The sequence below is a fragment of the Periplaneta americana genome, chromosome 2, assembly GCF_040183065.1.
Source record: "Periplaneta americana isolate PAMFEO1 chromosome 2, P.americana_PAMFEO1_priV1, whole genome shotgun sequence".
Taxonomy (NCBI): Eukaryota; Metazoa; Arthropoda; class Insecta; order Blattodea; family Blattidae; genus Periplaneta; species Periplaneta americana.
Window position 1 is genome coordinate 172,472,240 of NC_091118.1, and position 288,358 is coordinate 172,760,597.

General features: G+C 38.6%; 7 protein-coding genes and 1 long non-coding RNA gene across 18 annotated transcripts in view; 4 read left to right on the top strand and 4 right to left on the bottom strand.

The window, feature by feature from the left end:
- Nucleotides 1-1,437: 1,437 nt before the first annotated feature.
- On the top strand, nucleotides 1,438-3,589 carry LOC138695210 (splicing factor 3A subunit 2-like; the record flags this gene model as incomplete). The annotated part of the gene is made up of 2 exons (XM_069819669.1): nucleotides 1,438-1,881; nucleotides 3,108-3,589. Coding segments are annotated over 2 exons (654 nt in total), but the record flags the coding sequence as incomplete, so codon positions are not given.
- Nucleotides 3,590-6,130: 2,541 nt separating this feature from the next.
- Nucleotides 6,131-154,722, bottom strand: LOC138694817 (G-protein coupled receptor Mth2-like). 3 transcript variants are annotated; one of them, XM_069818916.1, is made up of 9 exons: nucleotides 153,688-154,482; nucleotides 134,890-135,014; nucleotides 128,918-129,207; nucleotides 121,169-121,473; nucleotides 112,857-112,935; nucleotides 111,062-111,216; nucleotides 103,110-103,257; nucleotides 87,387-87,482; nucleotides 6,131-6,482 (listed from the first exon to the last, which is right to left on the bottom strand). In XM_069818916.1, exons 3-9 carry the CDS (start codon nucleotides 129,205-129,207, stop codon nucleotides 6,275-6,277), a joined length of 1,281 nt encoding a protein of 426 aa, XP_069675017.1. In that variant the 5' UTR covers nucleotides 134,890-135,014; nucleotides 153,688-154,482; the 3' UTR covers nucleotides 6,131-6,274. The 3 variants fall into 3 exon arrangements, with proteins under 3 accessions (XP_069675017.1, XP_069675014.1, XP_069675015.1); XM_069818913.1 differs by lacking the exons at nucleotides 134,890-135,014; nucleotides 153,688-154,482 and adding an exon at nucleotides 154,530-154,722; XM_069818914.1 differs by lacking the exon at nucleotides 134,890-135,014.
- Nucleotides 154,723-160,192: 5,470 nt separating this feature from the next.
- On the bottom strand, nucleotides 160,193-164,959 carry LOC138695321 (uncharacterized). Of its 3 annotated transcripts, none has more exons than XR_011331131.1 (3): nucleotides 164,739-164,959; nucleotides 163,223-163,304; nucleotides 160,193-160,483 (listed from the first exon to the last, which is right to left on the bottom strand). It is a non-coding gene; the product is annotated as an uncharacterized lncRNA (long non-coding RNA). The 3 variants fall into 3 exon arrangements; XR_011331130.1 differs by having other exon boundaries at nucleotides 164,476-164,959; XR_011331129.1 differs by lacking the exon at nucleotides 164,739-164,959 and having other exon boundaries at nucleotides 163,223-164,468.
- Nucleotides 164,960-182,433: 17,474 nt separating this feature from the next.
- LOC138694819 (leucine-rich repeat-containing protein 15-like) lies at nucleotides 182,434-194,815 on the top strand. Of its 2 annotated transcripts, none has more exons than XM_069818918.1 (2): nucleotides 182,434-182,564; nucleotides 190,111-194,815. In XM_069818918.1, exon 2 carries the CDS (start codon nucleotides 190,116-190,118, stop codon nucleotides 191,457-191,459), a length of 1,344 nt encoding a protein of 447 aa, XP_069675019.1. In that variant the 5' UTR covers nucleotides 182,434-182,564; nucleotides 190,111-190,115; the 3' UTR covers nucleotides 191,460-194,815. The 2 variants fall into 2 exon arrangements, with proteins under 2 accessions (XP_069675019.1, XP_069675020.1); XM_069818919.1 differs by having other exon boundaries at nucleotides 182,437-182,490.
- Nucleotides 194,648-219,105, bottom strand: LOC138694818 (fizzy-related protein homolog). The gene is made up of 10 exons (XM_069818917.1): nucleotides 218,942-219,105; nucleotides 216,966-217,067; nucleotides 215,617-215,766; nucleotides 210,785-210,925; nucleotides 208,424-208,612; nucleotides 206,321-206,545; nucleotides 203,564-203,696; nucleotides 200,985-201,148; nucleotides 198,231-198,428; nucleotides 194,648-194,785 (listed from the first exon to the last, which is right to left on the bottom strand). The coding sequence occupies exons 1-10, from the start codon at nucleotides 219,068-219,070 to the stop codon at nucleotides 194,744-194,746; spliced, it is 1,473 nt and encodes a 490-aa protein (XP_069675018.1). The 5' UTR covers nucleotides 219,071-219,105; the 3' UTR covers nucleotides 194,648-194,743.
- Nucleotides 219,106-231,036: 11,931 nt separating this feature from the next.
- On the bottom strand, nucleotides 231,037-260,091 carry LOC138694820 (uncharacterized). Of its 6 annotated transcripts, none has more exons than XM_069818922.1 (9): nucleotides 259,019-260,091; nucleotides 244,696-244,821; nucleotides 244,398-244,583; nucleotides 243,888-244,070; nucleotides 242,064-242,246; nucleotides 241,589-241,771; nucleotides 239,548-239,730; nucleotides 235,537-235,845; nucleotides 231,037-232,055 (listed from the first exon to the last, which is right to left on the bottom strand). In XM_069818922.1, the coding sequence occupies exons 2-9, from the start codon at nucleotides 244,813-244,815 to the stop codon at nucleotides 231,831-231,833; spliced, it is 1,572 nt and encodes a 523-aa protein (XP_069675023.1). In that variant the 5' UTR covers nucleotides 244,816-244,821; nucleotides 259,019-260,091; the 3' UTR covers nucleotides 231,037-231,830. The 6 variants fall into 6 exon arrangements, with proteins under 6 accessions (XP_069675023.1, XP_069675022.1, XP_069675021.1 ...); XM_069818921.1 differs by having other exon boundaries at nucleotides 244,696-244,829; XM_069818920.1 differs by lacking the exon at nucleotides 259,019-260,091 and adding an exon at nucleotides 252,425-252,556 and having other exon boundaries at nucleotides 244,696-244,829.
- Nucleotides 259,177-273,750, top strand: LOC138694822 (histone-lysine N-methyltransferase EHMT2-like). Its single transcript, XM_069818926.1, has 3 exons — nucleotides 259,177-259,306; nucleotides 263,107-263,692; nucleotides 269,945-273,750. The coding sequence occupies exons 2-3, from the start codon at nucleotides 263,117-263,119 to the stop codon at nucleotides 270,620-270,622; spliced, it is 1,254 nt and encodes a 417-aa protein (XP_069675027.1). The 5' UTR covers nucleotides 259,177-259,306; nucleotides 263,107-263,116; the 3' UTR covers nucleotides 270,623-273,750.
- Nucleotides 273,751-281,246: 7,496 nt separating this feature from the next.
- LOC138694823 (ankyrin repeat, PH and SEC7 domain containing protein secG-like) overlaps nucleotides 281,247-288,358 on the top strand; it is an 11,371-nt gene continuing 4,259 nt past the window's right edge. Inside the window, exons 1-2 of the mRNA XM_069818927.1 lie at nucleotides 281,247-281,402; nucleotides 285,415-286,004. Coding sequence (XP_069675028.1) covers nucleotides 285,423-286,004 — 582 coding nt within the window. The 5' untranslated portion in view covers nucleotides 281,247-281,402; nucleotides 285,415-285,422. The remainder of the gene's footprint in view (nucleotides 281,403-285,414; nucleotides 286,005-288,358) is intronic.

Consider the following 288,358-nt stretch of genomic DNA (forward strand, 5'->3'; position numbering starts at 1 on the left):
GAAACAAGTAGCCTGGGACCCGAAACCCGAGTTTGATAGGTAAGCCGGAGTTTTGACCCGGAACCCGAATTTTTAGGACACGGAACACGGAGTTTGGGACCTGGCTTCCGAAGTTTGGGACAGGAACCCTGAGTTTGGTACACGGCACCCGGATTTTGGGGACCGGAGTTTTTTACCTGGAACCCGGAGTTTTGGACCGGGAGATTAATAGTCGGAAGCTTGAGATTAGGACCCGGAACCCGGAGTTCGGACCAGGAATTCTAAGTATTGAACCCGGAACCCGGAATTTTGGACATGGTACCCGCAGTATTGGACCCCGGAACCCGGAGTTTAGGACCCGGAACACGGATTTTTTAACCGGGAGATTAATAGCCGGAACCTTGAGTTTAGGACCCGGAACCCGGAGTTTGCACCCGGAAACCAGAGTTTCGATCCCGGAACCCGAAATTTGGACCCGGAACCAGGATTATTGGTCCCTGAACCCGCAGTTTCGGACCAGGAACGTGGAATATTGAAACCGTAAGCAGCAGTTTGGGACCCGGAACCCGGAGTATTGCCCATGAATCCAGAGTTTTGGAACAGACTCCCGGAGTTTTGGATCCAGAACCCGGAGTTTGGGACGCGGAAACTGGAGTTTCGGACGATAAAGCAGGAGTTTTGGACACGGAACCCGGAGTTTTGGACCCGGAACCAGGAGATTTGGAACCGTAACCCGGTTTTTGGCACCGGGACCCGGAGATTTATACCCGCAACCCGGAGTTTCGTAAAAGGAACCCGGAGTTTGGGACTGGGAAACCGGAGTTTGAGACCAGAAACCCTGAGTCTTTGACACGGAACCTGGAGTTTGGACCCGGAACGCCGCGTTTGGGAGCCATAACCCGAAATTTAGGACCCGGAACCCGGAGTTTTGGACACGGAACCCGGACTTTGGACCCGGAACCGAGTTTGGCAGCCGGGACCAGGAGTTTGGGAATGGGTCCCGGAGTTTTGTACCAGGAAACCACTGTTTTGTACCCGGAACCCGGAGTTTTGGACACGGAACCCTGAGTTTGGGAAGCTGAAACCGGAGTATGGGACCAGGAACCCGGAACCTGGAGTTTGGGAGCAGGAACGCGGACTTTGGGACCGGGACCCGGAGTTTCGTACCGTAACCCGGAGTTTGGGACGCGGAAAACGGAGATCGGGACCAGGAAACCGGAGTCTTGGACACGGAACATGGAGTTTGGACCCGGAACTCGGAATTTGGGAGACAGAACCCGGAGTTTTGTACCCGGAACCCGGAGTTTCGTACCGGGAACGCGGAGATTGGACCCGGCACTAGGAGTATTGGATACGGAACCCGGAGTATTGGACCCGGAACCTGGAGTTTGGGACCACGAACCCGGAGTTTGTGGTACGCGGAACCCGGAGATTGGAATCCGGAACGCGGAGAATTGAACCCGGAGTTTTGGACCGGGAACCCGGTGTCTTGGAACTGGAATCAGGAGTATAGACACGGAACCCGGAGTTTGGGGGCCAAAACCCGGAGTCTCCGACATGGAACCCGGAATTTGGGACGGGACAGGGAGTTTCGTTCCTGGAACACGGAGTTTTGTACTCGGAACCCGGAGTTTAGTACCCGGAACCCGGAGTATCGTACCCGGAACTCGGAGTATTGGACCCACAACCAGGAGTATTGAACCCGGAACCCAAAGTTTGGGACGCGGAAGCCCGGGTTTGGGACCTGGAACACGGAGTTTGTACCCGGGACCCGGAGTTTGGGACCAGGAGCCCGGAGTTTGGGACTTGGAACCCATCGTTTGGGAACCGGAAACCGGAGTTTGGGACGCGAGAAACGGAGTTTGGGACCAGGAACCCGGAGTCTTGGACACGGAACCTGGAGTTTGAACCCGGAACCTGGAGATTGGGAGCCGGAATCCGGAGTTTGTGACCGGTACACGGAGTTTTGTACCTCGAACCCGGAGTTTCGTACCCGGAACCCGGTATTTGGGACAAGGAAGATGGAGTTTGTACCCGGAGTTTGTGACACGGAACCCGGAGTTAGGGAACCGAAACCCGGAGTTCGGGACGCGGAAACCGGAGTTTGGGATAACGAACCCGGAGTCTTGGACATGCAACCTGGAGTTTTAACCCGGAACCTAAAGTTTGGGAGAAGGAATCCCCGGAACCCGGAGTTTCGAACCAGGAAACCGGTGTTTGGGACCAGGAACCCGGAGTCTGGGACACGGAAACTGGAGGATTGAACCCGGAACCCGGAGTATCGGACCCTGAACCAGGAAGTTGTTACCCGTAACCCGGAGTTTTGGACCACGAAACCGGAGCTTGTTACCCGGAACCCGTTGTTTGTAGCGCAGAAACCGGGGTTTGGGTTTAAAGAAGATGGAGTTTGTACCCGGAGTTTGGGACACGGACCCCGGAGTTTGGGAATCGGAACCCGGAGTTTGGAACGCGGAAACCGCAGTTTGGGATCAGGAACCCGGAGTCTTGGTCATGCAACCTGGAATTTTAACCCAAAACCTGGAGTTTGGGAGCAGGAATCCCGGAACCCGGAGTTTAGAACACGGAAACCTGTGTTTGGGACCAGGAACCCGGAGTCTGGGACACGGAAACTGGAGTTTGGACCCGGAAAAAGGAGTTTGGGAGTCGGAACCCGGAGTTTGGGATAGGGACCTGGAGGATTGTACCCGGAACCTGGAGCATGGGACCCTGAACCCGGAGGTTGTTACGCGGAACCCGGATTTTTGGTGCCACGAGACCGGAGTTTGTTACCCGGAACCCGGAGTTTGGGACGCGGAAACCGGGGTTTGGGAAAAGGAGGATTAAGTTTGTACCCGGAGTTTGAGAAGCGGAACCCGGAGTTAGGGACGCGAAACCGGAGTCTTAGTCATGCAACCTGGAGTTTTAACCCGGAACCTGGAGTTTGGGAGCAGGAATCCCGGAACCCGGAGTTTCGAACCCGGAAACCGGTGTTTGGGACTAGGAACCCGGAGTCTGGGAGACAGAAACTGGAGTTTGGACCCGGAAAAAAGAGTTTGGGAGTCGGAACCCCGAGTTTGGGACAGGAACCTGGAGTTTTGTACCCGGAACCCAGAGTTTCGTACCCGTAGCCAGGAGTTTGGGACCCTGAACCCGGAGGTTGTTACACGGAACCCGGAGTTTGGGACCACGAAACCGGAGTTTGTTACCCGGAACCCGGAGTTTGGAACCACGGACCCGGAGGTTGTTACCCGGAACCCGGAGTTTGGGACGACGAAACCGGAGTTTGTTACCAGGAACACGGTTTTTGGGACCCGGAGCCAAGAGTTTTGGACCCGTAGCTCGGAGTTTGGGACAGGGTAACCATAGTTTGGGACCCGGAACCCGGAGTTTGGGAGCCGAAACCGGGAGTTCTGGACACGGAATCCGGAGTTTTGGACCCGGAACCTGGAGTTTGGATTGAGGAAACCGGAGTTTGGGACAAAGAACCCGGAGTCTTGGACACGGAACCTGAGTTTGGACCCGGAACCAGGAGTTTGGGATCCTGAGCCCGGAGTTTTGTATCCGCAGCTCGGAGTTTCGGACACAGTAACCATAGTTTGGGACCCGGAACCCCGGAGTATTGGACCCGGAACACGGAGTTTGGTCCCCGAATCCCGGAGTTTTCGACCCGGAACCCTGTGTTTTGGAAAAGGAACCAGGAGTATGGATCCGGAACCCGGAGTTTCGGAGTCGAAAACCGGAGTTCTGGACACGGAATCCGGAGTCTTGGACCCGGAATCTGGAGTTTGGAACAAGGAAGCCGGAGCTTGGGACAAGGAACCCGGAGTCTTGGACGCGGAACCTGGAGTTTGGACCCGGAAAAAGAGTTTGGGAGCATGATACCCGAAGTTTGGGACAGGGCCCCGGAGTTTCGTACCAGGAACCAGGAGCTTGGGACCCGGAACCCGGAGTTTGGGAGCAGGAACCAGAAGAATGTTCCCGGAACCCGGAGTTTGGGACTAGGAGCCCGGAGTTTGAGACACTGTACCCGGAGTTTGGGACCGGGAAACCGGAATATTGGACCCGGAACCCGGAGTTTGGGAACCGGAACCTGGTATTTTGGAACGGGAACCAGGAGTATGGTCCCGGAACCAGGAGTTTTGGAGCCAAAATCCTTAGTTCTGGACACCGAGCCCGGATTTTTGGACACGGAACCTGGAGTTTGGAACGCGGAAACCGGAGTTTGGGACAAGGAGCCCGGAGTCTTGGACACGGAACCTGGAGTTTGGACCCGAAAAGGAGTTTGCGAGCCGGAACCCGGAGTTTGGGCAGGGACCCGGAGTTTGTTACCCGAAACCCGTATTTTGGGACCCGTAACCCGGAGTTTGGGACCACGAACCCGGAGTTTGTTACCCGAAACCCGGAGTTTGGGACCCGGAAACCGGAGTATAGGAGCCGAAACCCGGAGTTCTGGACACGGAATCCGGAGTTTTGGACCCGGAATCTGGAGTTTGGAACGAGGAAGCAGGAGTTTGGGACAAGGAACCCGGAGTCTTGGATACGGAACCTGGAGTTTGGACCCGGAAAAAGAGTTTGGGAGCATGAAACACGGAGTTTGGGACACGGCCCCGGAGTTTTGTACCAGGAACCAGAAGCTTGGGACCCGGAACCCGGAGTTTGGGAGCAGGAACCAGGAGTCTGTTCCCGGAACCCGGAGTTTGGGACTAGGAGCCCGGAGTTTGAGACGGGGAACCCGGAATATTGGACCCGGAACCCGGAGTTTGGGACCCGGAACCCGGTATTTTGGAACGGGAACCAGGAGTTTTGCAGCCGAAATCCTTAGTTCTGGACACCGAACCCGGAGTCTTGGACACGGAACCTGGAGTTGGACCCGAAAAGGAGATTGCGAGCCGGAACCCGGAGTTTGGGCAGGGACCCGGAGTTTGTTACCAGAAACCCGCTTTTTGGGACCAGTAACCCGGAGTTTGGGACCACGAACCCGGAGTTTGGGACCCGGAAACCGGAGTTAGGGACACTGGACCCTGACTATTGGACCAGGAACCCGGAGTTGGGGACCCGGAACCCGGTGTTTTGGAACCGGAACCTGAAGTATGGACCCGGAACCCGGAGTTTGAGAGCCAAAACTCGGAGTTCTGGACCTGGAACCCGGAGTTTTAGACCCGGATCCTGGAGTTTGGAACGCGGAAACCGGAGTTTGGGACAAGGAACCTGGAGTTTGGACCCGGAACCCGGAGAATTTTGGAGCCGGATCCCAGAGTTTTGTACATGGAACCCGGAGATTTGGACCCGGAACCAAGAGTTTTGGACCCAGAACCCGGAGTTTGGGATGCGGATACAGCTGTTTTGGACCGGAACCTGGAGTTTGAGCCAGGAACCCGGAGTTTAGGACCCGGAATCTGGAGTTTTGACCCCGAACCCGGAGTTTTGGACCCGGAACCCGGAGTTTGGGAGCCGAACTTGGAGTTTGGGATCCGGAACCCGGAGTATGGGACCCTGAGCCCGGAGAATGGGAGACGGAACCCGGAGATTGGGAAACGGAACACGGAGTTTAGTACCCGGAGTTGTAGTCGGAAACCGGAGTTTGGGACCCTGAACCCAAAGGTTGGGAACCGGTTCCCGGATTTTGAGTCCCAGAACCCCAAGTTTGGAAACCTGAAAACGGATTTAGAAAGCGGAGTTTGGGACCGTAAGCTGGTGTTTGGGGCACGGAACCTGGAACCAGGAGGTTTAACCCGCAGTTTTGAACCCCCAATTTGTGACCCGAAGCTGGATTTTTGAAACCGGAACCCTGAGTTTGAAAACTGGAACCCGGACTTTGGGACCCAGAAACCGGAGTTAGCCACGCGGAACGCGGCGTTTGGGACAACCCGGAATATGGAACCTGAATATTGCGACTGGAACCCGAATCTTCCACTATGTCTATCGTATAGCCCATATTCCATCTGAATATTTCCATCTCAAAATGTAAATCTATAATAAATATTATATGAATCATCAGGCTAGACGAAGCCACATAAATTTGCGGATAATTTTTTTCGTTACAAAAAGATAAAAGTGAAGGTTCAAGGAAAATTTGGAATGAAAGGAACAATTAATCGCATGAAAGTTGGATGAAGTTTTGGTCTAATTCATAGCATTAATTACACTGACACTTGTTTTATGATTATATATTATATTTCCAATTATAAGTCACAATTCATTGATACAGTAAAATAGCACTTCGCAAAAAGAAACATTTCTGAATTACTCTTATAACAAAAATGTTTTACATTACAAATATTTGAATAAGAGAAATTCAATGAGCCGTCTGTGACAGCTCTACTTCCTCTGATAATATGGCTTCTGAAACTTCGTGATCCTCTCCAACTGTCCAACTTCTTGGGCAGAATTTACCGGCACAACTGCACTGTTTAAGCAATCCACGCAGAGCTCTCTTTCGGAAGAGTACAAGTATGAGGAAGATGAACAATCCTTGCAGCATAACTGCCACATTCATCACTATCCTGAAATATAAACCAATTCCCTAGGATAAGTTTTACTATAAAAATATTAAACAAAGTGAACATTACAAAAATTCTACACACATTACATCACATGTATTTTCTGTTATAATTACTTAAATTGTTTCACATCTTTTTATGCCCAAATTATTTTCCTTTCCCATTATCACATATAGAGCCTGTGTGAAATACTCTGACACACACGAAAACACTGTTCAGTTTCCTGTCCAAAATCTTGTCCCAATTGTAAACTTTCAGGTGTTCAAATTGTTCTGGTATCGTCCAATGTACGAAGTCTTTCATCGCACACCTCAAGTAGAAGACCATTAGTGTGAGATTTATTAAACCACTATTCCGCCAACATTCTAGCCGCCATAACTCTGTAGTACCTGTAGTGACAACAAAGCCGATGAGTGATTTGACTACAGCTCGTCGAACTCTATCTTCAGTATAAAGGCCAACTCTCTATCCCCATTCGTTTGGACGGGAGAGACCGGCAAATTAAAATAACGGTCATTTTGACCTTCCAAAACAGAATTTTTTCTACACAAGGAGAACGAAGCGGCTCAGAGGCCCGCCCTTTCAACTGTAGCATCCCAGCATGATGAGTAGTAATCTCCGTTAAAATCCGGCAAATCCGTCGCACTTTCTTCTAGCCCCAATTTTTCGGTACCTAAAATATTTAAGTCTAATTCCGCAAATAACGGCCATACAGAGGAACGGGATGCGGCCCTGTATTCCCCCTTTACTTACGCCTTACACGATAGCATCAAAATGGCAATCGCGAAAACTTTATGATTTTCGAGAAAAATGGGGAAGATTTTACATCACCCTTAGTTTGGGACGCGGAAACCGGAGTTTAGATAGAGGAAGCCGGTGTTTAGGACCCGGAGCCCGGAGTTTGCACCCGGAAACGGTAGTTTGGGAGTCGGAATCCGGAGTTTGGACCCCGAACCAGGAATATTGAACACGGAATCAGGAGTTTGGGACCAGAAACCCGGAGTTTTGGATCCGAAACCCGGAGTTTTAGACACGTAACCCGGAGTTTGAACCCGGAAACTGGCGTTTCGGAGCAGGAACCCGGAGTTTGGGACCCGGAACCCGGAGTTTGGACACAGAACTCGGAGTATTGGGAACGGAACCGGGAGTTTGGGGCCCGGAAACCGGAGTTTGCGACACAGAACCCGGAGTTAGTGCCCGGAACCCGGAGTTTGGGACAACGAACACGGAATATTGCACCCGGAACCCGGAGTTTGGGACTCGGAAACCGGTGTTTGGGACCGGGAATCAGAAGTTATGGACCCGGAACTTGGAGTTTTGGACCCGGAACCCAGAGAGGTTGTGAGCCGGAAACAGGAGTTTGGGACCCAGAACCCGGACTTTGTGCCGGAACCCGGAACACGGAGTATTGGACACGGAACCCAGTCTTGGACACGGAACCCGGAGTTTTGGAACCGGACCCCGCAGTTTGGGAGACGGAAACCAAACATTGGGACCGGGACCCGGAGTTTCGTGAACGGAACCCGGAGTTTGGGACCCGGAACACGGAGTTAAGGCCCGGAACACGGAGTTTGGGATCCGGAACTCGGAGAATTAGACCGGATTCCGGAGTTTTGGAGCCGCACCAGGGAGTTTGGGACCGGTTCCCGGAGTTTGGTCCCGGAACCCGAAGTGTTGGACACGGAACCCGGAGTATTGGACCCGGAACCCGGAGTTTGGGAGCACGAACCCGGAGTGTCGTAAACGCAACCCGGAGTTTGGACTCGGAACTCGGAGTATTACACCCGGTAGGAGTATTGGACCCAAAACCCGGAAAATTGGGCCGAACAAGGAGTTTTGGACCCGGAACTTGAAATTTGAGAAGCGGAAACCGGAGTTTGGGACCGGAACCCGGAGTTTCTTAACCAGAACCGGGAGTTTGGACCCGGAACCGGAAGAATCGGAACCGGAACTTGGAATTTTGGAGGCGGAAAACAGGGTTTGGGACCCGGAACCGGGAGTTTGGGACTCGGAACCAGGAGTTTTGGACACGGAACCCAGAGTTTGGGACACGTAACCCGGAGTTTTTGGCCCGGACCCCGAAGTTTGAGACTGGGAACCAGGAGTTTTGTAGGAACCTGGAGTTTTGTAGGAACGCGGATTTCTGGCCAAGGAACCCGGAGTTTTGGACCAGGAACCAGGAGTTTGGTCCCAGGAACCAGGAGATTGGGACACGGAAACCGGAATTTTGAGCCCGTAACTCGGAGTACTGTACCCAGTAGCAGGAGTATTGCACCCGAAACCAGGAGTATAGGACCCGGAATCAGGAGTTTTGGACCAGGAACTTGGAGTTTGGGACCCGCAACTAGAAGTTTCGGATACGGAACACGGAGAGTTTGGGATCCGAAATCCGAAGGGTGGGCCCGGAGTTTTCTACCCGGAACCCGGAGTATTGGACATTGAACCCGGAATTTCGACACGGAACCCGGAGTTTTGGACCCGGAACTCGGAGTTTGGGACAAAGAACTCGGAGTTTTGGACCAGGAACCCTGAGTTTGGGACGCGGAACCCGGACTTTTGGACAAATGACACTGAGTTCGGGTCCAAGACTCCGGGTTCCTGATCCCAAACTCCGGTTTCGCGTCCCTAACACCGGGTTCCGCTTCTCAAACTCCGGGTACAAACTTAATGCTCCTTGTCCCAAACCCCGGTTTCCGCGTCCCAAAATCCGGGTTCCGGGTAACAAACTCCGGTCTCGTGGTACCAAAAATCCGGCTTCCGGGTAACAACCTCCGGGTTCAGGGTCCCATGCTCCAGGTTCCGGGTACGAAACTCCGGATTCCGGGTACAATCCTCCAGGTCCCTATCCCAAACTCAGGGTTCCGACTCCCAAACTCCTTTTTCCGGGTCCAAACTCCAGTTTCCGTGTCCCAGACTCCGGGTTCCTGGTCCCAAACACAGGTTTCCGTGTTCTAAACTCCGGGTTCCGGGATTCCTGCTCCCAAACTCCAGGTTCCGGGTTAAAATTCCAGGTTGCATGACCAAGACTCCGGGTTCCTGATCCCAAACTGCGGTTTCCGCGTCCCAAACTCCGGGTTCCGATTCCCAAACTCCGGGTCCCGTGTCCCAAACTCCGGGTCCCGTGTCCCAAACTCCGGGTACAAACTCCATCTTCTTTGTCCCAAACCCCGGTTTCTGCGCTACAAACAACGGGTTCCGGGTAACAAGCTCCGGTTTCGTGGTCCCAAACTCCGGGTTACGGGTAACAACTTCCGGGTTCAGGGTCCGATACTCCGGGTTCCGGCTACAATCCTCCAGGTCCCTGTCCCAAACTCCGGGTTCCGACTCCCAAACTCCTTATTCCGGATCCAAACTCCAGTTTCCGTGTCCCAGACTCCAGGTTCCTGGTCCCAAACACCGGTTCCCTGGTTCGAAACTCCGGGTTCCGGGGATTCCTTCTCCCAAACTTTAGGTTCCAGATTAAAACTCCAGGTTGCATGTCCAAGACTCCGGGTTCCTTATCCCAAACTCCGGTTTCCGCGTCCCGAACTCCGGGTTTCGGTTCCCAAACTCCGGGTTCCGTGTCACAAACTCCGAGTACAAACTCCATCTTCCTTGTCCCAAACCCCGGTTTCCGCGTCCAAAACACCGGGTTCCGGGTACGAAACTCCGGGTTCGAGGTACAAAACTCCGTGTCCCGGTCACAAACTCCGGATTCCGGCTCCCAATCTCCAGGTTCCGGGTTCAAACTCCAGGTTCCGTGTCCAAGACTCCGGGTTCCTGGTCCCAAACTCCGTTTCTCGCGTCCCAAACTCCGGTTTCCGGTTCCCAAACGATGGGTTCCAAGTCCCAAACTCCGGGCTCCTGGTCCCAAACTCCGGGTCCCGGGTACAAACTCAGTGTTCCAGGTCCCAAACCCCGGTTTCCGCGTTCCAAACTTTGGGTTCCGGGTCCAATACTCCTGGTTGTGGGTCCAATACTCCGAGTTCCGTGTACGATACTCCGGGTTCCGGGTACTAAACTCCGGGTTCCGAGTACAAAACTCCGTGTTCCAGGAACGAAACTCCCGGTCCCGTCCCAAATTCCGGGTTCCATGTCGGAGACTCCGGGTTTTGGCCCCCAAACTCCGGGTTCCGTGTCTATACTCCTGATTCCAGTTCCAAGACACCGGGTTCCCGGTCCAAAACTCCGGGTTCAATTCTCCGCGTTCCGGATTCCAATCTCCGGGTTCCGCGTACCACAAACTCCGGGTTCGTGGTCCCAAACTCCAGGTTCCGGGTCCAATACTCCGGGTTCCGTATCCAATACTCCTAGTGCCGGGTCCAATCTCCGCGTTCCCGGTACGAAACTCCGGGTTCCGGGTACAAAACTCCGGGTTCTGTCTCCCAAATTCCAAGTTCCGGGTCCAAACTCCATGTTCCGTGTCCAAGACTCCGGTTTCCTGGTCCCGATCTCCGTTTTCCGCGTCCCAAACTCCGGGTTACGGTACGAAACTCCGGGTCCCGGTCCCAAAGTCCGCGTTCCTGCTCCCAAACTCCAGGTTCCGGGTCCAAACTCCATGTTCCGGGTTCCTGGTCCCATACTCCGGTTTCCGCTTCCCAAACTCAGGGTTCCGTGTCCAAAACTCCGGGTTCCGGGTACAAAACAGTGGTTTCCTGGTACAAAACTCCGGGACCCATTCCCAAACTCCTGGTCCCGGCTGCCAAACTCGGTTCCGGGTCCAAAGTCCGGGTTCCGTGTCCAAAACTCCGGGTTCCGGGTCCTAAATTTCGGGTTATGGCTCCCAAACGCGGCGTTAAGGTTCCAAACTCCAGGTTCCGTGTCAAAGACTCAGGGTTTCTGGTCTCAAACTCCGGTTTCCCAGTCCCAAACTCCGGGTTCCTTTTACGAAACTCCGGGTTGCGGGTATAAATCTCCGGGTCCCGGTGCCAAAAACCGGGTTACGGTTCCAAATCTCCTGGTTCCGGGTCCAAAACTCCGGGTTCCGTGTCCAAAACTCCTGCTTTATCGTCCGAAACTCCAGTTTCCGCGTCCCAAACTCCGGGTTCTGGATCCAAAACTAAGGGAGTCTGTTCCAAAACTCTGGATTCATGGGCAATACTCCGGGTTCCGGGTCCCAAACTGCTGCTTACGGTTTCAATATTCCACGTTCCTGGTCCGAAACTGCGGGTTCAGGGACCAATAATCCTGGTTCCGGGTCCAAATTTCGGGTTCCGGGATCGAAACTCTGGTTTCCGGGTGCAAACTCCGGGTTCCGGGTCCTAAACTCAAGGTTCCGGCTATTAATCTCCCGGTTAAAAAATCCGTGTTCCGGGTCCTAAACTCCGGGTACCGGGGTCCAATACTGCGGGTACCATGTCCAAAATTCCGGGTTCCGGGTTCAATACTTAGAATTCCTGGTCCGAACTCCGGGTTCCGGGTCCTAATCTCAAGCTTCCGATTATTAATCTCCCGGTCCAAAACTCCGGGTTCCAGGTAAAAAATCCGGTCCCCAAAATCCGGGTGCCGTGTACCAAACTCAGGGTTCCTGTCCCAAACTTCGGAAACCAGGTCCCAAACTCCGTGTTCCGTGTCCTAAAAATTCGGGTTCCGGGTCAAAACTCCGGCTTACCTATCAAACTCGGGTTTCGGGTCCCAGGCTACTTGTTTCGGTTCGCAAGCTAAGAAACATCTAAAAAAAATTGTTAAAAAAAATTAAAATAGAATTTGCAAACCTTTTTTTTCAAATAAATAATGGAAAAAAATTCTTTTCAAAGAATTTGTTCAAAAAAATTTACAAATAAATTTTGCAAAAAAATTTCACAAGAGAAAATAAAATAAGATTTAAAGAACTTTTTTAAAAGTAAATTTTGAAATATAAATTGAAAAAAAAATTTCAAAAATTTTTCAAAAAAATTTTCAAAATAATTTGTCAAAAGAAATTTTTTGAGAAAATATTTTCAAAACAAAATTTAAAAAAAAATTTTCAAAAACAATTTTCAAAGGAATTTTGCAAAAGAATTTCACAAGAAAAAAAAAAGATTTAAAAAATTTTTTAAAAGGAAATTTGGAAATATATATTTTTTTCAAAAAAGGAAAAGAATTTTCATTAATTTTAAAAAATTTTCAAAAAAATTTTTCAAAAATTAAAATAATTTGAAAAATTTTAAAAAAAATTTCAAAATAAGTTGTCAAAAGAAATTTTTGTGAAACAATTTTTCAAAGAAATTTTCTGAAAAAATTTTTTTTCCTTTTTGAAATTTTTTTGGCAATTTGTAAACATTAATGAATTTTTTTTTGATTTTTGTTTTTGAAAATTTTTTTTGTAAATTTGCAAAACATCTTTTCCAACAAAATAATGTAGAATTCTTTTCCAAATATATTTAAAAAAAATTTCAAGGAATTTTCCAAAAAAATTTAAAAAAAATAAAAAATTTAAAAAATTTTCAAACGAGATCTTGAAAAATGAAAAAAAATTAAAAAGACATTAAAAAAAATAAAAAATTAAAAAAAAAATTTTAAAAATTTCAAAAACTAAAAATAATTTTTTTGAAAGAATTAAAAAAAAAATTCCAATATTTTTTTAAACTGAAAAAAATATTTTCTGAAATATTTTTTTTAAATTTTTTTGGCAATTTTCCTCTGAATTTTTTTTGAAAAAATTTTTTCTTTAATTTTTTTATGAAAATTTTTCTGAAAATTATTTTAATTTTTTTGTAGAAATTTCTTTTGACATTTTTGAAAATTTTTTTGTTGCTTTTTTATTTTTTTTTTAATTTTTTTGGAAATATTTGTTTTAAATATTTTTCAATTTTTTTTTATTTTCTTTGATTGAATTTTTTTTAATTTTATTAGAATTTTTTTTGGAAATCAAAAGAAAATTGAGAAATTAGTTTGAAAAAAATTTATTTCAAATTTTTAAAAATTTTTTTTAATTTTCTTGATCTCATTTTGAATTTTTTTAAATTTAGGTCCCGCAACTTTGAGTTTGCCACACGTAACACGTTAGAAACCCGAAGTTTGGTATCTTGAATCCAGAGTTATGGACCCGGATCCCGAAGTTTGGGACCCGAAACCCGGAGTTTGGTATCCGTTATCCGGAGTTTGTGACCCGGACTCGGAACCTTCAGTTTTGGGCCCGGAACCCGGAGTTTGTGACCCTTAACCCGGAGTTTGGGACCCGGATCCCGCATTTCGGGCCCAGAACCCGGATTTTAGGAGCATGAACCCGGAGTTTTGGACCCAGAACCCGGAGTTTTGGACCTGGAACCCGGAGTTTGGGAGCCAGAACCCGGAGTTTGTGACCCGTAACCCGGATTTTGGGACCCGGAGCCCGGAGTTTGGACCCGGAACCCGGAGTTTGTGACCCGGAACCCGGAGTTTAGGCCCCTGAACACGTAGTTTGGAAGCAGGAATTCGGAGTTTGGGACCGGAACTCGGTGTTTGGGACCCGGAACCCGGAGTTTGGGTTCCGGAACCCGGAGTTTTGGACCGGAACTCGGCGTTTTGGACCGTGACCCGGAGTCTTGGACCAGAACCCGGAGTTTGGGATCCGGGACACGGAGATTTGGCAGCCGGAACCCGGTGCTTGGGACCCGGAAACCGGAGTTTGGGACCCTGAACCCGTAGTTTGGGAGCAGGAATTCGGAGTTTGTGACCCGTAACCCGGAGTTTGGGACCCTGAACCCGCATTTTTGGGCCCAGAACCCGGAGTTTAGGAGCCGAAAGCCGGAGCTTGGGACCAGAAACCCGGAGTTTGGGACCCGGAACCCGGAGTTTGGGACCTTGAACCCGTAGTTTGGGTTCCGGAACCCGGAGTTTCTTTTACCGGAACCCGGTGTTTTGGGCCGGGACCCGGAGTCTTGGACCAGAACCCGGAGTTTGGGATCCGGAACACGGAGATTTGGCAGCCGGAACCCGGTGTTTGGGACCCGGAACGCGGAGTTTGGGACCCGGAAACCGGAGTTTGGGACCCTGAACCCGTAGTTTGGGAGCAGGAATTCGGAGTTTGGGACCGGAGCCCGGAGTTTGGGTTCCGGAACCCGGAGTTTTGACCGGTACCCGGATTTTGGGAGCCGGAACCGGAGTTTGGCATCCGGAACCCGCTGTTTGGGAGCCGGAACCGGAGTTTGACAGCCGGAGCCCGGTCTTTTGGTGCCGGATCGCGCTGTTTTTTACCCGGAACCCGGAGTTTGGGACCCGGAACCCGGAGTTTTGGATACGGAACCCGGAATTTGGGACGCCGGGAACCCGGGGTTTGGGAACCGGAACCCGGAGTTTGGGACCAGGAACCCAGAGTTTGGCACCTGGAACACGAAGTTTGGTATCAGGGATCCGGAGCTGGGAGACTATACTGAAACACTACCGTGGAGTTTGGGACCGGGAATCCGGAGTTTGGGGCCCGGGAGTAGGAGTTTGGGATCCGGAACCCGGAGTTTGGAATCGGGAACCCGGAAACCGGACTGGTATCCGTGACCCGGATTTTCGAGACTGGAATATGAAATCCGAACAGGGATTAAGGGACCCGGAACACGGAGTTTGGGACCTGGGAACCGGAGTTTGGAATCAGAAACCCGGAGTTTAGTATACGGAACCCGTAGTTTGGGAACCGGAAGCCGGAGTTTGGTTTCAGGAACCCGGAGTTTTTAACCGAAACCCGGAATTTGGGACTCGGAAACCGGAGTTTGGTATTCCGGGACCAGGAGTTTGGAGACTGGAATATCAAATCCGAACGCGGATTTTTGTACCTGGAACACGGAGTTCGGGATCCGGGAATCGGAGTTTGGAACAAGGAACCCGGAGTTTCTGACCGAGATCCCGGACTTTGGTATACTGAACCCGGATTTTGGTAACCGGAGCACGGAGTTTGGTATCCGGGACCCACAGTTTTTAACCGAAACCCGGAATTTGGGACCCGTAATTTGGAGTTTGAAATCGGGAACCCAGAGTTTGGACCCGAAACCCAGACTAAGGGAACCGGAACACGGAGTTTGGGGACTGGAATATGAAATCCGAACCCGATTTTGGGACCCGGAACAGGGAGTTCGGAACCAGGAACCCGGAGTTTCTGTCCCGGACCCGTAGTCTGAGATAGGGAACCCGAGTTTCGTATCAGGAACCCGGAGTTTCGAACCGGAATATATTTATTTATTTATATATGATTTTATTTAATTTTAATTATTGATTTATTTATTTATTTATATTTAATAGTATTTCATTTGTTTACTTAACTTATTTAATTTTATTTAATTTTATTTACTGATATTTAATTTAATTTTATTTATTTAATTTATTAATATTTAATTTATTTACTTATATTTAATTTGATTTATTTATTTATATTTCACTTTATATATATATATATATATATATATACATATATATATATATATATATATATTAATTTATTTATTTATATTTAATTTTATTTTATTTCATTAATTAATTTATTTATACTTATTTTTATTTATCTATTTACATTTTATTGTTATATAATTAATTAGTTAATTCATTTATATTGAATATTATTTTCTTTTATTTAATTATTTATTTATTTATATTTAATTTTATTCAATTTGATTCATTTATTTACATATTTATTTATATTTAATTTTATTCAATTTATTTATTTATATTAATTTTTTAATGTTATAAATATATTTATATTTCATTTTATTTAATTAATTTACTTATATATTTATATTTAATTTTATTTATTTATGTTTAATTTTATTTACTTGATTTATTTATATTTAATTTTATTTATTTATATTTAATTTAATTTATTTAATCATTTATTTATATTTAATTTTATTAATCTATTTATATTTAATTAAATTCGTGCTTAAATCTTTCCACTCGCGCAATAAAGACGCATTTACTTCACAAGTACCATTAATAACTATTATTGTATATTCTCTTCATTTGCTTAATTTATTTTTTGTGACAGTTTTTCTCTGTAGGAGTAAATATTTTTTAGAGTGGATTACGTATGTAATCCAAAATATGGGTGGATTACGTATGTAATCCAAATATGGGCGGATTACGTATGTATTCCAAATATAAGTGGATTACATATGTCATCCAAACCTGTGTGGATTACACATGTAATCCAAATCTATGTGGCTTACATAAGTATGCAAATGTGTGCGAATTATATATGTAATCCAAATCTGTGCGGATTACATATGTAATCCACCCATAATTGGAACTGCAACTATTACATATGTAATCCAAATCTGTGTAGCTTACATTGATATGCAAATGTGTGTGGATTACATACGTAATCCAAATCTGTGCGGATTACGTATGTAATCCAAATCTGTGCGGATTACATATGTAATCCACCCATAATTGGAACTGCAACTTGGAATATCGAGCATGTGCAAGCTGTTTAAACAGGAACAAGTTTTACTGAACATACACACTGAGTTAAAACTGAAACATGGAATACTGAGCATGCGCAGTATGTCATAACTCGTCCAAGTTGGAGTTCCAATTATGGGTGGATTACATATGTAATCCGCACAGATTTGGATTACATATGTAATCCACACACACTTGCATACTTATGTACGCCACATAGATTTGGATTACATATGTAATAGTTGCAGTTCCAATTATGGGTGGATTACATATGTAATCCGCACAGATTTGGATTACATATGTAATCCACACACATTTGCATACTTATGTACGCCACATGGATTTGGATTACATATGTAATAGTTGCGGTTCCAATTATGGGTGGATTACATATGTAATCCGCACAGATTTGGATTACATATGTAATCCACACACATTTGCATACTTATGTACGCCACATAGATTTGGATTACATATGTAATAGTTGCAGTTCCAATTATGGGTGGATTACATATGTAATCCGCACAGATTTGGGTTACATATGTAATCCACACACATTTGCATACTTATGTAAGCTACATAGATTTAGATTACATATGTACTCCACACAGATATGGATTACATATGTAATCCACCCATATTTGGATTACATAAATAATCCGAGCTTGCACAATATGCTTAAACTGGAACATGTAATACTGAGCAAGTCCACTGCATTAAAAATAGAATTTCAGTACTGAGCATGCGCAGTGTGTGGTAAGTGGAACTTGGGGCGATGAGAATGCGCAGGCAGCTATAAATATGAGTACGCGCAGGTTCTTAAAACCGAAACTTGGACTACTGAGCATGGGTTGTGTGTCATAACTGCAACTTGGAATACTGATCATGGGTATCGTGTTATAACAGAGAGAGAGAGTATATGGATCATATAATTATGTAATTCGACTGTCAGTAGGAGACAAATGTAATCCACTGCTGTTGATTAAGTTATCACATCCTTTAGTGTTACAGTTAATTAGCCCTGTTGTCTGGAGTGTTTGGTTTTATATGTGATTGGTTTCTGTGCAGGGGTATTTATGTAAAGTGTTCTGTTGTAACTGGAATACTGCACGCAACACAGATGAACTCCCACTTGATACTGCCTTCACACCACTCTGCTCCGCAGTATTCACAACACTTCTGTCCCGTAAGTCGAGATGATTCCCAGTGTACCCAACTCCAGAAACACAAAATTCACTATGTAGCTGCCAAAATTCCGCTACAGTGGCCGTATTAAATAAATATGGAGCAATCAGAAATATGTTACTGGGTCATATAAAGAGATTTTTATTGTTTCCTGACGTAATGTATATTATGAAAGCGTAATGGAACGGAGAAAAATTCTCTCCGGCGCCGGGATTTGAACCCGGGTTTTCAGCTCTAGGTGCTGATGCTTTATCCACTAAGCCACACCAGATACCACCCCGGCGTCGGACAGAATCGTCTCAGTTTTAAGTTCCAACTCTTGGGTTCCCTCTAGATGTCTATGAACGAAGGACTGAAGTCCACACATGTGCTGAGGTGCACTCGTTATGAGTGACTAGTTGGCCGGGATGCGACGGAATAAGCGCCGTCTTAAATCACAAGTGATTTACGCACATCATATATTATTTACTGTACCGAAGTACATATGATATTTCCATGCAGGTATTCTGCGTCATCATATGATGAAAGAGTAATGGAAATATCATATGTACTTCGGTACAGTAAATAATATATGACATGCGTAAATCACTTGTGATTTAAGACGGCGCTTATTCCGTCGGATCCCGGCCAACTAGTCACTCATAACGAGTGCACCTCAGCACATGTGTGGACTTCAGTCCTTCGTTCATAGACATCTATGACGTAGTGCAGAGGGTGGCCACTAGAGGGAACCCAAGAGTTGGAACTTAAAACTGAGACGATTCTGTCCGATGCCGGGGTGGTATCCAATGTGGCTTAGTGGATAAAGCATCAGCACGTAGAGCTGAAAACCTGGGTTCAAATCCTTGCGCCGGAGAGAATTTTTCTCCGTTCCATTACTCTTTCATCGTATGATGACGCAGAATACCTGCATGGAAATATCATATGTACTTCGGAACAGTAAATAATATATGTAATGTATATTGTTTCAAAATCAAAGCAGTGAAATACATTCATTTTATTTCAGATTTATTCACAAATAGGCCTACTTAACTTTAATGAATAAATAGGCCTATTTTGTAAACAGAAATATAAGTACAGCCTAATGATATTTTATTACAACATATTTATTTTATAAAGACAAGTCTGAAAGCAAGTTGCTTTATTTATTCGTCTCTCTGTAATAACACACTGCAAATTTAAATTGACTTGTATTATTATTATTGTAATGTTACTTAAAGCTGGAATACATGTAAATCTTAAGAATATTATAACTTATTTCTTTACTTCCAGACTCTAGACTACACAATGTGTAAGTTATTTTTATGGTATCAGCACATAGATCTACTACTGAAAAAACATTAATATGATTCTGCATCCGTAAGAAGGCTATATAATAATTTTTTATGTAGGTAAAATAAAAATTAATCAGATTCCTTCCCAGTTGAATCTTGTGAAGTTCATGGAGTACTCTTATCATACATTTGTTGGTTGCAGCTTGTAATATTAACACCTATTTTGTAGGTCTCTCAGTATACATTTTTAACTATCAGGTCTAATTTTATTCTCAGTAAAGCACTTGCAATGACAGGCGACAGTCTATTCTTTTTGCTACAGTTGCGAAAGCAGTAATTATTTTAATTTCTACGTGTGATTACAAGCATTATCGATATCTCTTATAGAACATTATGTTACACAAAATCTTTAGAAAAACGAATTGAATTTATTTGGGAAGATCCAGAGAAAATAACAAATTCAATATTATAACATGATTTTTTTTTTGTAATTCCGCCACATTTCGGGAGGATTTCGATTATTGCCGCTAGGTTTCCCGAAACCTCATATTCTGCTAAGCATAGAAGAATTCCGCTACAGTTGGGCACACTGACAAGTCCTCACCAGGAAAACAAAATGAAGGTTCCACAAAAGTAAATACATTAGACATTCAAACTAACCAACGAGAAATAGAGAGAGACCCTTCTCATCAATTAGCCTCGCAACCAGACAATACTAATTGAAGGGTACATGGGAATAATGATCGAAGTCCATTTTAAAAAGTTTCGAGAAAATCGAATTTTAAAGTTTAAGCACTTAATACTTTGTTATGCGAGTATTTAATAGAAATTGACGTAGTGGAATGTCAAGAACGATTATTTCTTATTACTAGCTAGACCACATGATAGTACTTCCTTTCCACTATAAGATGGCATTATTAACTCAATTTCGATTTTTGATGGACCTTGATCATTTTTCCCGTGTACCCTTCAATTGGAAAGAAAAAAAAAAAGAAAAAAAAACATGAATCAAAATGTAAATAAAGAGAGAGGAATAAAAGTAGAAAAGAGAAAAGGAAACGAGGAAAATCAGGGGTAAAAAATGTGACCTACTAACCAAAACTCACAGTCCTCTTCGTTCTCTCTACACACACTGTTCTATCATTCCTATCCTTCTATTCTCTCAGTCAACTCCATCATGTCTTTTCTATAAACAAAATACTTCTTGAATAGATGGGTATTTAGTGACGAAGCAACCTTCCATGTCAGTGGGCGAGTGAATACCCATAATGCAAAGATATGGGGACGTGAAAATCCGCATATCTCATATGAACTGGAATGGGCTAGTCCTAAAGTTAATGTCTGGTGCACGGTAAGTCACTATAATCTTTATAGGTCGTTTATCTATACTGTTTATGTGTCGTTTATTTTCACAGAGGAAACAGTTCCATCAGGATCATGCCTGGACATACTGAAAAACATTTTCAAAGCAACAGGCTTCGGCATCATGGTCCGAAAGTCCGGTTTCCGCGTCCCAAGCTCCGGGTCGGGTTCAAATTCTGGGTTCCTTGTCCAAAAATCCGGGATCCTAAGTAACTCCGGGTTCCTACAAAACTACGGTTTCCCAGTCCCAAATTCCGGGTTACGAGTCCAAAACTCCGGGTTCGAGGTCGCAACATTGGGTTCCGGGTCCAATACTCCAGGTTTCAGGTCAAATACTCCAGGTTCCGGGTAAAACCTCCGGGTTCCGGGTACGAAACTACTGGTTCCGGGTCAAATACTCCTGGTTCCGTGTCGAATACTCCTGCTTCCGGGTCCAATACATCGAGTTCCGGGTCCAAGCTCCGGGTTCCGTGTTGAACCTCCCGGTTCATACAAAACCCCGGGTTTCCTTGCCGCAAACTCCGGGTTCCTGGTCCAAAACTCCGAGTTCGGGGTCCAAATCTCCTGGCTTCGTGTCAAAATGTCCGGGTTCCATGTCCAGTTGTAATGCTTCCGGGTCCAATACTCGGAGTTCCGGGTCCAAAACTCCGGGTTCCGTGTCCAATACTCCGGGTTCCGGGCCCAACCTTCGGATCCCGGGACCCATACTCCGGTTTCCGGCTCCCAAGCTCTCCGTGTTCCGGATCCAAAACTCCTAGTTCCGGGTCCCAAACTCCAAGTTTCGGGTCCAAAACTCCGGATTCCTGGTCCAATACTCTGGGTTTCGGGTGCAATACTCCTGCTACTGGGTACAATATTCCGAGTTCCGGGCTCAAAACTCAGTGTTCCGTGTCCCAAACTCCTGGTTCCTGGTCCCAAACTTTGGGTTCCATGTCCAAAAATCCGGGTTCCTACAAAACTTCGGGTTCTTACAAAACGCCGAGTTCCGAGTCCCAAACTCCAAGTTCCGGCCCAAAAACTCCGGGTTCAAAGTCACAAATTCCTAGTTCCGGTTCCAAATCTCCGGGTTTCAGGTCCAAACTCCAGGTTCTGGGTAAGAAACTCCGGGATCCTATCCCAAACTCCAGTTTCCGGCTCCCTAACTCCGGGTTCTGGGTCCAATTCTCCGGGTTTCGGGTCCAATACTCCTACCGTGTACAATACTCCGAGTTCCCTGTCCAAACTACGGTTTCCGGGTACGAAACTCCGGGTTCGGCTCGCAAACTCCAGGTTCCGACTCCAAATCTCCGGATTCCGTTTCCAAAACTCCGGGTTCCGGGTCCAATACTCCGGGTTCCTCGTCCAGTACTGCTTACGGGACCAACACTCCGAGTTCCGGGACCAAACTGCTGGTTCCGGGCCCAATACTCTCTGTATAGGTCCCAAACTTCGGGGTCCGGCTACAAAACTACGGGTTCCGTGTCCATACTCATGATTCCGGGTCTAATACTTCGTGTTTCCGGTTCCCGAACTCCGTGTTCCGGGTCCTAAACCCGGGGTTCCGGGCCCAAACTCCAGGTTCCGGGTAGGAAATTCCGGGTTCCGGGTACGAAAGTTCGGGTTCCGTGTCAAAAACGCCGTATTCTGGGTAAAAAATTCCGAGTTCCGTGTCCAAAACTTCGGGTTCAGGGTCAAAACTCTGGGTTCCGGTTCGAATAGTCCGGGTTCCGGTTCCAGTACTCCTGCTTCCGCGTCCAACACTCCGAGTTCCGGGACCAAAATTTTGGTTCCGGGTTCTGGGTACAAAACTCCGGGTTCCGTGTCCAATACTAAGATTTCCGGTTCCCAAACTCCGTGTTCCGAGTCCCTAACTCCGGGTTCCGGGCCCAAACTCCGTGTTCCGGGCCCAAACTCCGTGTTCCGGGTCCCAAACTCCGGGTTCCCGGTAGGAAACTGAGGTTCCGTTTACGAAACTCCGTGTCCCGGTAGCACTCTCCGGGTTCCGTCTCCCAAACTCTCCGAGGTCTGGTTCCAAAACTGCGGGTTCCGTGTCCAATACTCACTGTTCCTGGTCCCAAACTCCGGGTTCCGGGCACAAACTCCGGGTTGTGGGTCCCAAACTCCGGGTTCCAGCACCAAAACTCTCCGGGCTCCGGGTCCAAATCTCCAAGTTCCGTGTGCCAAACTCCAAGTTCCGGGTCCAAAACTCCTGATTCCCGGTCCCAAACACCGGCTTCCGGATCCCAATCTCCGGGTTCCGTTCCTAATACTCCGTATTCCGGGTGCAATACTCCGAGTTCCGGGTCCAAACTCCGGGTTCCGGCTCCCAATCTTCGGGTTCCGCGTCCCAAACTCCGTGTTCCGTGTCCCAAACTCCCGGGTTCCGGCTGCCAAACGCCAGATTCCGGGTCCAAAATCCAGGTTCCGTGTCTAAAATTCCGGGTTCCCGGTCCAAAACTCAGTGTTCCGAGTCCAAAACTCTGGGTTCCGGGTCCCAAACACCTGGTTCTGGGTCCAATATTAATAGTTCAAGGTCCAAACTCCAGGTCCCGGCTCCCAAACTACGTTTTCCGGGTGCAAACTCCAGGTTCCGGGTCCTAGAAACCGGCATCCTGTACCTAAACTCCGGTTTCCGTGTCCCAAACTAAGGGAGGTTTAAAATCTTCCCCTTTTTTCTCAAAAATCAGAAAGTGTTCGCGATTGCCATTTTGATGCTATCGTGTAAGGCGTAAGTCAAGGGGGAATACAGGGCCGCATCCCGTTCCTCCCGTACAGGGCCGTCATTTGCGGAATTAGACTCAAATATTTTAGGTACCGAAAAATTGGGTTTAGAAAAAAGTGCGACGGATTTGCCAGATTTTAACGGAGATTACTACTGATCAATCTGGGATGCTACAGTTAAAAGGGCGAGCCTAAGAGCCGCTTCGTTCTCCTTGTGTAGAAAAAATTCTGTTTTGGAAGGTCAAAATGACCATTTTTTTAAATTTGCCGGCCTGTCCCGTCTAAACGAACGGGGATAGAGAGTTGTCCTTTATACTGAAGATAGAGTTCGACGATCTGTATTCATCGCACTCATCGGCTTTGTTGTCACTACACGTCTGCGGATTTATGGCGGCTAGAATGTCTGCGGAAGGGTGGTTTAAACCCTTCCCCTTTTTTTCTCGAAAATCAGAAAGTTTTCGAGATTGCCATTTTAATGCTATCGTGTAAGAAGTAAGTCAAGGGGGAATACAGGGTCGCATCCCGTTCCTTGGTATGGCCGTTATTTCCGGAATTACAGATTCAAATATTTTAGGTACGCAATAATTGGGGCTAGAAAAAAGTGCGACGGATTTGCCGGATTTTTTCGGTAATTACTACTGAACATGCTGGGATGCTACAGTTAAAAGGGCGGGCCTCTGAGCCGCTTCGTTCACCTTGTGTAGAAAAAATTCTGTTTTGAAAGGTCAAAATGACCATTTTTTTTAATTTTACCGGCCTCTCCCGTCCAAAGGAACGGGAATAGAGAGTTGTCCTTATACTGAAGATACAATTCGACGACTTGTATTCAACGCTCTCATCGTCTTTGTTGTCACTACACGTACTGCGGAGCTATGGCTGCTAAAATGTCGGGGTAGGGTGGTTTTAACCCTTTCCCTTTTTTCTCGAAAATCAGAAAGTGTTCGCGATTGCCATTTTAATGCTATCGTGTAAGAAGTAAGTCAAGGGGGAATACAGGGTCGCATCCCGTTCCTTGGTATGGCCGTTATTTCCTGAATTACAGACTCAAATATATTAGGTACCCAAAAATTGGGGCTAGAAAAAAGTTCGACGGATTTGCCGGATTTTATCGGTGATTACTACTGGGATGCTACAGTTAAAAGGGCGCGCCTCTGAGCCGCTTCGTTCTCCTTGTGTAGAAAAACATTTGTTTTGGAAGGTCAAAATGGCCAATTTTTTAATTATGCGTTCATCTCCCGTCCAAACGAACGGGGATAGAAAGATGGCCTTTATATTGAAGATTGAATTCAACGAGCTGTATTCAACGCACTCATCGGCTTTGTTGTCACTGCACGTACTGCGGATTTATGGCGCCTAGAATGTCTTCGAAAATCAGAGAGTGTTCGCGATTGCCATTTTGATGCTATCGTGTAAGAAGCACGTCATGGATGTATACAGGGCCGCATCCCGTTCTTCAGTATGGCCGTTATTTCCGGAATTACAGACTCAAATATGTTAGGTGCCCAAAAATTGGGGCTAGATAAAAGTGCGACGGATTTGCCTGATTTTATCGGATATTACTACTGAACGTGCTGGGAAGCTACAGTTAAACGGGCGGACTCTGAGCCGCTTCGATCCGGGTCCAAAACGCCGGGTTCCGGGTCCCAAATTCCGGGTTCCGGCTCCAAAGGTCCAGGTTCCGTGTCCTAAACTACAGGTTCCGGGTCCAATACTCCTAGTTCCGAGTCCAAACTCCTGGTTGCGGGTCCAAAACTCCGGGTACCGGCTCCCAAACTGTCCGGGTTCCGGGAACATAACTCCAGGTTCCGTGTCCCAAACTCCAAGTTCCGTGTGCAAAACTCCTGGTTCCGGGTCCCAAAGACAGGGTTCCGTGTCCCAAACTCCGGGTCCCGAGTCCAATCTCAGGGTTCCGTGTCTAAACTCCGGGTTCAGGGTCCAAAGCTCCGGGTTCGGGCTGCAAAACTCCGGGTTCCGGGTCCAATATACCTGCTTCCGAGTCCAATAGTCCTGCTTCCGAGTAGAATACTCCGAGCTCCGGGTTCCGTGTATTAAAATCAGGTTTCCGGGTTCAAACTACAGGTACCGGTCCACAACTCCGGGTTCCGGGTCAAAAACCCCTGGTTGCGGGTCAAAAACTCCGGTTTGCCGGTCCTAAACTCCGGCTTCCAGGTCCAACACTGCGGTTTCCGAGTTCAAACTACATGTACCGGTCCAGAACTCCGGGTTCCGTGTACAAAACTCTGGGTTCCATATTCCGGGTTCCGGTTCGAAAACCCCGTTTGCTGGGCTCAAAACGTCGGGTTCAGGGTCCAGGACTCCGGATTCCGTGTCCCAAACTCCTGGTTCGGGATCCCGAACTCATGGTGCTTTGTCCTAAAATCCGGGTTCCTACAAAACTCCAGGTTCCTGGTCTACAACTGCGGTTTCGGGTCCCAAAAACCGGGTTCCGCATCCAAAACTCCGGTTTCCGTTTCCAAAACTCCGGGTTCGGGGTCCAATACTCCGGGTTCCGGGTCCAATACTCCTGCTTCCGGGTCCAATACTCCGAGTTCCGTGAATAAACTCAGGGTTCCGGGTACGAAACTACGGCTTGCGGGTACAAAACTCGGGGTTGCAATCCCACTCCGGTGTCCGCCCCCAGACATCCTGGTTCCGGGTCCAAACTGCGGGTTCCGGGTACAAAACTCCGTGTTCAGCGTCCCAAACTTCGGGTTCTGTTCCCAAACTCCGGTTTCCGGCGCAAAACTCCGGGTTACCCTTACGAAACTCCGGGTTCCGCCTCCCAAACTCTCCGGGGTCCGTGGGAAAACTGCGAGTTCCGTGTCCAAAACTTCGAGTTCCGGGTCTAATAGTCCGGTTTCCGGGTACGAAACCCCGGGTTCCGGGTACAACACCCGGGTCCCGGTCCCAAACACCGGGTTACTGCTCCCAAACTCTCCGTGTTCCGGGTCCAAGACTCCAGATTCCGGGTCCCCAAACTCTAAGTTTCGGATCCAAAACTCCCGTTTCCGGGTCCCAAACGGCGGGTTCCGTGCCCCATACTCCGGGTTCCGTGCCCCATCTCCGTGTTCCGTGCGGGTCCAATAATCCGATTTCCGTGTCCAATGCTAAGGGTTGTTGGTTCAATAATCCGGGTTCCGGGACCAAAATCAGGATTCCGGTTACGAAACTCCTGGTCCCGGTCACGAACTCCTGGTTCCATCTCCCAAACTCTCCGGGGTCCGGATCCAAATCTCCGGGTTCCGTGTCCAAGACTCCGTGTACCGGGTTCAAAACTTCGGGTTCCGGGCCCCAACCTCCGAATTCCGTATCCCAAACTACGGGTTCTGAATCTCAAACTCCGGGTCCCTGGCCAAATACTCCGGTTTCCGGGTCCGGTACTCAGAGTTCCGTTTCCCAAAATCCGGGTTCCTACAAAACTCCGGTTTGCAAATTCCGTGTTCCGGGTCCAAAACCCCGGTTTCCGGGTACAAAACCCCGAGTTCAGGGTCCAGAATTTCGGGTTCCGGGCTCAAAACTCCGAGTTCCGCGTCCCAAACTCCTGGTTCCGGGTCCCAAACTGCGGGTTCCGGGCCTAATACTCCGGGTTCCGGCCCCCAATCTCCGGGTTCCGTGTCCAAACTCGGCGAGCGGGTACGAAACTCCGGGTCCAGAGGAAAAATATCCGGGTTTCGGCTACCAAACTCTCCGGGTCCAAAACTCCAATTTCCGGGTCCCAAACACCGGGTTCCGCGTACGAAACTCCAGGTTCCGTATCAAAAACGCCGTGTTGTGGGCAAAAAACTCCGGACTGCGGTTCAAAAACTCCGGGTTCTGGGTCCTAGACTCCGTCATCCTGATCCTAAAGTCCGGTTTCCGCGTCCCAAGCTCCGGATCGGGTTCAAATTCCGTGTTCCTTGTCCAAAAATCCGGGATCCTACGTAACTCCGGGTTCCTACAAAAATAACCGGTTCCCAGTCCCAAATTCCGGTTTACGGGTCCAAAACTCCGGGTTCGAAGTCGCAACATTGGGTTCCGGGTCCAATACTCCAGGTTTCAGGTCTAATACTCCGAGTTCCTTGTAAAACCTCCGGGTACGAAACTGCGGTTTCCGAGTATTAACTCCAGGTTCCTGTCCTAAACTCCGATTTCCGACTCCCAAACTCCAGGTTCCGGGTCCAAAACTCCAGGTTCCTGGTCCAAAACTACTGGTTCCGGGTCAAATACTCCGGGTTCTGTGTCCAATACTCCTGCTTCCGGGTCCAATACACCGAGTTCCGGGCCCAAGCTCCGGGTTCCGTGTTGAACCTTCGAGTTCCTTGTCCAAAAATACGGGTTCCTAAAAAACGCCGAGTTCCTATAAATTTCCGGGTTCCGAGTTCCAAATTTCGGGTTACGGGTCCAAAACTCCGGGTTCGGGGTCCCAACTCCGGATTACGTGTCCAATACTCCAGGTTCCGGGTCTAATACTCCGAGTTCCGGGTAAAAACTTCGGGTTTCAGTGTACGAAACTGCCGTGTCCGGGTAAAACCTCCGGATCCCGGTCCCAAACTCCGGGTTCCTGCTTCCTAACTCCAGGTTCTGGGTCCAAAACTGCGGGTTCCGAGTCACGAACTCCGGGTACGTTGTCCAAAAATCCTGGTTCCGAGACGTAAACTCGGGGTTCCTGGTCCACAACTCCGAGTTCGGGGTCCGAAACTCCTGGTTTCGGGTCAAATACTCCGGGTTCCATGTTCAGTACTACTGCTTCCGGGTCCAATACTCGGAGTTCTGGGTCCAAACTCCGTCTTCCGGGTAAGAAACTCCGTGTTCCGGGTGCAAAACGCCGGGTTCCGAATCCAAAACTCCAGGGTCCGTGTCCAAAACTCCAGGTTCCGTGTCCAAAAGTTCGGGTTCCGACTCCCAAACTCTCCGGGGTCCCGGTCCAAAACTCCGTGTTCCGTATCCAAAACTCCGGGTTCCGTGTCCAATACTCCGGGATGTATACAGGGCCGCATCCCGTTCTTCGGTATGGCCGTTATTTCCGGAATTACAGACTCAAATATGTTAGGTGCCCAAAAATTGGGGCTAGATAAAAGTGCGACGGATTTGCCTGGGAGGGAGTATTGGACCCGGAATTCGGAGTTTTGGACCAGGAACTTGGAGTTTGGGACCCACAACTAGAAGTTTTGGATCAGGAACACAGAGTTTGGGAGCCGGATCCCGGAATCCGAAGGATGGGCTCGGAACCCAGAGTTTGGGACCCGGGACGCGGAGTATTGGACACTGACCCTGGAGTTTTGGACACGGAACCCGGAGTTCTGGAACCGGGCCCGGAGAGTTTGGGAGACGGAACCCGGAGTTTGGAAGGGCGCCCTAAGATTCGTAACCGGAACCCGGAGCTTCCTACCCGGAACACGGAGTTTGCGGCCCGCCACACGTAGTTCGGGGACAGGAACACAGAGTATTGTACTCGAAACCCGGAGTTTGGACACTGAACCCGGAGTTTTGGAGGAGGACCCCGGATTTTGGGGCCGGAACCCGGAGTATTGGACCCGGAACCCGCAGATTAGGACCCTGAACCCGGAGTTTTGGACACGGAACCTGGAGTTTTGGATCAGGAACCCGGCGTGTTGGACACGGAACCCGGAGTTTGGACCTGGAACAGGGAGTATTGGACCCGGAACCTGGACTATTTGACCCCGAACGCGGGGTTTTGGACCCCGAACCCGGAGTTTTGGACCATAAACCGGCGGTTTGGGACTCAGAACAGGATGTTTTGTAGGAACCCGGAGTTTTGTAGGAACGGGGATTTTTGGACAAATTACTTGGACTTCGGGACCCGGAACCCGGAGGTTTGGGCCCGGAACCAAGAGTTTGGGAGCAGGAACCCGGAGTTTGGGACCGGGACAAAAGTCTTTACCGGATACCGCACTTTCGTACCCGGAACCCGAATTCTTTACCCGGAATTGGGAGTATTAGACCCGGAATCCGGAGTCGGGGCCCAGACCCGGAGATTTGGACCAATAACCCCCAATTTGGGACTCGGAACCCGGAGTTTTGTAGGAACCCGGATTTTTGGACAAGGAACCCGGAGTTTCAACAAGGAACCCGGAGCTTGGACCCGAAAGCATGAGTATTGAACGCGGAACACGCAGTATTTGACCCAGAAACTGTAGTTTTGGACACGGAACCCGGAGATTTGGACCAGGAACCTGGAGTTTGGGATCTGGAACACGGAGTTTGGGACCGGGACTTGGAGTTTCTACCCGGAAACCGCAGTTTCTTACCCGGAACCCTGAGTTTTTACCCTGAACTCGGAGTACTAGAACCGGAACCTGGAGTAATGGACCCGGAACCCAAAGTTTGGACCGCAAACCCGGAGTTTCGGGACCCCCGGTATTTGGAACTCGCAACCCGTAGCCCGTAGCTTTGTAGGAACCCGGATTTTTGGACAAGGAACCCGGAGTTTGAATCCGGAACCCGGAATTTGGGACGCGGAAACCACTTTTAGGACCATGATGCCGAAGTTTAGGACACGGAACTCGGAGATTTTGATCCAGAACCCGCAGTTTTTGACCCGGAACCTGCAGTTTCGTACACGCGACCCGGTGTTTGGGAGCCGAAACCTGCAGTTTGGGACCCGGAACTTGGAGTTTTGGTCCGGGAACCCGGAGGGTTTGGGAGCCGCAACCCAGTGTTTTGTACTAGGGACCCGGAGTTTCGTACCCGGAAACCGTAGTTTGGACACGGAATCAGGACTTTGGGGCTCGGAACACGGAGCATTGGTCCCGCAACCCGGAGTTTGGGATTCGGAACCCGGAGTTCGGAATCCGGAACCAGGAGTTTGGGACACGTAACCCGGAGTTTTGAGGACGGATCCCGGAGTCCTGGACCTTGAAAACGGATTTGAGCCGGGAAATCGGGGTTTGGACCCGGAACCTGGTATTTGGAACCCGTAGTTTTGTACCCAAAACCCGGAGAATTTTGTTAGAAACCCGTGGCTTGGGACTCGGAACCTGTAGTTTGAGATCAGGAACCCGGAGGTTGGGGCCCGGAACAAAGAGTTTTGGACACGGAACCCGGAGATTTGCACCCGGACACCTGAGGGTTTGGGAGACCGAACCCGGAGTTTGTGACCGGGACCGGGAGTTTCGTACCCGGAATCCGGAGTTTGGTCCCGGAACAAGGATTATTGGACCAGGAACCATTAGTATTGGACATGGAAATCGGATTATTGGACCCGGAACGCGTAATATTGGGCACGGAACCCGGAGTATTGGACACGGATATCTGAGTTTGAGACCCGGAACCCGGAGTTTGGGAACCGGAATCAGGAGTTTTGGACCAGGAACTTGGAGTTTTTGACCCGGAACTTGGAGTTTGGGACTCGGAACCTGGAGTTTGGGACCCGGAACCCGGCGTTTTGGACCCGGACCGAAGCGGCTCAGAGGCCCGCCCGTTTAACTGTACCATCCCAGCACGTTCAGTAGTAATGACCGATAAAATCAGGCAAATCCATCGCACTTATATCTAGCCCCAATTTTTGGGCACCTAACATATTTGAGTCTGTAATTCCGGAAATAACGGCCATACTGAGGAACGGGATGCGGCCCAGTATACATCCATGACTTGCTTCTTACACGATAGCATCAAAATGGCAATCGCGAACACTTTCAGATTTTCGCCGACATTCTAGCCGCCACAACCCCGCAGTACGTGTAGTGACAACAAAGCCGATGAGTGCGTTGAATACAGCTCGTCGAACTCAATCTTCAGCATAAAGACCATCTGTCTATCCCCGTTCGTTTGGACGGGAGATGAACGTAAAATTAAAAAAATGGTCATTTTGACCTTCCAAAACAGAATATTTTCTACACAAAGTGAACGAAGCGGCTCAGAGGCCCGCCCTTTTAACTGTAGCATCCCAGCATGTTGAGTAGTAATCTCCGTTAAAATCCGGCAAATCCGTCGCACTTTTTTCTAGCCCAAATTTTTCGGTACATAAAATATTTGAGTCTGTAATTCCAGAAATAACGGCCATACCGAGGAACGGGATGCGGCTATGTATTCACCCTTGACTTACTTCTTACACGATAGCATCTGAATAGCAATGGGGAATACCCTTCCGCCGATATTCTAGCCGCCATAACCCCGCAGTACGTGTAGTGACAACAAAGCCGATGAGTGCGTTGAATACAGCTCGTCGAACTCTATCTTCAGTATAAAGGGCAACTCTCTATCGCCGTTCGTTTTGGACGGGAGATTCCGGCAAAATTAAAAAAAAATGGTCATTTTGACCTTCCAAAACAAATTTTTTCTACACAAGGTGAACGATGCGGCTCAGAGGCCCGCCCTTTTAACTGTAGCATCCCAGCATGATCAGAAATAATCTCCGTTAAAATCCGGCAAATCCATCGCACTTTTTCCTAGCCCCAATTATTGCGTACCTAAAATATTTGAGTCTGTAATTCCGGAAATAACGGCCATACCGAGGAACGGGATGCGGCCCTGTATTCCCCCTTGACTTACTTCTTACATGATAGCATTAAAATGGTAATCGCGAAAACTTTATGATTTTCGAGAAAAAAAGGGGAAGGGTTTAAACCACCCTTCCGCAGACATTCTAGCCGCCATAAATCCGCAGACGTGTAGTGACAACAAAGCCGATGAGTGCGCTGAATACAGATCGTCGAACTCTATCTTCAGTATAAAGGATAACTGTCTATCCCCGTTCGTTTGGACTGGAGAGGCCGGCAAATTTAAAAAAATGGTCATTTTGACCCTCCAAAACAGTTTTTTCTACACTAGGAGAAGGAAGCGGATGTGTGTACCGCCATTTTAACTGTAGCATCCTAGCATGATCAGTAGTAATCTCCGTTAAAATCTGGCAAATCCGTCGCACTTTTTTCTAAACCCAATTTTTCGGTACCTAAAATATTTGGTCTGAAATTCCGCAAATAACGGCCATACAGAGGAACGGGATGCGGCCCTGTATTCCCCCTTGACTTACGACTTACACGATAGCAGCAAAATTGCAATCGCGAACACTTTCTGATTTTCGAGAAAAAAGGGGAAGATTTTAAGCCTCCCTTAGTTTGGGACGCGGAAACCGGAGTTTAGGTACAGGAAGCCGGTGTTTAGGACCCGAAACTTGGAGTTTGCACCCGGAAACCGTAGTTTGGGAGCCGGGACCTGGAGTTTGGACCCCCAACCATTAATATTGGACCAGGAACCAGGAGTTTGGGACCCGGAACCCAGAGTTTTGGACCCGGAACACTGAGTTTTGGACCAGGAACACGGAACCTTGATTTTGGACCCGGAACCTGGCGTATGGCATTCTGAACCCGGGAGTCTGGGACACGGAACACGGAGTTTGGGACACGGAACTCGGAGTATTGCACCCGGAATCCGGAGTATTAGGAACGGAACCCGGAGACTGGGATCCGGAACCCGGTGTTTGGGATCGGGAATCAGGAGTTTTGGACCCGGAACTTGGATTTTGGCACACGGAGCCCGGAGAGTTTGGGAGCCGGAACCCGGAGTTTGGGACCCAGAACCCGGAGTTTGTGCCCGGAATCCGGAGTTTGGGACCCGGAACACGTTGTATTGGACACGGAACCCAGAGTTTTGTACACGGAACCCGCAGTTTTGGAACCGGACCCCGGAGAGTTTGGGAGACGCAACCCGCAGAGTGCGACCGGGACACGGAGTTTCGTAACCGGAACCTTAGTTTTCTACCCGGAACCCGGAGATTGGGACCTGGAACCCGGAGTTTGGGCCCGGAACCCGGAGTTTGGGAAACGGAACCCTTAGTATTGGACACGGAACACAGAGTTTTGTACCCAGAACTCGGAACCAAAATTTGGTCCCAGAACTCGGAGTTTTGGACGCGGAAGCAGGAGTACTGGAACCGGAACCCGGATTATTCGAACCGGAAACCAGAGTTTTGACCCGGAACCCGGAGTTTTGGACACGGAACCCGGACTTTCGTACCCAGAACCCGGAATTTCCAAACCGTAACCTGGAGTTTGGGCCCGGAACCCGGTGTTTGGGACCCGGAACACGGAGTTCGGGAACCCCAATCCGAACTATTGGAATCGGATCCCTTAGTATGGACACGGAAGCCGTAGTTTTGGAGCCGGACACGGGATTTCGGGACCTATAACAAGTATTGGGCCCGGAAGCCGGAGTTTGGTCCCGGAACTCGGGGTGTTGGTCCTGTAAGCAGAAGTACTGAACCCGGAACCCGGAGTATTGGACCCGGAACCCGGAGATTTGGAACCGGAACTTGGAATTTGCGACTCTGAACCCGGAGTTTGGGACTCGGAACTCGGAGTTTTCTAAGAACCCGGAGCTTTTTAGGAATCCGGATTTTTGGACATGGAACCCGGAGTTTGGGACCAGGAACCAGGAGTTTGGGACCCGGAGTTTTGAGCCCGAAACTCGGAGTATTGTACCCAGTAGCAGGAGTATTGCACCCGAAACCCGGAGTATTGGACAAGGAATCCAGAGTTTTGGACCCGAAACTTGGAGTTTGGGACCCGGAACTAGGAGTTTTGGATCCGGAACACGGAGAGCTTGGGAGCCGGAACCCGGAGTTTGGGACGCGGGATCCGTAGGTTGGGCCCGGAGTATTGGACACGGAACCCGGAGTTTTGGATACGGAACACGGAGTTTTGGACCGGGACCCCGGAGAGTTTGGGAGTCGGAACCCGGACTTTTGGACACGGAACCTGGAGTTTTGGACACGGACCCTGGAGTTTTGGATTCGGAACCCGGCGTTTTGCACCCGGAACACGGAGTTTCTTACCCGGAAGACGGAGTTTGGACCCAGAACTCCGAGTATTGGACCCGGAAGCATTAGTACTGAACCCGGAGTATTTGACCCGAAACCAGGAGTTTCGGACCCCGAACTCGGAGTTGTGGACCAGGAACCCCGAGTTTACGTCTCGGAACCAGGATTTTTGGACAACGTACCCGGAGTTCGTGACTCGGAACCCGCAGTTTTGGACCCAGAACCTGGAGTTAGGAAGCAGGACCCCGGAGTTTGGGACCGGGATCCGGAGGTTTTACCCGGACACGGCAGTTTCGTACACGGAAACCCGAAGTTTTTACCCGGAACTCGGAGTATTAGACCCGGAACCTGGAGTATTGGACACGTAATCCGGAGTTGGGACCCCGAACCCGGAGTTTTGGACCCGTAACCCGAAATTTGGGACTCGGAACCCGGAAATTTATAGGAACTCGGCGTTTTTTAGGAACCCGTATTTTTGGACAAGGAACTCGAAGGTTCAACACGGAACCCGGAGCTTGGGCCCGGAACTCGGTGTATTGGACCCGGAAGCAGGAGTATTGGACACAGAACCCGGAGTATTTGACCCGGAACCAGTAGTTTTGGACCAGGAACCTGGAGTTTTGGACCCGGAACATGGAGTTTGGGAGTCGGAAATCGGAGTTTAGGACAGGAACCTGGAGTTAATACTCGGAAACCGCAGTTTCGTACCCGGAGGTTTTACAAGGAACTCGGAGTATTAGACCTGAAACCTGGAGTATTGGACCTGGAACCCAATGTTGCGACTTCGAACCCGGAGTTTTGGACCCGTAAACCGGAATTTGGGACTGGGAACCGGTTATTTTTGTAGGAACCCGGAGTTACGTAGGATCCCGGATTTTTGGACAAGGAACACGGAATTTCAACCCGATCCGGAGCTTGGGACGCGGAAACCGGACTTTAGGATCAGGATGACGGAGTCTAGGACCCAGAACCCGGAGTTTTTGAACCGCAGTCCGGAGTTTTTTGCCCACAACACGGCGTTTTTGATACGGAACCTGGAGTTTCGTACGCGGAACCCGGTGTTTGGGACCCGGAAATTGGAGTTTTGGACCCGGAGAGTTTGGTAGCCGAAACCCGGATATTTTTCCTCTGGACCCGGAGTTTCGTACCCGCTCGCCGAGTTTGAACACGGAACCCGGAGATTGGGGGCCGGAACCCGGAGTATTAGGCCCGGAACCCGCAGTTTGGGACCCGGAACCAGGAGTTTGGGACGCGGAACTCGGAGTTTTGAGCCCGGAACCCGAAATTCTGGACCCTGAACTCGGGGTTTTGTACCCGGAAACCGGGGTTTTGGACCCGGAACACGGAATTTGCAAACCGGAGTTTTGTAGGAACCCGGATTTTGGGAAACGGAACTCTGAGTACCGGACCCGGAAACCGGAGTATTTGGCCAGGGACCCGGAGTTTGAGATTCAGAACCCGTAGTTTGGGATACGGAATTCGGAGGTTGGGGCCCGGAACCCGAAGTTTTGAACCCGGTACACGGAGTCTTGGACACGGAACCCGGAGATTTGGATCCGGACCCCGGAGAGTTTGGGAGATGGAACCAGGAGTTCGTGACCGGGACCAGGAGTTTCGTAACCGGAATCCTGATTTTGGTCCCGGAACCCGGATTATTGAACCAACAACCCTTAGCATTGGACACGGAAATCGGATTATTGGACCCGCACGGAACACGGAGATGGGGCACGGAACCCGGAGTTTGGGGCACGGAACCCGCCGTTTGGGACCCGGAAACGGGAGTTTTGGATCCGAAACTTAGAGTTTGGGGACCCGGAATCTGGAGTCTTGGACCCGGAACACGGAGAGTTTGGGAGCAGTAACTCGGTGTTTGGGACCGGGACCCGGGTGTTGTACCCGGAACCCGGGGTTTCGTACCCGGAAACCGGACTATTAGACCCGGAACTCGAAGTTTTGGACACGGAACTCGCAGTTTTCCCACGGACCCCGGAGAGTTTGGGAGGCGGAACCCGGAGTTTCGTAAGGGTAACCCGGAGTTTTGCGCCGGAAACCGGAGTTTGGGAACAGAACCCGAAGTTTGGGACGCTGAACACGGAGTTTTGTACCCGGAACCCGCAGTTTGGACCCGGAACCAGGATGTCTGGGGGCGGACACCGGAGTGGGATTGCAACCCCGAGTTTTGTACCCGCAAGCCGTAGTTTCGTACCCGTAACCCTGAGTTTATTCACGGAACTCGGAGTATTGGACCCGGAAGCAGGAGTATTGGACCCGGAACCCGGAGTATTGGACCCCGAACCCGGAGTTTTGGAAACGGAAACCGGAGTTTTGGATGCGGAACCCGGTTTTTGGGACCCGAAACCGCAGTTGTAGACCAGGAACCTGGAGTTTTGTAGGAACCCGGATTTTAGGACAAAGCACCATGAGTTCGGGATCCCGAACCAGGAGTTTGGGACACGGAATCCGGAGTCCTGGACCCTGGACGTTTTGAGCCCAGCAAACGGGGTTTTCGAACCGGAACCCGGAATATGGAACCCAGAGTTTTGTACACGGAACCCGGAGTTCTGGACCGGTACATGTAGTTTGAACTCGGAAACCGCAGTGTTGGACCTGGAAGCCGGAGTTTAGGACCGGCAAACCGGAGTTTTTGACCCGCAACCAGGGGTTTTTGACCCGGAACCCGGAGTTGTGGACCGGTACCTGTAGTTTGAACCCGGAAACCTGATTTTAATACACGGAACCCGGAGCTCGGAGTATTCTACTCGGAAGCAGGACTATTGGACTCGGAAGCAGGTATATTGGACCCGGAACCCGGAGTTTTGCAGCCCGAACCCGGAGCTTTGGACCCTGAACCCGGAGTTTAGACACGGAACCCTGAGATTGGACTCGGGACCCGGAGTTTGGGACACGGAACCCTGTCTTTGGGACCCTGTCTTTGGGACCCGGAACCAGGAGTTTTGCACACGGAACTTGGAGTTTGGGACACGGAACCTGGAGTTATGTTCCCGGAACCCGGACAGTTTGGGAGCCGGTACCCGGAGTTTGGGACCCGCAACCAGGAGTTTGGACTCGGAACTAGGAGTATTGGACCCGGAACCTGTAGTTTAGGACACGGAACCTGGACCTTTGGAGCCGGAACCCGGAATTTGGGACCCGGAACCCGGCGTTTTGGACCCGGATCGAAGCGGCTCAGAGGCCCGCCCGTTTAACTGTAGCTTCCCAGCACGTTCAGTAGTAATATCCGATAAAATCAGGCAAATCCGTCGCACTTTTATCTAGCCCCAATTTTTGGGCACCTAACATATTTGAGTCTGTAATTCCGGAAATAACGGCCATACTGAAGAACGGGATGCGGCCCTGTATACATCCATGACGTGCTTCTTACACGATAGCATCAAAATGGCAATCGCGAACACTCTCTGATTTTCGAAGACATTCTAGGCGCCATAAATCCGCAGTACGTGCAGTGACAACAAAGCCGATGAGTGCGTTGAATACAGCTCGTTGAATTCAATCTTCAATATAAAGGCCATCTTTCTATCCCCGTTCGTTTGGACGGGAGATGAACGCATAATTAAAAAATTGGCCATTTTGACCTTCCAAAACAAATGTTTTTCTACACAAGGAGAACGAAGCGGCTCAGAGGCGCGCCCTTTTAACTGTAGCATCCCAGTAGTAATCACCGATAAAATCCGGCAAATCCGTCGAACTTTTTTCTAGCCCCAATTTTTGGGTACCTAATATATTTGAGTCTGTAATTCAGGAAATAACGGCCATACCAAGGAACGGGATGCGACCCTCTATTCCCCCTTGACTTACTTCTTACACGATAGCATTAAAATGGCAATCGCGAACACTTTCTGATTTTCGAGAAAAAAGGGAAAGGGTTAAAACCACCCTACCCCGACATTTTAGCAGCCATAGCTCCGCAGTACGTGTAGTGACAACAAAGACGATGAGAGCGTTGAATACAAGTCGTCGAATTGTATCTTCAGTATAAGGACAACTCTCTATTCCCGTTCCTTTGGACGGGAGAGGCCGGTAAAATTTAAAAAAATGGTCATTTTGACCTTTCAAAACAGAATTTTTTCTACACAAGGTGAACGAAGCGGCTCAGAGGCCCGCCCTTTTAACTGTAGCATCCCAGCATGTTCAGTAGTAATTACCGAAAAAATCCGGCAAATCCGTCGCACTTTTTTCTAGCCCCAATTATTGCGTACCTAAAATATATGAATCTGTAATTCCGGAAATAACAGCCATACCAAGGAACGGGATGCGACCCTGTATTCCCCCTTGACTTACTTCTTACACGATAGCATTAAAATGGCAATCGCGAAAACTTTATGATTTTCGAGAAAAAAAGGGGAAGGATTTAAACCACCCTTCCGCAGACATTCTAGCCGCCATAAATCCGCAGACGTGTAGTGACAACAAAGCCGATGAGTGCGATGAATACAGATCGTCGAACTCTATCTTCAGTATAAAGGACAACTCTCTATCCCCGTTCGTTTAGACGGGACAGGCCGGCAAATTTAAAAAAATGGTCATTTTGACCTTCCAAAACAGAATTTTTTCTACACAAGGAGAACGAAGCGGCTCTTAGGCTCGCCCTTTTAACTGTAGCATCCCAGATTGATCAGTAGTAATCTCCGTTAAAATCTGGCAAATCCGTCGCACTTTTTTCTAAACCCAATTTTTCGGTACCTAAAATATTTGAGTCTAATTCCGCAAATGACGGCCATACAGAGGAACGGGATGCGGGTCTGTATTCCCCCTTGACTTACGCCTTACACGATAGCATCAAAATGGCAATCGCGAACACTTTCTGATTTTTGAGAAAAAAGGGGAAGATTTTAAACCTCCCTTAGTTTGGGACACGGAAACCGGAGTTTAGGTACAGGAAGCCGGTTTCTAGGACCCGGAACCTGGAGTTTGCACCCGGAAAACGTAGTTTGGGAGCCGGGACCTGGAGTTTGGACCTTGAACTATTAATATTGGACCCAGAACCAGGTGTTTGGGACCCGGAACCCAGAGTTTTGGACTCGGAACACTGAGTTTTGGACCGGGAACCCGGAATTTTAGACACGGAACCTGGATTTTGGACCCGGAATCTGGCGTTTGGCAGCCGGAACCCGGGAGTTTGGGACACGGAACACGGAGTTTGGGACGCGGAACCCGAAGATTGGGAGCCGGAACCCGGAGTTTGGACCCGGAACTCGGAGTATTGCACCCGGAATACGGAGTATTAGGAACGGAACCCGGAGATTGGGATCCGGAAGCCGGTGTTTGGGACCGGGAATCAGGAGTTTTGGACCCGGAACTTGGAGTTTGGCACACGGAACTTGGAGATTTGGACCCGGAGCCCGGAGAGTTTTGGTGCTGGAACCCGGAGTTTGGGACCCACAACCCGGAGTTTGTGCCCGGAACCCGGAGTTTGGGACCAGGAACAGTGAGTATTGGACACGGAACCCGCAGTTTTGGAACCAGACCCCGGAGAGTTTGGGAGACGGAACCCGGAGAGTGCTACCGGGACACGGAGTTTCGTAAACGGAACCTCAGTTTCCTACCGGGAACCCGGAGTTTGGGACCCGGAACACGGAGTTTGGGCCCGGAACACGGAGTTTGGGCCCGGAACCCGGAGTTAGGGACTCGGAACACGGAGTTTGGGAACCGGAAATCTTAGTATTGGACACGGAACCCGGAGTTTTGTACCCAGAACCCGGAACCAAAATTTTGGTCCCGGAACTCGGAGTGTTGGACGCGGAAGCAGGAGTACTGAAACCGGAACCCGGACTATTCGAACCGGAACACAGAGTTTTGACGCGGAACCCGAAGTTTTGGACACGGAACTCGGAATTTTTTACCCAGAATACGGCGTTTTTGACACGGAACCCGAACTTTCGTACCCGGAACCCGGAATTTCCTACCCGGAACCTGGAGTTTGGGCCCGGAACCCCGGGTTTAGGACCCGGAACACGGAGTTCGGGAACCGGAACCCGAAGTATTGGACCCGGAACCATGAGTATGGACACGGAACCCGTAGTTTTGGAGCCGGACCCCGAAGTTTGGGACCTATACAGAGAGTATTGGGCCCGGAACCAGCAGTTTGGTCCCGGAACTCGGAGTGTTGGTCCCGTAAGCAGTACTGGACGAGGAACCCGGAGTATTGGACCCGGAACCCGGAGTTTTGGAAACGGAATCCGGAGATTTGGAGTCGGAACCTGGAGTTTGCGAGCCGAACCCGGAGTTTCGTACCCGGAAACCGTAGTTTGGACAGGGAACTCGGAGTATTGTACACGGTAGGAGTATTGGACCCGAAACCCGGAGAATTGGACCCAGAACCCGGAGTTAGGGAGCCGGAAACCGGAGTTTGGGATAGGATCCCGGAGTTTCTTACCCAGAACCTGGAGTTTGGACCTGAAACCCCGGAGATTTGGAACCGGAACTAGGAATTTGTGACTTTGAACCCGGAGTTTTTGGGCCGGAACCTGGAGTTTTGGACTCGGAACTCGGCGTTTTGTAAGAACCCGAAGTTTTGTAGGAACCCGGATTTTTGGACATGGAACCCGAAGTTTGGGACACGGAACACTGAGTTTTGAGCCCGGAACTCGGAATATTGTACCCAGTAGCAGGAGTATTGCACCCGAAACCCGGAGTATTGGACCAGGAATCCGGAGTTTTGGACCCGAAACTTGGAGTTTGGGACCCGGAACTAGGAGTTTTGGATCCGGAACACGGAGAGCTTGGGAGCCGGAAACCGGAGTATGGGTCCCGGGATCCGAAGGTTGGGCCCGGAACCCGGAGTATTGGACACGGAACCCGGAGTTTTGGACCCGGAAGCATTACAACTGGACATGGAACCCGGACATTTTGACACGAAGCCAGGAGATTTGGACCCCGAACTCGGAGTTTTGGACCAGGAACCCGGAGTTTGCGGCAAGGAAACCCGGGGTTTTGTATGAACCGGGAGGTTCAACACGCAACCCGGAGCTTGGACCCGGAACTCGATGTATTGGACCCGGAAGCAGGAGTATTCGACACGGAACCAGGAGTATTTGACCCGGAACCAGTAGTTTCGGACCCGGAACCTGGAGTTTCGTACCCGGAACCCGGATGTTTTACCCGGAACCCGGAGTATTTGACCTGAAACCTGGAGTATTGGACCCGGAACCCAATGTTGCGACCTCGAACCCGGAGTTTTGGACTCGTAACCCGGAATTTGGGACTGGGAAACCGTAGTTTTGTAGGAACCCGGAGTTACTTAGGATCCCGGATTTTTGGACAAGGAACCCAGAATTTGAACCCGACCCGGAGCTTGGGACGCGGAAACCGGACTTTCGGACCATGATGCCGAAGTCTAGGACCTGGAACCCGGAGTTTTTGAACCGCAACCCGGAGTTTTTTGCCCACAACTCGGCGTTTTGATACGGAACCTGGAGTTTCGTACGCGGAACCCGGTGTTTTGGAGCCGAAACCTGGAGATTGGGACCCGGAACCCGGAGAATTTGGGAGCCGAAACCCGGAATTTTGTACTCTGGACCCGGAGTTTCGTACCCGCTCCCGGAGTTTGGACACGGAAACCGGAGTTTTGTGCCCGGAAATCGGGGTTTTGGACCCGGAACACGGAATTTGTAAACCGGAGTTCTGTAGGATCCCGGATTTTGGGACCCGGAACTCTGAGTATTGGACGCGGAAACTGGAGGATTTGGCCAGGAAACCGGAGTTTCGGATTCGGGACCCGTAGTTTGGGATACTGAACCCGGAGGTTGGGGCCCGGAATCCGAAGTTTTGAACCCAGAACACGGAGTCTTGGACACGGAATCCGGAGATTTGGATCCGGACCCCGGAGAGTTTGGGAGCCAGAACCAGGAGTTTGTGACCGGGACCGGGAGTTTCGTACCCGGAATCCGTATTTTGCTCCCGGAACCCGGATTATTGAACCCAGAACCCTTAGTATTGGACACAGAAATCGGATTATTGGACCCTCACGGAACCCGGAGCTAGGGGCACGGAAACCGGAGTTTGGGGCATGGAACCCGCCGTTTGGGACACGGAACCCGCCGTTTGGGACACGGAACCGGGAGTTTTAGATCCGGAACTTGGAGTTTGGGACCCGGAACCTGGAGTCTTGGACCCGGAACCCGGAGAGTTTGGGAGCCGGAACCCGGTGATATTATGTTTTATTTAACGACGCTCGCAACTGCAGAGGTTATATCAGCGTCGCCGGATGTGCCGGAATTTTGTCCCGCAGGAGTTCTTTTACATGCCAGTAAATCTACTGACATGAGCCTGGAGCATTTAAACACACTTAAATGCCATCGACCTGTCCCCGGGATCGCACCCACAATCTTGGGCATAGAAGGCCAGTGCTATACCAACTCGCCAACCAGGTCGACCGGAACCCGGTGTTTGGAACCGGAACCCGGAGTGTTGTACACGGAACCCGGAGTTTCGTACCGGACTATTAGACACGGAACTCGGTGTTTTGGACACGGAACCCGCAGTTTTTCACACGGACCCGGAGAGTTTGGAAGCCGGAACCCGGAGTTTGGGATCGGGACCCGGAGTTTCGTAACGGGAACCAGGAGTTTTGGGCCGGAAACCGGAGATTGGGTCCGGAATCCGAAGTTTGGGATCCTGAACACGGAGTTTTGTACCCGGAACTCGCAGTTTGGAACCGGAACCAGGAAGTCGGGAGGCGGACACCGGAGTTTGAAATTTGGGACCCCGAGTTTTGTATCCGCAAGCCGTAGTTTCGTACCCGGAACCCGGAGTTTGTACCCGGAACTCGTATTATTGGACCCGGAAGCAGGAGTATTGGACCCGGAACACGGAGTATTGGACCCGGAACACGGAGTATTGGACCCTGAACCGGAGTTTTGGAAACGGAACCCGGAGGTTTGGACCCGGAAGCCGGTTTTTGGGACAGGAACCCGAAGTTGTGGACCAGGAACCCGGAGTTTTGTAGTGACCCAGATTTTAGGACAAAGCACCCTGAGTTCGGGATCCGGACACAGGAGTTTGGGACACGGAACCCGGTGTCCTGGACCCTGAACGCGACGTTTTGAGCCCGGAAACCGGGGTTTTCGAAACGTAACCCGGAGTTTTGTACACGGAACCCGGAGTTTTGTAGGAACCTGGAGTTTTGGACCCGGAACCCGCAGTTTGGAACCCGGAACACGGAGTTTGGGATACGGAAGCAAGAGTTTCGGACCCGAAATCCGGAGTTCTGGACCGGTACATGTAGTTTGAATTCGGAAATCGCACTGTAGGACCAGGAAGCCGGAGTTTAGGACCGGCAAACCGGCGATTTTGACCTGCAACCAGAAGTTTTTGACGCGGAACCAGGAGTTTTTGACGCGGAACCCGGAGTTTTTGACCAGGAACCCGGAGTTGTGGACCGTACCTGTAGTTTGAACCAGTAAACCGGAGTTTTATACCCGGAACCCGAAGTTTGGACCCGGAACTCGGAGTATTGTACTCGGAAGGACTATTGGACTCGGAAGCAGGTATATTGGACCCGGAATCCGGAGTTTTGGACCCCGAAACCGGAGCTTTGGACCCTGAACCAGGAGTTTAGACACGGAACCCGGAGATTAGACCCGGTACCTGGAGTTTGGGACACGGAACCCTGAGTTTGGGACCCGGAATCCGGTCTTTGGAACCCGGAACCAGGAGTTTTGCACACGGAACTTGGAGTTTGGGACTTAGAGTTATGTTCCCGGAACCCGGACAGTTTGGAGCCGGTACCCGGAGTTTGGGACCCAGAACACGGAGTTTGGGACCCGGAACCAGGAGTATTGGACCCGGAACCCGGAGTATTGGGGATGGAACCCGGAGTTTGGGACACGAAATCCTGATTTTGGACCCGGAACCCGGTGTTTGGGACCCGGAACCAGGAGCTTTAGACACGGAACTTGGAGTTTGGGACTCGGAACCAGGAGTTTTCTACCCGAAACCCGTAGTTTCGGACACGGAACCTGGAGTTTTGGAGCCGGAACCCGGCTTTTTCGACCCGGATCGAAGCGGCTCAGAGGCCCGCCCGTTTAACTGTAGCTTCTCAGCACGTTCAGTAGTAATCACCGATAAAATCAGGCAAATCCGTCGCACTTTTATCTAGCCCCAATTTTTGGGCACCTAACATATTTGAGTCTGTAATTCCGGAAATAACGGCCATACTGAGGAACGCGATGCGGTCCTGTATACATCCATGACTTGCTTCTTACACGATAGCATCAACATGGCAATCGCGAACACTTTCTGATTTTCGCCGACATTCTAGCCGCCATAAATCCGCAGTACGTGTAGTGACAACAAAGCCGATGAGTGCGTTGAATACAGCCACTGCCATCGTGATCTAGACCAGGCCGTAATGCAGGTTGTGTGACGTCACTCGATGAGTCGGGCTTTTCTATTTGAGTATACGGAGCTGAGTGAAATATATTACTTTATAGCGTGTCGGCGCTCAATTTTATTTAGTGTAATGTGTGTATAAGACCCCTTCACACTTCTTATTGCATAATATGTTGCGGAAATAATTACAAAACTGTGTTATTTTAATGTGAACGGAGTTTTACATGTTAACATAACCTGGTTGCATCAACATTTTAAGTTTGGAATGGAAGCTATTTTGAGATTTAATAAAGAAGAATTATTTATATTGTGATTTTAATTTAGCACATCTACCTTCCTTACTTGTAGGTACAAAATTTACCACAGTCCCTCCTATGAAATTAGTGTATGTACAGTTGTGTGTTAACCTGGTAGATTAGATAAATACAATTCATTACAACCCAGTATAGTAGGGAACAAATAAATAATACAATTAAATTTTTATTCAATGTAATATGTGCATAAGTTCCATTTATGTGTTGCATAATGTGGCAGGAATAATAAATAAAACTGTGTTATTTTTATGTGAAGAGAATTTACCGTGTTAACATAACCTATCTGCGTCAACATTTTAGGTTAAAGTTGAGAACGAAAACTGTTTTGAAATTTAATAAAGAAGAATATATTTTAGGATAAACTTCAGAACACGGTTACCGTCCTTACTTATAGGTAGAAAATTCACCACAGTCCCTCCTATGATATGTACATACGTTATATTACTTAGTAGCGCTGAGGTATAGTTCCGGTAATTTCTGAACTGAAAACAGTTGAATTTATTTTTTGTGGAGATGCATTTGATCCTATAAGCAAGGCATATTAAAATCCTGAACGAACCGAACTAATTTGTATATGCAAGATGTATGAATACGAAGGGAACTACCTCAGCGCTAGTTTAGCCCTAGTAACATATTAAACTAATCAGACTTCAGACTGGAGTACCGTCTGAAACGAATAAATACAATTGAAGTGTAGACAAATTGCATTTATAAGTTATACGTAGCGTTATGCTTAATTATAATGCATAATTGCGAATATTACTGATAGAATAAACATAAGCTATAACTTCAACACATTAAAATATGCGAGCGATGCAACTGAAAATTGTTGAAACGTGCATAAATGAATGTGCAAGAATTTCGTAATGAAGCATGAATGCTTTATTTCAACTAATTACAATTCTAGATACTGTAACAGTAATGAAAACTATAGGGTATAATTTTTCGTAATATACTATATGTATCTCGTTTTTAGTTCAAATTGTGTATATTATCAAACGTCGTATTATTTACTCGTATAATGTAGGTTGTTCACAAATAAAAAGGGCGCAATAATTTAAATTTAATAAGACAAATACGGTAAACTAGCAATAATGGATTAGACAAGAGTAACATCGGTAACGCTGCACTTAGGCCCAATCACAACTTACTTTACATGCCAGTCAATGTTTCACTTTCACGTATATATTATTACACATATTTAGCCTACTGTTTATAAGACCAAAAATTCACTTAACCACTTAAAGACGCAATATTTAATCGAAATAAAGGCATGTATTACACATACGAACTTTGCCTGCAACAACGTAATTTTCACACCAAAAATAATATTATACCTTAAATTGCAAGTAAATTGTGTCTCAAGTGTCTCACAATCACTGTTTAAAATTTTACTCACGCAATTACACTGCATTTCAGAGAAATATATGTTATTCTTTATGCACTGCAACTAATTCATATGGTTGAAAGACCGCCTTTCGCGATCAGCTGTTAAGCGAGTCACGTGGTCTGCCTTACGGCCTGTATTAGATCACGATGGCAGTGATACAGCTCGTCGAACTCAATCTTCAGTATAAAGGCTATCTCTCTATCCCCGTTCGTTTGGACGGGAGATGAACGCATAATTAAAAAATTGCTCATTTTGACCTCCCAAAACAAAATTTTTTTCTACACAAGGAGAACGAAGCGGCTTAGACGCCCGCCCATTTAACTGTAACATCCCAGCATGTTCATTAGTAATCACCGATAAAATCCGGCAAATCCGTCGCACTTTTTCCTAGCCCCAATTTTTGGGCCCCTAATATATTTGAGTCTGTAATTCCGGAAATAACGGCCATACCGAGGAACGGAATGCGTCCCTGTATTCCCCCTTGCCTTACGTCTTACACGATAGCATCAAAATGGCAATCGCGAACGCTTTCTGATTTTCGAGAAAAAAAGGGTAAGGTAAACCACCCTTCCCCCGATATTTTAGCAGCCATAACTCCGCAGTACGTGTAGTGACAACAAAGGTGAACTCTATCTTCAGTATAAAGGACAACTGTCTATCCCCGTTCGTTTGGACGGGAGATCCCGGCAAAATTTCAGAAAATGGTCATTTTGACCTTCCAAAACAGAATTTTTTCTACACAGGATGTATGATCCGGCTCAGAGGCCCGCCCTTTTAACTGCAGCATCCCAGCATGTTCAGTAGTAATCACCAATAAAATCCGGCACATCCGTCGCACTTTTTTCTAGCCCCAATTATTGCGTACCTAAAAAATATTTGAGTCTGTAATTCCGGAAATAACGGCCATACCGAGGAACGGCACGCGGCTCTGTATTCCCCCTTGACTTACTTCTTACACGATAGCATTAAAATGGCAATCGCGAAAACTTTCTGATTTTCAACAAAAAAGGGGAAGGGGTTTAACCACCCTTCCGCAGATATTGCAGCCGCCATAAATCCGCAGACGTGTAGTGACAACAAAGCCGATGAGTGCGTTGAATACAGATCGTCGAACTCTATCTTCAGTATAAAGGACAACTCTCTATCCCCGTTCGTTTGGACGGGAGAGGCCGGCAAATTTAAAAAAATGGTCATTTTGACCTTCCAAAACAGAATTTTTTTTACACAAGGAGAACGAAGCGGCTCAGAGGCCCGCCCTTTTAACTGTAGCATCCCAGCATGATCAGTAGTAATCTCCGTTAAAATCTGGCAAATCCGTCACACTTTTTTAAAGCCCCAATTTTTGCGTACCTAAAATACTTGAGTCTGTATTTCCGGAAATAACGGCCATACAGAGGAACGGGATGCGGCTCTGTATTCCCCCTTGACTTACTTCTTGCACGATAGCATCAATATAGCAATCGCGAACACTTTCTGATTTTCGAGAAAAAAGGGGAAGATTTTAAGCCAACATTAGTTTGGGACGAGGAAACCGGAGTTTAGGTATAGGAAGCCGGTGTTTAGGACACGTAACCCGGAGTTTGCAACCGGAAACCGTAGTTAGGGACCCGGAACCCGGACTTTGGACCCCGAACTAGGAATATTATACCCTGAACCAGGAGTTTGGGACCCGGAACCGGGAGTTTTAGACACGGAACCCGGAGTTTGGAACCGGAACCTGACGTTTGGGAGCCGGAACACAGAGTTTGGACCCGTAACTCCGATTATTGCACCCGGAACGCAAAGTATTGGGAACGAAACCCGGACTTTGGGATCCGGAACTTGGAGTTTGGTACACGGAACTTGGAGTTCTGGACCCGGAACCAGGAGAGTTTGGGAGCCGGAACCCGGAGTTTGGGACACCGAACCCGGAGTTTTGGACCCCTAACCCAGAATTTGGGACTGGGAACCCGGAGTCTTGTAGGAACACGGATTTCTGGATCAGGAACCCGGAGTTTGAACCCGGAACCCGGAGCTTGGACCATGAACTCGGAGTATTGGACCCGGGACCAGTAGTTTTTGACCCGGGACCCGGAGTTTCGCAGCCAAAAATTCAGTTTGGGAGCCGGAACCCGGAGTTTGGGACCGGGACCCGGAGTTATTACCCAGAAACCAGTTTCGTACCTGGAACTCGGGGTATTAGACCCGGAACCCGAAGTTGGGTCCCCGAACACAGAGTTTTGGACCCGTAACCCGGCATTTGGGACTCGGAAACCATAGTTCTGTATGATCCCGTAGTATTGTAAGAACCCGGATTTTTGGACAAGGAACCCGGAGTTTCAACCCGGAACCTGGGAGGAAGAAACCGGAATTTAGGACCAGGATGCCGGAGTTTAGGACCCGGGAGATTTTGACTCGGAACCCGGAGTTTTTGACACAGAACCCAGCGTTTTTTACCCGGAACCCGGAGTTTCGTACCCGGAACCCAGTGTTTGGAAGCCGAAACCTGGAGTCTGGGCCCCGGAAGCCGGAACCCGGAGTTTTGTATTTCGGACCCGGAGTTTCGTGCCCGGAACCAGCGGTATGGACACGAAACCCGGAGTTTGCTGCCGGAACCCGGAGTTTGGGATTCGGAACCTGGAGATTGGGACCCGGAACGAGGAGTTTGGTACAGGGAAGTCGGAGTTTTGATCCCGGAACCCGGAGTTCTGGACTGAACCCGTAGTTTCGTTCCCGGAGACCGGAGTTTTGAACCCGGAATTTGGAAACGCTAGTTTTGTACCCGGAACGCGGAGTTTTGTAGGAACCAGGAGTTTGGGACCCGGAACTCTGAGTATTGGATCCGGAATCCGGAGTATTTTGCCAGGAACCCGGAGTTTGGTAACATGAACCCGGAGTTTGGGATCCGGAACCCGAAGGTTTGGGCCCGGAACCCGGAACATGGTGTTTAGGACCAGGAACCCGGAGATTTGGACCCGTACCCCGGAGAGTTTGGGAGACGGAACACGGAGTTTGTGTCCGGGACCGGGAGATTCGCACCCGGAATACGGAGTTAGGTCCCGGAACCCGATTTATTGGACCCGGAACCCAGTGTTGGACACGGAAATCGGATTATTGGACCCGCAACGCGGAGTATTGGGCACGTAACCCAGAGTTAGGGACACGGAACCCGATGTTTGGGACCCGGAAACTGGAGTTTTGGAACCGGAACTTGGAGTTTTTTGCACCCGGAACCTGGAGTTTTGGAACCGGAACCCGGAGAGTATGGGAGTCGGAACCCGGTGTTTGGGAACGGGACCCGGGGTGTTGTACCCGGAAACTGGAGTTCCGTACACGGAAACCGGAGTATTTGACCCGGAAGCCGGAGTATTGGACACGTTACCCGAAGTTTCGGACCCGGACCCCGGAGTTTGAAACCGGAACATGGAGTTTCGTAACTGGAACCAAATGTTTGGGCCCGGAACCCGGATTTTGGGCTCGGAATCCGGAGTTCGGGCCTGGAACTGGAGTTTAAGACCTGAACACGGAGTTTGGACCAGTAACCCGGAATTTTGGAGCCGGACCTTGGAGTTTGGGATTGGGGAACCGAGTTTCGTACCCGGAACCCGGAGTTTCATACACGGAAACCTGAGTTTCGTACACGAAACCGGGAGTTTGGACCCGGAACTTTATTGGACCCGGAAGCAGGAGTATTGGAACCGGAGTATTGGACCCTGATTCCGGAGTAATGGACCCTGAACCCAAAGTTTTGGACACGGAACCCGGAGTTTGGGAACCCGAGCCAGGAGTTTTGGACCAGGATTCCCGAGTTTGGGACTCGGAAACCGGAGTTTTGTAGGAACCCGGATTTTTGGACAAAGGACCCTGAGTTTGGGACCGGGAACCAGGAGTTTGGGACACGGAACAAGAAGTACTGGACCCTGAATTTTGAGCCCGTAAAACGGGATTTTGGAACCGAAACCCGGAATTTGGAACCCGGAGTTTTGTATCCGGAACATGGAGCCTTAGGAACCCCGAGTTTTGGACCCGGGACCCGGAGTTTGGGATGAGGAAGGAGCTTCGGACCCGGTACCCGGAATTTAGGACTCGGAACCCGTAGTTGTGGAACGGTACCTGTAGTTTGAAACCGGAAACCGGTGTGTAGGACCAGGAAGTAGGAGTTTAGGACTTGGAACCCGGACTTTTTCAACCGCAGCCCGGAGTTCTTGACGCGGAACCCGGAGTTTTTGACGCGGAACCCGGAGTTGGGGACCGGTACCTGTAGTTTGAACCCAGAAACCGGAATTTCGTACCCGGAACCCGGAGTTTTTGACGCGGAACCCGGAGTTTTTGACCCGGAACCCGGAGTTGGGGACCGGTACCTGTAGTTTGAACCCAAAAACGGGAGTTTCGTACCCGGAACCCGGAGTTCGGCCCCGGATCTTGGAGTATTGGACTCGGAAGCAGGACTATTGGACTCGGAAGCAGGAGTATTACACCCGGAACCCGGAGTTTTGGACACCGAACCTGGAGTTTTAAACACGGAACCCGGAGTTTGGACCCGGTCCCGGAGTTGGAACACGGAACCCAGAGTTTGGGAACCGGAACCCGGTGTTTGGGACCCGGAACCAGGAGTTTTGGACACGGAACTTGGAGTTTGGGACACGGAACCTGGAGTTTTGTTGCCGGTGCCCTGAGAGTTTTGAGGCCGCAACCCGTAGTTTGGGACCCACAACACGGAGTTTGGGACCCGGATCCAGTAGTTTGGAGACGGAACTCGGAGGATTGGACCCGGAACGCGTAGTATTGGGGATGGAACCCGGAGGTTTGGACACGGAACCCTGAGATTGGTACCCGGAACCCGGTGTTTGGGACCCGGAAACACGAGATTTGGACCCGGAACTTGGAGTTTTTGAACTGGAACTTGGAGTTTGGGACTCGGAACACGGAGTTTTGGACCCGGAACCCGGTGTTTGGGAGCCGAAACCTGGAGTTTGGGAACCGGAACTTTGAGTTTTGGACCCGGAACCCGGAGATTTTGCGAGCCGAAACCCGGAGTTTTGTACTCTTGACCCGGAGTTTCGTACCAGCAAAGCGGATTTTGGAAACGGAACCCGGAGTTTGGGGCCCGGAACCTGGAGTATTGGGCCCGGACCCCGCAGTTTGGGACACGGAACTCGGAGATTTGGGACCGGAACCCGGAGGTCTGGACACTGAATCCGGAGTTTTGAGCCAGGAAACCGGGGTTTTGGACCCGAAACCCGAAATTTTGAATCCCCAGATATGTACCCGAGAACCCGGAGTTTTGTAGGAACCCGGATTTTTTGACAAAGCACCCTCAGTTCGGCACCAGGAACCAGGAGATTGGGACACGGAACCCGGAGTTTTGAGGATGCACCCTGGAGTCCTGGACCCTGAACCAGAAGTTTTGAGCACGGAACCCGGGGTTGTCGAACCGGAACGCGGAATTTTGTACCCGGAACCCGGAGCTTGGGATGCGCAAGCAGGAGTTTCGGACCCGGAACACGGAGTTGTGGACCGGTACCTGCAGTTTGAACCCGGAAACCGCAGTTTATGACCAGGAAGCCGGAGTTTAGGACCGCGAACCCGGAGTTTTTGACCCGAAACCCCAAGTTCTTGACGCGGAACCAGGAGGTTTTGATGCGGAACTCGGAGTTTTTGACCCGGAACCCGGAGTTATGGACCTGGAACTTGGAGTTTTTGACCCGAAACTTAGAGTTTCGTACCCGGAACCCTGAGTTTTGGACCCGAAACCTGTAGTTTTTGACAAAGGAACTGGAGTTTTGGAGCCGGAACCCGGAATTTGGGACCCGGCGTTTTGGACCGGGACCGAAGCGGCTCAGAGGTCCGCATGTTTAACTGTAGCATCCCAGCACGTTCAGTAGTAATCACCGATAAAATCAGGCAAATCCATCGCACTTTTATCTAGCCCCAATTTTTGGGCACCTAACATATTTGAGTCTGTAATTCCGGAAATAACTGCCCTACTGAGTAACGGGTTGCGGCTCTGTATACATCCATGACTTGCTACTTACACGATAGCATCAAAATAGCAATCGCGAACACTTTCTGATTTTCGCCGACATTCTAGCCGCCATAAATCCGCAGTACGTGTAGTGACAACAAAGCCGATGAGTGCGTTGAATACAGCTCGTAGTACTCTGTCTTCAGTATAATGACAACTATCTATCCCCGTTCGTTTGGACGCGAGAGGCCGGAAAATTTCAAAAAATGGTCATTTGACCTTACAAAACAGAATTGTTTCTACACAAAGTGAACGAAGCGGCTCAGAGGCCAGCCCGTTTAACTGTAGCATCCCAGCATGTTCAGTAGTAATCACCGATAAAATCCGGCAAATCCGTCGCACTTTTTCTAGCCCAATTTTTGGGTACCTAAAATATTTGAGTCTGTAATTCCGGAAATAACGGCAATACTGAGGAACAGGATGCGACCCTGTATTCCACCTTGACTCACTTCCTACACGATTGCAACAAAATGGCAATCGCGAACACTTCCTGATTTTCGAGAAAAAAAACCCTTCCGCCAACATTCTAGCCGCCATAACTCCGCAGTACGTGTAGTGACAACAAAGCCGATGAGTGCGTTGAATACAGCTCGTCGAACTCTATCTTCAGTATAAGAACAACTCTCTATCCCCGTTCGTTTGGACGGGAGAGGCCGCCAAAATTTCAAAAAACGGTCATTTGACCTTACAAAACAGAATTTTTTCTACACAAGGCGAACGAAGCGGCTCAGAGGCCCGCCCTTTTAACTGCAGCATCCCAGGATGTTCAGTAGTAATCACCGAAAAAATCCGGTAAATCCGTCGCACTTTTTTCTAGCCCCAATTATTGCGTACCTAAAATATTTGAGTGTGTAATTCCGGAAATAACGGCCATACCGAAGAACGGGATGCGGCTCTGTATTCCCCCTTGACTTACTTCTTACACGATAGCATTAAAATGGCAATCGCGAAAACTTTCTGATTTTCGAGAAAAAAAAGGGGAAGGGTTTAAACCACCCTTCCGCAGACATTCTAGCCGCCATAAATCCGTAGACGTGTAGTGACAACAAAGCCGAAGACTGTGACGAATACAGATCGTCGAGCTCTATCATCAGTATAAAGGACAACTCTCTATCCCCGTTCGTTTGGACGGGAGAGGCCGGCAAATTAAAAAAATAGTCATTTTGACCTTCCAAAACGGAATTTTTTCTACACAAGGAGAACGAAGCGGCTCAGAGGACCGACCTTTTAACTGTAGCATCCCAGATTGATCAGTTGTAATCTCCGTTAAAATCTGGCAAATCCGTCGCAATTTTTTCTAAACCCATTTTTCGGTACCAAAAATATTTAAGTCTGTAATTCCGCAAATAACGGCCATACAGAGGAACGGGATGCGGCCCTGTATTCCCCTTTGACTTACTCCTTACACGATAGCATCAAAATGGCAATAGCGAACACTTTCTGATTTTCGAGAACAAAGGGGAAGATTTTAAACCTCCCTTAGTTTGGGACGCGGAAACCTGAGTTTAGGTACAGGAAGCCGGAGTTTAGGACCCGGAACCTGGAGTTTGCACCCGGAAACCGTAGTTTGGGAGCCGGGACCTGGAGTTTGGACCACGAACCATTAATATTGGACCCGGAACACTGAGTTTTGGACCGGGAACCCGGACTTTTAGACACGGAACCTGGATTTTGGACCCGGAACCTGGCGTTTGGCAGCCGGAACCCGGGAGTTTGGGACACGGGACACGGAAACCGGAGATTGGGAGCCGGAACCCGGAGTTTGGACCCCGAACTCGGAGATTGGGATCCGGAACCCGGTGTTTGGGACCGGGAATCAGGAGTTTTGGACCCGGAACTTGGAGTTTGGCACACGGAACTTGGAGATTTGGACCTGGAGCCCGGAGAGTTTGGGAGCCGGAACCCGGAGTTTGGGACCCACAACCCGGAGTTTGTGCTCGGAACCCGGAGTTTGGGACCTGGAACAGGGAGTATTGGACACGCAACCCAGAGTTTTGCACACGGAACTCGCAGTTTTGGAACCGGACCCCGGAGAGTTTGGGAGACGGAACCCGGAGAGTGCGACTGGGACACGGAGTTTCGTAACCAGAACCTTAGTTTCCTACCCGGAACACGGAGTTTGGGCCCGGAAACTGGAGTTTGGGACACGGAACACGGACGTTGGCAACCGGAACCCTTAGTATTGCACACGGAACCCGGAGTTTTGTACCCAGAACACGGAACCAAAAGTTTGGTCCCGGAACTCGGAGTGTTGGGCGCGGAAGCAGGAGCACTGGAACCAGAACCCGGATTATTCGAACTGGAACCCGGAGTTTTGACCCGGAACCCGGAGTTTTGGACACGGAAGGCGGCGTTTTTTTAGCCAGAACACGGCGTTTTTGACACGGAACCCGGACTTTCGTACCAGGAACCCGGAATTTCCTACCCGCAACGTGGAGTTTGGGCCCGGAACCCGGGAGTAATTGGACCCAGAACCCTGAATATGGACCCGGAAGCCGTAGTTTGGAGCCGGACCCCGGAGTTTGGGACCTATACAGAGAGTATTGGGCCCGGAACCCGGAGTTTGTTCCCGGAACTCGGAGTGTTGGTCCCGTAAGCAGTACTGGACCCAAAACCCGGAGTATTGGACCCGGAACCCACAGTTTTGGACCCGGAATCCGGAGATTTAGAATCGGAACTTGGAGTTTGCGAGCCGTAACCCGGAGTTTCGTACCCGGAACCCGTACTTTGGACACGGAACTCGGAGTATTGTACACGGTTGGAGTATTAGACAAGAAACCCGGAGAATTGGACGCAGAACCTGGAGTTTGGGAGCCGAAAACCGGAGTTTGGGATAGGATCCCGGAGTTTCTTACCCAGAACCCGGAGTTTTGCCCCCCCCCGGAACCCGGAGTTTTGTAACAACCTGGAGTTTTGTAGGAACCCGGATTTTTGGACATGGAACCCGGAGTTTGGGACCAGGAACCAGGAGTTTGGGACCCGGAGTTTTGAGCCCGGAACTCGGAGTATTGTACCCAGTAGCAGGAGTATTGCACCCGAAACCCGGAGTATTGGACCAGGAATACGGAGTTTTGGACCCGAGACTTGGAGTTTGGGACCCGGAACTAGGAGTTTTGGATCCGGAACACGGAGAGGTGGGTGCGGGAACCCGGAGTTTGAGACCAGGGATCCGAAGGTTGGGCCCGGAACCCGGAGTTTTGGACACGGAACAAGGAGTTTTGGACCCGGACCCCGGAGTGTTTGGGAGTTGGAACCCGGAGTTTTGGACACACCTGGAGTTTTGGACACAGACCCTGGAGTTTTGGATCCGGAACCCGGCGTTTTGGACCCGGAACCCGGAGTATGGACACGGAACTCCGAGAATTGGACCGGGAAGCAGTAGTAGTGGACATGGAACCCGGATTATTTGACCCGAAACCAGGAGTTTTGGACCCCGAACTCGGAGTTTTGGACCAGGAACTCGGAGTTTTGTAGGAACCCGGATTTTTGGACAATGTACCCGGAGTTCGGGACTCGGAACCAGTAGTTTTGGACCCGGAACCAGGAGTTTGGGAGCAGGAACCCGGAGTTTGGGACCGGGATCCGGAGGTTTTACCCGGACATCGCAGTTTCGTACACGGAAATCCGACGTTTTTACCCGGAACACGGAGTATTAGACCTGGACCTGGAGTATTGGACACCGAAACCGGAGTTGGGACGCCGAACCCGGAGTTTTGGACACGTAACCCGGAAATTTATAGGAACTCGGCGTTTTTACGAACCCGGATTTTTTGACAACGAACTCGGAGGTTCAACACGGAACCCGGACCTTGGACCCGGAACTCGGTTTATTGGACCCGGAAGCAGGAGTATTGGACACGGAACCCGGAGTATTTGACCCGGAACCAGTAGTTTTGGACCCGGAACCTGGAGTTTTGGACCCGGAACCTGCAGTTTGGGATCCAGAAATCGGAGTTTGGGAGAGGGACCCGGAGTTAATACTCGGAAACCGCAGTTTCTTACCCGGAACCAGGAGGTTTTACCCGGAACTCGGAGTATTAGACCTGAAACCTAAAGTATTGGACCCGGAACCGAATATTGCGACCTGGAACCCGGAGTTTTGAACCCGTAACCCGGAATTTTGGACTGGGAACCCGTAGTTTTGTAGGAACACGCAGTTACGAAGGATCCCTGATTTTTGGACAAGGAACCCGGAATTTCAACTTGACTCGGAGCTTGGGACGCGGAAACAGGACTTTAGGATCAGGATGCCGGAGCCTAAGACCCGGAACCCGGAGATTTGGATCCGGACGCCGGAGAGTTTGGGCCCGGAACCCGAACTTTGGGACCCTGAACAAAGTTTGGACCAGGAACCCACAGTTTGGACCAGGACCAGGAACCAGAATGTATGAAGCCGGACCCCGGAGTTTGGGATTGGGACCCCGAGTTTTGTACCCGCAAGCGGTAGTTTCGCACCCGGAACCCGGAGTTTATACCCGGAACTCGGAGTATTGGACCAGGAAGCAGGAGTATTGGACCAGGAAGCAGGAGTATTGGACCAGGAAGCAGGAGTATTGGACCCGGAACCCGGAGTATTGGACCCTCAACCCGGGGTTTTGGAAACGGAACCCGGAGGTTTCGACCCGGAACCCGGTTTTGGGGATCCAAACCCGGAGTTGTGGACCAGGAACCCGGAGTTTTGTAAGAACCAGGATTTTAGGACAAAACACCCTGAGTTCGGGTTCCGGAACCAGGAGTTTGGGATACGGAACCCGGACCCTGAACCCGACGTTTTGAGCCCGGAAACCGGGGTTCTCGAACCGGAACTAGGAATATGGAACCCGGAGTTTTGTACACGGAACCCGGAGTTTTAAAGGAACCTGGATTTTTTGACCCGGAACCCGCAGTTTGGAACACGGAAACCGGAGTTTGACATACGGAAGCAGGAGTTTCGGACCCGAAACTCGGAGTTGTGGACAGGTACATGTAGTTTGAACTCGGAAACCGAAGTGTAGGACTAGGAAGCCGGAGTTTAGGACCGGCAAACCGGAGTTTTTGACCCGCAACCAGGAGTTTTTGACGCGGAACCCGGAGTTGTGGACCGGTACCTGTAGTTTGAACACGTAAACCGGAGTTTCATACTCGGAACACAGAGTTTGGACCCGGAAATCGGAGTATTGTACTCGGACGCAGGACTATTGGACTCGGAAGCAGGTATATTGGACCCGGGATCCGGAGTTTTGGACCCCGTATCCGGAGTTTTGCACCCAGAACCCGGAGTTTAGACACGGAATCCAGAGATTGGACCCGGTACCCGGAGTTTGGGACACGGAACCCTGAGTTTGGGACCCGGAACCCGGTCTTTGGGACCCGGAACCAGGAGTTTTATACACGGAACTTGGAGTTTGGGACACGGAAATTGGAGTTATGTTCCCGGAAACCGGAGTTTGGAAGCCGGTACCCGAAGTTTGGGCCCCAGAACTCGGAGTTTGGGATATGGAACCAGGAGTTTGGACCCGGAACACGAAGTATTGGACCCGTAACTCGGAGTATTGGACCCGGAACCCGGAGTATTGGACCCGGAACCCGGAGTATTGGGGATGGAACCCGGAGTTTCGGACCAGGAACCAGGTGTTTGGGACCAGGAACCAGTTTTGCACACGGAACTTGGACTTTGGCACTCGGAACCCGGAGTTTTGGACCCGAAACCCGTAGTTTTGGACACGGACCCTGGAGTTTTGGAGCCGGAACCCGGAATTTGGGACCCGGATCGAAGCGGCTCAGAGGCCAGTCCGTTTAACTGTAGCTGCTCAGCACGTTCAGTAGTAATCACCGATAAAATCAGGCAAATCCCTCGCACTTTTATCTAGCCCCAATTTTTGGGCACCTAAGATATTTGAGTCTGTAATTCCGGAAATAACGGCCATACTGAGGAACGGGATGCTCTCTGTATACATCCATGACTGCTTCTTACACGATAGCATCAAAATGGCAATCGCGAACACTCTCTGATTTTCGCCGACATTCTAGCAGCCATAAATCCGCAGTACGTGTAGTGACAACAAAGCCGATGAGTGCGTTGAATACAGCTCGTCGAACTCAATTTTCAGTATACAGGGCATCTCTCTATCCCCGTTCGTTTGGACGGGAGATGAACGCATAATTAAAAAAATGGTCATTTTGACCTTCCAAAACAAATTTTTTTCTACACAAGGAGAACGAAGCGGCTCAGAGGCCCGTCCTTTTAACTGTAGCATCCCAGCATGTTCAGTAGTAATCACCGATAAAATCCGGCAAATCCGTCGAACTTTTTCCTAGCCCCAATTTTTGGGTACCTAATATATTTGAGTCTGTAATTCAGGAAATAACGGCCATACCGAGCAACGGAATGCGTCCCTGTATTCTCACTAGACTTACGTCTTACAAGATAGCATCAAAATGGCAATCGCGAAAACTTTCTAATTACCCTTCCGCAGACATTGTAGCCGCCATAAATCCGCAGACGTGTAGTGACAACAAAGCCGATGAGTGCGTTGAATAAAGATCGTCGAACTCTATCTTGAGTATAAAGGACAACTCTCTATCCCCTTTCGTTTGGACGGGAGAGGCCGGCAAAATTTCAAAAAATGGTCATTTTGACCTTCCAAAACAGAATTTTTTCTACACAAGGTCAACGAAGCGGCTCAGAGGTCCGCCATTTTAACTGTAGCATCCCAGCATGTTCAGTAGTAATCACCGATAAAATCTGGGAAATCCGTCACACTTTTTTAAAGCCCCAATTTTTGCGTACCTAAAATACTTGAGTCTGTAATTCCGGAAATAACGGCGAATCCGAGGAACGGGATGCGACGCTGTGTTCCCCCTGACTTACTTCTTACACGATAGCATCAAAATGGCAATCGCGAAAACTTTCTGATTTTCGAGATTTTCCGCAGACATTCTAGCCGCCATAACTCCGCTGTACGTCTAGTGACAACAAAGCCGATGAGAGCGTTGAATACAGCTCGTCGACCTCTATCTTCAGTATAATGGACAACTCTCTATCACCATTCGTTTGGACAGGAGAGGCCGGCAAAATTTCAAAAAGTGGTCATATTGACCTTCCAAAACAGAATTTTTTCTACACAAGGAGAACGAAGCGGCCCACAGGCCCGCACTTTTAACTGTATGTTCACCATGTTCAGTAGTAATCACCGTTAAAATCCGGCAAACCCGTCGCGCTTTTTCTAGCCCCAATTTTTGGGTACCTAAAGTATTTGAGTCTGTAATTCCGGAAATAACGGCCATACCGAGGAACGGGAAGCGGCCCTGTATTCCCCCTTGACTTACTTCTTACAAGATAGCATCAAAATGGCAATCGCGATCACTTTCTGATTTTCGAGAAATAAGGGGAAGATTTTACACCACCCATAGTTTGGGACGCGGAAACCGGAGTTTAGGTATAGGAAGCCGGAGTTTAGGACCCGTAACCCGGAGTTTGCACCTGGAAACCGTAGTTTGGGACCCGGAACCCGGAGTTTGGACCCCGAACCAGGAATACTGTACCCAGAACTAGGAGTTTGGGACCCGGAACCCGGAGTTTTGGAACCAGAACTCGGAGTTTTTGAACCGCAACCCGCAGTTTTAGACACGGAACCCGGAGTTTGGACCCGGAACCTGGCGTTTGAGAGACGGAACCCGGAATTTGGTACACGGAACCCGGTGTTTGGGACACGGAACCCGGCGTTTGGGACCCGGAACCCGGAGTTTGGACCCATCACTCGGATTATTGCTCCCGGAACCCAGAGTATTGGCAACGGAACCCGGAGTTTGGGACCCGGAACTTGGAGTTTGGTACACGGAACATGGAGTTCTGGACCCGGAACCAGGTGAGTTTCGGAGCCGGAATCCGGAGTTTGGGACCCCGAACCCGGAGTTTTGATCCCGAAACCCGTAGTTCTGGACACTGAACCCGGAATTTTGAACCCGGAAACCGGGGTTTTGGATCCAAAACACGGAATTTGGAAACCAGAGTTTGGACTCGGAACCCGGAGTTTTGTAGGAACCTGGAGATTTGTAGCAACCCGGAGTTTGGGACACGGAACTCTGAGTATTGGACCCGGACCCCGGAGTATTTGGCCAGGAACCCGAAGTTTGGTACTCTGAAGCTGTAGTTTCTGATCCGGAACCCGGATGTTTGGGCCCGGAACCCGGAATTTTGAACCCGGAACACGGAGTTTAGGAAACGGAACCCGGAGATTTGGACCCGAAGCCCGGAGTTGGGTCCAGAAACCGGGAGTTTCGCATTCGGAATCCGGAGTTTGGTCCACGGAACACGGATTATTGGACCCGGAAACATTAGTATTGGACACGGAAATCGGATTATTGTACCCGGAACGCGGAGTATTGCGCACGGAACACGGAGTTAGGGACACGGAACCCGCTGTTTTGGACCCGGAACCCGGAGTTTTGGATACGGAACTTGGAGTTTGGGACCATGAACCAGGATTTTTGGAACCGGACGCCAGAGAGTTTGGTAGCCAGAACCCGGTGTTTGGGACCGGGACCCGGAATATTGTACGCGGAACCCGGAGTTTCGTACTCGGACCGCGGAATATTGGACCCGGAAGCCGGAGTTTTGTACACGGAACCCGATGCATCGGACCCGGTCCCCGGAGATATTGGGAGCCGGAACCCGGAGTTTGGGACCGGAACGCGGAGATTGGTCCCGGAACCCGGAGTTTGGTTACGGAATCCGGAGTTTGGTTCCAGAACCGGGAGTTTGGGACCCTGATAGCGGAGTTTGGACCTGGAACCCGTAGTTTTGGAGCCGGACCCTGGAGTTTGCTATTGGGACACCTAGTTTTGTAGCCTGAACCCGGAGTTTCGTACCCGGAACCCTGAGTTTGGACACGGAACTCGGAGTATTGGACCCGGAACAGGAGTATTTGACCCGGAACCCGGAGTATTGGACGCTGAACACGGAGTTTTGGTACCGGAACCAGGTGTTTTGGATACGGGACCCGGAGTTTGGTACCCCGAACCAGGAGTTTTGAACCAGGAACCCGGAGTTTGGGACTCGGATCCCGGAGGTTTGTAAGAACCCGGATTTTTGGACAAGGAACCATGAGTTCGGGACCCGGAACCAGGAGTTTGGGACATGGAACCCGGAGTTTTGAGGCCGGAAGCCGGAGTCCTGGACCCTGAACACTAAGTCTTGAGCTCGGAAACCGGGGTTTTCGAACCGGAACACGGAATATGGAACCCGGAGTTTTGTACCCGGAACCCGGAGTTTTGTAGAAACCCGATGTTATGGACGCGGAACCCGCAGTTTGGAAACCGGAATAGGGAGTTTGGGATGCGGAAGCAGGAGTTTCGGACCCGGAACCAGGAGTATAGGACCCGGAACCCGGAGTTGTGGAACGGTACCTGTAATTTGAACCCGGAAACCGGAGTTTACGACCGGGAACCGCAGTTTTAAACCCGGACGTCTTGACGCGGAACCCGGATTTTTGACGCGGAACCCGGAGTTTTTGAGCCGCAGCCCGGAGTTGTGGACCGGTACCTGTAGTTTGAAACCGGAAACAGTAGTTTCGCACCCGGAACCCGGAGTTTGGACCCAGAACTCGGAGTATTGGACTCGGAAGCAGGACTATTGGACTCGGAAGCAGTATTGGACCCGCAACCCAGAATTTGGAAACCGGAGATTTGTACCTGGAACCCGAATTTTTGTAGGAACCCGGAGTTTGGAACCCGGAACTCTCAGTATTGGACCCGGAAACCGGAGTATTTGGCAGTGAACCCGGAGTTTGGGACTCGGAACCCGTAGTTTGGGATCCGAAACCCGGAGGTTGGGGACCAGAACCTGAAGTTTTGAACCCGGAACACGGAGTTTTGGACACGGAACTCGGATATTTGGACCCGGACCCCGGAGAGTTTGGGAGCCGGAACCCGGAGTTTGTGACCGGGACCGGGAGTTTCGTACCCGGAATCCGGAGTTTGGTCCCGGAACCCGGATAATTGCACCCGGAACCCATAGTATTGGACAAGGAAAGCAGATTATTGGACCCGAACGCGGAGTATTGGGCACGGAAACAGGAGTTTGGGGCACGGAACCCGCTGTTTGGGACCCGGAGTTTTGCATCCGGAACTTGAAGTTTGGGACCAGGAACGTGGAGTTTTGGACCCGGAAACCGGAGAGTTCGGGAGCCGGAAACCGGTGTTTGGGACCGGGACCCTAAGTGTTGTACCCGGGTCCCGCAGTTTCGTACCCGGAACCCGCAGTTTCGTACCCGAAACCCGGAGTATTGGACACGGAACCCGGAGTTTTTCACCCGGATCCAGGAGATTTTGGGACCCGGAACCCGGAGTTTGGGACCAGGACCCGGAGTTTCGAAACCGGAACCCGGAGTTTGGGCCCGGAACCCGAAGTTTGGGACCCTGAACACGGAGTTTTGTATCCGGAACCCGGAGTTTGGAACCGGAACCCGGAGGTTTGGAGCCGGACTCCGGATTTTGGGATTGGGAACCCGAGTTTTGTACCCGGAACCCGTAGTTTCGTACCCGGAGTCGGAGTTTAGACTCGGAAGCAGGAGTATTGGACCCGGACCCCGGAGTATTGGACCTGAACCGGAAGTTTTGGAAACGCAACCCGGAGTTTTGGACCCGAGACCGCGGTTTTGGACCAGGAACCCAGAGTTTTGTAGGAACCCGGAGTTATTTGTAGGAACCCGGATTTTTGGACAAAGAACCCTGATTTCGGGACCCGGAACTAGGAGTTTGGGACACGGAACCCGGAGTTTTCAGGCCGGAACCCGGAGTCCTGGACACTGAACCCGACGTTTTGAGCCCGGAAACCGGGGTTTTCGAACCGGAACACGGAATATGTAACCCGGACTTTTGTAACCGGAACCCGATGTTTTGTAGGATCCCGAAGTTTTGGACCCGGAACCCGCAGTTTGGAACCCGGAACCAGGAGTGTGGGATGCGGAAGCAGGAGTTTCGGATCCGGAACCCGGAGTTGAGGACCTGGAACCCGGAGTTGTGGACCGGTGCCTGTAGTTTGAAAACGGAAACCGCAGTTTAGGACCAGGAAGTCGGAGTTTAGGGCCGGGAACCCGGAGTTTTTGACCCGCTACCCGGAGTTCTTAACGCGGAACCAGGAGTTTTTGACGCGGAACCCGGGGTTTTTTACCCGGAACCCGGAGTTGTGGAACGGTACCTGTAGCTTGAACCCGTAAACCAGAGTTTCGTACCCGGAACCCGGAGTTTGGACCCGGAACTCGGAGTTTGGGACACGTAAAACGGAGATTAGACACGGAACACGGAGTTTGGACCCGGTACCCGGAGTTTGGAACACGGAACCGTGAATTTGGGACCCGGAACCAGGAGTTTTCAACACGGAACTTGGAGTTTGGGACCGGGAACTTGGAGTTTGGGACTCGGAACCCCGAGGTTTGGACCCGAAACAGGAACCGGAACCCGGCGTTTTGGACCGGGATCGAAGCGGCTCAGAGGCCAGCCCCTTTAACTGTAGCATCCCAGCACGTTCAGTAGTAATCACCGATAACATCAGGAAAATCCGTCGCACTTTTATCTAGCACAAATTTTTGGGCACCTAACATATTTGAGTCTGTAATACCGAAAATAACGGCCATACTGAGGAACGGGATGCGCCCCTGTATACATCCATGACTTGCTTACACGATAGCATCAAAATGGCAATCGCGAACACTTTCTGATTTTCGCCGACATTCTAGCCGCCATAAATCCGCAGTACGTGTAGTGACAACAAAGCCGAAGAGTGCGTTGAATACAGCTCGTCGAACTCAATCTTCAGTATAAATGCCATCTCTCTATCCCCTTCGTTTGGACGGGAGATGAACGCATAATTAAAAAATTGGTCATTTTGACCTTTCAAAACAAATTTTTTTTCTACACAAGGAGAACGAAGTGGCTCAGAGGCCCGCTCTTTTAACTGTAGCATCCCAGCACGTTCAGTAGTAACCACCGTTAAAATCCGGCAAATCTGTCGCACTTTTTCCTAGCCCCAATTTTTGGGTACCTAATATATTTGAGTCTGTAATTCAGGAAATAACGGCCATACCGAGGAACGGAATGCGTCCCAGTATTCCCCCTTGACTTATGTCTTACACGATAGCATCAAAATGGCAATTGCGAACACTTTCTGATTTTCGAGAAATCCCCCGATATTTTAGCAGCCATAACTCAGTAGTACACAAGGTGAACGAAGCGGCTCAGAGGCCCGCCCTTTTAACTGTAGCATCCCAGCATGTTTAGTATTAATCTCCGTTAAAATCCGGCAAATCCGTCGCACTTTTTTCTAGCCCCAATTTTTCGGTACATAAAATATTTGAGTCTGTAATTCCGGAAATAACGGCCATACCGAGGAACGGGAAGCGGCCATGTATTCCTCCCTGACTTACTTCTTACACGATAGCATGAAAATGGCAATCGCGAACACTTCCTGACTTTCGAGAAAAAAAATCACCCTACCCCCGACATTTTAGGAGCCATAGCTCCGCAGTACGTGTAGTGAGAACAAAGGCGATGAGAGCGTTGAATACAGCTCGTCGAACTCTATCTTCAGTATAAAGGACAACTATCTATCCCCGTTCGTTTGGACGGGAGAGGCCGCCAAAATTTCAAAAAATGGTCATTCTGACCTTACAAAACAGATTTTTTTCTACACAAGGTGAACGAAGCGGCTCAGAGGGCTGCCCTTTTAACTGTAGCATCCCAGCATGTTCCGTAGTAATCTCCGTTAAAATCCGGCAACTCCGTCGCACTTTTTTTTAGCCGCAATTTTTCGGTACATAAAATATTTGAGTCTGTAATTCCGGAAATAACTGCCATACCGAGGAACGAGATGCGGCCCTGTATTCCCCCTTGACTTACTTCTTACACGATAGCATTAAAATGGCAATCGCGAAAACTTTCTGATTTTCGAGAAAAAAAGGAGAAGGGTTTAAACCACCCTTCCGCAGACATTCTAGCCCCATAAATCCGCAGACGTGTAGTGACAACAAAGCCGATGAGTGCGTTGAATACAGATCGTCGAACTCTATCTTCAGTATAAAGGACAACTCTCTATCCCCGTTCGTTTGGACGGGAGAGGTCGGCAAATTAAAAAAAATGTTCATTTTGACTTTCCAAAACAGAAATTTTTCTACACAAGGAGAACGAAGCGGCCCACAGGCCCTCACTTTTAACTGTATGTTCACCATGTTAAGTAGTAATCACCGTTAAAATCCGGCAAATCCGTCGCGCTTTTTTCTAGCCCCAATTTTTGGGTACCTAAAATATTTGAGTCTGTAATTCCGGAAATAACGGCCATACCGAGGAACGGGAAGCGGCCCTGTATTCCCCCTTGACTTACTTCTTACACGATAGCATCAAAATGGCAATCGCGATCACTTTCTGATTTTCGAGAAATAAGGGGAAGATTTTACACCACCCTTAGTTTGGGACGCGGAAACCGGAGTTTAGGTATAGGAAGCCGGAGTTTAGGACCCGTAACCCGGAGTTTGCACCTGGAAACCGTAGTTTGGGACCCGGAACCCGGAGTTTGGACCCCGAACTAGGAATACTGTACCCAGAACTAGGAGTTTGGGACCCGGAACCCGGAGTTTTGGAACCAGAACTCGGAGTTTTGGAACCGAAACCCGCAGTTTTAGACACGGAACCCGGAGTTTGGACCCGGAACCTGGCGTTTGACAGCCGGAACCCGGAGTTTGGGACACGGAACCCAGTGTTTGGGACACGGAACCCGGCGTTTGGGACCCGGAACCCGGAGTTTGGACCCGTCACTCGGATTATTGCTCCCGGAACCCAGAGTATTGGCAACGGAACCCGGAGTTTGGGACCCGGAACTTTGAGTTTGGTACACGGAACTTGGAGTTCTGGACCCGGAACCAGGTGAGTTTCGGAGCCGGAATCCGGAGTTTGGGACCCCGAACCCGGAGTTTTGGACCCGTTACCCCGAATTTGGGACTCGGAACCTAGAGTTTTGTTGGAAACCGGATTTTTGGACAAGGAACCCGGAACCCGGAGCTTGGACCCGGAACTCGGACTATTGGAGCCGGAAGCAGGAGTATTGGACCCGGAGCCCGGAGTATTTGACCCGGAAACAGTAGTTTTGGACCCGGAACCCAAAGTATTGCAGCCGGAAAATTCAGTTTGAGAGCCGGAACCCGGAGTTTGGGAGCAGGACCCAGACTTTTTACCCATAAACAGCAGTTTCGTACCCGGAACCCGGAGGTTTTACCCGGAACTCGGAATATTAGACCTGGAACCTGGAGTATTGGACCCGGAACCCAAAGTTGGGTCCCCGAACCCGGAGTTTTGGACCCGTAAACCGGAATTTGGGACTCGGAAAAACATAGTTTTGTAGGAACCCTTAGTTTTGTAGGAACCCGTATTTTTGGACAAGGAACCTGGAGTTTCAACCCGGAACCCGGAACTTGGGAGGCGGAAACCGGAATTTAGTACCAGGATGCCGGAGTTTAGGACCCGGAACCGGGAGTTTTTGACTCGGAACCCGGATATTTTGACCCAGAACCCGTTGTTTTTGACCCGGAACCCGGAGATTCGTACCCAGAACCCGGTGTTTGGGAGCCGAAACCTGGAATTTGGGACCCGGAACTTGGGGTTTTGGACACGGAAGCCGGAGTATTTGGGTGCCGGAACCATGAGTTTTGTACTTCGTACCCGGAGTTTCGTAACCGCAACCCGTTGTTTGATCACGGAACCCGGAGTTTGGGGCCGGATCCCGGAGTATTGCGCCCGGAACCCGGAGTTTGGGATTGGGAACCCGGAGATTGGAAGTGTTCGCGATTGCCATTTTCATGCTATGGTGTAAGAAGTAAGTCAAGGAGGAATACATGAGGATGAGAGCGTTGAATACAGCTCGTCGAACTCTATCTTCAGTATAAAGGACAACTATCTATCCCCGTTCGTTTGGACGGGAGAGGCCGCCAAAATTTCAAAAAATGGTCATTCTGACCTTACAAAACAGATTTTTTTCTACACAAGGTGAACGAAGCGGCTCAGAGGGCTGCCCTTTTAACTGTAGCATCCCAGCATGTTCCGTAGTAATCTCCGTTAAAATCCGGCAACTCCGTCGCACTTTTTTCTAGCCGCAATTTTTCGGTACATAAAATATTTGAGTCTGTAGTTCCGGAAATAACTGCCATACCGAGGAACGAGATGCGGCCCTATATTCCCCCTTGACTTACTTCTTACACGATAGCATTAAAATGGCAATCGCGAAAACTTTCTGATTTTCGAGAAAAAAAGGAGAAGGGTTTAAACCACCCTTCCGCAGACATTCTAGCCCCATAAATCCGCAGACGTGTAGTGACAACAAAGCCGATGAGTGCGTTGAATACAGATCGTCGAACTCTATCTTCAGTATAAAGGACAACTCTCTATCCCCGTTCGTTTGGACGGGAGAGGCCGGCAAATTAAAAAAAAATGGTCATTTTGACTTTCCAAAACAGAATTTTTTCTACACAAGGAGAACGAAGCGGCTCAGAGGTCCGCCCTTTTAACACTAGCATCCCAGCATGATCAGTAGTAATCTCCGTTAAAATCTGGCAAATCCGTCGCACTTTTTCTAAACCCAATTTTTCCGTACCTAAAATATTTGAGTCTGTAATTCCGCAAATAACGGCCATACAGAGGAACGGAATGCGGCCCTGTATTCCCCCTTGACTTACGCCTTACACGATAGCATCAAAATGGCAATCGCGAACACTTTCTGATTTTCGAGAAAAAAAGGGGAAGGGTTTTAGACCACACTTCCGCCGACATTCTAGCCGCCATAACTCCGCAGTATGTGTAGTGACAACAAAACCGATGAGTGCGTTGAATACACATCGTCGAACTCTATCTTCAGTGTAAAGCACTTCTCTCTATACCCGTTCGTTTGGACGGGAGAGGCCGGCAAAATTTCAGAAAATGGTCATATTGACCTTCCAAAACAGAATTTTTTCTACACAAGGAGAACGAAGCGGCTCAGAGTCCCGCCTTTTAACTGTAGCATCCCAGCATGTTTAGTAGCAACCACCGTTAAAATCCGGCAACTCCGTCGCACTTTTTTCTAGCCCCAATTTTTGGGTACCTAAAATATTTGAGTCTGTAATTCCGGAAATAACGGCCATACCGAGGAACGGAATGCGTCCCAGTATTCCCCCTTGACTTATGTCTTACACGATAGCATCAAAATGGCAATTGCGAACACTTTCTGATTTTCGAGAAATCCCCCGATATTTTAGCAGCCATAACTCAGTAGTACACAAGGTGAACGAAGCGGCTCAGAGGCCCGCCCTTTTAACTGTAGCATCCCAGCATGTTTAGTATTAATCTCCGTTAAAATCCGGCAAATCCGTCGCACTTTTTTCTAGCCCCAATTTTTCGGTACATAAAATATTTGAGTCTGTAATTCCGGAAATAACGGCCATACCGAGGAACGGGAAGCGGCCATGTATTCCTCCCTGACTTACTTCTTACACGATAGCATGAAAATGGCAATCGCGAACACTTCCTGACTTTCGAGAAAAAAAATCACCCTACCCCCGACATTTTAGGAGCCATAGCTCCGCAGTACGTGTAGTGAGAACAAAGGCGATGAGAGCGTTGAATACAGCTCGTCGAACTCTATCTTCAGTATAAAGGACAACTATCTATCCCCGTTCGTTTGGACGGGAGAGGCCGCCAAAATTTCAAAAAATGGTCATTCTGACCTTACAAAACAGATTTTTTTCTACACAAGGTGAACGAAGCGGCTCAGAGGGCTGCCCTTTTAACTGTAGCATCCCAGCATGTTCCGTAGTAATCTCCGTTAAAATCCGGCAACTCCGTCGCACTTTTTTTTAGCCGCAATTTTTCGGTACATAAAATATTTGAGTCTGTAATTCCGGAAATAACTGCCATACCGAGGAACGAGATGCGGCCCTGTATTCCCCCTTGACTTACTTCTTACACGATAGCATTAAAATGGCAATCGCGAAAACTTTCTGATTTTCGAGAAAAAAAGGAGAAGGGTTTAAACCACCCTTCCGCAGACATTCTAGCCCCATAAATCCGCAGACGTGTAGTGACAACAAAGCCGATGAGTGCGTTGAATACAGATCGTCGAACTCTATCTTCAGTATAAAGGACAACTCTCTATCCCCGTTCGTTTGGACGGGAGAGGCCGGCAAATTAAAAAAAATGTTCATTTTGACTTTCCAAAACAGAAATTTTTCTACACAAGGAGAACGAAGCGGCCCACAGGCCCTCACTTTTAACTGTATGTTCACCATGTTAAGTAGTAATCACCGTTAAAATCCGGCAAATCCGTCGCGCTTTTTTCTAGCCCCAATTTTTGGGTACCTAAAATATTTGAGTCTGTAATTCCGGAAATAACGGCCATACCGAGGAACGGGAAGCGGCCCTGTATTCCCCCTTGACTTACTTCTTACACGATAGCATCAAAATGGCAATCGCGATCACTTTCTGATTTTCGAGAAATAAGGGGAAGATTTTACACCACCCTTAGTTTGGGACGCGGAAACCGGAGTTTAGGTATAGGAAGCCGGAGTTTAGGACCCGTAACCCGGAGTTTGCACCTGGAAACCGTAGTTTGGGACCCGGAACCCGGAGCTTGGACCCCGAACCAGGAATACTGTACGCAGAACTAGGAGTTTGGGACCCGGAACCCGGAGTTTTGGAACCGAAACCCGCAGTTTTAGACACGGAACCCGGAGTTTGGACCCGGAACCTGGCGTTTGACAGCCGGAACCCGGAGTTTGGGACACGGAACCCAGTGTTTGGGACACGGAACCCGGCGTTTGGGACCCGGAACCCGGAGTTTGGACCCGTCACTCGGATTATTGCTCCCGGAACCCAGAGTATTGGCAACGGAACCCGGAGTTTGGGACCCGGAACTTTGAGTTTGGTACACGGAACTTGGAGTTCTGGACCCGGAACCAGGCGAGTTTCGGAGCCGGAATCCGGAGTTTGGGACCCCGAACCCGGAGTTTTGGACCCGTTACCCCGAATTTGGGACTCGGAACCTAGAGTTTTGTTGGAAACCGGATTTTTGGACAAGGAACCCGGAGTTTGAACCCGGAACCCGGAGCTTGGACCCGGAACTCGGACTATTGGAGCCGGAAGCAGGAGTATTGGACCCGGAGCCCGGAGTATTTGACCCGGAAACAGTAGTTTTGGACCCGGAACCCAAAGTATTGCAGCCGGAAAATTCAGTTTGAGAGCCGGAACCCGGAGTTTGGGAGCAGGACCCAGACTTTTTACCCATAAACAGCAGTTTCGTACCCGGAACCCGGAGGTTTTACCCGGAACTCGGAATATTAGACCTGGAACCTGGAGTATTGGACCCGGAACCCAAAGTTGGGTCCCCGAACCCGGAGTTTTGGACCCGTAAACCGGAATTTGGGACTCGGAAAAACATAGTTTTGTAGGAACCCGTAGTTTTGTAGGAACCCGTATTTTTGGACAAGGAACCTGGAGTTTCAACCCGGAACCCGGAACTTGGGAGGCGGAAACCGGAATTTAGTACCAGGATGCCGGAGTTTAGGACCCGGAACCGGGAGTTTTTGACTCGGAACCCGGATATTTTGACCCAGAACCCGTTGTTTTTGACCCGGAACCCGGAGATTCGTACCCAGAACCCGGTGTTTGGGAGCCGAAACCTGGAATTTGGGACCCGGAACTTGGGGTTTTGGACACGGAAGCCGGAGTATTTGGGTGCCGGAACCATGAGTTTTGTACTTCGTACCCGGAGTTTCGTAACCGCAACCCGTTGTTTGATCACGGAACCCGGAGTTTGGGGCCGGATCCCGGAGTATTGCGCCCGGAACCCGGAGTTTGGGATTGGGAACCCGGAGATTGGAAGTGTTCGCGATTGCCATTTTCATGCTATGGTGTAAGAAGTAAGTCAAGGAGGAATACATGAGGATGAGAGCGTTGAATACAGCTCGTCGAACTCTATCTTCAGTATAAAGGACAACTATCTATCCCCGTTCGTTTGGACGGGAGAGGCCGCCAAAATTTCAAAAAATGTCATTCTGACCTTACAAAACAGATTTTTTTCTACACAAGGTGAACGAAGCGGCTCAGAGGGCTGCCCTTTTAACTGTAGCATCCCAGCATGTTCCGTAGTAATCTCCGTTAAAATCCGGCAACTCCGTCGCACTTTTTTCTAGCCGCAATTTTTCGGTACATAAAATATTTGAGTCTGTAGTTCCGGAAATAACTGCCATACCGAGGAACGAGATGCGGCCCTATATTCCCCCTTGACTTACTTCTTACACGATAGCATTAAAATGGCAATCGCGAAAACTTTCTGATTTTCGAGAAAAAAAGGAGAAGGGTTTAAACCACCCTTCCGCAGACATTCTAGCCCCATAAATCCGCAGACGTGTAGTGACAACAAAGCCGATGAGTGCGTTGAATACAGATCGTCGAACTCTATCTTCAGTATAAAGGACAACTCTCTATCCCCGTTCGTTTGGACGGGAGAGGCCGGCAAATTAAAAAAAAATGGTCATTTTGACTTTCCAAAACAGAATTTTTTCTACACAAGGAGAACGAAGCGGCTCAGAGGTCCGCCCTTTTAACACTAGCATCCCAGCATGATCAGTAGTAATCTCCGTTAAAATCTGGCAAATCCGTCGCACTTTTTCTAAACCCAATTTTTCCGTACCTAAAATATTTGAGTCTGTAATTCCGCAAATAACGGCCATACAGAGGAACGGAATGCGGCCCTGTATTCCCCCTTGACTTACGCCTTACACGATAGCATCAAAATGGCAATCGCGAACACTTTCTGATTTTCGAGAAAAAAAGGGGAAGGGTTTTAGACCACACTTCCGCCGACATTCTAGCCGCCATAACTCCGCAGTATGTGTAGTGACAACAAAACCGATGAGTGCGTTGAATACACATCGTCGAACTCTATCTTCAGTGTAAAGCACTTCTCTCTATACCCGTTCGTTTGGACGGGAGAGGCCGGCAAAATTTCAGAAAATGGTCATATTGACCTTCCAAAACAGAATTTTTTCTACACAAGGAGAACGAAGCGGCTCAGAGTCCCGCCTTTTAACTGTAGCATCCCAGCATGTTTAGTAGCAACCACCGTTAAAATCCGGCAACTCCGTCGCACTTTTTTCTAGCCCCAATTTTTGGGTACCTAAAATATTTGAGTCTGTAATTCCGGAAATAACGGCCATACCGAGGAACGGGATGCGGCCCTGTATTCCCCCTTGACTTACTTCTTAAACGATAGCATCAAAATATCAATCGCGAACACTTTCTGATTTTCGAGAAAAAAAAAACCACCCTTCCGCCGACATTCTAGCCGCCATAACTCCGCAGTACGTGTAGTGACAACAAAGCCGATGAGTGCGTTGAATACAGCTCGTCGAACTCTATCTTCATTATAAAGGACAACTCTCTATCCCCGTTCGTTTGGACGGGAGAGGCCGGCAAAATTTCAAAAAATTATCATTTTGACCTTCCAAAACCCATGCTGTTCCGCTAAAATCCAGCAAATCCGTAGCACTTTTTTCTAGCCTGATTTTCTGGGGACCTAAAATATTTTACTCTCTAATTCCGGATATAATGCCCATACTGAGGAACGGGATGTGGTCCTGTACTCCCCTTTCACTTACTTCTTACACGATAGCATCAAAATGGTAATCGCGAACACAAACTGATTTTCGAGAAAAAAATGGTCTCTAATTCCGGAAATAATGGCCATAAAGAGGAACGGGATGCGGTCCTGGATTCCTCCTTGACTTACTTCGAATTGCGATAGCATCAAAACAGGAATACCAAACACAAGCTGATTTTCGAAAAAAAAAAAAAAAAAAAAAAAAAACATCATAGGCGCCATAAGTCCATCGTTTTTATGTAATGAGAACAAAGCCGATAAGTGTGGCGAATAGAGTTCCTCGACGGTAGACGCCAGCAAATTTAAAAAAAAAAAATAGTCATTTTGACCTTCTAAAACAGAAATTTCTCTACACAAGGAGAACGAAGACGCTCAGAGACCTGCACTTTTCACTGTAGTATCCCCGCATGTTTACTAATAATCACCAATAAAATCGAGCAAATCCGTTGCACATTTTTGTAGATTTCCCCCGCCCCCCACCCAAAACATTTCAGTGTCTAATCCCCGGAAATAACGAACATATCGAGGAACGCGATGCAGTCCTGTATTCCCCCTTGACTTTCTTCGAACACGATGGCATCAAAGCAGGAACCCCGAACACAAGCTTATTTTCGAAAAAAAAAGTACCAAGGCCTCTATTCTGCCAACATTCTCGGCGCCATAACGCCGACGTTTGTGTAGTGAGAACAAAGCCAGTAAGTGGGGCGAATAGAGCTCCTCGAACTCTATCTGCAGTGTATATGACAACTCTCTGCCCCCAGGCATATGGGCATTAGGGGCCGAGAAATTTTGAAAAAATGGTTATTTTGACCTTCCAAAACAGAAAAACAAGGAGAACGAAGAGGCTCAGAGACCCACCCTTTTCACTGTAGCATCCCCGCATGTTTACTAATAATCACCATTAAAATCGGGCAAATCCGTCGCACTTTTTCCTACACTTATTTTTTGGTACCTAAAATATTTCTGTCTCTAATTTCGGAAATAATGCCCATACCGAGGAACTGGATGCGGTCCTGTATTCATCCTTGACTTACTTCTTACATGGTAGCATCAAAATGGAAATCACGAACACAAGCTGATTTTCGAGAAAATATGGGAAGGGTTTAAAGTAGCCCATTTGCAAAACCACCTATTTGCAAGTGAGATGAATTGTGGCAAATGAGGAAAATTGTGTAAAAACTTATCCACAGATGCTACAGGCATGATTTATGGTTTAAATAATGGGGAAAAAATATTTCGTCTATCTTCCTACAGCTCAGAAATATATGATTAATGGGTAATTAGTTATTTTGTATATTAAGAAATAGAAAACATTCTTGTTTTCTTTACATACCTAAATAGTATTAAACACACAAAAAATATTGTACTACTAAAAAAGTATAAAAGGAGAATCGGATACTACTATTATAGTTTGAAGGTTCCCTTTTATACTTCTGTTTGTGAAAAGTGCAACACCCAGAAAGAATGGACCGAACGACTCCAAACTCGGGAGATGTGTAGAACAGAGTACCACCAATAACAATTGATTATGTTTCCAGAGAGATGGCGTACACATAGGACCAACAGTGACGTCTCTTGTGTCACCGGCAACGTCAATGTTATGCCTTTCTCAGTCAGTGTAGAGCTTCCAAACGAAGTGTAAACGTGAAAGCTAGTGCAGGTATGTCTCGTCGACGTGTAAGGGCGCAATATCAGCACGTGAGTGAGTTCAAACAGGGCAGAATGGTTGGTCTCCGGGAAGCAGGTTTGTCATACTGTGACATTTTGGCTCGTACAGGGCATGCTGCTAAGACAGTGATGCGCATGTGGAACCTGTGGATAGAACAGGGTCGTATGCAGAGACGAGTGAGTATTGGACCACATAATGTGACCACAGCATGGGATGTCTGCCATCTTATCCGCATGGTCTTGACGGACCGTATAGTTTCATCCACAGTGTTGAGTCGACGTTGGAGTACTGCAAAGGGTGTGGACTTATTTACGTTAACACAATCTGTATCTTCTCCCTCAACACTAACAGAGTTATTGAAACTGGATACACCATATCCATCCTCACTCATTTCGGCAGAAGTCGAAAAAACTGCAAGATAATCACAGTAACCACTTCAAGACTTCAACACACTTAAAATAAGAGATTAGAAGTCCCCGATAAAGCATGGGCAGAAACTCTCAGGTCTCAAATGCAGCAGTATAGTCAATTTAACTATACGAGCAAAGAGTAGCTTTCTTATCAGCGTCTAATAATATCTTATTCGTTATTTTAGTATGCTTAATGTAATCCTTATGGAGATTGAAATAACAGCTTTTGCATCCGTAACTCTCAATATGGCCATGTTGTCTCAGTGACATTTAGCAGGTATGGCAAAAGTAAACATGGCATTGTGTAGTTAGCAGGTATTGCATCCTTACCAGTGGCGTGCATTCTGGGTAGGCTAGGTCTGAGCGCCTACCCAGACAGACAGGAAGAAATTTATTAAATTTGTATTTAAAAGTAATACTGTTAATTTAAGAAAGTCTGCAGCGTCCTTAACTAATTTCAGCAAACTTTGGCTTGGCATCCTATTTTCATTTTCTTTTGGCTGGTAGTGTATGTCACATTTGAATTATTGTCCGCTGTGTGCTCGCCCTCGCGTCATCTTTCATCACTGGAGAGTTGGGCTGCCGGCACCGCAGCCTACCCGGCCCTGCAGTGAGCGTAGTGCTTCCCTTCATAGTCAGTACATTAGAACAGTTGGTGCATGCGCCCTGATTTACGTGTCTTGTCCATTGCCGTAATACGCTAGGCTGGTAGGCGCTATTGAACGTGCTTTTGGTGATGAAATTACTGTATTATAGTGTTTATTTGAACTTCTGGTGGTAAAGTAAGTGTGTTATAGAGTTTATTTAAACAAAGTGAGATATAACTAGTGCGATATTGTTGTAATATGGCAGAAGATCACTGTATAATTGAACAGATTTTTAAAAAGCCTTTCGGTTGTAGATCATCTAGCGAAAAAATTAAAATTGTAACTGTGGGGGGAAGACCAGTGCCGGCGCTTCCGAACTTAAAGTTTTTACATAAAGAAAAGAGTAGAGAATATTTACGTTATTTCAATGTGAACCAATATGTGAAAACTAATTGGCTAACAGGATGCTGTCATCTTAATAAATTATTTTGTTGGCCATGCTTATTATTTTGTAAAGAACAAAGTGTGTGGAACAAAGAGGGTTATAATAATTTAAATAATCTCAGCAATGCCATTGTCAAACACGAACGATCACAGTGTCATTTGCATTCGGTTGTTCAGCTTTCTTGTTTTGGAAGTGTTCGTATTGACACCCAACTTGATCAACAATTAAAATCGGATGTGGTGTGTCACAATGAAATGGTGAAGAACAGAGAAATACTGAAACGCCTAATCGACGCAACGTGCTTCTTAGCCATGCAAGAACTGCCGTTCAGAGGGCATGGCGAAAGTGAAGATTCACTTAACAAAGGCAACTATATAGAACTTTGTTGAGCAGCTATGACATTACTCTTCGAGAACATCTAGAATCGTCTACAACATTTAAGGGCACATCGAACAGAATTCAAAATGACCTGATAACTGCTATCAGTGGCGTGTTGATGGAATCTATTAAGAATGACATTTCCATGGCCCAGCATGTTACAATTATTTTAGATGAAACATCTAATGTAAGCAACAAATCACAACTATCCACCACTCTCAGATATGTCCATGACCAGACAGCACAGGTTCAAGAAACGTTTATTTCCTTCATTGATGTGAGTGCAGATAGATCCGTTAATTGTTTATTTAATCATGTAATGGACATAGTGGGATCTTATGATATCAGAGACAAATTAGTTGGTCAAACATATGACGGTGCGGCAGTGATGGCTGGAGAAATAAATGGACTTAAAACCAAAGTTCAAGACGTTTATCCTAGCGCTCTATTTGTTCATTGTTTCAGTCATGTCCTAAATCTAGTTTTATCTCAGTCAGCTATGAGTATTAAGGAGTGCCACATATTTTTTCAAACATTGAATGGACTAAGTAGCTTCTTCTCCAAGTCTACAAAACGCACGCATGCTCTTACTGAATATTCCAACGAATAATTCCAAAAAATGCACCCACAAGATGGAATTTTTCTTCCAGAATAGTCAATGTTGTAAAGGAGAACCGTGAACTGCTAGTGGACTTTTTAAAAAATATACTCAGCAACTCATCAGACTGGAAAAGTGAAACTGTTGCTCTTGCGCGTGGATATTTGTCTTTCCTTTCAGAGTTTGAGACCAAATTTCTTCTAAATGTGTTATCAAAGATCTTTGCATTCACTGACATTCTGTACAACATTCTTCAAACGAAGCATTTGGATATTCTGTATTGTGTAGAAAAGATTAATGAAACAAAACGTATTGTTCTACATGAGAGAGACAGATTTGATGCATTATGGAGTGACTGTTTGTAATGAAGTCGAATGTGAAGAAGTGCAGCAAAAAAGAAAATGCCTGGAAAATGATGTCATAAAATACAGGAGAATATTTTTTGAAATAATAGACAATGTGACAAACCATATTACAGATAGGTTTGGAAATCTCCCTCAGTTGGAATTTATTTCATTGCTTGATCCAACCAAATTTCAGTCTTATAAATTAAATTTTCCTAATTCTGCCCTGGATGCACTGAATGTAAAGCACAGTGCAATGTTTGATATAGTCCGTCTAAAAAATGAATTGACAGTCCTCTATTCAATGGAGGAGTTTCGTGGAAAATACCCTCATGAACTGGTAACACATTTAAAATCAAAACAACTTCACACAGCATTTGTCGAATTGTACAAATTGACCTACTGGTTTTGACCATACCAAGCACATCTGCATCTACTGAGACGTCATTTTCTGCCCTTAAGCGGATTAAATCATTTCAAAGATCAACTCAAGGGCAAGAAAGATTGAGCAGTCTAGCCTTGATGTCCATTGAGAAGAAAAAGCTGAAAGAAATCCGAAAATCCCCTACATTCCACAGCGATGTCATTGAGGAGTTCTCTAAAAAGGAACGCAGAATGGAGTTCACCTTCAAGTAAATAAGGTATGATTTATTTAATTACTAATTTATTTTACCATTAGTTTCCGAAGGTTTCTGTTTTCTTACTCTCCTTATGGCTGCTGCTTTGGTTTGATGTCAGAACTCACTAAAATTATATCATATATCAAATTATCAATATGTTCGAGATATTGTAAGTTGTATACCTATGTAGCATGCAAACATGAAGAGCCTACCCTAATGCAATAGGATCCGCATGCCACTGATCCTTATGCTCTGCACACTTAGCAGGTTTTGCAAGAGTATACATTTTATTTACTAGATTTAAAGGGTTTAGAGTTGGATTTGCAATCGAATGTATGGCTTATTACGTAGCTAATGACGAACTGAAACCATGGTTACCACTATCTCATTTTTCATTTTTTTTACAGTTAGCAGGTTTTGCAACTAGGCTATTTAAACCACTATTCCGCCAACATTCTTGGCGCCATAACTCCACAGTACGTGTAGTGAGAACAAAGCTGATAAGTGCGTCGAATAGAGCTCCTCGAACTCTATCTTTAGGGTAAAGGACAACTCTATGTCCCCGTGCCTTTAGACGGGACAGGCCAGCAAAATTTAAAAACATGGTCATTTTGACCTTCCAAAACAGAAATTTCTCTACACAAAGAGAACGAAGAGGCTCGCAGACCTGTCCTTTTCATTGTAGCATCCCCACATGTTTACCAATAATCACCAATAAAGTCGGGCAAATCCATTGCACTTTTTTGTAGACTTATTTCTTTGCCACCTAAAACGTTTCAGTCTTTAATCCCCAGAAATAATGAACATATCGAGTAACGTGATGCGGTCCTGTATTCCCCCTTGATTTACTTCGAGCACGATAGTATCAAAACGGGAATCCCGAACACAAGCTGATTTTCGAAAAAAAAAAAAAACCAATACCAAACCTCTATTCCGCTGGCGCCATAACTCCGCCGTTTGTGTAGTGAGAACAAAGCCGATAAGTGGAGCGAATAGAGCTCCTCGATCTCTATCTGCAGTGTAAAGGGCAACTCTCTGTCCCCAGGCATATGGACGGCAGAGGCCGGCAAATTTTCAAAAAATGGTCATTTTGACTTTCCAAAACAGAGTTTTCTCTACATTAGAAGAACGAAGGGGCTCAGACACCTGCCCTTTTCACTGTAGAACCCCTGCATGTTTTCTAATAACCGCCAATAAAATCGAGCAAATCCATTGCACTTTTTTCTATGCTTATTTTTGCCAACCTAAAATGTTTTAGTCTTTAATCTCCGGAAGTATTGCCGATAGCGAGGAAGAGGATGCGGTGTTGTATTACCCCTTGATTTACTTCGGACACGATACAATCAAAATGGGAATCCTGAACACAAGTTGATTTTCGAGAAAAGATTACCAAGGCCTCTATTAGACCAACATTCACACCGCCATAATTACGCCGTATGTGTAGTGAGAACATAGGAGGGGGGAGAGGGGGAAAAAAGAGAGAGGGGGAGGGGAGGGGGAGAGAGAGCGGGGGAGGGCGTGTGCTGAAAACCCGGGTTCGAGTTCCGGTGTTGTAGAGAATGTTTCTCTTTTCTATTCATCCTTCATCACAGAGAAAATGTTTTCATTTATAATAGTGGTACAAACATGGCAAACAATCAAAGATTTTTTTTCATATGAAATGAGCTCTTATTTGCATTTTTCACTGTAACTTGCGTAATAAAATATGATTTCTATAAACTGGTATCTAAATTATGTTCCGCATTTCATAAATAATTTCCCGTCTATAGTGCTGTACCACTTATTATGCCTGAAGGTCATAGTTCCTTGATGAGCCCATTAACGGAGTTACACTGTACTTCGATGAGTCCCATAAAAAACAAACAATACTGTCACTGACTCTGTCAACATCACTGACTCCTTACGAGCAATAAACTGGAATTGTGGACCACTTGTAAATGTACACTTATACACTGAGCCAAAGATGAGGATGATTAAGACTTCTAAATTATGACGGGAAAAAAGGAAAACATTATGCATGTAATCAATGAGAGTTCAGTGAGGATCTTCCACAAAGAAAGTAAATGTTCTAACCATTCATGTAACAATATGGCTTTTAAGAAACATAAAAATTATTATGCAAACAGACATAATTCCTGTAGTAAGTTAACAAAGCAAATTTCCTTCTTCTTCCTGTCAAGAAGAAGGTTTATCTAGATCTGTAACAACTATTACAGTACAGAATCCTTCCATCTTTTGAGAAGTGTTCATAAACAGCTCTCTCCCTTCGGCTGGTATTTAAAATTAGTTTAGACAGATACAAAAATTCATTCTTACTAGACTAGACGGCAATTCGGAAGGTGGATGCGCCGTAGCCTGTATGGCATGTGACGTCACAAGCTTGAACAGGAGAGCCAATCAGAATCAGTCAGTAACAAGTGCTTCTCGAGTTATTTTGCTCATGTGTGAGTGTTTTAAAACATCGAATAAGTAAGACTAACATATACTGTGTATGTGTAAGATACATAAATGGAAGGAGATACTATAAAAAGACAAGTACTGCACAGGCAGGCGTGGGAAATAGTGTTTAAGGTTTATAATTATTTTAAAAACATTAACGAGCAGAACTCTGCCGGGCATCATGGTGCTGGCTGCAACGTTGCCAACGCGCAGAAGACGACTGCAGAAGCATGTGGTGTGGGTTTGCGAACCGTGCAAAGAATTGTTAGTTAAGGAAACAAATCTTTTAATATGAGCGGAACTGCCACGTTTCGTTCTCCTGGAAAACATCCTCGTCGTGAAAAAACAGTCTCTGAATTAGATGATTTTAATAAAAGTATGCTGCGACGTACAGTATTAGATATGTACCTTCGAGAATCCGACTCTGAAAAATCTGACGGGACTGATGAGAGAATCAGTGACTTCGATTAAAACCAGGTACTGAATATTCATTAAATCCTAATTTATATTAAATGTGGCAATATAACATGGTACTCGTAGTTATTGTTTTAGGGTATTTAACTAGCTAAAATAATTTGAGCCTAGAAATAGACCTAAATACAATTTCTACTTAAATAGTGTATCATTTTTTTCTAGTAATACACCGTATACATTTCGTATTAAAACTGTGTGATAACATAATAATAATAATAATAATAATAATAATAATAATAATAATAATAATAATAATGACAAAGTATATGATTATGTCTCGTGACCAGAATATTGTACGAAATGGAAATATAAATATTGGAGATTTATCCTTCGAAGAGGTGGAAAAATTCAAATATCTTGGAGCAACAGTAACAAATATAAATGACACTCGGGAGGAAATTAAACACAGAATAAATATGGGAAATGCGTGTTATTATTCGGTTGAGAAGCTCTTATCATCCAGTCTGCTGTCCAAAAATCTGAAAGTTAGAATTTATAAAACAGTTATATTACCGGTTCTTCTATATGGCTGTGAAACTTGGACTCTCACTCTGAGAGAGGAACATAGGTTAAGGGTGTTTGAGAATAAGGTGCTTGGGAAAATATTTGGGGCTAAGCAGGATGAAGTTACAGGAGAATGGAGAAAGTTACACAACACAGAACTGCACGCATTGTATTCTTCACCTGACATAATTAGGAACTTGAAATCCAGACGTTTGAGATGGGCAGGGCATGTAGCACGTATGGGCGAATCCAGAAATGCATATAGAGTGTTAGTTGGGAGACCGGAGGGAAAAAGACCTTTAGGGAGGCCGAGACGTAGATGGCAGGATAATATTAAAATGGATTTGAGGGAGGTGGGGTATGATGATAGAGACTGGCTTAATCTTGCACAGTATAGGGACCGATGGCGGGCTTATGTGAGGGCGGCAATGAACCTTCGGGTTCCTTAAAAGCCATTTGTAAGTAAGTAAGTAAATAGTAATAATAATATAATACCGCACATAAAAATCTTAAAACTTGGTATAAGCATTATTAATAGACCGTAAGATTTGATAATGTTCTGATAAAAGGTTTGTTAAGCTTCCAGTAATCAAAGGCTAAGGTCATTATTGTCTTTTTAAAATTGAAATTCTCTCCTCAGCTACTTGTATTGCGCACGCGCGTGAAGTAGGATATGGCAATGCCGTACATTGCCTTTCTCTCACTCTCTGTCTCTCTCGACGCAAATGCTAGCAGCCGACCGCCTTCTGAACTGGCGTCTAGTCTACTGATATATAAGAATTCAAATTTTGTTGATGCTAAGCTATGATAGTTATAATTGGAGTGCTTTTTAATAGCCACCATGTCACTTTCTAGTTCATCTAGCTTTAGGGTTACCAGACACATTCTCTAATTTTTCATCCATCCAGGTATGACTAAGGGGATTTTACTGAATTGCTACAGTATGGTTTTAAAAGTGTTTTGAATTTTAAAAGTTAATTCACACACTTTCGAAAGTAATTATAATCGATACAAGAATAAAAGCTATATTATTACTATAGGTAGGAAATTCGTACCAAAACAGTAGATTTCAGTTGAGTATAGCGAGGAATATAGATGTCACCTATGCCTTGCCCTGCTGCCGCTAGCTACAGGCGATACACAGTACGTTCACATAAACAATGCATAGTGGCATTCTGTGGAGCTGTGTAGAGTCGTGAATAATTTGAAGAATATTGTTCATTTATATTAATATTTTAGGTTCTGAATAAAGTGAGCTATTCTGTTATTATTGTATTATTTACATAATGTGAATATAATGCGTGATTCCAAAAAAGTAAACTCATCTGTTATTAAATAATTATGCAAATAGGAGTGCGTAACACGTTTATTTTTTTTTATTTTAGGTTGCGTTACAGTCCAAGTTCAACATCGGAATTACGATATGAACCTCCTAGCTGTTATTACAATAGAAATGAAAATTTTTCTTGAAAACAATTGAGGGCTTTGCCGGAAGAAAGGTGGTTAGACCTCTACGCCCTTCTTCGGGAAAACGATTTAAAATGTAGTGAATGAAATTTTGTTTTGATTGTACTGTACATACCTGCAGGACAGGGCTGCGTGCGTGCGCGATTTAGTCAGTCAGTCTACAAGTAGAGCTAGTGCTGCGCGTTACGCATACTGTACTGTGTGCGTTTTCTCTTGGTAGAGACTAAGCAAATATATATAGTTCAATTTAGTCAGTCCAGTTGTTTCCTTTGACTACTTTTTATGTTCATTATTGTTCTTACTTTAAGAGTAAACAAACTTATGAAACTCATAGATTCAGACGGAAATATTTTATGTTCTATAAAAAGATTTGTTACAATATTCAGATTTTTGGGCTTATTGTTATCAGGATTATACAAAGAATAAATGTTATTTATTTATGTTCACACAAAATGGAGATTTTCTTTTCCTGTTATATTCAGATATTTTGCTTTGCATACTTAATGTCTACTCAGTATACCTGAAATAATCTAAATTACTTTAGAAGTAGATAATAAATGTCATAAAAATGTATCTTCGTTTCAATTCCGTGTGAAATTTAAATCTGAAATCTACATTAAATCCCCTAAGCAAATCATTATATGGATAAAGGGCATATAGACCGAAGTTTTATATGGTACAAATATAAGGAACTTTAATAACATAAATTGCCTAAATGCTACAAAACATTTATACTCGCTAAGATTTTTAATTTAATGTATAATTTTGTTCACTATCTGTATAACATTTTATTCAGGTGCGTTTTAAAATCTTAGATTGCCTGTATCTCAATTCACCATATTGACATATAAGCCCTTTTTCCGGCAAACCCCTCAATTATAGGTTTAATATTATGTTCCACATAGGAGATACACTATTAGATTGACAAAGTAGCTGTTCACCTGAAGATATACTGTATCATATTTCAGATTTGTTCCAGTAACATCTTGTGACGTAGAACAAATATTTTCAAAGTACAAATATTGTTTTTTTTTTTTTCTGAACATAACAGGAAGATTTCTTTTGATAAAATGAAAATGTTTATTGTTATTTGTTATAATGAGGCTAGAATCATAATAATTGTATACTTTGTATGTTATTTTTAGATGTATGGGTAAATTATTTTAGTTTGGGAGTTACGAAGTTTACAATTACAAATTATTGTTTTTTATATTATTCATTTATTATTTTCTTGTTCTAAGGCTGTGCACGATTGGAGCACATGTTTGATTACCACCCAACTGCACATGTTTGCTGTTCTGGTTCACTGACACTGAAGATGTGCTTTTACTTTTTCATTCGGTAGAGATATATTCCAAGCTCACACAACTTAACAGTTTTGGTACCAACTTCCTAGCTCTGATTATTAAGATGGAGAAGCTGGTGTCACTGAAATGTAGCAGATATATATCGAGGTACACAATGAGCTCTGGTGTCGAAACTCGAAGTATAAGATTATTCTAAAGCTCTCAGTTTGAAATGGCGGTACATATTAACAGTTTGGTTCCATATAGATATTGATATCATTACGGTTTAGAGGATTTTCGTTGCTATAACAACTGAATCATACTTGTATAAACAGAATTATAATTTTTACAATGGTTTTGCTTTTACGAGTTCGCATTGCCCTCATTTAGTGCTGTTACAAATGCAACAGTCAACATCCCAATCCATTGAGAAGGTTTCGACCATTACACGGATTGATAAATGGACCCTGCTCTGTAAAAATCATTTTGTAAGCTGACAAATTTGAAGAAACTGGTGTAGTTACCAATAAAAAGTGATCAAGTGGTCAATTCAACGTTTTTTTTGTTTCTTCCCTTATGATAAACTCTCATTTCTTTACAAACAAATTGATGTTCTTATTTTTGCAGAATCTAATAATTTGCCGAAGTTATAGCCATTTGAACTTATTTTAGAATAGCATTATCTTGCTGCATGACATTAATTGAGCTGTGATAGTAAAATTAAATCAATATGCAATCCATAAGGTATTTTCCTTACTTGCCTTGGCCAGTGTTGCCATACCTACTGATTAAGCAGGATATTTCCTGTTTTTTCCATTGAATCTACTGCTCTACTTCTTTTTTTTTTGTCAAAAGTCTGAATTTCTCCTTCGTTTTTGGCATGCTGCAGTCACCTGGTTCTATGCCCGGATTTTAAATTTATTACATATTATATTATGTCACCATGTCTTACTTTTCCATCTTATACACAAGTCAAATAATGTTCTCATTTGTCTCCCCAACGAGCTAGAAGTAAGAACATTCTTCTAGCTCGTTGTGTCTCCCTGCTCATAACGCATCGCCACGATGATGCTTAAAGAGCAAGAACACGTGAAACAGTGAGAGAGTGAAGTGTAGGTAATGGTATTTTTGTGTTACATATCGTGCACAGGGATCTTTTAAAAAGATTGAAAGTGTCCCAGCAAGAAAGAAGAGTAAATACTTCTTCGCAGAATTATAAATCAGAGTGGGAAAATTATGAACAGTTTAAATGGTAGTTACGCAAAAACAAGAAAAGGGATCGTTTTTCGTCTGTTATAATCGCAGCTAATGCAGTACTGTCTTTAATATCATCTTTAAAATAAATCTTGTTCTATCTAAAATCGTTTGTCAATATACAAAAAAACTCCTGATTAATACATTTTAATGCGAAACATTGTCAATGAGACATTACTGTGTAAAAACAAAATTGCATGACTTATTTACATACGCTGAGTAAAGATGAAGTAGTAATATTTAGCAAAATTGTCCAATTTCATTGGTTAGGGATGTGCTATCTTAATATATAAAATTGAATGTGGGTATGTATGTATGTATGTATGTATGTATGTATGTATGTATGTATTTGTGTGTGTATGTTCTCTATACAAATCTACACGCTTTGACCAATATGTGCCAAAGTTTGCACATTTAACCTTCATAACCAGGAGAAGAACATAGGCTACATTAAAATTGTGCAAATGGAAGTTAAATTAGTTAAATATATAAAAAATAAAAATAAATAGATCAAATATTCATGTATTATATTAAAATGCAAAATCTTCTACAGTCAATTGTTCTTTATTATTGTCTGTTGTATTCAACATAGACTTTCACGAGGCCTTGGAAATTTTAACACGAAATTAAATTACATTGTTGTTACACATCACGAAGGCTAAAACTAAATAATTCATGCAATAAGTATCTTTACGCAGTCCAGGACTGTATTATGAATTCCTCGATGCAGTTTTGTAGATAGTGAGCAGACTGTTTTATCCAATTGAATTCTAGAATTCTTTCAAACTACAAGGATTGCTATCACATAATTTACTTAATATTGAATAGCCATAGTAGACCTACTATTGCGAAATATTGACTCACCAAAATTATGCACTAACAAGAATTTGTGTCAAAAACTCATGCAAAACGTAATATAAGTGGCAAAATTAACTGGAAAAACGAAAGAAGATGATGTTTTTATCCCACGTATTGCTATTATAGCCATTCGATTTTAAGCAATTATTATAAGTTATAGTAATATTTGTGATAATATTGCAATAATAATACTGTATAGAGCCTATTTTACTGTTACTGTTAACCCGTCTCTTATTAATAAGTTATGGTCACTAATGACTTGGCCGTTTATAGAAAAATATGATTTTCTGTTGTGGTAGTGCAAAGTGTTCTACATTGCCTTCTCCAGGAGAGTGAATTCTGATGAGTATAATCTCCGTTACTGCAAAACACCCTGAAATCCATGTATTTGATAGAATCCACCCGTTACAGATTGTAGTTTGGCCTTGAAGGAAATTAAATATATTGTGGGCAGAAAGGCTTAATAATGCATAATGCCGTGATACGATAAATGTTATCATCAATCACAATGTTAAATATCTTAAATATCCCTGTAGCATAAGGTCTTAATGTTGTTAAAACTCTATTCATACGTGAGATGGAATTATTTCGATTAGTCAGTTTCTTTGGATATTAGTGGCACTTTCTTTAATATTCATCACTAGGGAGGAGGAAACATATTATTTAGAAATAGACCAAAATTTAAACCCCGGGTAATGCCGGGTAATTTAAGCTAGTATAGTAATAAAACAGTATCATCTTTCTTACAGTATACACTGTTTTGTAATTAATATTATAATAAGAAGAGAAAATTATGTTTAATTAATCTACTGTAATCTCCTGTTTTTTTTTCGATGGTTTTCTCCTGATTTTCGTGAGTAGGTCGTGGCAACACGGTGCCTTTCATTTCAACTGAATTTCCATTTACTTTGAAGATATTTAAAGGAATGAAAATCATTACAGGTAATATTTTGAAAGTTACATCGGAAGAATGTCTTAGTTCGTCCTAGTCTTTAGCCTAAGATGTTCTCTGTCCCAGAAATGTTATCTGGTAACCCTGTCTACCTTGTTCTGCTCATGTATTACCTTGAAAACAAATACATTATGTCACCTCAACTGTCTCCAACTAAAAGGTTTAGTACCAGTAAGCCTAGTGAGAGCAATGGTGGTGTTGACACCTTACAAAAGTTTAGAGTAGATGAATACTCAATTAAACAGAACATAACTTCCAATTCAGAATTACTGTCAAATACTGCTATTATACACTTTTTAATCACTTACCAATAAACTCTGTTGGTTGTTGGAATCACAGCAATAAGTATACGGGCAACCCATGTCATCCCCATAAGGAGGAACAGCTTCAGGTACAGAAGGCATCTGCAACGTGAACAGACTGTAAGCTATATGATATTCACTATAGCAGTAACAATAAAAGAACAGCAATGGTGATTGTGATGATGATGATGATGATGATGATGATGAATTTATTTTTATTTTATTAGGTTATTTTACGACGCTATATCAACATCTAGGTTATTTAGCGTTTGAATGAAATGAAAGTGATAATGCCAGTGAAATGAGCCCGGGGTCCAGCACCGAAAGTTACCCAGCATTTGCTCGTATTGGGTTGAGGGAAAAGCCCGGAAAAAACCTCAACCAGGTAACTTACCCCGACCGGAATTCGAACCCGGGCCGCCTGACCGTTACTCCACAGGTGTGGACATGATGATGAAGAAGACAGTTAATAAGAAATGGGAGTTGTACCATAATTGGCCTCCCAGTGCAGAAAAACTGAGTGTCAATAGAATTATTATTTGCAGCAAGATACCACCCCAAACACACTGTTCAGAGAGCAAGGTGTAGTTATTGTACAATATATAGCACGACTTGTGGCTTGAGGTCCATCCCAAACCCCGACCCACACTGTGAGCGAGTCCTTATATGCTCAATCACTTAGGGCCTACAATTAACAACACGTATCTCAATCATGAAACAACCTCATACTGTATAATACCAGATGAAATTACAAAATAATTACATAATTAAAATACGACATTTGGTCCATGGAATATCCGGTTTTGGTAGAAGGATAAATTGAGGCGCTGACATGGGAAAGGTAGTAACTGCCAAAAACAAAATTCTTCAGGGGAAGCAAAAAACAAATTTATGAATACTTTCTCACTTACATTATTACAGAAACTGCTTTAAATGAAAGGCATACACTCATGTTTGTGTTACATATGAAATTTGAAAAGTCTGGCACAGACTTTATCTGTGAAATCCTATTTTATGAAAATACAACATTGAAATCACTCCTTAGCCAAACTGAGAATTAACGTTATTTATACATTATGCTCAAATTTTTCTGTAAAATGCATGATACTTTTCATCGAGGAAGTCTAACATAGATAACAAGTCTCTCTTTTTGGCATCAGGGATGACTGGTCTTCTTTCAAGGCGTTGCAAGCACTGCAAGTTAGTGATTGACGTTAATGACTGTCCTTTCTTAAAAATCCTGTGCTCTGTCCACATTTCAAGGTCATTAAATGACTGTCTTGTTTTTATTAGAGGAAAATCAGCTCTTGAGAGTCTAATCCAGGTGAGGGTGCTGATTTTGATAGGAGTTGTATTCAAAAACTTGTCACATTCTGCAGAAAAGTCGAAGAATTCCTCATCCTTCATCATTATTACATTATTAGGCCTTACCTCTTCTGGAACCATGGTCTTGCATCTTTTTTTTCTTTTCTCTATGATGCCAAATTCCCTATCACATGGCATGTAGGAATGTTCTGAAACCAGGAATTTCAAGTCCACTGAATCGAAATGTTTCTTGGCAATAATGTAAATCAGGACCATTAGAATCATCCGATTCTTATTCTGCCCTGCACAGTTATCAGCCCATATTTGTCTAGACACACTCTGATGTTGTAAAAGGAGTTACTACCTTCTCCGAGCCAACAGCTGTGCACATACAACTTGCAACATCTAGTGACTACGTTTCCAACTTCGTTTCATTACATATGGACATACTACCTTCTCTGTGCCATTGGCATGACCATTTACTACCTTCTCAATGAAAAACCTAAAAATTCGAATTTTTGGCAGTTACGACTTTTCCCATGTCAATGCCTCAATTGTTTAACACGTTTCTTAATTTAAATTGTATTTAAATTATTAAAATATCATCATTTTGGTCTACAGAACAGAAATTTGGTGAAAGGATAATTCCTTTAACATGTTTCTTAATTGTTATTATATTCATATAATTAGAATAGGATCATTTGATTCAGGAAACATCCTGTTTTGGTCCAAGGATAATTCTTTTAACATTTCTATAAATTAATCTTGAATACATCCTTTAATAAATCACTTCAAACTAACGCCAATATAATGTGGATTGTCTACGAAGATAATTTTTTGTGTTGGTCATACTATCCATCATTGTTTATATAAATAAAAACAAAATGAAAATGAACATAGCAGGGGTGGTTTTTCGGATGAAGCTCGTGAAGCGGTGCTTCACCTGTTTACTAAGCGCAACTTCACTTATTTAGAAGTATTTTAATATTTTATTTTATTTCACTTCATTTTTGTCTTTTACGTTCTGCTTTGTGATATGTTCTGCACTTAGGTATTCTGCATTATGGAACATTAGTCCCATTGTCACTACTGGTTGGCGCAGAGTGGGAAAGGGTGACAATTGCAGCTATATCCCTCTTTCAGAGGTAGAGCTTCTCAATTTGCGAATTTGTTTACGGGTAACCATGGCAAGGAACCCTTGTAAGATTTCTATAGAGCCTGTTTGCGAGTGTACTTGAATCGTTGACAAAACATTTCTCTTGTAGCTGCAAACATTCTTATAGCCCCCTGGCTTGGCTCTTTTGAAAGGAAAATAACGGCACGCGAATACAATGAGATAAAATTCCTTGTCTTTCACAGTGTTCACGCTTCTTTGTGCCTGTTAATTTCAGTTTGTGAGACGTGTGAATAGAGTGATTGTGTTATGTCTTGTTGCTAAAACGATATATTAGAAGATTAAGTTAACTAAGCAGTTATTTATTTTTTGTGATAGTTTTACAATTATTTTTAAAAGTGGTGACTCAAATATTTTTATTAACAACGAGGAATGTATCCTATAAACGATATAGTGTGTAGTGTGTTACTTACATACTTATTGGCTTTTAAGAAACCCGGACGTTCATTGCCGCCCTCACATAAGCCCGCCATTGATCCCTATCCTGAGCAAGATTAATCCAGTCTCTATCATCATATCACACCTCCCTCAAAGCCATTTTAATATTATCTTCCCATCTACGTCTCGGCCTCCTCAAAGGTCTTTTTCCCTCCGGCCTCCCAACTAACACTCTATATGCATTTCTGGATTCGCCCATACGTGCTACATGCCCTGCCCATCTCAAACGTCTGGATTTAATGTTCCTAATTATGTCAGGTGAAGAATACAATGCGTGCAGTTCTGTGTTGTGTAACTTTCTCCATTCTCCTGTAACTTCAGCCCTCTCAGCCCCAAATATTTTCCTAAGCACCTTATTCTCAAACACCTTTAATCTCTGTTCCTCTCTCAAATTGAGAGTCCAAGCTTCACAACCATATAGAACAACCGGTAATATAACTGTTTCATAAATTCTAACTTTCAGATTTTTTGACAGCAAACTAGATGACAAAATCTTCTCAACCGAATAATAACAGGCATTTCCCATATTTATTCTGCGTTTAATTTCCTCCTGAGTGTCATTTATATTTGTTACTGTTGCTCCAAGATATTTGAATTTTTCCACCTCTTCGAAGGCTAAATCTCCAATTTTTATATTTCCATTTCGTACAATACTCTGGTCATGGGACATAATCATATACTTAGTCTTTTCGGGATTTACTTCTAATCCTATCGCTTTAGTTGCTTCAAGTAGAATTTCCGTGTTTTCCCTAATCGTTTGTGGATTTTCTCCTAACATATTCACGTCACCTGCATAGACAAGAAGCTGATGTAACCCGTTCAATTCCAAACCCTGCCTGTTATCCTGAACTTTCCTAATGGCATATTCTAGAGCGAAGTTAAAAAGAAAAGGTGATAGTGCATCTCCCTGCTTCAGCCCGCAGTGAATTGGAAAAGCATCAGATAGAAACTGGCCTACACGGACTCTGCTGTAAGTTTCACTAAGACACATTTTAATTAATCGAACTAGTTTCTTGGGAATACCAAATTCAATAAGAATATCATATAAAACTTCTCTCTTAACCGAGTCATACGCCTTTTTTTGAAATCTATGAATAACTGATTTACTGTACCCTTGTTACAGACACCATTTTCGCGATGGACTGAAGGTGATGAAAGAGATTTATTGTTACCGGGAAACTACCAGCGTGGCTCAGTCGGTTGAGGAGCTTGCCTACCGGTCTGAAGTTGTGCTCGGACGTGGGTTCTATCCCCGCTTGGGCTGATTACCTAGTTGGGTGTTTTTCGAGGTTTTCCCCAAGTGTAAGGTGAATGTTAGTTAATCTGTGGCGAATCCTCGGGCTCATCTCGCTATCACCAATCTCATCGACGCTAAATAACCTCGTAGTTGATACAGCGTCGTTAAATAACCGACTAAAATAAAAAGAATTTTTAGTGGGGAAACCAACACTTGTTATTAATATATCGGCAAAAAAGCTGAAAAGAAAAGGTGCGAGATCTTACACCAAACATTTTAAAAGTGCGTGGTACAGTGAATATCAGTGGCTGTGCAGTAGTTCTTATTTGGAAAAATTGTTTTGTTGGCCCTTTTTGTTAGCTGGAATAAAAAAATCGGCACGTAACTCGGATGGATTTTGTGAAAACAGATGAAGTTTCTGTCAGTTTTTTTTTTTAATCTAAAGAAAACTGTGAATTTTCAGGGCGGAAATATGTTAAGCTGTCAGAAGGTAAACTTTTTCAGAAGTACACACAATTATTTTTGAAATACGTGACGTCATTTTTATGCAACTTAACACTAGATATCAAGACAATGAAGAGCTTCAGTTTTGCTCTTTTCCCAATACCTCAAAATTTCTTCAGTATTCGAATATTTTTCCTTCTAATGCTCTTGCCACTCTACAAAAGACTTTCCCAAATTTGTTAAAAGTAAGTCGTTTGAAAACAGTACTAGAACTTCTTTATGCAGATCATGAGTACCAGAACATTTCCCCTGATACAAGCACTAAAACGTGTAAGAGAAAACAAAGACGTATTGAAGAAACCTATAGGCTCTTTTCCCTTATTGTGACTACCGTCAACAAAGCGCTTCAGTGGAGCGAAGTTTTACTGCACTCAACCGCATAAAGACAAATCTTTGCAATTCAATGGCACAAGGGAGATTAACATCATTGGCATGCATTCACAAGGATTTGCTACATGATCTGATTGAGAACCAGCCATTTCATGATGACATCATTGACAAATTCTCCATTCGTAAAGACAGACGAATCAATTTAATCTACAAAAATAGGTAAGTCGTACATCATGTCCCTCAATAAAAGACCTTCACCAACTTTTGAGGTTGCGAGCCGCCACTGGAACATAGTACATAAATATTATTTTAAGAAACACAGGAAACGAATGTGTGTAAATAATGAGCACAAGAAAGCCATTTCGTAACACTTTGTAAAATGACTTTGCTTCAGTGAGCTTCACGGTAAAATACTAATTTTACTCCATACGGTATCGTATTTTTGTCCAGTCAAAATAGTCATCTTTTACGACAAAACTCGTTAAAATACGATTATGTTCTGTGGGTAAAAAGAAATTGAAGTATATAAAATTAATATTTTATGTGGACCAAATAAAGTTTGAGTAGGTCTACATACTACCACAGTCTACTATATACAGTCGTGAAGCTCAATATGTAGTAAAAATGCAAACATGGGTAGTTGCCACCACTAGGATCGCTACTATCGCCTCATCATCGCAGATCTCTCTCCTAGTAGACGACAAAATATGTTACACTTTCGTTGTGTTCTTTTAGAAATATTAACACCTTCCTTCCATTATTGAAATATGTTGTTGTTGTCTAGTGCCTTGCATTTGGCAATGAAGCCATTAGCAGTCGTGCTTTCCAATACTTTTGAACTGTAGTTTCTTCTGATCTTAATGCTTCACAAGTCTTCATGTGGTCTTCATTCATTTCTGCTGGATCGTTACACAGGACACATATGGGTGAAGCTGAGATATCTATTCTGTAGAGATGACTTGCTACACAGTCATGATTTGTCAATAGTCTGAAGGCTGCAACTGCTGTTTTCCTTGGTCTCTGGGGATTATATCTGGGTTGGAAAGTAGTGTAATCCACTTTTTGTCTTTAGCATTTGATTCTATTTCTTGTAGGTATGAATGAGAAAATTTTGTAGTGATCAAGCATTTTATTGAGGAATATGAGAAATTAAATTTAGATTTTTGTTTTATTGTTGTACCTTTCTTGGCAAGTGTGTCTGCGGTTTCATTCCCCATGACTCCATGAAATATTAAATGCATAAAGTTAATTTATTATTTTAATGAAGTATATTAAATTCCACCATAAACTCGAAGATACCTGCAAGAAATAGGTTAATATTATTTTGGTTTGTGCAAAACAAACTGAAATTTACTATAATCGCTTCACTTATTCAAGATTATAGCGATAATTAACTATGAAACCAATAAATATTAATTTGCATTTCCCTTTACAACAATAATAATGGAAATATGAATTAATGGAGTAACTTACGTGTACCGGTACTTGTAGTGTAGGCTTACGCAGTTAACAAAGTGGGATGAGATTAAGCAATAATAATCACACCAGAAATGAAAATAAAACGTGATCAATAAATTTTATGTAACAGACTTTTTCTACGTCTCTAGTAAAGTAGCAAATAAAAATAACAAAATTAACAGCTATAATTAAAAACATATCCTTTGAAAAAAAAAAAGTAGGCCTAAGCAATAATAATCCCACCAGAATTGAAAATAAAACGTGATCAATAAATTTCATTAAAACAAACTTAATTTTTCTACGTCTCTAGTAAAATATTATTATTCCAATTATTGTATTTTAGCCATTAACATTTTCATTACAACCAATAACGAACATTTCACAAGCATCAATGTGAAATACGCAACGAACTAGCACTCGATGAAAATACGACACAGTCCAAAGTCGACTGTGGACAGTCTATTGTTTCTAGTTGCTAACCGCTTGGAGCGCTTTATCACGAGATTTGCAAAAAATCACCTCAAGCTTCGCGACTGTATATAGTAGACTGTGATATTACCAAGGCTCACTCAAATACGTAATCTATACTAATAATTAAATAGTACAATATTCCGACACTATATCAAGTTTTCTGTGCATAAAGATCTGTTTTAATTGTACTTGTGGCGCATTTGTATTCAGTCCTCTATTTACTCAGAAGTTAACGTAATGTCATGTAGCCTATGTCCATCTAGAGAAACTATACCTTCCAATGATGGAAGAATTATCCACATTGGTTAAGTAGGTTCTGAGATTACCTCATGCAAACACACAAACACTCTCTATATATTAACATTCATAAATATTTATATATTCCCATCATAGAATAAAATTTATTTCCGTATAAAAATAGTGTTAAATGAATATCTTCTGTTTGTTGTGCAATGCCGCCTTACATAAACATAGTCATGTTTTTTTTTTATATTAGTCTAAGGCAGCACTGACATAAAACTCATTGTTATTTTAAAACTCATATACATATCTCGTTGAATACCAATCAGTCTCATAAAAATTTTGCATAGAATAAAACTTGTCGGAAATGTTTTTTAAAGCAACTTCTATTTCGATTTATTTAATTCAGGCCCCCTTATTACATCCTTTTAAATAGAGTATTTTGAATGCCATATAGCCTAAGTTCTAAGTGAATTGAATTGAAAGAGAGGGGAAATGAGAGGAGAAATTTAAAAGGAACACGAAAAGCGTCCTTGCAAAAGGAATTCGGGGCCGAGAGAAATTGAGTACCAGCATGTGAGCTCCAAGCCCATTGGCCACTTGTCTCACTCCGGGTTACACTGCTTCACTGAAGGAGCTCTAGAAAATTTTGAAGGGAAAGTCGAAAGTGGACATAACCTTTTAAGTACCACATACAGGGGGGAGGGGGATGCGCTGAAAAGCACAACTGCAGGATGGAGAAATAAATGGTGGAAGGTGCAATCCTGCAAAACTCGCTCATGTAACAGGTGTGATATTCGATGGCTAATGCAGGGCCACCAGAAGAAACACCATGAGTTCTAAGTCTGCAAATTGAAAGGTTCTCTGTCTTTCGCAATGCAAGTAGAGACGAGTAACCTCGCTCATGTAACGAGCAGAAATGAGTAACTTCGCTCATGTAACGGGTAGCTTATGGAAGCTGAGCCAAGGCATTTATGTCGAGAATTTAATTAGAAAATTTTTGAGAACTTCATAGTGGAGGGCACGTAGGACCGTGACCCATTTCTTTTAGAGTTCATCCCGATATTTGTCGAAAACCACGGAAATACCTTAGGCAGGATGAGTTGTCTCAATTTAAGAGACTAGCCAATTGGCTCTTGGAAAGGGTTCTACTGAATTATACTTGAGTCCGGATGTCTCAATGTATTTGGCTCTGTGGTGACTCAATTAGGACGCAATCAGCGAGAGTTGTGAAGTGATTTTTTAATCCTGAACAAATACCAGGGTCTGGTGGGGAAGAGAATGCAGATCCGTGGCCCATTTCTTTTAGGGCTCATCCCGACATTTGTCTTAGTGCCTTAGGAAAATCATGAAAAAACCTTAGACCAGTGATAGCCAAAAGCTGTGTCGCGACACATGCCCCTGCCTCCACTCAACTGTAACCATGGCATCATACTCCCATCCTCTGTTTACAACCATCACTTCGATATAAGACGAGACATTTATAAGCAGCGGACGTACGCATGTAATGTTACAAGTGTGTAGGATAATATGTTTCCATGTCTTTTGGGAAATAGATAATGAAGTAAAAAGTTAATTTTAAGGAGCATGGGACTAAAGTATTTCTTTTGTCCAGATGGCAAAAATATGAGATACCTAATTTGTTGTAAAATTTTAAATGAAATATAAAAGGACAATGTACGTTGTCATTATTCTTCTTGATATAAAGATACCACGCCCTTACCTGTAACTTGAATATTTCATTAATAAACGAACAATAAAAAGTATCGGCTTCTATGTCTTAATCGGGGTAAAATACTTCGAGTTTTTTTTTTTAAGTATGTAGTGTAATTTACAACTTCGTGACCAGTCTGGTATGTTTTTCTAATTTCAAATATATACTGATGTAAAATAAACGTTTTTTTATGGTAAATATGAAAATATATTTTATTTTATTAATAATACAGAAATAATGAATAGGAGGGTAAAAATTAACACTGAAAAAAGTGGGTGTAGTTAATAAGTAAAAGAATGTTATATTGTTTTTGTTTTTCGGTCACAGTCCGTCTCTATACTGTTATTCACTGCATTACCTGAAGAGATACCCACTCCACCCCACTCCCTGCGATAGTGGTGTGCGGGTTGCATTTCTATTACGTCACAATTTCGTGATGTTTGGCAACCACTGCCTTAGACAGTATGAGCTGTCTCAATTTCAGAGACTAGTTAATTGGCTCTTAGGTGAGGTGACTGTATGACTCGATGGGTGTAGACTAGACAATTGGCTCTATGGTGATTCCATCAATCAGCAAGAGGGTACTATTTGGAAAGTGATTATATTTTATCCCAAGTTAGGATAAGGTCATTTCAAAGCAGTTGCACTATTCAAAGATTTTACATGGAGATTAGTGCTTCTCTACGGAAACCTGGGAGTGACACCAGCCTCCCTCTCTTCCTGCCTCAAGAGTATAGCTAATGAGTCTGTCTGATGTCTATGCCATAACCTAGAATCATACTGGCTGAGGCCAGATATGACCAGTTTGGGGCTGGTATGAGCTACAGGGTACCAGTTCCTAGCCAGTCGAGCAATGAGCTCGATGATAGTGGACAAGTTTAGATCATGGAACTTCTCTCTCGAGGCAACTCAGGGGAGATGGGTAATGATTTGAATCACCTAGTTCTGAATAACTTGGAGTTTACAGAAATAGGACACCATCGCGAACCCCCGTATGGGTGCGGCATATGTTATGACAGAGCAAATAAAGGCCTTATAGATGGTAAGTCCTACCCCCAGGTTGTCAGGAGTTAAAGCCGCCAGAATGGGATAGTGTCTATCAGCCTGTTGGCCTTACAAAGAAGAAATCGGATATGATCTCGAAAATTGAGATGAGAGTCCACGATGATCCCTAAGTATTTAATTTGATTCATCCACAACACTGCTCATCTGAAAAGTGTAGGTAGTGTTGGCATGTCTTCAAGCCTCGCTCTTAGTGAAAAGAATATGGTCTGACAGTTATCTACATTGACCTTGATTCTCCAGTCATGGAACCACGGCTGGATGTGGTGATCTAAGATCGACTGCAATCCATGGGATGCTAATCTGTAGGTTTTGTCCAAAGCCAAGAGGGCAGTGTCATCTGCATAGATATACAGATGACTAATTCTGCCGTGGATATAGCGAAACAGGAGATCATTAATGCAGATGTTGAAAAGTATGGGGCCGATAATGGATCCCTGAGGGACTCCTGCTCGAATTTCAAGAGGGGTGGAGAAACTAGTGCCTACCCGGATCTTGAATATACGTCCTCGGAAGTAATCTGAAATGAAGTGTACCATTCCATCTGGGACTCCCATGCCCAATAACTTAACCAGGAGTTCCTCATGCCAAACCTTGACAAATGTTTGTTCGATATCCAGGTAAGCTGTAGCTATGACACGCTTTCTGCTCATCCCTCAGGTAATGTCCTCTGTCATGCAGAGTGCCTGGAGTGTGGTGAAATGACCAGAGTGGAAGCCAAATTGCTCGTTGCCTCCTAATTTGGGGCAACACTATTTCAGTGAAGTGTCTATGCATGATCCACTCCACCAGTTTGCTGAGACAACTGAAGAGACTAATGGACCTATAGTTGCTGGGACCAAGCTTAATTTATATACCAATTTTCGTAAAATCGGTTCGGCCATTATCGCGTGAAAGGTAACAAACATACATACAATCTAACAAACATTTCAAAATGCGATTTTTGGTCTCAGGATAGTTAATTATACATGATGACATCAATTATTTTTTGAAAAGCGAAAATTACCAGAAAAATGTTGGTTACAGTTTTATTATTAGTATTAGATTTACTAAGTGCGCAAATATTTTTTTGTAACAGGAAGCAATTCTTATGGATAAGTCGTACTTTTGTCACTGCTACAGCAAAACCTATCTAACTGGACACGCATGGTGTCCAAAGTAGAGGAAAGTAGAAATTTTTTAGCATGCACTAGAAAGGAAATTACTGTATATAATGTTAAGGAACTACTGTATTCAAACACTTTGTCATTTAGTTCATCATTAACAATTTTGCAAATCTTTCTTTCCTCACTGCAATTTTGTTCCTATGCATTTAATATTTGAGGTCCTATTGTTGCTAATGTTTGCAAATGCTGATTTAGAAATTCCAAAGTCTTCTGCAATTTTCCTACAACTAACACCATAATACAAACGATTAATACCTTCTTTCTTTCTTTCAATGGTTTATCCACCAACATACTCTTACTCATATTGAGGCACTACACAAACTGCACAAACTGACTCTCACAGGTAAACATCTCAACAGAGACTGATTTCTACACTGCAGGCCTACTTAAATAATTTCGCATCATAAACTTCACTGTTACAAAAAATATCCCTTCACCCCATACTCAAATTTAGCCACAGTACAGTTGCAAAAAGACAAAGTGGGTAAATACAGGAATGTAAAGACGTTCACAGTTGCTATACTGTATAAGGAAAACCCCCCTCTCATTCCAGTGTGCTAATGGTCCTTGCAAAACACAAGGGTGGTTCAATGAAACTCAACTCTAAACAGGTAGCAGAAATACACAACAGAATAAGAGAACTGTCCAAGATAGAACTATAAGGGGTGTCCAGCTTCCGGGATTGAGGGATGTCCAACTTAGAGGATGTGTTGGACATATAAAAGTATAGAAATTTGTCCAGTTCCAAGAAAATATGTTCAATATAATGAAGTGTCTAACATACAGGGGTGTACAAATACAGAAGTTTCACTGTATTTAACAAAACAGCATTCAGAATTTAAAATCTCGAAAAAATGTAGGTACAAACTTTTTGTAGCCACTACGTGTCGAATCGTGTAATAACTGTAGCATGATATACAATAATATCAATATGATGATGATTTAATCAACACATGCAGGGGCAACATTCAAAGTAAGAGCTCATTCCCAAGTACACTAGACTCTCGCTAATCCGGCCTCCTTCTAGTGTACTTCCTATCACGTCTACTGTAATAGTTTTCTGGGAAATTTTCACTGGTGTCACGTGTTATACTATGCATTAATACATATACAGGCCTATACTTATATACATGCTCTGGTCATGTGTGGAACGTTCTAATGTGAGTCAACGAAATAATTTCAGGTCACAGGTGGACTGAAGAAAGTTCATAGTTATGGTTCATTTAACGAAGCTCGCAACTGCCGAGGTTATATCAGCATTGCCAGTGTGCCGGAATTTTGTCCCGCAGGAGATCTTTTACATGCCAGTAAATCTATTGACATGAGCCTGTCGCATTTAAGCACACTTAAATGCCATCGACATGGGGTGGGATCAAACCCGCAACCTTGAGCACAGAAGGCCTGCGCTATATACAGGGCTGGGCAGTATTTGAAATACGGTACGTAATTGAAATACATTTTTATTTTGTAATTTGTAAGGATTTTCGAAAGTATTTTGTATTTAAATACATAAAATTGATGTATTTTGTATTTCAAATACTCAAAATACTTTTTTCTTCTTCTTGTCCTTCAAGTTTTGGATTTGTATTTGAAGAATGAATTTTTGTCTTATTTGCCTACCGGTACCCATTTCAGATGTGCTAGCCATACACTTAGTTTTCTTGCCACAACTGATTTCCTTAATGCCATAAAGAAATCTCCAATAGCATCAAGGATCCATCACCCAACACTTGCTAAATGTTCAGCATTATGGAATGCGTCTAGGGGACCCAAATCCTCAGAAATTATATCAGATGTCTCGAAATATTCATTAAACTTTCCTTGCCCAACTTGATGAATTCTCTTTATGACTCAATCTCTCAAATACTGCAATTCTGACATGATATAAACAGTATATGTGAAAAACTGGGATTGCCAACCTTCAAAGATATTGAGTTTCAGTACCTTGAAGAATATTGTGCAGTTCTGAAACCCATTGCCGTAGCTCTTGATTTAATGCAAAATGAGAAGACGTGTTATTACGGCCAACTTTTGTCCACATTAGTTTCCCTCAAAAACATATTACATATTCGGTTATCTAGCAATCTACGCCATCTATTCCAAGTAACTCCAATCCTAATAAGTTTGCTTTCATCAAGATTTAAAGCGATGTTTGATCTGACCCCAGAAGCAAATTGAGCTCTTTTGGCAGCTTGCTTCCACCCATCACTGAAGATGAGATGGCTACCTGACACTGCCTCACCAAATGATAAGAGGATACAGAATATGTGCGTGAAATCAGATGAGCAGTTCTCTGCTACACCTTTGGTCATGTTTTCAACTCAAGTACAACAGACTTTGAAAAGCAAAAAGAAAAGAACTTGTCTGCTGAGGAGTATGAGCTCATACAATTCTTCAATGGCAAAGGGACAACCCTGTGCACTCCAGAGAATTACCCAACAGTGAAACAAGCTTTTATAAAGTATAATATAAGTTTGCGTTCCTCTACGCCCTGTAGAAAGACTGTTTTGTTTTGCAGGATTTATTCATTCACAAGCAAGGGGATCCTTATCTGATAAACGTCTTCAGATACTGTTTTTTTTAAGGGAGCAGTAATTATTCATATGTAGCATAATTTCATTGCTGACTGGGTAAAGGAAAAATGTTCAGTTACAGTGTTTATATAAAACTTCGAGATAAAAATACTTTTAATGTTAATATAAAATTTCAGATTTTCAGTAATATTCTTATTTCTTTAGGCCTATATATTGTATTGTATTGTATTGTATTGTATTGTATTGTATTGTATTTATTAACATTCCATGGTATTCATACATGCTTACAGCTAGAATATGGAACAAGTCAAAAAACTTAATACTATTATAAAATCTTAATTTATAGTCACAGTCTAGATGAAATATATACAGACGAGATTTACAATATAGTCTACTAGTACAACACATAGTTTTAGTATCAATTTCATGAAGTGTTATTGAATGTCATGATATCACCTACAGAATAGAAGGTGTGAGAAATTAGGTACTTCTTTAATTTGGCCCTAAATAATTTTATGTTTTGAGTTTCATTTTTTATATCGATAGGGAGGCTATTAAAAATTTTTACTGCCATATAACGCACTCCTTTTTGATAGTACGATAGACTTGCCGATGGAGTATGAAAGTCATTTTTTTGACGTGTATTTATGCTATGAACTGTTGAATTAGTTACAAAGTTTTCATGATTACATACGAGGAAGACTATTAATGAAAAGATATACTGACAAGCCATGGGCATTATTTGTAGTTTTTTTAAAATAGTCCTACACGACTCCCTAGATTTCGCACCTACTATTATTCTAATTACTCTTTTTTGTAATAGAAATATATTGTTACTATCTGTGGAATTTCCCCAGAATATTCCAAAACTCATTACCGAGTGGAAGTATGCAAAGTATATTGTTTTTAAGGTATTGATATTTACTATCTTTTGCATAGATCTAATAGCAAAACAAGCTGAATTTAGTTTGGGGGTAATTTCTTTAATATGATTTTTCCAATTTAACACATTATCGATTTTTAAGCCAAGAAATTTGGTTGTTGTTGTTTCTAATATGGATCTATTGTTAATTATTATGCTAGAAATTTGCGACGTTGAATTTGGACAGGATTTAAATTGAATTATGTTAGTTTTGTTACAATTTAATACTAATTTATTGACTGAGAACCAGTCACATATTTTGAAGAGAATTTCCTCTGTTGAAGATTGGAATGTGTTGGAGTTATTGGCTGTAATTACTATACTTGTGTCATCTGCAAATAATATGGGATGACCTACATCTTTTATAAGGGGGGCAAGATCATTTATAAACACTAGAAAAAGTAGGGGACCTAATATTGATCCTTGAGTATTTGAAATACAAATGTATTTTGAGTATTTGAAATACAAATGTATTTTGGTTAATTTTTAAAAAGTATTTTGTATTTTTATTTCAAATACAATTTTTTGAAGTATTTTGTATTTGTATTTGAAATACTTGGATGTCAGTATTTTGCCCAGCCCTGGCTATATCGACTACGCTACCCAGGTTGACAGTGGAATGAAGGAAAGTAACAAAATATTTGAACTGTTTACATCGTGCTGGAAAAATGTGCACTAATAAGACTTCTTTATCATGAAATTTGACGAAATAATCATATTCGCATTTTCGAAAAGTTGTCAAAGTAGATGATGACGAAGAGGAAATTTGTATCAGGACACAAACTGGGCCGAAACGCAGGAAACATGTTAAAGAAAACAGTACCAGGTGCTTTATCCACTAATTTAAGAGTGATCAGCCTATGAGGAAAATAGTGGTAACTAACTTCAGAAGTCGAACAACCAGTTATAGTTTGGAGCTTTGAGAGTTGGGACTTCCTGTTGAAGAAAATCAACATAATCGCAAGCAATCGCAAACCTTGTTTTCAATGTTTCAAATTAATCAACAATTTAAAGAGGCCTAATATGATGATAATTTGTGTGTGTCGAGAAATAACCATCACCACAGTTTACACACACAATAAAGTTAATCAGTGATTATACAAGTGTTAAAAAGAGTGTATCCATCAATGAAGAATAAAGTTAACTTCTTTAAACCATGAAACATGGAACTTACTTGTATTTCAGACTGCGAATTTCGTTAGATGGCTGACTCTGATCTGTACCACTCCATAGTCTGCAACCAGTCCACACGAAGTATACAGTATTCAGACAAGTGAGCACAATCACGGGTATTGCGATGTACACCAACAAATTTACTGGTCCTGCAATTATTAGGAAAAAACGACTTTAATAATAATAATAATAATAATAATAATAATAATAATAATAATAATAATAATGACTAGGATTTTTCTGATTTTACATTTTTTTCCTTTGGATAGAAATGTTGCTCAATTGAATATTAGGCCTACATGTTTCATACAAAATCCAGTTAATTAAAATCCATTTGTTAAGCGGACTGCATTATTTTGCATTTTCTTGTAAATTTAATTTCTGAATGTTTTTAGGCAGTAACATTATTTGTTTGCCACTAGAAATAAAATGCATTTTTATGATTTGAATGATATTTTCTATCCAGCTTATAGAACTCTCGACAAGAAAATGCACACATAAGAATAATTTCCATGTTTCTACTACAGTGCAATAGAGAAATGGTGCCATTTCAATTAAAATTACCGGGTAAGGTGGGGTTACTTGAGACATCGCGGATATTTGAGCCGAATCAGGTGTTTAGATGTTTTCGTTTCTGTGATTTTTGTAATTTTTAAATTCAAATTTTGGAATTAAAGAAAAGAAAATTACCGTATGTGTGCATATTATCTCAGTGAATTATAGAATATAGCTAAAGATAATAAACTACATATATACTGTACCCAAATCTGTAAAATGTTATCATTTAAGGTTTTATTAACTCAAGTAACCTCATATGAAGTTTAACTTGCACCACATAGCATTTTTAAATGGGTGGCTCAAGTATACCCATTTCCTGGGTAACTTGAGCCACTAATAAAACAATAAATAAATACATAACAATAGTGACAATGCAATAAAGCTGCTTGCCTATGGTTTGTATGTCGCATGATTCAACATATAGGAGAGCAATGAAAGTTTCTCAAGGTATACGTTTTTTGTAGGAGTTAATGAAACTTTCTGAGGTGGTTCAAGTATCCCCAGTTTACGGGTATGCAAAATCTGCATGGTAAATCACACATCAAAGGTAAATTATACTACCATCAAATCTTATTTCGGATCCCTGCCTACTGTGGGTTCTTGAAGAAAAAATACCCAATGTTAAGATGTGTCGCGTATCAGGTTAGTTTTGCTGCATTCTATCAGAAAAAGATGTTACATTTGTTTGACTGACTGCATACAGCCAGCCACAAAACGCAATGGGCCTCCTTCCTCAGATGAAGATACAGTGATGTTACAGTCATTATTCTTCCATTCACAAATAATGGTCTGCAGTGTGCCTCCATTGAGGAATTTGTTACACTTCTAAACCTTATTAATATGAGCACTATTACCTCATAATAGTAGCTCGTAAGAAAGTATACTAAGAAAATAAGAAAAATAGGAAACTCTAATGTACTTCTTTGGAACACACCCTTTCAAATTTCGCAGAAGAAATACTATTCTTGACAATTTTTTACAAACAAAATCAGTATGGTCTCCCAGGAAAGTATGGTGTCCACAGTAATAGCGAGGAGTATTAAGTTATTTTCCATGGCTATACTACTAAATAAGAGAGATGCAGTTACTTTGATTTAGAAGAAATTTATTGGAACTAAACCATAGCTTGGCTTTCGTGAGCTTAGGTTAGGTTTGGTTCGATGTGTGAAATGTTATATTAGAGGCGTTTGCAACACTGAAAACCCCGTCACATTCAGGAAATATGGCAATGTTTTTCATTCACGCACGACGAATTTGGTATATAAGTAAAGTACCTATTTGGGATGGGTGGGAGGGCATGTAGCCCATATCCAATTTCCACTACTCCATACTATAAATCCTATGCATTTTCAAAGTATTTTAACAATTTTCTCTGGTGCCAGGGACATATTAGTAACCCCCCTTCATTTTATATTAATAATTCCGTTGATATTTACATTATCACATTATTCTAATGCAGTTCTATAAAGTTGATCAAAATCCTTAGTCTAAAAAGATTAAACGTTGACGCCTGTTTTCTGCATTGTAGCCACTTCATAATATTTCCCTCTAAACAAGCTAGCCAATACATGAAATTTCCCTGAAACATGAGGGAGATCTTATGAAAAGTTTTACCGTTAGATGGCAGGAGTGTCCCATACATCACAACATGTTATGTCACAATATGCTACAGTTGATTACGTTCTCCCATTTGTTGCTTTTCTGTGCGTGTCAAAATTATATTTATTTTGTATAACCTAGTATAATTTAATATAACTCAGTATTTTCTTACCTCATAATTTAATTTAATTTAATTTACAATAAATAATAGCGTAATACTGAGCGATTCCCCTTAAGAGATGAATGGAGAAATCTGCAGTATGCAGAATATAGATACGAGTAAATTGAATATTCTTGAACCTAAACGAGAATTTTGAGAACGAGGTCACGAATAAAAAAAAAATAAATAATATAGAAACTTTGTCGAGGGTGAATATTCCTCTTTAATCATTAGTACTGTAAGTACTGTACGATAAAAACAAGATATGCAGCCACCAATGTGTTTTTTTTTATAGGGAAGGGACTATCGAGATTGAATTCCTCGTACTTTTTCTCTTGTTGGAGAAAGACCAAATGCAATGTTTGATAAGATTATATAATATGATTGCAGTAGTATCACGATTATTCCTGTGTTTTGTAGGTTAAGAACATGCAGTTTAGAATACTATATAGGATGATTTTGAAAATTTGAAGTAAAAACATGGTTTTAATCATTAGTCTACAGCACATTAAAACCTTATTCACGAAATGAATATCACTATGGATCGTCCTGAATAATAAACATCCCATCGAGAGTTTACTGCAGGCGTAAACTTCGGAGACTCCTAGAAGTACTGAATATAATCTAAGGTAACATAGCTTGCTGTCGAGGTTGCGTAAGTTTTCATTAATTTTTCTTTTCCCTCTTCCAAAATGAAACTGTAACCAGCAATTTCTTATTTGAAGTATACTTGTTTTTTTTTTTATGGAACATGACAGTTAAGTTGCCGAACTTGGAACTACAGTGCTATGTTGCCTATATGGACTATCACGCTGCCAGCTGATGGAAGCTAGCTGACGTTAAAACGTTCATTGACAATTGACGCGAAGGTAAGAAAACAATACAAAAATCGACAGAGAATCAAAGACGAAACTTACCAATGCTAACACTGTGTGCACAATAAATGTCGCCAAGAAAGCTATTAGGCACTCGTCACGTGGGAACGGAAGTTTGGCAACTCAACCGTTACCATAGCAACAAGCCTACCACGCTATGTGATATTTAGTTGTTTTTCCGATCGCAATGCTTGTCATGTCCCATCTTAAAAAAAAAAAAACAAGTATAGTTACTTTGTTTACTAGCTAGCACTTTCGAGGCGCAATTTAATTAGTTAAATTTTTAAGGTTTAGGCTATTCTGAATATTTCGGGACCTGAATGAAGACAAAAGGCTTTCCCTGGTTTTTACATATAGCCAGGAACACAACAAAAATTTGACATTTTGAGTTGTTTTTAAGAGTATTTAATATACTAATACACTACGTAAATCCTCAATGTTTATATACCGGTAAACAAATGCACACGTAAAGCGCATCCCTCAATGTACACGCGCGCTATGTGTTGGTGCTAGTTCAGGATATCCCTTCAGAAATTACATTTCTTGTCTTACCTTGGCTATAGTGGGGGCGGAGGAGGACGCGGGTATACGCCGTTTCCTTACTATTTTTACAGTGGAGAATATTTTATTATTTCTTAGCTTACAATATTTTTCTTTTAATTAAAATATTCAAAATACTGCCTTGAGTAACAGACCTGATCACATATAACAGATTGATCAGCCTAATGGACTTTCAAGACAACCACGTTTATCAATTTCACTATCCTCTCATCTAGCGACTGCAAAAACAAGTCACGTTATAATCCTTATGGAATTTATGGTGCAATTATTGTACTTCCATCTAGCGGTCGTTACCAAAAAATTTTCGTCGTATTTTCGACGGTGGAGTTTGCAGTCGCATGTTAACAGAATACTAAACTGTACTTGTATTTATACTAAATTATAATAAAATTACAAATAGGCTATGTGAGTGATTTGTTAACTTACATATTAATACTGCCGTATAGAGCGAAATAACATTTATAGTTGATGCATGCGTCATGTCTGATAAACGTTCCACACCCGATTACTTTTCACAACCGCCAGAAAAACAACAAAGGAGTAATCATTTGTGTGTTAATATGTTGGATTAGAGTTCGCTAAACAGCAATGTCGAGTTACAAAGTGAAATCGAAGAGAGTGAAAAATGTTCAGTAGTATGCCCAGATGCCTAGAAGACTACATAATATATAGGATGACCAGATTCAAATCGATAAAAAAGAGGACACAAAGCTTAAAAAAGGAGGACATTGTTAAAAAAAAAAGAGGACAGAAAATATGTACTTAGATTTAGGCTTAGGCCTATATTATACTTTAAATTACCGTACGTCAATACCTATTTTATTAAAAATATTTACAGTACAGATTTAGGCTTATATCATACTTAAGAGTATGTTAATATCTCTTTCATTACAAAATAATTATAATAAAACTTAATAATAATAATAATAATAATAATAATAATAATAATAATTATTATTATTATTATTATTATTATTATTATTATTATTATTATTATTATTATTATTATTATTATTTTACAGTTAGCTGCGAGTACATATGACAGTCAAGGGAACTTTAATTATTAAAGAGGACAGAATATATATATTTATACTAAAAGCCAGGTTATGAACCGACTAAACCGGAAGCAACGTTCTGTTGGTCTCTTTCTGAGCTCTGTTGCCACATAGTGGCGCGAGATTCAAAGCATGTTCAGCGTTTGTCACCGATATGTTTAAAATAACTTCTGTATATAGTTCTCGGTAACACTATCCACAATAATAGTAATTAAAATTAGTGTTTTTAAGAAAGCACGAGCTAATGACGCTGGTACGAAATGCGACTCGTAATGCACGTGGTACTGCAAATAAACTGGCTACACTGTCTCCGTGATTCCGTTGCCAGATTTTCGTTAGCAGACGACATTTTCACGCGAGGTCCAATGAAAAGCTCCGTTCTCGTTCTCCCCTCCATCCCCCACACTCAACGTGTCATCATTGCACAGGCTACCCCTCTAACCCGCACTTTCCTCTCGCCCATCCAACTACTTCCTGTTTCGTCGGTTCATAACCTGGCTTTTAGTATAGATGTAGTAAAGAGAGTTATGATATGATCGTTGGCAAAGAGTATATTTCATCGATGCTGCTGCCACCTACATGCAAATTACTTGAAAAAGGCGTCAAATCAGATTATTTCAAAACATCAGGCATACAGGTTACGAAAAGGAGGACATTTCTTGATTTTTTTAAATCCGCCCGGACCCCGGACAAAAGCCTAAAAAGGAGGACATGTCTGGACAAAAGAGGACGTCTGGTCACCCTAATACACTAGTATAAGAATATCATAGTGACTTTATTATGATCACGATCAGTGTACTACCTATCACTATCACTCTGATCTGGGGGGGATGCACCCCCCTACGCCCGTCCGTATCTCCGCCTGTGGTGAAACGAAAAGAAATCTACAGCTATTATAGCTTCATAAAGTTTCACTTCAATCCTTTTAGGTGACATTTAAAATATTTAGCGTTTCATTATTATTATACTAACGATAGTTAGTACATAAATATTATATTAATAAATTTTTGGAGGACCAAATTAAAGATAAACACTGGAAGGACGCACTAAACTCCACTCTCCCCGAATGGCCCAGAAGAGAAGCTGTTGCGACGTTCCGCACCGCAGTAGGGTTATTTTATGACGCTGTATCAACATCTAGGTTATTTAGCGTTTGAATGAAATGAAGGTGATAATGCCAGTGAAGTGAATCCGGGGTCCAGCACCGAAAGTTACCCAGCATTTGCTCGTATTGGGTTGAGGGAAAACCCCGGAAAAAACCTCAACCAGGTAACTTGCCTCGACCGGGACTCGAACCCGGGCCACCTGGTTTCGCGGCCAGACGCGCTGACCGTTACTCCACAGGTGTGGACGCCGCAGTAGGTCATGACTGCCTGGCTAATCACCTCCACCGCCTGGTGTATTATCCAGCCCCCACTGCATGCTCTGTGGATGTTACGACACCATGGACTCAAACCACATTAAGACTTGTCCAGCTCTTTCATCTGTCAGCTTTGTGGATAGGTACTGGGAGGCCAGAGAAAGAATGCAGCAGTGCTGACATCTACTCCTTCACAGTTTCACTTGGACATTGTTCACTTTATTTCGTTTTCTTTCCTTTTAGTTTTTATCGCCATTGTACGGCCAATGACTCTAGTCAAGTGTCACTGCATTGAATAATATATATATATATAAAGGTCCACACCTGTGGAGTAACGGTCAGCGCGTCTGGCTGCGAAACCAGGTAGCCCGGGTTCGATTCCCGGTCGGGGCAAGTTACCTGGTTGAGGTTTTTTCCGGGGTTTTCCCTCAACCCAATGCGAGCAAATGCTGGGTAACTTTAGGTGCTGGACCCCGGACTCATTTCACCGGCATTATCACCTTCATCTCATTCAGACGCTAAATAACCAAGATGTTGATACAGCGTCGTAAAATGACCCAATAAAAAAAATATATAAATAAATTTATACCAGATGTTTATTGAATTGTGTCCAATGTCAAAAGGTAAATAAATTTAGCTCAAGACGCAGTTCAGTTGCACCAGTGACGAAGTTCTTAAGACGCCTATTCCTATTAACAATAGGCATATTAGTTCGTAATAACGATGTATCGTAACACTTGGCTACATTTCGATCCTTCCATGTTATATAAAGTTCACAGTTGGCAGTCATTCCAGTATGGAGAGACAAGGGCGCTCGCAGAATCAATCTCAGTGATGGTTAGATGGTTAGAAAATTATAGGAAATGGATGGATGAGGAGAGAGAAAATTGAACATGAAAAATTGCCAGTTCTGAAATATAAATTACCCTGCGCACGCATTCATAGTTTAAAGCACTCGTTTTTGTTGAACTGTTTACCGAGGATTTGAGAAAACTTGTAGCCTATCGTACACGAAGAGAAAAATAACAAAAACGCGTAAAAAAAAAAAATAAAAATTTCAGTGGTAGCAACCCCCTGTGGGCGCCCTTGTGGAAAGAGCAGTGCCAGCCGCGAGGCTTGTGGCAAAAGACTCTAAAGGCATGGCTACGACCTTGACTTGCAAGCTTTAGAGGAGACTGGGGAGATGTAATGTATCGATACCCCCTTATCGATTCGCTATATCTTCGTACGAAACGAGCCTAGTCTTCCGTCACAATATTACGTCGCGCTATATTGGTGTTCTCTGAAAGCGCTGCGTTGTTGAGTTTAGTTTAATCAAGTATGTCTGTGTCTGTGTGTGTGTTTTTTTACATATTAATTTTGTGTAAAATGGCTCATATTAAAGGGTTAGGTACAGCTTACAGCAGTAAAAATTTTGGAAATATTCAACATTTTTTTCCTCCATTATTGTATCTTGTAAAATAATGAAAATTGGTATGTGTAAAATACTGTCCTTCTGCTGTATGAAAAAGCAGCAGCAGTAGCAGTAGTAGTAGTTCCGCTGCTATTTACTTCTAATCCATACTTATAAAATACAACGTTGAATAAGAAGCAAATAAGACAATTATTATTTTAAAAAGCAAAAATAAAGAAGCGGGGCCCTCCCAGGTTGTAGAAAAAAACATCGCCCTGGCACGACTACACCCCTGTTTGTATTCTATTTTGAGAAACATTCGACATACCGTTAGAAACAACATTATTTCCTACTCTAGATTCTGAATTTCTATGTGTTTAAATTTTACTTACCATCGAACCAGCATGAACTTTCGAGTTCTTCTTCTTCTTCACTGGGCAGATGATGCATCACTGTGGCTACTATCAAGAATATCAGAGGCACACCCCAGGCGAAGCAGTTATAGATTATCAGCAAGTGTTTATCCGACACAGGAAATCTACGAAATCTGTAAGAAATTTAAAGGTGTTTACCTAATCTCTAATACCGTATGTTTAATGTCAAATAGGCCTATAATTGCTAACTTAATGTCGTTTATATAATTTTGTGCCATAATGTTCCCACCCATTAAGAAACTTAGCTCCCGTAAATGTTAATGTTATTTTCACGTGAAACATTTATGCACTTGAGATTCGACAAATCTGATCAAATCTTTTGTTAATATGGTGGTGTCGATCAAATTACAGTGGTAGATGACTGAAATTATGAATCCAGCCAGCCATGATAAAACGTAATGGAAGCAAATTAATGTGACATCATAATGAATTCACTATTACTCATACACTGATGCGAGTGATTAATAAATACGGAGAGCATGATAGAAATAGTTAATTTAACACAATCTAACTCTAAAGTACTTACAAAAAGTTAAATTATTACTTTTATTTTGAACAAATAAATTATACTTCGGGAAATATTACTTATATTTTGAACACATAAATGATACTTCAGGAATTATTACTTTCATTTTGAACTAATAAATGATACTTCGTGAATTATTACTTTTATTGTGAACAAATAAATGATACTTCGAGAATTATTACTTTTATTGTGAACAATCGATAATTGAGCCGTTCAGAGCAGAAGTGGTGTAAGTCAAATATGGGTAATGAGGGTTAAAGTAAACATTCCGTAGAATACAGCGCAAAGTAGCAATTAATTTTCAATTTATTTAAACTATTAGTAGTCAGTGGATAGCAAGAAGGCCATATTAATTGCTACTTTGCGCTGTATTTTACAGAATTTTTACTTTAAACCTCATTACCGAATTTTGACTTACACCACTTTTGCTCTGAACGGCTCAATTATTACTTTTATTCTGAATAAATAAATGAAACTTCGAGAATCATTACTTACTTCGAGAATTATTACTTTTATTGTGAACAAATAAATGATACTTCGAGAATTATTACTTTTATTGTGAAAAAATAAATGATACTTCGGGAATTATTACTTTTATTGTGAACAAATAAATGATACTTCGGGAATTATTACTTTTATTGTGAACAAATAAATGATATTTCAGGAATTGTTACTTTTATTGTGAACAAATAAATTATATTTCGGGAATTATTACCTTTATTTTGAACAAATAAATGATATTTCGGGAATTATTACTTTTATTGTGAACAATCGATAATTATTAATTTTATTTTGAACAAATAAATAATATTTCAGGAATTATTGCTTTTATTGTGAACAAATAAATTATACTTCGTGAATTATTACTTTTATTTTGAACACATAAATTATACTTCAGGAATTATCACTTTCATTTTGAACAATCGATAATTATTATTTTTATTTTGAACAAATAAATGATACTTCGGGAATTATTACTTACTTAGAGAATTATTACTTTTATTTTGAACAAATAAATGATATTTCGGGAATTATTACTTTTATTGTGAACAAATAAATTATACTTCGGGAATTATTACTTTATTTTGAACAAATAAATGATACTTCAGGACTTGCATATTCTTGCTATTGTAACCAAATTTATATTAATATTAAATATAATTATGAAGAAGTCCAACTGCATTTCTATTACAGTAGAAGGTAGCAGGACTAATGATGCATACTTACACTGCTTTTCTCCATACGTTGAATGAAACGACGTTCAACCAGAAAAATGAAGATAACGTCCAGTAGTAAGTGAAGAGTGCTGAAAATTACATAAAAATTGTTCTCTTGGTACTGGTACTCTATTAGTTTTAAAAGTTCTGCATGCATATATCATAATTTATAACTTATTGCAGTACATTCAGTTTGCTGAATGTCGAATAACGATTGAAACTACACCAACGTTTGGGAGTAAGGACAGAAGAAATTAGCCTACCTAAAAGGAAGATTAATTATCTTACTAAAATATATTTTTCTAATTTGTCTTTCAACGTTTAAACAGTGATCGACCCAGAAAAAATATGTTGGGTGCTCAGTTCAAACTTAAATCAGTCTTGCACTTCAACTACCCTTTCTGCAACAAACCATATAATATATTACGCATTAACGAATTTTAATGTACCGGTAGTGCCTTAACTTTAGAAATTTTAGTAGGTAAACTTATGTGTTAAAATAATATATAAGATCTTTATTCTAGATATCATGCAGAAATGTAAAAAAAAAAAAAATCTTGTGGATTTATTCATGTTAGAAACCTCTCTTTCAATAAGGTATGGTAACATCTCAGTGAACAATGGTTACCTTTAAAACAGAGTTTACAAAGCCATTTTATAAAAGAGTAGTGAGATACATATAGACAAATTGCGCGTGTTATTTACAGTTTAAGACGGAGCTTAGAAAGCATCCTGACATCTAAACAGAGATATATCGATAGGTTTGCACATGCTCTTTACTCTTTAAAACGGAGTTTTTAAAGAAATTACTAGAGATCAGCACAATATAAAAACAAATACCGAAATATAAAACTTATTTTGGAAAATATAAAAGTATTAAATAAATGTTTCAATGCTAAAATATCTTACTTAGTCCCTATATCACATTTGGAGCAGGTTTACATCATAATTTAGAAAAAAGTATTTAAATATTAATAGTTTTCTCTGTATTTAATATAATGCCGTCGGCCTGGGTGACGTAGTCAGTACAGTACAGTGCCCGAGATTGCGGGTTCGATCCCGGCTCAGGTTGATGGCATTTAAGTACGCTTAAATGCGACAGGCTGATGTCAATAGATTTACTGGCATGTAAAAGGATTCCTGCGCAGCGACGCTGTTATAACCTCGGCAGTTGAAAGCATCGTTAAATAAACCATAATTTGTTTGTTTTTAATATGATACCAAATAAAATAGGCTACAATAAATTTTCCATAATTACACGTAAGTTAAATAGTTTGTCAGCACGATCAAATTCTTACCTGAATTCAAAAAAATAGATAACTTAATTTTTTTTATACTGAAGGTAACAAAAAATAGTAGTTTTTACATAGCTATTTAATGAAGCTCTATCAATTACTAGGTACGAACGTACCTGAGAAATATTTATAGATGCTTAACCAGAGATAGAATTTAGAAAGTACTGCATTACTTTTTAATTATTTAAAACGAAGGTCAGAAGAACATTTTACGGATATCTAATCAGAAATGTACAAAAAGAATTCTGAATGGTTTTTACACATCAATAAATGATCTTTCAGAGATATTCTTACATATGTATAATGATATATTAGAAAGCGTTGTACAGTTGTCAAAAAAAAAAAAAGTGGCCGCACTCGTGAACAGCGAATATTTTCAAAGTCCACTTCGGGTCGCGGCGATGTTACACGATGCATGTGCTTGTACAAGCAGTTCCGGAACTATGAAAGTGTTCCATATCTGCGCCTCATAGACCAGCGGTAGAGTGCTTGTTTAATGATTCAAAGGTTGTGGGTTCGAGCCTTCTTCAAGTTTTCATTTTATTTTTTAATCGTTCTTTAGCGATGTAAATGATATTTAAATTATCATTTATATCCAGTTATCGTTCTTTATGGATATCACGTTATTTATATTTTGTTATCGTTCTTTAGAGATATTAATAAAATTCAAGTCATCATTTGTATTCTATTATCGTTTTATAACGATATGAATAATAATAATTATTATTGTATCTCCAATGGGGGTTAGCCCTATTTTACATATGTATGTTAGGGCTATAGCTTTATACACAAAAAGATAAGCATAAACAATCCGTAAATTAGGCATTGCGATTGCAAAACAAATATCAGTTATCAATTTGAAACATACAAAAACATTAACAACACACATACGTAACACTTCTATAACACAAATATGCAGCTTTCCGTACCATACATCATAAATTAATACACAATAGTCACACAAACACAATCAAACTATAATTACGACATTGCGACGACATCAAGCATACCATAACTGACTCACATACATAACAAATCAAGCATCCATTAAAACACATACACTTCAACATAGTAACCACACTTTTAAAAGTTACAAATTTGGCTCCAAGAAGAATAAATAGGACACTGTTACTAATTACTATTCTTCTACATTTTCTTAAATACATCTCTAATAAATCTGTGAAATTCCGATATGAATAATATTCACGTTTTTTATATTGTTATCGTTCTTTAGCGATATAAATAATATTCAAGTTATCATTTATAATTTGTTTTCCTTCATTAGCATTATAAAATAATTTTCAAGTTATTTATATTGTTATTGTTCTTTCGCAATATAAATAATCTGTATTTTATGTAAGTAATTATTATAACACAAATAACCATCTTTCTTTGTAAAATAGGTTATTTTATTTAGATAATTAAATACGTATTATATAATATCTTATATTAATGAAACAAACCGATATTTATCATTTATATTCTGTTATCGTTCTTTAGTGATACTTTATAAATAATATTCAAGTTATTTATATTGTAATCGTTCTTTAGCGATATAAATAACATAAATTTAATATTAGGTTTGGAAAAATCCAGTTCCATAATACTGGTATTAGTTTTTCTTTTTGTAATATTACATTATACTATCTCGAACCACAATAAAATGAAAAGGAGTAACGAGGAATTGAACCTGAGACGTTGATATCTAAATTCCGACGTTCGTCCGCTGAGCTACGAGGGCAAAAGTGTGGAATCATTTTCGGAAAAATTGGCCCAATCACACTCTAAGATTTTCTGATGATTCGTAGAAGCTAGTCCAGGATGCGGGGGGCAAAGGCTAATTGAGATTTTCCGGTCTCTGATCGGGTCAAACATCCTGATAGAATTAATATTTAACCCTTGCCGTGACTTTCGGTGAAGTCCGGAGGGCCCAATTAGTCAAATCCACTCTACTCATCTCCACGCGTTCACACCTGTGGAGTAACGGTCTGCGCGTCTGGCCGCGAAACCAGGTGGCCCGGGTTCGAATCCCGGTCGGGGCAAGTTACCTGGTTGAGGTTTTTTCCGGGGTTTTCCCTCAACCCAACAGGAGCAAATGCTGGGTAACTTTCGGTGCTGGACCCCGGACTCATTTCACCGGCATTATCACCTTCATATCATTCAGACGCTAAATAACCTAGATGTTGATACAGCGTCGTAAAATAACCCAATAAAATAAAAATAAAAAATCTCCACGCTTGGCCCCCTGGAATTTAATAAGATGCGAAAGAGATTGTGGTGTGCGGAAAACAACGGGATGTTATCGCATTTAGGCCTATTCTTCCCAAGAAAAACTGCAAACATGAACAAAGGAAGCTTTTAATAGAAGAAGAAGGAACTTCTGTGGACCTCTGGAAAAAGAACTAAGGAAGAGACAGGTGAAGTGCTTTGTGTGGAGTGTGGTATTGTATGGAGAAGGAACATGGACATTACGACGAAATGAAGAGAAATGAATTGAAGCATTTGAAATGTGGATGTGAAGAAGAACGGTGCGTGTGAATGGTTAGACAGAATAAGAAATAAAATTGTGTTTGAAAAAGTGAGTGAAGAAAGAATGATGCTGAAACTGATTAGAAAGAGAAAAAGGAATTGGTTGGGTCTGAATAATAGACAACATTAGGATATGTGGATCATATGAGGAGACTAAGAGGAAGGCAGAAAATAGGAAAGATTGGAGATTGCTGGGTTTGCAATGAAAGACCTGCCCATGGACAGAACACTTATGTATGTATGTTCAGAATGCCTGGAATATCGTGTCTAAGAACAGTCGCTATCTGCAAAGACTAGTCAATTCCATGCCCACTCGACTGCAAGATGATCGAGATAAGAGGAAGATAGACTAAATATTGAATTGTGGCTTTTTGTTTTGTTTTTTGAACGCTTAATTGTTTGAATGTTTTAAGGCCGACGCCAGTAAATTTGTTTTGTTTATGCTACGAAAGATATTTTTATTGAGAATAAAATCTTTTTTCTTTCCATTTCCAGCCACAATATCATAATGATAAAGTCATGGCATAATATATTAATGAACCTGATGTTAATTACTAAAATAATCGTAAAAGAGAAAGGAGCCATTATGTATAGTTTGTCTCTCTCAAAAACGGAACAAAAAAGAACATAAAAAGCACGAGGTTGTAATCGAACGCAGGACCTCATGAATAAGAGACCTGAACGCTACCATTACGCTATCGAATAACACACAGAATTATAACTGTAGATATCAGGCAACGTGATCCAACAACATGTAACGTCGCCTGTCTCTGAATTGTAGCGAAGATACCCGAAGGGAACTTTGTTTCAGGAGAGCGGCCACTTTTTCTTTTGACAGCTGTACATGCTCTTACGCTTTGACACTGAGCTAAGAAAATCATTGTTATTTATGTATAATCAGAGAGGCTTAGAAAGGATTGGATATGACATGCCTTTTACACTTTAAAAAGGTGGCCAGGAATACATTTTAACCGATATCTGAACAGAGATCTATAAAAAGGAGTAAAACAACAACAAAACAACAATAATAATACCAATAATAATAGGCCTAATAATAATAATAATAATAATAATAATAATAATAATAATAATAATAATAATAATAATTTTTACTTGGTTATTTAACGACGCTATATCAACTACGAGGTTATTTAGCGTCGATGGGATTGGTGATAGCGAGATAATATTTGGCGAGATGAGACCGAGGATTCTCCAGAGATTATCTGACATTTGTCTCACAATTGGGAAAAATCACCTAGGCACAACCTATCATCCCTAAAAAATTCGGTACTTATTTCTGAAACACACTGTATAATGAATTGTGATGTAAAATCTCTTTACACATTAAAACGGAATTTATACAGACATAATTACGAATGTCTAATCAATAGTGTGTGGTAATGATTTAAAAGCTTTTGAACCTAAAAAGGTAATTTTATAGATACCAGTAACTAATATGAAGGTGAACAAATAAGTTTGCAGATGTATTTTGACCTTTTAAAAGGGAGATTAGAAAGACATATTTATGGTTTTTACTGAGAGATGTTTAGAAAGAACTGTATATACATTTTTCGCTTCAAAACTGTGCTTAGAAAGACATTCCTACAGATGTATATAATGTCAGACGTAGCCTACAAAAAAAAAAAAAAAAAAAAAGGATTGCACAGGCTTCTTATTCATTACAACAGAGTTCAGGGAAACGGTTGTAGGGACATTTAATTAGCTATGTTTAGAAAGATTTGCACAAGTTCATTACTGTATCGCACGTAGATTATAAAGACGAATTTACGAATGTCTAATTGGATATGTAGCCTATATAATGGATTTCACGTGCTCTAGGTTTTAAAATATTTTTAACGGTATCTAACCGAGACATATATAAAGGACTGCACCTGTTTTTGCTGTTACTATCAGATTCAAGAGCAGGCATACTTTACGTAATTAAACTTCAGGAAGAAAACTTTACAGTGGAAATCTTCCCGTTGTAATATAAAGGAAATTTAACAGCTTACTCTTTGGCTAAAAGGGACTGAAATTTTACAACTATCGAAAAACGGACATCCATTTTATTCTGTAAAACAACTAATCAAAAGTAAATTCAGATCTGCCCAATAACAATAAAGTTCGGATGAAACAAAAGATAATCAACTAATCCGAGATAATCCGGCAAGGACCACGTAAATCTGCTGTTGCGATGTTCAGGTTGATAACAGGCCATGAATGTTTGGCAAACCACCTGCACAGGATAGAAAGTTTCGATACGTTTGCCCGTATACTTATTATGTGATGCAAATGAAGAGATGAACATGGAACACAACAAAAGATGCGCAGCATTGCTGCAAGAAAATTACATCATACAAAAATATTGAGGTGCAAGACGGGGAATGGCTACTTTGTCTTCAAGTGCCTACACATTGAACAAAAAAATACATAGGGTAAAAGAGTCGGGCATGTTGGACACTCTGTACTTTAACGTGTTACCTCGCCACTTGTGGGCACCACATTCTGCTAGAAGTCAATGACGGAAGTAGTCCCACTCATGGCTACTTCCGTCATTGACTTCTAGCAGAATGTGGTGCCCACAAGTGGCGAGGTAACACGTTAAAGTACAAAGTGTCCAACATACCCGACTGTCCAACAGACCCTAATTTACCCTATATATATATTTTCTTATTTATTTATTTACTTGTTTATTTATTTGTTTATTTATTTGTTTACTTATTTATTTATTTATTTATTACTTATTTACTTATGTATTTGTTTATTTACTTGTTCATTTATTTATTTGTTTATTTATTTATTTACTTATTTACTTATTTATTTATTTACTTACTTATTTATTTATTTATTTATTATTTACTTATTTATTTATTTAATTATTTATTTATTTACTTATTTATTTATTTACTTGTTTATTTATTTATTAATTTATTAATTTATTTATTTATTTCCATTTGTCCAATTAATCTGTTGCTGGACCCTTGAAATTGGAATATAATGGAATGAAATTTCGAGAGGAAGGCACTACGACCCAGCACTGCGACCTTCAAAGATAAATTGCGTTAACCCTCAAGCTAGGCGCATTCCCAAACTACACTGGTTTGCTGTGTACCCAGGTTTGGAGCAGGCAACCTTCCTCGTCCCTAGGCCAGCCCCCTTCTTTGCATCACTATGGAATAATATCGAATGATGAGAGAATGTAAAGATGTTGACCAGCGAATAGGGATTATAAAGAATGGACACTTCGCGTCGGTACCTTTGATGTAGCCGGACTGATTTCAATGACCTTCAAGCCAGCTAAAGCGTGAGATTCTGCTTTCTCCCTAGAGTTGGCGCTGACATCACACCAGCTAGCAGTCGACACAGCGGAAATATAACACATATAATTAATACATCTAGGTACATTATGTACTTACTTACTTACTGGCTTTTAAGGAACCCGGAGGTTCATTGCCGCCCTCACATAAGCCCGCCATTGGTCCCTATCCTGAGCAAGATTAATCCATTCTCTATCATCATATCCCATCTCCCTCAAATCCATTTTAATATTATCTTCCCATCTGCGTCTCGGCCTCCCTAAAGGCCTTTTTCCCTCCGGCCTCTCAACTAATACTCTATATGCATTTCTGGATTCGCCCATACGTGCTACATGTCCTGCCCATCTCAAACGTCTGGATTTAATGTTCCTAATTATGTCAGGTGAAGAATACAATGCGTGCAGTTCTATGTTGTGTAACTTTCTCCATTCTCCTGTAACTTCAAATAAAATAAATTGGATCCATAAAATAATAAATCCGTCATTAACTGTAATGTCTAGACTCTTAGAGTTCCTTTATAATGAGAGTTGAGACGTTGACCCCAACAACAATTAAAATATGTAATGATTTGATAGCGCTGAAAATGGAAAAAACAAAACTCTTACGAGAAGTAAAACCATATACCTATATTATATTATATACAAATATTAAACGAATTCGATACTTAATTTTATAATTTATTATATTATTTTATAATATAATTTATTATATCTTAAATATAAAATATTATTATCACAACTAGTTTGTCACTGAGAAATAAGGAAAAGCTGTTAACTTGAATTTATTTGAAGCAAAGCGTTACTGGATTATGCAATAACGTAGGCGAAGTTTGGATCCTGTGCCTCAGTTCTATTCTCAATTATTATCTTAGCGTATGCTCGATTACACTAACCTCTAGCGCTTGAAAGTGGAACTAAACGCTGCGCACAGAGAAACAAAACACAGGAAAATTCGCTCAGTGTCCATTCTTTATAATCCCTATTCGCTGTGTTGACGAAGTGATGTAGATGTCTAATATGGGGAAACGGGAGAATTCCAAGGAAACCCCAACTGTGAACTAGTCCCCACAATGGCACCATGGATTTTTCGATGGAAGATCTCAGGTTGAAGGTCTGAGTACTCAGTTACCACAGGGCTTACATTTCAAATTACTACACCAGAGATCAGTCCAACATACGTACCTTGATATGCACAGTAGTCAGAGGAAATTAATTGCAGAAGAAACATCCCGACGGACGTGTAGGCGAAGCAAAGACACAGCACGGTGCACATGAGGCAATTTCCCTGGAGGTCCCTGAGCTCGGGAACCAGCACATATACAGCAAACGTCAAAAGCAGGAAAACCGCAGATATCAATGTACAGGCGCAGTACAATTTGATCTCTGAAGACAGCTCGAGACTAGAATATTCTTCTGGTGAACAAACTATGGCGACGTCTTTTTCGGTATTGCTGTCATTCTGTACTGTAAGTGTGGTGATGCAGTACCTGGGAAAAGTAGGCACGATATCATTGTAATAGATTAGGGATCGGCAAAAATGTAATCGTGATCACTAGCATTAGTGACGTCGCGGGGGCAACGCAGTAAACTGTCTTTGCTTCACCCCCTCCGTTCCGTCCAATTCCCCTACAACTCCAGTACACAATAGGCCATAGCATGAGGATATGGAAAAAATTATTTTATTAAATTTCCGAGATGCAGCCCTTTTATGTTGTTTCATTTGATAAAATATGAGTGCATACCAAGTTTTTAGGTAATTTGGTGATGTCTTGACCCCCGCCCAATACGACTGACTAATAAGACATTCTTTTCTTATAGTAAAATAATGAGAAAATGTAATATTAAATGTTTCTCTTTTAATACAGTCCATTATACAATAATGTAAATCAAAATATATAGTATTTAACAAATACTGTAATTAAATCTTGCCCTCAGCTATATAATAATCACTATATTTACTGAATTTAAGGTTTGTTAGAGGCTGCAGTTAACATCTTTAATGTCTCTTTTTATAGTTGAGAATTTGTTTGCGATTATATTCAACTGCTTGCAATAAGTATTGTTTTTGAGTTTCGTCATTGGTAACACTAGTTGAGAAGTCTTGAATCACCTTCACGGCCCGTTCAGATCATTCACCACTTTGGCATGCCTTACGTATGCCTGAGCTTCTTGATAATTGGGATCAAGATGTCATTGGCTAACGGATTTTCCAAGCCATTGGACCTCAGCGCCGATGCTGTGAAACAAGAACCACGATTTAGAGCCAATAAGAGATGAGAGTTTCGTACTGTGGTTCAGGATTGGAAATGTTGGAATGCCCCTCTCAAATTCTTTGGGTCTCAGAAATCGAAATAATGTCCGAGAAATTTTCTGGCGTTCCGAATCAGTAACTCTGTTTGAAAATAGGGAGAACACTGCACACTCTTTGGTTAAACACCACAAGTGTCTTTCCATGGCTTGTATGGCTGCATTAGCAACTTGAAGATCGTGCTTGCAGTATTTGATGAAGTCATGCCACAGCTTCAGATCATTGTAGACTGCATCGGCACCATTGGATGAAGAGAGACATTTTTCAACATAGAAGAGTGCATTGAATTTGCATAGTGCTTCTAATTTATCGATCATGATCTTGTCATATCCTGCTTGAGCACTGAAAGCAAACATCTTTGCTAGATACAAAATGGATGGCATCCATTGAGCATTGTGAGCTGCTCCAGGTTTTAGCCAGTGTATTCCCGTTCAGGTGTTTCTCCCAGAATTAACATCAGCTCAGCACACTCCCGATAATCAGCACGAGGTAATGTTATTTCTATTTGGGGTGGAAGTGATTGAATATTGTATTTTTCATTATGAGTTTGTGGCCTGTCCTTGATTTGTATGGTCTTAAAATTTTCTTCTCTATTGATAGTTTTCCAAATAGAGCCCCTGAATTGAATAAAATTGTCATTTTCAGGACCTGATGTTTCACCAAACAATGTCTTGTGAACTGAACACAAGATTCTCTCAAAAACGTGATGTCGACAAGCAAACATAAACAATTTTTTGTCCAGTAATTTTTCGAGCTGTACACATGCTCTGATTTTCCATCCTGAGTTTGAAGCCGTAGTGTCAAAAACGAGGGATCTCACGTTATCAGAGAGCTCCCATTCATTTGTAAGACTAAAAGTAGCTCTTGCATATTAGATACTAGTACCGCTAGTCTTTCTATATTTTCTCTTTTACTGAGATTTTGTTTGGAATGTCCAGCTGTCATAGGCATCGTAGGAATACAAGACAGTTCCCAAAATTCTTCTATCTTCAAAATAACATATTTAATAACATCATCTCTCTTTTTATTTTATTGGGTTATTTTACGACGCTGTATCAACATCTAGGTTATTTTAGCGTCTGAATGATATGAAGGTGATAATGCCGGTGAAATGAGTCCGAAAGTTACCCAGCATTTGCTCGTATTGGGTTGAGGGAAAACCCCGGAAAAAAACCTCAACCAGGTAACTTGTCCCGACCGGGATTCGAACCCGGGCCACCTGGTTTCGCAGCCAGACGCGCTGACCGTTACTCCACGGGTGTGGACTCATCTCTCTTATCTTTCTACATTGGTCCATAATTAAGAAAAACAAAGAAACAAAGCACATCCACGTTGAAAGGCAGTTGAGATCCTTCTTTTGGTGTCAAATCTTGTAGTAAATTTCCTATGAGCCACGTTTTTTGGACCTTTTCCATCATCTTTTCTAAGTCCTGGGCGATTTGGTGTGAATAAAAGGGGTCAAATCATTCCTTCATATGACTGCTTTTCCATAGCTTCACTCATTGTTAGTTACAACTTGTAGGCTAAAGGAGAAAGGAAATCAGTTTTTACCTTATAGCAAAAGTTATTATTTAGGTGGGCGGGGGTCAAAATATGACCTAAACACCTGAAAATATGTACACAAGTATGCTTCAATAATTGTAATAACATGGCGGGGGCGCACTTAGGAAATTTAAGAAAAAAGTTTTTGCAATGTCCTAGTACACAAGCATCTATCAGTGGCGGGTTACCTGCTTAGATTTAGATTGCTTTTTTCTCAAAATCTACGTCTGTTCGGAAACGTGAGTTTAAGAAAGAATGTGAGGAACAGTATTTGTGACAATGTAGACGCCTCTTGTGTTCTAAAATTCTAATAGACAATTTATAAATCAAACATCGAGCGACATTATGATACATGTTATAAGATTATCAAGATATCATAGGTAAGCATGAACATATCCAAAACGGAAATGTATACAGTAGAAAATAAGGATAAAAATAAATTTCTTTTCGTAGGGCTGAACGCGGCGAAGTAATTAAAACATTAAAAAAAAAACTAAATTCAAATAGGATAAACATTGGTAATTCTGTGGCAGTGGTTATTTCGTGATACTTTTTCTTTGCTCTTTCGTGAACTAACCAATGGTGTTACGAGATTCAAATTTCCTCCAAGGGATTCCATATGTTGTCCGGTTTCCAGAAACATACAGCTACACTTTGTGTGACTCTTGTAGCTGCTTCAGTGAGCTTTTATGTTTGGAGAGAGCAAGTTAGCGTCGACTTCTCAGGAGTACAAATCTTGTGGATGTTTGTAATTACATTACAGACTTATTACTAAAGGTAAGCATATTATATTTGGTATAATGATTTATTATATCTTAATGAAATTTTAGGAAATGTTTTTGGAATTTTAGATACAGCTGTAGTCGCCATATAGGCTTAGCTTTACTGATAGAAATCTTAGCTGTGTGAGGCGAAATTTTGTTGAGCATTAAGCGTTACATTTTATACTATTTTAAAAATTGTATTACAATATGAATTTTAGAAATCTGAAGATAAGATGTGATACCAAAAAAGAAAAGGGGGACGCAGTGGGTTCAGTGTAACTTCTGTTTGATTTGTTATCATGCTAAGTGCCAATGATAAATGCTAGATGACTTTCTTGCAAGAATTGTGACAGAAGATGAAACATGGCTCCACCATCTTGGACCGGAGACAGAGGCAGACATGGAGTGGCATCATGCAAATTCACCAAAGAAATAGAAATTCAAAAGTGCACCTTCGGCAGAAAAAGTTATGGCTACTGTGTTTTTCGATTCAGAAGGACTCTTGCTTGTGGACATCATGCCACACGGAACCACCATTAATTCTGACGCGTATGTGGCAACTCTCAAGAAACTTCAAGCTCGACTGAGTCGTGTTCGACGACATCGGGAGAAGCAGGATGTTCTGCTATTGCACGACAACGCACAGCCATATGTCAGTCATAAGATCACAGACCAGATCAGAAAATTCGGATAGACAGCACTGAAACATCCGTCTTACAGTCCTGACCTGGCACCGTGCGATTACCATCTCTTTGGTAAACTGAAGGATCCCTTCGCGGAACGAGGTTAGAAGATGACTCCCGTGTGCACGCTGCTAAATAGTGACTCAGACTTTTGGAGTTACCCTAGTAATATAGGCTATAGTAAAGTCCGTAATAAAAGTGTTCACCCTTTCAGGGCACAGAAGATCCCTTTTCAATTTCAATTTTTACTTTGATTTCGTTCTTATTATGTGTTGATATGTATTTCTATGTTTTCTTGCTATGAATATTAGACGGAATTACTATGTTTGAAGTCTCGTAAAAATAAATGAGAATTTCATTTGACTTTAATGAATTTTTCCACAACTCTTCTACCTCTCACGAAATTATCAATGTAATATCACGAAATAACCAAGGTTATCACGAAATAACCAACCTTTTAGCTTAAGTTGTAAAAGTGGTGTTTGACACTTGTTCAAGAACGTGTCCAATCTTTTATGTCTCCAGATTTGTACAGCAAATTATCGTCTTTTAGATGAAAAAATCGGAATAAGGATATGTTTACACATTTCCATTTAAAATTAATTTTCATGAAATTATCACGAAATTATCAATGTTTACCCTAGTAGTTCCGGTACTAAAATGTGATAAAACAAGATATAGGTAAATCAAAGGATAACTCCATGCAAATTATGTTAATGCTTTGGAAACTGCAAAATCATTGAAACGATATAATGATGGAGTGATCATTAAAACATGTCTGAATAAAGTTGCTAACATTATTTGTCCCGAATAATCTGATGTTTTTAACAGAATGAAATTATCCGTACGGACAATACAAAGCAGGGTAAGGGATAATGAAACACTAGCTGAACGAGAAATAAAATCAAAGATAAATCATACTGTGATCTAATCTCTCGTTTTAAGTGGAAAAACAGATATTGACACAGTATAACTGGTAATGTTCGCTCGCGGAGTTACAACTACAATATGAACAATAAAATTACAATTAATATTAAATTTACAGTTACAATTACTGACCAAGTGCCTATTAAGTTCGCGTTTGAATTCAATTTTATTTCGACAGTCCCTGATGCTAGCAGATAGCGAAGTCCAGAGTCTTGGTAGGGTTATTTTGAAAGAGGATGAGTATGAGGAAGTGCGATGGGATGGTATTGTTTGTATTGTTTCATGGCGATAGCGTGTGTTCAGATTATGGTGGGAAGAAAGGTAAGTGAAGTCAGACGACAAGTACGAAGAAATAGAAGAGTTCAGTATTTCGAAGAGAGGGAGAAGTGAATGTAAAGTTCTCTTCTTATCTAGTTTAAGCCAATCTATTGTTTCCAGGGATGGGGTAATATGATCATATTTGCGAACATTGCTTACAAAACGTACACACAAATTACGAGCACGTTGAAGTTTCGTTTTGTTGTCGCTGGAAAGGTCAGTCAGTAAAATGTCAGCAAAGTCAAAATAGGGAAATACAAGCGTTTGCACAAGGGACTTTTTTAAACAAGAGGAAAGATGAATAATTTTATCCTTTTTAGCACATGAATAATAGAATATACTTTTATGCACGTTTCTGTATACACAACTGAAAAATACTTAGGTCTACAGAAGATACGAAAAATTCCTTAATATCATAAAATGAGTTTTCTAATACCCAGAGTTGCAAGATGGTTTTAAATCTGTTAAGATATATACAGGGACAGCATTTTATTTTTACTAGCATTTTTAATATTAACCTGGCTATACCTTTAGAGAACCGAAAACACAGTTTGCTACCCCTTCCACGACTGGAGTTCGATGATACTGGCGTGAAACACTAAGGGTGCTATTCATAGACATTTCGCAGCACGCGCTAAGAGCGTACTAAACTAGCCCCGGCTATCCACTAGTTACTAGTACAGAATTCAAATCATATCCTATCCCTAACACGGTTTATGAATACGAAAAACGCTGATAATCCACCGAAAGCCCGCGCTAAAAATGTCTATGAATACGGCCCAAAGAAATCAGTTTATTAGGTATAGGAGGGAAGAAAAGTAGTTCATCCATTTACGTAAACTAGGAAATATCGCAATTTTGAGTTCGATAATTTTCATTAGGTTTTTGTTTAATCAAAATACAGTACTGTATTAAGAATAAGTGTTTTTGCTCACGAACTGAGTTATCCATGCGAACGTATTCATTATGCAGTGTATATTATACTGTCTACAGCACATTAGCGTACAATACAGAGGAAGAAGTTAAACATTAAAAAGTAATCATAATATGAATATTTAAACAATTTTTTGAAAATGGTGGCCGTTCATTTCGATACAGGATTCAGTTCTTTTGTGCATATTATCGCACTATAGACTATTGCATCTAATTCCAATTGCCAGTTTCGTCCTTCTTACTAGTAACTCATGTTGAAATAATTCTGTACCTACTCTATAAAAGAGTATCTTACATACTGTAAATTCAATCTTCACTTCTGCCCTACCCGCACAGATAAAATTACTCAGACATGCTATCTACTGTCCGTCCAAATGGTTATGCCACAGGATCGTAGAAAGGGGGAAATCACGTGAGAGTTAATTACTTAACGAGGCCCTTTTATTTAAGCTATTTTAAACAGTTGTATAATATTACGTAAACGTCCAATTCCTAACAGATATTAATGTTTTCAGAAAAGAGCTAAGACAGCCCAGCTTTTACAGAGGGGCGAGCAGAAGCATGTGGGGGAAAATCGGGATGCGACGTAAGCAAACGGACAGTACCTGTGCGAAAATATGATTCAATATTGAAAGCTCTTTCGTCACTGGAAAACGCGAACATATTTCTGGAACGTACTATACTCACTAACTCAGTGCTGTTTACTATATGCGATCTTGGTTCTGTACGGAGGACAGTTGGAACTTCATTAGTAGAGGGGGTGGGAGTGAAGTACATTAAAAAACTCAGGTACAATAAAAATTGAAGTAAAAATAAAATGATGTCCCTGTACAACATATGCCTGTTGTCGCAATTTATTGAACGTAGCAGCTGCAACCGAGCTGAAATAATTCTTTGATTTACTCAGTCTAACATTTTGATTCAGAGAGATAATAATTAAATCTTGTGCTGTAACTCGAAGTTCTGATCTATTAAAACTATTGTTGACATTTTTCTTAAGGGAATGTGCTACTGAGTTCTGATGAAACATTTTTGCTTTTACCATTTTTTCTATGACAAATATTATTTTATGTTAAGTTTCATTTCGTTATTCGAATTGTAGGTGAGGTAGCCCCCTCATATGGCTTGAAGACACTTGGGAGAGGGGGTATAGAAATAGAGTCCCATGCTTTCTAGATCTCGGCATTAGAACGAGATGTTTTGGTCGGCACCACGCTCCACCATTACCTAAATATTAATTCTTTTAAAGGACAAAAAAAAAAAAAAAAAAAAATTAAAAACAACTTTGAAGCGGAATTGAACCATTTCCTTTGGTATGATGAAAGTACACATAGTAATGGTGTTTCAAGTAGAAAAAAATCCCTAATTTTTTCACATTTTCCTCCAGTGTGCAAACATGTGCGGGAAGAAGATGCTAACCTAGTCGTGCCTTTAATCAAATAAGAACTTTACTTACTTTCCGGCTGGAATTGTATACACCACAGCGCTGCCCAGTACCAAGGTGTCATCACTGGGTTCTATACGGTATACTTCCGACTTTATAATGTTGAAATGACTTCCAGAGCAGTTGAGTGAGAAGTCAAAGAATGAAGATCTCTCTTCGTGGTTGGCACATCGTCTCTCATGGAATAACAATAAATTGTCGTCTGGACAACACGGACCGGCAGAACTCTCTCTTGACATTATAGCTAATGTGAGGACCAGCAACCATTGCTTGTAAAACTTCTCACGAAGATACACACCCATCTGTGGAACAACATAAAAAATCATATATCACTATATAATTTAGCCAATAATAATAATAATAATAATAATAATAATAATAATAATAATAATAATAATAATAGTCTAATATTTTATTGACCCTGTACATAGTGTGGCCCTTAATTTTGAAATTCTGAATTTTCTTCACGGCATCCTTCAAAATTTTTTCATATGGTACAAATATAAATCGTGCAAAGTTTGAATTCAATTCGACAAAGGTAAGTGGTGGCTTATCTTTTCTGAAGATTAACAGAGGAGCAACTTCGCCGAACATGGAGTTTTATTAGGGTATAGGATTCGGTTGAGAAGCTTTTGTCATCTAGTGTACTGTCAAAAAATCTGAAATTTAGAATTTATAAAACAGTTATATTACCGGTTGTCCTGTATGGTTGTGAAACTTGGACTGTAACTTTGAGAGAGGATCAGGGATTAAGGGTGTTTGAGAATAAGGTTCTTAGGAAAATATTTGGGGCTAAGAGGGATGAAGTTACAGGAGAATGGAGAAAATTACACAACGCAGAACTGCACGCATTGTATTCTTCATCTGACATAATTAGGAACATTAAATCCAGACGTTAGAGATGGGCAGGGCATGTAGCACGTATGGGCGAATATAGAAATGTATATAGAGTGTTAGTTGGGAGACCGGAGGGAATAAGACCTTTGAGGAGACCGAGACGTAGATGGGAGGATAATATTAAAATGTATTTGAGGGAGGTGGGATATGATGGCAGGGACTGGATTAATCTTGCTCGGGATAGGGACCGATGGCGGGCTTATGTGAGGGCGGCAATGAACCTCCGGGTTCCTTAAAAGCCAGTAAGTAAGTATAATAATAGTCTAATATTTTATTTACCCTGTACATAGGGTCACTCTTAATTTTGAACTTCCGAATTTTCTTCACGGCATCCTTCAAAATTTTTTCATATGGTACAAATATAAATCGTGCAAAGTTTGAATTCGATTCGACAAAGGTAAGTGGTGGCGTATCTTTTCTGAAGATTAACAGAGGAGCTACTTCGCCGAACATGGAGTTTTATAATAGGGTTAAGTTTATGACTTCGGTTTATTTGTGGTGGGTATGTGTTTGGATTGTAACTATTGAATTATCCGGATTCTAAAAACAACAGTAGAAATTTCCTGTTCACTCAACCGGAAAGAGATATTTAGATTAATTAAAAGTGGATGAAGGAGCGAAAGTTATGTCCCGTAGTTTCGAGTGGGAACCTCCCCCCCCCCCCCTGTCGAGTGCCGACTGTGGCAAATTTTAATTTTGTATTACGTAGTTGCACTGTTGTACTGCTATGATGGTGATGGAAATTGATATGATTTAGTAGTTAAAGTAATAGGAAATGGGAACAAGAAAGTCCGATTCGTTGTTTCTTTTGCTATACGATGAGCGACAAAGAGTAGGTGCATAATTGCCTTCTAATGGTCAGTTTTAAAAGTGTTGTTCTACAATATGCGTTAAGTAATGCTGAACTTTAGTTCTAGTGCACATTTGGTCTTGAAAGAAGTGGAAGTATTTCGGGAGAAAGCACGAATTCCAACAAGAAAGTTTTCAATATTGTTTAAAGAATGAAAATTGTTACAAAAGAGTTGTAAACGAAGATTTGAACTTCAGTACTTCTGGAAAAGCTATATATCACCTGTGCGATGTTGGGAATACGATGTTTCCCTTTAGATGATCACTATCTTGTAGCGATATTAATAAAGACATCAGCAAAATTGCTTTGCAGAAATTTTTAACCATTTATGGACCTTACACCAGAAACATCGACATTGGCATTCTTTGACACCAATCTTTCAGTATAAACTAAAATAATGATGACAGAAGCTTTGAAATGTGAGAAGTATACAGGGAACTGTCTGCGAAATATGGTTTCTGGACGAATAATTTCACGATTTGGAGACATTGCCTGGCCGCCAAGATCTCCTGACCTTACTGCAGATGATTACTTCCTATGAGGTTACCTCGAAAGTAGGGTGTATCGCAACAAGCCTCGCATTATCATCTAGCTGAAACAAAACGTAAGGAACGAAATTAGTACCATCGAACCTGTTTTGTTGGGGTGAGTTAAGCATAACTTTCATAGCAGATTGCAGGAAAGTATTCGTTGCCATGGAGCTACTTACGAAATGTAGTTTTTAAAAAGTAATGAGACATTAATAAATTACATTGTACTAGATTACTTCCATCATACGTATGTATTTTCTTTTAATTCGTCCTGAGTGTCCCAAAACAGAGCTATAAAAACCGTAATATCCCACTGCCGCACCCTATACAAGGACTGCCGTTCATGCAGATTCGTCGATTTTGACAGGATACCGGCATTTCCGCACCCACACGTAACTATTTCTACGTAAAGATATCCAGCATAGTAAAGCTATGCACCTGTCCATTTTTAATATTGGGTGAAAACAATCAAGCTAAGCTTCCGCCCCTCTAAGAAAATGACAAATTGCACCTCCCGTCCCTTCTTCAAATCGAAGTTTCGCAGCATCGCCATAATTTCTATATACGTGGAATAATGCTAAATAATATGATTCTCAAGAGAAAACGCATTAGCAAGCAGGGAAGTGTCATAGAATTTGCACCCAACCGGAAAGTTAGTAACGGAAGTGTTAACAGCTTGTGCAAGCAATATGAATGTAGGTAACTAAGTTAACTGTACTGTCCATAACCCGTGGAAGCAGAGACCATGCGGTAGGAACTGAACCTACCTCTGTTACCGTCAAATACAGTACAGTAGTTAAAGAACAAAGGAGTGTGCAAGCAACATACATCAAGAGACGTATGGAGGAACACAAAATAACAAACGACATGCGACGTTTTAACTTGAAACATATTTAAAACATTACAACTAGGGAGCTGATTTCTAAGTGCTAAAAGAGAGATTTAGAGCTTTATAAAGTCCAATTTTGGACTTTTAGGAGTTTATACAAAATTAACAAACGACATGCAACGTTTTAACTTGAAACATATTTTAAACATTGTGACTAGGAAGCGGATTTCTAGGTGCTAAAGAGAGAGATTTATGTCTTTATAAACTCCATAAGAGTTTATACAAAATTAACAAACGGCTTGCAACGTTTTAACTTGAAACATGTTTTAAACATTGAGACTAGGAAGCGCATTTCTAGGTGCTAAAAAGAGAGATTTATGGCTTTATAAAATCCATATATAAAATTAACAAACGACATGCAAAGTTTTAACTTGAAACATATTTTAAACATTACAAATAGGGAGCGGATTTCTAGGTGCTAAAAGAGAGATTTAGAGCTTTATAAAATCCAATTTTGGACTTTTAGAAGTTTATATAAAATTAACAAACGACATGCAACGTTTTAACTTGAAACCTATTTTAAACATTGTGACTAAGAAACCGATTCCTAGGTGCTAAAAAGAGAGATTTAGGGCTTTATAAATCCATATATAAAATTAACAGACGACGTTTTAACTTGAAGCATATTTAAACATTGTGACTAGGAAGCGCATTCCTAGGTGCTAAAAAGAGTCATTCCACGTCAAATCGCACAGCAATAAAACACGACCTTCTCGGAAATGGTCGAATTTTTTTTCATGAATTCCAGACATCAAATAAGGAGACCCGTATTTTTTTATTTTCACAATTATTAATTATTTGTGTAGTTATGAATATTTGAAGTTATGCAAATTATGCGCGCACTGTTATATAAACTCGCTTGGAACTCTGTGTCTACATATAATTGAGATTTGCGGTTTGGCGCATTTGAAAGACGAAATACAACACTTTTTATTACTTTAGGCCTATCGCAAATAAATTAAAAATTTGGTCATTTTCTTTAATCGTTTCTTTTTCAAAGCAAAATTACTATATTAAATAGCCAAGTTAAAAATCTGAAAAAATATAGACTTGTTCACTGATGCATTATCTGTAAACTACTGCATTTATAAATATGGGATCGGCACACATACATTTGTAACAATTTATTTTCCGGAGGCATGCACGCGCTCGCGATGCCCAGCTAATGAACTGCGTTGCAGCCATAGGCTAGAAGGCTGCCCGTGGAAATTCCCCGTTGCATCTGATGTCACCATACTAATCATCAAATAATTAATACCTTAAGGAACAGTAAATATCTTATCTAAAATTATTTTATTATTGTCACCTCAGCTAAGAGGGGAAGCCCTTCACAGTGCTGTATGTTTATACTGTAATATAGCCAAGTGTTTGATGATAGCAAGGCTGGGTAAGGCAGTAAACTTTATGGCAGTAAACAGATGGCAGGAGAGAAAAATAATCAGTTTGGGTTTGAATTTCGCGCAGTGACGTGACTTCTATACAACATGAGTGATGGTAAAGATCGCGTAATATATAACAAGTGTTTAAATCCATTTACCTTCCTAATCACGCTTTTAAAAAGAAAAGTACACTAAGACGCGTAAGTCGCGACTTATTGATAAAGTTCAATTTAAAGGAGTCTTTGAGTGTGCAAATATGTGATTTATTCCGTAAAAATCAATCAATTTCCGCATAAGTCAGGTGAAATTATATGTGAAACCGGTAGTTCTTGTGATATTAATAAACATGAATCAAATGAAAGTGCGGAGAGAGAAAATGATTATCCCAGTACTTCTTCTAGCAGTTCTATGGATACAGTGCTAGAAATCAGTAATATTGAGGAATTAAACAAGAGTTTGATGTCAATAGAATCCCCTATCAAGAAAAGAAAGATACAACAAAACGATACCCTCGTGAAAAGTTTCAAAAGCTTAGGCTCCCTAGCATGTTAAGTTTTTCATGTAGAAGATGCATCATCATCCATTCAAAAGTCAGCCATATTTTATTTTTGACGGAATGCAAAGAAAGGTACAACCTGAAAATTACATAGTTATTGCAGACTTTTCTGAAAATTATTCATTTGTAATACAAGATTCAATACAAGGTGTGCATTGGAACATATGCCAAGCCACAATACAATACAATTTTAATTTTACTTCCTACTTTATTTTATTTTATAATCTGTGGTTTGCTCCACAGATTTCGGAACATTGGCCGTATAAAACACCAGGCCGATTAATTAAAAATCTAATTTGGTTTAATCGGCCTGATGTTGCATCAGCTTTTACACCAAGGCTTGGGATTGTTCATGAGTGTAATACATCAGCTGCTGTTAATAATTCGAATAAATGTATTTTCTCTTATAGGCCTATTAATATTATATCTGAACTGTGACCGAATACGAGCGCTGCTCATTCGGTCTCAAATTTTGTTAATACTACTGCATCTCCTTTTTTATATTGATTGTATTATTTTATTTCTATTTCTCTTGTTTGTAATTATATTTTTTATTCTGTATATTTAAATAAATAAATAAATAAATAAATAAATAAATAAATAAATAAATAAATAAATAAATAAATAAATAAATAAATAAATAAATAAATAAATAAATAAATAAATAAATAAATCCTTTCGTAGTATATTTCAAAGGAGATACAGAAATTCGTTACAAAAGTAATGTCTTCTCAGAAACCATGAAACATGACACCGATCCCTTTCACTTTTTTCAATCCGATGCAATCAATTTATTAAAGCAAGAATTCAACGATATGAAAAAAATCATCTACTTTTCCAATGGATCAAGTTCACAATACCAAAAAAAAAAAAAAATGCTTACATGAAGACGATTATGGAATTAGTGCTGAATGACACTTCTTTGCAATGTCGCATGGTAAAGGTCCATGTGTTGGCATTGGAGATACTGTTAAAAGACTTGCCACGAGAGTTAGCCTATACAAGATCCTATAACAACACCAAAAAAAAACTGATTAGTCACAAAAAACATTTCTAACGTGTCATTTATATTTTGTCCATTCAATAAGCACAAAAACCACACTGAAAATTTGCAGGCCAGATACCATAATCTAAAATCAATAACTGGTACATTAAAATTATATTATTTCATTCCGTTGTCAAAAACTGAAGATTTAGTAAAACAATTTTATTTCAAGAAATAAGGTAGGCGAATGAAAATTTAAAGTGTGAATGAAAAGAAACATTTGAAAAGCATAATGTACAATTATTTGAAGATATCATACTAAGTAAATTAGCAGTGTTTCCCCGAGTAACTTGATCCGTACTGGGTGTAATGTTGCAACGTTCAGTCAAATATCCAGCGCCGATAAAAATCTTAGCGCGCTTTAACGCTTCCCGTCCACTGCTGCTGCGCCGACCGCTACATATTCTGTCATAAGTAATTAAATTTCCATTAAACTATTGGAGATCCCATTCTGATTTTTTCTGGAATTATTAAGAATACTTCAGTGCACCTAGTAGACATTTTTTTTAGATTTTTAATAGGGCTATTTCACATTGATGTATATGTTTTAAAAATTGAATTATAAAAAAATATTTGAAATAATTATATTAAAATTAGTTAGTAAATATTTAATAAAAGACAGTACTTTAAGCTTTTAAATGTATTTTTTTTTTAATTTTAACGTCAATATCGTCAGAAATATGACGCTTTAAATGTTGCATTGTGCGACATTTTTCACGAATTTTAACATGTAATATTTTAAAAACATGTGGACTTAGGAGGAAATAAAAATACACTTGTTGGTTTATGAGACCCATAGAGTTGGTAAAAAAAAATATAAACGCAATCAGAAATATGAAGGCCAAAATTTGTATAATTTTGTGCGATTTGACGTGGAATGACTCAAATGAGAGATTTGCGGCTTTATAAAATCCATATATAAAATTAAAAAACGACATGAAATGTTTTAACTTGAAACATATTTTAAACATTGTGACTAGGAAGCCAATTTCTAGGTGCTAAAAAGAGAGATTTAGGGCTTTATAAAATCCATATATAAAATTAACAAACGACATGCAACGTTTTAACTTGAAACATATTTTAAACATTCTGACTAGGAAGCGGATTTCTAGGTGCTAAAAGGGGAGATTTAGGGCTTTATAAAATCCAATTTAGGAATTTTTGGAGTTTATATAAAATTAACAAACGACATGCAACGTTTTAATTTGAAACATATTTTAAACATTTTGACTAGGAAGCGGATTTCTAGGTGTTAAAAAAGAAAGATTTAGGGCTTTATAAAATCCAATTTAGGAAGTTTAGAAGTTTATATAACAATAACAAACGACGTGCAACGTTATAATTTGAAATATATTTTAAACATTTTGACAAGGAAGCGGATTTCTAGGTGCTAAAAAGGAAGATTTAGGGCTTTATAAAATCCAATTTAGGACTTTTACGAGTTAATATTAATTAACAAACGACTTGCAGCATTTTAACTTGAAAAATGATTTAAACATTACGACTAGGGAGCGGATTTCTAAATGCTAAAAAGAGAGTTTTACGGCTCTATAAAATCCAATTTAGGACTTTTACGAGTTTATATTAATTAACAAATGACATGCAACATTTTAACTTGAAAAATATTTTAAACATTACGACTAGGGAGGGGATTTCTATTTGCTAAAAGGAGAGATTTAGGGCTTTATGAAATCCAATTTAGGACTTTTAGGAGTTCATATAAAATTAACAATTAATAATTTTAATTTTAGTAAACATTCCATTTTAAGTGGAATTTATGTACAAAGAACTGGTAATGACAATGAGTGCTATTGAACTGAAGACTCAAATTCTATAAGTGATAGAGACTGATTGCTGATTTGTGAGTTTTATTTCGCACAACCAGAGTGCATTGACTCGAAAACTAATTTGCAAGCTCTCGCTCTCGCCTAACCTGAACAACGTACCGCCCCTTTATACTAGGATGGATTTTTCCAAACGAACTCGGTTTTAGGAAATTAGGTAAAATATTCTTCCCCCCACTCATAAGACAAATATGGCACGAACTTGCCAGTCACGTGTTTGTCTATAAGATATTTTTTTTCATTTCTAAATAGCATTTTTGTAGTTTTTCGGGCGTTCTTAGTACCAGCACATTTTATTTTACATAGGCCTATATGAAAAATACCCAAAAAGCGCGCTTTTCAGCCACAAACATAGTTTTTAGGCATTTGTATGAGTCTATGTTTCATTTAGGCGTTTTAGGACCTTACTTACTTTCACTTACTTACTTACTTACTTGTTTTTAAGGAACCCGGAGGTTCATTGCCGCCCTCACATAAGCCCGCCATTGGTCCCTATCCTGAGCAAGATTAACCCAGTCTCTACCATCATATCCCACCGCCCTCAAATCCATTTTAATATTATCTTCCCATCTACGTCTCGGCCTCCCTAAAGGTCTTTTTCCTTCCGGCCTCCCAACTAACACTCTATATGCATTTCTGGATTCGCCCATACGTGCTACATGTCCTGCCCATCTCAAACGTTTGGATTTTATGTTCCTAATTATGTCAGGTGAAGAATACAATGCGTGCAGTCCTGTGTTGTGTAACTTTCTCCATTCTCCTGTAACTTCATCCCTCTTAGCCCCAAATATTTTCCTAAGAATCTTATTCTCAAACACCCTTAATCTCTGTTCCTCTTTCAAAGTGAGAGTCCAAGTTTCACAACCATACAGAACAGCCGGTAATATAACTGTTTTATAAATTCTAACTTTCAGATTTTTGACAGAAGACTAGATGACAGAAGCTTCTCAACCGAATAATAACAGGCATTTCCCATATTTATTCTGCGTTTAATTTCCTCCCGAGTGTCATTTATATTTGTTACTGTTCCTCCAAGATATTTGAATTTTTCCACCTCTTCGAAAAATAAACCTCCAATTTTTATATTTCCATTTCGTACAATATTCTGGTCACGAGACATAATCATATACTTAGTCTTTTCGGGATTTACTTCAAACCCAATCGCTTTACTTGCTTCAACTAGAATTTCCGCGTTTTCCCTAATCGTTTGTGGATTTTCTCCTAGCATATTCACGTCATCCGCATTGACAAGAAGCTGATGTAACCCATTCAGCTCCAAACCCTGTCTATTATCCTGAACTTTCCTAATGGCATATTCTAGAGCGAAGTTAAAAAGTAAAGGTGATAGTGCATCTCCCTGCTTTAGCCCACAGTGAATTGGAAAAGCATCAGATAGAAACTGGCCTATACGGACTCTGCTGTAAGTTGCACTACGACACATTTTAATTAATCGAACTAGTTTCTTGGGAATACCAAATTCAATAAGAATATTATATAAAACTTCTCTCTTAACCGAGTCATACGCCTTTTTGAAATCTATGAATAACTGATGTACTGTACCCTTATACTCCCATTTTTTCTCCAATATCTGTCGAATACAAACAATCTGATCAATAGTCGATCTATTACGCCTAAAACCACACTGATGATCGCCAATAATTTCATTTACATATGGAGTTAATCTTCTCAGAAGGATATTCGACAAAATTTTTTACGACGTCAACAAAAGTGATATTCCTCGAAAGTTACTACAGCTAGTCTTGTCCCCCTTCTTAAAAATAGGTACGATTATGGACTCCTTCCATTGTTCTGGTACAATTTCCTTTTCCCAAATTGCAAGTACAAGTTTATAAATTTCGCTAGATAATGCCCTTCCACCCTCTTGTATTAATTCTGCTGGAATTTGATCAATACCTGGAGACTTGGTACTTTTTCAGATTTTCTATCGCAGTTTCGACTTCAGAAAGTGTGGGTTCCAGTATAAATGGCTCAGCAGTTTGTATTTGAATTTCGTCCTGATCATTTCTATTTGGCCTATGTATATTTAGTAGTTGCCCAAAATAGTTTTTCCATCTGTTCAGGATTGAATGAGAGTCTGCAAGTAAGTCACCATTCTCATCCTTGATCACGTTTACCCTTGCCTGATATCCATTTTTAAATTCCTTTATACCCTTATATAAATCTCGAATGTTTTTATTCTTACTATTTGTTTCTACCTCATTCAGTTTTTCCTTCAGGTAATCTCTCTTTTTATTCCTTAGTGTACGACTTACTTCCCGTCTTTCATTGAAATAATTATCTCTATTCTACACAATTGGATCCTGTAAGAATTTCAATTTTGCCTGTTTCCTTCTGTCTACTATAATGGAACAATCTTCATCAAACCACGGTTTCTTTTTCTTAGTTTCATGATAACCTATGCTCTGCTCAGCTGAAATTTTGATATTATCTCGGATATTGTCCCACATGCTATTAACATCTAACTGTTCCTCAGCTTCGTCAGCACTTGCTAAAACAGCAAACCTATTTGAAATTTCAACTTGATAAAGTTGCTTAGTTTCCTCGTCCTTTAATTTCAAAATGTTGAATCTACTAATATTAGCTTGTTGAATTTTAATAAAGGGATTCTGTGTACATGAGACGTAGAGATATCTGAATAATATGCATCTAGGACGTAGCAAACAAATAGGTAGGCCTGAGGAACTAGAAATCCGTTCCCTAATTATGACAAATGAATTATAGCCTATTATCCATACAATAGTATGTGCTTTCAAATTTACATAATAATAAGCATATCAGAACATATTTATTCAATAACGGAAAGTTAAAAATAACGGACGTTTTTCATTTCCCAAAAAATATCCGCTACTGGGAATTTTCACCATGTCTGTTACAAGAATGGCAACATTAGTTACCATCAAAATCAATTTCATAAACTTCATGATTTTATAAAACTCACACTCAAGGATAACGTCAGCACATTAAGGATCCGTTTATTAACATAACTTTAAAATATCTAGAGCTTCACTCAACACCCTTTCAACTGTGGGCATTTCGCTCTGTAGGCCTATATCGGCGTTCGTTACAAATCCCGGTAAATTTTTATCGTTTCATGGGGACTTTGGTAAATAAACAAAAGAACGTTTAGTGGGCATCCGCTACTGTTTATTTTCCATTCAAATTCCTAATCAAGTTACATCACTATTTCAATTATAAATGTTTTATTCTTGTGTCAAAAAGACGGACCCAATTTCAAAGCCCTATATATCCGAAATCACGAGTCTTCCGTTAATGACATGCATTTCACTTGACACGGCACGTCATATAGTTCCTAATGATCGATACTATACATGTCTCCCCAACGCAACAATAGTCGAATAGTCGAACGAAGCAATATCCCTAAATTTACTGACTGCAGTTATAAAATAATTTTCAATAAATTAATTAATTAATCCGCCCACGACAAAGAGCATTCGTCGTTGGTAACGACAACTCTTGGAAACAGGCTGTTTATGTAAGGAGAAGAGCCCAAGTCGACTATGCACTACGGAGGAAAATGTCAAAAGAATTGGATAAGTCGCGCGGGACCCGAAGACTTAGCACTACACTCTTGGCCCCCAAGGTCCCCAGGGATTACATCGTGCGAATTCTTCTTGTGGGGTTACGTCAAAGACTGTGTTTTGTGCAGCCATTACCGACTAATTTGGGTAACTTCAGAAACATAATCATAGCGGCAGTGAATTCAGTGGAAAAAGCACTCTGAGAAGAATTTGGGATGAATTCAGCTATCGCCTCGATGTTGTCCGTCAGGAGGACAGATAGATCGTTTGTCAATAATCCAGATCACTTTTATGGACAATTTCACATTCAGGCATTGGCGTGTATTATTTTAAGAAAGAATAGGAGTACGCCACGTCTTTGTTATAAATTGTGAAGTAGCAATTCTTATACCCAAGAGAAAAATGAAAGGTATGCGACTGTTTCTTCCCTTCCGCTGTCATAACTGACAGTTGTGCTTCTATTAGTGTTTACATTAAGGACGGTTTTTATTTTGGATAGACTATGGTATGCCGAGCATTGTTACACATTTACGCATGGAAAAAAATTCTGCTAATTAACAAAACTATGGACTTAACTTTAGGAGAAAATCCACAAACGATTAGGGAAAATACGGCAATTTTACTTGAAGTAAAAAAATAGGTTTGGAAGTAAATCCCGAAAAGACAAAGTATAAGATTATGTCTCGTGACGAGAATATTGTACGAAATGGAAATATAAAAACTGAAAATTTATCCTTTGAAGAGGTGGAAAAATTCATATACCTGGGAGTTACAGTAACAAATATAAATGATACTCGGGAGGAAATTAAACACAGAATAAATATGGGAAATGCCTGTTATTATTCGGTTGAGAAGCTTTTATCATCCAGTCTGTTGTCAAAAAATCTGAAAGTTAGAATTTATAACACAGTTATATTACGGTTGTTCTTTATGGTTGTGCAACTTGGACTATCACTTTGAGAGAGGAACAGAGGTTAAGGGTGTATGAGAATAAGGTGCTTAGGAAAATATTTAGGGCTAAGAGGGATGAAGTTACAGGAGAATGGAGAAAGTTACACAACACAGAACTGCACGCATTGTATTCTTCACCTGACATAATTAGGAACATTAAATCCAGACGTTTGAGATGAGCAGGGCATGTAGCACGTATGGGCGAATCCAGAAATGCATATAGAGTGTTAGTTGGGAGGCCGGAGGGAAAAAGACTTTTGAGGAGGCAGAGACGTAGATGGGAAGATAATATTAAAATGGCTTTGAGGGAGGTGTGATATGATGATAGAGACTGGATTAATCTTGCTCAGGATAGGGACCAATGGCGGGTTTACGTGAGGGCGGCAATGAACCTCCGAGTTCCTTAAAAGCCAGTAAGTAAGTAAGTACGTATGTAAGTAAGTAAGTATGGACTTAACTTCATAAAATTTATGTGATATATGATATATCAGTTGCCTTTTTTCTTTTGATATTGCAGTTATATGCAGCACACACAAGAGGCATTTTTTTTCGTAGCTCTTTTCTTCGTATACACAACGTTGTAAGCAGACGAATTTTTACTACGGTGGGCCAGCAGGAGGAGGTGATCCAATTTTATACCAACACTTATTCTGATTCTTTGGTCGTTTGTAATTCCTTATTCTACTGGTTTTATTTCTTTTGAACTGGGTTTATTATTTTTTGTTTGTTGTACTAGCTTAGGTGTATATACTGCCATAATTGCTGGTTGATCATCTGCCTATTTCATATCTGCTGTGTTTCGCGACGGCACCGCAAAGAGTGCTGTACAGGACAACTTGGCCACTGTATAATCTCTTTTTAACTCGTTGGCCAGGAGGTATGAGCGCGACGCAAGTAGTACCATTTCCACTGAAAAGCAACTGCCAGGACTTCCCCCTACAAACCATTTCATATTAGTCCGTAGAGGGTAAAGAAAAGCTAACTGTAAGTTCAAACACTTGCCAACCGTGCGTGTGCATGTAGGCTATTAAATCAAACGGTTTAGTATTTGTTTTACGAACAAAGTTTATGATAACAGTAAGCTCGTAGTCGGTTGTTTTCCTGTCAACTCGTATTAATTTCGCAATTGCTTTTCAAGTAATTAGGTATCACATGACAGAATAACCCAGTGGCTGTACTAATTTTCCATGAGTTCAACCCAGCTTCTTAGCTGCGACATTATGTCTCTTCGATGCAATTAAGGAATTCATGTAATTCAGTCTCAATCATGATATCACTGCTGTTATTTCTCATTTCCTACAAACCGCGAGTCCACTGAATATCATTTTTCGCATAAATTTTCCTCTCTATTTCAACAGAGCTATACTGGGTGTTCATTTCAAAGTGTGTCATGACGTCACTGTTGATGAGTCAGCGATTTGAACCGAGTTTCAGCTTTTGTGTCAGAGAAGTTGCCTATTAATCAAGGCGTTCAATCTGAACTTGAGAACGTGTACGGTATAACTTGAACATCGTAGCAACAGATGGCGGTCTGTACGGTCTGTGTGCTACCATATCCTCTTTCAAACTGTGTTTTGCGCGGGCAAGTCGTACGCAGGGTATTTGTTGTCATCGGTTGCGTACGGCAACATTCCACAACACAAATCAAATGCTCCGTGTCCATGTTGACCGTCAAAATTAATGTCAGCAAATACGTAAGTAATCGTCTTAACCCTCTCCCCATACCCCGACAGTAAGAAAAAAACTCACCTCAGTACGTGTTTCCAAACAGTTCACATTCCTGCCACTACCGGCGTTACCGTACGTATCGGTAAGTACTCTTCTGAATGAACGCCGTACTTGCTAGGCAACTTCTCTGGCACATAAGTAATACACCTCTGCGGAAGTGTAGGAAGATTGAATTCTCTAGGCTCATCGACTAGCCATATGACGGCATACAGCGAGCCATGACACACTTTGAACTGAACACCCAGTATAACTTATTCGGCATCCTTGTTTGGCTATTATTTGCTACTCACTGTAACGCAGTCGCGTGCGAACTGCCTCATCTCTTACGCAACGCTTCTAATTGCTTGATTTGCAGTGCCTCCAGATATGGTCAACTTAACATTCTTTGGGGCGTGCCATCGATGTAACGACTCAATTGTGGTTTTTTTCCACTGAAGATCTGAGTTCGTTGGTATTGTTATCTATGGAGAGCGCATTTGGGGTTTGTAAACCGCAATGTTAACTACAACATCGACTATAGGTACGACCATAAGCAGCACGTAAGGCAGTGCAGTGTACCGTCCTCCTCATACAGCCAGAACCACAACTAAACTTGGTGATACAGTCGTTTGAGCTACATGCTTATAGAGTTCCGTGATGTTCTTATACTGTGATTTGGGTTTCTGTGCTTGTATCGGCGGTATTATATATTTTCAATTGTTTTTAAATGGAGGTACTATATTATTTCAATTATTTTTAAATCATCTGTTAACTTTAATGGATTTCCTTACTGTGATTTTAACTGAAATACGCAACATCGATGTCCGTGCACAAAATTGTGTAACCTACGATACACGTTTGTTAACCCTTAAATTGGCAAAACTTCATTTCTTACACTAGTTTATAAAACCGTGTCGGACTGTAAAGAAAACAACTATCGTAATGTCCATATTTTATATGCTGTACAATATTATAGTATTGTGAAATAAAATTGTAATTTTCTACCAATTTTCTTCTATTATTCTATTAAAATTATAGCATATAGCCTATTAACCTATTGTATCCTATATGATACTTTGCGAATTTAAGGGTCAAGTGCCTAATAGAATCTCGGAAATAGAAAAGACTGGGCCTCTGGCTTGTTTTTTCAAACTTTTTCTCGATTCTATTATATCGCACTTACCAAACTCATATCGTAATATACTATATTTACTTACACATATTTCAAATACATAGTTTACACAGTTCCAGTTAGTACATAATATAGTGCTCTAAGTTAAGTGATAATTATTACGATTTTAAGTAGAAATTAAGAAAAAAAAATGCACTAGTTGAAAAAATGAAATAAATATATATACCTATACGAAAATTTAGTTAAATAATAATGGGCAGTTTCAATTTAAAGAAATATAATTATTTAATTCGCTTACTGAAAATGTTATTATTAATGTTACTTCATTCATTCATTTAGTGTTCTGCCCAAGGGCAGGTCTTTCACTGCAAACCCAGCTTTCTCCAGTCTTTCCTATTTTCTGCCTTCCTCTTTGTTTCCTCATATGATTCATATATCTTAATGTCGTCTACCATCTGATATCTACTTCTGCCCCGAACTCTTCTCCTGTTCACCATTCCTTGTAGTGCATCCTTCAGTAGGCAATTTCTTCTCAGCTAGTGACCCAACAAATTCCTTTTCCTCTTCCTGATCAGTTTCAGCATCATTATTTTTTCACCCATTCTTTCCAACACAATTTCATTTCTTATTCTGTCTGTCCGCTTCATACGTTCCGTTCTTCTCCATATCCACATTTCAAATGCTTCTATTCGTTTCTCTTCACTTCGTCGTAGTATCAATGTTTCTGCCCCATACAATGCCACACTCCATACAAAGCACTTCGCTAGTCTCTTCCTTAGTAAGGTTACTTAATACTAGATTTATTTTAATAACTAATTGTATAATATTTGTCCACATAATATTAAGAATGACTTTGCCAAGGTTTTGTATTATATTTTGGTTGAAGTAAAAGAGGTACAGTAGTGGCAAAAAACCGGACCGACCCTTGTAGCTTATTTCAGAGTCACAGATTTAAATTTTGCTAGTCACAAAACACATCCATCTTGTATAATTAATTGTAACAATGAAATTTATTGCATTTGTTCGATTCTTACCGCCTTTTGTTTCCTTCAGTGTCTCAAACTTACAGACGAAAAAACTTTGAGAGTTTTATTTTCATCTGGTATCAATATTACATTTCTACCTCTATTCGGCAAAGTTAACTGCGTATTTTTACATTAAATAGCAGTACATACCTCTGGCTTCACTATCCATATTGAAATTACCATAGTTTGACACAATACACAGCACAGGATTCTTTTGTATCAGCTACAAGGATCGGTCCGGTTTTTTTTGCCACTACTGTACAAATTTCGCCTAGTATTATCAAAATATGCTTCTAGGTAATCTTTATAGCTACTTACAACGACTTTTATGGAAAAAAAATTTTCAGAGTTAAGTTGTAAATTTGTTCAATATTATAAAGTAAAAATTCTGAAAAAATGTAATGTGTTGGGTATCCAACCGATTTTGACAAATAAATTTTAATTACTTGTTTTTAAAGCACAGACATCGGAATAAGATTTGATTTAGTACTTCTTCCATAACAAATCATACCATATCTAAGTACAGACTCAAATATTCCTAAATAAATTATTCTTAAAATATCAATGGGTAAATAATTTTAAAACTTCTGAATTCTACAAAGTTTTAGTGTAATTCCATTTGTGATAATATGGGGACACCTGTAAGTCGGAATTTATTACTCTCTATAATAGGCGACGAGTCTGACAGCCAGAGCTAAATTTTGTCTGCAGCTCGTTCTGGGAAAGGATTTCCTTACGTTCCGCAAATCTATGGCATGGGATGATGATATTACAACCTTTCCAAAGTTTGTATCGTCTATTAAAATGGATTTCCCTCTACCTACTGGACTTCAACTCACGAACCCATGAAATTTAGATCTGGTGGTGAACATAGTAAGTACTCGATCACTGTGAACCATGGAGCGAGTGGTGGTTCGTGAAATCTAGTCATGGAAGACTCAGTTGTTAAGTAATCTATCAAAATGTCAAACAAAAAAAATATGAAATTTCAAACCCTTTGTTACAGGCCGAATATATAAATTACTCAGCCACAGAAGGGCTTCTTTTATACTAATCTCCCACTCAAACCCACATCAGCTGACAACGCTAAGGTTCCCTGTGTATCTAGATTTCGAAGCAGGCTAACTCTCTCGTGCCTAGAGCAAGCCATCCCCGCTTCGTTAGTTGTCGAACAAAGAATGCTATGCAATGCAGCTCGGACGAAAATTATGTTCATGCCTAATATGGAGGATCGGAAGAACCTCGAGAAAATTCTATCTATGGCCTTGTCTGTCATAAGCTTTACTAACAATGATAAATATCAGGCCTGACAGGGACTCGAACCCTGAACCGCCTTTGACACTACCTGTTTATTTCGACTTGTCTTACACACACAGGGTAGAAAATACAAATAAAGTAACGCTATGTCATAGGCCAGTGATGTCAAAGCAAGCGCATTTTTCTGACCTTGACATCGTGCGCGGGCAGCAAGCGCTAAGTATGGGAAGAGGAAGGGTTGTGTATATGAATAAGCAACCTGTTGGATTAAGAAAACAGTGGTGCACAAACTTCAAACGGAACGTGAAATTTTATGTCATTATTTTTATATGGCTTCTTTCTGTTTAATATTATCTATATTGTCTGTAAAACAAAAGTACTAACACTGATTTCTTAATATTGCACTTGTGTTTTAAATCCCAACAACATAATAGAGAGTTAAAAAGGAATATTCACTTAAATTCCATAGTAATACAATATTATACTGTATTAAGTGGATGAAACACATCATTCATAAAGAAAGTGATATTCCAAAGAAAGAGATTGAGTATGACATGGTAAGTTGGAATTTATATTGATGGCATCTTTAGCCTTCCAAAAGTAACCAATAAACTAATCAAAACAATATTACAGTACAAAGCAAAGTTACCTAGGTACTGTATCTGTTTTAAGTGTAACTAATATTACATAACAAAACTCTTATAGCATTATGCTTTTAAGGTGATATTGGTGAGCAACTTCCTATCATCAGAATATTAAATTATTTTCTCGAAATCTGCTGAAGCTATAGAGCTGACATTTTTACAACACATGGGCACGTATCTTTTGCTTATGATGTAACAATAGTTGCTTTGTTAATTCATTTCCTTACAAACAATTTCCATGTGAATATTTTCAAAAATGTCAATACACTATCTTCAGTAATACGTATATACGGTATATTAGATTTACGAAAACATTCTGTAAGGCTACTAAATAAATAGGCCTATACCTGAAAATTTCACTTTTTTATACGAAAAGTCGAGAAAATATTTCTTTTGAATAAAAAAATCAAACTTGTGAAAAATGAGCATTAAAATTAAAACTTACATTTTTATAATGCACTTATATTTCTCAGGCAAATCTAAAAATTAACATGGATACAGTTTTAATAAGTTCTCTTCCCTTTATCTATTGAATCAGTGCTGGCCATCCCTGAATATAGCTCGACCAAGCGGCATATACCACCTCTTTCTTCTGTCTCTTTCCTTTCCGCTGTAAAGCGCTCAGGCTCTCCTGGGCTCTAAAGCGCGCGCTTGCTGCTGTGGGCATCAATTGACATGTCTGTCATAGGCGTATAGTCTGTAGCATTAAAACATGATATACAGATTGAATCGAGTAAACTGGGATTTAAGCATTCATGTTTATTCACGCTATGCGATCATCAAATGTTTTCGGAACGGAGACCTTGTGTGCGACATTTACTTTATATAATCTGAACGCAATTTCTTCTAATGTGCAAGTATCACAAGACATTTAACAACAGTTATCCTTCTGTTGACAGATGATTTGAAATTCAAATACTAGATGTCTGATGTAAATGTAAACAGTGACGGTGGATGGGTTGAAATGCTTTTGGAAAATTACAGCCTATAATATTTTTCGTCATCATAAGGTTCACGTTTACACGGACAAAAAAACGAAGTGTTGATAACGCCATTCAATTACTACTTCTGCTTAGTGAACACTGTGTACAGCCTTGAACATAAAAAATGACCGATCTCCTGAAGCATAAATTTATCCAAATCCACTTCGGGCAACGCTGGTCACATGACTAAGGAAAGGATTTTATTTTTCACCTTATTTATCCCTTTCTTGTACGGAGGAGGGACCCGAAGGCTTACACTGCATCCTGAGGCTTATTGTTCTTACCATTTCTGTTCTGTGAATGATAGTGTAGCCGAACGACCGCGATCTTGTACAAGTACAGCACGTCGCATCGTGAACTTAATCCGGGCTATTGTAGGATGATGATGATGATGATGATGATGATGATGATGATGCCGAAATGAGTGCGAGGTCCAACGCCGAAAGTTACTCAGCAATTCTGCTTCAATTGGTTGAGGGAAAACCCCGAAAAAAATCCCAACCAGACAGCTTGTCCAAACCAGTATTTGAACCCGGGCACGCTCGTTTCACGATCAGACGTGCTAACCGTTACTCTACAGTGGTGAACGTTGTTATTGATTAGTTATAAGTTATAATACTTGCTGTATAAACAGAGAGAAAAAGTAACAGACATACAAAACAAATGAAAAACAGAGAGGAGTCGTATTATATTATTGGCTAAGACACACCGCACCGTACGGTAGTGGCTAGAAACATTTTTGTTTTATAATTTTAATTTGTACTCACTAGCTAGCTAGCTAGTTAAATAAATAAATAAATAAATAAATAAATAAATAAATAAATAAGGTATAAATAAATAAGAAAGTCGTTCACGTGTGAACTTAAGCTCTTGCGAGACAACCGAAGTCTTTTTTTTTTTTGTAAGAGTATACGTAACGAAACTTGTAAGTAAAACTCTAAGGATATAGAGAAAACAATTTGTAATCTTTTAATAAATGTTTAACGTTGAATAATACTGTATTTGTCTATGAGCCTGGGCTAGACATAAAATAAAACGCTGGAGCATAACGTCGTAAATATTGAGAACATTTTTTTGTTAGGAATTGTTTCTTGGTATGTATGGCCTGGGTGCTTGTATTGCCCTTAGGTTTAAGTCACATTTAAATAGATATATTTTAGGAGGAAACTAGCGCAATCTATCAAAAATCCGCTGTGAATATCCCCTTACCGAGGGGTCTTTGAGGGCTGTCCTTCCTTAAGGAGATTCAAGAATAATTTAAAAAGTTGTGTATAAAGTGCAAATTAAAATTAAGGCGACATTTAACATTTAATTTTTTAAGGTGACATGTATTTATTTAGCCTGACGAGTTACTTCCTTGGTTTGAATTGGCGTCATATGGCTAGTGTAAGAGGGTCTTAGGCTAGAAATGTTTAGTTTAAATGTAGTTCTGCTTATAAGTACAGTATGCATAAGGGTGTAATTATTTGACTTATTTGAACTGTTGTATCAGTGAAGTGAGGTGAGTCAGTGAAGTTATGGTTTTACAGTGCAGTGAATAGTTCCGATCAGTGATAATTTATAGCGTCGATGAAATGTGTTCTATAATGTCAGTGAAATGTGTTACAGAGTGTCAGTGAAATGTGTGCTAAAGTGTCAGTGAAATGCGTCATAGTGCCACTACAGTGAGTGAGATGAGAATAAAGTGAAAGACTATTGAAACTTATGTAGGGCCTATACATAATAATGTAGGTTGTAATGTAAAATTAGGTATATTATTTATGTTTTATTATTATTGTGTGAAATTATATTGTGTATTCTTATTGTATTGTGTATAAAATTGTAGGCCTATTGTGTATTGTATAATTGTATTGTGTATTGCTTATCATTTCTTTATAGTGTATTGTTTATATTGTGTATACCACTGCCACCGGGTGCATGCCCACTTGCAGTGTAAATAAATACATACATACATACATACATACATACATACATACATACATACATACATACATACATACATACATACATACATCACCAAGAGACGCCAAGATTCGATGGACTTATATCCAATCATGTAAATTTAAATAGGCCGTAAGGAACTTTCTATGTATGTATCTAATTTATTTCATTCCATAATATGTTACACATTACTTGCTTACATCTAAGTCTGATTAGTGAAATGTGTTACCAGTCAGCGATGTATGAAATGGAGGGGGAAAGGAACTGGCCATCCTACTCCATTATCTCTCGACTTAGTTGCCTCATGAGTGACGCCTTATTGGTGTCACTTATGAGATCCCAACCTGTCTTCGGACAGTTAACTAAACAACAACAACAATAATATTTTACACATTCTTACGTGAAACTACTGAAAACATGCAACAATTTTCGCTCACTCCCCAGCTTCAATCGCTTGCCATGCCCAGATTGTATTTACACATACTGCGAATGGAATGTGTAAGTAAACACGAGCTTTTAAGAGTTTTATTCAGATTTTAACTAGCTTTTATGGTTTAAGAGTTTTCGTACAATTTGTTAATAATACTTTGTTATATTGAAGAAGACTGTTAGAGATGTCGCCATTTAATTTGTCCGCAACGCAGAAACCAATTTCTGGTCAGCCACTCCTACCTTCAGATCACGTGACGAGAGTCTTCCCCTTTCTACACTGCTCTCCCCGATACTGCTCCCAGCCGCTCAGATACGCTTACTGTACTCCAACCAGGAGAAAGTCTCAGGGGAATGAGACGCAGCGGGGTTATGCTATGAATGAATGTTGATGTCATAAGATGTCATAAGGTCACACACGTGGGTACACGTATCTCCATTGGCTAGCTCTCAAAGCACAAATGATAACACTGATACACACATATTTATACTACCCTAGTTACAAAATTAGATCACGGTTAATCTCCTGGGGTGCTATGCATAGACATTTCGCTAGCCCGCGCTACGAGCGTGCTAAACTAGCCCCAGCTATCGACTGATTACTTGTGCAGGATTCATATTATATCATATCGCTAACACTGGTTTATGTATACGAAAAACGTTAGTTCGCTGATCATCCACCGGAAGCCGGCGCTAAGAATGTCTATGAATATGGCCCCTGGTCTTTTAATCCCTCCATACAGGAAATAACATATGTAGGAGAGCTCATGTTTTTTTTTTAAACTGAAGTTATAACGGTAATATTATCTATCTACTTCGCTCCAATAGATGACGCAATAGTAAGCGCATTCCTTTCACGGTTGATCTCCTGGTTGGAGAACAGTAGCTCACATGCGGCTGATCAGGCTGTAAGCTCCGCCCGCCCGTCCTCTCTCCACCATCTGCGCACCTTGCGGACAAATTACATGGCGATATCTGTACGTAGTTCACTGTTATGCCATCTATAGGTGAGATATCATGTCACCGTATCGAATATATGCACGAATATACTGTAATATTTAATTAAATTCAAAACGTACGTAGGCCTATACAAATACATTAAATAACATTATTCAATGGTAACTTGGAAATGGAGGTTTCCTTGTTTTTTTTTTCTTTTTCTTTTTTTCTTGTTTTAATACGAAACAGCTAGATAAGAATTGCAAACATCAGCCCTTTCCGAGTTTATTCTTGGAATAAAATATACCTTATGTTTAGGCAATTTTTAATTAACGCATAAGGATATTTAAATAATTTGTCTCAAACTGCTTCATATTTATTGTTAGAGCATAAACGTAAGCCCTAAGTTTGTGAGACATTTGTCACATCGGTTCGGACGCCAGGCAGCAGACTTCTAGGATACAAAAACTGATCCTATGGTATGAAAAATGTCTCAATTCCAGTGGGGAACATGTTGAAAAATAGCAACAATTGCTATATGTTTCAATACATCTTTCCTTGAAATTGTGCTTTTTTCTGTAAACGGCCCCGTGAAAATCACTTTCTGGATGGCCTCGTAATTGCGGTGGAGTGGCCAAAATTTGTATAAGCACTTGTTTTGACATTCTTAACATGGCAGAACAAATAAATTTAACTTCTTTATCTGCCCCCATGAGAATGTTTGTCATACACGATCCGAACGCTCTGTATATGATCCAACAAACGAAAAACGGGGTATGGCATAGTAAATATAATCACTAGCTTTATCAAGGATATAAAGAACAAGATATACATACAAATGGCTTTTAAAGAACCCGGAGGTTCATTGCCGCATTCACATAAGCCCGCCGTCGGTCCCTATCCTGAGCAACAATAACCCAGTCCCTAGCATCATATCCCATCTCCCTTAAATCCATTTTAATATTATCCTCCCAGCTACATCTCGGCCTCGCCAAAGATCTTTTTTCCTTCAGGTCTCCCAACTAACAAACTACTTGCATTTTTTAGTTCATCCATACGTGCTATATGCCCTGCCCATCTCAAATGTCTGGATTTAATGTTCCTAATTATGTTAGGTGAAGAATACATTGCGTGAAATTTTGCTTTGTTTAACTTTCTCCATTCTCCTGTAACTTCATCCTTCTTAGCTCCAAGTATTTTACGCAAAGATTATTTTTTGTCCTACAGAATATATCTGTTATGGTAACAATGGTTATTAGAGGAGAAAAATTCGTTCCGATGGCTGGCTTATGCGAGGGCGGCAATGAACCTCCGGGTTCCTTAAAAGTCATAAGTAAGGCCTGTGTAGTATTATGTAAGAGGTTAGGTTCATATCACATCCCGCGCACGCCATTCTCCAAAGTTGGTAACACAAAAATCCCATCATTTTCTTCCTCATATATTACGTCACATTAAGGAAATGTGGCGGTCTTCTACATTCACGCAGCGGCGAATTTCGTATATAAGTGAGATACGTATTTGGGACGAGCTGGGTGGGCATACTGCTCTCGTACTAATCACATCCAATTTCCACTACTCCATAACATAAATCCTAGCGCTTTTCAAGGTATTTTAGAAATGTTTTCTAGTGGCGCATACATATTGAACCTGTACCTTTTGTGTTTGATTCATTGTTACATAAATAAAAAAAATGAAAATTAATCTGGAGCATAAACATTATTTTGAAAAATACAGAAAGCAAATGTATTTTTATAAGCAAGTAGGCCGAATGAAAATGTTTGTGTATCTTACGGAATAATTATTTAATACTTAACAAGTTCCGCATGTAGGCCTATATTTGTGGTTATTCCATCATCTCTCATTTTTATTTCATCATGAAATAATCCAACGCAAATCAGACATCAGTCCAGTATGTGGTGTGGGAGGATATCGAAGTTTCAATCGTCGGCTTACTTCTAAAACCCCGTAAGACCACTTTTTTCCGAATGTGGAAATCTGTTTATATTTTCAAAATTCATCCGCTGGTAACACCTCGTGAACCTACATATTTGTGTATTTTATAAATAACAAAATCTTAACACTTGTTAGATGGGTTATAAAATGAATAACACGTTATTTTGCTCTCCTGTACTATTTCCTCAAATGTAGTTACGAGATTTTAAAAGTAAATCGACGTTATAGTAAAGAAAACTATGCTACACTGAAATATTAACGTGATACTTGCCTTTATATGTGTGTAATGAATCATTAATGAAGTCCAGAAATTGAAGACCCCTGAACGCAGTACAAACACTGCATAACACGCAATTATAAGTACATCTCTGAATCAACACTCGTTTGTAACGAACATATTCACTAACTCTCAAGATGCACACTTATCACTCAAGCCTAACCTCATATTGGAAAGGTCAATATTGGCAGTAATTCCTTATTGCCTCACATACACTCGCAAAAAGTCCCACACTTCACAGCTCTTAACTGTTGGCTTCCTGCGTATCTTCCACAACTAAGTCGCACAAAAGATTCTCATAAAGAAGGCGCTGTGAGCGGTCACACTTGAACTTCCCAACCCACTAAAGTGGAACACAGCTATTTCAGCAGAAACACGCTCTAGTTCTAATCAACGACATAAAACGATAAAAAAAAATAGGAATACTTCATTGCCAAGACGTCAAGGTCATAGTTGCTGCAAATATAGCCTCTAATTAAACACATCTGACTTTTTAGAGAAGTTTACAGGTCATTCATTGTTTAAGCTCAGCGATCGTAGTTAAACTTCTGAAAGTCGAACTTCTGCTGTCCACGAGTCTACAGAAAAGAATAGAACGTCAAATACTAAAAATGTATACCGTATAACTAAGTTATGTTCCGTTTACCAATAGAATCACCTTTTCCTGTATAAGTACCGAAAAGCGAACTGCAAAACCCTCGCCGCGGTATTCGGCCTTGGATAAAAATAAATTCAAGCTCCCTTTCGACTCTTTCTGTCTTTCAGATTGGACTGGAAACGCTCTGCAGTTATTTACAAACACTGATGAAACAAAACAATACTGCAATTCCACATACATAGCAACGGTGGTAACAGGGTCTCACTGCTCCTGGCATTGATGTAACAAACAGCGTTTTGTTTCCTCGTGACTGTCAATTGTTCATCACGTCGAATAATTCAGCACGCTGACCATGTATTACAAACGGTTGACACATACAGGATACATTTCCTAAAAAATAAAAAAAAAAAGCGCACAAAGCGAACTTGTATGTGACTGCCACTTCCAGTTTATTTCGTACTGCAGTCGTACCCAAAGATGGCAAAGTGCGTCATTTTTTTCCCCTACGAAGAGAAACAGATGACTCATAGCAGCGCACAAGCTTGTGCCCGAACACATGGCTGTATTTTAAAGACTTCTGTTACACACATGTTATTTATGTCTACAGCTTGTGTAGAAAGCATCAACTGTTTTGATTTCACGTAAACGTCAATCCCGAAGAATGGAAAACATTAACTGAAAATTATTTCACACCTTTACACACGCTTTCTCGTAGTATCGTCCACTTTCCATTCTGTCTTGTTTTCCTGTTTACATTTTTTCTGCCTCGCATGCTTGGACACAAGAGCATTAACTTTCTGTATTGTTCACAATTTAACTCACAATCAGTTTATATATATATATATATATATATATATATATATATATATATATATATATATAGTACCCGGCTTTTCGATGACCGGACACGGAATGGATCAATCAGCATTGTCAACCTTCAAACACAAAATTATGGAATTGTAGTCCAAAAAATTATCCGATTTTCCACAAAATTATTGCACAAACATCGAATTTTAATAATAATGCCATACTATCAACATTTATACAGGGACATTATTTTATTTTTACTAACATTTTTAATATTAACCTGTCTATATCTTTGGATTAAAGGTCTAGAACCGGAAACACCGCTTGCTCCCCCTTCTAAGACTGGAGTTCGATGATACTGGCGTAAAATACAAATCACTCTACTAGGTATAAGAGAGAAAGAAAAATAGTTCATCCATTTATGTAAACAAGGAAATGTCGCAATATGGATATTTAAACACATTTTTTAAAATGGTGGCCGTTCATTTCGATACAGGCTTCAGTTCTTTTGTGCATATTATCGCACTATAGACTATTGTACCTAATTCCAATTACCAGTTTCGTCCTTCGTACGAGTAACTCATGTTGAAATAATTCTGTACCTACTCTATAAAAGAGTACCTTACGTACTGTAAACTTAATCCGAAAAAATAAAATTACTCAGAAATGCTATCTACTGTCCGTTCAAGTGGTTTTGTGTCAGGGTCGTAGAAAGGGGGGGGGAAATCACGAGATAATTACTTAACGAGGCCCTTTTATTTAAGTTAAGTTATTTTAAACAATTGTATAATATTACGTAGTCGTGCAATTCCTAACAGAAATAAATGTTTTCAGAAAAGAGCTAAGACAGCCCAGCTACTAGACTTTACAGAGGGGCAAACAGAAGCGGGTGGGGGAAACCGGGATGCGACGTAGGCAAACGGACGACAGTCCCTGTGCGAAAATATGAGTCAATATTGAAAGCTCTTTCGTCACTGGAAAACGCGAACATATTTCTGGAACTTACTATACTCATTAACTTAGTAGGCCTACTGCATACGCTGCCTCGGTTCTGTGTGGAGAACGGTTGGAAGTTTACTAGTAGAGGGGGTGGGAGTGAAGTACATTCAAAAACTCAGGTACAAGAAAAATTGAAGTAAAAATAAAATGATGTCCCTGTACAATACTAATGTTGTGCCATGTTGCTTCTCTGACACCAAACTGTTGTGTTCTGAATACTACAGTAGTTTTGTTATGTTATAATGGAAAAAGAATGATTGTACTTTGTTTCCAACTTTCTTAATATTTTACTTGTTAAACTAATTTCACTCATACTTATTATGCTACTTTTCATCAGGATATATGGAAAATCTACTTGGTTTCTCAATTCAGATTCAAGATTAAATTAATTGCAAACAAAACTATATTTGATTTACATCAAATATTCATTATATGAGGTCTCGCCATCCTCACTGAATATTATCACGACTACTATGAAGTAGTCAATGCGTAATGTGTAATGGTGATAATATATTTGACTAGTGGCTTGTGCAGCAAATGCTGCAAACTAAGTTCATTAGACGTTCAAATAAACATTTTTCAGATTTATTTTCAATGAAGAATACCAGACATTCTGAAAGTTATTTGCTTCCATAATAATGAAATATACTCTCTCTCGAGCCAATACTGAAGAGAACCACTCATATAAATATCTACACCACACCGCCATTAAATATATGAAAAAGACCCAACCCCACTTGATTAATAACTATAAAAATACTTGATTTTTAATAATATTATTATCTTACGTAAGTTTTATAGCTTTCAGTAACATACTATACAGGGTGTTTAAAAAATACGGGGCATAATTTCAGGTATGTATTTCCCACATGTAGACAATCAAAATAGTTCATTACAACATGTGTCCGGAAATGCTTTATTTCCGAGTTATGGCCTTCACAACATTGAAATTCACCGGAACGTTTTTTATCTATTTCACTTATTCAGAATTTATATTTTTATACCCCAAAAGAAAAAGAAAAATATTAATAAAATAAACTAGCAGCATTTCTCACCAAAAAAATGCATAGAAACATGCAGCTACCTCATAAATGCTTGCAGTAAAAATTTCATCCAGATTGATTAATATTTGGCATAAGAAAGGTGGTGTTGAATCAACAAAAATGAACACAGAAAAATAGATTTGAAAATTAAATGAATATTTATGTAAATTAATATTCTCCTCCGCTACATTCATCTAGTAACTTCAGGGAGCCAACAAAAAGTTACTAGATTTGTAATCAGAAATTTTAAAAAAGAATTCTTCGATGAAAAACAATTTTGACAGCTCTTTAAATTCCACGCCCCCTTCCAGCCTTAATTTAAAAGGTGTAAACATACGAGTATTTATCATCAGAATTGAGCTGAATCCATTTGGGGTATGAAAATATAAATTATGAATAAGTGAAATAGCTAAAAAATTTGGAAAATTTTCATGATTTTCAGTGGAGTCTTCCTTAAGAGCACTTCACCGTTAATTCTCTTCTAGAGAATCAGTGCGTACTCATGATAGGGCCTTCTATTCTAGTAGCTACTAGACTGCCATCACTTATTCACTAGATTGAAATCTAATCTGCAATTCTCACGCTTCCTAATATTGCAATAATGATGTTTGAATAGTGCGTAATTCTCGGAATTAACAGCTTTTGCTAATTTTTAAATATAGGGAAAATTAAATCCAGACGTTTTAAATAGGCAGGGCATGTAGCACGTGGGCGCGAATCCAGAAATGCATATAGGAATAATTGGAAGGCCGGAGGGAAAGACCTTTGGGGAGACATACGTAGATAGGAGGATAATATTAAAATGGATTTGAGGGAGGTGGGCTATGATAGAGACTGGATTAATCTTGCATAGGGTAGGGACCGATGGTGGGCTTATGGGTGAGGGTGGCAATAAATCTCCATGTTCCTTAAAAGCCATAAGGACAAAACTGCTCGTTGAAATTTTACCGGGTGCAAATCACAGAAACCTGCAGAAAAGTGTATTCTATTATCCATGTGCTAAAAAGGATAAATGTTCATCTCCCCTCTTGCTTAAAAAAGTCCCTTGTCCAGACGCTTGTATTTCCCTATTTTGACTATGCTGACATTTTACTGACTGACCTCTCCAGCGACAACAAAACGAAACTTCAACGTGCTCATAACTTGTGTGTACGTTTTGTAAGCAATGTTCGTAAATATGATCATATTACCCCATCCCTGGAAGCAATAGGTTGGCTTAAACTAGATAAGAAAATAAATTTACATTCACTTCTCTTTCTCTTCGAAATCTTGAACTCTTCTATTCCTTCGTACCTGTCATCTCGCTTCACTTACCTTTCTTCCCACCATAATCTGAACACACGCTCTCGTCATGAAACAATACTAACAATACCATCCCATCGCACCTCCTCATACTCATCCTCTTTCACAATAGCCCTGCCAAGACTCGAATTCGCTACCTGCTAGCATCAGGGACTGTCGAAATAAAATTGAATTCAAACGAAAACTTACTAGGCACTTTGTCAGTAATTTGTTTCTTGTAAATAGTTTCCTTAATCTATCACAAAATATTTCAATATCCAGTGATTTCATCACTATACAATTTTGTTATTCTATGTTTAATTTGCAATTCAGTAAATATAAGATATTCTTTGTTTTTCTATGATAAATTATCTAGCTTTAATTAGTCAGGTAATCTTTTCGTACTTTGATTTTTATTGTAATTGTAAATTTAATACTAATTGTAATTTTATTCTTCATATTATAGTTGGAATCTCCTGGTAGAGGGTCAGAGAAGGCCTGACGGCCTTATCTCCATCAGGTTTAATAAATAAATACTACTAACTTCTCAGGAACATGCATACAGTTCTGAAATTTCTTGAACTCCTGCAGTAGGATTGATGTTGTGGAATACTATGCCGAAAGCAATTGCATTCCCATCTGTAAGAAGGAATAGGTAATGTACTTCTGAATTTATATTAAATGCCTATTTTTATAGGAGTAAAATAAAACTAGTTTTAAAGATCTTCTCGTTTCATGTAAATGTGCCTAAAATTCCTATTTCCTACATTGTGATTTTAAAGTTTTTAGAGTATAAAAATGCACGTATGGACGAATCCAGAAATGCATATAGTGTTAATTGGGAGTACGAAGGAAAAAATACTTTTGGGGGGGGGGGTGGGGATGCAGAGATGTAGACTAGGGTAATATTAAAATGGATTTGAGGGAAGTGGGATATGGTGAGACTGGATTAATCTTACCAAGGATAGGAACCGATGGCGAGCTTATGTGAGGACTGCAATGAACCTGCGGATTCTCTAAAAAGTCAACGAAGAACTTAAAACTGCCCTTTTTTTTTTAATTTCTGATTTTTTTTCGTGTAGCAATGAAAGTCTTTAGCATCACTGAGTGGGTTTGATTCAAAGACTAATTGGTTGTAAGACTGAAGACATTCCTGAAAAGTATCTGGTTGTTGAGTACAACAGAAGGTAGGAATGTGATTAGGAGAATAAACTTATCCTTGAAGAAATCAGCACAAGTGTTACTAGTTTTAAGTATACACCCGTTACTTCTGTTATCATTGGAAAGATCTCCCATTTATAAAATGGTTCAGAAGAACTACGTATTTCAATGCCACTTGAATATTAATTGTATATTCATTGGTAAATTAAATTTTAATATTAACAAGTGTATGAGCAACCATGGAACAATGAAGCCGATGAAATAAATTTGATAGTCCTAATTATTCCTGCTTTAACTTTGCAAAAATTAAGAGTAACCACCACAATGCCTTACAATAAGCTTACCTTTGTCACTATACCGTCTAATCCATAATACTCGTTAATTACACTTTTAGTTTGAGTGGACCAACATTAGAGGTTCATAAATGTCATTTTTAGATATCTACGAAGAATTTTAGAGAACGATTTAGGTGCACATTTTGGTTTTCCAAGGGCCTAAAAATCAGAGCTAGTCAGCACGTCAGTATTTCACTTTGTCTAAATTTTAGGCATATATACAGATTCTGGGCAACTAGATTTACCTCCATACACAAAAACAAAATCAAGATTAATTTCTTAAATAGGACGACTTTATTTTCTTAAAATAAAATTAAAACCCTACATGAGCATGTTACAATTTTTCTCCAGTTACATTACAATTGTATGTTCACTGCGTCCTCACTTCACATAATTCCACGAAGTGGAACACTGCCTTGTTACACTTACAGTAACAACCTCGCACTGCTCTTATTTCAAGCTTCGTTCCACATTCACGGGAAAAACGAACTTGCTGGTACGAGCTTCCAACTTCCTGGCCCATTTTCATCCCCTGGTTGTCTAGGAACAGGAATCTCGAAAGTCTCCTGAAATCAGATTAATGATGTTAGATTCCTTTAAGTAAACTAGTTTTTGCCATTAAGAAGAATTAGACATACGAAGTTTCCAGCAAGAAATCAGCATTGGAATAAACTAAATATTAGTATACGAAAGAATTTAACTGTCAGTTTATGGCACCTGATATTCCTTTTTGAGTGTAACTCCCGTTTCATTTACCCCCCCCCCTCCGACTGAAAGGCGCAAATGAATACATTGAAATAATTAAACACTAAGATTTTTGTGAGATTAAGGGTGTTTGAGAATAAGGTTCTTAGGAAAATATTTGGGGCTAAGAAGGATGAAGTTACAGGAGAATGGAGAAAGTTGCACAACACAGAACTGCACGCATTGCATTCTTCACCTGACAATTAGGAACATTAAATCCAGACGCTTGAGATGGGCAGGGCGTGTAGCACGTATGAGCAAATCCAGAAATGCCTATAGAGTGTTAGTTGAGAGACCGGAGGGGAAAAAGACCTTTGAGGAGGCCGAGACATAGATGGGAAGATATTAAAATGGATTTGAGGGAGGTGGGATATGATGGTAAAGACTGGATTAATCTTGCTCAGGATAGGGATCAATGGCGGGCTTATGTGAGGGCGGCAATGAATCTCCGGGTTCCTTAAAAGCCAATAAGTAAATAAGATTTTTTGTAGAAGATAAACGTGCGTATTCTAAATGAGGCAGTACAGCAAGTGCACGGCTTCAAATACTTAGATAAATTCATTTTAATATTATCCTTCCATCTAGTCTCGGTCTCCCCAAAGGTCTTTTTTCCTATTATTGAATTTGGTATTACCAAGAAACTAGTTCGATTAATTAAAATGTGTATCGGTGAAACGTACAGCAGGGTCCGTATAGGTCAGTTTGTCAGATGCGTTTCCAATTCACTGTGGGCTAAAGCAAGGACATGCACTATCACCTTTACTTTTTAACTTTGCTCTAGAGTATGCCATTAGGAAAGTCCAGGATAACAGAGGGTTTGGAATTTAACGGGTTACATCAGCTTCTTGTCTATGCGGATGACGTATGTTAGGAGGAAAAACACGAACGATTAGGGAAAATACGGGAATTTTACTTGAAGCAAGTAAAGAGATAGGTTTGGAAGTATGTAAATCCCGAAGAGACAAAGTATATGATTATGCCTAGTGACGAGGATATTGTACGAAATGGAAATATAAAAATTGGAAATTTATCCTTTGAAGAGGTGGAAAAATTCAAATACCTGGGAGCAACAGTAACAAATATGACACTCGGGAGGAAATTAAACTCAGAATAAATATGGGAAATGCCTGTTATTATTCGGTTGAGAAGCTTTTGTCATCTAGTCTGTTCTCAAAAAAGCTGAAAGTTAGAATTTATTAAACAGGTATATTACAGATTGTTCTGTATGGTTGTGAAACTTGGACTCTCACTTTGAGAGAGGAACATAGATTAAGGGTGTTTGAGAATAAGGTGCTTAGGAAAATATTTGGGGCTAAGAGGAATGAAGTTACAGGAGATTGGAGAACGTTACGCAACAGAACTACACGCATTGTATTCTTCACCCGACAATTAGGAACATTAAATCCAGACGTTTGAGATGGGCAGGGCATGTAGCACGTATGGGCGAATCCAGAAATGCGTATAGTGTTAGTTGGGAGGCCGGGGGAGAAAAAAGATCTTTGGGGAGGCCGAGACATAGATGGAAAGATATTAAAATGGATTTGAGGGAGGTGGGATATGATAGACTGGATTAATCTTGCTCAGGATGTTGGGCTTATGTGACAGAGGCAATAAACCTCCGGGTTCCTTAAAAGCCAGTAAGTAACCTCTCCACGTTGCCTTCTACGGTATGAAGAACACGAATATAATCCGATACTCTTATCGGAAATTTTCAATAATCTGTCGTTCGTAGCTACCTATGCTTTTTCTCTCGTTATAGTATTCATTCACAAAGAATTTTTACAGTAATGCGACAGCTAATAGGATGAGTTAGGATAAAAATCACCATGTGTCGACGTATTTCCTAATGTTCACAATTTCATTGCAATTTATATGTTCCTTTAATTATCATTCAAGATTTTTAACTGGAAATACACTTAACACATTGATGACAATTTCCATCACCAAACTTTCATAAAAAGTTTCAATCGAAAAGCTCTACGAAATGAGTATTGTAACGTTGAAAGTGCCACAAAATAAGATAAAACATCACTTGCTACTTTTCAAACTAAAAACATGAAATCTCTAACTAATGATTGTCCAAATTGGTTCAAATTTGGAGAAAATCTATAGCAACTTAAATTGTAGAGGATGAATTACTTTCAGAGATATAAGCATAATTTCATAAATTTTAACTAAACAATGTGAAATAAAAATTACTTTCCTTATGACAAAATAAAAAATGTAGTTTATAAACTTGAAAACAGACCACTGTAGTTCATCCTCTGCATTTATGGAGTCAGAAATGTAAAGAAACTTAGAATCTGACAAGTGGTTGAGGAGATGGTGTTTTTCCTCTTATGTAGCAGCAGATCGTTTCCTTTAAATTGTGTAAATAAAAATAATAAACTAATATGATAATTATAAATTTGTTGATGCCAAATTCGAGGCCCAAATACCACTTATTTGTGTACAAAAAGTGAAAAAGATCCACTGTATTATCTTAGAGATTTTTAAAATTTTGTGAAAGGTTTACAATCTGCAGCACCGCTTCTGTATGATCCTCTTAAACTGTTTAGTACCTGGGTAGTTACGGCACATCTGTAGCTTACACCTCATGTCCCACTGCATCCCTCAGTACAACGTAACGCCAATCTTAAACACCTGAAAAGATAAAGAAATAAGCACAACTTTCCAATAAAAGTTCACAATGATTAGATCCAGTGCTTTTTTCTGGGTGGAACGCGCCGGGAAAAAAATTTCATTTTTAATTTTTTTTTTAACTCCTCTTAGTCCTTTAAAGACAAAGATGGGCAAAAAGGTTAAAAAACGACAAAATTCCTATGCACTAGACGGTAGTCATTTCTCCGTCTGCTACAATATATTCTACAGTTTCACCACCTTTTCCTCCAGAATTAAAGCACTGATTAGATCGATCCTGTTTCGCCAAGAAAATGTGCCTCAGAACGCTAATTTTAAGAGAAAATTCATTTCTCTTTTTATCCACAGTAAGAACCAGATCAAATATCGGATAAAAAAACCGCATTTAACAAAACACTCGCGCAAGTGTTTCGAGTAATTAGTCAAAGGGAGAAGACGGCGAAATTTGATTTTTTTTTTCAGTTTACACACAATTCTGATTTTTTGTATGTAGTAATATCATTGTTACAACTTGAAATTTAAAAAAAAATGTGGTCCAAATTAAAAATAAAATGCCAGAAAACCGTAATTTACTAAAATGGATACATCTTAGCAATTTTAAAAGAAGTTCAAAAATTGTCTACAACATTTTACTTCCAAAAGCATGCTCTTTAAAATGTTTCAGCAAAATTTTGATATTGATTTTCAAAAATTTACATTAACAATTAATTTTATAGATACTTTCACAGAAATTTAGGCTTATTTTTCAAATGCATCAAAAGCATTCTATTCCAGAGAAGTTTCCTAATAGCCTAAAGAATATGTACCGAATATTTATGTCTCATTAATACTTCCAAACATAAAATTGTTTAATAAAAATAAATTAAAATTACGGAAAATTAAAATCAAAGTTTAGTCATATTTAAAAGCCCTGTGGACGACAGCTATAAAATGCTACAGCAGCTGACAAGGCCACAAATGGACATTAAATTGCATGCAATATGTTTCACGTATCAATGTCTTGAAGTAAAATTAAATGGAATATGGGAAATTGCTGTCAAAGTTCAGAGTCTTTAAAAAAACTGTGCGCCAGAGCTTTAAAAATGACGTCACAGCGACTGAGAAAGCCAGAAAATGCACATTAAATTTCCATCTACTTTAAAACAAAAAATTTGAAAATACACCTATTTTTCACCGTATTTAATTATCTTCTCTTAAGTAGCAGTTGAAATTGATATTTAGCACTTGATAATTTATGCAAGTATTCGCATTGATATCTTCATTGAAACCAAGAACTCTTCCAGCCATCAAATCTTGCACTTCCACATTTACAATTTTCAGATTGTCAAATTTTATTCAGTTACATCCTGAACATCAAATCAAGTTCAAGTTCTTTATTGGAAAGATTCAAGTTTTATAAAATCCTTTCGGAAAGAATTCCATGAAGTATTAACCAACCAATATCAAATTTCGCAATTCCGGCACATTTCCTTGTTGCCACCCCTTCGACACGTTGAGTCACAGGATCATGAAGGGGAAAGTTAATAATGGTCCGCCACTACACTATATATTTTTTTTTATAGATTTGGAAGAAATTGGCTTGATGGCTCACGTAGTTTCTCCTCACACCTGGACATGTGTCTGCGCACGCCTCCCTCTCCTACCTACGGGGCATTTCATAACTAACGAGTAACGACGCGACGCACGAAATAAGGCGCGACACACACATGCGAGGTCGGAAGATGGCTCCGCTCACCGCTACCGGCAGCCAATCAGCCGGGCGAGATCCACAGCCTTCTAACACGATCGTAAACATAATATGCACCATTTATCACAACACTCATTGTTCACCATTATCACAACTAAATTACTTCATTACTTTAACATTACAATTAAATTGTATTTATATTTAAATACTCAATAGTTTCATTGTATTAACATTGAAATAAAATGCATGTATTTGTTAAGTGTCAATACTAAGAATATATCAATATTGTTAAAGCTTCTTTCATTATATTTACTCAATATTTACTTGTACTTCCATTATGTTTACGATCAGAACTGCTTCTCTCGATTCCTAGGGGACGAATCCATTGCATGCGTCAATTCAATGTGTATGGATACCTTCTGTGATTTAATGGAATTCATATTCCAAATCTTACCTCATCTTCGTTGAGATTAATTTGTGTAAAAAATTAATCTTATTACAGAGTAGGTTAAAAGAATTTCGTCTTCAGAAGGTATCCAGCTATTCTAGGTGATCTAGTTAGGTTAGGGCTTTATACCATACTCCTCACTCTAAATTGAATGAAGAGCTTAAGCACATCGCTCTACCCTGACGCATGCCGATAGATTCAGTGAAGAGGTCGCCTTTATAGCTTTACATTTCAATCCATCTTGATTACAAGTGTTATTCAACTCTAGATATATTTGTGAATCTTCAAATGTTAGATACTTCATTTACATTTTTGTAAATACGTTACTTCATTTAGCCTACAGTGTACTATCCTGTTTCACTACATTGTAGATTGGTTAACGTTCCTAGTTTGAACTTTAAAAGACCTTTCTGAAGTTAATATGGAATTCACAAAATTTGGAAGAATTTATGCAGACCTCTTCACGCTGTTGCCTTATGTCCGTCTCTGGCTGAACCTGTTGCCAAGTCTCATACAGCCTGCCGATGCCACTGCCCTACCAATGCAACCCAGCACATTGGCACGTCTTACAACTAACATCCTGATATATCAAGCCCTGACAACCTGACCAACGCGCAGAAAAGGGGAAAAAAACCACAGCAGAACAAACAAAATGCACTACTACGTCCTTAATTATGCAGTGACATCTTTAATCAGGCCAGCCAACTTGACGCTTACAAACAAATCCTGTAACGGTACTACAACCACCTTGCCAGGGGTGGTTCGCGAATTTCTAGTCATTCAGCCAGAGACCCTTACTGATCATAAAGCAACAAGAAAGGGACAACATGTTCAGTCCTACTATTCGTGGAGATCTCTGGAAACCTTTCCACATTGGGCTGCAGTTGAAGCGGGTGGTGATTGAAGTCTAGTTGGATAGGCCAGGCAAATTGACCCAGCTGGCCATTAGGCAGGTTTTCAGCAATGTTGTCTATGTTGGAACCTGAAAACAAATGCGTAAATATTTACTTATGATAAATGTCACAGCTTTCTGTTTAATGTGGCAGATATGGAATTCAATGATTCACATTATCGGATTCCTAAAATATTGGGCAATAGTAGCTCAATCAGAAAGACAAAGGATCTCGTTTGGTCACGGTGTGACGAAACTGCCTACTGAAGGATGCACCGACAGGAATAATGAAGGTACATTATAGACTACATTAAAATATATAAATCATATGCGGAGACAGAGGAAGGCAGAAGATGGAAGATTGAGAATGCTGAATTTGCAGTGAAAGCCCTGCCATTGGCAGAAAACTATGACCTAAAAATATTTGAATAGAAATTTCACTTTCAAAGCACAGTTTGTTATCTAAATATACATTATATAGCTTCAAGATTTTAATAAAACTGTGTCCGAGAACATGACAAACTTACTTCAAGAATTTTTCAGTTTTCTTCTCCAGTTCAGGGTCCATAGTAGACAACGGGGAAGTTAGACTGTCTCGAGTTCACGGATCTGCGACACACTGGAACACAAAGGTAAAGTAACGATTAATGAAACATTCATTTATTTTGTAACCTGATTAATCCCATGAGTGACGAATATTCTTACCTCCATCATTGTGCTTGTTCTTCAGTCTGAGGAGCCGATATATTCAACCTCAAAGACTTGGTAGATATTTGCCGTCAGGGTTTATGAATATCTGATAAACTGAAGAGGTAATGGCACATTCGAATAAAACTTCAAACCACGTATTTTGTGCTAGGATTTTTTTAGTGTATACTAAATGAAATTTTAACAAGAACGAGTTTATAATGAATGAGAATTTGCTTTACAGGAAAAGGTCGTAACCCAACGTATTTCAGGAAAGTTAATGAATTTAATCCCATCAGATTTAACTTTTCATGGTGTACTTTTAAACTGAAAATAGATTTTATCTACTTGCCAGAATTATCTTTCTCCCTTTTGCGGCGATCTACAGTTTCGTATGAACTAGGATCGAGGAAATTGAACCAAGATTTAAGTTTAAGTGTTAAATAAATCGTATGAAGAGTGAAATTAGTAAAAGTATTAAATGTCAATTTTTTATGTATAAACTAACTGAAAAGTTTTATATGTCCTTAACATCAGTCTCTGGTAAATGAAGGGTTCCGACAAACAATACAGTGAGCCTTTTTTACTACAGCAATTTTTTTTTTCTTTTTGAGACTGCAGAGTTCCATATATACCTCTAACTGCAGGACAAAATTGATGTAGAGAAATTAACAATGAATAGAACTTTATTTCAAGTTTACCACATTCAATGTCTCATACTTGATCTGTTCAAAATGTGCGTTAGCGGGTTAATTGTGTGTAATATTGAGAATAGATCGACCATCCACCTTAATATATGCTACTACAGACTAGCATGCTATAAGTACTACTGCAACTACATTAATATTACAACCAGAACTACAAGAACTCACGGAACAAAATAAGTATTAGCATCTAAAAGCTTGTCTTTGATGAAGTATGAACATCGAATGTGATTTAATATTTATCCGCAAGGAATTCCAGTGGAAAGAAAATTCTAATTTCAATGTTGAGTTTGTCTAGTGAAATTTATTTGAAATTCACGAAGTTGAAGTAATCAAAAGCGTCTATTAAAACAGATTATATTCGCATGAAATAATTGCGAGTAATTAGTATAGTGATTCCTCTTAGCTGCACTTAAAGCATATTTTACTCCATTTAAAAAATTGGAATAAGAACTCCCGTTTCTAATCTCGAAGTTTCTTTAGCTAGAAATTTCAGCAATATCCTCCTTCGATTCAATAAGTACATTAGTAAAATCATATCTAAACGAAGTGCTGACATAATTATTGCACTGCATAAATTTACGTAAAAAATTAAAAAAAAAAAAACCAACGTGTACCGGTATGTCTTAATTCCACATTAAAATTTAACACTCTACGTAGTTATAATGTAATTGATATTACTGTCAAAATTAGACGGAATTCTTGAAATTCTAAAATCGTACACTAATACCCAGACAGCAAATATATCTCATTCCGAAGTACGTAGGTTACAAACTAGTTGGTTCTTCGCTGCTCCTGTTCCCTGATAGACTGATCCCCACAAGCTCAAGATCTCAAGTAAACTCGTAGTACCGACAGCACTGCCCACCTGCCTACTATTCCGGATATGATGTTCAATTTTTATGATGTCACGTGCCTTTCCACCAATCCTAATGTGCCACGTGTTTGTATGAATTATTTTAATAATTTTATAATTGTTTTATTTCATGTTTAATTGTAAATTAAACTCCTTAATTATATCATATTACAAATAATAAATATATTATATACAGATTTATGTTTATCTTCATAAATTAATAGAATGCTGGAACTAACCATCTCGACAGCAACGCACTCTGAAATTGCTACGTATTACAAGATGTACTACATATTTTTTTTTTTGTACAAATTCTTGACGTCATATTGCTGCTTTTCACAAATTTTGAGACGTTTGTTGTACTTTTAACTGAATTTAATAATTTTTACAAACATTTTAGTTATTATGACTATCCTGTATCTTTTTATAAAATCCATAAGAATATCACAAAGAGTTAATAAGAACGAACATAATAATTATAGAACTGATAAAGTAGTCTACTTTTAAATGCAATAATTGTTATGTATTATTATAAATTGTTTAATTACAAATGTGAAAACGTATGGAGATTGATTCAGGATGGGAACCACATTTAAGATTTACTGTCTCCCAAAACATGCTTGAGAACCAATAAAATTTTTCCCAATTTAATCATGTTTGAAATCTTACTTACTTAGCCTACTTACTTACTTACTTACTTACTTATTTACTGAACCAATACAATTTTTCCCAATTCAATCATGTTTGAAGTCTTACTTACTTACTTACTTATTTACTGAACCAATACAATTTTTCCCAATTCAAACATGTTTGAAGTCTTACTTACTTAGTTACCTATGGCTTTTAAGGAATCCGGAGGTTCATTACCGTCATCACATAAGCCCGCCATGTTCCCTATTCTAAGCAAGATTAATCCAGTCCCTTCATCATATCCCACTTTCCCTCAAATCCATTTAATATTATCCTCCCATCTATGTTTCGATCTCCTCAAAGGTCTTATTTCCTCCGGCCTTCCAACTAACACTCTATATGCATTTCTGGATTCGCCCATACGTGCTACACGTCCTGCCCATCTCAAACGTCTGGATTTAATGTTCCTAATTATGTCAGGTGAAGAATAAAATGCATGCACTTCTGCGTTGTGTAACTTTCTCCATTCTCCTGTAACTTCATCCCTCTAAGCCCCAAATATTTTCCTAAACACCTTATTCTCAAACACCCTTAACCTCTATTCCTCTCTCAAAGTGAGAGTCCAAGTTTCACAACCGTACAGAAGAACCGGTAATAAAATTGTTTTATAAATTCTAACTTTCAGATTTTTTGAGAGCAGACTGGATGATAAAAGCTTCTCAACCGAATAATAACACGCATTTCCCATATTTATTCTGTGTTTAATTTCCTCCCGAGTATCATTTATATTTGTTACTGTTGCTCCAAGATATTTGAAGCCTTACTTATATAACATATTAATTATCTAGATTATTTCATACGATGATGATTAATAATAATAATAATAATAATAATAATAATAATAATTGGTTTATAATTATCAGTTAATGTAAGTACAATCAATTTCATATGAAATAAAATGAAACTAGTTCCGCACCGTTTCCGCGTGGTTTAAGTCAACATGTCTTGGACTGACGTTACGAAATGAGTGCTAATTCCAGTCCTCAAGAGGAAAGACATTTTCTCACACAATTTCGACCAGTGTATTGGACCCGTACCCACCCAATATCGTGATGAGCTTGGAAAACTATACAAATATTGGGAAGCGAAATTCGGTTTCGTAAGCTAGCTATAACGGCTGGGGGAGATCATTGAGCTGACCATACGTTACATCTGTATTGGTTGGATATTCGTTCACTCCTGCTGAAACATGTGAAAGTGAAGCTTGTGTTCGGCTGGCCTGTTTTTACCCTTCTTGGGCTCTCATGCCAAGGATTAATTGTATTGTATTGAATTGTATTTATTTACATTCCATGGTATTCGTGCATCGCTTCATAGCTAGAATATGGAACATATCAAACGAAAAAAATAATAATAATAATAATATTATAAAGTCTTAATTACAGTCACAGTCTAGTTGAAATATAATATAAAGAAGAGTTTTACAATATAGTCTAATACTACGACACAAAGTTTCAGTATCAGTGCTTAATACAACACACAAATATTCATGAAGCGTTGTTGAATGTCATGAATTCATCTATAGAATAGAAGGCGTGAGAAATTAGGTACTTCTTTAATTTGGCCCCATATAATCTGATGTTTTCAGTTTGATTTTTTTATATCCATAGGGAGGCTACAAAATTTTTTTCCTGCCATATAACGCACTCCTTTTTGATAGCACGATAACCTTGCCGATGGAGTATGAAAGTCATTTTTGACGTGTATTTATGCTATGAACTGTTGCATTAGTTACAAAGTTTTCACGATTAGATACGAGGAAGATTATTAATGAAAAAATATACTGACATGCCATGGGCATTATTTGTAGTTTCTTGAAAATAGTCCTACACGATTCCCTAGATTTGGCACGCAGTATTATTCTAATAATTTTGTAGTAGGAATATACTGTTACTATCTGTGGATTTTCCCCAGAATATTATTCCAAAACTCATTACTGAGTGGAAGTATGCAAAGTATATTGTTTTTAAGGTACTGGTATTTACTATCTCTTGCATAGATCTAACAGCAAAACATGCTGAATTTAGTTTAGGGATAATTTATTTAATATGATTTTTCCAATTTAACACATTATCGATTTTTAAGCTAAGAAATTTTGTTGTTGTTTCTATTAGGGACCTATTGTTAATTATTACGCCTGAAATTTGCGAGGTTGAATTTGGACAGGATTTAAATTGAATTATGTTAGTTTTGTTACAATTTAATACTAACTTTTTGTCTGAGAACCAATGACATACTTCCGCGGTGTCCATTACGGTTGAAGATATTTATATTTTTACCGAATAATATTTGCAAAACCATATAAGATAATAAGCTTCTGAGCTCCGTATCGCCTCCAAGCAAGAGATGGAGAAGTTATCTATTGCATTATTTGCGAGGGTTGTTCTCATTTCCTTTTATGTTGATGCCACACGTTGGGTATTTCTTCATCTATGACACGATGTAAGAAAACAAATATCTCGCACAGTAATAAAAATTGTTCATTAACTACATGGAGAGAACATGAGAAAGTGGTTACGGTAATAAACACAAAACAAAACCAACTTTAGAAGACACGTCTGACTAAATATCACAGAGAGTTGATTCATTCTCCGTCTAATCACTTACAGCCTCAATACAGGCATGGAGGGTCGGTAGGGGTGAGTATACAAGTTGCCAATATTCACTCACCCCACAACCTTGTGCTCTGAACTTCTTGTTGTTTACATCAAATGCTCGCTGAGTTCTGTCATAGTAGGCCTATAAACGACAGCAGTGGCGTGCATGCCATTACGGTAGCAGTGACTAAAACTCGAGCTGCAGACAGCCTATGAAGTAAAGAGTTGGAGGAAAGGAAGTTGGAATGAAAACTACAACCAGTGGTGGTTCCTGTACTAACATCTTGATGAATTCCGCGAATAAAAATCTCAAGCTTTGCTGTATCAGTAATGTCACTGCTGTCATCAAGAGCCAGTGAATAATATACGATTTTCCTTGCTTCTTTTTTTAAACTTCCTCTTGAATATAATCAGGAAATTTCTAAATTCTTCTCTCGATACTTGGTCGAGAACTTCGTAGTTTTTCAAAATTAAAAACTTTTTATGGACAAGTTATTTAAGCTATTTTATTCATTACTATTTTGAGAAATTCTGTTCTATTAAAAGGCTTTAGAGCACGAGATATTTCAAACCCCATTAGGTAGCTGACTTCCTTACATTTTATTTATGCCATCTTTCTCTTCCTGGCTATGATTTAAGACATGTCAATTCCTGGCGTTTAACAGTTCGTTGGCACATAATATTGAATCAGTTTTTCTACAATATTATTATTAAATGAATAACTAATAAATAGTTACCTTCATCTAAAGATTAAGAAGATTAAAATTGAGATAAAACCTAATAATTTTATCCTTCTTGGGAGAAGATCTAAAAATATCAACATTCATGCACGTACAGAAGAATTATAAAAACTCATACTTAGTGGTCAGTAGTAGTAGTAGTAATAATAATAATAATAATAATAATAATAATAATAATAATAATAATACATTATTCAGTGTGGCAATTAATGTTTCTATATGCTCCTAATTATGTATTGTAAATATAGGAAGAGTAGAGGAGCTAAAAGTAGGACTAGACTAGATAGGTATCAGTAGGACAAAAAAGTAATATAGATAGATATAAAGCAATTAATAGAGGGTAGGCTTAATTAAGACTATAGTACAGTAAAATGATTGTAGTGCTATGTTAAATAAGTTGGGTCTGTGAAAATACTGAGTAGAAAAAGTAGTTGTTACGTTGTTATTAGGAATAGGAAATAGTAGAAGGTAGGAGTAGAGGGAAAGAAGGAATATTTAATAAACGCAGAAGTATAGGAAGTGTGGTGAACGAACATGAAAGACATAGTGGGTGAACATTAAATGTTGAAGAGATGTCGGTCATTAACATCGAGTATTGTGCAAGTTGTAAATAGTCTATATGGAAGGGACTGCTGGCCCGAATACTATAATGTGAAGGGCCAGCAGGACCAAAGGTTTGAGTGAGAATAAACCATACCATACCATATGCTCCTAATTGAACCGTTGAGCAAAGTAAGCATATTACATTTTGTCCGACAGAACAACAAAAAGTTCTCCTTCTCTTTCTTTACGAAACCACCTCTTACTGCTTGTAGAGACAGAGTTTGTAGAGCGACATGACACCGCCACTGCTCGCCTACAGTACGTGACTGAAACACACAGCAGTGTACAGGAAATTCCTCGTACCCGTTTGAATGTCTGTGATTACACGATGTAATCACGACACCCGCTTTGGTCACCGCTGCATTACGGCATACATTTCATATGTTTCACAATTAAATATTAAAAATCAATTGCTTATCATTCTTTAAAATTTATTTTTACTGTTCATGTATGTTCCACTTCTGATAACATATGAACAGCGTACTAACTGAAACTTACTGAGTTCAATATTAATTAATATAGTTATCACTAGCGACCGTACCTTGTCCCAGGATGCTACAAGATTAAGTAGGTACCCTGGTGTTACTAGAGTTTTTAAGTAAAAGACGTGCTTGCGTTTAGCAAGCAAAGTACGTACTTGACTGACGGCTCACGCTACTCTTGTTTTGTCAAGTGGGGCAGAACAAAACATGGAATACTGTAATAATTACTCTAATATTTACAATTTAAATTATTTAAACTATATCCACTAGAATACATTCTTTTTACTTTTTTCACTGTAATAAAGAACGAAGACCTACATTGATCGAACATTATTTACAATATTAAGACATGTCAATTCCTGACGTTTAACAGTTCTTGGCACATAATATTAAATCAGTCTTTCTACAATATTATTATTAAATGAATAACTAATAAATAGTTACCCGCATCTGAAGATTAAGAAAATTAAAATTATGATAAATCCTAATAATTTTATCCTTCTAGGAAGAAGATCTAAAAATATCAATATTCATGCACGTACAGAAGAATTTTAGAAACACATACCTAGTGGTCAGTAATAATAATAATAATAATAATAATAATAATGATAATAATAACAGTGTTGTGTATTGTAATGCAAGGTATTTTATTTCATAATATTATAGCCTACTTATTTTGTAAATTGTCTACAATAGTGTAAATAATGTTTCATACCTGAGCCATATAGGTAGGCCTATACGTGCTTTCTTCTCTCGCAGGAAAGCCTGCCACACGCCCTACATGGGACACAGTGGCTTATTCATTCATTCATGTACACCTTCATCGTTTATGATAGGGTAATAGTGAAAATAGCGTATTTTAGTGTGCATAGTGTAAAGGGCTGTCAGACATTGACTACTTTCAAAAGCCGTTTGTCAGAAAGACTGATTTTCGTCTCTGGAATATACTGTATATCAATTTTGTAGAATATTTATTTTTAATATATTTTCAATTTTCTTTCATTATATTAATAATCTGATGAGGTTCTGGCTGATATGTACAGGCAATACATCTCACTTGACGATATGTGTCAGAGGAAGAACAATTTATTGTTTGTGTAGATCTGAATTCTGATTAGTGAAATATGTAACTAATCGGCGATGTATGCATTGGAGAGGGAAAGGAACTGGCCATCCTACACTATTATCTCCTGCCCTAGTTGCCTCATGAGTGATGCCTTATTGGTGTTACTTTTGAGGTTCAAATCTGTCTTCGGACAGTTGACTAAACAACAACATGTTAATAATGCCTTCGATCCAAATTGTTTTATTTAATATTAAATTGTACTTATTTAACCTTTAGAATTACGTGTAACTAAACATATCTACTTTTGCTCTTACTATTATTATTATTATTATTATTATTATTATTATTATTATTATTATTATTATTATTATTATTATTATTATTATTATTATTCCAGTGTTTTCTGTATTTATGTTATTTATATTTGATATGTATTTTTATATTGGTTGAGTGGAAGAGAAGGCCTCACCGTCTTTACTCTGCCAGTGCCAGTAAAAATAAATCAAATAAGTAAATGAACAAATAATTTAAATTGTAGGCAGCGTCATCGTAGTATAAATCTTTATCACTAGAAGAGTCTCCAAGGTGAAGTTTTCAATCATTAATCGAACGTCAACTGCAGAGCAAATAAGTATAACTAATAACTTACTACTAGTAATGCCATCAATTTCATGGGGTTATTCTTTGAGATATTTCATACAAAAAAGTTTAATACAATTTTGCTCGTTCTTGCTTCCTTTTCGAGAAAAAAAATGTTTTATGTGAAACACTTCATAATGTGTTTTGGGAAAACCATTGATTTAATTCCTAATATGCTGTCAATTTAAGAGAGCAGTGTATTATGAAAAATAAATGATTCAAAGAATTTTAGTTAGGAAGAAAGAAAAGAAAGAAGAAAGAAAGTAAAAAAGGAAGAAAGAAAGGAAAGAAAAAAGAAAAAAGAGAAAGAAAAAAGAAAGAAAGAAGAAAGGAAAGGAAAAAGAAAGAAGGGAAAGAGAAAAGGAAGAAAGAAAGGAAAGAAGAAAGGAAAGGAAAAAGAAAGAAGGGAAAGAAAAAAGGAAGAAAGAAAGGAAAGAAGAAAGGAAGAAAGGAAAGTAAAAAGAAAGAAGGGAAAGAAAAAAGGAAGAAAGAAAGAAAAGAAGAAAGGAAAGGAAAAAGAAAGAAAGGAAAGAAAAAAGAAGAAAGGAAAGAAAAGGAAAATAAAGAAGGGAAAGAAAAAAGGAAGAAAGGAAAGAAGAAAGTAAGAAAGGAAAGGAAAAAGAAAGAAGGGAAAGAAAAAAAGGAAAAAAGAAAGAAAAGAAGAAAAGGAAAGAAAGGAAAAGAAAGAAAGGAAAGAAAAAAGAAGAAACGAAGAAAGTAAAGGAAAAATAAAGAAGGGACAGAAAAAAGGAAGAATGAAAGAAGAAAGAAAGAAAGAAAGGAAAGGGAAAAGAAAGGAAAGGGAAAAGAAAGGAAAGAAGAAACAAAGAAAAACTTTCACTTCTACTTGCTTTAGGCCTACAATGCGTTTTATTTTAAGTTCTGGTAAAGTAATTCCATATGTTTGATAATAACCCGAACTACCTCGGTCTCAATTATCGAGATTCTGCTGTAGCAATTTATTTCATGACGCTTTCAACTGTAGAATTATTCAACGCTACCATGCTAGGGATTTTATCTCCCTTGAAAATCCATCGCCACCGGCCGGATTTGAACCTGCGAACCTCAGATTCATCGGTCGACATGATAAGCGGTCGGCCCATTCATTTACAGTATATAGTATTTTACGTAGGGTCTGGATTCGATTCCATGTTGGTAGTCTTTTAAAATGCCATCAACTTGGAAATCTGACAACGCATGTGAGACGGAAGCAAAGAACGATAGAACTATTTCCTGTATTCAAGGATGTAGTCTTACTATCTCCAGAAACACTCAGCTTGCATTTCTCGTGTAGCTTTTCCTCTTGATAAAACTGTCGGTGTTTCCCATGATGAATGACATCGATTTATAGAAAAGTTCATACAATAGACCTATAGGCTAAAAGCAACCATAAGCGGAATCAGAATTCTACTGAGTGGGATAAATATGTTTTTAAATGGTTATTTTACGACGCTTTATCAACAGCTATGGTTACCTAGCGTCTGAGTAACATAAATAATGTCAGTGAAATGAGTCCAGAGTCCAGCGCCGAAAGTTACCCAACATTTGCTCTTAATGGGTTGAGGGAAAACTCCGGAAAAACTTCAACCAGCTATAGTGAGAATCACGTAAATGTAGTTCCTAAAAGTTCCTTTTTGGCCGTCTCTTCAGTGTTGCCAACTAATGCCAGTTGTCACCAAAGAGGGAAGAATCACAATACTACGTACTGAAACAATAATAATAATAATAATAATAATAATAATAATAATAATAATAATAATAATAATATAGTAATTAACAATAACAATGCCTTACTTATTTACCACATCTCATCTTTATGTTGCGAGGTGTTTTATAAATGGTTCAATAAATTATGAAATAGTATATTTTCCTCCTGGACTTCTCGCATATTATGTTGGTAATTAGGATTAGTATGATCTAATATAAAAATTTATTTTGTCTGGCAACATGAAATTCATTGCTTTAACTAAACAGTTTACGATTCACGAGACCTAATCTAAAAATGTAGTTTGATCACGTGAAATGATTAGTACGAATTCCGAAAACAGAACACCACTTAAAAATGTATAGCTTACTTAAAATACTACCAAGCACTTTCTTTCTTGAAGAAGTCGCTATCACGCTCTTTCTTCTGTTGGGCATTTTAATAAAAATCTAAGCACCGGTATTAATAATTAATTATTAATTCACAAGCCTAGGTACTTGCATTTTCATCAGTTTACTTTACTGCAAAGCGAAGCTATTGTTGCCAACATAACAGTTAGAAAATAACTGCCGGTTGTAGTATTTGTGAGTATCCGAAATTTGAAACGAAGTTGGTAAAAGAAAATTCAACCTGAGAGCTAGAAAATCACTATAATCCGCTAGCATATGTAGTAATAGGGGAAAAATGGTTAGGTTTCACCCAAAGTGTATTAAGTAAGCTGACCCGGACTATATGACTTGTCCGTGTGGAACCATGCGCATTTTCTTTCTACGAACTATTACGTCATCTGGATTTTAACTTGAGCGGCGGGCGTTTGCTTTGCATTTCTATACAATCTTATCAGCTGATTCATTATTGAGACTTTAACATTGTATTGGATTCAAATCAATTGAACACACAGTATGTCAATACGTCACATTGTGCCGTTTACGTTTGCCAAAATCACTATAAAAAACGAAAGGGAGTGATATAAAAAAGTTCCGAAAAATGAAAAGTTTTCTTCTGAATGGGTGTGTGCATGCAAAAGAAGCGACGCAATGAACATAACTACAGGTAAGATGAAGTGGGTTGTTTTCAGACAATAAAACTTGTAAGAATTGCATACTTTATTATTAAATAATACATTATTACATTATGTAAAAGCAATATTTGAATAGTAACACTTCTACTGCAAGCTATTTAACGTCCAGTTAGCTACATTTAGAGTCCCTCCAAAGATTCTGAAATTACTTCAAATTCTGATAACATTATTGTTTCATACGGTAAAACAGGATTTAATTAATTAATTAGATTTAATATAACATTTACATAATAAATTTTAAGAACGTTATTATGGGGTGTTTCAGAAATAAGTACCGAATTTTTTAGAGATGATAGGTTGGGTCTGGTTATTCATTTTAAGGATAGGAACCTGGTGTCCCTGATGAGTCGCTTTTATTCTACGTGATGCCGAAGTTGGCATAGCGTACCCTGGGGGATAGGCAGCCGGAAATACTTTGGAATGAAAGAGGGAACAATATGTACAGAGTAGGTTACTTTTTAACATCCTACAATGGTATGAGGTTCGAAGTACAAGATGTCTATTTTGGTTAAGAAGAGAGAACACGAGAGGTGAAGATCAGTTTTATTCAGTTTACATTTACCTTTAGTTGAACATAACTCACAGAACGTGTTCAAAGTTTCCGCCGTTGTCCTGACGACAGAATTCCTTTCGTCCGGCCAAGGACCGTTGGACATCATGTGCGTTATCGCGAACTACGCCTGCAGCAGCGGCAATTAGTGCCACTAGGTCTTCCTCAGTGTCTACCGGGTTCTGATATACCAAAGCCTTCATGTGTGCCCACAAATAAAAATCAAGAGGCGTGAGGTCAGGTGACCGTGCTGGCCAATGAACCGGCCCACCACGACATGTACTCCGTCGAGATGAGAAACACAATATTAACTGGAGAGCAGTCAGCAGATACACTACATAGCAGGAAGGTGGCATAACAGTGTAAACAAATGAAAGGTGCTCTTTTCAATGCCGGCTACCTAACTTTCAGGCGGATAGGCAGCATGTTGACATTGGATAGCGAGAGAATGGGCCATCGTGGACACCATGTTCCTATGCAAAACATAATCACCTAGGCACAACCTATCATCCCTAAAAAAAATTGGTACTTATTTCTGAAACACTCTGTATACATGTATAAGAGTGCCAATTTTAGTATCTTCATTTTCAGCAAGAATATGTTCGGAACATTTAAATGCCGAAGCTTGTGAAAGGAGCATGCAGCAAACTATTTTAAAATATTCATCACAAAAATGTAGAAAGTTAAAATTCGATGCAATCCCTATAAAAAAATACTTGGTGATGATTTATCTTCAAGTAATCTAGCTTCTCACGAACCGAGCGATCGAAAAAAAGAGCGAATAGGAATCTAGTACAAGAAAATATTGGCTCAGTCTTCAAATTCTGAAAGAGGGGCTTCTGAAAGTCCAGCTAAATCATTCTCATCTACTTTGCAAGAAGAAAATGAAATGTTAATTTCAGCAGATATCTACATTAAATGTTCTTAATGAAAGAATTAAAAACGTAGAGGAGGAAAACGAAACACTGAATTTTCAAATAGAAAAACTATTGATAAGGAGTAGCAAACTAGAAGAAGAAAAACAAATATTATATAGTGAATTAAAATAAATCAAAATTATTAAATATGGAAGAAATTTATAAAAAAAAAAGTGACAGAAATCTTGTTGAAACATCAGGATGTAAAAAGATCCATTGTTCGCCAGAAGATATAGGCCTATCAGTTGCTATATCTCTGTGACGTGTTAGTCCTAAAGGGTAGAGATATTTAAGAAATAAATTACAATACCCTCTCCCCGATGTAAGTACTTTGTTTGCGAAGGTGGGCCTCAAAATTAAATTGTCATCCGCGAGTACAAAGAGATACTCAACTTTTAATGGGGGGTGGGGGGAAATTAACATTATTTGTACGCGTCACAGGATTGTCGTTTGATGAAATTCAAATTTCTAATAAAGAGGCCGTGGCGGGAAGATTCTGTTTCGCACTTAACACATCTGTATTGTATATTATTTTTGCACGATCAAGTACGCACTGTATGTAGAATTGCAAATGTTATATAAGCTAGACGATAATTTTTGCATGGAAAACACATTTTTGTCAATGTAGCTATTATACATTCAAGGGAGTATTAATTTGCCGAAAAGATTAGTAAAAGTTGGTATTGATTTTTTTTTTTTTTTTTTTTTTTGTATCTTGAACCCAAGATATAAAAATTGATGAAAATTAACCACATGAAAAATATGTCATTGAGGAGTGATTAGGTGCATTACATGGTATTACATTATAATACAAACACTGTCAATTAAAGTAAAATAATTGTTCGCAATTATAGATTTATTAATTTTATGGCACTAATATGCCATAAAATTAATAAATCTATAATTGCGAACAATTATTTTATATCGTGTTTAGGAGTTCGTTGAACATATTCTCATCAATTCGTAGAAAATTGTTAAATGACCGAGAATCTTCCAATGCCATCTCTCTGAATGGTGTTTCCGATGCACTTACTTTTTTCTACGTAGACTCTACTTTCTCACTGACACTTTTTTTCTATATGTTTTCTTATCCAGAGCTGTCTGTTCTTCGACAACGTTTGCAACCGCAAGCCAAGCGAAAACGCTCGGTTTAACTCGCCGTAACTCGGAAACCAGTAAAGATTTTGAATAGCGACGGCTTTTAAAAGTAATTTCCATTCCTTCTCAACATTTCTCTCTCTTTGACTCACTGTCTAACGTTAAAAATAAAAAAGTTTGCCGCTAACCAACTTTTGAAGGCGTAAATGTCTATTTTGAACGGGTCACTTCGAAGTTACTATTTTATTCTCACTTTTCAAAAATGATTTTGATTTCGAATTTTTTTGTATGCTTTCCTTAGACATTATCTATCAATCCTGTAATTTCATTCCTCTTAGCCCCAAATATTTTCCTAAGTACCTTATTCTCGAACAACCTTAACCTCTGTTCCTCTCTCAAAGTGAGAGTCCAAGTTTCAAAACCATACAGAACAACTGGTAATATAACTGTCTTATAAACTCTAGCTTTCAGCTTTTTTGAGAGCAAACTGGATGACAAAACCTTCTCAACCGAATAATAGCAGGCATTTCCCATATTTATTCTGCGTTTAATTTCCTCCCGAGTGTCATTTGTATTTGTTATTGTTGCTCCAAGATATTAGAATTTCTCCACCTCTTCAAAGGATAAATTTCCAATTTTTCTATTTCCATTTCGTACAATATTCTGGTCACTAGAGACAATCATATATTTTGTCATTTATAGTAATTTACTTTCAAACCTACAGTATCTCATTACTTGCTTCAAGTAAAATTCCCGTGTTTTCCCTAATAATTTGTATTATTATTATTATTATTATTATTATTATTATTATTATTATTATTATTATTATTATTATTACTGCTTTTGTTGTAGGAGTCAGATAAACAAGTTTTCGCACCACAAACTTCTCAGAAGAGAAGAGACGTAACTAGCGGGCCGGGATCGAATCCTGAGTGGTTGAGGTTTTACAGAGGTTTTCCCTCAACCCATTACGAGAAAATGCTGAGTAACTTCCGGCGCCGGACCCTAGGTTAATTTGACTGTTATTACCATCTTCATCTTCACCCATTCTACCAACTTCCATACTGATGTCATCCGAGCTGATGGATGCCCAAACCTCACTCTGAACAGAATTCATCACAAACGCCAAAGACTAGGCACATAAATATGCGTGGCTTCAGCAAATAATAATAATAATAATAATAATAATAATAATAATAATAATAATAATAACTTTATTTTTTAATTTAATAAATATGCTCTATAAATTATAAGGGATGAGTAGTGGCAGAACCAGATGGTTAACGGCAGACTCCACTTTTCTTTGGATCTCCCTGTATAAATGAAGTCAAATACTTTACCTCTGGGATTATAAATAATGCTTGCATATGTGCGAGTCATAGAAAGAAAGTTCATTTTATTTGGGTGCATATTAAATTATTTATTTGTGTAGGTATTTGGAATAATAGCTCAAGAAAATAATTATAAATTTTATTGTAATATCATTCATTCATAACATGACAAAGAAGCTGAATTACGAAACATAGCCTATAAAATATAAAACGAGAAAGTATATAGACGCTCTTATTTCATATTAAGGAATTTTGTGTGACAAGGAAGCACTGAAACATTTGATAGTAGGCTGAGTACAGTTGATAATAGCGTCATTTCCTCATTCATTGATAAAAAGACATTCCCTGGCATTTTTTTCATTGTGTCCCTATCTTTTAAAGGGAGAACAACATCCTTTGCAACTAGTGAACTAGCTGTGAGTATCAACTGCATCTCTGAAGATGTATTATTTTTATACACATATTTAAGCGCTGGATTATTAATATACAGGTAGGTCTACCGGTATTCTAACTCTGAATCATTAAAAAAATATTATTATTTTAGTAATTAGAGAACTATTTATTACAATTATTTTATTTCAACAGCAGTTTCTATCCCAGTAACTTCAAGTAGGCCTACTAGGACTTTAACATATTCTCTCACAAGAAGTTAAATTCTATAACTAAAAATCAAATATAAAGTCAGGGTTCATTCCGATTCTGAATATTCTCAACATCCCAGAATTTGTGCACATAAACCACAGTCTAGTATATAGTCACGAAGCTTGAGTTTATGAGGGTACTAAGAACAATAGACTGTGCAGGTATTATTTCGCATTATCTGTAATGAGGCGATAGTAGCGATCCTAGTGGTTACCAACTATCTATGGATGCATATTTACTACGTATTGAGCTTCGTGACTGTATATACCAGACTGTGCATAAACCATGTTGATCAGTATATTAACATCTGGCTGATCGAGTGTATACAAGTCTAAAAATGAAGTTTTTACATTACGTGAAAACCGAGTTCTAATTTCGTCTCAGACATTTGATGCTAAATATTTCTGTCAATGTGATAGTCTGCGTTGTGGAAATTCTGAGCCACGCTGGCCGTAGCCTACATCAGGATAATTAATAAAATCTTGTGTCAACTAAACACAGAAGTGGCGAAGCCTACCCGAAAAATTGACTTATTATACCTAGTAACAATATACGTTCGTAATAACGATGTATCGTAACACTTGGTTTCATTCCCATTCTTCCATTTTGAATTCACATTGGCAGTCATTTCACTGCAAGAGGCTTATGGCAGAAGCCTCGTAGCGACGCGCACGGCCTCACTCACAGGCAGAGGCACTCGCAAGCTTTTGGGGAGGCAAGGGAGGAGAAGCTATCGATTCGCTATGACTAAGTAGCAGAATGCGAGGCTAGCCTCAACCGCTGTACAATACGCCGTGCTATGTTCGTGTTCTGTGAATGCGCTGCATTGTTGAATGATACTTCAATCAAAAGTGCGTGCGTATATGTGTGTTACATACTAATTTTGTGTAAAATAGCTAATACTGAGAGAACATTGAGATCATTATTTGTAAAATTAAGAGAAAAACAGTTTTCAAGTTGGGCGTATGGAACAAAATGAGCTTACAAAGATAGGAGATCGACACTACATTTACATATTAAAATAGCGGATGACGGAAGACAAAATAGAAAATTTCAATTTTTATGGTATAAGAAATATCCTTGGATAACAGAGTGCTCTGAGGTAATTAAGTTATAATGTTATACCTGTATTCTGTTTGGGGGTTAAAATGAGTGGTCATCTTCTTGTGGGGTCTGTCATAAAAAATTGTGATATAAAAGTCGAGAAACATCTGCTGTATAAAAAGATATTTTTTCAGCTTACCCAGTATTTACACCTACACTGCGTAGAAGTCGAAAAAATACACACACGCACCACGCACGCACCCACGGACTCACGCACACACACATAAATGCATATACAGAGCGGTTTGTGACATTCTCTATGGCACTCAGCGGCAAGTGGTTGTCATTCCCAGTGAATGGGGTGGCACAGTCGGTATAGCGCTGACCTTCTGTGCCTGAGGTTGCGGGTTCGATCCCGGCCAGGTTGATGGCATTTAAGTGTGCTTAAATGTGACAGGCTCATGTCCCTAGATTTAGTGGCATGTAAAAGAACGCCTGCAGGATAAAATTCCGGCACACTGGCGATGCTGATATAACCTCGGCAGTTGCGAGCGTCGTTAAATAAAACATATTTTCAAAATTTTAAATTTACATACATTCATACATATATACACACAGAGCCATCTTTAATCCTATTGGGCCGATTTATTCCTATCGGGCCCTGCGCCTAAGGGGTGCCTGCACTAGGATAATCCATTTAAATCATATCAAATACACACAATAAAATATTATTACAATGTATACCTAACAGCATAATATTGTGGTTTTACGGAGAACAGAAACGATTTTAAATTTTGGTGCATACATAAATTATGTCACCAGGAAGTAGGGTGCGCGCAACTATTTCACCGCTAGCTTGATCATTCTTACACCACTTCCAAGAGTAACCAACATCAACTAGGTGGCTTTAATTTAGTCCGTGGAGAGACGAAGTGGATGCATGGAGTATATATAGCGAAGTTAAATCTTTGCATAGTCAATAAAACATACGATTTTCTAGCTATTTGAACTATCTAAGGATAGACCTAATCAACATATCATTTTGTCTGTTTACTTGTACGCTTACTTTGCATGAAATCGCATACACTTTCCAAACACATATCTTGATTCATTTCTTTGTATAATAAAGAAATAAATCTGTAATAAACTATGTTTGTGCGAGATCGTGCGTATTTGCTTGCTTTCCGCACAAAACCAATACGCGGTAAGTGTGAAATACCACATTCAGTATTCCCAAAGTAACACACATAACAATTTCCCTATTCTTACCGCTTAAGCGTCATATTCATTTTACTGCTTTAGGCTTTTAACATATTATTTTTAAAGACGTTCAATATAGTAATAATTATAAATTGGAAACTTACCACTGCAATTTCACCTAAATTGCACTGTTAATTATTGTTTTTAAATATTTGCAAAAATTAAGTAAACTCTACAACACCACAAAAGTTACTGCATTTGTAATGCAAGTAACATTAAGGAAGCCGTGAAAAAATCAACAAGATTCCAGACTCATCATAGACTGGGGGAAAAAAATTCAGAGGTATATCACGGCCTGCTTCAGTATAGTAAACACAGAACACATTTTATAGGAACAATATTGAAGATAGATATATTTGTTTTCGAAAGTTGCCGTTATTGAACAGAAACCAAGATGGAGATTTCATTGCAACTAATTAGAAATTCCTCTTTCAGGTATGTAATAAACGATCTTCGCACAAAATAATGTACGATACACGAGCGGTATGTTTGTTTTCATGTTCTCGGAAATTAAAAAAGCTCAACTACGTTTCGTTTTTTCAATCTTTTCCTCGAACATGAAAACTTCAACATACCGCTCTTGTAACGCATATTACTATTACCGGTATAGATTCTACAGACCTTGCCTGTGAACATGGGACCCCCCCCAATAATTTTTTTGAATTGGGCCCCAAAACTCCTAAGGCCGGCCTGTACATACATAGGCCTACATACATACATACATACATACATACATACATACATACATACATACATACATACATACATACATACATACATACATACATACATACTGTTCGCGCAACTTATCTAGGCACCTGGGCCCCCTAGTGCTCTCTCGCTGCCCCGTAGCCAACTGCTAGCTACCTGACCGTCGATGCTTCAGTTGAACGTACAGTTACAAAAACATCGTTCAGTATTTATTTTCAGCGCTTTCCATTGAATATGGTAGGTTAAGGTGTATGGATTCACAAAAATATAAATAAATCGCATTCTTCTTCGTCTGTGTACATCCATTCATAGTGTTCTGTCCAAGGGCAGGTGTTTCATTGTAAACCCAGCATCCTCCAGTCTTTCCTATTTTCTGTCTTCCTGTTTGTCTCCTCATAGATCCATATATCTTAATGTCGTCTATCATCTGATATCTTCTTTGCCACGAACTCTTCTCCAGTGCATCTTTCAGAAGGCAGTTTCTTCTGAATCAGTGACCCAGCCAATTTTTTTTCCTCTTTCGAATCAGTTTCAGCATCATTCTTTCTTCATCCACTCTTTCCAACAAAGCTTCGTTTTTCACTCTGTCCGCTTCACACACCATCCTTTTCCATATCCACATTTCAAATGCTTCTACTCGCTTCCCTTCACTTCGTTGTAATGACCATGTTTCTGCCCCCATACAATGCTACACTCCACACAAAGCACTTCCCTAGTCTCTTCCTTAGTTCTTTTTTCAGAGTTCTGCAGAAGATGCTTCTTTTCTATTAAAAGCTTCCTTTGTCATTGCTATTCTCCTTTTGATTTCCTGGCAGCAGCTCATGTTACTGCTTATAGTACACCCCCCAAGTATCTGAAGCTGTCCACTTGCTCTACTGTTTCATTTAAAATTCGCAAGTTTACCTTCTTTATTTTTCTTCCTATGACCATGATGTTCGTCTTGGTGGCATTTAGTCGGCCTGGTTGGCGGAGTTGGTACAGCGCTGGCCTTCTATGCCCGAGGTTGCGAGTTCGATCCCGGACCAGGTCGATGGCATTTAAGTGTGCTTAAATGCGATAGGCTCAAGTCAGTAGATTTACTGGCATGTAAAAGAACTCCTGCGGGACAAAATTCCGGCACACCAGCTGATATAATCTCGACAGTTGCGAGCGTCGTTAAATAAAACATAACATTAATATTGTTGGCATTTATCTTCATTCCATACTGCTCACATCTATCATTTAGTTCCAGTAGAATACCCTTTAATATCGTCTCCTCTTCTGCTAACGCTAACAACGCCATATTATCAGCAAATCTTACACACTTTATTCTTCCTCCTCCTACTATCACTCCTCCCATGTTCTGAAAACAGTTCTTCACTAAATTCTCCAAGTAGATGTTGGACAGGGTAGGTGATAAAGGACATCCTTGTACTCTCTATTTCACTTCCTTCTGACATTTCTTCTCATATCCTGACTTCGACTTCTTTCATACAAAGGTTACTGAACAGCCTCCTCTGTTTCCAACCCATGTCAATTTTCTTTAGGATCCCCATAAGTTTATTTCAATCCACTCTGTGAAACGCCTTTTCTAGGTCCACAAATACTGTATACACTTCTTTATTCTTGCCTAGGTATTTTTAGCTGCAAGCAAGCAAATGTATTTTACATGTCTCGTAGACTGTCCTCCCCTCTCCTGCCTCGCTATCGCTAGAAGCTACTTCTCTGCTCCCCCTGCCCCTCTCTTTTAGCTGCCCAGATAAGTTTCGCGGACAATACATACATACATACATACATACATACATACATACATACATACATACATACATACATACATGTGGCACCAACTTTTGAAAAACATTGGGTGGGCTCAAAAACTTCGGTTATTAAGTTCACAAAAAGAAATCTCGTAAATCTTTCCTTTCATGTATCATGATATTAATTCTCATAACTTTGATGTAACTACGGATACTTATGGTACATTATAATACAGAATGCTAAAAATATTAAAATGAAGATCTGAGAACGATTTTGAAATGTATGTGGTTAGTATAAGGTCTAAGGGTAACGTTTTATTTACTTGTAGGTAACATTCTTTTGTATTTTATGTGAATAGTACCAATTTCGACCATCAAATAAAAACAAGAAAAACGCCTTGCCCATACTAGTAACTATATACAAAATAATATCAGCATTATCTTGTGCGTAGCATTTCTGCATAATTACACGATTCTAGTAATTAAATACGTTGTAATTATGTAATTATGGAACATTGTCTCACCATTATGTAGCACGCAGTGATGCAATTTTTCCTCACCGCATTTTCCCTCACTATAAATTCGTCACAATCTTCTAAATTGAACTCTTTAGCACTATTCTTATATGGTACCTGATTAGTGGTAGGACTGGAAGAAGAGATGATTGCAGTGCGCACAAATAATGCATTCTTGCTCTTTTTTAAAATCTGTTATTTACTGATTTCAATAACCAGTCCACCCTGTATCGCGATAACAGATGATAATAATAATAATAATAATAATAATAATAATAATAATAATAATAATAATAATAATGTGACGATAAATTATTATGTGGGCTTAGGCCGCACCCCATATAAGTTGGCTCTACTGAGAGGGCGAAATGTTAGTTGTTAATGAAATCATTTCTAAAAATAAATCATTTAAATTAGTGTATGATTTTTAGACGAAGAGAGAAAAAACACTCTCTCTCTCTCTCTCTTCCTCTTTCTCACACACACTCACATACACTCTCTCACATACGCAAAACATATCTAATTTTCACACTTTCACACACACTCAGTCTTTTACTCACTCACACACACACTCTTTCTCACACTCACGCACTCTCTCTCGCACACACTCTTTTTTCTCTCTCCATTCTTGTCTAGCAGCGAAAAATGTGTAGTGCAAATTCTTAAAAGGAGAAGAAGAAAATAAATATATGCTGTACAGACCAGTGGCGTAGCATGAAATTTTGAGCAGGGGAAGCTAACTCAAGTTGTCTTTCATGCAATATGAGAAAACGTATTACAAAAATACAGTCTTAAAATAAATAGTAGTCGATTTCAAGTCAGCAGTCGAAGATTGGTTGGAACATCGTAAGTAACACCAATAAGGCATGACCTCAAATGATAAGTAGTAAAATATGATTTCACGGTTTACACATATCTCTAACAAATAGACACGTATAAATATAACATTAGCTCACTTCCTGTCATACTTAGAGAAATCACAATATTAGTATCATTACGTAAGTATGCTCTGTCTTTTGGTTGTGTCCTTCATTGACAGCAAGGGAGTCGGTCATTTGTTTTTTAAATCACACTTTTGTTCGTAAGTCAGTCTTGATAATACAATTGTCCTAAAAAAATTCAAGTAAATTAGTGTCAAGAACTGTTATTTCGCTCATTATTTATTATATCAGCCACAATGCACACTAACACTTCAACTGAACACAACTGACGAAAAGGGATAACTCGGAAACTACTTATTTTAAATGTTAAAGCTAGCTTCTTGTGAGCCTTGCGACTAGGGTAGTTTAGTTAGAAAGGGATGGAAAATCTGCGGGGTGGATTACACAGAAGAAACCAGTCTGCTTGGAAGCTGGTGTGTGCAGGCTTCTTGTTTACTTCTGCATCACAAATCATCCTGAGCTGCCGCATCACAATATTTAACGCGTAAATATAAATTCTATTAAAATTAATAAATAATTTTCTCCATAAACTGCAGGTTTATTATGAAATTATTATTAACTGGAGAAGCTGAGCTTTTTAGCTTACATTGACGCTACGCCACTGGTACAGACATGAATAATAATTGTAATTTAAAATTTCACTAAAATTGCAGAACCTCTCATCAATACATACACTAACTTTTCTAGACACCATACAGTATATTATATAAACGTACATACACCCAAGTTTGTGAAGGCTGAAATTTGTATTATTCATAAAAAAGAGAGAGAGAGAGAGGGAGGGAGGGAGGGAGGGGGAGCAGGGGAGCGAGGGAGAGGGAGAGAGAATGTGAGCTTGTGGGCATGTGAGCGTGTGTGTCTGGTAATGAATAATATGTACAGGTGACAATAACAGAATAATATCTGAAGTACACAAATTAATTTGTAAGAGAATTTAGTGACAATAAATCATCCATGGCTGGGATAATCAGTATATGAACAGAGTGGAAGGGTGTGATTTTAGCAGCGAAAAAAAAAATCCCCTCATTTCTCCCTACGAATCACCGCCTAATTTGAATATGAACTTTTGCACACTGAGTGAAACACCATTTCAAAATTATATTATTGTTAAATGTGTACTTCAAAGCCAAAAATTATATAACGCTCACATTTATTTTGTATTAAGTATTATATATATATTGTTTCAGTTAAAATGCAGAACGTGCTGTGGATCTTGCTGGTCATATACTTGTCTCCAGTCAGAACAGACACCTGTCCATCGATATGCAGCTGTACCAGTAACCACACCGCAGATTGCTCTGCTCGTAATGTGAAATCAATAGACATCAACACATTTAAGCAGTCAGGAGACTTGATTGTACTCAGGTTAGAGAATAACTTCCTCAGTTCTCTCAGCGCAGATGTCTTCTCTAATCTTGTAAATCTGAAACGTTTAGACCTCGACCAGAATCTTCTCACAGCTCTTCCTGAGACAATATTCAACCCCCTGCGTGATCTGAAAATACTCTACTTAAATGGGAATGGTTTAACTACGTTACCAACTAAAATCTTCAGCCAACTCGAGGACTTAGTAATTCTTTGGCTGCATGATAACAAAATAGTATCTTTGCCATCAAGAATATTTGAATCCCAGAAGAATATGAAAACGTTGAGTCTAGTAAATAACTCAATAAAGAAACTGGATAAGCAATGGTTTAAGAATTTGGAAAGTTTAGAATTTCTGGCTATGGCTAACAATCAAATAGTTACTATAGAAGATGGAACATTTGATGGGATGATAAACTTGAAAAATCTGTCCCTTCACCATAATCAGATAACCACGATAGGGGACCACGCATTTGACCTGCTATCAAAACTGGAAATTCTCTGGCTCTATGACAACAATCTTGTCAAGATAACTGACACAATTTTCAAAAAAGTTCCAGCTCTAAAATCATTATCATTACATAATAACCAACTAAACGAAATCAGTGTAAATGCATTCCAAAGTCTGACAGAATTGGAACAACTTTATCTCGATGGGAACAAACTGACAACGTTGAATCCTAGCCTACTGAACTCCCAGAAAAAGCTGCGCATGCTTGAACTTCAAGACAATAGGTTGCAGTCACTGAATGTTGGAATGTTTAAACCTCTCACAAGTCTAAAAACATTCAATTTGTCTGGAAATCCGTTAGTCTGCGACTGTGAACTGTGGAATGTTTGGCTGTGGTGGAATGCACGCTATCTCAATCCACTTGCAACGTGTCAATTGCCAGAACCTGACATAAGAGTTAATATAAGGGAGCAACTGCAGAATCTAACCTGTAACATTAGGACAGAAACTGATGTGCAACCCATGATAGCAACAGCTGCACCTTTTAAAGCTGATAAATATGAATGCAATTGTAATGCAACAAGACTTGCTGTTGGGAGTTTTGTCTTATTGATTGTTATTCTTGTTATGATTATAGGATTTGTCGTATATATTAAATTCTTCAGCAATAAACCTTATGAGCGAAATTTGTTGGTATCAATGACGCAAGACACAGATTAAATTGCTTATGTTACATTTTAAATTTTCGAATAAAAATTAAAAAAATGTCTTAAAATTCTACAATAGTAAATTAAACGACAGTGACGCAACAACGTAATTTGTTTGGGGGGGGGGGAGTAAGAATTTTCTCGTGTGCAATTTCATGAAAACAAGTCTTACCATTATATTGTGATGGGAGGATTAGAGCAAATTTTAATTATGAAAAAAGTTAATTATCTACACTACCAGTCATAAGTTTTCGATCAGCTATGAAACAACTGTATACTTTATTTCAATGTACAAACACATCGGAAAAACTAAATAGACCAACAAAATAAATATTTTTTCTCTCTAGCATTATGATATGATAGAATATTCAAAACTAAATCCCTGTTTTAACAATTCCATAGTTGTGATAGGTGATAGAAAACTTTTGACCGGTAGTGTAGGTACTGTTTTATAAAGTTGATTTCAAATAAATATTTCTCAAAACATGATGTTAAATGTTATTTTTTATAAAGTTGATTATAAACAATTAGGGAAAAATGTTTGAAAATAATGTTAACTTAAATCAATTATTTTTAACTTTTCTAGATTTCTCATAATATCTTTAATAATTGTGGTTGAACTCATGTAATCGATCACAAAATGCCCAATTCTGATAAAAAGGAAGTGAAAAGTATGTATACAGTGTATATGTTCTTACCATTATTTTCCATTTGTCTTTTTCTTTTGAAAATAATTTGAAACATTAATTATGTTAATTTCATTTTTCACCTTTTTACATTTCTGATAATATCTCTAATAATAGTGACTGAACTCATATAATCGATAATCGATCACAAAATTCTCAACTCTGATAAGAAGGAAGTGAAAAGTACGTGTACAGTATATATATGCTGTTGTTGTTCAAATGCCTAGACATTTAGCAACAAAGTCATTAGTCCTGTTGTACTCCAGTATTTTTGAGGTATATAATCTTCTTTTTGTAGGATTCTGCAGCGTCCTAAATGTTTTAAGTTCATGGGTTCATTTGAATTGCATAACACACAAAAGAGAGAGTTAAGTATTCATACAGCATAAATATATGTTCTTACCGTAGGCTTACCATTATCTTCCATTTGTACTTTCCTTTTGAAAAAATGTTTGATCTTGGAATAAATGATAGACCTATTCATAGCAATAGCATTAATACTTAGATCGATATTTAAGTACAAACCAGAACCTTACATTATAAAACAAATAAATTATATGAACACTAAAAAATTAAACTGAAGAACATACAAAACACGAAACAGCATGTTGAACATCTGACTTCAACAATACTGCTTCTGAGTTCATTGTTTTGTTATTTTGAACTGCCAGTTATTTTGAAGTACCAGTTGCAGAACACACAGCCCTGCAGTATATATTAACTACACCTCTACTCTGGCTAATAAAAATAGGCATTTATAATGAACACCAATCAAAATACCCCTCATTTCTCATGAAAAACAAGAACTGAAAAGACTATAGTGGACTATAGTGGACTTTATGTTGTTATGTTGTCAGAAAACAGCTGGATACATTAAGAAGATTGATTGATTGATTATTTTGAACTGCAGATGGAAAGATCATTTGTTTCGTCTGATTGTCGCAATGGTTCAAATTCTGTTATTTTTGTTACCGTACTATAGTAAAGTGACTTTGAAGATCTTTTATCTCATTAAAATCAAGTATAAACTTAAAATGTTGGTCATAAAGAAAAGTAAAACTATACTATAAATGCTTTTATAATATTTTAGAAGGGTAAAAACTATACTGTTTATTTAGCAAGATGGTCAATCTTATTCCCTTACCCTCACCCGTTGTTGCATCACTGTTAAATTGTAATTAAATTAAATTAAATCTTGTGCACACCTTAAACTTCAGAGACGGGGAGAGAATAAAACAATCTACTGGCGATACTTACTTCACTGCAGATGACTGGATTCAGGAAAGTAGGATCGAGAGGATGTAGCTGGACTTTACTAAGAAGCTAGTGCAAACCACGCTCCAGTCATTTGTAAACAAGAACATAGGTACTGAACTGTCATAAGAATGGAAGCACAAAAATGAAGATGTAATGAAACAACCAGTTTTTTCCTAAAAGGAAAACTCACCAAATATTCTACAAACAAATTACCAAATCACATCACACCACATCTCTGTGTGTGCTTCAGCAGTTGCAGTGGTCACATCATGATGATAGAAAGTCTCCTTACTTCTATCATATAAATATTACAACATGTCTTAGCCACGCTGACGATGATTGTGATGATGAAGATCCTCAAAGTCTCTGATTGGGATTGCGTAAACATTATCCTTCAAATAACCCCAAAGAAAGAAATCTAAAGGCATACGATCAGAAGAACTTAAAGGCCAATACCAGTATATAAGAACAAACCTGCAGGCAATAACACTAACCTGTTACATCTAAGGGGAACCATCAGGATTATTTTAAAATGAAGCAGACTACTAATAAGCACAATTAAGGTAATAAGTGGTAGCAGTTATAAAAAGAATGAGACAGTTTATCAGTGTTTTTATTATTTCCAAAGACTGTAATAAAAATATTAAAACCCAGAGCTATTTACTCTGAATTTCATTTTTTCAAACATTTCTTTAATTTGTGTACTGGTATCTTATGCACCTCGACTACTTCAGAATATCTGCTATGATTGTCTCGATACAAAATTACAATACTGTACCTTCCATCCAGATATTCAGATAAGCAAGAGACAATGTTCTGGAGTACAAACTGCATTTAGTCAAGTGATGTAAATAAATATACATGTTTATTAAACAGATATAATTACATTCATATTCTGCCATTCTTTATTACTTTTTCCATTTTATTTATATACGAAGTCGAAAGTTGTTATAAAAGGAAGAAAATCGTCCAACCAGTTTGATCCTAATAAATTATTACAGTATGGTATATGATTTATGTTATGTAACACTTATGAAAACATAAATATTACCTGATAAACAATTTTTTTGTTATCGATTACGTACATGCAAACTTTCAATGTATGATTTAAAAATATACAGATTATACTGTGTGTATGTACACACAGTAATTTATTAACATATACACGTCATGTAAACAACATTTTCAATCACAGCTCGAACATCACGTTTCTGGTTTTCTTCCTTTTATAGTGTAAGTGCAAGCATTACTTCTGATGTATTAAATGTACATTATCAATATAGAATCTAGAATTAGGAACAAATATAAATTGTACATGTATGCTGCCATCCTACGTGACACCGAACTCCTTCCATTACCGAATGCTTGTAAATAATTTCAGAACTGATTTTCTTTCCTGTAAAAGAAATAAATGTGTTTAAATTTAGTTATAATTACTTCTTTCTTCCTTCCTTCTATTATTGTTATTCTTATGCTTTTATCCTTCCATCCTGTCCACAATCAGAGGCTATTTCTAGTATTTTTGTTACACTTCTTCTGCCCAGAGATGATTTTTTTTTCAAGATCCTTTGTGTTGCATAGTTTCAATGCTAAGAACTCTAAATGAGTTTTTAAAAATAAACTAACACATCATATAAACTTGTGCAGGTTTTTTTCTATTATAAGAAATAAACATGTTATTAAGAGAAATATCTGGGTATGATATCTAAAAACTTTTTAAGTTTTCTATTGCAGGTTTTTGATTAGCACATCATTCTTCTTGCTTCTCATTAAAGGAAGGTACGAACGAATTCACAGTGAGTTCTACTTTTCTGGTAACCACAAATTTTCAAGGAAAACACATGCTTTATCATTATTTGAGGAGAACGCATTCCAGAAATTGTACCGGTATTGTATTGTATTTGATTGCCAACATTTACAACCATGTAATGTGGACCTCACAATTTTTGTATCCGGTGCCACAATTACGTTCATTACAGATATACCTTATATAGACGCTCTTTAAATTGATCAATTATTTCCATCTTTAAAAAACATAACAACTTGATTTAGATCATTCGACAATTCTCACCTTTAAAAACTTAACAACTTGATTTAGATCATCCTAATTACCACTTTTACGACTTTGTTCTTAATTTTCAGTTCACTTATATCGAACACATACTGTTTCTGATAATACTTGTTACTAAACATACTACCCCATGCATTCCAGAAATTATAGTGTACCATTATTATACTTGCATTTACTGTGTGAATATTGGAACAGACATGTTAAAAAATTATTAACGATCCGGATATTTTCGTCGGAATTTTGCTGCATTTTTCCCGTGGAATTTCATTTTACATATCATAAATAAACCTCAGTGTTCCACAAAATAAGTAGCTGTAACGTGATACATGAGGTCCGCACACGAACGCTGACTGACTTCAACTTGAAAATTGCCTCGAACCCGACTAGTGGCAGTTACCAGAAAACTCAGCTCAGTGCTAGCACACTGGATTTATAAGTCCTGGGCTCAGGTTCAAATCCCGATTGATGGACCATGAATTTAACTTGTACTGGGCAAGCCCATGGTCCAGGAAACACAGAGATTTTCTCCGATACTCCAGTTCCCTGTGACATCCCAACAATTTTCAATTATCATCATCATTCATTACGAGTGTAATTTGGATCTACTGTCTGTGACGCACTCTAGATAGTATCTAATGAACTAAGTGGTCTATGCTTCTTGGCACTAGTGACATCTATAAGAGCTCATAGAATCGGAATGAATAATGGCATGTTAGGTACTCTGTTTTTTTTTACTTTGTTATTTAACGACGATGTATCAACTACTAGGTTATTTAGCGTCGATGAGATTCGTGATAGTGAGATGATATTTGGCGAGATGAGGCCGAGGATTCGCCATAGATTACCTTGCATTCACATTACGGTTGGGGAAAACCTCGAAAAAAGCCCAACCAGGTAATCAGCCCAAGCAGGGATCGAACCCGCGCCCGAACGCAACTTCAGACCAGCAGGCAAGTGCCTTAACCGACTGAGCCACGCCGGTGGCTGGTACTCTGTTATTGGACCTAAAATAATAATAATAATAATAATAATAATAATAATAATAATAATAATAATAATAATAATAATAATAATAATAATAATTTCACGTTACAGTTTTTGTACAAAAAAACATCGTACTAGATTTGGGCCAATATGATAGTTCATATCAAAAGAAAAATTCTCTCTCCAGAGAAATTATTATTAATCTGCTGAATTATTCCTGCCCTTGGTTGTGTTTCCTGTCTAAGTTCTAATGCCTGCAGCACAATAAAATCATCACAAAGTACTCTGTGCTCTTTCTTAAAGGATAAGCAGTTCTAAAACCATGTACTTGTAATGAGTGGTTTATGTTCACAGAAGCAGTTAGTTTTATAACATCTTCAACGTTTTGATTTTATAATAGGCTACTGCCTCATGTATCAAAAGAAAGGAATATACGTACTTAGAATCCCATTATAAACAACAAATGTCCTTATACTATTTCTAAATTCTGATTTCGTAAATATAAAAATAATATCAGAAATAATTACAATATATGATTTTTTTTTCTGAATTTGTGCAAATATCTTTTATACATCTTGATTACACAACTTTTAACACTACAGTGAAACCTCTCATTTACGGACATCGAAGGAACGCAACAATCTGTCCGCATCTGGGAGGTGTCCTTTATTGGGAGGGAGGCATCCCAATCTAAGAGTAAATTTATAATATGCATTATGTATCCCTTGACGCTTTAAATGAAATGTATTACTGTAGTTTAATTCTAAATACAGTCTACTGTACTACGGTACAACTTTGAACTACAGTAGATAAGACCGAAAAAGGAAAATACAGTACTGTGCCATGCAATTTTATTCTAGGTCTACAGTTATGCAATACTGCAATTTACAATTTTCGACTTAATCTTTATGTTCAGGTGCCATGTCTCTCGAAACAGAATAACTGATTGAAGTGAAGAGAATAATCCTACAAACCCTATCATGTGTCGAATACAATTTCACGATCGTGGAAACCTTGGACCCATCAGACAGGTTAAATTTAATGACTTTGTTTAACCACCCGCTTCGAGTTAACAAGGGGTAGCCAACTGGGCTAGTGGTAGCCTACGAGACACTTATTGTCTTCTTTCATGATAAGAAATTTCTGTACAGTTCTCAAAACTAAATGTTCCATTTTTTTAACACATTAGGTCTTGAAATCCAAGTTCTGTCTGCAGTCAGGAGGTAAAGCAAGCTTTAGGACTGTGAAACAGCTGTCCGTGTTCGTGTCTGAGAGTGTCCGTAAATGAGAGTTAAATTTATCATTATTTCTATATTATTTCAGTTGGGACATAAAAATCTGTCCATATACGAGGAGTGTCCGTATCTTGGGGGTGTTCGTAAGGAGAGGTTTCACTGTATATCACTTCGGAATATGTATTATATGTTTTTCTCGTGTTAAATATTACTGTACCTGGTTAACAGACCGAAACATGTTAACCAGATACAGTAATATTTAACACGAGAAAGACGTATAATACATATTCCGAAATATCTTTTTATTTGAGTATACAGTATAATAAATCATTTCATTCATGTGTTGCGAATAATAGTTGAAGAAAATAAACTATAGGCGAGAATATCGTTGGTAACATAATGAAAGAACTGAATTGTAGCAAAACCAAAAGAAGTATGAGAAGAAAGTATGTGTCATATTTGTTGCAAAACAGTTTTTATTTGAGGAAAAATTGAAGTAACATTCATCCAGCAGTAAGTTGATATCAAATCCAACACAGATACTCACTCACCTTCTGAACTGGGGCCTTGCTGAAGACATTCCAAAAACGAAGTGTTTCATCACCAGCTCCTGTCACAATGACCTCACCACTAGGCGACATCGCAAGATACAGGACTCTGAACGTATGTCCCGTTAGTTTGGCAACCTGTATCATACTGGGGTAATTCCATATGCAGATTTGATTTTGTGTATAACCATGAGTGCTGACCTGTACAAGAATTGAAAATTATTATGTAAGTCTCTCGGAATTGTAGAAGCATGAGTATAAATTTTATACGCCATTTTTAGATCGAAAGGAACTGAAAGCTCATATTTTCGAAATTGATTCGAGATTTTTTTTTTACAATATTAGTATCTTTCTGAGTGGCCAGAAGCATATCTCAGGGAATTAATTTCTGCGATTTCCATAATGACACCCTGCTAGTCTGGTACAATAGCGTGAAGAGTTCCATTTCTGATGTAGATAACCTGGAAGGCGTAATTTCTTATTCCAATGATAGGATGAGTGCCGTGTCATAGCACCATCGTCTGAGGCATCATGCCTAGGATTCATGAAACGGAATGCGTACTGGTTCGAGTACTCATGGGGGAGGAATTTCCTCATGAAATTTCGGCCAGCATGATGAAAATGGGGGGCTATGATAAGCTGCAAAATCCGGTTATGGAAACCAACTATAATGGCTGGAGGGATCATCGTGTTAATCACACGAAACATAGGCAGCCAGAGAATTTCATTAGGAGGTGCCACTCGTGCCGCAATGTTTGTGACCTAAAACTACAGTTGGGCTATAATGAAATATTTCCCGTATTCTTACATATTGCATATTGTATTTGTTCATTTTTATGTCCAACACAGTAAGAAAAATGTTATACTGTATTTGCAGTATGTCAATACAATATCATTAGGAGCCTCTATATTCAAAGGAAATATAGCCCATCTAAACGTTTGTTAGCAGCATCATTTATTATTCTCTGAGTTATTTCAAACATAGCATCACTAGTACTTTAATTCTTTTGAAACTCTATTGTTCACTACACAAAATATTATTTGTTTGTAAGTAAATAACTAGGCTATGTTTAATGCATTTTTCTAGGATTTTAGTCAAGTCTGATGTAGGTGAAATGGGTCTATAATTATTCAAGATGTTTTATCTCCTTATTTATAAATTGGAATGACTATTGTATTCTTTAAATTATTTTATGCTCGACCATGCCGAAATGTAGTAATTATACACCTGGTAGCAGACCTTTAATGCATGTCATTAAAGTACACCTACTCATTAAAGGTCAGGTCTTTCAGCCAATGACGACTCAGGTTACAACTGTTCAGCCAATGACAGGTCAGCTTTCTACCGTTATAAAGCCGCAAGTATCGATTATTCTCGGATATGCAATCAAAAGAGAATTACCGAAAAGTCACGGAGGCTGGAAATCCAATACTGTCGCAGAAGGTTATGTTCTGTTACTATAATAATTAGCGTTAATTGTAAATAATATTCAAATAAATTCAATTTGTCATCTCGTTTTTCAATGTCTAATTTTATTTCAATGTTATCTCTGTAGGTTCTTATGGCCTAGCAAGGTCAATGTGCACATCTGTTCCTCGGAAAAAATCAATACTTTCGCGTTTGCGCACATCTCGCAACATACGGGACATTGCTCCAGGTCAGATACAATAAAATTAATAATATCAAGTTAGAAATATGGTCGAGCATAAAAAGTCGTATGAAACTCGCCTATAATGGTAATTAAGAAGCTCGTATGAAAATTATGAAACTCGCTTGCGCTCGTTTCATAAATATCCATACTCACTTCTTAATTACCTTCATTATAGGCTCGTTGCATAATGTACTATGAATAGATACTTTGAAATAAACCTAGATTAATAGAACACGATTAAGAGAATAAAATGTACAAAACAACAACACCGGACTTTTCTATAATTATTTGCTTAAGTTACTAAGAGTATTTTATTTAAAATACTAATTTTGGGGATTAAGAAACACGACTCTGGAAAGAAACCATGTTCTTAAAATCATCAGTAAGAATGGGCTGGCAACAAATGTCTAAGTTCCAGAAACAGAATAGTGTGCATGCCCACCTTCTTCAAGCTCCAATTTACAAGATGACATAATTAAACCATGCAAATGTGCTGTATTTTGTTCTAAAACATGTTATAAAATAAAACGAAGGGTTGATTCTAGCTGCATAAGGGCCTCTGAAGAGTGAAATAGCAATAAAATTGATAAATTATAAATCTATCGAAACGGGGTACAAAATTTATCGAAACAAAGATGAACGAGAAAGCTACGTACGAGTAATACGCCAGATTAAAGTAAGAGCCATTGTAGTGTAGGTGGCTTAAGCATGAGTCTATATCAGATAGCATTGATTGTAGTAGGTTCGAATCTCCGTTAGTCATAATTTTTTACATTACAAATTTACCATAATAAGTTTTATAAACACCATTTACACAAGTACCAAGTGTGACATCGCCTGGAAGTCAATTGAATGTGACATATGCCTTCCCTTCATATGCACTGCGGAGAGATTTGGGGTTTAACCCAGGCATATTGATGCACAATTTAGTGATTAAAAGTTGTGCATCGCCATCTCTCCTAGTCCCGAGGTAGAAATTTTACAAGAAAAATTACTGACCCGGCTGGGAATCAAACCCGGGCCGACTAGTCTGGAGGCAGACGCACTACCACAGAGCTAACTCAGCGGACTGTAGGAAAATATAAAATAATACATTCTTTCTCACCAATTCAGAGGAATTTTTGGACCATGCTATGTTGCACACTTGAGATTCAGTATCTATAACTTGCAGTGGCTGTCCTGTGAGTGTATTCCAAAAGCGGATACATCGATCAGCAGTTCCTCCTCCACTAGCTAGCAGTCCATGATGGTGGGGCGACCAAGCAAGAGCTATAAAATAAAGGGAATATAGTCAGATTTCCTACTTTTGTTTTATATTATTTTGTATTACTTTTAGATAGTGATGTTTAATTATTTTTTTTTATTTTAAGGTTTCTTGTACGGTATATCTTTTGTTGTTTGGATTCGTGGTAAAGATGATTACTGTCACACTTGTGAACTAATGACTTCTTTTTTAAATTCCTGAATCCTAATGATTTCTCAAAGTCAATAATTATTGAATAGGAAGAGTAGAGAGCGTAATAAATGATCTGTAACATTTATGTGCGGTAAGCAGGCTAAGTTAGACACAACTATCAACAATATACCTCTACTAGAAACATCAACAACCAAATTCCCTGGTTTGCATATTAATAATACAATAAATTGGAAAAATCATATCAAAGAAATAACCCCCAAACTTAGCTCAGCATGCTTCGCAATTAGGTCGTTACAACAATTTCTAAACAGCAGTATCTTAAAGACAATGTATTTTGCATATTTTCATTCCATTATGTCCTACGGAATAATATTTTGGGGAAATTCTGCAGACAGTAAAAATATATTCTTATTACAAAAAAGAGCCATTAGAATAATGTTGGAGCAAAGGCTAGAGAATCATGTAGATTATTTTTTAAAAAATTAGAGATTCTAACCTTAACAAATCAGTACATATACTCCATAATAAATTTCCTCTTATGTAATATAGAAAATTTTCCAACTAATTCAGCTATACATAGTATAAATACCCGCAGAAAGAATGATTTTCATACGCCATCATCAAATTTATCATGCTATCAAAGGGGAATACGTTAGGGCCTACGTGGCAATAAAAATGTTCAATAGTCTTCCTGAAGACATAAGAATCATAGCCAAAACCCTGCATTATTTAAGGTAAAACTAAAAAATTACTTAATATCTCACACTTTCTATTCTGTAGATGAATTCTTGACATTTCACAGTACTGTGTAAATATTTTAATAGTATTAAATGGTAAACATATTACATTATATAAAATATTATTGTTATTAAGGTATTAATTCTGTACATATGTCATATTTGCATTTTAAATGTATTGCATTTATATGTTAAACGTAAGAATTGGACATGTTCTTTATTCTATGCTATAAAGCAAATGTAAGAATATTATGGAACGAATAAATCTATCTATCTATCTATCTATCTATAGTGACAAGTAAACATAATTTATTAGTGAATAATAGCGAGTGTTGTGTTGTGTAAGGGAAAGAAATACAGTTCTATATACATATACTTATGTTCTATTATGGATTCAACACTTCTACTACTATGGTGGTAGTGGTGATGGTGATGGTGATAGTGATGGTGACAGTGGCGATGGCAGTGGTGACAGCAGCAGTGGTGGTGGTAGTGCCCTTGGCAATAGCACCAACAAAAATATAATCATGGCGAATGGTAGTGGTATTAGTGGTAAGAATATAAGTTGTGCTTGACCGCCCTTTTACCTCCAGGAAAGACCCGGTACTCTATTTTATAGGAGGCTGAGGGAACCTCGGGACCATTCTGGAAGTATGGTACGAGAAAATCCTGTCACCACACTAGACTGAACTCCGGACTTTCCAGTCCGTAGTGAGTTGCTCAACCAACCGAGCTGCCCAGTAATTTGTATTTATAATTTACAATTTTTTACTTCTACCACAATAGATAGATAGATAGATATTTATTAGCCTTAGGAAATACAATGATTTCATGGCATCGTCAGAGTGAATACATAATAAATATGCGGTTACATACATGTTTTTCCGACATACAAGATGTCTACAATAATATACAAATAATATACAATCAACACATTCAGTAATGAAGTCAATTCTCCACAGTTTTCTTCAGACCATTACTTGTACAAGGTTCTTGGTTTCCTTATCTTCTTGGGCAGTCTCACCCCAGACATGAATCAGATAGAAAAGAGCAGTAAACACAAAAGGAGATACTAACTACTGTAAGCTAAATTTGGAGTGCTAAACTAAGATACTCATTGACAGTAAAAGGCATGTGGAAAAGTAAAATATGTTTCACTGACTTTTTAAATCTAGCATACCTAAGGGCTTTAGTTTCAACAGGGCATGCACTTATTAGGCATATATTATTTAAGTGTACCGGTACGTACATTTTCAACACTGACCTGTTTGTACTGTGCTCTGTGCAAGAGGAGTAGAATATTCTACTCCTCTTGGCTCTGCGTTACCATGCCCAAAAATGTTACGCGTGAACATTGGTAAAATGGCAAGTAAAATATACGTTGGCAAAGAAATACAGAAAGCATTTACTCATACTTCCTAGTCATTAGTATTTTCTTGTGTATTTGTTTTATTTTTATAATGGATATAAAATCAAAATATACAAATATTTTAATGCAATTTGAATCACTGCACTTCTTAACAAAATTACCTTTAACAGCAGCAGTATGTTTCGTGTAACTCTGAATTGGAATTGTGGAATGTAGACACCAAATGAAAACTCTGTTATCATTGCCACCAGATGCAAGATATCGTCCGTCAGGAGACCACTTCAATCCACACACCTGAAGGTAATAGCAACGAAAATAATATTAAAACGAAAGGTAACTTATAGTCATACCAGAGTGTTTCACATAAACGTTTACCATTTTAATCAGTTATAAGCTTATAACTTACAAATAAAATACAGAAAACTCATGAATTTACTTTTGAACTACAGTAACTGAATCGTGAAACTCAAGTCATAATTGCAGAAACTCAAGTCATAATTTTTCTCAAATTAAGTTTTTCATATGGTTGTAATATTCACACATAACTTATACCTTTCAAGTGCTGGAGAAATTCCACATGTCCAGTGCTCTGTGTATATTTCACAGTGACAATAAGCTATAGTGAATTGCAGAAAAATGCAGGAAGATCACAAATCCAGGGCATATGGAATTTTTTACGAATTAAAACATTTTTCAGTTTGATTTTTTTTTTTAATTAAAGGAATTTGAAGAATTAAATATGCTATTCACACAATTTTTCATTTTTGTTTGATTGTGGTCTTTTTACAATTTATTGGCTTAAAGTTCTTTATAAGATAAAAAAATTGTCCTTCTCCGTCTTCTTCACCTAAATATTGTTTACAGAAATAAAAGGATGTTATTAGTCGTGAATTGCAGAAATCACAACATGTCCGGGCAATTCAGATTTTTTCCAGAAAATACTAAGAAAAAAAAATTAAGTTCATGTATGTCAAACACCATAACTTATTATTATGCTTTAACAAAAAAAAATAGTCACTTCAAAATACCAAACGTTTTTGAAGATAATCAAATGGGGTTTCTGCAATTCATGATTCAACCACAGTTTAGTATATACAGTCACGAAGTTTGAGTTGTGAGGGTACAAGGAACAATAGACTGTGCAGGTACTATTTCGCATTGTCTGTTATGAGGCAATAGTAGCGATCCTAGTGGTTAGCAACTATCTATGGATGCATATTTACTACGTATTGAGCTTCGTGACTGTATATACTAGAGTGTGATTCAACTGTTCACAATGCAGATTCCAATATTCTGTGATATTCGCTGAAGTACGGTATACAGAATTGTTGCTGTTGTTAACTTAATACCTGATGTCTTCTCGGAACTGAGCATGTGTCCTTGAACAATTTATGTGCACTCTGTCCTGTAAAGAGCACCAAAGGAAAAAGTCTGGAGAGGTTAGGTCTAGTGATCTGGGACCCACAGATTCTTAGAAAATGTGTGATGACCGAAGAAATTGATTATAAGCTTCAGGACCTCGTTGGACGTGTGGCCTGTAGCACTATTTTGCTGGAAGTACCCCTCTGTTACTCAATTTAATGTCACCAACTTGTTCTACGAATTCCGTGAAGATACGATCTTAAATCTGTGTTGACTGTCTCATCAAAGAAAATGAGGCAAGTAATTCTTAATGACAGACCCTGGGCATATAATGGTGCTTGGTGAATAACATGAGGATTTTCGCCAGCCCATTACTTGCTGTTTTGAGAGTTGATGTAGCCTATTTGGTGGTGAAAACATGTGTCATCCAAAAACCAGGTTCGGCGCAAATATTTCTGTGGTAAGTGGATTAAACGTTGTCGAACATCATCTACACGATTTTAAGGCATTGCAGACTTGTGTTTATCACTGTAACTGAGGAGAGATCCGTTTGTTTCCAGCTTTCTTGCTAATTGCGAAATTGTTAGCATACAGGTTCTCTTCGAAATGTCCGCGTTTCAACCAAGTAAATTGCAATCTATTAAGTTTTAACCAAATAAGCACTCTGCACAAGAAAATACTGCATGTCTGCTAAATTATTTCTGGACACATTTTTTAATAATAGACGATAATGGACAGTTGACAGTCGTTTCAATCATGACCAACTCTATTGATTCTTCTATAGCCTCTATGATGATAAAATCAAATCTCAAGGTTACACTGACTTCAGTAAGAAAGCTATAACTGATTAAAATGGTAAATATTTATATGGATCACCCTGTATAACTCGCAGTAATATAATATGTTATTAAAACTTCTCCACTGAAATTGTATAACTTAGCTATGTAAGAGTGACACATGGAAACTCTGAAAGAATACTACTTGAAAAATTCCAACTGGAAAAAGAAAGGGGGGTGAAGACCAAAAATCACTTACGTGGAAGAGATTTAAAGAATGATGCAAGAGAAGAGGACTGAAATAATAAATATAGATGCAGAAATATATTTTTTATCCAACAGCAGAAGCTTAATTTGCTGTCACCCCAATTCTACGAGCATGCTCGTAGATGGCACTAGTGCCAAGAAGTGTAGACCGACATTGTTCAGAGTGTACCACAGGTGGTAGATCCATATTATATTCGTAATGAACGATGATGATAATTGAGAATTGTTGGGAATGTCACGGGAGAATCAGAGTAGTAGGTTATTAAAAGCGCTTAAGAAGATACACTGTAAAATCTGGCAGACAAATAAATAAAACATAACTAAATTCACTACTCCCTTTGAACTGGTAGTGGTACCGAAATTAAATGTTTTAAATTTAAATTTAACTAAACCAATTTGCAATTTGGAACATCACATTCATGCTAAAATTCTATACAGTAATAATTATAACATTTTTAAAGTGATATTGTCACATAAGTACAAATGTAATCAGTTTATATAAATTGCACTCACCTCCTGCCGATGGCCAGTTAATTTCTTTATTGCTACATGCTGTGGTACTCTCACATCACGTAAGAAGATGCACCTATCCCTGCTTCCTGATGCCAGGACGTTGTCATTCCAAGCGAGACTGCCAATCCTAGCATCATGTCCTGCCAGTACATTTGTCTTCTTCAGTACACTTGGATCCCACAATTGAACTGTGCCATAGTGAGTTCCAACAGATACCATGTCACCCTGGATATCAGTATAGTCAGATAGATATACTGTACTAAAATTACATTGCACAAATTCCTGATAATCTGAATTTTTGTATTCCGGTAAGTATAAAAGTTATTTTTTTTTAATTCTGGAGAGATTAGTAAGTCAATGATATGTAGCAGTAGTAATGAACTAATGATGAAAGCAAAATGAATGGGTACATAAAACACTAGCATGACAGTCATTTGCGCCGTATATGGAGACAATGCTATAGAAGAAAGCACGGCAAGGAAATGGTTTTCCCGTTTTAGGGAGGGACGTTTTGACATTAGTGACACTCCATGTTCGGGAAGACCTTCGGAGTTTATGAAGACCGTTTAAACACATTAATCCACAATGATCCACGTCAGTGTTCCCGAGAACTGGCAAATGTGATGAACTGTGACCATTCCACCATCGTGCAACATTTATTGTCACCAACTGAGACGTCTTGCACACGCAATCCAAGAAAAACGATCAACAAGACTGCGTGAAGTAATGCTACTCCATGATAATGCCTGCCCGCACTCTGCTAACCTGACACAAAACACTATCCAGGAGTTCAGTTGGGAAGTCATTCCACACCCGCCTTATTCACCTGATCTTGCGCCTTCTGATTTTCACCTTTTCCGTTCTTTATCAAACAATCTTCAAGGAACTTCCACTTCCGGATGAAAATGCGCTCTGAACGTCGCTTGGTCACTTCTTTAACTCAAAACCACGCGATTTCTACAGGCTTGGAAACGAAAAACTACTCCAGCATTGACAGACTATTGTAAACATTGAAGGAGAATATATTGTTGATGATTAACTTCTCTCTTATGTGTATCTGATGTGTTTAATAAACTTATGAAAAATCGCTATAGAATTATGCACCAACCTAGTATATCTCTGCCAGTGACTGATCATTGGACTTCAAGCATTTAAACATATCGGATACTGTACTTTTTGTCACAGATTAGTATAAAATTTTGCTCTCTCTTCCCCCTCTCCATAAACTGTGACGTTGTACAGAGGCAGAGATGTAATGAAATACATAGGACAGACAGGCAGATCATTCCAAACACGCTACAAAGAACACATTAAAGCAATAACCAGAGGACACAATACATCTACATATGCGATCACATAACCAATGCTAACCATACATATAATAACATAAATACGGACATGGAAATCCTATACATACAACCCAAGAACCAAAAACTCAACACACTAGAACAATACGAAATATACAAACACACTAAAACACACCCCGATCAAATTCTCAACACACAGATCAATTTCAGTACACACACACTATTTGACTCCACTCTTCAACACCTTTCAACAATCAAACACACCCACATAACAAGCAGAGAAGTTCGAGATGACGCCGTGATCTAGTAGGCTCTGAGGATGGTGCATGAAGCACTGAAACAGCTGTAAGCCGCACAAATCTTACATAATGAACACGAGTATGTCAACTAGTTAATCAATTAATTATATTCAAGTGTTAAAAGTAGTGTACGCAAGATTCAAAATGGATAATAAAATACAGTAAATTCATATTTTACTGATCAGATATCACCTAGATACAACTATATAGGCCTAACTAGATTGAACACCGTATTTTAACAAATGTTAATACAAATGTTATTCAGATAATACTGGTGGTTAATATGGTGATAATGGTGTTCGCGATGAGAAAGAGAAGAACGAGCAGAAAGAGGAAAAGAAGATCAAATAAATTGAACCTAGTTCTTCAAAATGTCTCAAGAAATAAATATGAATCTAGTTTAAATGTTTCTGAAAATAAATTGTCCTGGTGTTATTATTTTACTCCAATTATCCTAGAAGAAAGTCAACTTTTTATCAGTTAGCAAGTACACGAACCTTTTTGTTCCAGCAGACAGAACTGACAAGATTTCCACTTGCCTCTAGGTCACACAATCTGGTAACCTGGCCATTTTTAGCTGTCCAAAGATATACTGACGATTTGAGTCCAACACCAAGTACATTCTGACTTGACCAGTCCACCAGGTTGAGGTAGAAGTCATCTTGGAGTTCCGGTGCATCTAGAATCTAATAATAAATTAACTTATCAATTGAGATAACTTGGAATTAAAACTTCATCCCTGCATACGACAAGATATTAATTTATTTAACATTCTAAAAAATTAGAATCAAACTAGAGGCTATACAGAACACAGCATAATTATTTTTCATCTTAAAAGCGATTAGTACGAGTATAGATGCGGTCTAGTACCAGGGTTTATTTCTTGGCCAGTTCTTTGGCAGATCAGTGCTGAGACATGGGTTATCATTTCACAGACTCAATGTCTGAAATGATTAGAGGAGAAAGTTTTGGTTTTGAACTGTTTGTTGAAACTTAATATTGCCGTTGTTTCAAAACTATTTGTTGGTCCCATCCAGTAGCGGCTGGTGGTCAAAATAATGAGTGTGCTACAATCTCTGTATCGGTCTACTGTTTACACTTACATGTATTTATTTTAATTTGAGACTCGCCTAATGGCGAAATATGAAGTCCTTCGTACTGCAGAACTTGTCATTTACCCTGGTGTTAAACCCCTCCATCTTAGTCATTATACTCTTTTCAATTGACAGTATTGCAAGAGCAGTGAGACGATCCTGGGACATAGTGTTCCTTAAAAACATTTTTATGCGTTTCAAACAAGAAAAACATCTTTCTGGCTCAGCAGTGGTCATTGGTGTTGTAACCAAAATATTTTAACAACTTCGTTACTTCACAGAATGAATCCTGTAAATTGTTGGAGACTATGTATTGTAAAAATTGAACAGCTCCATCTATATTTTGGAAGTCAGGTCTTCCGTATAGAACTCCAAGCTGTGTCTGTAACACACTTTTGTTCATTGTAGTATAGACTAGCTGTTGACAGAAACTTCAACAGGTAGATGGCAGCAGTAGTCGGACACTTGAATTACCAAATACATTGTAAATGGTTCCGAGTTCTTCCACAAACAAGCATTCTTTCGTTACGCTTTACTTTTACAATCTCCAACCTGTGTCGTGCTGACGCTGACTACAGCACTTTCCCGCGTAAAAATAGCCAATCAGAGCAGTGATTTCAGCTTCGCACATACGCATTAACTGTCTACATTCTCATGTAGAGTTTTGAGTAGCACAACGAACCCCCTGAGGCACCAAAGAGCGAAGAGCGAAGACTAAACACTCTATAACGCATCATGAACATAACGACGGGAAATTGTCAAATGGCAGATCAGATACTATGGTATTAAAAATACATTATTTGAGCAAAAATTATCATTGTGCTATAGCACTGTAGCACATAAGGACGGGCTGCCCCTGGTCCCATTTCAAGGTGGCATGCTACTGAGTTTTTGCCATTTATACAATTTCCATTTTATCTTATTGAAAATTTTACAACAGTTGGATATTGGTAAAATATATGTGCAATTTTTTTTTCAAGTTTTTATCTTGAAAAATGTAGCCACAAAAATTGTTGTACTTCTTTATTTAAAATGAATGTCTAATTTAATAAACATTTATCTGGGCCTCACACAAAGATAATAAATTTCCTAAAAGTTTAAAATGTAGCTATGACTCCCTATAATGAAATAGTGCATTGGTTTTTCCTGGCCAATATACTTCATTAGTTAAAAAAATGAATTTGAACATTCGATTTGTTTGATTTTTCAACTTCATTGCCCGACATAAAAAATCACAGCTCTCTTAATCACTGAAATGATGAGAGGAGAAATTTTTGGTTTTGAACGGTTTGTTGTTGATATCTCCCGACATTTCGAAACTATTTGCAGATCTCATCTTAAGGTGGTATGCAACTGAGTTTGTAATCTCTACAATTTTCAATGTACATTATTGAAAATTTTACATCATTCAGATATTGCTAAAGTACAATTGCACATTTATTTTTTATTTTAAAATAATTTTTATTTTTAGTAAACAATTATCTGGGTCTCACATAAAGATAATCAATTTCCTAAAAGATTGATAAAATTAAACTCCTAGATACCTAGGACATATTCTGAAAAAGGAAAGAAGCTCAGTTAAAATTTGAATTTTTTAGAATGTTTTTGTTGTTTTCCACAACTTTTTAAAAGTGGAGCTACCTTCTTTTTGCAGGGAGCCCTTCAATTATATAAGCAAATTGACTTATTGGTACAACTAATTTACTCATATAATTCAATAACAAATAACAAAAAAGACTCAAACTGCTGGAGAAGTAAAAGTACCTTGTAAGGAAGGCGGGATATTCTTCTTAGTGTTTTAGACGGTGTCTGCAGTATTTTCCGACTAACTTTACTTAGTGGTGATAATGAAAATAAATTTGAAGTAAGGTTCTCATCATTTGCATCTTTTGTTGGTGACATGAACTGTAAAATAAGTAAATTCAATGCAGTACAAAAGTATAGCTTAACCATCCATTAGTAACATTGCAAACACTAGTTACGGTTTAATTTGTGATACATTTTATACAATGAGTAGGCCTAATGATATACCGATACTGAATAAAATCTTACTATAATACATTTTGAGTAAAAGAGTAGTGCAATTTGGATATGCCAAGTAGCATGTACTGTAATACTGGCATATTTATTATTTCAAAAGATATTTCAAATGATGTTTTAGTTTAAAGAAAACTTTAAGGCGTGACAATTATTTTTTCAACAAAACTTTTAGTAACACAAACTTTCTATCAAATATAACATTAAGATCCAAAAATCTAAAATTTTTTTTATAAAACGCAATTCTGGAGATACATCTGTAAGCCTAGTGCCAATGAAGATGTTGGCCCACAGAGGAATCTATTTCAAAGCAAGGAAACTTGGTAGGAGGAGGAACAGCTGACCAGAAACCTTAACTGGCTGATGCAAGACTCTAATATGGTGTAAATCTACAATATGAAAACTTCAATTTTACTTGGTTCTGAAAGAAACTGTGCTAGAATTTCTATTCCCTTTTCAAAATATCATCTTTGACTGGGTTCCAACATGTGGCAGTTGAGGTTAGATGAAAGTATGGTAACTACTAATCCACTACTGTTGCTAGTGTATCATACACACACTGCCTCTTTCCTCTCTCACTAAGATTTAAGTGGATTGTATTAATGGTTTTGAAGTATAGCTAAATTATTTTCAAAATTTATGGAAGAGTGACAACACCAACTTCACAAAACAAAATCTCCAATAGCGACTCTAAGGATCCAGAAGACAAAATAATGGAACTTTTTAAATATGCCAGTGATATCTTTCATTTAGATTTCTACTTTTTGTAAATATTTACAAGCTGAACTAAAGGGAGGGGCTACTCATCACTTAGCACTGGTCAGCTTGATGAGTTAATGACCGAATTTGGTATAATTTTCCTCTATTCAATACCTAATTCTCTCTTTACCCTTTCCTATCCAGTCCTCTGACTGAACTCTTACGTTCTTTGACCCCGACAGTATTAGAGCATTCGAGGCCTAGGGGTTCATTTCACTTTCCTTCCTACCCTTCCTACTTTTCTGTTCCTAGTGCTGACCTGCTATGGCACTAAAATCTCCTCCAGTGGCTTAAGGAGGGAAAGTTGGTGATCAACAAGATCTCCCAACTAGGTCCAGTGGACCCATCGACCAACAGCAGGTGTGGCCCTCCAGACATTCTGGGGGTTGTGTGTGAATGAAGTAGCCACCAAAACATTAAAATATGGTGTTCACTTAAATCGGCTACAACTTGCCATTTTCAATCTGCATAGAATTGGAATATATCAGTCTCCTAACTGTCCATTGTGCAACTAAATCAAGAAATGGATTCAGAACATCTCAAAATCTGTGTGTCAGTGGCTAACCATGACAATATCTTTGAAAAAATATTGGAGTGCAAGAGGTCAAATGACTTTATTGTCAAATGCTTGGCATTAAAAAACAACAACAACTTTTTGTAAATACCAATCGGTATGGAGCAGAACCTTCTGAAGATTGGCTTAAAAATACTTACTCACTCACTCACTTACTTATGGCTTTTAAAGAACCTGGAGGTTCATTGCCATCCTCACATAAATCTGTGATCAGTCCCTATCCTGAGCAAGATTAATTCAGTCACTATCATCATATCCCACCTCCCTCAAATCCATTTTGATATTATCCTCCCATCTATGTCTCGGCATCCCCACAGGTCTTTTTCCCTCCGGCCTCCCAACTAACACTCTATATACATTTCTGGATTCACTCATACGTGCTACAAGTCCTGCCCATCTCAAACTTACAATAGCGATATCTATCATTAACTAAGGAAGAGACTAGTGATGTGCTTTGTGTGGAATGTGGCACTGTATGGGGCAGAAACATGGACATTACGACGAAGTGAGAGAAGAGAATAGAACCATTTGAAATGTGGATTGGAGAAGAATAGAACGTGTGAAATGGACAGATATAATAAGAAATGAAGCTGTGGTAGAAAGAGTGGGCAAAGAAAGAATAATGCTGAAACTGATCAGAATGAGAAAAATAAATTAGATGGGTCACTGGCTAAGGAAAAACTAACTACTGAAGGATGTACTAGAAGGAATGATGAACGGGGAAAAAGTTCGGGCAGAATTAGATATCAGATGGTAGACAATATTAAGATATATGGATTGTATGTGGAGACTAAGAGGAAGGCGGAAAAGAGGGCAGATTTAAGGATGCTCAGATTGTAGTGAAGGATCTGCTCTTGGCCAGAAACTCTGAATGAAAGTGGCTTATAATGATATTTTGGACGTAAAACTTATGTCTTTCTTTTCAAACAATCAGCAGTACTCAATCAGACTCTTTTAAAAACGATTTATGCCGGTATCTGTGAAAATTCACCTGTGCATAACAAAATGAGTTTAGAACTAGTGCAGCAAATCTTCTAAGAAAGAAGGACACTCCTCCAGTGAAGACTTCTGTGCCCGAAAGCAGTAAGAGCTAAGAGTGAAAAGTAATTCTGTAGTATCAGTACCGGTACATGAACATTAATTCTTCTTAAGAAATTATTTTTCGTTCGATATAAATTGTACCATTTCGACAGTTTATTCTATATAATATAACAAGTTCACGAAAAAAAATTATCTGATTTAATTAGAAACACCAGACCCATTAAAATTATATAAACAGGTAAATCTTAATGGGTACTCACTACTTGCGCAGTCTAAAAGACACAGCAAGCCATCAGAATGTACAACTCTAAAAACTCGTAGAGAAAAGGAGAACAAAGAAGGAAGAAATTGATAGTAAATAACCATTGTAATTGGTTTAAATCATATCTTGACAGTCGAAAACAATTTCTAGAAATAAACACAATACATTCGACTTCCACCTCTATGAAGCACGGTGTTCCGCAGGGCTCAGTTCTTGGACCGGTACTTTTTTTTATTATATATAAATGATCTCTCAGATCATATACCTTTTGCTAAGATGGTTTTGTTTGCTGATGATACAAATATGCTATTTAACTCTAGCAATAAAAATGAGTTGCTAAGTACAGTCAATCAGAGCAATGGCCACCTCCAAAACTGGCTTCAGCAAAATAAGTTACAACTGAATATTAGTAAGACTGTTTACATACTGTACTCTTTAACAATAGCAGCGATCAAAATTCTACTCCTATCAAAATAAATGATAAAGACATAATGGAAGTTAAAAATACAAAATTTCTAGGCATCTGGATCGACTCTGCTTTAACCTGGAACTATCATGTTGAGAAAACTATAGAAAAATTGAACCGCTATATATATGCTTTCAGAATATTAAACAAAACAACCTCTAATGAAGTTCTCAGATCTATGTATTTTGGCTACGTACATTCCCAGATTCAGTATGGCATACCATTATGGGGCGCAACAAGCAAAATTACGGAAATTTTTAAGCTACAGAAGAAAATTATAAAAATTATGAAACAAGCACCTATAAGGTCGCAAAAGTAAAGAAATTTTTAGGGAACTCAAAATTCTGCCAGTACCTTGTATATACATTCTAGAAACAGTGTCTTTCATTCATAAAAACAAAGTAAAATTCAAATTGAATTCAGACTACCACATGTATCAAACAAGAACATCAAGTCATATCCATCTGTCCACTCATAGAATAACCACAAGTCTTAAAAGTATTTTACATAGAGGCATAAATATGTATAATAAAATTCCAAGCTCCATAATAAGTAGTAAACAAAAGAAGCTTAAAAGCATTGTCAACAGGTTGCTGCTGCATCATATGCCATATACTGTAGAGGAATTTATGTCTTTAGACCTTGCAGAAAGTGCCTACTAATGTGTAATTGTATCATGTCAGCAGATGTCCTGCAATAACAGAGCTACAAATTCATAAATATGTCCATAGTATAATCAGAAACTAGATTAAGACTTAGAAATAAGATTGACGAAGCCATGATTTGTAAAGATCTTTATGGTGAATAAATTACTATTACTATTACTACTACTACTACTATTTCAAAATTTGAAATTTATTTAATAAATAACCTTAATTATTTTATTGAAATTTATTTTAATTTATGTGCAGCATTCCTAGATAAATTGACATACAGATACTCAATATGAAAAATAATTCAGGACAGAAAGAATAAAGTTGCAAGAAGGGTAAACTGGAAAGTTATTTTGTCACAATAATATTGCCCACAAATCGCCAACGAGATTATTTTGCATAATCGTGATTTTTGTTGTATTTACAGCTATTGTTGTTAGGCCTTGAAGGTTAGAATTCCCACATGGAAACTTATTGCTAGGGAAACCATTCTTCATAACATAAAACTATACTGACATGGACCCATTACAGTGCATTTATTGTTACTTAGTTACCATTACAGTATAGTTTTGCGAAGGCTTTGGAATAACATTGCTCTAAATTTTCAATGCAAAAAATATTGTATTTGTAATATTTTAAAAATATGATCGTGCAAAAAATTGTTGTACTATACACGTTTGTGAAGTACATACAAAATCTCACTCTGTTCGTTTTTCAAACCTTTTCTCGATTTTGTAAAAAGCACTTCCCAACCTTGTATCGTAATATACTATTACAAGTTACTGTACATTATATTAATATTACCTGAAAAAGTTTAGCTTTCTCTGGAGACTTGATATCACATGTCACAGTCTCATCACAATTATTGGATCCAAAGAGTTCATTCCTTAGAACTTTGGAATACGTGATTTTATCATGAATTGGACCTTCCTTATTCAGCATTAACTGACTTTCCTGTAATAGTTCATAGTTTTATTTACGTCTTTTTGCTTCGGTATACATAATAAGATATACGGTACACAGTCAATTAAGATACAATAAATATAACAAAATAAAATAAATACATTCATGAAATTAACCAACGAGTTTCTGAAACTACCGGCTTTTTTTTTTCTTCCTGGTACCTCTTTAATATTTCATTTGTACATTTTGTCATTAAATTATTTTAGAAATAAAAGTTGGAAACATCAAGTTGGAAACATCAAGTTGGAAGATCTGAGGAACTACATTACTACTAATGTTCCTTTGTCGAAAACTTCAGGAATTATTTGCAACGAAACACTAACTTCAGCTGCTGTGAGTAGGCCTAAAGAATCTTAAGAAATTTCAGTCTGCTGTAAAAGATGTCAAAGTAACTTTCTAGTAAAATTGACTAGACAATAAAAGTAATATCATGCAGACATTCTTCAGTGAGGACATGCTGACTAAATGTTAGCGTTTTGTTTTGAAAACTCTCAATCTCACGAAATTCGTTCAAATGTTTATAAACAGCTTGCAATTTGGAACTTTGTCACCAGGGTATCTTTCCTGAAATAGTCTTTAAACTTCTATGTACTGACCACGTTACATCATCACATAATGAATCATATCAAATTCCGTTTGTGGAATGGATTACTTTATCTGAACCATTTTAATCTTTGTAATTACGCAGTAATGTAACACGTAAAGTAAAACAGACACTACAGAAAATCTAGGCCTGTGGCCTGCCTAACATAGCCGCCTGTGCTAACACACTTGCAAAAGAAACAAATTTTGTTCAACGGATAATCATTCAACTGTTCACTCTGTCTAATTCAGAGAGGAAAGCTGTACTGGAAGAAACATTTTATGACTCAAAAGACTGGGAACTCCTTTCTAAATGAAATCACATTCTATGCGTCAATAATTAAATGTTTGGAAAATAATGTAAGTTACAGTACTTCATCATCATGAACCGATCCAGCTTAGGTCCTCCAAGACCTGTTCCATAAAAACTTTAAAAAATATTCTAGTTTTCTTAAAGCATTTAAAAGTTAAAATATTACGACACAGAATGTTTAATTTTAACTAATATCAATATTGCAGCTATTGATGCAGTCTAAAATGTAGCCAAACATGAAATATAACAATCATTTACTATAGTTATCAATCAGAGCCAACGCAATACTACTCACAATTTCCAATGCCATTTTGCTTTGCCAGTTGTTGTGGTCTCTTAGAGGTATAAATCGGTCACTTGTGACTTTGCCGTTTGGACTTCTGGAAGACGCTGGATTCTCCAGACATACAAAAGAAATTAAAATAATAGCTATTTAAGACATACACGAACAAATCACAATAAATTCTGGATAAAATGTTGCACTAAAAAGACATTATGGCTTACTACCATTAAATTTACTGTTAAACAAGTAAGTTATGACTCAAAATATGATTTGCTATTTATATTCAACATGAGCTGGAATTCAAAAACAAACTTCAGAAAATACAGTACGCCTACTAAGAAATAAGAACAAAGTTGTAATTATATATGTACTTGTTACTTTTATTCTCTAAAAACAATGCCTTCGATCAGATTGCAACCACAGTTGGCGAAAAGCTACTACATTTGAATAGCGAGCAGGACAATGACAAAAACTGAGTTTAATCGTTAAAACAGGGTCAGAACAAATGAAGAACTATATGTGAGATATTTTAACATTTATATGATTGAATGTACAGTTTTATAAAGTTTATAGAGTTATACAGTTAATTGTATACTATGAATTGATTACTTACTTACAAATGGCTTTTAAGGAACCCAAAGGTTCATTGCCGCCCTCACATAAGCCCGCCAGCGGTCCCTATCCTGTGCAAGATTAATCCAGTCTCTATCATCACACCCCATCTCCCTCAAATCCATTTTAATATTATCTTTCCCATTTACGTCTCGGCCTCCCTAAAGGTCTTTTTCCCTCTGGTCTCCCAACTAACACTCTATATGCATTTCTGGATTCGCCCATATGTGCTATATGCCCTGCCCATCTCAAACGTCTGGATTTTAAGTTCCTAATTATGTTAGGTGAAGAATACAATGCGTGCAGTTCTGTGTTGTGTAACTTTCTCCATTCTCCTCTAACTTCATCCCGCTTAGCTCCAAATATTTTCCTAAGCACCTTATTCTCAAACACCCTTAACCTATGTTCCTGTCTCAGAGTGAGAGTCCAAGTTTCACAACTATACAGAAGAACCGGTAATATAACTGTTTTATAAATTCTAACTTTCAGATTTTTGGAGAGCAGACTGGATGATAAGAGCTTCTCAACCGAATAATAACACGCATTTCCCATATTTATTCTGCGTTTAATTTCCTCCCAAGTGTCATTTATATTTGTTACTGTTGCTCCAAGATATTTGAATTTTTCCACCTCTTCGAAGGATGAATCTCCAATTTTTATATTTCCATTTCGTACAATATTCTGGTCACGAGACATAATCATATACTTTGTCTTTTCGGGATTTACTTCCAAACTGATCACTTTACTTGCTTCAAGTAAAATTTCCGTGTTTTCCCTATGAATTACTTGTATTAAATAAAAAAGATTTGCAGAAACTTCAATGATAGGCTCTAACTGATTAGCAATACTGGTAATGTGAGTTTTAAATGTTTTAAAACAATATTTGTATAAATAGTTAGTTATAAATCCATTTTATTCCCATTGACGAATTTTTAAAATGAAAATTGAAAATATGTAATACGGTAGAGTAGATTGTTATGTAGGTAGTATTGAATTTTTGTATATTTGTATTTATGTTTGATATTGTCTCTTGTCTGTATGGAGCTTAATGACAATAAAGATATTACCTTACATTAAATTACCCGTACATTGTTTCTGAGTGCTAAACTTTAATATAATTTGATCCCTAGTTAAAAAAATTCTCCTTTTTACCACTCGTGGTCAAAAAATTGTTTGGAATAAAATTCCCACCCTAAAAGAGGCCTATAAATTTGCCAATCCTGCTTGCAATAGTTTACTTTTCTTGTGCTACTACAATAATTTTGAAACGCTTTACAGCACTGAAAATTGTTCCATAAATCAGTAATGTGTATAAAAATATCCCTTAACTCACATCACTGTAAATCAGAGTCATCTGAAAGAATTAGAGTTCTTACATTTCTGGTTGGTGTTCCTGGAGGAGGAGACTTGATGTCAGTAGGAGTGAGAGTACCAGAAGAAGACATCTCAGAGTTAGAACCTGTCTCATATCTGCTTGTCTGGGATGTATCATTTGGTAGTGACATTATGTTTATGTAAACTGTAGGAAATCAATACAAATGTTATAAACAGACAAAAACAGTGGATAACAAATGTTCTTTTGCTACATGCCATATTAGAAAAAAGTTGGCAAGGAATTCATAGAATCCCTGTAATTGCATGGAACTTTTAAATGATTAGTGGCTGTGTGACTGTATGGGTTTGGATATTTGGAGGTTATGAAGTGTATAAAATAAATTAAAGATCTTTATGCATTATTAAGAGTTATTTTACTTCTATCTTTTAGTTTATGCTACGTTGTACACTGCATCAGCTGCTGCCAGTAAGACGCAAGATGCGCATAGAGTATCAATGTAACAGAAATAGAAGTAACGGACATTTCTTTTCGAATAGATGCCCATTCCACGTTAAGAGTCGTATTACTGCACAATTAATATATTACAACATATTTTTCTAATAAATATTTGACACAAAGTCATTCCAAATAAAGTGAGCCAGTGCAAAATAGCTTAAATTTTCTTTTACCCTGTTTCTCTGTACCGGTACTCATTCAGTACCAATACCTACAGAAAAGTAACTCAAAACTGGTAGCTAGGCTTAGGCTACTATTAAGAATTTGTCCGACTAGTTTTCATCACCACTTGAAAATACAGAAGTTGGAAAATTCTGCTATACATTATGCATACTACACAAAAATTCATTTTCTGAGGGTGCAATTGAGGTACCAGTATTTCAATAAAACTAGATATTTTGTTCAAAATGTTTGCATAACTAGATTTGAGGAAATATCATTCCACTTGCCACTGGTTTAGCTCAGTCAGTTAAGGTGCTTGCTTGCTGATCCGGAGTTGCGCTTAGGTACAGGTTCGATTCCCACTTAGGTTGACCACCTGGTTGGGTTTTTCCGAAGTTTACTTCAACCGTAAAGCGAATGTCAGGTAATCCTCATCTCGCTATCATCAATTTTATCGATGCTAAATAACTTAGTAGTTAATACAGCGTCATTAAATAACCAACTAAAAGAAATAAATAAAAAAAAAATCATTCCAGGTTTATAAACTCAAAATTTTTAAATATAATTACAAGAAAAATGTGTAAGTTAATTATTATTTGATATTTCAACATCCCAATGTTAAATTTTAAATTGGGATCGCAATGAAATATTACACTTTTAGTAATTTAGGTAAATTGCAACATAGGCTACTTGTCTTATGTAGACTACTATATGGCTTAGGAAGACTTGGAGGAGAATTATGGGGGAAGAGATCAGAAGAATGGGGGAAACATGGAATGAGGTGAAAAGAATGTTAGGAGACAGGAATATATGGATAAATTTCATTTCTGTCCTACACCCTAAAAGAGATTACCGGTATCAGACATGAGAAGAAGTATATAAGGTCTACTATATAATGCTCTTAATGCTAAAACAGTATTCCAGTCTAGATGAATTTAAATACTATTATAGTCACAATCATGCCATGGTATGAAAGAAAAATTTCACAATCTCGAGCGGGAATCGAATCTGCGACTTCCTGTTCTCCGGTCAGGCGCTCTACCACTGAGCTATCGAGTTCGTCTCACGCCAAATGCTCGGAATTATCCTTTCATACTCGCGACTCTGTTATAGAGTACTGTCCATAGCATCTGATGTAGTCAGCACTGCTTATGGGTTTGAAAGAAACTTTACAAATGTAATCTTCATCTTACGATGTTTGGTGACGTATACACGTCCGTTGATGTGACATATTAATGAATTTAAATACTATTATAGTCACAATCATGCCATGGTATGAAAGAAAAATTTCACAACCTCGAGCAGGAATCGAACCTGCGACTTCCTGTTCTCCGGTCAGGCACTGAGCTATCGAGTTTGTCTCACTCCAAAGGCTTGGAATTATCCTTTCATACTGGCGACTCTGTTATAGAGTACTGTCCATAGCGTCTGATGTAGTCAGCACTGCTTATGGGTTAGAAAGAAACTTTACAAATGTAATCTTCATCTTACATCGTAAGATGAAGATTACATTCCAGTCTAGACTTATTTAAGGCCAGAAATGATAATTTCCAAAAATATAATTACTGCACTGAAGTATTTTACACTCTGAATTTAAAAAAAAAAATTAATTAAAAGCAGAACATAATTACCTTCTTAGTTAAAAATAAATCTTGCTCAGGATAGGGACCAATGGTGGGCTTATGTGAGGGTGGCAATGAACCTCCGGGTTCCTTAAAAGCCAGTAAGTAAGTAAGTAAGTAAGTAAGTAAGTAAGTAAGTAAGTAAGTAAGTAACTATTCTACTACGCGAATTATTTAGCTTGTTCATCACTTTCATCCATTTAATTTCTTCTCTTGGCAGATTATTTTTTTGACTAATTTTTCTAAGTTTTGGTTGAAGCAAACATCTCTTTCCAGTCAAACATATGCTAAAACTTGATTTCTTGATACTTTCAGAATATTTTGTTTAGAGTCTACTTGTTACAGAAACGAGAGAAGTAAGTCTGACATCTCTAAGAAAGTAACTGCCACATTTTCATTATTATCGAAGCTATTTTTAGAGTAGGGTTACCAGATACTCGTGTGAAGAACAGGGAAAACTGATTCAAAAGCAGGACACAAACAATGTTGTAGAGATCCTATAGTTTACGCCTTTTTTAAATTAAAACGGTCACCTTAAGCTACGAAATTGGTATTACTGGATATTTTATGTAGGCCTACGACAAAAGAAAATAACACATACAAAAATCAATACAATTACAGTACCGAGTACTGCGAGTACAATACTTCTAGTGCTTGTACAAGCACTGTATGCAGAAGCATGAATTAAATATAATACAGAAAGAAAACCACAAATATCAGATTGAAGTACTAATCAAATTTATTTATTTATTTATTATTATTTCTTTTAAGATTCATTTGCCCTAAATACATCCACCTCCCCTTTGGTACTCCAATGCTTTCAGGTTACAAAAAATGAATCTATTTTTTAACAAAGTTATGTCATATTCAAGGACATAAAACTCTTTTGATCTGACATGACTCTTACTTACAAATGGCTTTTAAGGAACCCAGAGGTTCATTGCCGCCCTCACATAAGCCCACCATCGATCCCTATCCTAAGCAAGATTAATCCATTCTCTACCATCATATCCCACCTCCCTCAAATCCATTTTTATATTATCTTCCCATCTATGTCTCGGCCTCCCCAAAGGTTTTTTTTCCCCTTTGGCCTTCCAACTAATACCTAACATGACTCTACTAACATAATACCGGTAATTATTATTACAAAAAATTTTCAGTTTCTCTAGGACTGAATCATCCAGCATCTTTTCTTTTTTCTTCGCTTATATCCTCACTTTTTTCATTACATGTCTACAATTAACTGGCTTCCAATTACTTTACTCACAGGAAAAGGCATTAAAATTTGAATTTTTCACTCACTGCTATTAAATGGACTACAGTACAAACATACCAAATCAATATATTAAAAGTAATTATAACAAATATTTACAGTCTAGCCTACATGTTAAGGCAGCAATTGAAAAGTTTCGAGAGTAGCCCTATTTAAAAAAAAATTCTAGTACTACTATATGTTTGTTTTCGTCATTAATATTCCTATAGTCCGCAGTAAAGTGGGCATTAAGTCTTAAACAGTGGCGAAGCTCTTAAGAGGCTTTTGAGGCTTAGCCTACGCAAAAAATTTAATTATTATACTTAGTAACAGTATAAGTTCATAATAATGATGTATCGTAACACTTAGCTTCACTTCGATCCTTCTATATTATATTAAATTCACTGCGCAAAGCTTATCACAGAAACCTTCATAGCGAGGTGCGACAGCCTTGCTCACAGGCAGCGACACTCGCAAGCTTGAGGGGAGGCCGAGGAGGAGGTATCGATTCACTACAACTTGGTAGCAAGAAGCGGGGATAGCCTCAACCGCGATATAATATGCTGCACTATGTTTCTTTTCCTGTGAATGTGCTGCATTGTTGACTGTTAGTTTAATCAAAAATGCATGCGTGTATGTATGTATTTATTTACACTGCAAGTGGGCAAGCACCCGGTGGCAGTGGTATATACAATATTAACAATACACAATAAAATGATAAGCAATACACAATAAAATCTACAATACACAATACAATTTACAACACATATACAATTTTATACACAATACAATAAGAATACACAATACAATTTAACACAATAATAATAAAACATAAATAAAATACCTAATTTTACAACACAACCTACATAATTATGTATAGGTCCTACATAAGTTTCAATAGTCTTTCACTTATTCTCATCTCATTCCCTGTAGTGGCACTATGACGCATTTCACTGACACTTTAGCACACATTTCACTGACACTCTGTAACACATTTCACTGACACTATAGAACACATTTCATTGACGCCATAAATTATCACTGATCGGAACTGTTCACTGCACTGTAAAACCATAACTTCACTGACTCACCTCGCTTCACTGATACAACAGTTCAAATAAGTCAAATAATTACATCCTTATGCATACTTATAAACAGAACTACATTTAAACTAAACATTTATAGTCTAAGGCCCTCTTACACGCTATTTTTAAATAATTTACAATTCAAACCAAGGAAGTAAACTCGTCAGGCTAGATAAGTACATGATCATGTGTGTGTGTGTGTGTGTGTGTGTGTTACATACTAATCTTGTGTAAAATGGCTCATATTGAGAGAACATTGATGTAATTAGGCCTATTTGCAGAATTAAAAGCAAAACCATTTTTAAGTTGGGCATACCTATGAAACAAAATGAGCTTACGAAGATAGGAGAGCGACAGTACATTTACATACTAAAACAGCGGATGGAGAAAGACAAATAGAAAATTTCAATTTTCATGGTATAAGAAATATCCTTGGCTAACAGAGTGCTCTGAGACAAACAAGGTATATTGTTATATACCTGTATTCTGTTTGGAGGTGAAAATGAGTGCTCATCATTTTTTGTAGGCTGTGTCACAAAAAATTGTTATAGAAAAGCCGAGGAACATTTACTTCAAAAAAGATACAAGGTAAGCAGATTTTTTTCACCTAACAGTTTTTACACTTTAACTTCGACACTGGTCTTAATTTGCAAGTTTTCAGTACAGCATAAGCAAAGTTTGAAATGAGGACCAGTATCATTATGATGGGCTGGAAATCTGACGTTCAACATCATTGTGGAAGAGGATAGGGTCAATGTTACTTATGTCCCGCCCACTATAGAAACATAGGCCAATTTTACATATATTTAGCATAACTTGTTGCTTCTTTGACAGGTTAGGTTTGGTTAGTTTAGGTTTTTGTTATAGCCTACCTTGCATATACGATTATAGCGCAACATTGGCAGTGATAAAAGTGAAATATTCGTTCAGTGGGCGTTGGATACTCTACATTCACCAAGGATAGAAATAGGTATGCCCTTTAATAGGCCTGCTATTCACATGAAGATCATAACTCAAAACCACGTCTATTCCTGACTTACGCCCTTTTTACCATGCACTACAGATTTATAAAGTCCTTTGGCTCTTCAATAGCAGTCAATTGAAATGAAATTCATTCACATAGGCCTACCGGCATATTATGTAAGTCTCCTACTTATGTACATGTATCCTGCAAACTGCTGTTGAATGAAATTAGAATAGTTGCCTCATCTTTCTAGTGTCGTTGTGCTGATTAACTAATACACTATTTCAAATTTTATTCATAGCATTAATTCTCAAATAAACTGCAAATTGTTATATGGCTACAATAAACATTTATTTTAAAAAATAATAACAATTAATGTGCTACAACCTTTTTTAGGTTAGTATGAAGAGATTTGTTAACTGTTCTATTTTCTTAAAGATTTTGATAGTCAGTGAGATGTTACAATGTACACCAAAGGTCAATGAAAACCAGCAGCACATATGATCTGATGTTGTTTTTGGTAAGTTATGAAATACAAAGCCTCAAATTTAGCCATAATGCAACACTACATCTCACTGTCTTCAACTTCAACTTCATAAGATTCATAACAACTACAGGCACCCATGCAGCAGACCAATGAGTAATATGACTTCTGATAGTTATGTAGAATGTACATACCACGATCTGTAGCAGGGTGTAGTTATGTAGTTAACGTTGTTAATATTCATGCTTACCATAACAGCAAATTTAAAACAAAGTCTACCTAACACATTTCTTGAAGTCACACGCAACAATCAGTTGATTTAATCGTTCATGAAAATTCGGGTATTAAAACACGCAAAATATACCGTACACAATTAATTGTATTATAAAAAGTACGTTCCTTTGTGCTACAAACATTGTTATAGATGTTCAGTATCTAATTTACAACAATGGTCAATTTTAAACAGTACAGTACTGAATCTAAACTTTGAGAGTGGGATACGACATGAATGCTAAACTTAACTGATTTGATATTTGTAATTATACAACAATTCTGAATCACGTAACAATTTGCACAATGATCTGTGAACAACAAAAGACTTCTTCAAATATTTTAAAGGTCTGATCAGTATTATTTTAATGAGTTGTAAATAAAAGATCAATTACACTGATTCTTCGAGTTCTCTTTTTCCTACCACTCTCAATCTTTGTTTCCGTCTGAGTACTGCTAATTTATCCTCCACCAAGAGAAAAAAACGATTCAATTCTGCTATGAAAACATCTCATAAGTTCATACCTAACGAAACCTACACAGCAGGAAATAGGCGTACTCTTTTCTACGTGTACCTTCCCTTTACATTATTATTATTATTATTATTATTATTATTATTATTATTATTATTATTATTATTATTGTTGTTGTTGTTGTTAAAATTATTATTATTATTATTATTGTTCTGGTTATTGTTGCTATTATTATTATTATTATTATTATTATTATTATTATTATTATTATTATTATTATTATTCTGGTTGTTATTGTTGCTATTATTATTATTATTATTATTATTATTATTATTATTATTATTATTATTATTATTGTTACATGAGGTTGATGGATGTTAATGAAAATGTATGGTCTAGTGGACAAGAATGTATCTCTAAGGTTCTGGTTGATATGTAGCCTACATCTTCTATTATCAGGCAGTACCAGAACATCTCACTTGACAATATGTATCAGAGGAAGAACAAATTATTTCTAGTAACATATTACACTAATCAAACTTAAGATATATGCAATGGAGGAGGGAAAGAAACTGGCCATCCTACCTTATCTCCTGGCTTAGTTGACTCATGAGTAGAGCTAGGATCCATATGTAGTAATAGCTAATATTTCTAGTAGGTATAGTTTATAAACATGCAAGTCATGCCCCTCACTCCTCATACCTGCCATTCTTGTCATTCAGCACTTCCATTAGTTAGCGCTAAGGGTCTTTAATCCTCTTAACCACCACTTACAAAACAGCAGGGTGTTTAAAAGCTGCACTGTCTAGTCCTTGTGATTTTTCTTGCATTTCGAGTCTTGTCAACCAGGCTTAAAACCTTCTTAACCGGCATCACATCAACTCAACTATACTCGGCGTCATTCTCTACATCATGAGTGATGCCTTATTGGTGTCACTTATCAGGTTCAAACCTGTCTTCGTACAGTTGACTAAACAACAGACAAGAATGGAGGAGATTTATTAAAAATACATAAAATTATAATCATTGTAATCATGGGCTCTGGAAAAATGTACTAACATTGAACATTGTAAAACTAGAAAAAAATATAGGCATATATATATATATATATATATATATATATATATATATATATATATACCGGTATCCTATATATGTCTTACTGTTCTACCCAGCACAATAGGCCTACATAATGTAGGCTATAAAGAGACACACATAATTACAATTACAATGCTTAATTACACATAATTATAGGACGGATGGTAACACCGTGGTTAAGATGTAATGCTCCAAAGCTGCAGGTCGCGGTTCGATTCCCGATGCGGCCATGGATTAACTCCATCGATCTAATCCTTCTGGCCTCTTTGCGGCCTTGGGGTTTACTCAGCTTCTAACAGAAATTAGTACCAGGGACATTTTCTTTGGTGATAAAGGTGGCAGGCACATAGGACTGACATCCCTTCTGCCATTAATACGGATTGTATGTAAAGGTGGGACCAACAAATTCCTTCCTTGTTAAATAAAGGGAGTTTAAATATTAGCGAGAGACACTGAAAATCACTATTCCCTGAAGTCATAGGTTCTAGGGGGCTAATAGTCCTCTTGCATAGGTTTCGACAATTACTCATGTAGGCCTATAAGCAATATGGAAAGGAAGAAGAGGGAACTTCCTTACATATACTTTTTCGTTTTGCTTTATTATGCTCCCCAGATCTGGAAACCTTACAGCATTTTTTATTCTTTACAGAGGTAGGGTCCGAAGTAGGGTTGCTAACATCCAGATTTCGCCTAGACAGTCCAGGAAAAGGACTTTTGGTCCAGACAACATTTTGATGCTGCTCTGCATGCCAAAATTCCCAAAAAGTCAATATGCCAGACTGGTCACGAAAGTGGCTTAATCCGCCAGGCAATTCAAACTGTTCTAAAGACAGAATTAAATTTAATTTTTCTCAGTGGAAGCCACAGTACTGTCAGAAATTATCGGCGAAAGACTATGACCATCAGATGGAGCATGGGGAGATCATGCTCATTTGGTACAAGTCTGGTTCCAGTTGTTTAAAAACATAATTTGGAGCGACAAAGGCATGTTTCATGTAAGGGAGTTTATGAACCATCACAATTGTCACTATTACTGGGCGCGAGAAAACACGGAGTCTATTGGTGAAAAGATACAAAACTGTCCTAAAGTCACAGTGTGGCCAGCATGGAGTCCTGACCTCACGCCATATGACTTCTTCCTGTGGGAGTGGGCAACAAACCACAAACTCTGGATCAACTGGAGGACCATATTCGCATCTACAGTATGTTCTGATCAACATACCACAGGAGGCTAACCCCAAATGATTAGAGGAACTGATGTAAAAATGTTGGTGCTATGTGGAATTTTAATATTGCAGACAATTTCTACCATTCTAAGGTCCACAGTAAAACTTGTTTCATCACAATCGACCAGTTATTAATAAAGTTTTTAGCAATGTTCAAAAGGCACTTACTTTTCACTCACCTAGTAGTTTCTTTATCCTCAAAAAAAGTGACAACGAAAAAGACGAAAGATCTTAATGATAACCCTTTTAGTCCGTGGTAAATTTTCAAATACGTACGTAGTTATGTGACTTTACTGAAAATCTTATTCACATGTTTGTGTGTGGACATTCTTACATTATGTGTGTCAAATAAAATGTCCAAAGTCACTTTCTTCCTGACCCCTTTCTCTTTGCACATTCACAGCCTTGACCCTGAAACTCGTTCCACTTTTCCCTACCTTTTCTCTCCTCACCCAAGAATTAGAAATAAAGAAAACATAGGAGTAATACTTTCTTTTTGTTACGAACAAAAATAAAGTAACAAGGCTAGTTTCAAGCTTGAGGTGGGTCACCCATAGGAATTGTGCCCCCCATCCCACAAAGATATTTCGTCAGGGCTCTCTGCCTCTCTAATGTTTTAATAAATGTTGAAATTCTATAATTTAAACAAGCTATGGGAATTTTATTACAATGGCTGGCAAACTTTGTTATTGAAATTGAAATGTTACTTGGGCAAGAGAAATAAAAAAATAACTCAGTTTATAAACATATTTAATAATCAGTCTTATAATCAGTAAGAAAAAGCTATAATTTTTTTTAATAACTGTAGGCATATTTATTTAAGAAAAATTAATATGCAGATGTACCTAAGTCACTATCGTGTAGCCTAATTATTCGTTGCAAAGTTGTATCCTAACTGAAATATCTTATTTATAGAAACTCTTAAGCAATGCTGTAGCAGGAAAAAAATTTAAGTGGAACTCACCTCACAGTTTATTTCAGAAGACACCAGATTGCCTCATATGCAACTTCTTTCACTGGCTGTCGTTTCCTATATGTTGTTTCATCTGCTATCTCGCAACCAGGATTGTACGTAAGGGTGTGGATTGAACTCTTGAAGTGAAGGGCCAACACCACTTATGAATATCAACCCACTTTCCAGGATACTAGGAGAGCATTTTTTCTTTGATATTACTTCATTCATTGTGCTGAATGATCTTTTGCACTCTGATGTTGAAATTGGCAGAATGTCGATTTTTGTTTTAAAATTTTCAGTTCATGTATTTCAGTTTCAAAGTCAATAAATCCACAGAAAGCAGTTATGAAGAATCACTTTTATAGCAAACGAAAAATATCGCAGAGTCTGCATACACTTTTATCAACTCCAGTGATATCAATCTCAGGAGACCACTTTTTTGTGTTAACCAAATTCAGGTCATTTACAAGTAAATTCATTTGTTCATCACTTAACGATAAAAAATTTCAAATTGTGACACTGGAAATTGACTAGCTTGGCGGCATTTCTTGAGACTAACTTCACCTTCATACAACAGAGTGCATTCTCTGTTTGCGTGCATAGCACTGAACTGCATAGAGAAAAAAAGATGGACTGCTGATATCTCATTCCATCTTTTTCTAACGTAGTGTGTTTATGTTTAATGGAAGCCTACTGTAAACTGAAATTTGCTAGAATACTGAACCCAATAAAAAAACAGAATCGCTTTACTGATAAATATTTACATAGAATTAAAAGATTATTTATACCGGAGCGGTGAAGTCATATTAATCTTTCACCAGAACAGCAAAGTCCAACTAAAATTTTAACCGAAACTTTGTTCTGACCTAACTACATCACTGCACTTAAGAAGTATAATACTTTAGTCATAACCCTACAATAGTAGCCTACTTCTTAAAAATTGTTGAAAACATTATTGTTATTTCAGTACCAATAATATATGATTTTGTGCGAGATCATGTGTATTTGCTTGGTTTCCGCACAAAACCAATCCGCGGAAAGTCTAAAATTCCACATTCAGTATTCCCAACCTAACACACATAACAATTTCCCTCTTCTTACCGCTTAAGTGGCATATTGATTTTACTGCTTTAGGCTTTTAACATATTATTTTTAGAGACGTTCAATATAGTAATAATTATAAATTGGAAACTTATCACTGCAATTTCACCTAAATTGCACTCTTAATTATTGTTTTCAAATATTTGCAAAAATTAAGTAAACTCTACAACTCCACTAAAGTTACTGCATTCGTGATGCAAGTAACATTAAGGAAGCCGTGAAAAAATCAACAAGATTCCAGACTCATCATAGACTGGGGGGGAAAAAAGACATACATATCACGGCCTGCTGGAGTATAGTAAACACAGAAAACATTTTAAAGCAACAATGTTGAAGATAGATATTTTTGTTTTGCAAATTTGCCGTCATTGAACAGAAACCAAGATGGAGATTTCATTGCAACTAATTAGAAATTCCTCTTTCAGGTATGTAATAAACGATCTTCGCACAAAATAATGTAGGCCTACAATACACGAGCGGTATGTTTTCTTTCAATTCTCGGAAATTAAAAAAGCTCAACTACGTTTCGCTTTTTCAAACTTTTCCTCGAACATGAAAACTTCAACATACCGCTCTTGTAATGCATATTACTATAACAGAATTCTTCTTTAGTATAAGAAGTAGTTTTGTCAGTGTTTTGTACCTTTACCTCCCTAAAAATATGTGCTTTAACAGAATTCTTCTTTAATGTAAAAAATTGTTCTGTCAATATTTCGTGTCTTTATTTCCTTAAAAATATCTAGAAATCAGGTCTGGTGCCCGGATTCCCAACTAGAGTAGTATTCCACTCTCCCCCCCCCCCTTCAAGACACTGCTTTGGGAAAAGAAATGACCATTTATCAGTATATTATTTTCGGTTATAGACCAATATATCTTCAAATTAAAACCTAAAGGATAATAATTATGTCCTTCATCTTCTGAAACTGCAAATTAAAAATCATATTATTCTATCTGTTCTCCACTTTATTGAAAATTTATGACGATTATATGCACAGACATGACAGTGACATGGGTGCTAGTACTAGTACATAAATATTAATGCAACTTAAAAGTAATACAATATAACAGATGAAGGAATTCATTATCAGTATTACATGAATATTATAATACTTACAGCATTCTGTAATATTTGTTTCTCACAATTTATGAGGGCAGGATCCTCTTTTACCATTTTTTTATTGTCTTAGCACATAAATACATTACTGGTATATTATTTCTGCTACAAACGATATAGGAATATAAACCAAATTATCGTTTTGCAAGTTTCGGTTTTATAATACAAATTTATTTTCAATTAATATTTTTCTTTTATTTTGTAATGAATATGTTCGAATCCACTCCTTTTTTCATCACTATGTAAGAAATGTGAACAAGTAACATAAATTTACAAGACATACCGGTATATTAAATAAAACTTATAATTAGTACCAGTACATATGATTTAAATCATTATTACAGTCTTTGCTAGAATTACTGCATTACATCCACCACAGTGCTTTTTAAAATATAAGTTATATATTTTCCCTATTGAATTTACTTTAAACTGATTAATAATTTAACATGTATCTAATTAATTATATTAACAGCTTTGGACAGATTTTTATACATAAATGCACTAAAATGATTATGTTTGTCCCTAAACGAACACAAAAAAAGGTGATATTGTTACAAAAAAAATAATATACATTCAAGCTGCAAAAACAAGGAATGAATTAATATTCAAATAAACATCTGTGTATATTTTACATTGAGGAAGGATAAGTGAGCATGTGATGAATTATTTCTTCTCTGTTTCGATATACATATTTGCAAACTTTTCTTGGAGAAACTCTAAGATGTGTTGTGAGATGTTTCTGAAGATAAGCTTCCTTTATGAAAAATTTTCCACAGTCACCACAATTGAACCTCTGCTTCATGGTTCTATTCACACCATTTAGTCTCTCACTTTTGCGCCGGGGTCCAACATCCTAAATAATAATAATAATAATAATAATAATAATAATAATAATAATAATAATAATAATAATAATAATAATAATAATAATAATAATAATAATAATATTAATAATAATAATAACAACAACAACAATTGTAGGTGGTATTCAGCTTTTATTGGATGATACTATATACCAATACTTTTTGGCTTTTTCGATCTATATTAGATAATGGGCCCCAAAACGTGAAGTCCACCTATTGCAAAACAGAACATCACACTCACAGTAGCACACTGGGTTCGTAATCTCCATGAATTATTTATCACAAGTTTATTTTGCAAGAATTACCAGTACTGCAATACACCCACCACAGGATGTTGGATCTTAAGATCATATTACTGTGAACTAGATAAAGAGTTTGTATGATAATAACTTTCTTGTGTTAAATATTATTAACGTACCTTGTTAACATGTTTCGACCTATTTTTCGGCCATCTTCGGAACTGGTCATTGTTGGTCTTGGCGTCTCTTGTTTCCTGTGTGGGTGCGTTCGTAGTGTAGAGTCAAAGAGTGTATGTGTTTTGAAATTGACTTGTGTGTTGAGTATATCGTTGGGTTGTGTTTTCGTGTGTCTGTATATTTCGTATTTTTCTAGTGTGTTGAGTTTCTGGCTTTTTGGTTGGATGTGCAGTATTTCCATGTCTGTGGTGATGCCTCTGTAGGTGTGGTTGGCATTTGTGATGTGTTCTGCATATGTGGAGGTATTTTGCAATTTTGTTATGGCTGTGATGTGTTCTTTGTAACGTGTTTGAAATGATCTGCCTGTCTGTCCTATGTAGAAGTTGTTGCAGGTGTTGCATTTGAGTTTGTATACGCCTGTGTGGTTGTATTTGTTTGTTTGTGTTGTTTGTGTGTTGAGATGTTTTTGTAGAGTGTTATTTGATTTGTTCTGTATGCGATGTTGTAGTTTAATTTCTTGAATGAGGTTGCAATTTTATGTGTGTTTTTGTTTTCGTATGTTAGTGTGATGTATTTTTTTGTGTTCTTGTGTTTGTGTTGTATTATTCTGTTTTTTGTGGTTTTGTTTTGTCTTACGTATTATGTTGTCTATTATGTTGGGGTTGTATCCGTTTTCTTGTGCTATGTATTTGATTGTGTTTAGTTCTTCGTTATAATCCTGTTGGTTTATTGGCGCCAAGACCAACAACGACCAGTTCCGAAGATGACCGAAAAATAGGTCGAAACATTTAATTAATAATTATATATAATAAATAAATTTTCAGTCATATACACTTTTCAGTTTGTGAGGTCAGATAATCTGTTACATCACAATATTTAATACAAAGTCACTCACAACCTTTCAAAATTAATAATAAGCTATTAACTTAAATATTTTCAGACAAATATGGCATTCACCACGACGAATTAGACTGCGTGCTCTCCTACCAACAGCATTTGCATCACAGCTTTTCCCACCCCTTTAAATTTATACATTATATATAACATTTTAACATAGTTAATATCAAATTGCACAAATTTAATTTTAATGATATGACCTAATGAGAATATTTAGCCTTAATTGTATAAGGTTAATATCATGCTGTGCCTTTCCTTGTTTTATATACATACGAGAATTTAGCATCAGTGTTCTGCTTTACCGTGTACAGTTTACTCAAGAGGCACGAAACTTACATACTTGTAAATGCCAGCATGTGCATTACTTACTATATTATTAATTGTTAGATCAACTATCACCTAATTTAAAATTGTTTGCTTCTCATGCACCTGATGATGACTTTTTAAAGTCGAAAATATTAGTGACTTTGTATTAAATATTGTGATGTAACAGATTATCTGATCTCACAAACTGAAAAGTGTATATGACTGAAAATTTATTTATTATATATAATTATTAATTGTATTCACACTTTTCTGAACCAACATGTCTTTTAAAAAAATAGGTCGAAACATGTTAACAAGGTACGTTAATAATATTTAACACAAGAAAGTTATTATCATAAAAATTCCGAAGTGATACAGTGTTAAAAGTTGTGTAATCAAGATCTATAGATAAAGAGGTTAGACAACAACTCATCAAAGCAAATCGAGTGGCTGGATATTTAAGAGATAAAAATTTGAGAACTGTACTTTTATTATTAAAATGTTGCACTTTTATAAACGCTTAAGAAATGAGAGATGAGCTAGTTAATGACTGCTCAAATGAAACCAAGACGTTATCCTGTGCAGCATTAGTGGTTGTTTCCCATTGTAAATAAAAGTACAATTTTTGTTTTCATTAGGGTCTAATTGAAATTAAAATTTATTTATCAATAAAACTGTTCTGTTTATTCGCTTGTTCCTACATCATATTAACGCATGTAAAGTATGTAGCGTATATTAAGTAGGATAAAAACATATTCCGAAGTGATACAGTGTTAAAAGTTGTGTAATCAAGATGTATAAAAAGCTAAAAACTTGGCCTACATGTGGAAACAGGAAATGTACTGTGAAGTGAAGAGAAAATGATCATAAAACAAAACAAAAAAATAACAAATAAACTGTAATATCATCCTTATCTCTGACTCAAAATAATAAAAAATAAAATGAAGAAAAAATAATAAACTTCAAAAACATGTTCATTGCATCAGATCATGTTTCTTTATGGTGAAGTTTACTCCGGTTTACAGTATGGAAAATATCCATTTCACAAAAAAATAGGGAAGGCCTAGGCCATGTGATATATATTATTCTATAAAGTCTTCCCTAAAAAACCTTGCCCCTCTTCCAAAACTGAAATGACGCCTCTGTTCACTTCATTTGATGAAATTAATTATCATCTAGCTCTGTACCTTTACTGTGATAATTGGCGTTACAGGCTAAAAACACTCAAACATAGAAGTGAATTAATTAATTACTATGTGTATCTGTATGTGCTACCCTAGATCATATATGTAACAGATATGTCGGGGTTATAGGTTTTGAGGTTAACAACTTTTGTCAGGTTTACTATGCTGCCATCTAGTTGTTACATAAGGAGTCACGTCATAATACCCATTTGAATTGCATTAGCGACTGTGCTGCCATCTCGTTTTCGTTTACGGCGGACGGGTGGCGATCCTGGCGGTTGTTCTCTTCAAAGTGCTGCCGATTTTAACTTAGCGAGGAGTTATCTGTTACATATATGATCTAGGGTGCTACTTAATATCCAGAGCTTCTGGCTACAATTCATGAGGTCCAGGGTTCGATTTCCAGTGAGAGCACAGGAATTTTTCTATGAAGGGAATTATTCGGTTTGTACGTGATCTGGAATTTACTCGTTGGATAAGTTTAGATTTAAGACCTCTCCTGGCGCCACATAATCATTAATCATTGGGGTAATGTAACTCCGCCTTCCAGGTGTCCCAAGCTCAGAAGTGGGTTACACCTAAGCTACTTATAGGAAAGAAGACCAGAAATGTCGAAAGACAACCTGGTGGCATCAGAAGAAAAAAATATGGTATGTACCGTAACTTACCTTTCTGGATAGTAAAATTTTATTTATGTCTTGCAGAATTATGTATGGTCTCTTTCGCGTCCATTGGCATGTATTATCTCTTGAGCTCTTAAGTTCTGTTTTTTGCACTTGTAGGATGCTCTTCTCATTCAAAGAATTCTGTCTGTAATTTGGCATTTTCTGTGTATTATTTTCAGCAATCTTGCTTTTGTGTGCTGAATTAGCTCGACGTTTTCGAAATTCTATCAATTTTTTTAGACAGCTACCTATTTTTTCTCCATTTTCTTCAGGTTTGTTATCCTTCATTTTCATTAAACATTTTTTTGCACCCTGAAATGAAATATTCTGAATTACAATAGAAATAGCTAGAATATTGACTTTTCACTCCAAAGACACGATTTCAAATAGGATAGGTCCATCTGTAATTTGATATATACTAGATTTATTTTGGGCACAACCATTTCTCCCGTAATTATTGCATGAATTTGAATTATTTCATTACTCTCACACCATGAAGAATTATGTGAACTTCTATAAAAATTCTCTGACACAGAGTAGGCACTTCATAACTGTAACAAACCAGTCATTAGAGCTAGAAACATTCCGTACTAACATATGGAGTTACAGGTTTAAATTAATCGTCTAAAAAGGAAGCATAAATTTCAATCAGGTCTCTGAAGCCCTCAATACATCAAACTGTTATTTCTTTTTTCCAACAGCAAAAAGCACGGCCAACAGCACTACATAACTAAATAATACTTATGTTGCCCATACCCGGATGCATTGAAAGCTCGCGTTTTAAGATTATCTTTCTGAAAAATTATCAATGCTGCGTAGGTCTGTCTTTCTTTAAAATTTATCTTCTCTGCATATTATCTTTTCTCGAAATAGTATGTCTAAGGATTAATTAAAAACATCATCATTGTTGCTCTCATCTGTTTCGGTTTAGATTTTTCTGAAACACATAACAACACTAGACCACACTCACTGCTGTACTATGAAGTACAATAGTACAACAGTTTTCATAAGTCAAAAACTGGCCTGCTAGACAGAGAATAGATTATTTATGTCTTATTTTGGAAGACGAGCCACCACTGCTATTCTCACCCCATCCCACTCTTAAGACAGTCATTGACAAGAGACTGGACTATGGATGGGAAAAGAGAAAACTGATAGGTGGGTGAGTACGGCCAGGCCACGAGACCAGAATACATGTGCCTCAGTTACAGTGTTTCAAGTGCAACCTCAAAACCCGCGAAAACATCCGAAATGCAGAAGCCAAACCCAGCCAGAACATTTCTGGCCTCGGGAACAAATTTTATGGCAAGACAGGTCTATATATATATATATATATATATATATATATGTATATATTTTTTTTCAAATACGTACTTCTACAATGCTGTATACATACTTACTTATGGATTTTAGGGAACCCAGAGGTCCTTTTTTTTAATTTATTTTAGTAGGTTATTTTTACGACGCTTTCTCAACAGCTTAGGTTATTTAGCATCTGGATGAGATGAAGGTGATAATGCCAGTGAAATGAGTCCGGGGTCCAGCACCGAAAGTTACCCAGCATTTGCTCATATTGGGTTGAAAGAAAACCCCAGAAAAAACCTCAACCAGGTAACTTACCCCGACTGGGAATCGAACCCGGGCCACCTAGTTTCGCGGCCAGATGCGCTAACCGGTACTCCACAGGTGTGGACCCCAGAGGTTCATTGCTGTCCTACATAAGCCCGCCATCAATCCCTATCCTGAGCAAAATTAATCCAGTCTCTACCATCATATCCCACCTCTCTCAAATATATTTTTATAAATGTAATCTTCATCTAACGATGTTTGGTGACGTATATACGTCCGTTGATGGATCTGTTGTTATGACTTTTTTATTTCATTGGATATCTTTAATATTTATAGATTTTGTTTTTTTTATTTCTTCTAGTTTTAATAATTTAACAAAAATATTGGTCTTGTAAATCAAAAATAAGGAACACCTTTTAAAACTTCAGACAAAAGATTATATCTTTTCAATTAATTTTTTTGGGTAAATATGCTAGTATTTTATTTATGAGAATATTATTTTGTGACATATTAATGAATCGAGGTTGTGTAATTTTTCTTTCATACCATGGCATGATTGTGACTATAATAGTATTTAAATTCATTAATATGTCACATCAACGGACGTGTATATGTCACCAAACATCGTAAGATGAAGATTACATTTGTAAAAAGTTTCTTCACACCCATAAGCAGTGCTGACTAGATCAGACACTACAGACAGTACTCTATAACAGAGTCGCCAGTATGAAAGGATATTTCCAAGCCTTTGGCTCAGTGGTAGAGCGCCTGACCGGAGATCAGGAAGTCGCAGGTTCGATTCCCGCTCGAGGTTGTGTAATTTTTCTTTCATACCATGGCATGATTGTGACTATAATAGTATTTAAATTCATTATATTTTTTATATTATGTTCCTATCTACGTCTCGGCCTCCCCAAAGGTCTTTTTCCTCCGGCTCCCAACTAACACTCTATACGCATTTCTGGATTCGCCCATGCGTGCTACATGCCCTGCCCATCTCAATCGTCTGGATTTAATGTTCCTAATTATGTCAGGTGAAGAATACAATGCCTGCAGTTCTGCGTTGTGTAAGTTTCTCCTGTAACTTCAACACTCTTAGCCCCAAATATTTTCCTAAGCACCTTATTCACAAACACCTTTAATGTCTGTTCCTCTCTCAAACGGAGTCCAAGTTTCACAACCATACAGAACAACTAGTAATATAACTGTTTTATAAATTATTCTAACTTTCAGCTTTTTTGAGAGCAGACTGTATGACAAGAGCTTCTCAATCGAATAATAACAGGCATTTCCCATATTTATATTGAGTTTAATTTCCTCCGGAGTGTCATTTATATTTGTTACTGTTGCTTCAAGATATTTGGATTTTTCCACCTCTTCAAAGGATAAATTTCCAATTTTTATATTTCCATTTCATACAATGTTCTGATCACGAGATATAATCATATATTTCGTCTTTTCGGGATTTAATTTGAAATCTATCTCCTTACTTGCTTCAAGTAAAATTCCCGTGTTTTCCCTAATAGTTTGTGGATTTTCTCTTAATATATTCCCGTCATTTGCATAGACAAGCAGCCGATGACAACGCGATGTGCTTCATTAAAATACGGTAATTAATATGTTATATAAAAACACAAAATTTGAGTTTACGTAAGCCAAGTGACTGAGATCCGACCTCATTTGCCTCAGTCTAACTAGAAAATGGGTCACAGTCCTGCCATCTATCCGCAATATACATAACCCGAATCACGTAAAGTGAAGTGGGTAGATATTAGATACATATATACATATTTTCTCCTGGAAATGAGCTTCCTATACCTTATCTGTGACTACAGTGCTTTGGTCTTTGATGTTTACTTAAAACCAAAGTGTGTTGTACAGAACAGTGGGTATTACTGTCGGTGACTAGGTAGCAGGTTTCATCTATTGAAGGATATAGTAACTAATTATTATTCTCTTTTCCAAGCCCGAACCAAAAGACATGTATATTTCGTCACTTTTTTAATTGTAGAATACAGTCATGGACCCAGGTCTTAAAATACAAACTGTTTGTACAAAATATAGACGTATGACAACCCTAACTAAATGTTTTTTGGTCACCACCATAATATTTTTTTGACACTCGAGGACATTATTCATAACTTTTTTAACAGCTTCCCTTAATAGATTCCAAATTATTTATTAACCTATGCACAAAAGTATTAAATCTCAAAAGTAGAATAAAAAGTATTATCTTAAAAAAAATACGGGAGAATTTTTTCTAAATACAGGAGTCGGAAAATTTAAAGAAATTCGGCAGAACCAGGTAATTGTATGCACTGACGTCCTGAAATTTGTAGAAGATTGAACTTTGAAAAGATTGCCAATAATAGTGTCTGAGGTTTATGGTAGAAGCAATATTAATTTGAATCTAACAATACATAATAATCTAGTGAACCACCTTACCTTTTTCTCGACAGCAGATTTAGCTTCTTGCTTGAAATTTTCCACACGTTTGAGAATAACTTTAGGAAACTGTGAATTTAATTCCTTGTATTTTTCAAAATTATCCTCTAAAATGGTTAACTCATCCGCAAAAGGGCGAGGCATGGGATTTTCTTTAGGAAATTCAGACTCTTGGCACATTTCCTACAACATGTTACAACAATAATATTAACAACAATAAAATATGCGTAAAGATTAATATTAATTGACAATAAAATAACTTATATACAACAGTATTGGAGTGAAAATGGCAAGTTGTAGCCGATTTAAGTGAACACCATATTTTAACGTTTTGGTGGCTACTTCATTCACACACAACCCCCAGAATGTCTGGAGGACCACACCTGCTATTGGTCGACGGGTCCATTGGACCTAGTTGGGAGATCTTGTTGATCACTAGCTTTCCCTCCTTAAGCCACTGAAGGACGATTTTAGTGCCATGGCAGGTCAGCACTAGGAACAGAAAAGTAGAAAGAGGAGGAAGGAATGGGAAATGAACCCCTAGGCCTCGAATGCTCTAATAAATACGGCACAGTCAATGCCTTTTCGATCTAGACCAGGCTGTAATGTTTGTTTGGGTTTTTTATTTCAGTGTATGAAGCTCAGTGAAATATTATATTATAACTTACTGCATATCATTGCTAAGCTTTATTTAGTGTAATTTGTCCATAAGTTTCGTTTACTTCTTGTTGCATAATATGTTGCAGAAATAATTACAAAACTGTGTTATTTTAATGTGAAGAGAATTTTACATGTTAACATAATCTGTTTGCATCAACATTTTAAGTTTAGAATTGAAGCTATTTTGAGATTTAATAAAAAAGAATTTATATTGTGTGTTACTTCGTCTCTTAAGTAGTAGATAAATACAATAATTCAGTACTCAATTGTAGTATTAAAATACAGACAAATTTAATGTCCGGGGTATCATACATGACATTATGCTTAATTATAATGTATGATTGCGAATTTAGGAATATAAGTTAAATATAGTAAACATAACCTATAATTTTCATATGAATGGCAAGGCGTTGGAGAGCACTAAATTTAGACAGAAAGAAGCAACTGGTACAGTAAACATAACCTATAATTTCAACATATCTAAATATCTGTGCTGTGCAATTGTAAATTATTGAATCGTGCATAAATGAATGTACAAGAATTTCGCAATATTTAATTGAAATAAAGGCAGGTATTACACATACGAACAACGTAATTTTCACACCATAAATAATATTACACCTTAACTTTCAAGTGAATTATGTTATGAATTATGAATACACCAATGGATACCCTCCCATTGTGGAATCCTGGGAAACGAGAATGCAGATGCTTTAGCAAAGAAGGGCAGCACTGCTACTTACAGACCTGTTACTAAATCTACGTATTACTCTGGGAAAAGATTTATTAAATCTACATACTCAGACTTCAACAAACAAAATTTGATAACACAATCTCAAGGGAAAAAATGGAACTCTCTGCATCATAATCCACAGTTAATTCTCGATTTACCACGAAAATCGTCTGTAGCTGCATTTAGATTGGCAACAAGCCATGATTGTTTGGCCAAACACCTGCATAGAATTGGAATATATCAGTCCCCTAACTGCCCATTGTTCAACTCAAACCAAGAAATGGATTTGGAACACCTCAAAATCTGTGCTTCAGTGGCTGACCATGATAATATCTTTGAAAAATATTGGAGTGCAAGAGGTCAAATGACTTTATTGTCAAACGCCTGGCATTAGAAAACAACAACATATATAACAATATAAAAAATAAAAAGTATCTCTTAAAAAAATACGTGAGAATTTTTTCCAAATACAGCAGTTGGAAAATTTAAAGAATTTCGGCAAATCCAGGTAAATTTATGCACTGACACCCTGAAATTTGTAGAAGATGGAATTTTGAAAGTATTGCCAGTATTACTATATGAGGTTTATCGTAGAAGCAATATTAACTTGAATCTAACGATACATAATAATCTAGTGAACCACCTTACCTTCTTCTCGACAGTAGATTTAGCTTCTTGCTTGAAATTTTCCACACGTTTGAGTATAACTTTAGGAAACTTTGAATTTAATTCCCTGTATTTTTTTAAATCATCCACTAAAATGGTTAACTTATCCACAAATGGGTAAGGCGTGGAATTTTCTTTAGGAAATTCAGACTCTTGGCATGTTTCCTACAACACGTTATAACAATAATGTAACAACAACTTATATACAGCAATATAAAAAATCAAAAGTAAAATGAAAAATATCTCTTAAAAGAAATATAGGAGAATTTTTTCTAAACACAGGAGTCGGAAAATTTAAACAAATTCGGCAGAACCAGGTAAATGTATGCACTGACACTCTGAAATTTGTAGAAGATGGAACTTCGAAAGCACTGCCAATATTAGTGTCTGAAGTTTATCACAAAAGCAATATTAACTTGAATCTAATGATATCTAATAATCTAGTGAACCACCTTACCTTCTTCTCGAAAGTAGATTTAGCTTTTTGCTTGAAATTTTTCAAACGTTTCACTATAACTTTTGGGAACTGTGAATTTAATTCTCTGTATTTTTTAAATTCATTCTGTAAAATGGTTAACTTATCAGCAGAAGGGTAAGGCGTAGTAATTCCTTTAGATGATTCAGACTCTTGACATGATTCCTACAACATGTTACAACAATAATGTTAACAACAATAAAATAACTTACGTAGAGCAATATTAAATCTCAAAAGTAAAATAAAAAGTTTGTCTTCACAAAATACGACAATATGGGAGAATTCTTCCTAAGGCAGAAAATTTAATGGTACTCGGTCCTGAAATATGAAAATTCTACAAATTGTAATTTGTATCTTTCTGAAAATTTTACCAGACACTTGAAATACACAACACAATAGCCAAACCCATAATAGCATATGGTTCTGAAATATGGCCTCCTAAAAAGCACAGCAAAGGCATTGAACACAACAGAGAAGGGATTTCTGGAGACGAGTTGAGGGAAAATTTTGAAGACAAAAAAATTAGAAATGATAGAAGTAGGGGAATAATGAATGTGACTCACATTAACAGATGATGTAAGAATTAAACAACTAATTTGGTATGGCCACGTCCAGTGAACGCCTAATGAAAGATTACCGATCACCACGAAGCTGAGGTCACCACGCCAGACAATTTTTTTTTCTCGTTGTTGGTAACTCTATAGCATCTATTAGATGCTTTACGGTTGTGCTAACAGATGGAGTTACCTGTCAACAATGTGACGCTGAAACGTGTGTTCAGGTTACTGCCCAGCGACAGTCCTGATGTATTTTTTTTTTTATATTTGTGATGATTGGTTAATTAATATTAACCCGGCACACTCACAACCACACTCACATTCATACAAATTTCCAGACTCTAGACACCCAGGGAATTCTTCTTCTTCTTCAAGAAAAATTCACCGAGCGCCGAGCCCGGGAATCGAACCCGGGACCTCCTGATCTGGAAGCCAGCATGCTGACCAACAGACCACGGAGACAGTCAATTCTTTTTTGCGAATCATAAACCAGGAAGTTTGAAATGCTCAGTTGAAAAATGCTGTGCACAATGTCTTCACAACTGTCACACCACAAATGCTATGGAAAATGAGCAAACAGATCTGGAGACGCATTCATCTATGCAGAGACCATGAAAGAGTAAATGCTGTTGTTTTCGATTCATAATATGATAGGCAAGTCAAATCATTTTAAATCTATATTGGTGATAGGGGTATATGGACTTTTCGCCCATTTTGTAGAAGATCTAGTGCCTGAAATGTGCAGAAAATGGTACTTTGAAAGCATTGCCACTACTATTGTTGAGGTTTACAGTAGCAGCAATATTAACTTAAATGTAGAATAAGGTTCTTAGGAAAATATTTGGTGCTAAGAGGGATGAAGTTAGAGGAGAATGAAAAAAGTTACACAATGCAGAACTGCACGCATTGTATTCTTCACCTGACATAATTAGGAACATTAAATCTAGACGTCTGAGATGGACAGGGCATGTAGCATGTATAGGCGAATCCAGAAATGCATATAGAGTGTTAGTTGGGAGGCCGGAGGCAAAAAGACCTTTGGGGAGCCCGAAACGTAGATGGGAAGATAATATTAAAATGGATATGAGGGAGGTGGAATATGATGATAGAGAGTGGATTAACCTTGCACAGGATAGGGACCGATGGCGGACTTATGTGAGGGCGGCAATGAACCTCCAGATTCCTTAAAGCCATAAGTAAGTAAGTAAGTAAGTAATACAACGCATAATAACCTAGTAAATTATCTTACCTTCTTCTGGGTAGCAGATTTAGCTTCTTCCTTGAAAATTTCGAAATTTTTGTGTATAACTCTACGAAATGTTGAATTTAATTCTCTGTATTTTTTATATTCATCCTCTAAAATTTTTAACTCATTGGCAAGAGGATAATGCATGGGATCATCTTTAGGAAATTCAGACTTTTGACGTGTTTCCTACAACACGTTACAAAAATAATGTTAACAGCAATAAAATAACCTTATGTACAGCAATATTAAATCTCAAAAGTACTACAATTAACAGTATCTCTTCACAAAAAAAGAAAATTTGGGAAAATTCTTCATAAATACGGACGTCTGAAAATTTAAATAAATTTGGCAAAATGAGGTAGCCTAAGTTAAATATGTGAGACTTAGCACTCTTAAATTTTAAGAAGATGGAACTTCGAAAGCATTGCCATTACTAGTGTCTGATGTTTATTGTAGCAGCAATATTAACTTAAAATCTAATGCAATATATAATAACTTAGTGAACTATCTTACCTTATTCTGAATAGCAGATTCAGTTTCTTCCTTGAAAATTTCCAAGTGTTTGAATTTAACTCTACGGAATTCTGAATTTAATTCTCTATATTTTTTAAATTCCTCATGTAAAGTAGTTAACTCATCCGCAAAAGGGTAAGACGTCGTGGGATCTTCTTTAGAAAATTCAGACTCTTGGCATGTTTCCTATAACACATTATAACAATGTTAATGCCAATAAAATAATACCTGATATCAAAGAAAATGTAGACTTTTTTAATTACGGTTGATGAGCCATAATAAATATAATATAAATTACCTCTATCTGTGGCATCTCATTTATGTCAGAGATTTCTTCTTTCACAAGAACATTCAAATTTATTGAATTCGTGACAGGTTCTTGTTTTACCTCTATTTGAAATGGAGGAGATACAGACATTCCGATCTGTAAAACTAAATTATCAACACATGAGTGCACAAGCAAAGTATTTACTTAATATGTTTAGCAATTTGATCTTATTAATAAGATTATCACAAATTATTAGTGGTGAAGTCAGCATCTTCACAGAATATAATGCTTCTACACAAGAATAATTAATAACATACCAGTAACAGAGGAAAACACCACGTTCACAATGAGCCCCATTATAAAAGCATTACTTAAGTTAGTTATGATTTCTGACGTACACTACTTGTTCCATCAGCATATTAAAGCTTATAAATATTTTTAAATGTTGTTAACTGAAAATCATTTGTTTTTAGTTAACTTATTACAATGCAATTTTTCTATCATTTCTTATTTCTAGTACAACTTCAAATCCCATTAATGGAATAAAGGCACAGTACTTAAATATCCATTACGTTAAAGTGGTATACGCAGACATATCAATTAATTTCTAAATTGCAGTTTCCATTCAATAATGAATACACAGTAGCAGTGAGGCGACAACAATTTTAGTGTTGGTGAATAGGGATATTGTGTATGACAGAACTTTATCATGCAAATCTGGCTTTCAGGTATAGCTCCCTCTGAAGCTGATTTGAATAATTTCAAGAGAAAAATTGTACCAGAGTAGGGTATCTAACTTGGCACCTTTGGCTGAGCGTGCTAATGCTCTACCGACTGAGCTACCCAGGAACATACCAGACAGCAGCTCAATTTTTCCCCTTTATATCCACATACCTCAAACTTTTAGAACTGTATTAAATTGTACAAATTTTCCTTCCTTCTGCCCGAACCATTGAAAATGTTATAGGATTACATACTAGTCAAGAAAATGTTTCTGATGTTAAGTATTAGTATCTACTGGTACCGGCATGGTACTGATTAATTTTCATTTCTTAAAATCTTAAAGTGAAAGAAAAACGAACAAGTTCAAAAGTTAAAATATAATGAAAAACATCATCAGTTTATGCACAAATATAAGAGAAGTTACGAATAATTTTTAAAAGAAAAGTTTTGAAATAGTGACACGAATAAATAGGTAAACTGGGAGTGTTCTGAACAAGTTTAAAGAGCATTAACATTAATTAGGCTATATATGGCTTAAGAAGCAGAAGAATGAACGTGAATTAACTTTCATTATGTACCAGTGAACTGTAAACACCACCTCATTCTAGTGCTGAGGTCATGGAAAGCATGGGGCTCTACCTCCATGCCCCCCAAGTGCCTTCATGGCATGTTACGGGGATACCTTTACCAGTGAACATGGAAATGTACAAAACTGCAGTCTAATCATGACCCACATCGATGAAACAAAATTACTGATAGAAGAATTATGAAACGTGGCAACATTGATATTTTCTTTAACAGCACACAAAAAAATAAACGTGCTATTGTTGCATTCTGATTCATTTTCTAATTCTTAAAAAATATAATTACAACATTTTCCCCTAAAATGAACAGAGAAGAAAGTATTTGACTGATACCGGTACATTGTCTGCTCATGGAACAATAAACTCGGGAGTTCGCGTGAAGATTCTCTGGGCACGAAGGGATAGTGAAGTAAAATGGAGAAACTCATGCCTATGTCCTGCTTTGTTTACAAAGCCAAATAAATTCACAGAAAAATTGATTTCCCATATTATATCCCTATGTACAGAATCTGTATCTTCATTTCCACAGGGTACATTGTAGTAATTAGTTCTTTAACGATAATTTAGATATTTTTCTGATTAAGAGATAATGAGCTCAAAATAGATGTCACTGTACGATGAAATAATGCGCGGCCATGAATAATGACATTAATGAATGCAAAATGGAAGAAAAATCAAAATACCGGTACCGAACATTAGATGTGTGTGTGCGAATGTGAGCTTGTATGTATGTATGTATGTATGTATGTATGTATGTATGTATGTGTATGTATGTGTGTATGTGTGTATGTGTATGTGTGTATGTATGTATGTATGTATGTATGTATGTATGTATGTATGTATGTATGTATGTATGTACTTCAGTGGCTGGCCATGATAATATCTTTGAAAAATATTGGAGTGCAAGAGGTCAAGTGACTTTATTGTCAAACGCCTGGCATTAGAAAACAACATGTATGTATGTATGTATGTATGTATGTATGTATGTATGTATGTATGTATGTATGTATGTATGTATGTATGTATGTATGTATGTATGTATGTATGTATGTATGTATGTATGTATGTATGTGTATGTGTGTGTATGTATGTATGTATGTATGTATGTATGTATGTATGTATGTATGTATGTATGTATGTATGTATTATGTATGTATAATCCCAGATCACACATAGCTGATTGATCACTCTTATGGGCTTTGAAGGCAACAACATGAATGAATATATTCATCCATGGCTATCAATTTCACTATGCTGCCATCTAGCATAGAAGAAGTCACGTTATAACTCCCATTTGAATTGCATAGAGCAACTGTACTTCCATCTAGAGGATGTTACTAATCAACAGTGGCGATCCTGGTGGTTGTTCTCTTCTACATGTTACCATTTAAACCCATTATATCCCAGTGTCCTATTTAGAGGACAGTAGCTTATTTTTCTTTTAGTAATCACAATGTCCTAATTATGTTAATTGTGTGTATCATGTTACAAACTGAACTGTCTTGATGTACAACATAATATTTTGGACTTGGTTTCTATTACAATTTTATTTTATTTTATATTTTTTCTTCACCCTACACAATTGTACTTCGTAATCAAAGACGTTGTAGATATATGTATAGCCTATCACTGCCAATATCATCCGAGATTTTGGTAATGTAATTAATGTTATGTGAATATACAGAGGGTACCGAAAAAATGTGTACACACTTTGACAGGAAATATCTATTTAATATATTTCAAAGTTGGACCGAAAAACAACAGTACCGGTAATGTGTAGTATGATGGCCTGTAAACAGAAGAGACTTACATACGTTATGCTAGCGTTGTAGTGCGACAAGTCAATCAACAACAACAACAACAGCAACAAAATGGAGCCAAGATTATCGTTTGAACAGCAGAAAGCAATTTTGAAGTGGTATTGGAGAACCGAGAATGTTGTTGAAGTCAACGGCAATGGAGACGTGAGTACAGAACAGAACCACCAACGCGATTAACAATTGCAAGCCTTCGTGACAAATTTGAGACTCATGGTACCGTATGCGATGTTTACAAGGGTAGATCTGGCAAACGTTGCTCGAACAGTAGTTCAACGTTCTCAGAAGTGTGTCGACGCCCATGGTGGGCATTTTGAGCAACTGTTGTAACTGTAAAAGTCTAAGATGATTAGTGCCCATCATTTTCTGTTTGTGTTAATTCAGCTTTGCTATGTTAACAGTTTTTTCTTTGTTTGAAGTGTGTATACATTTTTTGGCACCCTCTGTATATATAGCAGATAGTTTGGTGTTTCAATCTGATATACTGACAACAATTGGCGTCCTCTAAATAGGACGCTGGGACGAAGTGTAATAAAATATAACACTCCTCTGCACAGGGTTGCATTCTGTTTGTTGAGAACTTATGACTAGGTGACCACCCAGTATTTAGCAGGGGCGTATTTTGCGGACTACCGGGGCTACCGGCGGTAGCCCAAGGAAATTACAAAAGAAAAAGTTTATAATATAACATAATGTAATAAGTTTATATTATTAGTTTTACCATAGTAATTAAAATTAAAGTAATTGTTAGATTTATATGCGCTCTCTGCTCTCGAAAAGAAACAAGTTGTCAAGGCAGCATCGCTGGAGAAACCGCTTGCTATGTGAGGTAGCCTGTGACCGTACCGCGCACGCTGTCCTGTAGCACAACTGCCCGTCCCCCTGCTCCCTACTGTTTCTATCGTGCAGTGTAGGCGGGTGAGTTGCTGCTCTCGTGATCGGGTTCTTCGAAGGCGCGAAGCAGCAATATGCTTAGTACGCTAGCAATTGAATGTGATTGTGTTCTTGCAGTGCATTATTTTAAATCTGTGATTTGTTCGAGTGTCTAAGAATTATATTAATTGTGAATTATTAAGTTTTTAATTTCCCAATTAAGTGATATTGTGAAAAATATGGCAGAACAAGTTTCTGGAGAGGTTTGTGTTGAAAATGACTGTGTAATAGAAGGTTTATTAAAAGTGCCTTTTAACCGTCGTACATAAAAACGAGAAAGTTGAAATTGTGAAAATGGAAAGACCAACTCCTTAGTTAAATTTGTCCATGGACGTAAAAGAAAAACAGCGTGAGTACACACGCCATTTCACTTCAACATCATATGGTAAGTGGAATTGGTTGTGTGGTACTTCTAAACTGTCTAAACTATTTTGCTGGCCATGTTTGTTATTTAGCCGCGAAACTAATGTGTGGTCAAAAGAGGGGTTTTCTAATATGAACTCCCTTCGAAAAGCAGTCCTAGAATACGACAAATCAAAAGCTCATATTTGTAGTAGCATGAACTTTGCAAACTTTGGGAAGACAAGAATTGATTTACAGCTAGATAAGCAAAAAGCTCTACACATCAACCAACACAATGCTCTTGTGAAAAAAAAATCGGGAGATTTTACTGCGTCTTATTAACGCAGTCTGCTTTCTAGGAAAACAAGAATTGGCTTTTCGGGGTCATAACGAGAGTGTGGAATCAGACAATATAGGAAATTATATTGAATATTTAAGTTCCTTAAGTGAATTTGACCATTTACTGGCCAATCATCTTGAGAGTTCAACAGTATTTCGTGGTACTTCTCTCGCAATTCAGAATGACTTAATATTTGCTATAAGTGGGGTTATGATAAAGAACATAAAACCTTTTGTGGCCATTGGTGTTGATGAAACAAGTTACTGCTCTAATCAGAGTCAATTGTCCACTGTTTTAAGATACGTCGACAGTACTGCCAATGTTCAAGAACGGTTTATAGGACTCACAAATGTCAGTTCGGACAAAACTGCTGCTGCTTTGTTTCAGCATGTGGAAGGTGTTATAGCAGAATACAATGTCGGCAATAAGTTAATTGCACAGACATACGATGGTGCTTCAGTTATGGCGGGAAATATTAATGGCTTAAAAACAAAAGTTCAAGAAAAGTATCCTCAAGCACTATTTGTCCATTGTTACAGCCATGTTCTCAATTTAGTTTTGCAACAAACTACTTCATCCATTCCAGAATGCCGCATTTTTTTCAAAACACTGTCGGGTTTAGCTGCATTTTTCTCATCATCTCCTAAAAGATCAGAAAACTCAAGGAATTTATGAACAAGAAACTCCCAAAAGTAGCACCAACTAGATTGAATTTTGCATCTCGGCTTGTAAATACAGTAAAGGAATACAGAGAAAAACGGACTGCTTTCTTTAAAAATATCATTTGTAATGACTCTGAAGAAAACTGGGATGATGCTGTAAATGTGCAGGCTCAAGGATATTTGAATTTTTTCACACAGTTTCAGAATATATTTCTTCTTGAAGTCTATGCTAGAGTGTTCGCACATACAGATGTGCTCTACAATATTCTTCAGACAAAAAGTCTAGACATAGCATACTACTTGCAAGAGGTATCAAAGTTAAAAAAAAACTATATCCGAGTTCAGACGTGGTGGGTTTCCGTCCATATGGAGTAATATGGAAAATGAAAATTCTTTAGCCAATACAATGGAACCACCATTAAAGCGAAGAAAAGGAGATGATGAATTGAAATACAGGCAGCTGTACTACAGCATACTAGATCGTATGCACATGGAAATTACTGACAGATTTTCTGATTATGGAAAGCTTCAGTTCACACATCTTCTAGATTCTAAAAAATTTTCTGCTTATAGAGAAAACTTCCCGAATGAGGCACTAAACAAATTATTTCAGTCCTATAACAGTCACTTCGATCAAGTACGTTTGAAAAATGAATTAAGTGTAATATATTCAGCAGAAGTCTTTGATTTTTCGAACAAACCTATCCATGAAATATTATCTGCCATATATGAAAACCAGCTGAACCAAGTTATTCCTGAAGTCCTTAAATTGGCAACATTAATTGTGACAATACCAGCTACGTCAGCATTGGTAGAAAGAACATTTTCTGCGTTGAAGAGAATAAAATCCTACTGTAGATTAACTCATACACAAGAACGTTTATCCGGCTTGGCACTAATATCCATTGAAAAGTCATTTCTACAGAAACTTTGCAAGTGGCCCAACTGTAATTTCAAGGACGAAGTCATCAACGTATTTTCGTCCCAATCAAGACGTCTGGAATTCACATAAATATGTAAGGAATTTTATTATAGGGGTTTTAAAATATATTTTGTGTAATAATAGGGTCAGTGGTAGCCCAAACCCTGTAACTAGTATACGCCACTGGTATTTAATGATGTCAGAGCTTATTATTACCGGTAGGGCCTACTATTCTGTGCAGAGTGAATCAGAGTAAGCACTGCTGCCGACGGCCAGTGTATTTTGTGTGATTCTGATTCAGATTCGAAGTCAGACCTCTCAAAAAGTTGATAAACACTTCATTTCAGCAGTTCGGATTTTTTTTTTTTTCTGTTGAAATGATTGTGACTATGGGCATCACAGTCTGAAACAGTTCATTCGTGGGAAGCCGATCAGATTTAGGACACTTTGGAATCCACCTTTTCAAATATGTTTAATTTATGTGATAATTTCTTCCTATGGAACGCAAAGTTGAATGAATTCAGAGGAATGTTATCATTAACAAAAATCGTCGTATTATCCTATTAGTGTTATCGCATATCGCATCAGGGTAAAAAAATATGGCATAGTTGGCAATGCTGTAGACGTCGCGCATTTCAATGTTTCTATTTTCAGGTGCGCAAGAAACGTTTTGATGCTCTCTTTTTCACCGCCAGGGGTGCGAGAAGCGTCCACTAACTCAAAAGATCGAATACCGTAAATTAATTATTTTATCTTTCGTTAGTATGGTGTCGATTAATGTTTACTCCATTTTTATTGTTCTTTTTGTCCAGGGAAAGTCTCATATAGGAATAAGACAAGTGTTTTTGAAAATTACGAGTATTTCCCTGGACCAAGAACACAAATTTCCTCATTTGATCGCTCTGGCGGTGAATAAAAAACATTCTCTTGTGCTCCTGGCGGTAGAACTAAGAAACACATAAACAATATATATATATATATATATATATATATATATATATATATATATATATATATATATATATATATACGATAAATTTTCATTTTGCTGCGACATTCGACAAATAGCCTACACCTTAATATTACAACCATGAAATATCAGTGTTACCGGAATGTCAAAATATATCCGGCTGTTACAAAACCTAGATTTTCTTGAAAATATAGCTGTTCTTAGTAGTAAAATATTGAAAAACCAAAAATAAAATTTGTACATTATCGTAAACTTGCCCATTTGCATGTTCAGATTTTAGTTTGTATAGTTAACGCAATGCAATTAATATCATTTCATGGAAATAGTAGGTACCAAATTTCACTTGCAGTACCAGTACTGAAACTATGTCTACTTCAAGAATTAAGACTATTTAAACACTTATTCCCAGCGTATTTAACTTAAGTACAACTTTACTATAATGATTATAAAGCCTAATATTACTTACATGTATATTCTGCTTATAAACTACAGATGAGGATCAGCAAGAAATAGGACCACCAAACAAACCAAACTATGTAGGACGAGATCATCAATAATGGGATGAACCGCGAGGACGATTATTGTAAGTAGACAGGCGAATATACATTGTAAGAACATTGTAAATAAAAATATCCCTGAAGGTCGATACTAATGACATGACATTACCAACCGTGATAACCGCTCAGTATGCGAGATTTATTTCTGATACTACTTTACTCTAATGTCTAATATATCCCGGACAATCAATCAGATAAATTAGGCTACTTCGTTCCGGATGATGAAAGTCAAGCGATTTTAATCCTCAGCAGAGACGGCGCTACATAAAGGCGAAATACTGTAGGCCAAGGTATATGCCGCCTAGGGCCTCACGCCTGGAAAGGCCGCGCGACTATGAGAATTTAAAATTCGATTTTCCATTCATTTACCTTTGTTACATTTCATTTACGTGTCATTTCTCCTTCTATTTCCACATTCTTATTTATTTTCATCCTTAATGGAATATAATAATCATTTATTGACACCAGAGTGTAGTTTTCAAAGACCAGTTCAACAATGCATTCGTTCATTCCTTATCGCTTGATCGGCTTTCTTGGAACTCGTATTTCCAGTTCTCCCGCTCCACGCGCATGTTCGATCGACAATGAGGAAATATTATAAATAATGATAAAACTGAAATAATTATCACAAATTGTTAAATTAAATTTGAAATGTTCAAAACACATTATACAACGCCAATAAATTTATATTTTCTTGAATTATAAAGTTTATAAATATTCCATTACCTATAAAAGCGTCTTAACTGCTAACCATCGTCGTGCTCGAGCGAGACCTAATCAAGAGGGCTATATATAGCCAAATAGCCCTCTTGGTTTTTTTTTTTTTTGGTGGGTTATTTTATGACGCTGTATCAACATCTCAGGTTATTTAGCATCTGAATGAAGTGAAAGTGATAATTCCGATGAAATGAGTTCGGAGTCCAGTGCCGATAGTTACCCAGCATTTGCTCATAATGGGTTGAGGGAAAACTCTGGAAAAAACCTCAACCAGATAACTTGCCCCGACTGGGATTCGAACCCGGGCAACCTGCTTTCGCTGCCAGACGCGAGCAAGTGTGGGCCTCTTCCTTCTAATGTAGCACTTTACTATCCTAAATAACGAATAGGAAGACGAAATATAGGCTATATATACAAGAAAGCATTGGATATAGCAAGATATGTATTGCTCCATGTAAAAATGCTACCAACGCGTGAAAAATGATGATGATAATGAGGAAGAGAAAGATGTGAAAGTGAAAGTGGAAGTGGAAGTGAAGGTGTGGGTGGGGGTTGGAATTGGAATTGGGGTGAAGAACGACGACGTCTGGGTGTGAGATAGTAATGTTGAAAACGAACAGTTTTGTGCACTAGGCTACCACGTTTTCATTCTGCGATGCACCATTTCTTTAACAGTGGAAATTAGTAATAGAGAATTATGGCAGTAAGGACTATGAGGAAAGTTTTCCGTAAATAACTATACTTTGGAACAACGTGTATTCAAGGAAAATGCTGTGGAGGTCATGTGTCATTAAAGCCAATGGTTTAGCAGATAAAATCTTGTTTGCTCAACATGGTATCTTTCGAGGAAAGGTCTGTAAATTTAAAAACAAGATACATTCATGTTGTTATCCGTACTATTACAAGAACCGCCAAATATCTCCCCTTATGATACTGAATACAAAAATTCACTTGCCTATAATGTTCAGCAAGTGATGGAGAAAAATTGAGGTAACACGTATTTCATTCACGTGATTGTTTCTGTAATAACAAGACCATAGTTTGATCTTGGGCACATCTCGTAACATATTTTTTACAAATAGATTTACCTCTGTGGTCTCCTGTCACTTCTGCCTTCCTCATTTCATCTTTCCTGTATCATCGTCAAATAATCTCATAATCTTGTAGTTTGAAAGGAGCGTTTAATAAAGAATTGTTATTTACAAACTGCCCCCATTGAGGGTAGCCTTTACGGACTTAGTATACCCTAAAAGATATATGTACATATGTAAACATAGATAATGAATAGTAAAAAAAAAACAACAAAGCAAAGGACATAGAATATTACAATATTATATTAATGTGGCACCATGTGATTAATTAGGATTTGGCAGGATTTTTAACACTGTTATCACAATATATAGAGTCAGTATAGATCAGTTTCTGTCGGATGCTTTTCAAATTCACTGCGGTCTAAAGCAAGGTAATGCATTATCACTTTTATTTTTTAACTTTGCTCTAACTAGAGTATGCCATTAGGAAAGTCCAGGATAACAGAGAGGGTTTCGAATTGAACGGGTTACATCAGCTGCTTGTCTATGCGGATGACATGAATATATTAGTAGAAAATTCACAAACGATTAGAGAAAACACGAGCATTTTACTTGAAACAAATAAAGAGATAGATTTGGAAATAAATCCCGAAAAGACAAAGTATATGATTATGCCTCGTGACCGGAATATTGTACGAAATGGAAATATAAAAATTGGAAAATTTATTCTTTGAAGAGGTGGAAAAATTAAAATATCTTGGCGCAACAGTAACAAATATAAATGACACTCGGGAGGAAATTAAACTCAGACGGGAAATCACTGTTATTATTCGGTTGAGAAGCTTTTGTCATCTAGCCTGTTTTTAAAAAAGCTGAAAGTTAGAATTTATAAAACAGTTATATATATTACCGATTGTTCTATATGGTTGTGAAACTTGGACTCTCACTTTGAGGAAAATAGGTTAAGGTTGTTTGAGAATAAGGTTCTTAGGAAAATATTTGGGACTAAGAGGGATGAAGTTATAGAAGACTGGAGAAAGTTACACAAAACAGAACTGCACGCATTGTATTCTTCACCTGATATAATTAGGAACATTAAATCCAGACGTTTGAGATGGGCAGGTCATGTAGCACGTATGGGGGGAATCCAGAAATGCATATAGAGTGTTAGTTGGGAGGCCGGAGGGAAAAAGACTTTGGGAAGGCCGAGACGTAGACGTAGATGGGAGTATAATATAAAAATGGATTTGAGGGAGGTGGGATATAATGATAGAGACTGGATTAATGTTGCTCAGGGTAGGGACCGATGCACAGTGGTCCGAATATTAAAAAACATGGTCAAAAATATCTCCCTACTTACAATCTACATTATGCCATGCCCAATCAACAAATAATTGTTTAAAATGAGGAATATAATGAATTTTAGCGACTTACATCTATACCGGACCCCTCCTCCATCACTCGTCTTCAGAATCAGAATCTCCCGAGCCCTCGCTGTTGGCCCTTCAGGTGTAGAGAGCAACTGGAGCACTTGCAGTGGTAACTGTGTTCTCTTCTTCTTGGGGAGCTCTCTTAGGTTGGAAATTAAAGGGTCTGATGCAAGAAACAGCCTATGGAATAAGTCAAAGTTTGTAGTAATTCTTGACGTCTTTCTGGTGTGATCTTGTCGAAATCTTCTAACAGTTTTGTTTAATGATTCCATTGCTTCCTCGGATAATTCTCCTATTGGTAATAAAGCTGATTTTACAATAGATGCCCCATAAATGAGAATTTTGTGCACTGTTGGTGGCATATAATACCATAGGTATAATTTGACGAACAGCTCTGCGGTCTTTCTGCAGTATATATTGAATCGCGATTCACTTGTATTTTGAAAACGCGAAATTGTGGTAAGAATCACACTGAATCGTGAAATTAAATCATAATCAACTCCAGTTATTTCAGATGCTTCTTTAGTATTTTCGAAAAATCTTCTTGCGTGTTCCCATCATTTGTAGTCCCATATCCAGGCTTCGGTGTATCTATAATAAGTCCTAATCTATTTCGAAATGCATCTTGAATAGTTTTCTTTCTTTTCTTCATAATTTCTCGACTTCCATCTCGTACATTTGCCTTCCATTTTTTAAATTCAAGCCGGTAAGATATATGTAGTATGCATTCAAAAAACCTTATATGTGCATGTAGAATTGATAATCCAAAGACAAAATTGGAGGTATTTTCTGACTGTTGTTGTAAAAATTCAAGATTATTCATATGTGAAATTTTTGCACCACAGATGTAGCACTTCATACTGGATGACCTGGCTAATGCATTGCATATTTTCCCGTCTATCAGGTTAAAAGTAGTGAAAACTGAACTGTGATGTTACCTAATGTAAATGGTTGCAAGTCCTGTATCTGATTTTCTACATATTCTCTCTCTGCTTGGGCTATTTCCGTTGTCTCGTGTACCCACTGAAGGCGAATAGGTCTGCAGAATCGAGTTTATGAAGGACGGGGATTCCTCCATGCAACATCTCCACTTTCAGTATCAACCAAGCGCAGGGGAACCAATGACGTAAGGAATAAACTTTCATCACTTTTCTCTTTTTCATGCCATATCTGTTTATATTGCGAATGACCAGAGCTGCCGTCAAAACCCCATTTACAATGCAACATGTAGTTTTTCTCTGTGTTACTTAGAGGTGAAATATTCAAGATTCTATAGGCTGTATGATGTAACAGAGACTGTAATTTGACCTCACATTTATTTTCGGTTACTTGTATGCCTTGGGGGTACGTTTCTTTTTTAGCTTCTAAAACGGATTGATAACTGGGGTAGAGATCATGGTTATGTGCAACAGCCATTTTTCTAATTGTTTTATATTGATGTCTGGACAGATTTGAATCTATTATTAATGAAAAAGCTTCTTCATTTGTGAGTCTAGTACTTTCCTTTTTTTCTTTCCTCCAATAATCACGAATTCTTTTGCCTCTGCTTGGTGTTGTGGTTGTTACTTCTTTTAACAATTTGGCTGCTGCTTCATCACCTTCTGACCTTAAACTCATTACTGTAGCATAAGAGAGCTCTTCAGAAGACACATTTTCTCTCGTTTCTTTTGCTTTTCTTCGTTTACTTCTTTCACTTAATTCCCCAAATACTTTTGTAAGACGACCGCGACCCAGCTTTCCCGATGTGCTTGGAATGTCGGTATGCTTTTTCGGCGTTGATACAGATGAAATATTTTCAATAGGCAATGTTATGTCATGATCTAACCAACGAGAATATCTGTTTGAAAAATTTGTTTCACTATAACCACACTTCACCCATCGCTGATAATACGGAAGAAAAAAATGTAGTCTAATGACATTGTATAAATTTTTGCAGCACTACAATCAGTACTAATTTGAAATTTATTAGTCAAATATGACGTGATATATTTTTCTTGTTGCTTACGCGATTCGTTTCTCCGTTGTCTAATTTTATGGTGAAGTTCACGGGGACTCACAGAAAAATTCATTTTGCACTTGCACAATAAACACACCCTGAACCACTGAACGTATCAAGATGACTGAATACAATTAGTGTTTCAATCAGCTTGGAAAGAACCCCCTTTTAAATGGAAAGTAAACAGAACGCGAGTTATGACTATGAGCTGTCGCAGTTATGGCACATGAGGATTGAGGAAACAGCGCGCAGGGGTAGTCTTGGGCACGTAGAGGTTGCCCTTGGATAACCTTGGAGATGAAACCTTCAACATTCCCTAAACGAAGGCTTCCCTTAACAGCTGTGTAAGTTTCACAGTGTACATATTTATACATTTTTTTAAAACTCTCTATATATTTAAGTATCTTTTTAAAAATAATACTTGACTTTAAAAAATTCTAATTAATATTAAAACATAATATTAATTTACGTGTTAGTGTGTATAATGTAAAAGACATAATATTATATAATAAAAATATTTACTATTATTTTTATGCATTTTAAAAATTGATCAGGGCTCTTTTAAAATCTCATCACTAAGGTAAAATTACACAAGTAGGATTTATGTCACTTTTGAACAAATATATCGTGAAACCTGTATGTTATTATTAATAAATAACCTGTGATTTTTGAAGGCCAAGTATTGTAGAATTATTGGAATGTGATTTAAAGATTCTGTATCGAAGTTGAAAAATTGATTTTTGACCAGCTTTTAAGCGATCCGGACCACTGTGCGATGGCGGGCTTATGTGAGGAGGGCAATGAACCTCCGGGTTCCTTAAAAGCCGTAAGTAAGTAAGTAAGTAAGTAAGTAAGTAAGTAAGTAAGTAAGTAAGTAAGCAAGTACGTTAGTTATCACAATGTCATCCCTGAGAGATGTAGGCAGAGGAAATTGCAGTCGAAATTCTTCGAAAAAAGCTGGTATAGTCCCTCGAGCACCTATGACTATGAGCAAGCCGAATACCTCAATGTGAACTAACGAGGGGATTAAAATTCGGTACGAATTGTCGGGTACGAATTCGAAACTTGGTACGAACTGTGACGGTACAAACTGTCCGAGACAAATTGTCGGGATACCACGGACTCATAGATATTGAATATAACAAAATTGGCCTCTTCTTTTGCTTAAATCGCTGTATGTAGACAAACTGTCTGCATCTCCAAAACCATTTTTCAATATTAGAGATTCTGAAACATATTTTTCTGAAAATCTTGAAACCTACTCCTTGTAGCAATCACAATACCTCTTTCTTACGCTTCTTATAAAATAATGAAATCATAATGACTTACTGAACTGTCGAATAGGCTTACATACTGATTGGAGGAAGCTATCGCGTTTATTTCACGGCAGAATCCTCGCACTTTCCTGGTAAGTGTCTGAATATAACTACATTAAGTAATTATAAATCTTATTTAGAGAAATAAAAGCAGTAACAGAGGTCATGATTACGACATACGACCTCAAGATTACAGTTTGATATTTGTAATTTATTATCCTCTATGTTGCACAGCGTTCGTAACATTATTTATTTTATAGATCTACATAGTGTACAGTAGTATGTCACATCGGCTTCAGTGGTAAGTTAGATTATAAAAGTACTTAAAATTTATATTTAATTGTAATACTACTATTATTTCAATTATTTAATTAATTATAAATGTGTTATCCTAGTCGCCTCATAAGTGGTGTCTTCTTGGCATCACTTGTGAGGTTCAGGCCTATCTTTCGACAGATGACAAAACAATAGCAACAAATTTGTTATATACCATCCGTAAAAAAAAACGTAGCCTACCTATATTTTAATAAGATTATTTTTATGTGAAAAATTCATAGCTTATTGTGTTATTCTTGATGCGTAACTTAATTTTAAGTCATTAATATTGCATAGTAAAAGTTCTAATATAGTCGCTTAGAATCAAACTGCACTTTATCCAAAAATCTGATTTGTCAGAAAAGACGAAAAACTAGTGCAGTTAGACTCCAAACGGTGATTTTATTACTCGAGTTAAGGCAAAAAAATTCCAGTTCGACTCAAAACGAGCGTTTTATCACATTTCCTGCAAGATCCTGCACTGAAACATGAGCCTACCTTAATCCCATATTTCATAGTTTGGAGGAAGTGCAGTTTGATTCTAGACGACACAATTTCATTATTGTAGATAAATTTTAGATTTATAAGAACTGTCTCAGTTGTCATGCTATTCATATTAATTATATTTAAAAAAAATGTCATACGTAGTAAATTAATGTTTTAAATTCAGAAGACAATGTTTACTAATACTAAATTTATGTTTATGTAAAAATAGTTAATGGAAACGTGTCAGCAATTTAAAATAAATTATTCTGTTTAATTTCTCAAAAGATATAGGCCTATTACTTATTTCCATGTATTAAAACCTCACGAACAAAATAAGATTTGCCATATTAACGGTAGGCCTACTGTAATTATTTTAGCATAATTTAGATATCTTGTAATAGTTGCACTGCTCATTTTAATTCTACAGATACAATGCAAAATATGAATTTTAGATCAAGTTTTTATGTTAAATGTTATATTGTAAAAAGTGTTTCTGCTGATATCCGTGGCGCAGCCTACGGGGAAGCTAATGGTGCTAAAATCCCTTGCCAAATACAAGTGCTTTTTATTTTTCCAGTGAATGGCTAATATTCACTGTAGTACAGCCAGTAAGAAAGCATTTGACACCAAATTTTTGGAAATAATTATTGAAGAGTTCATTCTTATTTATATTAATAATTTCTGGTCGTAATGGAAATTCAGTTAAGGTTTTAAATGCATCAGTTCGGACATAGTTTCTGTTATTCGATTCATCAAAGAACTGAAGGTGAGTGGTTCTCGACGTTTAAACTTCAATAATGTGTGCTTGCTGGTATGTTATTATGGATTTAAAGACAAATTAAAATAAAAGGACACAAAATAAAGTGCTTTATTTCGTGATGTGTTAAAAATTTGATACAAAACCATTAATAAATAAGAGAGTATGAATAATAATAATAATAATAATAATAATAATAATAATAATAATAATAATAATAATAATAATAATAATAATAATAACTTGCCATCAGAGGATCACTTGCCATTTTAAATTACCACCTGTACTTTGTTTCCTAAGAAGGAAGAACTTTTGTTTGAACGTCTAACCTATTTGTTTACTATGTTTAGGCCTGTTATGTATATGCTATTATCTGTACTTAATTTCCCTTTTTTGTTCGTTCTCCACATTTCTCTTTTGTGGTCTGTTTTTGTTTTCAATCTGTGTGTTTGTTATGTTTTGTCCAATGAGGCAGTCCCGTTATTGGGAAAGCTGGCAGACTGTCTTTCTCTATTATGGTAAATAAAAATGAGTTTTAAAAAATCTGAAAACAAAGAAACATGCCATAATTTAATCCCATTCCAGCTGATAATAATTTATTAAATTATTTATTTTAATTTAGAAAGCACGACATCTTATTTAAGCACCTCCCGATTAAAATCCTGACTGTGTCACTGTTGATAATAATAATTTTACAAAATAAATGTAACTTTTGACGAAAAAATTCGTCTCTCATATAATTATAATTACCATAATGAGGAAACAGGCATGAACGTTATACATAAATATCTCAGTTATCTGAACAGTAGTCTGATCACTGTGCCTCACGAGAATTCTTGTTGAACTAAAGTTACTAAGGGAAACACTTATTTCATAACACATATACGTGTATTCTTCTTCAAACTGTCCTTACATCTTAAGAGCATACCGGTATAAGTTAATGCTTGAATACATATTTTACTCCATGGATGTTTTCGCCAGCGAATAGGGATTATAAAGAATGGACACTTCGCGTCGATACCTTGGATGTAGCCGGACTGATTTCAATGACCTTCAAGCCAGCTAAAGCGTGAGATTCTGCTTTCTCCCTAGAGTTGGCGCTGACATCACACCAGCTAGCAGTCGACACAGCGGAAATATAACACACATAATTAATACATCTAGGTACATTATGTACTCAAATAAAATAAATTGGATCCATAAAATAATAAATCCGTCATTAACTGTAATGTCTAGACTCTAGAGTTCCTTTATAATGAGAGTTGAGACGTTGACCCCAACAACAATTAAAATATGTAATGATTTGATAGCGCTGAAAATGGAAAAAAAAAACTCTTACGAGAAGTAAAACCATATACCTATATTATATTATATACAAATATTAAACGAATTCGATACTTAATTTTATAATGTTTTATATTATTTTACAATATAATTTATAATATCTGAAATATAAAATATTATTATTACAACTAGTTTGTCACTGAGAAATAAGGAAAAGCTGTTAACTTCCCCCCCCCCCATTATAATAACAATTTTATGGTAAGCTTTGTCTTCTAGGCAGCCTTCACTTGGAGGAAGCTGAATAAAATTTATTCGAAATAAATTTGAAGCAAAGCGTTACTGGATTATGCAATAAGGTAGGTGATGTTTGGATCCTGTGGCTCAACTCTATTCTCAATTATTATCTTAGCGTATGCTCGATTACACTAACCTCTAGCGCTTGAAAGTGGAACTATACGCTGGCGCACAGAGAAACAAAATACAGGAAAATTCGCTCAGTGTCCATTCTTTATAATCCATATTCGCTGTTTTCGCGTTCAGCCACGACCCCACGAATGGCGCTCAGAGCAATAGAAAGAGTCGTCAGAAATGGTTTCCACGCTTACGTCTTATCTACATCAATTCCTGTTTTCTTACAAATCTCCATTACAATGAATTAATTTAGAAAGAGTACAGGTTTAATAAGACAATTAGTTATTTCCTCATAGCACATAATGGTGCGCGACACTGATAGTTACTTTCAAATAAATAAATAAAAGTTGATTTGATTTATTTACTTACCGCACGTGAGTTGTAAGTTTAACTTACAAGGTCTACCAGTAACATCGGTAAGATTGTTAAAAACACTATCGGCCAAATATCACATACATTACTTGATTTTTCTGTAACTGACAATTATTTTCTGTAATTACAAAAGGATAGCAAGAACTAAATGTTGATGTACAGTTTTAGAAGAAGTTGTGTCGCACAGATACTTTATAAGTCCAGAAAGGAGGCATTGCGCATGATCAGACATACAACGAAACAAACCTCAACTAGTCCTCTTGTGAACCAGGTTGCTCGTCGTTTGTTCATGCGCACTGCCTCCTTTCTGGGACTTATAAAGTATATGTGCTACAAAACTTTTTTCTAAGACTGTACATGAGACACCGTTTTTAACCGAACTTTTTCACCAATGATATTTTCAATTCATGATGTTGACTATATTTTAAAAGCATATCATTATGTGGATTTCATTCATTTTGTTCTTTGTTGAACAGATTGTACAAAATGGCTACTACTTTACAACCGATACAGACAGGGTTGTTTCTTATACCTACAACCCCCATCCCATATGTGACAACTAATGGTGGAGCTTCATCGAATGTGCAGAACAGTCTTGGACATTTACTTTTGCAATTGCAGTTGCTAACACAGTTACAATGCAAAGAACCCGTGAGTTTGCTCGAAGAAGAGAAATCTAAATGGCACGTCAGGGAAGAAGAACTGAAAAACATCTCCTATACAGTAAAGCAAAAGAAAAAGGAAGCGATGGGAACGGTGTTAGAACTCTTGTTTTCAAACCAATATTTACGTAATATCACGTGCTCTATGACAACTTCCTGTGCTGTCCAATCACAAGAAAAAACTGACGCTTTGTCCAAAGACCTGAAATCAGAGGAAATAAAACGGTCGGATTTTGAAGAAAAAATAAGCAGTGGAATGCATTCAAACGAAGCAAAACTAAGGGAAATAGAAGAAAAGTTGATAGCACAAAAAGAAAAATTGATTGAAGCGAAATTGCAAATTTGGACTTTGGAACAAGAAATAGGAAAATGCGAGACAAAAGTCTGCAGCAAAAATGTTGTAAGTTTTATTTCATTCATAGCAAGTTAACTGTCTCTCACTTCTCTGTACAGTACTTCGTTTCATAATGTCTGACAGGGGACGTAAATGATGCCGGCAGAGAGAGAGAGAAGTATAATCACAGTCTAGTATATAGTCACGAAGCTTGAGTTTATGAGGGTACTAGAAACAATAGACTGTGCAGGTGCTATTTCGCATTGTCTGTAATGAGGCGATAGTAGCGATCCTAGTAGTTAGCAACTATCTATGGATGCATATTTACTACATATTGAGCTTCGTAGTCACGAAGTTTATGAGGGTACTAGAAACAATAGACTGTGCAGGTACTATTTCGCATTGTCTGTAATGAGGCGATGGTAGCGATCCTAGTGGTTAGCAACTGTCTATGGATGCATATTGAGCTTCGTGACTGTACATATTAGACTGTGGTATAATTACTGTTCAACCAATGACAAAGGTCTCATTGTACGCTTATCTTGAAGTTGGGCGGTCTGAAGCGTTCTACCCCCGCCAAACTTCAAGACAAGCGTGGAATGAGACCTCCGCCGTTGGTCGAATAACAATTATACTGCTCTCTTCCTCTGCCGGTAATATTTACGTCGCCTATCAGACATTATGGAACAAAGTATAAATGCTAAAAATTTGGTACTGAACTTATCACAAATCATGCTCTAAGAAAGCAGTGGCGGCTGATTGATTGAAGCAAGTCAGGCCGGACCTCAGTCACTTGGCTTAACAGAAATCAAATTTTGTGTTTTTATATAATATATTAGTTATTTGAATGAAACATATATCACTGTAGAAGCATTTTAAAACTTTGTGATGTATATAGACCTGTTTTGCAGTAAAATTTACTCCTGAGGCCAGAATCGCTCGTGCCGGGTCTGGTTGTGATGTATATAGACCTGTTTTGCAGTAAAATTTGCTCCTGAGACCAGAATCGCTCGTGCCGGGTCTGGTTGTGATGTATATAGACCTGTTTCGCAGTAAAATTTACTCCTGAGGCCAGAATCGTTCGTGCCGGGTCTGTCTTCTGAATTTCCTGTATTTTCGCGGGGTTTGAGCTTGCGCTTAAAACGTTGCAGCCGAGGCACAATTCGTCTGGCCTCGTGGCCTGGTCAGGTTTCACTCCTCACATCCATGAGCCGGCCTCAAGGGTAGAGTGGGGTGGGAATAGCAATGGTGACTTATCTTCCTAAATAGGTCATAAATAACACAAATTCCAGCTCTTTGGCAGGCAGAGACCCACACTATTCCCTCCCCTTATGTCTCAGTTTATGACTTAAGCGAGGGTGTTGTACTATTGTAATTCGTAGTACAGTAATGAATCTGGGCCAATGTTGTTATGTGTTTCGGGAAAATATAAACAGAAACAAATGCGAGAAATAATGCTGGTGCAGTTAATTCATTGTTAAAGTGTCCTTTTTTCAAGAAGAAATAATATTGAAAGAAAGGAAGTTTTAAATAAAGAGAGAGTCTACCGAGATACCTACGACATCGCTGACAATTTTTCTGACAGATAATCTTAAAACGCGAGTTTCTATTGCATCCTGGTATGGGTAACATAAATGGTTAAGTGGTAATGTGGTGTAAAATAAACTTCTCTGTTGGCCTTGTTCGTTGCTGTCAAGGGGAAAAAAATAAAAAGAACAGAATGGAGGGGATTTTCAACACCTAATGTGGGTTGCTTCATCACACTGAAACAATCACTGAAACTCACAGCATAACAGCTTATTTGGTGAGTGACATTATTTTTCATCAATAGTAGGCTAATAATAATAAACTAATAATAATGCTAATAATAATAATAATAATAATAATAATAATAATAATAATAATAATAATAATACAGTAATCATGATATTAATAATATAACAATAATTAATATCATAAATAAACATTTCCTATCGGAGGCACTTAAACTAGTTGCATCTGGCCTCACCGAGGATTTCGATCACCGGCCGCTACTGTAAGAAAGACAATTTTAGCTTTGTTATTACCTGTTATCTTTCAGGAACAGAACATAAATTTTGTGCTATTACCAGAATTAAATCTATTATTATTATTATTATTATTATTATTATTATTATTATTATTATTATTATTATTAGTGTATTAATATTTTGATGTGTGTATATGTATAGGGTAGATGATAACCTCTGCACCAAAATGAAACTGGTAATAAGTCATGAGGAAAGATTTGAAAAATGTTGTACGTACTGTTTTTCCGGAAATACTATTTATATGCTTATTAAGATATAATTAGCTAGCTAGTTTGATCGAAGAGTTATTAATGTTCTATATTTTAGACTCAGTTTGCCTATCCGTACACTGGAATATATAGAATGTTCCAAAAAGATTGTAAAAAAAAAAAGACTTCGTGGGATTGTAAGGCAGGATATATGGAACTGCTTGAGATAGTGAATGCATGCTCGTCGAAACCTTCTTTCTGAGCTACGTCATTGTAAAAGTGCTAGCCTCCGCAGGTAGGCAAGTTGCTTGAAATTAAATTCCCTTTTGGTGTATATTGTATCTGTGTCGTGCAGGAATCAACAAGCACATTAATTTGTGATTCTGTTGGTAAATACGTAAAACAACCTGATTATTACCTCTGGTTTCCCCGTACTCATAATGCACGTCAGTGTACTCCCTCCAAGTGGTATTGGAATGAGTTCACTGTGCACTCTGAACAAATAGACAACTTAAGCTAAGTTTGGTATTAGCATAATGGAATGGTGACAAGTGAGAAGTGCGACACGATCGTAAAATGTATGATTCAAAACAAACGTAAAGACCGCTCTGAATTTTGTTGTGTATAAAATGCTGTACAATGTTTGTTTCGTGCTATGAAACCAATATTTCCAATCTGAAACACATTCAAGTGTCTTAGTAAATAATAAATGAAATGTAAACAACTTATCATGTTGCGCTCTTCCGTTGCCGCCGCTCCATTACTTATTAGCCTGAAGGAAGAACGAACAATGTTGGTACGTTCAATGTGCACAGACTACAACTCGGAATGAGAGATGACGAGGATGTATTACCCTACTATTGACTCATGGGGAGCGCTACTGCCTACAATTCAAATGTACCTATATCGCCTACATACAGCAGAGCGTCTCGTTTAGGCACAGTGAAAACGTAAACAAAGTGCAGGTAACGTGTGGGGGGAGGACGAGCCGTACGATAAACATGAGGGATGCACAAGGTTTTAGTTACAACTTTTATGGCGGAGCATTAGTTGAAACTACAGGGACATCATTTTATATTTACTAACATTTCTGATATTAACCTGGCTATACCTTTGGATCAACGGTTTCTACCCCCTTCCACGACTGGAGTTCGATGGCGTAATATACAAACAAATCACTTTATTAGGTATAGGAGGGAAGAAAAGTAGTTCATCCATTTACGTAAACTAGGAAATATCACTCTTTTGAGTTTGATAAGTTTCATTAGGTTTTGTTTAATCAGAATACAGTATAGTATTAACAATGAATGTTTTTACTCACGAACTGAGCTGTCCATACGGACGTATTCATTATGCAGTGTATATTATACTGTCTACAGCACATTAGCGTACACTATAGAGAATGAAGTTAAATTGAAAAATAATCATAATATGGATATTTAAACACATTTTTCAAAATGGTGGCGGTTCATTTCGATACAGGCTTCAGTTCTAATGTGCATAATTCCAATTACCAGTTTCGTCCTTCGTACTAGTAACTCATGTTGAAATAATTCTGTACCTACTCTGTAAAAGAGTACCTTACGTACTGTAAATTCAATCTTCACTTTTGCTCGATTCGAAAAGATAAAATTACTCAAACATGCTATCTACTGTCCGTCCAAGTGGTTATGTCGCAGAATCGTAGAAAGGAGGGAAATCACGTGACAGTTAATTACTTAACGAGGCCCTTTTATTTAGTTATTTTAAACAGTTGTATGGGTATAATATTACGTAGATGTCCAATTCCTAACAGAAATTAATGTTCTCAGAAAAGAGCTAAGACAGCCTTTACAGAGAGGCGAATAGAAGCTGGTGGGGAAAACCGGAATGCGACGTAGGCAAATGGACGACAGTACCCGTGTGAAAATGATGCAATATTGAAAGCTCTTTCGTCATTGGAAAACGCGAACATATTTTTGGAACGTACTGTAACGGTAAGGCTACTATGACTGTATATGCGGTCTTGGATATGTGTGGAGAACGGTTGAACTTCATTAGTAGAAGGGGTGGGAGTGAAGTACATTCAAAAACTCAGGTACAATAAAAATTGAAGTAAAAATAAAATGATGTCCCTGTATATTTTCCAAAAGCACACAAAATAAAAGAGCAGAAATTGCATATCTTTATCATACACACATTTTAACAAACAAGCAATTCTAATTTTGAAATAATTCAATATAACAAATCAAATTTTGCTGCTTATATGATTTTGCTTTCAAGCAGCACTTTTCACGTCATAAATTTCATTCTCTGTATGACTAACATAATATCACCGTGTACTGTGGCCGAATTAACAAAACTACAGTATATTGGTCTGAAGTGGTCAGGTACAGTGACTGAATAAATTGAACTTTGAGAAGAGATAATTACGTTTAGGAAATAATGTTGTCACTTCAGACTAATATAGTTTTGTTAATTTGGCCACAGAAGACGGTGATATTATGTTAGTCATACAGAGGATGAAATTCACGACCGTAAAAAATGCTGCTTGAAAGCAACATCATGTAAGTAGCAAATTTGATTCGTTATATTGATATATTATTTTAATGTACCGCAGTACATATGATATTTCCATGCAGATATTCTGCGTCATCATACGATGAAAGAGTAATGGAACGGAGAAAAATTCTCTCCGGCGCCGGGATTTGAACCCGGGTTTTCATCTCTACGTGCTGATGCTTTATCCACTAAGCCACACCGGATACCCACACCGGCGTCGGACAGAATTGTCTCTGATTAAGTTCCAACTCTTGGGTTCCCTCTAGTGGCCGCCCTCTGCACTACGTCATAGATGTCTATGAACTATGAGTTGGAACGTAATCAGAGACAATTCTGTCCGACGCCGGGGTGGGTATCCGGTGTGGCTTAGTGGATAAAGCATCAGCACGTAGAGCTGAAAACCCGGGTTCAAATCCCGGCGCCGGAGAGAATTTTTCTCCGTTCCATTACTCTTTCATCGTATGATGACGCAGAATATCTGCATGGAAATATCATATGTACTGCGGTACATTAAAATAATATATATGATATGCGTAAATCACTTCGTGATTTAAGACGGCGCTTATTCCGTCGGATCCCGGCCAACTAGTCACTCATAACGAGTGCACCTCAGCACATGTGTGGACTTCGGTCCTATGTTCATAGACATCTATGACGTAGCGCAGAGGGCGGCCACTAGAGGGAACCCATGAGTTGGAACTTAATCAGAGACAATTCTGTCCGACGCCGGGGTGGGTATCCGGTGTGGCTTAGTGGATAAAGCATCAGCACGTAGAGCTGAAAACCCGGATTCAAATCCCGGCGCCGGAGAGAATTTTTCTCCGTTCCATTACTCTTTCATCGTTATATTGAATTATTTCGACATTACAATTGCTTGTTTGTTAAAATGTGTATATGATAAAGTTATCCAATTTGTGTTCTTTTGTTTTGTGTGTTTTTGGAAAATATAAATTCAATTAATGCTTCACTATAAATGTTGTAACTAAAACCTTGTGCATCCCTCGTGTTTATCGTATGGCTCGTCCTCCCCACACACGTTACCTGCACTTTGTTTACGTTTTCACTGTGCCTAAACGAGACGCTCTACTGTATTTGCCTGCTTGTTTCCTGCACGAATACAATTACTACAGAATAAAAGGGCCTTTAATTTTAAGCAACTTGCCTATCTCCAAGGATTAAAACTTTTACAATGACATAACTCTGAAAGGAAGCTTCAGGGCCACGCATTTCTCATTTCAAACAGATCCAAATGTTCTGCCCTACCACCCTAAGAAGATTATTATAACCCTTCTTAAACACTCTGTATATGTTTGAAGGTTGTATGTTCAATTTCCTTTCCTTAATACTTACTGAAGTTGTTTTTGTTTTCCTGGGCAGGCGATTTTATATTTTGAACTGTTTTCTCTCTTAAATTCAGTTAAAACCATACATTTAGTGACTCTTTGTCAACTCTCATTAAGATGGAAATGAGATACAGGCATATCAGATTCCATATTTTATTATATAATCCATATTTACAGGTGCCTAAGGATGATGTTCCTCAGACGGAGAAATTGAAAGAATTCTTCACATACCTTACGCAATACGATTTGGATGTGAACAGCAGCATCTCAGAGAATATTTGGAAACCTCTACACCTGGCTGCAGCATTGGGTGATCCTACAGTTACCGAAGTTATTCTTAACTTGGGAGTAGACGTTGATGCTCTGGATGTTTCACAGAACACACCCCTAATATTAGCATCCATGCGTGGGAAATTGCCGATTGTTAAGATGCTTATGGACAGATTTGCTAACATACATTTGAAGGATGAGTACGGTTATTCTGCTTTACATAAGGCAGCATTTGGAGGACATGCTGATATTGTTCGTGAACTTCTACTTCACGGCGGTCTTGCTGTTAACGTACCTAACGAATTGGGATATTACCCCTTGCATCTCGCAGCACATTTCAACCACACAGAAACCGTAACTGCCCTCTTGGAAAGTAACGTGCCTGTAGATTCGAAAGATAACGGCGACAATACTCCTCTGCACAGGGCAGCCTCCCGCGGAAATCTGCAAATTGTGAAGCTTTTGGTTCTGCAAGGAGCAGATATCGAATCAGTAAATAAACAAAACAAGACACCAATAGATCTTGCATCGAATGGAAACCATTTAGATGTTGTCAATTTTCTTAAAAAGTCACTTGTCAATTAATTACTGAAGTGGATATTACATTTTTCTCAAAATCTAGATAAAACGAAATAAAAGAATGTTACAGACACACAATCACAGATGCAGACACACACGTGCACATAGACCGAGACATACACACACAAGAAAACATATTATTTTGAATTTTATTCAGCTTCCTCCAAGTGAAGGCCAGCAAATAGGGATTATAAAGAATGGGCACTGAGCGAATTTTCCTGTGTTTCGTTTCTCTGTGCGCCAGCGTTTAGTTCTACTTTCAAGCGCTAGAGGTTAGTGTAATCTAGCATAGGCTAAGATAATAATTGAGTATAGAGTTGAGACACAGGATTCAAACATCGCCTACTTTATTGCATAATCCAGTAACGCTTTGCTTCAAATAAATTCAAGTTAACAGCTTTTCCTTATTTCTCAGTGACGAACTAGTTGTAATAATAATTTTTTATATTTCAGATATAATAAATTATATTATAAAATAATATAATACATTATAAAATTATGTATCAAATTCGTTTAATATTTGTATATAATATAATATAGGTATATGGTTTTACTTCTCATAAGAGTTTTGTTTTTCCATTTTCAGTGCTATCAAATCATTACATATTTTAATTGTTGTTGAGGTCAACGTCTCAACTCTCATTATAAAGGAACTCTAGAGTCTAGACATTACAGTTAATGACGGATTTATTATTTTATGGATCCAAATTATTTTATTTGAGTACATAATGTACCTAGAAGTATTAATTATATGTGTTATATTTCCGCTGTGTCGACTGCTAGCTGGTGTGATGTCAGCGCCAACTCTAGGGAGGAAGCAGAATCTCACGCTCTAGCTGGCTTGAAGGTCATTGAAATCAGTCCGGCTACATCCAAGGTATCGACGCGAAGTGTCCATTCTTTATAATCCCTATTCGCTATGAAGGCTGCCTAGAAAAAAATTGTTTTTTGAGTAAATGGTAGGTACACAATTATAATGAAAAAAAAAACAATGGAGAAGGAAAAGAAAAAGAAATAACACAATCATAAATAATTGAAGACGACTAAACAAAAGATCATTAATTCCAGAAAAAAAAACATAAAATTTCCTAGTACGGTATCTATTTGCTATTAGGTGAACACAGTCGTCTAATTAGCACTAGTTGCAAGACCCAACTTAAATGAGCAGATCGCCATAGGAATGAGATCAATCTATTTACGTGTAGAGATTGTTTCTTAAGATTTTTATAGATCCCTTCATTGCAGACAGAGATATTTCAGTGACAAGAGTTTGTCCTAGACCAAACTGCTTGCAAAAATGCGCGAATCTTTTTATGATGGTCCCTCTAGCCACAATCAGTAATCCAATAACTTTGATCGACGTTAGATGATATTTTTCCTTATAATATGGTATAGTGTGGTCGTATATGTCGCATTTTTCCAGATGTACGTCAGCAGGTTGATTTTCATATGTTTCCATCCTTACAGTTGGATCAATTATGAATCCGTTTGTTGATCTTGTCGGGATAGCGATGATGTTAATGCGCCTTGTAGATCCATTTGTGGACAAACCATGGACCTCCTCCTCTGCTTGGTAGTCTTTTCTTCGTAGGACCGATGCTAGGAGGGATCGAATCTTGTGGTGACGACTATTTCTCAGTAGTTCTCCATGAGGACAGGCTCCCAGAATGTGAGCAAGTGTTTCTTTTTCACTCCGACAATGTCGGCAGTGGGTTCCATTCTGAGACCTACCTGGTAGAGCACGTACATACATTGGCAGTCATCTTAATAGCGTCCTTCCATTCGCTGCTGGTCACAAATAGTCACAAAATGATATTCTTTTAAATTAATCTCAATAGAGAAATATTTTCTTTTGCAATCTTAAATCGTTAACTTTCAATAATTATGTTTCTATATTAATATTAAATAGTAATTTAGGATATAATCATTAAAACTTCACACATACGTATGAAAATTATGTGTAAGTACAAATATTTCCTTTAAAAATGAACTAAAAAAAAAGAGAAATGATTGAATGTCTCACGTAAAGCAAATGAAAACTTTAAGGCTTTCGTAAAAAGTTAAATTATAAATAAAATAGCAAAGGAGCTACAGGACGTCCAACGAAACGTTGGGATTAATAAACACACATGCAAAAGATACCTGTTGAATAAAATACGATAATGATTATGATGATTGATGATGACGGTGGTGGCGACGACAACGACGAATGAAGTTAAACTTGTGTAAATACTGAGTAAGGTCCTTCCTGAAAATATAAGTCATCACCTTTTGTGGAAGAAAATGAAACATTTGTTTGGAATTACAGTCTGATCCGTTTGGGTGTGGAAATTATTTATTTATTTTTATAAAGCTATTATGATAGTAGGAAAAAATTTCTTGCTGGTTATAATATCATAATATCATTATGATTAAAAATGGGAGTTTCCATATATAACAATCAACAATGCATAATCTGAACGGACAAATAAAAAACGTAGATGATTAAAATTGCTACTACAAATCAACAGCGGGCACAATGTGTTCTTTGGTATGCTAAATTTGAGAGTGTTAAAAGAGTTTAAAAGGAATTTCGACGTGAGTATGGTGCGCGTAATGTACCTAAATACGATTCCATAATGTTGTGGTATCGAACATTTGTAGAAACAGGTTCATTGTTAAAAAACCATGCAGGAGGTCGCAGGCGAAACCCAGTACGAGAAGCAGCTATCTCTTGGCTTGGTCCCCAAACTCCCCAGATCTAACCCCTCCTTACTTCTTCGTGTAGGCTTTTGTTAAAGACATTGTCTATTCACAGGAACCCAGGAACATTGATGATCTGAGAGTAAAAATTACTCAAGTTTTTCAACAAATCACCCCTCTTATGTTACAACGGACATGGGCTGAATTGCATCACCGTTATGAGTTGTGCAGGATGCGCAATGGGAGTCATGTTGAGCTCTGAGGAATCTCCCATCTTTCAGTGTTGTATGCACAAAGTTACAAGAAATAAAGTTCAACAGTAAATGTTTTACGGTGTTCTTATTTTATACATACCCAAACGAATTACGCTGTATATTTCCTTATTCTATGAAGGTATCATGTTGTGTACTGTAAGTTATAATAAAGAAAATATTTTCATACTCCAAATAAAACCATTGTTATTATTATTATTATTATTATTATTATTATTATTATTATTATTATTATTATTATATGAATACTGGTACTGTACCTATAAAATAACTAAATATAATCTGCTGTACGGTAGTATGTATTTTCCAACAGACTGCTGAAGCAAATTTGTATAAATCTAATATTATATCTATACTTTTCTTTCAACATATATATATATATATATATATATATATATATATATATATCAGTAAGTGGATATCTACTTGGAAGAAAATTACCTAGGTATAACATATACGAAGAAAGATTAACATTGACAAATAATTAATTTACCCTTTATGGAACTTAAAACTGTAGCGACAGTAGACAATTTAAATTAATTATGTCAAATTATATAGCTCCGTGGACGTTAAGCGCAATCACTAATTTTTTTTTAACTTTAGTGAAGGTAAAATTAATAAGATTAATAAGTGTGTATTACACTTCATACACAATGATACTGTTATTGTTTGAAGTTATATTTTTGGATAGGCACTTTACTGTTTTCCCTAAGGATACTAAAGAATATCTTGAGAACACAAGAAGCATAATTCAATGATAATATAACCATTATTATAATACCGTATGTTGTCTTCTCATATGCAAAGAGATTTTTTACATAGGTTTGTAAAATAATGTTCAAATGAAATAAAATGAAAGCGAATGAATATACCTAGGAAATAACCCTGAAAGAAACTAAATATAATATATGATATTAACTTCATATTCTCTTTTTATTCATGTACAATCCAACATAAATATGCTACTCTTCCAACAACATTCTCAATCTGATAGGAAAGTTAGACTATGTAAATAGTATTTACCGATAAAAGAAATCTGTAGTTATATACATACAATCCTATTTATTAAAGTTACATTATTGAACAAGTATATACAAATCATGTAACCTCATACGTTTACTTATAGTGCACAAAAACGTTTCGATTTTTGTTTCTGTATGTAATACTTCGGGAAATTTCCTCATATTACGCAAGAAGTAGTGTGTTAGCTTATTAGCACTTCATTCTGTTGGTAACCTTTCTACATAGTACTTTAAATAGCATAGTGAAAATTCTCCCCATGTTCGTCACTGACAACACTATGGTTTTATGTAAATTCATCTGAATGAGAGTGCAGGAAGTAAATTTCAAAGTAACATATTATCCCCCATTGCTTAATATACCTCGCCTAAACTTTCCAGTGCCTTTCTGATAGTCACCTGCTTTATAATATTGAAAAAAGAAATGGTTGCAGATATCTTTGGCTGTTATTACAGTCACTATTCTACTCCATTCAAAGCATAACCGAATGTTTCGTCTTTTGTAGTTTCTCTTATTTGAGCCCAACAAAAATCACTTTTCTTATTCATTTATTTGTCTTTGCCGACTCAAATGGGAAAATATCTTCTTTATATTCAAGAAATAGGGCAATCCATCTTCACATCCATCAAGAAATTGTTAATAAACGGAAGTTTAATATGAAGAGTATTAGTAATATTTTAATATTATCAAACTAATAGTTTTTTAATAACATTCTTTCTCCCGGAGTTAGTTCTTGGTGCTTTGCTAAGTTTAATCTTGTATTACCTATCCTCCTTCACTCGATGCTAGGGCCTATGTAAGATAGAATATCAACTAGTACTCCATAAAATGCAATAATTATATTGCCTTCTCCGTATTTTACTGAATAAAACGCATAAAAGAGTTATTGGTTAAAATCACTCAAATGTGATAGAATTAAAGACGACCATTTCTACTGGTTCTAGATAGCTTAACGAATGAAACATTTTTTTTTAATTCCTTAAACACCGGAGGTAATAGAAACATAGTTTTTATATTTATTATTAGTTAAAATTTACAGTGAAACAATTATTGACACATTAGGTAAGAAAGACAATATCAGTGATAATGATGGCTTTTCGAAACATCATGTTCTAAAGGAGAAGTATTAAAAAGATGGAACTATTATGCTAGAAAGAGTGGGTGAAGAAAGAATGATTCCGAAGCTGATCAGGAAAAGAAAAAGGAATTGGCTGGATCACTGGCTGAGAAGAAACTGCCTACTGAATGATGCACTGGAAGGAATGGTGAACGGGAGAAGAGTTCGGGGCAGAGGAAGATATCAGATGACAGACGACATTAAGATACATGGATCATATGCAAAGACAAAGAGGAAGACAGAAAATAGGAAAGATTGGAGAATGATGGGTTTGCAGTGAAAGACCTGTCATTTGGCAGAACACTATGTATGTATTCTATGGTTAATGATCTGTAAGTGTGATGTGGAAAATATTAAAGTTTGTGTTCTGTAATATTTTTAAGTGAATGAAAATTATTACGCTATTTTATACCATTTATACTAGAATTTTAATCGCCTTCATTTCGAATTTTAATGGTACTGCTTACAGATTTCTTAGAATGTTTGCATATTTGCTCATTAATAAAATTCTTCTATTATTATCAAACCGCTTTTCTTTCATTTTAGAGCTAACACCACTGATAACGACATACGATTTTACATTCCTTGAACAGATAGTAAAGAATTATTTTCTGAATAAGAGATGAAAGATGCATTAAGGAGGCGGACAGGGGGAGATTGATGAAATTTTTGTTATTTTCAGTCAAAATCGCATTTTATTATTTTTTTCTTCATGAAAAATGATTCAACAACCTCCTATTTATATGTTAAGCAAGTTTCGGTATTCTTTAGCCCTTAGAAGCGTAAAAATTACGTTATATTTAAATGGCTGCACCAATGAACTTATATTCCATGCAAACTTTACAAGCTGTTTTCCCATACATTTTTTTTCAGCACATTTCGCAAAGGCTCTTACTATTTTGATGCTAGAAACATGAAATTGTTGCTGCATGTTCTACATAGAGGTACTGTGATTAACGAAACGCAGTATCATTTCTTCGATAAACTAAATACTTTAGAAATTAAAAAAATAATAATAACACATATTTAGTAGTCACTAACAATTTAAATTTTGAAGTTGTACAATTTTTTTAAATCTTCTCTCCATTTATAGATGTAAATTTAAACTTCTGGATACTTAAGTCTTTTTAAATCATATCAGAGATGCTGTAAAAAGTGAGTCATTTGTTGTTTGTTTAATCAACTGTCAGAAGACGGATTGAACCTCATAATTGATAGCAATAAGGTATCACATGAGACAACTAAGCCATGAGATAATGGGGTAGGGTGGCCAGTTCCTTTCCCTCTCTATTGCATACATCGTCGACTAGATGCATATTATACTAATCAGAATTCAGATGTATACAGACCATTCTTTTTCCTCTTACACATATCATCAAGTGAAATGTATTGCCAGATAATATATGTAGGATTACATATCAGCCAAAACCTTAATCAGAGTCATTTATGAATATTAAATTTTGTAAGAGAAGATAGATTTTGAAAATATGTTTGTCTCTTTAAATTTGAATAAATAACAAAACACTTTATTATAATGAAACTTATACCAAAAAATATTTATAACAAGGAGATGGAATGTTCAAAATATGAATTAGGTATCTATCTTTAACATTGAGGGGTTCTCTGCAATAACAAGGTATATAGGCTACACATACTTCGTACAGTCGCCATCATTAGAAATACGAAGCAAACGCACTTATCTTGCTGTTCCATCACAAACGTGGCGAGTATGAAATGTCTTACTGCTTATGCACAGCTTATAATATGACTATGTCGCAAGTTTCGTTACGTAGACAGTAGAGGGCTATAGTGTCGATGCAGACGTTCAGACATCACTGAAGGGAGCAGACAGTTTTATCAGACGCTTTTCGAAGCTGCACCTAGGCCAGAAGCACTAGATTCTGAATGTGATGAATCCGAGCTGGAATACTGACTGATCATATAAACTATTCCTTCGTAAATTAATCAAATCAATATGAAGAAAACGTTTTGGAAGCAATACTATAACAATACTCATAAGGTGATTCCATTGTTTTGGATTTATTTTGATTTTGAGAAGACATATTCCCCCCCCCCCACTACCTAAAAATACTGTGATATACAAGAAAATACACAAGTTCTATTCTCTTATACCATGTATTGTATACTTAACTTGTATTGTGAAAATAAAGTTCAGCTCTTAAATTGTTTTATGTTTGTGTATTACATGTTAACCCGTATTCAACCTCAGAAAGAATCTGCAATGTTCTCATGGATATGAAATAAGTCGTATAAGGCAATAACAAGGCAAGTTGTATCATATGACTGCAATAATAAAGCAAGTTGTATCGTATGATTGCAATAACAAGGCAAGTTGTATCGTATGAGTGCAGTAATAAGGCAAGTTGTATCGTATGACTGCAATAACAATCAAGTTGTATCCTATGACTGCAATAATTAAGCAAGTTGTATCGTATGATTGCAATAACAAGGCAAGTTGTATCATATGACTGCAATAATAAAGCAAGTTGTATCGTATGATTGCAATAACAAGGCAAGTTGTATCGTATGAGTGCAGTAATAAGGCAAGTTGTATCGTATGACTGCAATAACAATCAAGTTGTATCCTATGACTGCAATAATTAAGCAAGTTGTATCGTATGATTGCAATAACAAGGCAAGTTGTATCGTATGAGTGCAGTAATAAGGCAAGTTGTATCGTATGACTGCAATAACAATCAAGTTGTATCCTATGACTGCAATAATTAAGCAAGTTGTATCGTATGATTGCAATAACAAGGCAAGTTGTATCGTATGAGTGCAGTAATAAGGCAAGTTGTATCGTATGACTGCAATAACAATCAAGTTGTATCCTATGACTGCAATAATTAAGCAAGTTGTATCGTATGACTGCAATAACAAGGCAAGTTGTATCGTATGACTGCAATAACAAGGCAAGTTGTATCACATGACTGCAATAACAAGGCAAGTTGTATCGTTGTATCGTATGACTGCAATAACAAGGTAAGTTGTATCGTTGTATCGTATGACTGCAATAACAAGGCAAGTTGTATCGTTGTATCGTATGAGTGCAATAACAAGGCAAGTTGTATCGTTGTATCGTATGACTGCAATAACAAGGCAAGTTGTATCGTTGTATCGTATTAGTGCAATAACAAGGCAAGTTGTATCGTTGTATCGTATGACTGCAATAACAAGGCAAGTTGTATCGTTGTATCGTATTAGTGCAATAACAAGGCAAGTTGTATCGTTGTATCGTATTAGTGCAATAACAAGGCAAGTTGTATCGTTGTATCGTATGACTGCAATAACAAGGCAAGTTGTATCGTTGTATCGTATTAGTGCAATAACAAGGCAAGTTGTATCGTTGCATCGTATGACTGCAATAACAAGGCAAGTTGTATCGTATGACTGCAGTAACAAGGTAAGTCGGAGTACTTTACCGTTAATGTATTAAAATAACAAATTCAATAACGAGATTTTGACGAATAATACATGAAACTTATGCATATAAACTATCAATAACACTAATTAAAAAACGCAGATTTGCAAAGGCCTTTCTTTGTTAATGAAAACAATGTTACTTTTAATTACTGCCAAAAACCCACTTCTTATACATATCTTGTTATTGCAGAGCACCCCTCAATTGTAGAAAATATAAATTTCACCCATCATATTCTTAACAAGGTATTTGAATAACTAGGAAATAGAGGTAGGCGTGGGGGAAAGGAACTGGCCACCCTACCCCATTATCTCCTGGCTTAGTTGCCTCATAAGTGGTGCCTTTTTGTTATCACATGTGAGGTGCAGATCTGTCTTCGGACAGTTGACTAAACAACAACAGAGGTAGGCTTAATCTCAGTCCAGACATTGGAGAATGATTCACCTCTATCCATCAGTGTAAGGCTGTGGAAAGAATGGTAAGCAAACGCTTTATGTGTGTATTCGAATCGCAAAGCCGGCTACTCAGGATTCAATACTGTACTCCAACCACGAGAAAGTGTCCAGGGAATGAGACGGAGCGGGGTGATGCTGTGAATGAATGTTGATGTCATAAGATGTCATAAGGTCACACACGTGGGTACTCGGATCTCTATTGGCTAGCTCTCACAGCTCAAACAATAACACTGATATACACATTTGTATACTACCCTGGTTACAAAATTAAATCACGGTTAATCTACTGGTCTTTTAATCCCTCCATACAGGAAATAATATATGTAGGAGAGCGCATGATTTTTAAACTGACGTTATAACTCTAATATTATCTATCTACCTCGCTCCAATAGAAGACGTAATAGTAAGCACATTCCTTTCACGGTTTATCTCCTGGTTGGAGAACAGTATGATTTTCTTTATAATCGTTCAACCGCGAAATGTCTTGTTATGTTGGAGCAAGAGGAGCGGATGTTTGTCGTACGGCTCGTCCTCCTCCCACATGTTACCTGCACTTTGTTTACGTTTTCACTGTGCCTAAACGAGACGCTCTACTGTAGAGTGTTAGTTGAGAGGCCGGAGGGAAAAAGACCTTTAGGGAGGCCGAGACGTAGATGGGAGAATAATATTAAAATGGATTTCAGGAAGATGGGATATGATGGTAGAGACTGGATTAAAATCTTGCTCAATATAGGGACCGATGGCGGGCTTATGTGAGGGCGGCAATGAACCTCCGGATTCCTTAAAAGCCATAAGTAAGTATACACAAGTCAGCATGCAACACATTATACTGACATATCATGGGACACGTTGATCAGTCTCAAGTATCGTTTCTGCATTACTTGGACTCTTTACTTGCGTGGAAGATGCACATCCCCGAATTGGACATCCGTATTGCCAAATTGACCTGATAAGAGACTTGTAGATAAGAATTTTATACTTCAGTGCCAGTGGTGATCTGATTTGGACAATGTTTCAGTTGACGTATCCGATATCTAATTCTGTGGACAGTTTCTGAAATGTGCAAACTTTTATTTCAAATCCCGAACATTTTACCATCCCAATCACGCTCATAATTATTAACAATCACGAACAGCATAAACGTTTCACGCAATTACAAGGTTTCGGTGAATTGTTCAATGGTTGAGCTGTTTGGATTTTTTCCATTGCTAATTTTCAAAATTGTAGCAATGAAAAAAGTCCTCTAGCATTGAAAAATTCACCGTTGCTCTCCCCCCTTCATTCGGTGAATTCCCTTCCAACTTTAATTTTTTTTTACAGTGCCTGGATTTACTGAGAGTTAGATATATTATCTGTTGGAGTTGGCAAGAAGAAACATTTTTTGTCATTGCTAGAAATAGAAGTTGAGCCATTATCCTCATCCTTTTAAAAGGAGGAAAGAATGATCAGTGAGTTTGTACTGTGACCTAAAATTCTGAATATGAATGATTATGATTATGAGTAGTGACCTATTTGCAATAAAATTTCCTTATACTCTCTTTCCTCATGTAAAATTAAAATGTGTACATAATTGGTAAACAGCGTTTAACATGCTTTAAGGTCATGTTATTATTAGTTGCGATAAGGCGAATTGCGACGTCAAAGTTCAAATGAGTCGTATGTCTTCATTTGATGTCATAATTTATTTATTGCTAAGAAATGAATGCACATCACTCTCACAATAAGTTTGATGTTACAGAGTTCCATATCCATACAGCATACAGACATACAGCATTATCCCGTTACTTTTGTTACACTGGTAAGTAAAAATGTTTATTGTTTAATTTGTAATATTTTACGTGTAATTAATTGAGAATGCTAACATTGTTTATACTGAAAGAAATACATTAATCGGATTCTTAAACTGGAAAGAATCTAATTGAAAATTCTAACAATTTCTCTCTTCATTTCACGAAAAAAATTTATAAATTGCTTTAAATAAATTTGACATTAATTCTCTGCTTATATATAACAATACAGAATGAACATTCTATTACAAGTTTTGATTAAAGTGTTGTGTGTGGATAGAGTACTTGTAAATAAAGTAATGTGTATATAAATGTAAAATATAACGTTTGTTTTTAGCTGTTGTTTTCGTGTTGAATCCTGGGTATTTGTTTTCATCGATTTTATAATTTTATTGAGAGTTTCAAGTCATGTCACAGTAATTTCTGATACACATTTCATTTATGCACAGCTACTGAAACAGTAAACATGGTGAATAATGGAAATATGATTAAACTGTGGAAGTTTGTGTTGTAAGCCGAGATCTTTGTGAAAAATTGGCATACTATACTTTGCACATACTGTGAAAACCAGTTAATTCGGACTATACTAATTCGGAATTCGTGATAATTCGGACAGCTCTTTTTTCATTCAGGACACTTGGAGATTAATATTTCACATATTAAAGATAGAAGTGAATTTAGAGAGAAAAATATGGTGATAAGTTCAAATTATCTAACAAGATTAATTTAAATTATATTAATTTAATTTGTTGACTTTAATCAGAAGTATAAGAAATTTTATCTTGCCTTAAAAGAAATGTGTCATGATTTACATAACGAACAGCAGCGCAAACAGACGCAGATTATATTTACCTCTATCTTTAGAGGTACGCCCCATAGAACACTTGTTTTGGCAGCCATTTTTAAAGGTGTGCGTGCTTTAAATCCCCTGCAGTCTCCACTGTTTAATTCGATTTTTCTCGGTTTTTGTTTATTTATTTTTTTTGCATTTTTGCCCATGTTCAAAATCTATTTACTTCCATAAATTCTGAGCTAGCGGGATGAACCCACGGATCTACATAAATTTTCTGGACAGAAAGATATAAATAAACATCACATTTACATGAATGTAACATTACATATTGTCCTGTTTTCAAAATGTTTGTTAGAATTTGCTGTTATAAATATTTCCTCAATTTCACTTGCCATATTTTTAAAAGACTGTAATAGTACTATGCGTTACAAGAGCGGTATGTTGAAGTTTTCATGTTCGAGGAAAAGTTTGAAAAAGCGAAACGTAGTTGAGCTTTTTTAATTTCCGAGAATTGAAAGAAAACATACCGCTCGTGTATCGTACATTATTTTGTGCGAAGATCGTTTATTACATACCTGAAAGAGGAATTTCTAATTAGTTGCAATGAAATCTCCATCTTGGTTTCTGTTCAATGACGGCAACTTTTAAAAACTAAAATATCTATCTTCAACATTGTTGCTATAAAATGTTTTCTGTGTTTACTATATTCCAACAGGCCGTGATATATGTCTGTCTTTTTTTTCCCCCAGTCTATAAATGCGAACTTAAAACAAACGGTAAGGTTATGTAATGATTTATTTTTCATTTTAATATTTTAACAATATTATTTATATAACATATTGCAGTAATAACTCGGCATCTGGAATCTTGTTGATTTTTTCACGGCTTCCTTAATGTTACTTGCATCACGAATGCAGTAACTTTTTAGTGGAGTTGTAGAGTTTACTTAATTTTTGCAAATATTTAAAAACAATAATTAACAGTGCAATTTAGGTGAAATTGCAGTGGTAAGTTTCCAATTTATAATTATTACTATATTGAACGTCTCTAAAAATAATATGTTAAAAGCCTAAAGCAGTAAAATCAATATGTCACCTAAGCGGTAAGAAGAGGGAAATTGTTATGTGTGTTAGGTTGGGAATACTGAATGTGGAATTTCACACTTTCCGCGGATTGTTTTTGTGCGGAAACCAAGCAAATACGCACGATCTCACACAAACATATTTGTATTGTTGTTATATATTATGTTTTATTTATTATTCTTTTTAACTACAAACCTAACATACCTTATGGAAATAGGATTATTCGTAAATTATGGAGATTCAATGATGGTGATGATAAAGATAATGATAATAATAATAATAATAATAATAATAATAATAATAATAATAATAATAATGGCACCATTATCTCAAAATCGCTGCCCCATTAATGACGAAAATACTTGGAATTAAATTTGTAGTAAGAATATTGAAAGTAATTATTGAATATTGATTTAAATGTATACAGACTGTTAAAAAGTATCCAATATTTTAGGAGGTGATAGTATGCATCAAAATAAGAAAATGATGTCTAATAATCATGGGTCCTAAAACACATACTTTCTGATCTGAACACTTGTTCATAGAAGGTGCTCAATGTGACGTCCATTCATGGCAATGCATTTCTCTGCCCTACAATACAGCAGGCTACCAGATAATCATACCGTAGTTGACACCCCTGGCATGGAATAATGATACGTCGCAAGTAATACTGAAAAAAAAAGTCTGGTTGCGGATATGAGCGGGGTTCAGCAGAGATGGTGTTGTGAATTTTCGTAATCAGCATGTGTAGGCTGATGAAAATCCCCATGCAATTGAAGAAACAAGGCATAAACACCGATTCTCAATCATCTTATGGACAAGCGTTCTTGGTGATAGATTAATAGGGCCATAAGTGCTACCATAGAGATTAACTGGGGATCGTTATCAGGACTTTCTTATTAACGCATTAAAACAAATTTCAAAGAGTGCGCGATTCCTTACGCCGAAGGGCAGAGGAATGTATTGCCATGAATGGAAGTCACATTGAGCACATCCTATGAATAAGTGTTCAGATCTCAGAAAGTATGTGTTGTAGGACTCATGTTGACATTATTTTCTTGTTTTGATACATACTAGCACCTCCTGAAATATTGGATACTTTTTAACACTCTGTATAGATGAAATATATTGCATTCAAAAGTCTCCAATCAATCTAAAAAATTTATAATATAATTTAATAAATCCTGATACACAAGGTACAACAAAAATCTACTTTTATAAATTAATAATACAAACCATACAGTAAAAATAAACTATAATTAAACAATTTAATCAACAATATATACAAAAACAATCAATTAATTTGAATACAAAAAAATACAATAAAATAAAAATTTATATGATATCTCAGATTATACCGAATTGCACGATAAAATTATTCAGTGTAAATCAGGGGCTAGTCTCTCTTACCGTCGGAAAACGCAGTGCACTAGGGTGCACTCCGTAGCTGCTAGCGGGTATGCTCTCTATCTCTCCCTGTTGCACGACAGTGTACACGGGACAGCACCGCGTACCCGTTGCACATTTCAGCGAGTGCTGACGACCACTGGTGTAAATGAAATTCTTAACTTAAAGATTTAATCCGTATTAATTAATGTCAACCCAGCCACACCTTCTGGTACAACCACTATGTTACGACTTATCTCAATTAATAAATAATGAGAGCAACGGGCGATGTGTACATATTTTAGAGCCAAAATCACCATTACAATCTACAAAAAATTACAATTAAATCCAATTTCATAATAAAATTTCAAATAATAATCCAATAATAAATATAAATGTAATCCATCTCCACCAAAACATAAACTGCACCTTGACCTGAAATAATTTATAAAATTAAATTAAGAAAATTTCAAACCCTAAAAAGATTTTCATTATAACGGCGGTATACATATATTAATCTTGGTAAGGTTCAACGCGGACTATCGATTAAGGGACAGATTCCTCTAAAAAGACTAAAATACTGCCAAATTCTTTAAGTTTCAAGACCATAACTAATACTACTTAAGTTAAAAATAATTTATATCTAAAATAATAGGATATCTAATCCTAGTTTAAAACAAAAGATTTTATAGCTCGAAATTCCGTAACACAATCTCATATAGGTAATAATAATAATTAAATTATATTTTTATATCTTAACAGACTGAAGAATGGCATCGTTGCAACTGTCGCAGCCTCTCGCAACAGGGTTGTCATCTTCAAACATAGGCTCACTTCTGCCCCCTACAACAGAGGGAATTTCGCCTGAATCACAGGCTCAGATTCAATTGCTCCTCATACAAATTCTCTCACAGCTCAAACTAAAGAGAGAGTGTATATCAACATTAGAAGTACTCCAAAGAGAAAAGACTCATTGGGATTACAAAGAAGACCAGTTAGAGGAAAGACTGTTTAATCTCAAGAAAGAAAAAAGACTACTGGAAGGCTCAATTGCTGACCTGCAGTATGAGAACCAACAGCTGCGGAACGGGAAATGTAACGTTACTGACAACTGTCCGGAAGTTTCGCAAAAAAGGATTAGTGAGCTTCAGAGACAAATGAAGAGAGAGCGAGAACGGTCTGCAGAACTGGAAGCACAACTCAACAGTCAATCTGAAGACTACGATACGAAGATAAATCTTGCAGAGAGGGAAATAATTGAAATAAAAGAAGAATTGGAACAGGAGCAGAGAAGAGCCCAGGAGCTCGAGGAAAAATTAGAGAAGTGTTCGTCTGAGCCTTGTGTAACTTACGTAAGTTTGTTTATGTACTTAAACTTCACCACCAACAGAAGTAAGCTTTCAATTATATGTGGCTTACATTGAAACAATTTATATACAGAATACGTAATAGCGAAAAAACAAAACAAGCAACACAAACTAAAGAAAGAAGGATAGATAATAGATGCTAGAATATAATATTGCAGTTAATATTAGTGCCAAATGTCAATACAATAATGCAGAATTATTTCAAAATCAGAGGAAAATTTAAATATTTCAGGAAATATAGTTCTTTTTAAAATTGTATAAAATTGTTTAATCGATAAACTGAAATCTAATTGAGAATCACAGTTTAAAGACAGAGAGTTGTAAGTATTACACAAAACAAACAATGGATAGTTCTTGAAGACAACAGTTCTGGGAATTGGAATAACAAAAGGTTGCCTATGACGTAATTCTGTTCTTTTTATATTGAACTGAAGGAATTTAAGAAAATCTCAGTTATTCAGTATAGGCCTACCATTAACAGTATTATAGAGTAAAATTTGACTATTTATTAATCGTCTAGATTTCAAAGTTTTATAATGAATTAAAAAAGTAACTGATTACATGAAATTCGCTTTTTATAAGACGACATGGGATTTTTTTTTAGTATTGGTAACGTAAAAATCTTTTCTGCATCCTTTCTATTTGCATCTGATGGGACTGGAACTAAGGTGGCCATATTATAAACGCATACTCTAGTTTACTTCTAACTAGAATTTTATATAGGATATCAACAGTATTTATATTTTAAAATTCTTTTTATTTCTGATTATAAATCCTAATTTTCTATATGCATCATTTACCACGTGATTTAAGTGCATTTTAAAAGATAAGTTATGTGTAAAATAGATACCCAAACCCTTAAATGTAATTTCACACCACTAATTTTAAAAAGAATTTTTAGTTATCTCATATGATGGGATTCTTAAATAGTATGTAATGCAGTCTTTTAATTCATGAAAATAAATAAAGCTACTGCAGGTTTCTTCTGGCTTAATAACATATCGAACGGAACAAAAAGGTTTGAGAACTGGATGCAGACATTTAGCGAAGTATACTCTGTTACTAGTCAGTTAGTTAGTGAGGTTTAAAAAGGGCGCGTCAGCTACTATGGCTATTTGCGCCCTTATCTAAAATTCTTCACAAAACAGAAACACAATACAATAATGAGAATACTAAAAAGAACTGAAAAGCATTGTCACGGTTAGAACGAGGTACACCTGTTACTAGTCAGTGATGCATGCAGTGAAGGGGGAAAAGACCTGGTCATCCCACCCCATTATCTCCTGGCTTAGTTACCTCATGAGTGATGCGTTAGTGGTGTCTCTTATGAGGTTCCAACCAATCTTCCAAACTGATGACCAAACAAACATACTCTGTAAAAAAATAAGTTGGTGGTGTTCAGCGAATCAAAATTATGCATTCGAGTATCTTAAGCTAAAGAAATCGAACAATGTAATTGATATTAATAACGAAATTTATTACGCTGAACATATACATAATGACAAAAAAAAGTTTAGTTTTATACAATAAGTAGCCTAACCTAAGCCTTCTACTTTTATTAGGACCATACAGTACATTCTGTAGAAAATTAATTTCAACATTTATTTCCATACAATCGCTATATTTAAAGAACAATCCCAATGTTATGTTCATACACAATTGAAGATTTTTATTGTTTATTTAATTAATGATATGGAATACTAAAACAAACAGTATTCTTGTAAAGTCATTTACGTCTAATTTATCTGTCTGCCGCCTCTTTGTCCACATCCAGAAAAAAACATCTAACGAAAATGCACATTTACACACATTTGCAAAAACACACACTGACACATACGCGTTTACAAAAACACATATTGACAAACACAAACATTCACGAAACACAGAATGATACAAACATTTACAAAACTGAACATTGACACAAATATGCATTTATAAAAACACACATTGACATACCCATTTACAAAAACACACATTGACACATACACATTTACAAAAACACACACTGACACATACACATTTACAAAAACACATACTGACACATTCATTTACAAAAACACACATTTATTTACAAAAACACACATTAAAACATACAATTACATGAACATACATTGACTAACACAAACATTGATAGACATATTTACAAAAAAAGCACATTGACACAAATACAGATTTATAAATTCACACATTGCCACACACATTTACAAAAACACACATTTACACAAACACATACTAACAAACACACACATTTACAAAACCACACTTTGACACACACATTTGCAGAAACACACATTGACATATACAAGTATAAAAAAAACATATTTATGCACACATTTACA

Coding starts and splice junctions, on each gene's coding strand:
- LOC138694822 (XM_069818926.1), top strand. CDS start 263,117: ATGGCTACTACTTTACAACCGATACAGACAGGGTTGTTTCTTATACCT. Junction 263,693..269,944: donor AAGTCTGCAGCAAAAATGTT/GTAAGTTTTATT, acceptor CCATATTTACAG/GTGCCTAAGGATGATGTTCC.
- LOC138694819 (XM_069818918.1), top strand. CDS start 190,116: ATGCAGAACGTGCTGTGGATCTTGCTGGTCATATACTTGTCTCCAGTC.
- LOC138694817 (XM_069818913.1), bottom strand. CDS start 154,568: ATGCCAGGAGCAGTGAGACCCTGTTACCACCGTTGCTAT. Junction 129,208..154,529: donor CCTGTTACCACCGTTGCTAT/GTATGTGGAATT, acceptor GTTGTTCCACAG/ATGGGTGTGTATCTTCGTGA. Junction 121,474..128,917: donor TATACAATTCCAGCCGGAAA/GTAAGTAAAGTT, acceptor TACTTTTCCCAG/GTACTGCATCACCACACTTA.
- LOC138694820 (XM_069818922.1), bottom strand. CDS start 244,815: ATGTCTGTATCTCCTCCATTTCAAATAGAGGTAAAACAAGAACCTGTC. Junction 244,584..244,695: donor ATGAGATGCCACAGATAGAG/GTAATTTATATT, acceptor AATGTGTTATAG/GAAACATGCCAAGAGTCTGA. Junction 239,731..241,588: donor AATCTACTGTCGAGAAGAAG/GTAAGGTGGTTC, acceptor AACATGTTGTAG/GAAATGTGCCAAGAGTCTGA.
- LOC138694818 (XM_069818917.1), bottom strand. CDS start 219,070: ATGTCACTACCAAATGATACATCCCAGACAAGCAGATATGAGACAGGT. Junction 208,613..210,784: donor TATCCCGCCTTCCTTACAAG/GTACTTTTACTT, acceptor ATTTATTATTAG/ATTCTAGATGCACCGGAACT. Junction 203,697..206,320: donor TAACTGGCCATCGGCAGGAG/GTGAGTGCAATT, acceptor TATTACCTTCAG/GTGTGTGGATTGAAGTGGTC.